The following is a 288,358-nucleotide window of genomic DNA, read 5'->3' on the forward strand; positions in this document are numbered from 1 at the left end:
AGAATGCTTCCACATGGAGCAGAGAAAAGAAATGAGACCACTTTTGCTATAATTCTCATGAGGAACTGCACATCCTTTCCATGGTGAAGGACTCTTTGGTTTAGTGGAAAGGAAACTGGTTGGGGGATGAGGTAGGTGAGAGGGATTCTAGTTCTCTCTTGAAGTGATGTCTTTGTTTAGTCATCTATCATTTCTGAAATGTAAATCTGAGTTATAAATTGGTTTCCTGATCTCTAAAACAAGAGAGGTGTTTAGATATTTACCCTGGTAACAACGTCTTGTTATTTAAGAGCCAAAGTGGGTTATAGAAACCAGCTATTCCTACATCAGTATTAAAATCCATTTGACAACATTTCTGGCAGATGTTCAAATTCTGTGGAACTCAGAGAAATTCCTGTCTCCAAGAAGCTCTTTCCATTGTCACATAGCTATTATTAAGTTCTCTATTATACTGACCAAAAGCATAATGGTAAAAGCAGGTAGAACTTAGAGATTTGAGTCCTTCCTCTTCACCCGAGTTACTTGTGAATCTATTGACAATTCCTCTGCATTATTCACCTTTCCATATCACCTGCCTTCTTCATAATTGTTTAAATACTATATATCATCACTAGACTCTCTCATCTGCCAGTGTTTATTCCTCTTTTTGTCCACTCCTCTAATAACCCTGCCCACCATTCCTGGGGAACATAAAGAATCTGAGCATTTGATATCCTCTGACAACTTTATCTTCCTCATGTATAGGTTCACTTTGTATCTCCACATTCATATCTTTTACTTTTGGTTCACCATCCTCATCTGCTCCCTTTGTTCATGATAATGTGAATTCAATCTTTGCTATAAAAATGGTTTAATATGCTATATCTGACAATTTTGCCCCTTCATGTTCACAGCCATGTATGGAAACTTCTCCTCCTTGTTCAGTCCCTATTCTCCTTTAATCTAAGAAGGAGAAGGGTTAAATGTCTCCATATATGCAGACATTTTTCTCCCAGGTCTTCTACAGACCTCAATGGGTGAAAAGGTAATGATCAAGATGAGAATTTCACGCCACTTCTGGCAGTACAATGGGACCCTCTTGTGTACATGACCACAAAACATGGAGAGGGCTAGATGAAGTATTTGCTCTGAAAGATCCTGGTTAAATCAATATATCCTTGTCATTTCTAGGGTTTTCTAGTTACTGATGATGGGTTAACTGCTAATTTTCCCACTGTTTGTCACAATTACTGATCTCAAGAAGTCAGAGTTTCCTATAGCCTTGACTAGAACCAAAACCTTCCTTACCTAAAGATCCTCATGACTTCTGCTCTACAAGCTGGTTTGGAAGTACTGATGACTCCAATAGGCTAAGAGGATTTTACTCCCCCCAGGAAAAACTCTTTCCATTCATGTTTTTCCAGGTAACTGGTCCTGCTTAAGTAGTAAGATCAACTAACTGATGAAATCTACTTTGAAGCCTGAGAACTTTCCTTTGAGATCATTTTCTTGAACACAGCCTGTGTCACTAACTGACCCTAGCTGGTTTGAAGAACAGTTATGACATTACACCCACGCAGTTGCTGAGCATACCTGACTGGCCTATTCAAGGGCCTCTATACCCCTTCCTCCAACACTGACCTTACACTGTTTATCTTGGATTTTGGTGGTGTTGCTTGACTCCTTCAAAGGACATATTTAAACTACTACTCTGATTTTAATACTCCTTTCTACTTTAGCATCTCAGTGACTGACTACATGTCTAAAACAATGTTTGTCTTCCCAGAGAACTCTGTTTCCAGTTAACTTTTAGAACAAAGAGATACGCACTGCAGACAAATACAAGGAAAGAACATGCTGGCTGTCTACTGGGTTTATGTGCATTATCCAATGATGCAGGATACTGGAGGAACACTATGTGTTGCTTAGGTGGCAAAGTTGTTAATTCTGTGGCGTTAAATTTCTAGGTGTTATTTCTATTCCTGACATCTCTTATCTTCTATGAGTCAGTGATTTGCCTGACTCAAGAAAGCACCTTCCCAGTGAACTACAATGTGATAGAGGTAACTTTAGAAGTAATTGATAACATTACACTGTGATGAGCATGGGTCAAGGGAAAAGATGTGCAGTACATCTCTCATCTCCAGAAACTTACCAGAGAGTACTTATCCCCACTGTAAGGTGAACCTGGAAACACTCAGAAATTTCTCCAGACTTCATCATCTTCTGCCCACTCCATCCATAAAACAATTAGCATCTTTTAGGCCCCATCACTCTGAGTTCACTTTTCTTACTTGCCGTGCTGGAATTTTCTTATTTGACTCTGGTCCCTGTAACTTGTTGCAGTGTAGTAAATTCAGTAAGGGAGAGGGCTGTTTCTAGTAATTAAAGCTTCTCTTGCCTACCCTTCCCTAGTTCAGCCTTCATGCTTTATACAGATGAGTAGCAGGGCTGTCTGCCCAACAAAGCCCGCAGAATTCTAATCATCTCTGATCTCTCCACTCTGTCCCATCATCCATCCAAGTGAGTTCTTTCTAAAATTTGTTATTGGACTTAATTAATTGTAGTTCTCTACCTTGTGTTATTTGCCCCACTGAGAGGTGAATTTGTCAGAAAATAAAACTAAGAATTTATCAAATGCAGTTTTTAATAAAAAATTTACCCTGATAATTACCATTAGTAGTAGTAATAATAATGATAAGTTTGGGGGGAAAAAGCACTGTGAAATGGCTACTATAAGAATCACAAAGAAGGATTTGGAGCTTATGGTCAGTCTTCTGCCTATCAGGGGATTTTTGTAGGCACCAAGTAACTATGCTTTGGCTTAGGGTTTGGAGAGTGTCATCATGTCTAAATGGTTCTTCATCGTGTTGGCTGACTTTTTGCTTCAGGACAAAAGCACACCTTCTGATTAGGGATGTCAGGACAACCTGATTATACTTTCCTACTGTCAGCAGGGAGCCACCCACCAGAATTTATGTATTTCTAGTATCAGTAACAGGATCATGTGAGGCTTTTAGCACATATGAAAACTTCTCGTGTTCAGTGGATCATGGAAAGCTGCACTCTTTCAGAGAACTATCTTCTAGGAAGAGATGAGTCTTTTGCAGAATTCCAGGGGTCCTGTACTTCTCTTCTTTTACCACTCTGCCCTCTTCTCCTGCTCATTAATCTCTTGATGATTTATTTTCTTTAATCATTCTTGCTTCTGTTTCTTTTCCTGTCTTTCTGTGTTAGTCCTTCCATCTATTATAAACCCATTACCGGCTCTAAAATACAATAGTAAGGAGAAACACAGCTGGAGATTATCCTTCTTTCCCACTTCCATCTTGCTTTTTTGGCTTGCGTAACTGATGAGACCTGGAGCTGAGAACAAAAAGCACATAAATTCTAAAGGTTGCTGGAATAATTTCCTCAGGGTTTCTATCTCCTGATTCTCAAGAACGATTCAAATAGAACCCAAACATTGAGAATTGAGGTCTGACTTGGAGTTCAAGAAACATCTTTTGCCAGCTGAGAGATTTTTAGCTTTATTTCCTTCATCTTTATTAGGGAAAAAAAGAAAACCTAGTTCACAGGCCTGCTGTGGTAATTTAATGAGATAACCTATGCAAAGTGCTTGGCACACTGCTTGGCACATAAAAAGTACTCAATAAACTTTAGCTATTGCTAAAATTATTTGTAATACCCCCTTTTTCAAAAGTTTATGGCAAATATTCTATCAGATTTTGTTTATGGAAATTATATGCTTTTGCCAGCCTAATTTTTATCTCCCCTTTATTTCTTATCTATCATTTGATAACATACTAGTAAATGTCAATTCACACTAATTGGGATTAGTGTGATAAGCTACCCTTTTCATCAGTATTAGAAGTCTTTGAACATGGTGTGAAAAAATTTCTGCCTTTTCTAGCTTGAAGGTCTGTGATGCCCTAATGATAATGCTACAGGAGAAACATTAGATATGGAGCTCAACTTTTTAAAACTGTCCTGACTAAAACTATATAAAGTAAATTGTTTTTTTCAATAGTCTGCTTGGTTGCATTTCTTCAAAGTGGATATTTTACATGGGAAAAAGTGATGCAAGAAAAATATAAACAAATATTCTGTACAAACTAGACTCTTAGTCTTCCTTTACTTCTTGAATTGGACAGATGTTTAAAAAAATTGAGTGAGTGAGAAGTGGTAAAGAGTGACAAAATTAAATCTTAATCGATGTCTGAAACTTAACGGAGGTGAAATAAGACCTACCTACTGTATTAGGGTTTTTCCGAGAAACAGAACATGTATGTGTATATATATAATATTATAACATATTATTAAAACAATATTATATATAGGAGCTACATAATATATCATACATAATACATATAATTATATAGTATAAGTATAATATATAAATATTTTATATACAATGTACTATATATTTATTTATTTATTTATTTTTATAACTTTTTTCTTTTTAATTTTATTTATGGCTGTGTTGGGTCTTCGTTTCTGTGCGAGGGCTTTCTCCAGCTGTGGCAAGCGGGGGCCACTCTTCATCGCGGTGCGCGGGCCTCTCACTATCGCGGGCCTCTCACTATCGCGGTCTCTCTTGTTGCGGAGCACAGGCTCCAGACGCGCAGGCTCAGTAATTGTGGCTCATGGGCCCAGTTGCTCCGCGGCATGTGGGATCTTCCCAGACCAGGGCTCAAACCCGTGTCCCCTGCATTGGCAGGCAGATTCTCAACCACTGTGCCACCAGGGAAGCCCTGTACTATATATTTAAATATAAAATATATAATATATAAATGTAAAAAATATTATACACACATGTAAAGCTAGAGACCCAGAAAAGCCAGTGAAGTCCTAAGGCCTAAGAACCAAAGGAGCCAAAAGTGAAAATCTCAGTTGAGAGCAGAAAAAGATGAGAAAAACTGTTTTAGCTCAAGCAGGGAGGCATTTTAAAAAAAGGGAGGAATTCCTTCTTCCTTCACCTTTTGTTCTATTTAGACTCTCAACAGATTGAATGTTGCCCACCCACTCTGAGGAGGACAATCTGCTCTACTGAGTCCACCAATTCAAATGCTAATTTCATCCAGAACCCTAACAGATACACCCATAAATAATGTTCAATCTGGGCTCCTTGTGGCCAGTTAAACTGACACATAAAATTAACCTTCACATTTGTTTTATCCTGTAAAATTTAAAGTAATTTTGAAAATCAAGCTACCAAAATAAAACTGTAGATTTTATGATTAAAGCAGTGCCAGAGAGATATATCATTAAGAAATTATGTGTTATTTCTTTGTTGTTGTTAGCCAAATGAACGTCAACTCAAGTTGATTTAAGATTATATATGTGTATGTATTCTCTCAGATAGATACAGATACACACACACACACACACCAACACACACACATACACACCATGGGAAACATTGCTTATATTTTTACAACTTATTTTTAAGTAGCTAAAACTATTCTAGATGAGAATAAACATTTTTTAATAAAAAATAAAGTTATAATAGTCTTTTCAAAGTCAATTCAAGGTCTCCTTCAAAGTCTGGGAAAGCATGCTAACATGAAATGAGTTGTTCAATGATATTTTAGCAAGATTTTTTTTCAGAACTCATTGAAAATAATTCAAAAGCTTAGTGGTCTAATTTCAACATTTATGTAATTAACTCGATGTATTTATTGAATACCCACTATATTTCCCACTTTCTATTTAGATCCTGGATGATAGTTTAATCAAAGAACATGCTATTTACCTCATTGATTTCACACTCTGTGACAGACATATTCATAAGAACATAGAAATTCACACATAAATATAAATAACATTTCCATGATGTATTAATAAAAATGCATATTCTATGTCTAAGATATTCATTCATTATTTGGGCAGCTTTTATGTTCCAAGGACTGTTTTATCAACCAGGTTTATAGCAGTGAATGAAACAAACATCTCTGCCTTCATGGAGTTTACATTTTCCGTAGAAAAGGCAACAGTAAACAAAATGTATAGTATGTCAGCTGCAGGGAAAAATAAAAACAGAAGAGGGGTTAGGGTGTACTATTAGGAGTCAGGGCTAGCCTCACTGAGGAAGTGGCTCTGAGCCATGACCCAGAATGAGAGGGAGTGAGCTATGAGGAGCCCATGTAAGAGTATTCCAGGCAAGGAGATCAAAAGGTGGGAATTTCCTGAAGAAGGAGAATTGCTGCCATGTTTAACTGCAACGAAACCAGAAAGGTTGGAGTAGAGTGAGTGAAGGGAAGGGTAACTAGAAAATAAATCAGAGTAGTAAAGAGACCCATTAGACTGTCCTTGGCTTTATTCTGAGGGAGAATGGTCGCCACTGGAAAATTTTGAAAAGAATACATTGTACGACTTACAGTTTAGTAGGATTACTCTAGTTTCTGTGTTAAGAATAGATTGTAGCAAAGGCAAAAGAAGAGGTAGAGAAAGAAATAAGAAGAAATGCATAAATACAAAGTAGAAATGATGCTAGCTTACGTCAAGATAAACTAGTGAAGTAATGAGTTAGATTCTGGATACATTTTGAAATTAACAGTACTCACAAACTGATAACATGTGGAGTATGAAAGTAAGAGTCAAAGGTGACATAAAGTTTTGGTCTAAGTAATTGAAAAGATGGAATTGCTATTACCTGGAGATGGAGAAGCTCATTTTTGACAAGTTAATAGGGCATGAAAATGATGAATGGCATTTGAATATACTAAGTCTGGAGTTCAGGAGCCAAGCTAGAACAATAATTTGGGAGCTGTCAAAGATTGTTTTCTGGAGCCTGTCAATGTCCAGAGCTAGGAAAATGGAGGGAAAATCAGCAAAGGACAATGAAAAGAAGCAGCCATGTATAGATGAACTACATTATAGGGTGCTGCCAAGCAAAAGCAAGGGGAGAAAGTATTTCAAGAAGGAAGTAAGCAAATGTTTCAAATGCTTTTTAATACTATGATTGCAAATGCACCATTGGATCGAACACGAAGAAATTGGATCTAATGCAAACAAACATTTAGTTAGTTCATGGTTTTTATGTTTTGGCTGATCCTGGCTAGACTCAGCTGATCTTAGGCTGGATTTGCTAATTCACTTGCATCAGCTGCCAGGTCAGTTTGGGACTAGCTGTTCTTAGAAATTCACAACTGGGAAACTGTCTCTGCTCCATGTGGTCTCATGTCCTCTGCTAGGCAGGTGCAGACTTGTTCATATGGTGGTCAGAGAGGGCACCAAGAGAGGAAGCAGAAGTATGAAAGAAATTTTGAGGACTACACTAGAACAATGTCACTTTCATTACATTTTATTGCCAAATCATGAGGCCAGCTCAGATAAAAGATGAAGAAATTTTGGAGATTAATCCTTTGTCAGTTGCTTCATTTGCAATTATTTTCTCCCATTCTGAGGGTTGTCTTTTTGTGTTGTTTATGGTTTTCTTTGCTGTGCAAAAGCTTTTAAGTTTCATTAGGTCCCATTTGTTTATTTTTGTTTTTATTCCCATTTCTCTAGGAGGTAGGTCAAAAAGGATCTTGCTGTGATTTATGTCATAGAGTGTTCTGCCTATGTTTTCCTCTAAGAGTTTGATGGTCTGGCCTTACATTTAGGTCTTTAATCCATTTTGAGTTTATTTTTGTGTATGGTGTTAGGGAGTGTTCTAATTTCATTCTTTTACATGTAGCTGTCCAGTTTTCCCAGCACCACTTATTGAAGAAGCTGTCTTTTCTCCACTGTATATTCTTGCCTCCTTTATCAAAGATAAGGTGACCATATGTGCATGGGTTTATCTCTGCGCTTTCTCTCCTGTTCCATTGATCTATATTTCTGTTTTTCTGCCAGTACCATACTGTCTTGATTACTGTAGCTTTGTAGTATAGTATGAAGTCAGGGAGTCTGATTCCTCCAACTCCGTTTTTCTTTCTCAAGATTGCTTTGGCTATTCGGGGTCTTTTGTGTTTCCATATAAATTGTGAAATTTTTTGTTCTAGTTCTGGGAAAAATGCCATTGGTAGTTTAATAGGGATTGCATTGAATCTGTAGATTGCTTTGGGTAGTATAGTCATTTTCACAATGTTGATTCTTCCAATCCAAGAACATGGTATATCTCTCCATCTATTTGTACCATCTTTAATTTCTTTCATCAGTGTCTTACAATTTTCTGCATACAGGTCTTTTGTCTCCTTAGATAGGTTTATTCCTAGATATTTTATTCTTTTTGTTGCAATGGTAAATGGGACTGTTTCCTTAATTTCACTTTCAGATTTTTCATCATTAGTGTATAGGAATCCAAAAATGGGCAGAAGACCTAAATATACATTTCTCCAAGGAAGATATACAGATTGCCAACAAACATATGAAAGGATGCTCAACATCATTAATCATTAGAGAAATGCAAATCAAAACTACAATGAGATATCATCTCACACCGGTCAGAATGGCCATCATCAAAAAATCTACAAACAATAAATGCTGGAGAGGGTGTGGAGAAAAGGGAACCCTCTTACACTGTTGGTGGGAATGTAAATTTATACAGCCACTATGGAGAACAGTATGGAGCTTACTTAAAAAACTAAAAATAGAACTACCATACGACCCAGCAATCCCACTACTGGGCATATACCCTGAGAAAACCATCATTTAAAAAGAGTCATGTACCAAAATGTTCACTGAAGCTCTATTTACAATAGCCAGGACATGGAAGCAACCTAAGTGTCCATCAACAGATGAATGGATAAAGAAGATGTGGCACATATATACAATGCAATATTACTCAGCCATAAAAAGAAATGAAATTGAGTTATTTGTAGTGAGGTGGATGGACCTAGAGTCTGTCATACAGAGTGAAGTAAGTCAGAAAGAGAAAAACAAATACCGTATGCTAACACATATATATGGAATCTAAAAAACAAACAAAAAAATGGTCATGAAGAACCTAGGGGCAAGACGGGAATAAAGAGGCCGACCTACTAGAGAATGGACTGAGGATACGGGGAGGGGGAAGGGTAAGCTGGGACAAAGTGAGAGAGTGGCATGGACATATATACACTACCAAATGTAAAATAGATAGCTAGTGGGAAGCAGCCGCATAGCACAGGGAGATCAGCTCGGTGCTTTGTGACCACCTAGAGGGGTGGGATAGGGAGCGTGGAAGGGAGGGAGACACAAGAGGGAAGAGATATGGGGATATATGTATATGTATAACTGATTCAGTTTGTTATAAAGCAGAAACTAATACACCATGGTAAAGCAATTATACTCCAATAAAGATGTTAAAAAAAAAAAAGATGAAAAAATAGTCTCCATCTCTTAATGGTACTCACATTGCAAAAGACATGAACATGAGGAGGAGAAAAGGATTGTGACAATATTTACAATTTGCCACAGTGACTTTTACAGAGCACACTAAAAATGAAGAATGCAAATATATTTTATAATTTTTTAAAGGTATCACTTATTAATATTGAACTCCTAGTTTTGTGATTAGTCAAAACTGAAATTTTATGCTGGAAAGAAATACGTGAAAAAAACTTTTAAGTAATTACCTATTTGCTGAGATAAATTGACTTTATGTCACATAATCTCATAGTCCTCACACTGGGGATAATGTGTCCCCAGGAGCATGTGGTGGCATGCCTGGAGGTTCATAAAATCCCAAGATAAGTTAGATACATCTTCCTAAAGGGTAAAATTTACATTCAAAATAATGGGAAAATAATTAATGTTTTAAGAAAAGTGTTTAAATGTTGCATAAATTATTATAAAGTTTCCATGATTTTAAAGATAAAGTGAAGCTTCAGTGATATTTCATGTTTGTGGCATCTCAGATTCTAATCTTATGAGTTCAATCCTTTTTGACCATTAGGGGTGCTTTGCTGAAAAATTTAAGAGAAATTATCATAACTTATGTGCCCTGAGGGTTTATAACAGTATCCTGTTTTTGCAGGAAACTTATGGGAGGAAATAGTTTGAGTGTACATATTTAAATAATTCGATCTGCCAAGTCACTTTAATTTTTTATTTGTGCAATGTTATGTATTTTTAAAATAATACAAATATATCTTAATGATATTCTAGAAATAGAAGTAAGGTAAAATTTAGAGAACCAGGTTTGTTCTTCTGACTTGCTTATTAATTAACTCTGAACAAATTACTGAAGAGTAGACTTAAGTAACTTCATCTATTCACTGTGAGAGCTTATGCTGGAACAATCTGCATAATATAACCTCATCAAGAATAAAATGAAATATTATGTGGAGGATACAAAGAAAGTGTGACTTATAATCATATTTTTATTGAATAGATTCATCTGCATTATGGCTTCTGGTCAATATGTATACTATATATTCTGTGGATAAAATATTACTTAGACATTTGTGTCTTAGATACTGTCACTTATTCTGGATTATATAGGACTTTTAAAAATAAAATTTATATGAAATATTACAAAGACAACATTTCAGACCAGTTTAAGACCTAGAACCTTTGAGTTGAAATTAGTTTTCAGCACCTCGGACAGCGTCACAGTGTTTCTGCTGTAGCAGCGAATGAAAGGCTTTGGAATATCAAAGACTAGTAGGGAGAACTTTAGTTCATACATATGTCTTCAAATTTAAATGGTATTGTGAAAATGTTGAAGAAGGACAATCTATATGTTTATTTCAAAATTTAACAATTAACCAGGACTTCACAATTAACCATAGAAAAAATAAACAAATACATATTGAGCACATAATATGCTCAGTATAACTGAAAACGCATTCTTACAATAATTTAATTTTTCTCTTATCCTTCTAATAAGATATAACCACGCACTATAGGATACTACAATTATCAAATTTCATATAGCATGTAATTTGATATTTGTATATTTTGAAATATCTTAAAAAGCTTGAGTCAACTAAAGATCTTCTAGTTTGTCTTTTATTAATTTCATTGTCCTGCGTTAACTTTAATCATTTAACACCCCCAAATAACATTAATAACAACAACATAATGCCGAATTTCTCTAGTAGCAAAAACTTATACATCTCCACAAAGTGGTGTTCAAGAAGTATAAATTTGACATCCAGAATTATTTTGTAGGAGATATATATTATTTTTGCAGATGGCAAATAAAGTTAAATAAATTTTTAGATAAGCAGTAAATTTTTAATAATGCTATGACAAGGTTGCATTTAATTTAAATACAATGTAAGTAAATTGAAGTAAACCCCAAAGTAGGACTACAAATTTTAAAAAAATCATACGCTAATCCTTCTGAAATGTTTACTTTACAATTAATTAAAGTAGTTGATTTCAAATACAGTGGAATTATGGGCTATAACCACATCAAACTTACTAGATGTGGCATTGCCAAGGGATCATTAATGAAAATGATTCCACTTCTGGCCAGGAGATGGAGCTGTCATGTAAGATGCTGCCTTATATTTATTTATTTATTTTTTAAATTTAGCATGCTGCTTTCTAACAGACAGTGGGTACCACTGAGTATGTGTCAGAACAGAAAGCTAAGGCAGAAACAGAGAGGATGCTGCGGTCGTCCTTTCTTGTTTTTTCTCCTTCAGTGAGGATGGAACACGTGAGATTTTACTTTCTGCTCTAGTGGGAATTCTGAATAACTGCGTTGGAGAATATTATATTTAACACATATGTGGATTCTGATCTATGATTTACAATTCCCTTTATTTCAGGTAAGCCAACATGATTCTATCTTTGACCTTTCAATGACTTGTTATTTATGTTAATGCTAACATTTAAAATGTGTGCTTTGTGAGCTTGGATTTGGATCTAAGAGATTCAAAAGCTGTAATTCTGGCTGTTCTGCATCTTTAAATCTTCCTCGACTGAAATGAGCTCTGACTCTGACATGCTGTATTTTAATATTTCTTTGGCTTTCTGGCCTTTAGTGTCTATCTGTGGCTATATTTGTATACCTTTTGAAGGTAAAGCTTTCAAAGTGAAGGATAGATCTTCCTTTCACAAGGCAAATACTGCTCCTTAATGGGGTGAACAAATTGTAGAAATGTAATGAAGCAGATTAACATGGCAGTGGCTTTGCCAAAGCCCAGGGCTGAGCCTTCTGATAGCAGCCTCCGAGGCACGCCAACATCCTGAGCCCAAAGGCCTTCTGAACAATTCCTGCCAGTAATGATGGTACAGATTATTTATGCTTTTTTCCTTTTAGGAAAAATATGTAAGTCATTTCTCCCACATGAGTGGAAGATTTATGTAATGTGCTTAGTAGACTTGGAATGATGGTACAGACCCTGCCCCCTCCCTCCAGTACGGATGTGAGGAGTAAACTTAAAACAAATTAATTGCTGAGAAAATGAATTTTTCTTAGATTGTGGTGGATTTGTGATGATAGGACTGTGGCCATTTAAAATAGTTGATGTTGTATAAGATGCTCACATTTAAAATTATTTTTCATCATGTGACATTAGCTGTGCTAAAGAGTGGAATGACTCAGGAGCTGGAAATTGCATGCAACAGCCTTGCTTTTCCGCAGCTTCTCATGCTTCCCCCTAAATTCTCTTTTTATTATTATAAAATTTACAGAAGAAAGCAATATAGAAATCCTGTATTTAAAAGTCCCAACTGTCATTTAGATGAATTTATAATGAAATTTAAAAATTATTTTGGTAAGATTCTTTTTAAATATCTCATTCCTTCCTCTTTCGAAAGAGCAATGTGTCTGTATGGATGTGTGTGGTGCCGGTGGTGGAGCTGGCAGGTGGAGGGTGCAGAAGGATGTTTCTCTTACTCATCATTTTTTCTGTAAACTGGTAGTTGTGCTGTGTCAGAGGTTGTGAAAGCTATGGAGAATGATTTTACAGAATGGTTCAAACCACCGAGAAAAAAAAATTCATTCTTTGACATTTGGGATCTATAAAGAGATTTAAGTTCCGTACGATTCTATATACATGAAAAAATTTTAGGAACACAGATTATTAACATTTATCTATCTCATTATTTAACTAAAAACACTTCTGGCTGAGAGATTAAGTGAAATTCCCAGAGCCACATAACTAGAATCAGAGGCAAGACTAGAACGCTGATTGACCGACAGTGTTCAATCTTTCATAGCAGTAACACAATTTACCTCTAGTGTGAACATATCCAAATGGCATATACCAGGTGTGCTGCTATTGACTCTGTGTATATGTGTGTGTGTGTGTGTCTGGGCAAATTTTGTGCTCAATGGTATATTATATACAGTGTTCAATTTTCTCAGGGCTCTTGACAAGGCATCCAAGAAAACTAAAACAACTATGGAGAGTCTCTGTTTCTTAGTATTCTTCTTTCCCCATTCGATGAGGTATGTTATTCTACTCTATGCCCATGAATGATATGGATGGTCACATACTAGCTCCCAACTCTGTTCCTCCTACCTAATAGAACAGACTATAAATATGGTCGGCTGACCCCTACAAGAACATCCTCTCATGCCCTCGCCTTCCTTTGTTTTTAACCTCCTGTGCACAGGCTGCACCCTACTTCTTCAGTATCTTGAGGGGAAAAAAGAGATTAAAATGTGTCACTTTTACATACAACATTTACAGAGTACCACAGACCTACCAAGAACTGTCCATGGTACGGATTGAGATATAAACCAAGGTACATAGTTTATCTCATGGAGTTTAACATGGAAATGTGCATGTACAGATAGTACTATAGCTCAAAATATTATAAACATCAGAATGAAGAATGAAGAAGGGTGGGAAAGTGAATGGGACAGGTATATGAGCACCTATCTGGTGCCAGGCACTGTGTACATCCTGAGATTCAGAATAAGCCAACAGTCACAATTTCTGTCCATGAGGAACTTAGAGCCCAGAGAAAATGATGTTAAGGGGATATGATAGTTAAATTATATCTTCAAGAGTGAGTTGGGTATAATTAAATAAAAATATAAAGTTGTTCTTTCCAGGCACAAAGGTGAGGCAGGCAAATACAAAGAAATAGTGAACTATTAGACATTATATAGGGAAATTATAAAGAATGGTAAATAGTCCAATCTGTTGAAGCATGAGGGTGTTGTATTTTTTTCCCCTGGGGCAGCAAAAGTAAGAATAATGAATCTGGCTTTTGATGTTATGCTTTTACTTACTAACACATACTCTCACATACAGATGTTCTGGAAGAAGGTGAAAATTTTACATCCAAGTATCAGATTAGAAGGTAAAGATGGATATATGGATGTATGAAGCTGTGGAAAGAATTAGGTCACACATAAATGAACATCAATAGGGAATAAAAGTGGAGTGAAGATGACTGGGATATAGCTTTAAGAGTAGGTGGAGTAAAACAAGTTTAGAGAGGATATTAATTGATTGTAAAAAATAATGGGATAAATTAGAGTAATAACAGTGTCATAGGAGACAAAGCAGTTAAACTGACTACCAATAGCAAACCCATAAAGTGATTAATAAGAGAATAGGGTAGGAGCTGATGGACTTTGTTATTATTAGGTCATGGATGGATTTTAAAAGAAGAGATTTAGTAGATTCGCATAGACATGGGCTTGGACTGAGGACTAAATGGGAAACAAGAAAGCTGAAGAGTGATTTTAGATTTTAAGACATTTATCAGTGAAAGGAAATAAAGATAACATTTTTTAATCTTGAGGGGTAAGGTTCGATTTTAGTTAGGGTTAGAGAAACCTCAGCCCCTTCACAGAGTAAGGATATAAAGTCAGTAGAGAAAAAGTGAAGAAAGAAGAAACAAAAAAATAAATAAAATTCCTACAGGAGACAAGACAGGGAAGGTTCAGGAATGTTTTTTTCTTTAAGACTGGAAGAAGGGGTAGGAGACGCTATAAAGGAAAGCTAATATAGCTCACTTTAGGTGCCCTGTTCTTGGAAATTAAATCCTTGTCTGTAAGATAAAATATCTCTTCTATTTAAATCAGTTAGTTCCTCAGAAAAGGCTATTTGTGGCATATGGACTTTCTGGAAGAAATAAGTAATCCTCAGTATCAAAACACTTTCCATCAGAGAATATTTTAGTCACATTAATTCTTGATTTGGCAACTAATAACATTGTTTCACAGTGAGCTTATTGTACCTGCTTCAGTTATCTGTTTCTTAGTCGGAATGACCTGTTTAAAAACAGGTTCTATTTTGAACATGCATAAGATTAGACCAACACATATCTATTATACGTATCTAGTTAGTTTGATTAGTAAGGGCTGGTTTGCCAGCATCTGCATTAAATATTCAAGCTCTTGCCTTTTCCTTCCTCCATTTCATAAGCACTTTCACAAGGGTGTGTGTTAAGAGAAAAGAAAGTCAATTTAATTATGTTTCCTTCCCTTAGGGCGAACTAACCTCCTTTATAAAGAAGTTCTTTCTTTCTCCCTTTCTATTGACAGTTCCAGAATCCTCTCACATCTTTCCTAGAGCCCATCTCTTCTAGGCATTCCATTGCAATCACGTGCCATGGGACAGGAATGTGAAGCCTTGAAGAAGGCACAGACATGATGAAGAATCCCATCCTTCACACTGAAGCCTCTGAAAGAGCTGCTTTCTCGGGTCAGATTAATCCAGTTCAGTTTAGAATTGCTTGGGTAGAATATTACTTCCTTGTTTTAAGACCTGACTCTATTGAATTATACGGTGAGCCTGACAGGCCATAGTGAGAACAGAAGCAGACATTTAGGTGGCAGTACAGACACAGATGACTTCCCTTCCCTCAGGGCTGACCTTGGGCAACACTGTAAAGCAGATTTCACCCCTGCCCCTCCGTGTTCTTTTCTTCCCTCCTGTCTTCTTCTTTCAGGGGTCACCTTTAGATATGTTGCTAACTACCCCATTCAGCTTCTAAGCTTTATAAATGAGAGTATCATAGTCTAGCCTCAAATTTGCAATTATTAAAATATTAAGACAGAATTAAATTTTATTTGTTCTTATTTTATTCTTTTGTTATTAAAAAAAATTGGGGTTATTATTGCCAGCTGTGGAACTCTTAACCCTTATCCATTTCAGAACTTGATGTTTATTTGTCTCCATATTTTCTTGACCAGCAGCATGGGCAGTTTGGGGGGCACAGATGGGATAATTGATGATTTGAAATGGGAACACTAATTCAAGTTCAATTCCATTAACACCCATTGTCATGGACAATGCTTGGCAGTAGAGGTTCTGAGGAAAGTGCTAACTATGCAGCAGCAAACCTAGTGTTACCAAACTCAGGTTGGGCTGCTTGTCGCTGAAGAATCCAATACTGAGAGACAAGTATTGGGTAAAATGAAAGGTAACTATTGTGGAAACCATCAATCCTGGGGAGAAGGTGGACTCTTGTCTCAAAAACCAATTCCCCAAATCCCCAGGTTTTGCTCAGAGATTATATAGGGAAAAGAGGAAAGGGTTACCTCCTGGGAAGGGGGTAATCTCTTATTTTTAGAGATGATTATCTTGATCATGTGGTTCCAAGTGGCCATCATGTCTTGCTTGTGATCTGAGCCACAGATTTCTGGTCAGCTAGTCCTTCTGGTTCCAACCGGTCTGGGGTCTGTGGGGTTGTGGTCAGCAAACAGTCAACTTCTTCCACCTGGTGGGGTTTTCAGTATCTGCAAAACAGCTCAAAGGACATGGCTCAGAATATTATCTCTAGCTCTTGAGGAAAAACTAAAGGTCCTTCCTTGACTTTGTTTAATGGCTAAACTGATATTATTTTGTCTTGCTTGACAGTTTTCCTTTCTTTCTGCATTTTCTTACTTCTCTGATTAAATTTATTCTTTGGCTGAAGTTTTTCTACAGGCAAGAGGCAGGTGTAAGACATCATAAGCGGGGGTGGTGGTCTGTCCCGGGAAGGCCCCATAGGGTCCTGCACAGTTACACTAGGTCATCACTTCTCAACTCAGTGTACTTTCAAGGGATTGAATTCTATCTTTGGTCTGTTGTTAATTCCTTTGAAAAATACTTATTTTATAATGTTGTAATTTTATAATAAGTCATAGGAAACACAAGGCAGGTCTTAGAATAATATTTTTCAGATTTCTGTTCTAAGCAAACATGCTAAAAGGTACACATCAAGATCTTCTAAAATTTCTATTGAAAAAAACTTTTCTAACAAAGTTCACAAATACTTTTAATATCAACTTCATATCACTTTCAGATGCTTCCAATAGAAAAAAAAAAAAAGAAAAACCCACTACTTTTCCTATTTGTATCACCTTTTGCTCTATAAATTATTAATGCAATTTGCTCAGTGTGCTTTAAATACTGATGATGGTTACAAACAAGTTTATTTCAAAGGGAAACCAATTTGGAAAATAATTCAAGTGATTTTAATATAAATTTTGTATTTTAAAATACTGTGGATTTGGATTTTGCCGGTACCTACTTCACATGTCTTATGTCTAGAATACAAGTTTAACATGATTTTCTCTAATGTTTAAATATAACAAAGTAAGATTTATGAAAAAAATTATTTGCTATGTTGGAAAAAGTTCTTGCTTTAGGATTCAAAAAAGAAGAAAGGTCATCATTCCAATGAAGGCAACTGAGCTTTTAATCATCAAAATGTAATTTCATATTATACTGATTTTAAGAGCATTAGAATTTTATATACATTTCAATGATAATGATGAATACCATTAGCTATATAGTAGTGCCTACCGAAATATTATTTCTATGTAGGAAAAGATGGCCTGCATCAAGAACATGAAGTGAAATCATATTAAAACTCAAAAGTAAAAGCTGTTCGCTTATCTCCCTATAATATTTACACATTAGTGTGTTCTCTGCCTTATTGCATTTGGGTTTAGAGAAATTCGAGTGGGTGGAAGCAGAGGTGGAGGTGACTTTGCAAATCAAAAGTATAAATTTTTCCTGGTGATATTACATTAAACTATAAACTAGGAATGTATCACAAATGATTAACAATTCCATAACAATGGATATTTAGGGTTATTACCACTTTTTTTTTTTTTTTACTATTATAAAGAATGCTGCCCTGAACATCTGGATATATTTGTCTTTATCTACACATGAGTTTGTGTAGGTAGGTCAAACATCCTGTTTGACATTTCCGCCCCTTTGATCATATTGGGTTGGCCAAAAAGTTCATTTGGTTAGTGAATACATTGTTCAGTAAAGTTCTTGGTGAAAACAAAAAATGTGTCTTTTATTTTTTCTTAAAACCGCATGAATTTTTTGGCCAACCCAATAGTCCAAATAGCAGTCCACATTTCCACCACAAACATTGTAATAGCTGTAATCTACTTTCTTTTACAGAAGGTAGACCCACTATAAAATTTTGAAGAAAAGTAGATGGAAAAGTTCTAGCACTACAAGATGTTTCAGGCTCATCTTGTATATTCCCTGCCCTAGTCTTATAATCAGCCATATCTGTAAGGAGCACTGGTGCTTTTTATTGGAGGGTGGTATTGGAAACCAAGATCTGGGCACTGGGTGGATTCAACCTTTTTTACACAATTAGACTAAACCGAAAATTGGAAAAACACCAAATGTTTTATAATAGAATTGTGGAAGTGGCTTCAAATTTGCTGGGAAGTTTGGTAATTCTTTTCATCTCTCTTTGATAAAGGCAATTTCCTATAATTTATATGTCTCCAGTGAATCACCTGCTCTTTTCCAGGCAAAGATCTAGAGACTTGAGATACAATGGAGAACTACACAATACTTCTGTCATCAAATTCCAGTTGATAAAGAAAATAAATTATTTTAAAAAGTAAATGAACAAAGTAATTTCTGAGTAATAAATGCAATGAACAACAGTAAATAGAACAATATGAAAAAAGGACATGGTTGCAAGAGGGGAGGACAATTAGCTTTGGCTGGTTAAGGAAGGCATCACTGAGGAGGTGGCATTTAAGTTGAAATAAATTTTCAGCCAGGAGAAGATCCAGGGCTGTGTGTTTCAAAGAGAAGGAATTGTGAGTGCAAATACCCTAAGGAAAGAGAGGCCAAACCTTATAGGAATTTGTAAATTATTTTAAAGGTTTAATTATTATTTGAAGTGCAACTAGAAGCCATCAGTAGGATTTAAGTAGAAACTGACATAATCTGATTTGTGTTTTTAAATGATCATTCTGGCTCTTTGTGGAGAATGGATTATAGGGAAACAGGAATGAAATTAGAGAAATCCTTAATGAGATAGTTTTCTCTCCAGGTGAGAGGCAATGCTGGTTTAGACTAGCTGGTAGCAGTGGTGATGGAGATGTATGAGCAGAGTTCACGGAATCTTGTGAATATACATAGTAAACCTGACTCTGGGTGGTGGAGCTAGAGATGAAAGAGCCAGGGTTAAATTTTTCTGTGGGATTTCAGTGAGAGTGGAAGAAGACTTCAGGGAAAATCCCCATTTCATGAGCAGTCCCAAGTCGACAAAAGACTCAAGGACTCAAACTTTTAGTTTCTTAAAACTATCGATGCAGCACTAATTGCACAGTTTCTGTTTTTGAGTGTGGTTTCAGTGAAACTTCTACTGGACCACAGTGTCCATTTCTTCCTCCCATTAAATTTAAACTAATTTGACTTTTCCTTTACCAGAAAGCGAATATATGCTTATTACAGTCCATTTAGAAAACACACATGAAAAAACTAAAGGACATATAATTTATTCCTACATTTTATACCATAAATATTTTTATTAGTTACTTGGTTAGTTCTTTTATAAACATGTGCTCATGCTGTACTCCCTTTTTAAAAAACTGCTTTTTGTTTTCTTTGTTCTTGTATGCAGTCATTTTTATGCCTGCATATTATTCTATCATAGGACAACACCAAATTTTTAGCAAAAATCCTGTTGTTGAGCACTTGGATTTTTTCAATATTCCATTGTGACAAATATTTCAACAAGCAGTATGTAAGCTAAAATTTTATATACATTTTTATTGTGTTCTTATGATAAATTTCTAGATCTTGAATTGCTTGATTAAATGATATGCACATTTTCAAGGTTCTATATGTGTAATTGCCACATAGAAAATTTGTGTGATTTACATTTTCCATAAGCGTTGCATACAAATGCCAATTTCTCTGTAAGCATGCTAATACTGGGTTGAAGCATTAATTTTTTTTCAAATTTGGTAGTTGAAAATATAATCCCTTTGCTAAATTGAGAGTGAAGTTAAAAATTTTGCCTGATTTTTTAAAAAATGAGACTTTGTGTCTTTCTTTTATGAATTGTTTTCTCATATCTGTCACCCAGTTTGTCTTTCTTTTCTTTTTTCTTTTTTTTGGCCATACCGCATGGCTTGTGGGATTTTAGTTACCCAGCCAGGGATTGAACCCGGGCCCTTGGCAGTGAGAGTGTGAAGTCCTAACCACTGGACTGCCAGGGAATTCCTGTCCAGTTTGTCTTATTGTGATGATATTTACTGATTTATATGACGATTTTTAATGTGTTTTAACTACACCATTTAAAAACAAATTCTCTGTCATAGCAATTGTTTTCCAATTCATAGTGCCTTTTATTTATTTATTTTTATTGGGGTATAGTTGCTTTACAATGTTGTGTTAGTTTCTGCTGTACAACGAAGTGAATCAGCTGTATACATCTATCTCCCTTCCCTTGGACCTCCCTCCCACCGCCACCCCCCCCCCATCCCACCCTTCTAGGTCATCACAGAGCACCAAGCAGAGGTCCCTGCGCTATACAGCAGGTTCCCACTAGCTATCTGTTTTACACATGGTAGTGTATATATGTCAGTCCCAATCTTCCAGTTCATTCTCCTTTCCCCCTGTGTCCACATGTCCATTCTCTACGTCTGCATCTCTATTTGTGCCCTGCCAATAGCTTCATCTGTACCATTTTTTCTAGATTCCACATATATGCGTTAATATACAATATTTGTTTTTCTCTTTCTGGCTTACTTCACTCTGTATGACAGACTCTAGGTCCATCCACATCTCTATAAATGACCCCATTTCATTCCTTTTTATGGCTGAGTAATATTCCATTGTATTTATGTACCACATCTTTATCCATTCGTCGATGGACATTTAGGTTGCTTCCATGCCCTGGCTATTGTAAATAGTGCTGCAATGAACATTGTGGTACATGTATCATTTTGAATTATGGTTTTTCTCAGGGTATATGCCCAGTAGTGGGATTGCTGGGTCACAAGGTAGTTCTATTTTTAGTTTTTTAAAGGGCATCCATACTGTTCTGCATAGTGGCTGTATCAATTTACAGTCCCACCAACAGTGCAAGAGGGTTCCCTTTTCTCCACACCCTCTCCAGCCCTTATTGTTTGTAGATTTTTTGATGGCCATTCTGACCGGTGTGAGGTGATACCTCATTGTAGTTTTGATTTGCATTTCTCTAATAATTAGTGATGTTGAGCATCTTTTCCTGTACCTCTTGGCCATCTGTATGTCTTCTTTGGACAAATGTCTATTTAGGTCTTCTTCCCATTTTTTAATTGGGTCCTTGTTTGTTTGTTTTTGATATTGAGCTGCATGAGCTCCTTGTATATTTTGGAGATTAATCCTTTGTCAGTTGCTTCATTTGCAAATATTTTCTCCCATTCTGAGGGTTGTCTTTTTGTCTTGTTTATGGTTTTCTCTGCTGTGCAGAAGCTTTTAAGTTTAATTAGGTCCCATTTGTTTATGGTTGGTTTTATTTTCATTACGCTATGAGGTGGATCAAAAAAGAGCTTACTGTGATTTATGTCAAAGAGTGTTCTTCCTATGTTTTCCTCTAAGAGTTTTATAGTGTCTAGTCTTACATTTAGGTCTTTAATCCATTTGGAGCTTATTTTTGTGTATGGTGTTAGGGAGTGTTCTAATTTCATTTTTTCACATGTAGCTGTCCAGTTTTCCCAGCACCACTTACTGAAGAGCCTGTCTTTTCTCCATTGTATATTCTTGCCTCCTTTGTCATAGATTAGGTGACCATAGATGCATGGGTTTATCTCTGGGCTTTCTATCCTGTACCATTGATCTATATTTCTGTTTTTGTGCCAGTACCATACTGTCTTGACTACTGCAGCTGTGTAGTATAGTCTGAAGTCAGGGAGCCTGATTCCTCCAGCTCCATTTTCCTTTCTCAAGATTGCATTGGCTATTTGGGGTCTTTTGTGTTTCCATACAAATTGTGAAATTTTTTGTTGTAGTTCTGGGAAAAATGCCATTGGTAGTTTGACAGGGATTGCATTGAATCTGTAGGTTGCTTTGGGTAGTATAGTCATTTTCACAATGTTGATTCTTCCGAGCAATGAACATGGTGTATCTCTCCATCTGTTTGTATAATCTTTGATTTCTTTCATCAGTGTCTTATAGTTTTTTGCATACAGGTCTTTTGTCTCCTTAGGTAGGTTTATTCCTAGGTATTTTATTCTTTTTGTTGCAGTGGTAAATGGGATTGTTTCCTTAATTTCTCTTTCTGATCTTCATTGTTAGTGTGTAGGAATGCAAGAGATTCCTGTGCATTAATTTTGTATCCTGCAACTTTACCAAATTCATTGGTTAGCTCTAGTAGTTTTCTGGTAGCATCTTTAGGATTCTCTATGTACAGTATCATGTCATCTGCAAACAGTGACAGTTTTACTTCTTTTCCAATTTGGATTCCTTTATTTCTTTTTCTTCTCTGATTGCTATGGCTAGGACTTCCAAAACCATGTTGAATAATAGTAGTGAAGGTGGGCATCCTTGTTTTATTCCTGATCTTAGAGGAAATGCTTTCAGTTTTTCACCATTGAGAATGTTTGCTGTGAGTTTGTTGTATATGGCCTTTATTATGTTGAGGTAAGTTCCCTCTATGCCTACTTTCTGGAGAGTTTTTATGATAAATGGCTGTTGAATTTTGTCAAAAGCTTTTTCTGCGTCTTTTGAGATGATCATATGGTTTTTCTTCTTTAATTTGTTAATATGGTATATTACATTGATTGATTTGTGTATATTGAAGAATCCTTGCATCCCTGAGATAAAGGCCACTTGATCATGGTGTATGATCCTTTTAATGTGTTGTTGGATTCTGTTTGCTAGTAGTTTGTTGAGGATTTTTGCATCTGATGCGTCTGTAATTTTCTTTTTTTTTGTGATTTCTTTGTCTGGTTTTGGTATCAGGGTGATGGTGGCCTCGTAGAATGAGCCTTGGAAGTGTTCCTTCCTCTGCAAATTTTTGGAAGAGTTTGAGAAGGATAGGTGTTAGTTCTTCTCTAAATGTTTGATAGAATTCACCTGTGAAGCCATCTGGTCCTGGGCTTTTGTTTGTTGGAAGATTTTTCATCACAGTTTCAATTGCATTACTTGATAGATCTCGTTATATTTTCTATTTCTTCCTGGTTCAGTCTTGGAAGGTTGTACCTTTTTAAGAATTTGTCCATTTCTTCCAGGTTGTCCTTTTTATTGGCATATAGCTGCTTGTAGTAGTCTCTTATGATCCTTTGTATTTCTGCAGTGCCAGTTGTAATTTCTCCTTTTCATTTGTAATTTCATTGATTTGAATCCTTTCCCTTTTTTTCTTGATGAGTCTGGCTAAAGGTTTATCAATTTTGTTTATCTTCTCAAAGAACCAGCTTTTAGTTTCATTGATTTTTGCTATTGTAATTTTCATTTCTATTTCATTTATTTCTCCTCTGATTTTTATGATTTATTTCCTTCTAAATTTGGATTTGGTTTGTTCTTCTTTCTCTAGTTGCTTAATGTGTAAGTTTAGGTTATTTATTTGAGAATTTTCTTGTTTCTTGAGGTACTATTGAATTGCTATAAAATTCCCTCTCTGCACTGATTTTGCTGCATCCCATAGGTTTTGGGTCATCGTGTTTTAGTTGTCATTTATTTCTATGTATGTTTTGATTTCCTCTTTGATTTTTTCAGTAATATTTTGGTTATTTAGTAGCATATTGTTTAGCCTCCATGTGTGTGTGTTTTTACAGCTTTCTTCCTGTAATTGATTTCTAATCTCATAGCGTTGTGGCTGGAAAAGATGCTTGATACGATTTCAGTTTTCCTAAATTTATCGAGTCTTGATTTGTGACCCCATGTGTGATCTATAATAGAGAATATTCCATATGTACTTGAGAAGAAAGTGTGTTCTGCTGCTTTCAGGTGGAATGTCCTATAAATTAAGTCTATCTATCTGGTGTATTGTGTCATTTAAAGCTGTGTTTCCTTATTTATTTTCTGTCTGGATGATCTGTCCACTGGTGTAAGTGGGGTGTTAAAGCCTCCCACTATTATTGTGTTACTATCAATTTCCCCTTTTATGGCTGTTAGCATTCACCTTATGTATTGAGGTGCTCCTATGTTGGGTGCATAAATATTTATAATTGTTATATCTTCTTCTAGGATTGATCCCTTGATCATTATGTAGTGTCCCTCCTTGTCTCTTGCAACAGTCTTTATTTTAAAGTCTGGTTTATCTGATATGAGTATCGCTACTCCAGCTTTCTTTTGATTTCCATTTGCATGGAATATCTTTTTCCATCCCCTCACTTTCAGTATCTATGTGTCTCTAGGTCTGAAGTGGGTCTCTTGTAGACAGCATATATATGAGTCTTCTTTTTGTATCCTTTCAACCAGTCTGTGCCTTTTGGTTGGAGCATTTAATCCATTTACATTTAAGGTAATTATCGATATGTATGTTACTATTACCATTTTCTTTATTGTTTTGGGTTTGTTATTGTAGGTCTTTTCCTTCTCTTGTGTTTCCTGCTGAGAGAAGTTCGTTTATCGTTTGTTGTAAAGCTGGTTTGGTGGTGCTGAATTCTCTTAGCTTTTGCTTGTCTGTAAAGCTTTTGATTTCTCTATTGAATCTGAATGAAATCCTTGCTAGGTAGAGTAATCTTGGTTATAGGTTTTCCCCTTTCATTACGTTAAATATATCCTACCACTCGCTTCTGGCCTGTGGAGTTTCTGCTGAAAAATCAGCTGATAACCTTATGGGGATTCCCTTGTATGTTATTTTTTGCTTTTCCCTTGATGCTTTTAATATTTTTTCTTTGAATTTATTTTTTGTTAGTTTGATTAATATGTGTCTTTGCATGTTTCTCCTTGGGTTTATCCTGTATGGGACTCTGCACTTCCTGGACTTGGGTGGCTATTTCCTTTTCCATGTTAGGGAAGTTTTCGTCTATAATCTCTTCAAATATTTTCTCAGACCCTTTCTTTTTCTCTTTTTCTTCTGGGACCCCTATAATTTGAATGTTGGTTTGTTTAGTGTTGTCCCAGAGGTCTCTGAGACTGTCCTCATTTCTCTTCATTCTTTTTTTTTATTCCGCTCTGTGGCAGTTATTTCCCCATTCTGTCTTCCAGCTCACTTATTCGTTCTTCTGCCTCAGTTATTCTGCTATTGATTCCTTTTAGTGTATTTTTCATTTCAGTTATTGTGTTGTTCATCACTGTTTGTGTGTTCTTTAGTTCTTCTAGATCCTTGTTAAACATTTCTTGTATTTTGTCTGTCCATGCCTCCATTCTCTTTCTGAGATTTTGGATCATCTTTACTGTCATTACTCTGCATTCTTTTTCAGGTAGGTTGCCTATTTCCTCTTCATATATTTAGTCTTGTAGGTTTTTATCTTGCTCCTTTGCCTGTAACATATTTTTTTGTCATCTAATTTTTTTGGTGGGTGGGGCTGTGTTCCTGTCTTGCTGGTTGTTTGGCCTGAGGCATCCAGCACTGGAGTTTGCAGGCAGTTGGGTGAAGCCAGGTCATGGTGCTGAGATGAGGACCTGGTCTCACGGGGATTCCTCCCTTCCCCTGAGGTGTCCGAGGTCCCCCACCAGCACCTAGTAGGTGCCCTAGTTGTGAGGAGACGTGAACTCCATGTCCTCCTACTCTGCCATCTTGACTCTGCCCCTCTGTAGTGTCTTTTAATATTTTATATATGCAGAAGTTATACATATACTTTATTTATATATGTTATATATATACTTACTTATATTACACATTATTTATATATGTGTAAAATTTTGATGCTCTCCCATAGTTGAGTAACAGAAAGACTACTCATCTGAAGGTTATATAAATATTCAGCATTTTAAGTGTTTTTTTTTTTTTTTAAGTTTCAGCTTATCTAGTGTCTTATGACAATAAATAGTGTGAGCTAGGGATCCAACTTTTTGTTCTTTCGTAATCTTTATATTTTTCTTTCAGTTTTATTGAGATATAATTGACTTACAGCACAGTATAAGTTTAAGGTGTACAGCATAATGATTTGACTTACATCATTCAGTGATTACCACAGTAAGTTTAAAGAACCTCTATCATCTGATATAGATACAAAATTTAAAAATAGAAATAAAGTTTTTTCCTTGGGATTAAAAGTCTTAGAATTTACCTTCTTAACAACTTTAATCGATAAGGTACATCTGTGTTAATTATATTTATCAGGTTGTACATCACACCTCTTTATCTTATAACTGGAAGTTCGTACCTTTTGACTACTTTATCCAATTTCCCTTCCCTCCACCCCCTACCTCTGGTAACCACAAATCTGATCTCTTTTTCTCTGAGTTTTTTTATTTGTTGTTTTGGTTGGTTTTGAAGTATAATTGACCTAGAACACTATTTTCGTTCCTGGTACACAGCATAGTGATTTGTTATTTGTGTATATTTCAGAATGATCACCATGATAAGTCTAGTTACCATCTGTCACCATACAAAGATATTACATAATTATTGACTATATTCCCCATGCTGTACGTTTCATACCTGTGACTCATTTATTTTGTAACTGAAAGTTTATACCTCTTAATCTCCCTTGCCTATTTCTCTCTTCCCCCCAGCCCCTCTGGCAACCACCTGCTTGTTTTCTGTATCTATGACTCTGTTTCTGTTTAATTATGTTTGTTCAGTTGTTTTGTTTTTAAGATTTCACATATAAATGAAATCATACAGTATTTGTCTTTCTCTGTCTGACTTATTTCACTAAACATAAACCCCTCTAGGTCCATCCATGTTGTTGCAAATGGCAAGATTTCATTCTTTATATGGCTTAGTAATATATATATGTGTGTGTGTGTGTATATATATATATATGGCACATATTCTTTATCCATTCATCTATTGAGTGAAACCTAGGTTGCTTCCATATTTTAGCTATTGTGAATAATGCTGTAGTGAACATAGGGGTGCACATATCTTTTCAAGTTAGTGTTTTTGTTTTCTTTGGATAGATTCCCAGAAATAAAATTGCTGGATCATATGGTAGTTTTATTTTTAGTTATTTGAGGAACCTCCGTACTGTTTGCTATAGTGGCTATACCAATTTAGATTCTCACCAATGATGCACAAGTGTTCCCTTTTCTTCACATCCTCACCAACACTTGTTATTTGTTGTCTTTTTGATAATAGCCCATCTGATAGGTATGAGATGACATCTTGTTTTGGCTTTGATTTGTATTTTCCTGTTGATTAGTGATGTTGAGCATCTTTTCATGTGCCTGTTGGCCATCTGTATGTCTTCTTTAGAAAAATGTCTATTCAGGTCCTCTGTCCACTTTTTAATTGGGTAGTTTGGATTTTTTTGATATTTAGTTGTAGGAGTTCTTTGTATATTTTGATATTAACCTCCTACTGAATGTGTCATTTGCAAATATCTTCTTTCATTCAGCAAGTAGCCTTTTCATTTTGTTGATAGTTTTCTTCACTGTGCAACAGCTTTTTAGTCTTATGTTATGTCTCATTTGTTTATTTTTGCTTTTGTTTCCCTTGCCAGAGGAGACGTACCCCCCCAAATATTGCTAAGACTGATGTCAAAGAACATACTGACTATGTTTTCTTGTAAAAGTTTTATGGTTTCAAGTCCTCCATTTAAGTCTTTAATCCATTTTGAGTTTGTTTTCATATATGGTGTGTGAAAGTAGTTCAGTTTTATTCCTTTGCAGGTAGCTGTCCAGTTTTCACAACAACAGTTTTTGAAGAGATTGTCTTTTCCCCCATTGTATATTCTTGTCTTCTTTATCATAGACTAATTGCTCATATAAGTGTAGGTTCATTCCTGGACTCTGTATTCTGTTCCATTGATCTATGTGTCTGTTTTTCTGCCAGTACCATACTGTTTTGATGATCGTAGCTTTGTAGTATAGTTTGAAAACAGGGCACATGATAATTCCAGCTTTGTTCTTCTTTCTCAGGAATGTTTTGACTATTTGGGGTCTTTTGTGTTTCCTACAAATTTTAGAGTATTTTTTCTAGTTCTGTTAAAAATAACATTGGTATTTTGAAAAGGATTTCATTGAATCAATAGATCACCTTTGGGTAGTATGGTCATTTTAACAATATTAATTTTTTCAATCCATGAGCATGGTATATCTTTCCAACTGTTTGTGCTGTCTTCAGTTTCTTTCATCAGTATTGAATAGTTTTCTGAGTACAGGTCTTTTACCTCCTTAGTTTTATTTCTAGGTGTTTTATTCTTTTTGATGTGATCGTAAATGGGATTGTTTTCTTAATTTCTTTTTCTGATACTTTGTTGTTAGTGTATAGAAACACAACAGACTTCTGTGTATTAATTTTTTTAAATTAATTTATTTATTTTTGGCTGTGTTGAGTCTTCGTTTCTGTACGAGGGCTTTCTCTAGTTGCGGCAAGCGGGGGCCACTCCACATCGCGGTGCACGGCCCTCTCCTGTTGTGGAGCACAGGCTCCAGATGCGCAGGCTCAGTAGTTGTGGCCCACGGGCCCAGCCGCTCTGCAGCATGTTGGATCCTCCCAGACCAGGGCTCGAACCCGCATCCCCTGCACTGGCAGGCGGACTCCCAACCACTGTGCCACCAGGGAAGCCCCTGTGTATTAGTTTTGTATCCTGCAGCTTTACTAAATTTATTAATGAGTTCCAGTAGTTTTTTGGTGACATCTTTAGGATTTTCTATGTATAGTATTATGTCATCTGCAAGCAGTGATAGTTTTACCTTTTCCTTTCCAATTTGGAGTCCATTTATTTTTTCTCTGTCCAATTGCTGTGGCTAGTGGTGAAAGTGGGCATCCTTGTCTTTTTCCTGATCTCAGAGGGAAATGCTTTCAACTTTTCATCCTTGAGTATGATGTTAGTTGTGGACTAGTCATATATGGTCCTTATTACGTTGAGATATTTTCCCTCTATACCTACTTTGTTGAAAGATTTTATCACAGATGTTGAATTTTGTGAAAAGCTTTTTCTGCATCTATTGAGATGGTCATATTATCTTTAGTCTCATTTGTTAATTTGGTGTATGACAATGATTGATTTGTGGATATTGGACTATCTCTGCATCCCTGGGATAAATCCCACTTGATATGGTGTATGGGGATCCTACTTTTTAAATTAATGATTAGTCAGTAGTTCCATGACAATCTTTTCCAGTAAGATAACTTTTATCTTTATTTTAAAAAGCCATTGTTATTATATGTTAGTTTTAATATCTAGTCTTGAGCCTTGTCATGGGCATTTGACTCCATATCAATGACTAATTTATTTAATTTTACTTAAACATGAAACTTTACAATATATTTTAATATATAATGAGAATGGGTCCCCTGTTATACTTTTTTTTCTCAAAATAGTCTTTGTAAGAAATCATCTTTTATATTATTATATTAATAAAGTTTATAAAGTTTACTAGTACCCAGTGTTAGCAAGAGTGCAGAGAAATGAGCACTTTTTGGAAGAAAACTTGACAGTATTTACCAATATTTAAAAGATGCTGATCTTTTGATCCAACATTTCTACTTCTAAGAATTGGTTTTATAGATGTTCTCACACATGGTATTCATTACAGCAATGTTTGTAAAAAGCAAAACCTGGGGATGACCTAAATATCCATTAAGAGGAACACATTTAATCAGTTGTAGTGCAACTATATAATTATTCCATAGATATTAAAAATAATTTTAGACTTTCATATACTGATATGGAAAAATGGTCAAGACTGTAAAGTGAATGATCAATATTGTGCAGTGAAAAAAGCAGGTTTCATAACAATATGTATGGCATTATCTCATCTGTGGAAAAAAAAGAAAGGAAAAGAAAAGGGTTGTAATTTCATATATATAGGTATATATTAACATATATTTAGAACTATTTTGGATGACTATACAAGGTATTTTTTACAGTGGTTATTTTGAGGGAAGACTTGTATGGGAAAATTGGTATGTAGGATATTTATTTTTACTTTATTTTCCTTTATTCAGTTTGCATTTTTAATAGTAATCATGCATTTCTTTTGTGGGTTAAAAATACAAATAAAATATTCTTCACTGTTTGCATCTGACAAGGAGATAATATTTCACCTTTGATGTATAAATGTTACAGTTTATACAAAAGTATTTTTCATTGTGCCTCCGTACTGACTGGATATAGATTAATAGTCTTTATCCTAAGTGAGGTTCTTCAGAGGTTTTTATTTTGTGTATGCTTTACTCTTTTTCTCTCTTTTTAGCATCATAAATCTATTCAAAACTAAAAGCCAAAACAGGATAAAATATTGATTCAAAATATTTCTACATGTGGATATACATCTTCTTAGGAGTTTGCACAAGTATATAATCCTTTGAAAATAGGAAATTAGCTCCATCCTCACTGGCACTATCTCCAGCGTGACCTCTGCCTAAAATCTTGGTAATTTCAGTTTGCCTACAGATAGCCTTTCAACACATTATCTAGATGCAAACCTAATTACCAACTTAGGTCTCTAAGCTTCTTAAATTCCTTTCCTCCAATGGTTGTGTTCTTTACCCTTCTTCAGGGCCTCACCACTGTGGTTTTATTTTAGATCTCTTCTTTGCCAGTATCTATGACCTGCCTATAATCTCTACTGCATGCATCCTGTACCATTTACCTTTCCGGCTTGTTTCATCTTTAACCCCAGCTTGAACAATCCTTTAACCCAACCGGGACCCCAACTCATTGATCTTATCACACTTTCACTGTTCACTTATTTAATGTCCTCTTTCCTTTTATTAAATCGATTAAATTCCATGGTCATTCATAATAATCACTCCTTACGTACACACGTAACAAACTCCCCCTCCCTCTTTTTATAATTGTCTGGTAAAATCCCCATCCTATTTATATCCAACTCTCCCCTTACTCCATGCTGCACCCATGTAGCTGGATACAAGCACCCACTTCAAGGGGGCCCTTGATGCTGCCTAGCAATCATACCACAATTCCCTGGACCACTCACTGTCCCAGTTTCCCGGACTTGGATTTCATACCCTCTCTTCTCTCCTCAAACCACCAATACTTCCTACTTCATCTTCACTCTCAGTTGACAACGTCTTTTTTCCTACATTACTAAGAAATTTGAAACAATCAGAAGATATTTTTTCCTTCAAGACTTTCATCACTAAATGCACCTCCCTACCAAGTTCTGCACCCACATGCTCTGACTTCCCACCTGTTCCCTTAAATCAGCTATTCCTGCTTCTACCTAAGATAATCCCTGCATCTGTGCACTAGATCCTATTCCTTCTTACACTATGCAAGGGCATCACTTCAGCAATTTTTTTCTCTCTCCCCTACACCAGTAATTTTAGCTCCTTACTATATCATCATGCAAGCATTTCATTATTGCTCCTATACTAAAAATTTTTTTCTTCATCAACTACTTCTCTATTTCTGTCCTCCCCTTTGCAAAAATACTTATCAAAAGTGTTTCTGAATTCTGTGTCCATTTTTCTTCTTCCATTCCCTTCTAAATCCACTTTAGTCAAGTTTTCACTCTCACCATTTTACCAAAACAATTCTTGATAGGAATCCAATAACCATCACCTTGTCCAATAGTCCATTCTCAGTCTTTGTCTTAGTTGGTCACATCGCAGTATTAGACACAGTGCATAACTGCATTCCCCTTGATACACTTCTTTCCCTTGGATTCCAGGACAGCATATGATCTTGGTTCTTCCCGTCTCATTGTTCACTCCTCCACATCACTTTGCTTTTTACTCTGCCTTTCCAAAGTTCATTATTTGCAAGTATCCCTGATTCAGTCACTGATTCTCTCTTTTTCTCTATCTTCATCACTTTGTTGTGATTCATTGAGTCCCACAGCTTTAAACGCTATGTAAATAATCATAACTTCCAAATGTTTACCTCCAGTTTTCTGCTGAACTAAAAACTTATGTGTCCCACTGCATATTTGACATATAGATTTGGATATTTCGTGGATATCTCAAAGTTAACATGCCCTAAACTACGTTTCTGAACTTCCCTCTCCTTGACCAACCTGCTCTACCGCCAGCCTTCCCTATCTTGCTTCTTAGGGAGGTAACGCCAGTCTTACTTATCCTCAGGTTAAAAACTTTAGGGTTACCTTTGAGTATTCTCTTTCTCGCATATCCCATATCCAGTCCCTAAGGAATTCCTGTTGATTTCATCTTCAGAATATATCCAGAGACTGACTACATCCTGGCATCTCCACTGCTACTACCCTGGTCCAAGCCATCACCATATCTCTCCTGGATTTCTGTCTTACTTTCTTCAAACTGGACTTTTTTTTTTTTTTTAAGATTTTTATTTTTTATTTAATTTAATTTATTTTTTTTTACATCTTTATTGGAGTATAATTGCTTTACAATGTTGTTTTAGTTTCTGCTGTATAGCAAAGTGAGTCAGCTCTATGTATACATATATCCCCATATCCCCTCCCTCTTGCATCTCCCTCCCACCTTCCCTATCCCACCCCTCTAGGTGGTCACAAAGCACCGAGCTGATCTCCCTGTGCTATGCGACTGCTTCCCACTAGCTATCTATTTTACATTTGGTAGTGTATATATGTCCATGCCACTCTCTCACTTCGTCCCAGCTTACCCTTCCCCCTCCCCGTGTCCTCAAGTCCATTCTCTACGTGTGCGTCTTTATTCCTGTCCTGCCCTTAGGTTCTTCAGAACCATTTTTTTTTTCAAACTGGACTTTATTCTTCTACTCCTTCTCCTTCTATTCTCAACACAGCAGACAGGAGTAAGCTTATGCCACATCTCTGCTCAAAATCCTCTAAGGAATGCCAATTGCTCTCAGAGTAAAAACTACCTTATAATTTCCGATTGAATCTGGTCTCCATTCCATTATTTTTCTGAGCTCATCTCTAATTTCTCTTCCCCTTATTCACGTTTACTCTTTCTTGAATATTGCAGGAACACTCACATCTTTATGGAAGTTTATCTTGCTGGAAGGCTTTTGCCTCAGATATTTGCATGACTAACTCCCTCACCTGCTTCACATCTGTGCTCAAATGGCATCTCTAAATGATGCCTATTCTGACTATACAATTTAGTATCTCTTCTCCCTTCCCCTACTCCATTCTTCTGATCCTCCATACTCTGCTGCACTTTCTTTTTTTTTTCACTTTTTGCTTTACTCTTTTTCCTTTCATTTCCTTTCCTTGCTTCCTTTCCCTTCTTAAAACTTACAACTTCTAGCACACTGTATAATTTCTATCTCCTTTGTCAATAATGTAAGCTCCAAATGGGCAAAGATTATTATCTGTTTGGTGCACTAATTTATCACAAGTGCTCAGAATGGTTGCTGACATATAGAAGTAACAAAAATAGTAACTGTTGAGTAAATGAATGAACCTTAGAAACTTAAATTGTATTCCTTTAAGCATGCTAAAAGGGTAGTGTGTTTCCTCTTTTACTTTTATTGAGCTGATTCACACAAATGCCCAGAACAATCTGCCTGATTTTTCATTCAGTATTTTTGTCAATAAGAGTGAAATGTATATTAATGTTATAAAATGAGGCCTTCCAGGAGAGTAAACATACCATAAATACTGGCTGATGGACTTCTCCTGATTTATGTAACATTTAATATGTTTCTCATGGGGCTTTATTCTCTGCTTATTTGCCATTGTTCTAGATTGTGAGCTTCTCAAAGTCAGGAACTTAATCTTCATTTCCATCTCTCAAGCACCTAGTCCAGTGCCTGGCACATAAGACATTTTTAAAACATACTAGATTAATCATAGACCGAAAATACTCAAAATTTAATAATGATCCAGTGTATGCTATGTGTCCTGAACTTTCTTCACGTGGATTCCTTTAATTCTTGCAACAATCCTGAAGAGGAAAGTTTAAGTTTCATTTTTACAGATGAGATAAAACTGTTGTTTGGCCCAGGACTCCATTCTTTCTCAACTATTGCAGTACCCTCACTGTGTAATCTTTAGTGACCATATCATAGAAAGTTAAATATATTCCCTTGTTTAGAGATGACTAGAAGTAATGGTTGCAATGTCAAATATATTGGGAATGTTTTGTTTCTGTTTTCAGTGGAAACAAATCTTTAGCTTTGGATAACATATAGTTAATTTTATTTTGCTCTTTTAATAAGTTAGGAAAATTGACTTTATATTTTGTCCTTTTAATTCCGTAACTGTTAAAAATTATTTACTATCTTAATTTATATAAACCACCAGGATTTTTTCCCATCTTATTGTGATATAATTGATATATAACATTGTGTAACTTTAAGTTATACAACATGTCGATTTGATACACACATATATTGCAAAATATTACTAATGTAGTGTTAGCTAACACCTCCATCATGCCACATAATTACCATTACCATTTTGTGGTGAGAACATTTAAGATGTACTCCCTTAACAATTTTTGACTATATAATACATTATTATTAACTGTAATTACAATGCGGTACATTAGATCCCCAGAACTTGTTCATCTTCTAAATGCAAGTTTATACTCTTTGACCAACATCTCTCCATTTTCTTCACCCTCCAGGCCCTGGTAACCACCATTCTACTCTCTGTTTCTAAGAATTTGGCTTTTTTAGATTCCACATATAAGTGATATCATACAGTATTTGTCTTTCTCTGTCTGACTTACTTCACTTAACAGAATCCCCTAAGCCATTCATGTTGTCACAGATGGCTGGGTTTCCTTCTTTCTCATGGCTGAATAATATTCAATTATATATATGATATATGCAATATCTCCTTTATCCATTCATTCACTAATGGACACTTAGGTTGTTTCTGTGTCTTGGCTATTGTGAACAATGCTGCAATAAACAAGCGAATGCACATATCTCTACAATATTCTGTTTTCATGTCCTTGGATATATACCCAGAAGTGGGATTGCTAGATTATATGATAGTTCTATTTTTAGTTGTTTGAGGAACCTCCATACTGTTTTCTATTGTGGCTGCACCAATTTACATTCCCATGGATGGTGCATGAGGGTTCCTTTTCTCCACATCCTCACCTATACTTATCTCTTGTCTTTTTGATGATAGCTATTCTAACAGGTGTGAGTGTTATCCCATTGTGGTTTTGATTTACATTTCCCTGATGATCAGTGATGTCAAGCACCTTTTCATGTACGTGTTGGCCATTTGGATGTCTTCCTTGGAAAAATTCCTATTCATGTCCTTTGACATTTTAAAATCAGATTGTTTGATTTTTCGCTATTGAATTGTATGTGTTCTTTATATTATTTTGGATATTAACCCTTTATCCAATATATGGTTTGCAAATACTTTCTCTCATTCTGAAGGTTGCTGTTTCATTTTGTTGATTGTTTCTCATGCTATGCAGAAGCTTTTTAGTTTGATGTAGTCCCACTTATTAATGTTTGCTTTTGTTGCTTGTGCTTTTAGTGTCATACTGCCTAAAAATTGTTGCCAAGATGAATGTCAGAAAGATTTTTCCTATTTTTTCTAGGAATTTTACAGTTTCAGATCTTTTTAAAATTTTATTTATTTATTTTTGGCTGCATTGGGTCTGTGGTGCTGCGCACGGGCTTTCTCTAGTTGCAGCAAGCAGGGGCTCCTCTTCATTGCGGTGTGCAGGCTTCTCATTACGGTGGCTTCTCTTGTTGCAGAGCATGGGCTCTAGGCACACTGGCTTCAGTAGTTGTGGCTCGCAGGCTCTAGAGAGCAGGCTCAGTAGTTGTGGCTCACGGGCTTAGTTGCTCTGCGGCATGTGGGATCTCCCGGACCAGGGCTTGAACCTGTGTCCCCTGCATTGGAAGGCAGATTCTTAACCACTGCGCCACCAGGGAAGCCCACAGTTTCAGATCTTATGTTTAACTCTTCAGTCCATTTCAAGTTAATTTTTGTGTGTGGTGTAAGATAGGGGTTCAATATCTTCTTCTGCATGTGATCATCCAGTTTTCCCAGCACCATTTATTGAAGAGACTATCCTTTTCTCATTGAGCGTTCTTGGCTTCTTTGTCAAATATTAGTTGGCCTTATATGTGAGAGTTTATTTCTGGGCTCTCAATTCTGTTACAGTGGTCTAGTGTGTATTTTTATGCCAGTGTCATACTGTTTTGACCATTGTAGCTTTGTAGTATAGTTTGAAATCAGGAGATGTAATTTTTCCAGCTTTATTCTTCTTTCTCAGTGTTGTTTTAGCTATTCTGGGTCTTTGGCATATGGTGCTTCCACAGAGGTACTTTTGTTTGTGGATATATGCCAAATTATTGCTGTTGTGGGAGAAGGGAAATACAAGGGACATCTTATGCTGACGTGATGCTGATGGGACTTCATTAAACCAGTAGGATTTAATTGAAATTACCCAGTTTAAGCTCTCCTAAAGTGTCTTCATGCATGTATTCTAAATCTCAGCTTAGGTATTTGTTTTTGTAAAATGCCTAGTATATGTCTTTATTACTTTATTTGTAGAAAATTCTAACATAAATATGCCAACTTGCTATTAGAAAATGTATGTTTTTCCACTTAATCATACTGAAAAATATTTCTACTGAATATATTTCTGTCCTCAATAAATTCCGGGTTTCCAGTGAAAAAAAAATTTATAATATTCCATGCCTCAGAAGATATATGTGAACTTTTGTCTTAATTAGATCTAACTCAAATGTCACTTCCTTTATAATGCTCTCTCTGATGTTTTCACATACAGTGTCACATTTTCTTCTGTACTTCCATTGCATTCTGCAGCTATCTTTACACTTGTCATAATGTGGACTAGCCAGACATATGTGCACCTGGGTCATCTCTCATGTAAAATTGTTTACTGTTTAAGGACAGACATGTGTATTATTGATCTTCCTCACATCATGAGGGGTGCCTGCTATCAGCATGACTTGTTACTGATGATGGAAACCTTGATCACTTGGCTAAAGTTCAGCCAATAAATTTAATCTCTGGTTCCATGTAGTTCATCATTTTTCCATGAGCTTCTGCTTTCTCAGATTCCTGACCTTGGTTAAGTCTTCAGAAAAATTCTAGTCATTATTAAAGACCAGAAAGAGTTATAAATGAAACAAAATATGATTTAATAAATCAATATAATACATTTTATACAACTCGAAACATTCTAAGAAGATTTGAGTTGATTTAGGCTATATTTCAGTAAATACCATCTTAGTTTTTGTGACAGTGTTTTTAGCAAATCAAGTGTTCTTTGCAACAAGTAACAGAAAAAGACTAACAAAAATGTTAGCAAGGGGAAAAAAGGGAATGTATTGGCTAGGTATAGGGTTGTTCACAGACATAGCATAAGAAAGGACACATACTGGGATGTTCCAATATATAGATGGTAAGAATCAGTGGAACATTAGTAATTCTGGAAGGGGGTAGCAGAAAACAAAATAGAACAAGCTATAACAATAATAAGAATAAAAGAAAAAAGCCAATGGGATGTGTATTTTTACATTTAGATTTTCAAAGAAAGCATGACATTTTGTCTCAGGAATTTTATGCAAAGTGCTGCATGTGTTGAAATATTTGGTGTCTTCCACCCCAGTGATTCTCTTACCTTGCATTGCATAAATTAATCCATGACCTCATAGCTTAGCAAATGAAAATTGATCTAGATTGAATAGAGAGATTAACTTCTCTAATGCATTTTTTGAGTTATAATATAAATTAATATGTTATTTTTACACTTAGTGGTTCCTGGAGAAAAGGGGGCAGATTAAAAGGAGAGAGAGAGAGACAACTTGAAAAGTCCATGGCTTCTAGCATGTGATTTTCAGTTCGTAAGCTAAGAACTTTCATAGCCTTTTATGGTACATTGTATAATGACTCCAAAGATATCCATGTCCTAATCTCAGGATTCTATAAATGTTACCTTATATGGCAAAAGGGATTGCAGATGTGATTAAATTAAGGATCCTGAGATGGGAAGATTATCCTGAATTTTCTGGATGGGCCCTAAATATAATCACAAGAGTTCTTATAAGACAGAGGCAAAGGGAGATATGCGTACAGAAGAAGTAGGAGATGTGGGAATAATGCAAGGTAGAGTTCATAGAACCAGGAATGTAGGTGGCCTCCAGGATCTAGAAAAACCTCTGGAGAAAGTGTGGCCCTCCCAACACCTTGGTGTCAGCCAGGTAAAACTCATATCTGACTTCTGACCTTTAGAACAGTAAAGGTGTAAATTTATGTTGTTTCAAGCCACCAAGTTTGTGGTAATTTGTTACAGCAGCCATAGAAAACTAATACACTTTGTTATTAAGTATGAAATGACTAGGGCATTCAGTAAATTAGAATCCTTAATGCCAATAACCTGTATTTTTTTTCTATGTGAGTCAATTTTTGATGATTTAAAGGAGGGGAATACATCAAATATTACCAGTGAGCATCTGCTATTTATTCTTTAAGGGCTAATTTGAGAAGCATGTTGTCAGCTTTATAGACAAAGGAAGACTAATTTTCAACTTTATCAATGGCTATCAGGTGAACTGAAGGCATAGGTTGGGTTATTCATATTCGACTTTCTTATTGTCAAGAAGTAAATTTGGGGCATTTGTGGTTTGCAGTGGCAAATAGACATGGTAATGATAAGTCATAGTCACACTTCTAAACAAAAAAGATGGCTTGAAAAATGATGATGGGATAGTTGCTGTGTTGGATACATATCATTTTTTCCTCTACTCTTCTAAACCATGCTTTGAGACCTGGGAGGTTCTTTGTTGGCACTGTTTCAAGAGGCACACTTGGCCTGTGGCTTCTGGCGGGGATGGCCAAAGATGGGCACCAGCAGGGATTGGAGAGTTGGAAGAAAATGAAGTTAGGGTGTTTATTTCTCACATATCTCCCTGTCAGATTGCCATGGTAGAATATGAAGGCCATAGCTCTTGCCAAGAGGCCCCTACTCCCTCTTGATTGCAGGAATCACTTCCTTCCCTTGCTTCCTCCTGCCACTAGCCCTGGGGTGGTGACCATTGCTTTTGTTGGTTTTCCTTAACCCTAACATGCCTTTGTGAATAGTCATTTTTTGTTTTAATCTCTTCAATTAAATTCTCTTATGCCATCTATTATTCTGTCAAGAACACAGGCATACCTCAGAGATATTGTGACTTCGGTTCCAGACCACCACAATAAAGTGAACATTGCCGTAAGGAAGTCACATGAATTTTTTGGTTTCCCAGTGCACTTAAAAGTTATGCTTACACTACATTGCATTCTACTAAGTGTACAATAGCATTATGTCTAAAAAATGTACATAACTTAATTAAAAGCTACTTTATTGCTAAAGAATGCTAACCATCATCTGAGCCTTCAGTGAGTCAAAATGTTTTTGCTGGTTTAGGTCTTGCCTCAGTATTAATGGCTGCTGACTGATCAGGGTGGTTGTTGCTGAAGGCTGGGGTGCCTGTGGCAATTTTTAAAAATAGAGACAAGTTTGCCACATTGATTGACTCTTCCTTTCACAGCTGACTTCTCTGTAGTAGGCAATGCTGTGTGATAGCTTTTTACTCACAGTAGAACTTCTTTCAAAATGGGAGTCAGTCCTTTCAAACCTTGTTGCTGCTTTTTCAATTAAGTTTATGTGATACTCTAAATCCTTTGTTGTCATTGCAACAGTCTTCATAACATCTTTACCAGGAGTAAATTCCATCTCAAGCAACCACTTTCTTTGCCCATCCGTAAGAAGCAACTCCTCATCCACCAAAGTTTTATCATGAGACTGAAGCAATGCAGTCACATCTTCAAGCTCCACTTTTATTTCTAGTTCTCTGGCTATTTTCACCACATCAGCAGTTACTTTCTCCACTGAAGTGTTGAATCCCTCCAAGTCATCATGTGGCGTGAAATCAACTTCTTCCAAACTCTTGGTTATGTTGATATTTTGGCCTCTTACCATGAATCAGGAATGTTCTTAATGGCATCTAGAATAGTGAATCCTTTCCAGGTTTTCAATTTACTTTGCTCAGATCCATCAAAGGAATCACTATCTATGGAAGCTGTAACCTTACAAAATGTATTTCTTAAATAATACGACTTGAAGGTCTAAATTACTCCTTGAGCCATAGGCTGCACAATGGATTTTGTGTTAGCAGGCATGAAAACAACATTAATCTCATTGTATATCTCCATCAGAGCTCCTGGGTCACCAGATACATTGTCAAAGAGCAGTAATATTTTGAAAATAATCTTTTTTGCTGAGCAGTAATTCTCAAAAGTGGACTTAAAATATTCAGTAAACCATGTTGTAAGCAGATACGCTGTCATCCAGGCTTTGTTGTTCCATTTCTGGAGCACAGACAGTAAATTTAGCATAATTTTTAAGGGCCCTAGAACTTTTTAAATGGTGAATGAGCATTGGCTTAAAGTCACCAGCTGCATTAGCCCGTAACAAGAGAGTCAGCCTGTCCTTTGAAGCTTTGAAGCCAGGCATTGACTTCTCTTCTCTAACTATGAAAGTCTTAGATGTCCTCTTCTTCCAATAGAAGGCTGTTTCGTCCACTTTGAAAATCTGTTGTTTAGTGTAGCCACCTTCATTAATAATCTTAGCTAGAATCTTCGGGATAACTTTCTGCTTCACCTTGTAATTTGATGTTGTGATTATAGCTTCTTTCCTTAAACCTCATGAACCAACCTTTGCTAGCTTCAGACTTTTCTTCGGCAGCTTTCTCACCTCTCTCAGCCTTCATAGAATTGAAGAGAGTTAGGACCTTGCTCTGGATTAGGCTTTGGTTTAAGGGACTATTGTGACTGGTTTGATCTAATCAGACCACTAAAACTTTCATCGTATCAGAAATAAGGCTGTTTCACTTTCTTGTCATTTGTATATTCACTGAAAAAAAACCTTTTAATTTCCTTCAAGAACTTTTCTTCTGCATTAGCAACTTGGCTGGTTGGCACAAGAGGCCTAGCTTTTGGCCTGTCCTGGCTATCAACATGCCTTCCTCACTAAGCTTACTTATTTTTAGCTTTTGTTTAAAGTGAGAAACGTGATTCTTCCTTTCACTTGAACACTTAGAAGCAATTGTAGAGTTATTAACTGGCTTCATTTCAATATTGTTGTGTCTCAGGAAATAAGGAGGCCTGAGGAGAGGGAGAGAGACAGGGAACCGTCGATTGGTGGAGCAGTCAGAATACACACAACATTTATCGATTTAATTCATCATCCTATATGGGCGTTGTTCTTGGTGCCCCTAAAAAATTACAATAATAACATCAAAGATCTCTCATCACAGATCACCTTAACAATTATAATAATAAGGAAACAATTTGAAATATTGCAAGAATTAGCAAAATGCGACACAGTGGCACAAAGTGCTGTTGGAAAAATGGTGTCAATAGAATTGTTCAACACAGGGTTGCCACAAACATTCAATTTTTGTAAAAACTGCAATATCTGTGAAGCTCAACACAGCAAAGCATAATAAAATGAGGTATGCTGTATTTACTATAATATAGGCACTAGTGAAACAATTCACATAAATCAGATTATTTTATTCTCACAATGATCCTGTGAGTTAGGCACTATTATGACCACATTTAAAATATGAGGATTCTGAAACACATAGAGTTTAAATAACTTGATGGTCACATAGATAAGAAATGTGTAAACCAAAATTGAATCTAGGAAATTTGACTCTATAGTTGAACTTAGATGTGGTAGTAAATTAATATGCTTTAAAAGATAATCTCATATATTTGGTATCTATATAAATCCCATAAACAAGACTAAGTACAGAAAAAAATAGAATAAGTAGAAACAAGACAGGAGAATTTAGTTCATAGGTAATAAAACTAAACACATAAGACGCAGAGATATGGATTTAGAAATAGTCTGAACGTGCTCTGCATATCTGAATGCTTCAAGATGTTATTCAGTATCTTAATTTTTTTGAAGAATGGAACTGAGAAGGACAGCCTTTTTTACAGTACACAAAGAAAACCTTTTATTAATATAAGTGTATCATACAAATTAATTGAAATAATGTATTTGCTGTCTGATTATTTTTTCAGAGATCAAAAACAGATGAATTAAAGGTGAAAAAAACTACTTAAGTCCCTAAATATTTGTAAATGTAAAATCAGTAAATGCATTTAACTTATTATCTCCCCAAATTCACACTCCCTGTCTATATATACATATACATTTATTTATTTTATTTTATTTTTAATTTTTTTGGCCATGGCATGTGGCTTGCGGGATCTTAGTTCCCCAACCGGGGATTGAACCTGTGCCCCCTGCAGTGGAAGCGCAGAGTCGTAACCACTAGACTGCCAAGGAATTCCCACTGTCTTTTTTAATTGACATTTTAATTTTTAAAAAAGCATCATGACTTTAAAACAAAAAGATGGAAACTTTATTTACTGGGAAATTCTTGCTGATCTTCGCATAAGGGTGTGTCAGAATTTATCGTTATTCCATCTACAGAAACTGGAAGAGAAGATGACAACTATTTTTTTTAAACCTTTCAGTGTCTCCTATCTACCTTTCCTAACACTTATATTCAAAATTTTCTTCCCACTGATATCTAGTAGTAAAAACCTTTCTCCCATGAAGTTTCTGAAATTCTTCACGACGTGACATAGGCTCTGACAGTGCTGTCTGATCCACATAATACTTATCTGAGTGATTTGTGGTAATATCACTGATAGTCCACTTATAACCTATATCAAGGGTCAGCAAACTATGGCCTTTTATAGCCTCTTTTGTTTAAAACAGTTGGGAAATAAAGAAGAATATTTTGTGATATGTAAAAATGATATGAAATTTGAAGTTTAGTGTCCATTAATAAAATTTTATTGGAATGTCCATGCTTATTTCTTTATATATTTTCCATGGCTGTTTTTCATGCTACAAAGACAGAGTTGCATAGTTGCAACAGAGACCACATGACCCACAAAGCCTGAAGCATTTACTAAATGGCCCTTATAGGATCTGAGTTGCAGACCTCTTGGCCTATATACTCACATTGCCGTCCAATTGCAAAGTGTAGGTGTTTGATAGTATTTAAACTTCTGGATGAATGATCTTACACAGTGAAATGTGTTTGTATACCTGTATTACAGATATAACCTACTAATTTTACCATTTTTACAGTTGCTTCTTTTAGCCTAAGTATATAATTTTGTCTGTAAATAATTATGATAATTATATCTACTCTTTTCCAATACTTCTAATCAATGGTTGCTCTATTTAATTCTAAATATTGTTTTCTTCTAATTACTATTGGCAGATTATCCTGGCAAAAATTAATAGTGAAAATTTCTAGCTTTTTCCTTACTTTGAAATAAATATTTATAATATAACATCACTAAAATATATTGACATCAGTATCCATAGTGATGTAATTGTATTGATGCAATTTTGATTTGAGACAGATAGACATTATCATGTAAGGATGTTTATTTCTCTGACAAAAAGAATTTATAATAATTTATAAGTAAATATGAGACATTTAATGCCATTTTAGCATCTGGATATAGTTCATATTCTTTATTGATCCATTGACATAATATATTTCATGAATATATTTTCTTATATTATTTTTTAATTGCTATTTTTGATGTTGTTTTTTGGTGTGTTATTAAGTAGCTGATGAATTTTATTTAAGATTTTTATATCTGTATTCATTAGTGGTGTTGGTTGTAGATTGCATTTTTGGTAAAGTTTTACTATCAAGCTTATATTTGTTTCTTAAATCTTTTGAGTAATTTACTGTTTTTCTATGCTTTGAGTCAATTTAAAAATGTGGAAATAAAGTGTTTCTAGATAATGTCAATATTTATTTTCTAGAGGTTATCAATAACTCTTCTGTAAAACAACACCTTAATTGTTATTTTAAAGTAGTTTTACATAGTTTTTCAATTAATTCCTTTACAATTTGCCTGGTCAAGTTTTCTACTTATACTATTTTGACAATTTCATTTTCATACATGATAAACATTTCATAGAGGATTTTAACTATTTATAAATTTTAAAATAAGTTTTATAAGTTTAATGTACTGTAGTCAAGGAATGTGGGTTAGGTCCACAAATTCTACCTTCTAGAGTTCGTTAAGGTCAGATATTTCGGCTTGTATAGTTGCTTGTTTGTTTTTTGTTGCTGTGCAACTGATCAGTTTAGGAAATTATAAAAAACTTTTCTCTGTACAGTACAAGGTTTGGTACCTAGTTATTAAAATAACAGTAATAATTATTTTATTCAAATCTTCAATGCCTTTATCTTGCTTTTATACTTGATCTCTCAAAAACTGAGAAATGAATTGATGTCTTCTACAATTGTGTTGAATTATGTTGAATTTCTAACAGTTCTGCATAATAACGTACTACTATTAACTTTACAAATTTATGACTAGTATAACTTTATTGGAAGATTTACCTTTATAAATATAAAAGTACCTTATTTATCCATTTAAGTTATTTTTGCCTTGAAATATATTTTGTCTCAAATAACATTGTAAAACCTACATTTTTGTTTGTATTTGCCTGATATATTTTTGCCTATTTTTTAGTTTTAATTTTGGCAATTTCTTCTATGCTTCTTTTAAATAAACAGCATCTGTCCAACTTTTGCTTTGTGATCTAATTTGGTACTTTTTGTTATTTAATATGAATAAACCAATTCACAATTTATTATCATAAGTTTTAGGTATATTTGGTCTTTCTTCTGATAACTTGTTTTGTGGTTTCTACTCTTCTTCTTTATTATTTTTCCTGATTTGTCTATTGGACTGTATCAGCTATCATTTTTACTTTTTTCTTTTTTTCTCCCTCTTGTTTTTTTTCTAGTTGTTTGGAATGCATACATGGCCTTGTTTTCATTCCATTATTTTAAAAGAAATTGCCAGCATCATGAATGAAACAGTATCTATTAGTTACTTCCCTGTATGATAAAAATATTAATTTTTCCTTCCCTGTACAACTATTTCCTAGTGTTTTTTTAAAGGTAATCTGGTATTTTATACAAATTTACAGAAATGTTCTTAATAAATGTATTGTTTTATATCCATGTTGACATGGATATACATATAGTGATTTACATATAGCCCTATGGTTTAACTCTATGTCCTAACTGAGAGTTCTTTTATACACAATTTTGCCATTTTTTTTTCGCATCATCTTCTGTAGAGCTGAAGTATATCTTAAAATCATCTTTTCATACATTGATGATATATTTCTTACCTCTCGATGTGTGAGACTGTTTCTCATATAGGCATGACATTTTCAGTTGGTATACAAATATTTTCCTCTATAATATCTTGTTCTTTTATTCTCTGACATCTAATGTGGGGAAGATAAGATACAGCCAGAATTTTGCTAGTGTTTTTCCTCTTCTTGCAAATTAACCATTTTTTCCTACCAGAAATTTGAAAGATTTGTATCTGTATCTTTTAACCTTCTCTAGCCCAGCAGAATATGTCTAAATTTGGGTTTATTTTCATTAATGTATGTGTTATTTGCTGGTCCCTTTTGATGTACAGACTCTTTTTGATATAAAATTTTCATTCTTTCTTGAGATTAGAAATTGTTGCAACTACCATGTTTGCTTTGGTTTCTCCTTCTGAATTGCTAGCTTTAATTATATCATCTTCTGGGCTTTTGTCTTATACATTTTTAATATTTTTAATAATCATTTCTATCTCGTTTTCTCCTTGCTCTTAAATCTGTGGAAAGTTTTTGAGTTTGTCTTTTATTTAGTGGATTTAATTTTCAGCATTTTCAAATCTCTTGTTTATTGTTCATATTGTACTTATAAATTTAGCTATTTTTGGAAGTATCCTTGCAGTCTCCAATTGGACTCTCTTGTTGTTGGCTTTACTTTCATATTTAAATTGTCCTCTTAATTATGGCTAATATTCCATTGTATATATGTACCACATCTTCTTTATCCATTCATCTATTATTGGCCATTTAGGTTGTTTCCATGTCCTGGCTATTGTAAATAGTGCCACAATGAACATTGGGGTACATGTGTCCTTTTGAATTATGGTTTTCTCAGGGTATATGCCCAGTAGTGGGATTGCTGGGTCATATGGTAGTTCTATTTTTAGTTTTTTAAGGAAGCTCCATACTGTTCTCCATAGTGGCTGTTTCAATTTACATTCCCACCAACAGCGCAAGAGGGTTCCCTTTTCTCCACACCCTCTCCAGCATTTATTGTTTGTAGATTTTTTTGGTGATGGCCATTCTGACTGGTGTGAGGTGATACCTCATTGTAGTTTTTGATTTGCATTTCTCTAATGATTAGTGATGTTGAGCATCCTTTCATGTGTTTGTTGGCAATCTGTATATCTTCTTTGGAGAAATGTCTATTCCTATCTTCTGCCCATTTTTAGATTGGGTTGTTTGTTTTTTTGATATTGAGCTGCATGAGCTGCTTGTATATTTTGGAGATTAATCCTTTGTCAGTTGCTTCATTTGCAAATATTTTCTCCCATTCTGAGGGTTGTCTTTTCGTCTTGTTTACAGTTTCCTTTGCTGTGCAAAAGCTTTTAAGTTTCATTAGGTCCCATTTGTTTATTTTTGTTTTTATTTCCATTTCTCTAGGAGGTGGGTTAAAAAGGATCTTGCTGTGATTTATGTCACAGAGTGTTTTTCCTATGTTTTCCTCTAAGAGTTTTATAGTGTCCAGTCTTACATTTAGGTCTTTAATCCATTTTGAGTTTATTTTTGTGTATGGTGTTAAGAAGTGTTCTAATTTAATTCTTTGACATGTAGCTGTCCAGTTTTCCCAGCACCACTTATTGAAGAGGCTGTCTTTTCTCCATTGTACATTCTTGCCTCCTTTATCAAAGATAAGGTAACCATATGTGTGTGGGTTTATCTCTGGGCTTTCTATTCTGTTCCATTGATCTATATTTCTATTTTTGTGCCTGTACCATACTGTCTTGATTACTGTAGCTTTGTAGTATAGTCTGAAGTCAGGGAACCTGATTCCTCCAGCTCCGTTTTTCTTTCTCAAGATTGCATTGGCTAGTCAGGGTCTTCTGTGTTTCCATACAAATTGTGAAATTTTTTGTTCTACTTCTGGGAAAAATGCCATTGGTAGTTTGATAGGGATTGCGTTGAATCTGTAGATTGCTTTAGGTAGTAGAGTCATTTTCACAATGTGCATTCTTCCAAGAACATGGTATATCTCTCCGTCTATTTGTATCATCTTTAATTTCTTTCATCAGTGTCTTATAGTTTTCTGCATACAGTTCTTTTTTCTTCTTAGGTAGGTTTATTCCTAAGTATTTTATTCTTTTTGTTGCAATGGTAAATGGGAGTGTTTCCTTAATTTCACTTTCAGATTTTTCATCATTAGTGTGTAGGAATGCAAGAGATTTCTGTGCATTAATTTTGTATCCTGCTACTTTACCAAATTCATTGATTAGCTCTAGTAGTTTTCTGGTAGCATCTTTCGGATTCTCTGTGTACAGTATCATGTCATCTGCAAACAGTGACAGTTTTACTTCTTTTCCAATTTGGATTCCTTTTATTTCTTTGTCTTCTCTGATTGTCATGGCTAAGACTTCCAAAACTATGTTGAATAAGAGTGGCAAGAATGGGCATCCTTGTCTTGTTCCTGATCTTAGTGGAATATTACTCAGCCATAAAAAGGAACGAACTTGGGTCATTTATAGAGATGTGGATGGACCTAGAGTCTGTCATACAGAGTGAAGTAAGCCAGAAAGAGAAAAACAAATATCGTATATTAACGCATATATGTGGAATCTTGAAAAATGATACAGATGAACCTATTTGTAGGGCAGGAATAGAGATGTAGACGTAGAGAACGGACATGTGGACACAGCAGGGGAAGGAGAACGTGGGGCGAATTGGGAGATTAGGTTTGACATAAATACACTACAATGTGTAAAATAGATAGCTAGTGGGAACCTACTGTATAGCACAGGGAGCTCAGCTCGATCCTCTGTGATGACCTAGATGGGTGGGTTGGGGGTGGGGTGGGAGGGATGTCCAAGAGGGAGGGGATATAAGTTTACATATAGCTGATTTACTTCATCATACAGCAGAAACTAACACAACATTGTAAAGCAATTTTACTCCAAAAAAAAAAAAAATTGTCCTCTTAATCTTAGAGTATATTTCGACATTAGCATATCCTCTTTTGTAGTAATTTTGTTTCATAAGGAGGTATCTGCACCGATTATTACAAACATACACCTTACTTTAAACAATCATATGTCTGGTGATTTTTCTCTGTTCATTCATCCTTACAGAGAAAATTCTATGCTGTATAATATTGGAATTTGTGATGGTTCTATCAAGTATTGTTTGTTTCCTCTAATTATCTAGAGATCCTTTAGGCCGAAGAGAAAGCTGTAAATTCCCAGTTGTTATAACTTTGCCATTTGAACGGTCCAGTGGCCCAAGGAAAACAAGAGCTAATCACAGCAGGGACTGTGTAGGCTTGGCAGCCAGGATCGAATCTTGGGAAATAAAGCATTATTTCCTGAATTCAGTTGTCTTCATGGGGAGCAGAATTCCTGTTATTTGTCTGGCATGGCTGCCTGCATCTGTTGTAAACTGTGCAGAGACTTTGCCATCTAGTGAACATCCCAGAAATATTGGTGAAATCTGTAGTGTCCTATGATTGCTACAAAACCTACTCTTCCTCCAACCTTTGCCACAGGCTCCAGCAGTGATGATGCTGTTCTATGGGCACATTTTTCATTTATTTCTGAGTGAAAACTGATCTATCTTATGCCCGCAGTTCTGCATATGTTTGGCTTTCCTTCAGTCTGCTGCTGGTGGTCTATATCTAGAAAGACACTTATGGCATGTGCAGATCTGTCTTCCTAGTTTCCAGAAATGATACACATTTTCCCTCCTCAACTCGTCTCAGAGTATGCAACGCTCTTTTCACTTGCATCTGACATTTGAGAGGGTGGTGCACTGAAAGGAGAGGAATTCTGTGTCTGTGATTGAGAGACTGTTTCACCCAAAGTAAATGCCTTCTAAGCCTAAGATTAGTCATGAATAAAGGAAAGAGATATAATAGAAGTATTCACTGACTCTAATAAATATGTATAGCTTTATTTACTTAACAGAAAACAATTCCCATTTTTATCATTCAGTTCAAATAACTTTTGTTCCTTTTCTTTTTAAAAATCTCATAGCTTGTTTCTCTTCTTTAGAGATAACAAATCATTACCAGTGAAAAGAGGACTGGACTGGGAATCAGAAAAACAGAGCTCTGGCCCAGATCTGATACTAACTACCTATACTCTTAAATTCTATAAGCTTCAATTTTACCACCATTAAAGTGGGGAAAAAAATGGACTACATTCTCTCTGAAGTGCTCCATAGTTCTTCTAGCTCATATTAATAGAACCATTGATGATGACATGTTTAAAAAACTATAAAGTTATAGGTGGACAAGGTTATTTCCTTGTTTAGAAGACAAGAGGTTCCTCTCACTCCACGTCTGGAATACTAGTAAAACAGAAGTTATGCAGTAGGTAAACAGAGTGCTGTAAATGATTTATACTTGGCTTTCCCCTACTAACTTTCTCGGTCCTATTGATTTTGTATCATTTGCAAAAATAAAGTATGCTGAATTACCTGAAGTAGGGGTACATCTATGAGGTGAGAGTGATTCGGGGGATACCTCATATGGACCTTTTTTTTTTGCTGCAAATTATCCTTAATAGAGAATATTGCTATGGTTCCTTCTTCACGTGCTTGAGCATCCCATCACTTTATCACTCTGCATTACTGCGTATGATGTTGAATGTGTTTTAGCTGTTTGAAAAAGAGAAAAGGTATGATCTTTCCATCTTACTAAAGTGTTGATTTGTAATAAATAGTAATTTACTATCACTAATACTGTTTCTTTGGGTATTGCTTAATCTGTACAATGAAAAGTGGCTTTTGAGTACTATAGTTATCTCTCAAATGGAATGGCTTCTATTTTTTTAAACTGATAATGAAAAATATTGCAAGCGAAAAAAAAAGTTGCAGTTCAAAGTCTTAAAGCCAACTAGTGTTTTATCCAGATGGCTATCCTGTTTGGAAATGGTAAAAATGTACAGACTACGGTTCACAAAATACTGAGGTCTGGATGTTTTGCTTTTCTGTGTGTGTGTCTTTTATATTCGTCTCTAATAATGAATGATTGGTACTCTTCTGGCATGCTCTTCCACCTTATCCCTTAGTGATGAAGCTGCATTTTGTTGAATTTTTAAGTATTGGTGGCTTTTTTTTGTTTCATTATTGGCCTCTTTGGTGAAGCTTTTAACTCAACTTTCCTTTAAATGAAAATTCCATTATTCACTTTTTATATTGATTGACTGTTTAAAATATCAGAATATTCTTTCTTAATACTAGTTTCATGTTCAGCCAGGCTAACAAAATTCAAATAAAGGAAAAGGTTATTTTTTTACTTTTTTGTTACATTTCTTTTTACTATAATAATTTTCTTAATATTTTATATTAGTAAAAGATAAATCTAATTTTTCAACTCCTTTTTCTGGAAGACTATTATTTTTTTCCTTATTATAGAAAAAACAGTCTATGATAGTCTAATGAACTGTGGAAATATTCACTTACTCTTAAAAAACGTATGTATCTTATATTAATCATTCAAACTTCACTCCGTTTTTTTCTCTTATGAAATAATCAGAAATATTCATTCTTCACAGTTCAATATCCAGCTGACTTGGATTTCTTCCTGCAAAAGATTCCTCACTAGTATCCTTGATTTTAATCTTCCTCTTTCTCCAGTATCTCAAAGCTGAATAATTTTTCTTTAATAAAACTTTCATTCTTTTTCCTCTATAAATTTGGGATGGCTTCACGTGCAATTAGACTTTAAAGACGAATATTAGTGAGGGCTGGGAAAACCAGAGAAGTTGTCTACCTCCTGTGCATCAAGTCCCCTGGACAAGAACCCTGGAGTCATTTTCAGCTTCTGCAGCTCTCCTCCACCAATGTGAAAACTTCAAGCTTTACTGAAGCAACCTCAGAAATGCTCAGATCATCTCCTCCTGATCCCATTGCTTCTGCCTCATTTTGACATTCATTGTCTTTCATCTGGGCTCTTACAATAGGCTTTTGTCTTACCTTGCGCCCTAAAAGGCTTCACACTCCAGACCTCTTCCACACTATCAGAATAATATCTAAGAAATAAACCTGGTTGGGTTGCTTTTCTGAATAATGTTCCCCAAGGATTCCTGTGCCCTTAGTATAAAGTCCAGATTGCTTAACTTGCACGTGAACTCCACCCCATGGACTTTATACTCCAGTCCATATACATCCAGTTCTACTGGATATAAAGCCTGGGGAGATGGCAGTGGTCACAGTCTGACCTGGTATAGTAGACCTAAAGTAAAATTTTGAAATCTTAACACTGTAGCAGGAAATAGAGCCATGGCTAACATTTTACAGTTTACATAGATGATTTTAGTCAGCGTGCATGGTTAAGAACTTGGACTCAGACATTAGGTTGCCCCAGTCCAAATTCTGGCTTTTCTAGTTACTCATCTGTTCTTGGGCAAGAAATAAACCTCTTTGGACTTCCTTGTGTGAAATAATTGTTCCTACCCCATAGGTTATTGTGAAGATTGAATTAAATAATACAGTGTACATGTAAAACATTTAGAACAGTACTTGTCCTTAGTAAGATTTCAACAAGTATTAGCTTTTTTTGACTAATTTTTTTAAATGTTAGTTATTATGATGTTCCATTGTGTTACATTTCTGGAGAAGTCAGATAGTAAAGTTTTCCTAATTTTAAGCTTAAATTCATCTCACACAAGGACATCATATCCTCTTTTATTCAAATGGGGAAAAATGCTAATATAATAATGATACTATATATGTATGAATTATTACTTAAATTTATGTTTTTTTAAAAGTCTCCTCCATTTCTGTATTTTTATTATTATATCTTATTTCTTTTGTGAACAACCAAAAAATCTGCTTCTTATCAGTGATAATTTAAATGACCTTATTATTCTTTCCTGTATTTTCCAATCCAAATCTTTTCTTCTTTTTTTAAAATCAATATCTGCACAAGACTTTACTCAAAAGATTGAGGTGATCAGATGAATTTGATCTTCTCTGTTGTCAATCTTAAGTTAGCTGTATTTTCATCCATTTACTTGGACTTTTCCCCATACTTAATGTTATTCTTCTTGATTTCAAAGCTTAATGATTTATTCTTTGTTCTTGACCCTGTCCTATCCTCATATTCCAAGAGAAAGTCCCCTTAAGCAAGTACCCTCTCCATATCTTTAATTTCCTATTCTTCATTAACTCCTTTTGTTCTGCCTTCGAGCAAGCATAGCTCTCTCTTACATTGAAAAATGATGTGCTCTTTGGTTCTATTTTGTCCCTGTTTTTCTTCCCTTGAAAGTGAATTTCTTAAACAAGTTTTGTGTACCAATTTCCTTTATTTCTTTATAACCTACTTGTTGCTTATCTACTCTCACTACTGTACTAAAATTGTAATCTTACATGTGTATTAGTTTAGTATTTTCATATTAATATTTTATAATATTTAAGATATTTTATAATATACATTTTTCTTCTTAATATTTCATTTTCCTTCTTAAAAACTTCAGCAAATTGCACTGACCTTTGGCATTGTATTTGACACCTTCCCCGCTTTTGCCTCTAATATCCTTCCCTGATTAGATCTGCAATTTGATGTAGGCAAGAACTTCCACTTCAGTTCAATTGATCTTTTCATTTGCTATTGCCCTGACCTGTCTTGTTTTCTCTTGTAGGTCAGAGCCAAGCCCTGCTTAGGACTGAGCCTTTGATTATGATTTCCCTTCCCATAGGAATGTCCTCTTCTTCTGGTACAGCTTTTAAAGCTTAGCCTAAGTTCCACCTCACCTAAGAAGCTTTTGTTTATCACTTCAGCCCTCAATGCCTTTAACCTTTTATAAGCAGCGAAGGATATAAAATGAAATCTTTTGGGGGGAGAGTCAAAATATGTAAGTTGCACTCTTGCATCTGTTGTGTATTTGCTGTGGCCAGTGATATAACTGACTAAAAACTTTAGCTTCTTCATCTATTAGATGAAGTTATTCATACCTCCCTGATCTACCTCCTAGGGTTGTTGTAAGTGATAAATATAACATATATACAAACATTTTGTTAAATTAAAAAAAATCTGTCACAAACAAATCAACTTGTTAGCTGTATTGTTTTTGTACATTTTTCTCTTATGCTGTTACTGGACTCAGTACTGTCATTTAAATTTCCATGTATTTATTTGGGCTAAATTAGTTTTCAAATTCTTTGGGTGGGGCTGGGAGGGCAAGGAAGATTGACAGTGATATGATCAAAGACCAAAAAGAGCCAACTCCCAATTATCTTAGAGCTAATTATCTTAGATGCATAATTGGCTTGTACTTCCCTTTAAAGTGTGAATCCATGTCAGAGGAGCTTATATTCTTATCTCGACCACATGGAGAGAGTAAATTGAAGATACCTGATAGAAACACTCTATCAACTGAAAGAGGGTCAGCAAGAGAGTGAACAAAGATGGTTAGCTTGCCTCAGCTCACCCAGGTCTGGCTTGGTGTAGTCACACAGACTTACTGGAAAACAGGAGGTAGAAGAAAGGCAGTAGAGCTTGGGCTCATCCCATTTTCTTTAGTTGAAGTATAATTTGCATAAAATATGAATTAGCTTGAGTCTTGACAAATGTATTCCTTGTGTAACCACCATCTTGATCAAGATGTAGAACATCTCTATGCCCAGAACATCCCCAGTGCCCTTTCCCAGTCAATTCCTTCTGCCTCTAGAGACAAACACTGTTCTGATTTCTATCACCATATCTTAGTTTTGCCTGCTCAAAAACTTTACATAAATGAAACTGTAAAGTATGTGGTGTTTTTTTCTTGGCTTCTTTCACGCAACACAATGTTTTTTTTTAGATTCAGACATTTTGTTGCATATATAAGTAGTTCATAACATTTTGTCAAGTAGTACTCCATTGGATAAATACATCTTTATTTATTTTTCATTAACCTATTGATGGACATTTGAGTTGTTTCTGAGTTTTAGCTATTATGAAAAAGGTGCTATGAACATTCCTGTATAGGTTTTTTTTGCTTCTCTTGAGATTCTCAGCAGACTGGATAAAAAACAAGATCCAATGATATGCTGTTTTTAAGAGACACATTTTAAGTATAAAAATACAGACGGGTTGAAAGTAAAAGAATGGCAAAAGATATAGCATGTAAACACTAAGCAAAAGAAAGCTGAAATGTCTATATTAATATCAAATAAAGTAGACTTCAAGACAAAGAATATTAATACAGATAAAAATGGTCATTTCATTGAGATAAAAGGTCAGATTTGTAACGAGACATAGCATTCTTAAATGTGTATGACAAAATCATAACATTCTAAAACAGAAGAAAAACTTGACAGAACTAAAGTGAGAAATAGACAAATGCACAATTATTTTTAGAGATTTTAACAGTCTTCTTTCAGTAGTTGATAAAACAAGTAGAAAAAAACCTGTAAGGACATAGGAGACAAATAGTATTATCCATTATCAAACATGAGGCTCAAATTGACAGTTATAGAATATTACACTCAACTACAGAATATACATTCTTTTCAAGTGCACATGGAACTTTCACCAAAGATCATATGCTGGGCCATAAAATAAGTCTCAATCTATTTGATTATTTGGCTACAATGGAATTAAGTTAGAAACCAATAACAATAAGGCATCTAGAAAAAGTCCTTTTTTTTGAAAAATTAAGCAACTCACTTTTAAGTCAATCCATGAATCAAAGAAATCATAAGGAAAATTAGAAAGTGTTCTATACTGAATGACAGATTATAACATGTTAAAAGTCTGTGTGTTTATGTCTTTTAACTATAATGTTGTCTCAGGACCTGATTAATCAAATTTACATTTTCTTCAGAAGAATTGGGGAAGAGAATGGGCAGAAAAGCAGACTAAAGGCTTAGAATTATAGGGATCAACCCACCATCAGCCAGTGTTTTTATTTTACTACAGTTGTTATTGAGTCACTGTACCTTGGTTGAACTAATAGGTAATATCCTTTCAATGTCAATAAAAAGAATGCTAAATAAATGTTTTGGCAATTTCACCCTGATAAATCCCGTACTGGGATGTGTATGGTGCTTCCATTTCCATCCAATGAAACACTAGCAGAAATAGTCTGGATAACGTTAATATTAACAGATTATAACTAAAGAGTAAGTTAGATGGTGATTAAAGAGTTGAATAGACAACCAAGGAAAATTGAGAAATCTCTGTTCTGAGATCTGAGACAAAGCCATCTGTCTCTGATTTTAGTTCAATCCTTAATGAATATAAGTAGTCTGACTAAATGATCTCTTGGGAGGCCCCCTTCCAAACACAAAACCTATGATTTTAATTAGCATTGGTTGTGGTGCCAATACAAGGAAAAGAATTTGCTCAGTGCCATAAAGAAAGTAGGGGTTTAATTCTAAATATAAATCATATCTTCTAATTTGCAAATTCTTTTATTTGGAAGAACATTTTCTCTATAGAACTCAAACCATTCTCTCTCTCTCTCTCTCTCTCTCTGTATCTTTTATGAGAAACCAAAAGAAAATTCAGTTTGCAATTTGTGATCATGATTCGAACTTTTTAAAAAATGTGTGTCATTTCTTGCCCTTTGATAATTTCCAAGTGATGAGGCTGCTTTTACAGACTGGTCCTTGCTTTTAATGATTTCAGTAGATTTTGGTTGGGAGTGAGAAAAATAAATGGGAAATGTCATTCATGAGTATGAGCCTGGAAATGAATATGTAGAAGGCAAATGATCACTTTATTGGGGAGAGGCGGTATGTTTTCCTGAGGCTTTTGCCCTTTTCCCCTTTTAAGCTTGCTATTTTTCCTGTTTTAGTTTGCAGATGAAACTGGTACAGCAATATGGTGGGAGGGAACTCATGTGACCTGACATATGTGGGCTTCTGCATCTATGTGCATGGATAGAGAGCTGTTCAAAATCTAACCATCTTATGAGTTCTAACCATACTTTTATAATTCACATACATGGAGTTATGTAGGGAAACTTTTAAACATAGAATGTAAGTGGTCATTTCTTTTTGTTTAAAATACCCTTTCTCCATTCATTTCTACAGGCAAATTTAATGTTTTAATAATATGAAGAAAAATAATAAAATGAATAAACAATGTTATAGGGCTCTACAGTTCAAAAAATGGTTTACTTTAAATAATCTGATTTCATCCCAACAACAACATTATGGATTTGATCAGGAAAGGAATTATCCTTGTTCTAAAGAGAGGGGGAAAAGAAAGAAGAAATAGAAATAAAGAAAGAGAGAGAGAGAGAAGGGAGGGAGGGAGAGAGGCAGGAAGGAGCCCTTAAGGCTTGAGGGAAGAGTGGCTAATTCTCTATTTTTTCTCTCTAAAATGTATTAGGAGTGATTAGAAGCCAGGGAATATGCTAGTGAAGATAGCTGCCACCATGTTGAATAGACAAATGCATTAGCAGCACACTTTTCATACACAAAAACAAACAAAAAGTTTTGTAAGCAATACCTGTTTCACAGCTGTGATTTTAATTGGTGCTATATCTTTTAATTGGTCTATTTTAAAACTGCATCACGGTCCCAAAAGAATATCCCTTTTCTAATCTTTTAAAATTTCAACAAATATTTCTAGGCATCAAGGATAGGCAACATTTTGCTTTGCCTGCTTCTCTGATGTTGAGCTGCTTCTAGCTGCTAAATTTGGCTCCTGTATACTCCGTATCTATCCATAAGGCGGTTCTTGGGTCCACTCTGCAGATGGCCATCCAGTTTAGAATTTTCTGAGCCACCGGGCATGGCTATCCTGCTTTTAACGTCCCCCTTTTGTGCTCAGGCTGAGGACATTGAGTGGCAGTGAGCTTTCCTTCATTTCTGGTATGATTGTTGCTTCTCAGGTTCTGGCTTGGGCTCTGATCTTGACATTTATGTCACAGGTGTCCCCGGTGAAACTGCTGGGAAAGCAGATGGCGGGCCTAACTGAGGCTGGCAGCATCTGCTGCTGTACTCACTGTCCCTGCTACCTGCTCCACTTTCTCCTTCCTGTTGATACGTGTTGCTTTGCATGGTCATTTCATTCTTTCAATGTTATTTACCTTTCTTTAGACCTTTCCAAACCTGAATACCTTTCTGCAAGTCTTTCGATGCGTTTGCTTTGCTTGCAACCCTGTCATCCAGGAAGGCTCATGACGTGGCTGGCTTCTGTGAGTCCTTCAGGGATTTTGCTTGAATGTTACTTCCTCAGCAAGACTTTCCTTGACCACTCTATTTCAAATTACAACACACCCTTCTTCTCCCTCACTCTCTACCCTGTCTTTTTTTTCTCTCTCTCTCTTTCCTACATTATCTTTTTCCATAGCAATTACCACCACCTGCTATATTCTGTAATTAATTTTCTTGTACATAATCTGTAGTTCTAGGATACATAAAATATAAGCTTCATGAGGGCAGAGATTTGTCTGTAAGCATCTGGAAGAATGCTGGTTTTTAGTGAGCGCTTAAAAATTTTTTTGTTAAATGATAAACTGGATTGTAAATTGCAAAAGATCAGACTTCTAGCTTTATATTTAGTCTTATTTATTCTGCTTCATACGGTGTTATTTGTAAGAACTTGAAGGGGTCCTAGAGTCTGTCATACAGAGTGAAGTAAGTCAGAAAGAGAAAAACAAATACCGTATGCTAACTCATACATATGGAATCTAAAAAAAAAAAAAAAGTTCTGAAGAACCTAGGGGCAGGACAGGAATAAAGACGCAGACGTAGAGAATGGACTTGAGGACACTGGGAGGGGGAAGGGTAAGCTGGGACAAAGTGAGGGAGTGGCATGGACGTATATACACTACCAAATGTAAAAGAGTTAGCTAGTGGGAAGCAGCCGCATAGCACAGGGAGATCAGCTTGGTGCTTTGTGACCACCTAGAGGGGTGGGATAGGGAGGGTGGGAGGGAGACGCAAGAGGCAGGGGATATGGGGATATATGTATACATATAGCTGATTCACTTTGTTATACAGCAGAAACTAATACAACATTGTAAAGCAATTATCCTCCAATAAAGATGTTAAAAAAAAAAGAACTTGAAGGGTATAGGAAAAAAATGGAATAAGTAGCATCTTCTGTGTGTGCTGGGTAATTTACTTATCTTCTTCAATCCTCACTCTAATCCAAGTACTTTGTACAAAAAAACCACAGCTAGAAAGTAGCAGAGTAAGGATGCAAACTAGTTCTGTCTGGCTCCAAAGTTACTGCCTTTTCTTCAGAAGCCTGGTGTACACCAAATAATAGTAAGTCAGTTAGAGCTCCTCAAAATGAGTGATGTTGCATAAATCAAGTGTAACTAGAAGATGAGTGCCAAAAAAGTTTGGTGGGAAAAGAAAGAACCTTAAATTAGCTCCCTAGAAAATAAGCAACAACCCCAAAAGAAGGAAATCCCAAACTATTTAGAGCCATAACCCTCTTGGCTTAAGTGCCTGGACCTCCAAGGTAACTAATTTTTAAAAGGAAGACATGTATCTGGACACATATTTTCACATATTTGCTGAAAATATATTTTTTACAATGTGAACTCAACAAAGACAAATAGATTCATTCTTTATCCTAAAAAGAGGCAAGAAAAACTTCTACCATTGCTTTTCAGTGTTTTCTTATTGCATTCCAAGAAGCAGTAATTGATTGTAATTTTAAAACAAGCCAGATTTTATGTTAAGATCCTTTTTTACTGTGGCTTCTTTCTGACCTCTTTTGGTCTAGTTATACAAATGCAAATTAAGTCTCATCTTTAATTCAGTTCCACATATTTATGGAGAAACCACATGATGCAATAAGCACTGGAGAAGAAGGTGTGCTTAGCAGGTCCAGACAAGCTCCCTGCCCTCATGCTGCTCATTACCAAGCAGCGGCAACCACTAATTGGGGAGACAAAATATTTTATCACAATCTTCTGGATGTTGAGTTATCTCTAATCCAGAATTTATGTAAAAGACCGTAATAATTAATTTAATTTTGTCTTCATTTTTCTTACTTTAGTAAAAGATAATTTGATGCTCTGCTTTTTAGGCAATCATACAATCTGGAGGTTGGAAATATTTTTGGAATTATATATTCCAATTATTTGCCCAGACAAGCATCCTTTCTACAGTATCAGCTTGAATATCTCTGGTAACTGAGAATTACTTCTTATTAAAGAGTAGCTGTTTTGCTTTATGCAGGTCTAAGAATTTGAACATTATTATTTATATCGAAACAGTTTTTTTCCTATGACATTCACATGCATCTTAGATCTGTTCTCTTGAGTCACAAGAGCCTGTTGTACATCCAGGCCACCTTCAACATCACAGCTTGTTCAATACTGTCTCTTTGAGATCTTTTGTTATTCAGTTCTTTTATTGGGTATCTACTTTGTGCAAGGTATTGCTTTATGAACTTCAAGAGTTACAAAGAGGAGGACATCATACACTTACCTCAAGGCATACACTTACCTCATCATACACTTACATCATACACTTACCTCATAAATACAACAAATAGTATATAAAAAACAAGTGTTATTTAGCTCAAAAAAGTGAAGGACATAACAGGATGGAAGGATGTGGAAGTATTTATGGAAAATGCAATATTTGAGATTTAAAACTGCTATTGGTCTCATCAGGTTGAATTGGTAATATAGTGAATGTCAGGTCGTGAAAACAGCATAAACAATTGCTTGGAAGTGAAGATACAGAGATCACAGTGCAAGTTTAGGAAAACTTGAACAAATTATTTTGTCTTTACAACAGGTAGGGGTAGGGGTTGACAGGATGTCAGACTTGAAAGAAAATTTGGAGCGTCCTTTAAATGTCAGGCAGGGGAATTTGTACTTTGTGTGGATGGTAATGGAGAATCCTTGACGATACTTGGATGAGGATGACAAATGTAAGGCTCTAGTTTCATTAAAACTGACCTAGAAGTAGTAATTTAGGGACAAATTAAAGCAAAGGAAAATGTATGTAGAGGTATGCCTTAAGAGGTAAATACTGCACTATTTTTCTACCATAAATATAGCGGAAATTCAGAAAATGAAGAAGAAATTTCTTAACGTTTTCCACAACAATGGCTTGTGAAGAATTGATAAGATTGTGAAAAGCAAATACATGAATGTTGAACTTTCTGGGCTGGTGAAATAAGCTAGAGAAACAGAAACAAACATATCTGTGTATATGTGCACATGTGTGTGGTGTGTGCATGTGTGATGGAGAGGAGAGGCAGTGACGATAGTAATCTGACTTTAGGTTAAGGGCACGTATTAGGAAAGGTGAGGTCAGCTCAAACTATAGAGGTGCCATAAATGTATGCAGTCAAGTATAAAGTTCTATATAACTGAAACAACGACCACAAAATCAGAAACCTAGAATTAGTTGGTGTCATGACACATAAATTATCCCAAAAAGGAAAGAAAGTGTACTCAGTAAAAAGACCAAGAAAGCTCCTGAATAAATATAGGGTTACGACTGTTAATTCATCAATGATTTACTGAACGGTTTATCTCAGGTGAGTACTATGCTGGACACTTGAAACCACAAACAAAAATGGGATAAGATAAGGAAGATGGGGTAATGGAGAGAGAAGCTTCACAGAAATAACTTTAATAAAAAGTTCAAATGACAAACAACAGCACTAAGGTATCTCTGAAAAAAGGAAAAGAAGCCAGCATTTACTAAGCATCTACTATGTTCCAGTCATAGTGCTTAGTTTGTTCTTATAAATTTATTTCATAAAACTCAAAATGAGCCTTCATGTACACTGATTAGAACACTGAGGTTCAGAGAGTTTAAAGCTTATTCCAGCGGAAGTCAAGCAAACCCCACAATAGCAAGATTATGAAGGGGAAACTGAGTTACCCTAGTGGGTCACCAGTTTGCTTAATAGCAGTGGGCTTAGTGTACCCTACAAACATCTTAGCTATAGATGGGGATCCAGTGACTTAAAAAATCAGACTTATTTCACATTATCCTTTTCAACTTGTGTATCAGTGGTACATTTCTCACTCCTGAGGCAAAATGGGACAATGAAGTATTTTTGAATTTGAAATCAGACACATGTGAGTTTAAATGCTGGCTCTGTGTGACCATGTCAGGTTACACAGCCTATGTAAGCCTGGATCACCATCACATTAGAAAAGTGACCACAATACTACTTCCTTCACAAAATATTAGAAGAATTAAATGTGGCAACTAATAGCAAGAACCAGGTAGAGTGCCAGAATTTAGGTCATGCTAACATGATGTGAAGAAACAAATCCATGGTCTCTTACGCGCTCATTCTCATTTCTAGTTCTCTGTCTCTCTGAGGCACACACATGCGCACGCACACACACACACACACAGGCATGAACAAATTTTGTATCTAGGACACTTTAGAATGTAGCTATCTTTTGAGTATTATTTTTCATTCCAAAGACCTGCTCCTGGCTCTGCCTGATTGTTCTCTCCTGGGGAAGATGCCCAGACATTCAGATTTACTATCACACTTATGAGGTTAGAGGCCACTTTTTTCTCCCCTATAAAAAAGGATGAGGGCTGAGGGGGACAGTTTTAGGTAGCAATCCTCAGTGAAACAGAAGGAAGGAAGAAAACTGAGCTGGAAATATTCAAGCCTTTGGAGAACATGGAAATGTCTCACTCTCATGGGGAGGACCACACCTTAGGAAATTTCCTTCTTTAGTTGACTCTTAAGATCCAGAAGTAGAATTCAACGATTCTAGTATGATCGATCCATCAAAAACAAACTAGTATGTAATCAGATTAGAGGTGAACTTCCAGTTGATAAGTCATTTTGACAGGGTTGAAGTATTTCACGGATGTGAACATGCATTTAATATATCTGAAGATAAAGAAAGGATGTAGAAACAAGTTGCCACCCTACCTGCAATAAAATGAAAATGCTTGTATAAAAATGGAGGCATATTTCATATAAAATTTATTTTTTCCCAGGAAATTTGATGAAAGTGATTATTGTTACCTTGAATGATATTTCCCAGGGATCACGATAGCATTGGAGTACATCTCTGTTAAAGAAAAACAAAATGTGTTTAAAAACATAACAGTCATTTAAAGGAATATCTATACTTTTATAAAGAATATTGCTCAACAAATATCATATGATTATAAAATATTGAAAATAAGGTTTCTAAAAAGTGTTGTAACTAAAACTAGCATTTAAAGAAAAATGACATTTTATCTGAACAGTACGTACTGAGCATATGTCTTTTATTTTCTGTTATGCTCTTTTTCTAATCTGTAGTGAGAAAACATGTAAGTCTGGTAGTTCAGAACTTTCTCACTCTTACGGAAATTGTTAGTTATGGAAATGAGCTAGTGGATCAAGGTTAAAGAAAAAAGGATATGCAAAAACACAGTAAGTGACAATCAAAAAGTTCATGAGAAAATAGAGTCAAACCTATAGATTAAGGAAACTAGAAAATACAGAAAATAAATCTCCAGGTAATACTTAGCAAATCTTTCCTTAGCTTATGTTTCCAGTATTACTTTAATGTGCTGAAGAAAATTAAAAATTACAATTGTAAAATAGGATTAAAAGATCACTTTCAGAAAAAGATATTCCTTAGTCTTTCTCAGCTTTCTTAACTCTTAGGTACAAAATCCTCTAAGTTTTTTGAGCACTTATCCACAATCATCAATTATAATATAAACTATTTTATAGTTATTTCCTTATCCATAAAATGTAATAAGCCAACAATTTTCTTAGTATAAATTTAATTTTAGAGTACTTATTAATATAAATGTGACTCTTTGTGGAAAGGAATTGAGTCATATTCTATTTATTATTTCTTTGTTTTGTTATTGCTCTTTCATATCACTGTAATACAACTTTTTGTAGATATCAGCATGTGTAATTATATCGTTAATTTTTCTTTTATATTTTAATTTAGAAAATTAATGTTCCTCTTTTATAAGTGAGACAAATTTTTAAAAAAGAAGACATCGAAAGGGAAACAGAAATGTCATTGGAATTTAGAAATCCAATTCTTAATATTCTTTCCAACCACTTAAAATAATATTGCTTGCCTTTCCCATTATTTATGGGTCTTCCAAATATAGTGTCTGGCCTTAAAAGTTGTAATACAAAATCTTCTGTCTGAAAAGTAGTACAGCTGAATGAAATTTAAAAACCATGTAACGTAAAAAAAAAAAACAAAAAAAAAACCATGTAACGTATGTCATTTAGCATTCTCATAAAATGTCAGCATGATGTTAACAAGGGTCAGGGCAAATGCAAGAAAAACTAATATGCGTGACTTCTGAAAACATCATCCTGGGAAATCAGAAACAAGAGACTATGATTCTTATCTATATTTTACAAAAGACATTTTGAGACGTAAAAAATAGTCAGGTGTTGTTCATTGTATGTCTTGGATGTTTTGGTAAAATATTTTGTGTTCACCATTTTAAATATCCTAAGACACATTCACTGGCTAGGATCAATGGGAGAGAAAGGGGTGACCCTACAAATAATGTAAATGCACATATCTTGGTGTGTTCCTGATACTGAGTGATTCCTGAAAAAGACTTAAGAAGCATTGTATGATGGTTAGAACATGGATTCTGTAGCCAGAGAGCATGGGTTCAAATCCTGACTATACTTCCAGCTGTCAGAACTTATGCATCTTTCAAATTATTTAACTTCTTGGTACCCCAGTTTCCTTATGTTTTAAGTAAGGATGATCACAATATCTACTTCATCAGGTTGTTTTAAGAATTAAATGGTTTTATAGTTCTTAAAATGGTGCCTGGCAAAAAATAAGCACTGTGTATGTTAATCTCGCCCCCTCCCCACAAAATGTTTGGCAAAACACTTTGTAAATTTTTACTCCTTAGTTTATTTTTTGAATTAGAATCTTTTGTATAACAAGTTAGCCTATTGTTGAGCACATCTGTAAAGTAAGACCAGAATATGTAGATACAGGCATACCTTGTTTTTTTTTAATTGCACTTTGATTTATTGTGCTTTTTACAAATTGAAAGTTTGCAGCCACCCTGTGTTGAGCAAGTCTATTATCACCATTTTTCCAACAACCTTTAGTCACTTCCTGTCTCTGTGTCACACTTTGGTAATTATCAAAATATTTCAAACATTTTAATTATTATTATATTTGTTATGGTGATCTATGATCAGTGGTCTTTGATGTTACTATTGCAAAAAGATTATGACTCACTGAAGGCTCAGATGCTTCGAATTTTTAGCATTTTTTGGCAATAAAGTAACTTTAAGGTCTGTACATTTTTTAGACATAATACTATTGCACACTTACACTGAAGTATAGTGTAAACACAACTTTTATATGCACTGGGAAACCAAAGAATTCCTGTAACTTACTTTATTGCAGTGGTCTGGAACCAAACCTGAAATATCTTTGAATTATGCTTGTGTTCATTTGATAAATGAAGTTAAAGCTCATCATAGAGATTTGTAAAGTACTTTATTACAGTAGGACATCTTACTTTGAGGAAGTAATCTTCTAAATATCGTGCCTGGTTTCTAAGTCTTTAAGATGGTATACATGGAAGACAATGAAAATTTTCCTAATGAAAATGATAACACTAAAAAATATGCTATATATGTATATATATATATATATATATATATATATATATGTATATATATATATATATACTCTCTGCACTCTCCATATTTATACATATAAAGAGAGAGAGAGAGAGGAAGAGAGTTACTCTCTTGAGTATTGAGCACTGCAAATATGACCACTGTGTGACTAGACTGCATGCTGGCTTGCTTGCTTGTTTTGATTGACCAGCATCAATCCCCTTTTATTCCAGTAATAGCACCCAAGCTCTGCATTTGAGGAATGTTTCTGTGCCACCACCACAACCCTGACTGTTCATAGGTTTCAAGTAGGATTTCCTCCCTAGTCCAGGATGAGACATTGGCTTAGGAGAAGCCAATCAAAGCACAAAGCATGGCATCACCCTGGACAGCCTGATTACTTCAGAATGAGCATGTGACCCAACTGAAGCCAGTGAGATGTGGTGAGAGTTTTTCTGGGTCTTTGTTCCGATTGGATTTAAATCTGGGAGATTGGGAGGCCAGAGATGCTATAGCATCTTACTACAATGAGGAACGAAAAGCTATCACCATAGAATTCAGAGCCAAAGGATGCAGTATGACTAGGTGCTGGTAACATCAATTGGGCATGCCTATAGCTAGCCCTAAACAATAAACCTTGACAATGAATTCCCATGTTGCTTTCCTTTCTTTCTTTTTTTTTTCTCCCTTCCTCCCTTCCTCCTTTTCTTTTTCTTTCTTTCTTTCTTTCTCTTTCTTTCTTTCTTTCTTTCTTTCTTTCTTTCTTTCTTTCTTTCTCTTTCTTTCTTTCTCTCTCTTTCTTTCTCTCTCTTTCCTTCTTTCTTTGTTTCTTTCCTTTCTTTCTTTCTTTCTTTCTTTCTTTCTTTTCTTTCTTCCTCTTTCTTTCTTCCTTTTTCTTTCTTTCTCTTCCCTAAGCCACTTTGGGTCGTTCTTTTGCTTCTATAACCAAAACAGACATGCTAGAATGAATCAAAAAATTCTTTTTGGCTATATCTTATTCTTGCTTGTTTCAATCAAATACCTTTTCTAATGAAAATGGTGAAGCTAGAAAATATGTAAAAAATATATTGACTTAATAATTATGACTGTTTCTGATTATAATTGATGCCACTTACTGATTTTTATTTAATCTTTATTTTAGGATTTAGTTACATGAGCAGGTGTTTTTGTTTTGTTTATGGCTGAATAAAGCTTACAGATTTTGAGTTTGAATCCTGCCTGTGTGATCTTAGGTAACTTTTCCTAACCTCAGTGTACTTCCTTTCTTCAGTTTTCGAATAAGGATCATGGAAGCCTTTATCTGATGGGGTTACGGGGAGGATGAAATGATACAGTGCATGCAGACTCAGCCCAGTCAGTGACTGGCACATAGTTAGCCTGCAAATCTTAACTATGTTATTAATCTAAGTATTGGCGTTTAGTATCTCACTGGCTTTCATTTTATTTCTGGTTGCTTTTCAGCCACTTAAATTAGAGGTAAAATAATACTGGTGTCCCATTAGTTTAGTTTTATTTCTAGGGAAAGTTAACTTAGATAGCGCAAAGGCCACCTCTTTGTTGAACTATCAAGTCCCTTTATTGGAGTTCAGATACTCTGGGGCTGAGGCTAATGTTAAAGCTCATGTATGTAAGGCTTTCATTAATATAATTGCTGTTTTATGAGTTTTTATTTTTAACCCTTCTTTATTTACTTTCTTTTTACTTTGAATTATTTGTGTCGATTCAATTTGGCTTAGCAAATAAAAAGCATGAATGGAAGCATTATCAATTAACAAAATTAGTAATTCAAACCAGCTAAGTCTTAATGTTCTGTTCTAAGAAAAGCTTGTAGAAGATTAGAGCTCCATTACTGAGAGCTTTGGGCTGCTTCAAACATGCTTCTGTGTGTACACTGAGGGTTTTCTCTTCACAGTTCCCCCGCCCTCTAGTGGTAGTTATAATAATGCCATTTTGTAGTCCCCGCACAGGAAATGCCTGTTCTTACTTCAGTTACCAGAATCCTTTCACAGGAAGTTAGGTGTGGTCTTTGAAGGAGAATTAAAAAAAAAATGAAAAAAAGAAAAAAAGCATGATGGAATTTTAGCTGCAGTCTTCTTGGTGCCAGCTTATCAATCCTAAACTCTGGGTGTAAAAGATTCTGCAGGGGTAATGTTTTAATATTCTTATTATGCTTATTCTCTGTGATGCTTCTTTACCTTTACAGTAGAATCCTTGGGGGAATCTGCAGAGGACCACTTTCATTTTGAAGCTGCTGTCTGCATGTTTTAGCATGTCTCTTCTATTAGAGCATCCAGGCATGGCAGGTTCCTCCCTGAAGTGTGCAGGGACCTTCTTCATGCCTATGCCTGTCACTAGGCATAAGGGTCTCTGGGGATGGGAGAGGAAAATGAGGGATGTATTGGAGGCACTGTGATACTGAGAGGGCAGTCTTCTAGCTGCTGGCTGAAAGGTCCTGGTCTACTTCAAAAAAAAAAATGTGGAAATGGTACAGTAACTTATGTTATTTTAGATTTCCCTGTTTGATCTAGCATATCTGCAGAAATGATCTGGATGTGAATGAATTTTACTTTTAGAAAATGCAACTCATATAATTAAATGGCAATTCTCATTCCTGTAGGGTAAGGGTTAAAATGGATTGATATTTTAAAAAGAAGGAAAAATAGATAAGTGATTGTATATGGATGGCATTCAGGAGTCAAGATTTTGGTTGTATTATTTCAAAAAGCATAGAAACTCTTGCCACTGATTCAGAGATAACGTTTGAAATGATTGGTGTGCTCTCTTGAGCTATATATGTTAGTCCAGTAAAATATGATTAGAATATAGTAAAACTCCATTTATGTTATCACAAAGACAAGCATAATAGGAGTTCATGTAAAAGATAAACTATCTTAAACTTATTATTTTTTTCAAGTCCAAATCTGCTACGTGGATTCTTAAGAAATGGGCACTGTTTGAGAAAATGAGCTATCTCTACAGTATTTCCTAAGGTACTGCAAATTTGTTAATTTAAGAGGCAATTACACTAGCTAGCAGCAGGTTGCTAAACCAGGGGGTCCAAGCTCCAGACCTCTTGACGTGGGTGACTTCCTGCCTGGTTTGGCAGGAGCTGGGTCCCTTCCTGTGCAGCTTCCGAGCAGTTCCAAATGCAATCCGGCATTCCCTGCTCCTTCCCGCTCCCTTGCTTTCAAGCAGTATCTACCTATGTTTCCACAGCCTGGCATTTCAGGATTTCCAGAGCTCTTTACCAGGTGCGTTGATTTTGAATAAGCTCTTTGAGGTGGAAAAGTAGGCCAAAGGGAACATGGAAAAAAATGGAGAGATACATGCAAGATCTTCGCACAGCCCAGGTTCTACAATTTTTGATCATTATTCATCTCTTGTTATGGATCTCGGATATTTTTTTCAGAAGGGATGCTGAAAAAGATGGCTGCCAAAATATTCACACAAGTGAAACAGCAAGCACAAACCAGTATTCTCCATTTCTGAGCTCTGAGTTGGATATTTTCACTTAAAACATTTTGGGAGTGGGAGATTAGATTACCTCATAGACACCTACTGAATGTGAAAGATAGATCTCCATGCAAGCAGATGAATGCATGCAGGAGAATCCCCCGAATGCCAAGTGCAGCTTCCTTAGTAAAATATTACAGATAGCTTGGTTTATATATTTTATCTCAGTATCATGTAATTGGCCACAGTCACATTTTATCCTAATGACAGTTGCTTTTCTCTCTCTCTCTCTCTCTCTCTCTCTCTCTCTCTCTCTCTCTCGTTTCCATAGCACTTTCTTATGCAAGGAGCTAAACAGTGATTAAAGGAGCAGGATGAAAAGATGGCACAATCAGTGCTGGTACCGCCAGGACCTGACAGCTTCCGCTTCTTTACCAGGGAATCCCTTGCTGCTATTGAACAACGCATTGCAGAAGAGAAAGCTAAGAGACCCAAACAAGAACGCAAGGATGAAGATGATGAAAATGGCCCAAAGCCAAATAGTGACTTGGAAGCAGGAAAATCCCTTCCATTTATTTATGGAGACATTCCTCCAGAGATGGTGTCAGAGCCCCTGGAGGACCTGGACCCCTACTACATCAATAAGAAAGTGAGTTCTTAGTCAAGTTGCCTTTATTTCCCCTACTTCCTAATTGCTTCCAGGCTAGTGCCAGGGATGTCAGGTGAAGAATGTCGCGCCTCCTCCCCTCTGTCTGAAGTATCATTAGGGTACTAGGTGGGCTTGACCTTGTAATGGCCCCATTACCCTAGAAGCCTTTTGGAAGCACTCATTTGAACCCATGTCCAGGACAGGCAGAGAACTGAAGGGGCATCCTGCAGTGGGGAAATGAGGAAGGGCAAAAGTCTGTTCACCTTACAGTGTGGTGAAACAGAAAGTTAAGACAAGGAGTATATTTTTTTATGCATTAAAAATAATATTTCCAGGAGTAGTATCCAAATTCCTCTTTACAATATCTAGCTCTACATAAGGTACTTTGATTTTCAGCAGGTTTATTCCTTCACACCATAAACTTTGCCCATTCCATGGCTCCCCCCAGAAGAAATAAAAGCAGGTGGCTTTTAAATGACCAAAAAAGAGTGTGATCAAACAACACCTCTGGAATACCCTGAAGTTCCTCTGAGAAAATTTTTATCTAACTGAAAAAGTAATCAAAGCCTCATTTTTGAGCTCTTTGTGAATTATAATTACAGTTTTAAAATACTGATATTAAAACTTGATAAGGATGCTAAGTATTCCTATGGCAGTGACTACAGATTTTCGTTATGTTCTTTAAATCCTCATATCACTTACCAAATTTAGGAGAGTTTATAGGGCTCAGAAAGAGAAAGTTCATAGCATCATGTCATATGTTGGTAATTAGTATATTATTATATTATTTTATAAGACAATATTTCTAAAAAATTGTCTCACTTTTTTCTTAAAATGGTCTTAATTTTAATACTAAGATTCTAAATTCTGTTTTATGTGTTTGTTTTCTTTTTCAGACGTTTATAGTATTGAATAAAGGGAAAGCAATCTCTCGATTCAGTGCCACCCCTGCCCTGTACATTTTAACTCCCTTCAACCCTATTAGAAAATTAGCTATTAAGATTTTGGTACATTCATATCCTTTTTTCAAATAGTCATTTAATATGATTTTGCTCTTTGACTTACTGAGTTGGGAATTTTTCAGAAATATGCATGGTTGGCAATGTTATGTGCTCTTTCTTTTTTTTTCCCTCTTACTCAACAGTTAGCATTACTGCAAAATGGGATCATAGGTAAGTGAAACACTTTGCCCCATCTTCCAAGTATTTCTTCTTTCCCTGACTTACTACTTCTTTCTTTCTTCTTTCCTCCTCTGCTCCCTTCTGAATTGCCTACTACATCCAAGACTTCTTCATTAATTTTGACAGTATTACCAGGCTCTCCTTTTATAAGTCTTCAAATTTTACAAGGTTATTTATATAATGGGTAAATTCTGTGAGCTAATTTTCTTCACCGCTTTACATTTGGAAAATATATGCATAATCTGAATTATACAATTTTATATCTTTTTGATCTGAATTTTACTACTTTCTGCTTTTCATTTTAGCATTTGAAAGCTTTGAGTTAGTAAATGTCTATAATTGTGATGGAATACACATTAGCCTTTCAAATGTCACTTTTTTGGGTCACTTGTTCCTATGTTTTATTCAAGTCTCAGGTCCTGCTACAATGATCTCTTTCCCAAGGCTTAATTTCTGTTTATCCATATACATCCTCATTTCATGCTTCATTCTCCTCATGAAGTATCTACTTCCTAGAGATGGGATTGATGACACCTTGGCGGGAGATGGTGATTTGATTTACTCCTGAAGGTTAAATAGAGTAGTTGTGAATGAGAAGTTTTATTCCAGGCCAGGGACAGTGAGCTGGCTGACAGCCAGCCCTGGAAAATCCAGGGAAGCAAAGGTTTGCAAGACTGGCTGTGCTAGGCAGAGGCATGTACAGGAAGCGCACAGAAGCCTTGGGATGAGGAACTGATATATATCAGGAACCAGAGGTAAGGAAGGGGAAACTGAAAGTTAAGCAAAGTCTCAGGTAGGACAACTTTAAATTTTGTTTCCTAATTAGAAAGAGTCATTGCCTGCAATTTACAACATGGTCAGCCCAGGGCTTGGCTTTAAGGCTTACAAAGTAAAAACTTACTTCCTCTAGCAGGCCCAGAAAATACTTGAATTAGATACGGTAGGGAATTAGAAAAGATAAGGAATTCAAGAGATGGGATAAGCTTGGTACAGGGAAGTCATCTAATTTCTGGGTGGAGGGGCTGTAAAGCATGTCCCCGGACTTGCCTGGCATTGTGGCAAATGATGTCTTTAGAAGTGTGGCATTCTGGAATTCAGTTTCCTTTTAACCTCTAGGTCATTCCTTTTCCACCACCCCACCCCCAGTTTTGCGTAGACATCAACATATTTTAATTTTATACTTTAATTTCATGTTTTAACATTTAATAATTTCTTCTGAGTTTTTTTTAAGCAATAATGATTCCTTACCTCTGTTTTTCAAGTAAGAGAACCCAGTTGTACAGGGAGAAAAAATGCTTTGAGTTAGCTTTAGGAATGAATAATAAAATTGAGATTTAGATTTGAGTCTCTTGAACTATAAATTATGGTCCATTATTATGTTTGAGTATTTATAATCTGGGCACTGAATAAATCTTTCCATAAACTATTTATTATATTTAAAAATAATTGTACATCCCTATGTAATCACAATTTATACATGAAATTATGTGGAAAATTCAGACTTAGCCCAATGCTCTGTTCATAGTAAATACTGAGAGAGTACATATTGAATAAATAAGTGACAAATGAGTCAAGAGGTTAAATAATTAGATGCAAAACAAGTGAAAAAATGGAAGGTTTGAAGAGGTCAGAAAAATCTATTTTTCTTGAAACTGAATGATGAAATAAAATTAAGAAAGCCCAATGTTAAAGGAAAAGGCAGGATTTTTTGTTGTTTTTGTTGTTGTTTTAAAACTTTTGTGGGGAGATAGTATATTTTTTTGAAAATCTATAATCTCCACTCCAAAAAATTCTGTATTAGGAGACCCAGGAACCCTAACTTAACGCCCTCTGGGAAAAGAGACTTCCAGTGGTAGAGGATGAGAGCAGTTTTAGAAGTTCTGATCAGAGACTCTGGGCATTGAGGACCGAGTTTATGGTGGGGGCTATTCAGGAATCAAGATACAATTTGAATTTGAAGGTTTGCACTTGCTTCCCAGAAAAAAAGAAAACCTCCAAGGGGCAAAGTTGTTAGGAGGCATGCAATGGTGCAAGTTGAAATGTGAAGGCAGCCAGGTAAATCTAAGATTTGCCAAACTGAATGGTTGACTCTCCCAGAACCTTACAAATGGCATATAGTTACAAATTTCTTCCAACGTAGAAAAAGTAGATTCTTAAAAATCTCTGATTGCCTGAATTAAAATATTATATTTCAGATATCTCACCTTGGAGTAGAGACATGAGAAAAGGCAGGTAGACTGATAGACACATTCTTCAGTCTTGTGGTGATAAGGCACATTTGCCTGGAGATCCTAGTAAACTTTGATGTAAATAATACTGTACAGTTTGCAGGTGATTTTCCCAGTGATTTTGTCTTATTCCTCACAACGCAAATCCTAAACTCATATCCTGGTTTTCTGACTTCAAGTGTCTTTTGCTATAAGATAAAAATGCTTGGGGTTGGTAATGGTGGGTTTTGGGCACAGTTAAGGGGTTGTTGTGTATTTATTATCATTAGTTTATAATCCAGAAAATGGCCATTCACAATCAAGAAATTTGTATTTTAAACCTAGATTGGTATCTCTATTTCCAACAAAAATCCTGACTTATTTCTTAAAGAGTTGTTATCTTCATTAGGAGCTGTTGCATATCAAATTAGCTTTTGTTTCTTGATTTTGGCAGAAAAATCTTATGCTTACTATATTTTTGTCAGGGTATATTTTGAAAACTGAAAATACTGTTGATGTGCCCATTACCTTGTTTCAATAGTTAAATAAAATATGGTTATATTTTCTAGATAGTAAACAAGTAAAAAATAATCCATATTCCTAAAATTCCCTATCAGAATTTTCAATGTGTTGCATGTCAGTTTTTATTATTTTACTTTAATATGCACACTCTCCTTTACTTTGCATTTGTTACTCATTCATTTGTTCATTTGCAAATATTTATTAAGTACCTACTGTGTGGCAGGTGTTCTTCTAGACACTGGGATGCAACATAGAACCAAACCTAGTCCCTGCTCGCATGTGGTTACATTCATGTGTATGTGTGTGTTTGAGAGGAGAGAGGTAATAAAAATAAATCAGCTAGTGTCAGCTAGTGATAAGCGCTATTAAGAAAAATAAAGCAGTGTAAAAAGAGAAGAGTGGCAAGGTCCTGTTTTAAATCATATGATCAGGGAAGTCCTCTCTGAAAAAATAGCATTTGAGTAGAGAACCAGAGGAAGTGAGGGAGTGAGACATGGAAATCTGAGGGGAAAAGGGAATAGCAAATATGAAGGCAAAGGATAAAAGTGGAAGTGTACCTGGTGTGCTCTAGAATCAGCCACGAGCCCAGAGTGCCTGGAGGAGAGCGGGAAAGGCAGAGAGTAGGAGAGGATGAGGTCAGTGAGAGTGAAGGTCGGGGCTGAAGTTGTAGGCCGTGGTGAAGACACCAAATTTATGCCGCATGAGATGGGGAGAGATGACTGGAGGGTTTTCAGCAGAAGAGTGTCATCACCTGACTCAAATTTGAGAAAGATCACTCTGGCTGCTGCGTGGAGAATAGACTGCCTGGGGCGAAAGAATGGAAGCAAGAAGATAGATTGGGGGCTTACTGCCATTATGAAGGCAGGGGACGCCGGTGTCTTGGCCTTTGGTGGAAACAATGAGGGTAGCAAATGTCATCAAATTCAGATGTGTTTTTCAGAAGAGCTGACGGGATATGCTGAACAATTGGACGTGGGGTGTGAGGGAATGAGCAGAGCTAAGGAAGACTCCAAGTGTTTAGTCTGGTCAAGAAAGAAAAATGTAGTTACTTGAGCTTGGGACAACATTAGGTGGAGGGATATGCTGGGTAAAATCAGAAGCGTGGATTTGAACATATTTTTTTTTGAGGGGTCTATTAGACATTCAGTGGAGGAGTTGAGAAGTTAAATGGAAATACAAGTCTGGAGTTCAGAAAAGGGTTGGGCTGGAGGTATAACTGAGAGATGTCAGTGTATGGATGGTATTTAAAGTGATGGCAAAGACCTGAAACACTCCAAATCACACAATAATGCAGAACTACCTATCATTCATAAGGGATAGGAAAATAAACAGCTTTTGGGTTCAGAAAACCTGGATTCAAACCCCACCTCTGAGTTTTACTTATTGGCTCCATGACCTTGGGCCAAGTTACTCCAACTGGTTTGAATCTCAGTTTCTCCATCTATAAAATTGCAATCGTTATTTATACATCAGTAATAATAACTACATAAGTACCTGACACCATGACTAGCACTTGGTAGGAACGTGATAACCGGTAGCTAGGACAGCTATTGTTGGTAGTAGTAGCTACAATTCTAGGAGCAGCTGCTGCAAGATTAGCAAAGGAACACTCTTATATTGTTTAAGGAATTCCACAAAGAATTCTGTACAAATCTCTACTGTCTTGAGGCTTGATTTTGCAAACAAAATGTTTATACAGCACCAGAGTTAGGAGCTGTTAGTCGACCAAAAAACATAATGTGGTCAGTTCCAGCCTTCTCATTTTGCAGATGAGTTCATTGAAGCCCACACATATTTAGTCTTTTTCTAAGACTACATTTTATATAAGTGGCAGAGCTAAAACTTCAGGTTAGGCCTTTTGCAATTTCCATCTAACAGAAGAAAACTGATTTCTGAACCCTCAGGTATAAATAATGTACTGGGGGCATTGCCAGTATCTCTGTCTCTGTGTATTTCAAAGGTTATTTTCAGTGGCTCCAACTTACTATTTCATTAAATAGGAAGCAAGCATTTTAGCTCATCCCAAAATTATATGGTATCTATGTAGAAATTTAAAAATCACGGTTTTCATCTATGTAGAAATCAAAACCCAAAAATTATATAGGTCTAAGGGAAAGGAGGGTGAACAGCTTATGATTTCTATTTTTCCTGCTTTCAATGCTCAAAAGTTATCACATAGTTAGGAATTTGTTAATAACAAAATTAAACAACTCAAGAGTTAACATTATGTGTGTGTCACATATATATGTGACATTTAGTCAATATTTCTGCTATCTCACAAATATGCATCAATATGTAGAAAGAGGCCTGTCTTACTTTGCTTTGAATTCTCCATTTTTATGTTAGAAAACCTCTTACATAAAACTATCTTCTACCTCTAGTTCATATATATTTTAAGTTGAAAATTCCTCTGCAACTTCTCTGGATACTATGTATTATTACAAAGCCCCTGGACAGAACAAACGATGTCTTCTCCTTAAGAATAACAAAGAAAAGCCCTACATTTTTATGTTTAATAAACAAATAATTAATAGTAATAAAAATGATTGTATCCTCTAAGAAAAGTATTAGTACTCTTATCTGCATTTACACAAGAAAACTGAGGCTTAAAGAATTAACTTGCTGAAGCCCATGTGTTTGGTAAAGGATGCATCTGATCCCACAGTTCATCACTTTAAAACTCATGCTGCTTCATCCTACCTACATGGATATAGGGGTAGACATCTAGTTTCCATGTCAAAAGTTACATAAACCATTTTCAGTATAAACTTGAAGTCTTTCCTCATAATACACACATAGGAAATATTTTAGACTTGCCAACTGACAAGTTAGTATCAATCAAAATGTTAACACATTTTTATTAATACCTGGTATAGAGAAATTAATAGATTTAAAAATCCTTTTTTTCCTGATACTATGTGAGGTTAATCTACCTCTATTTTATTTTATATACAAAGTCTCTTAAGGAAATACTATTCTAGGATTCATTGTTCTTTCGAAAAATGTACTTTAGTTGATGTCATGGAATATATATTTAGAAAATAAATATATGCATTTTGTTACTAGTTCTAACTCCTTGAAATCTGCCTTGACATGGAGTTTCTATACTTTTTCAATGTATGGTATCACCAATACCATGTCTATATTTTTTTTCATATTTGTATATTTGTTATCATTATCTGAAACCCTACTATTTCAGTCACTCACCAAACTCCAAGAATCTTAAAGATATGTGACTGATAAAATAAATTTATAGTGATTTTAAAAAGTAATGGATTTTGAAACTCTCTATTTAGAGATTTTCTATTAAACTAAAAGCATAAAAACCTGACTCTAGTTATCTCTTATTTGGTTTAAAAGCAAAATAGTTTTATTTGCTTTCCTTTCTGAGCATCTGTCAGGATCTTTAACTTAAGCATATTTTTTATTATTAAAATGATAGTCATACAATGTGAAAAACACGAGTTTGAATGTAATGATTTATTAATTTTGACTTACTGGGTAATATTCACTCTTTCTATTATTTATTAATATTTGAATATATATTTTACATTATTATATATACTTAATTTTTATCATTATAAGGAGTAAATATTTTTAAGGGTCATAAAACCATGGCTCAGTCTGTTGTGTGACATAAATCTCATGAGGCTATTAATTTCCACTTTATATTTATCCAGTGTTCTCTCTTTCAAAAAAAGTGTAGAAACTTGTGAACTTGATATATGTGAAAACAAATTTCATGCTGTATTTCTGATCCATATTAATAAATATATCATTAAAAAGGGAAAATTTACTTCACTTAGTAATAAACAATCTTCCGAACTGACATCATTCAATAGCCAACGGACACTGCAAAATGGCAAGGGTATGGTGGTGAACAATATAGACATGGCCCTCATAAAGTTGACTGCCTAGTAGAAAAAAAAATCAGTGTTAAAATTAGTCATTGGAGGAATGGTATCAGGTGCTACAAGTATATATTACTGATAGACCTAATCAGGAAATATGCTATTGTGCACAGCATTTTACTGAAAATAACTTTTAATCTGAGTGCTGGAGAAAAAGTTGGAATTGGCTAGGTGAAGTAGAGAGCATGTCCAGGGAAAAGAGGTGATATTTGCTAAGATCCTGACTTGAACAAGAGCTTATTTAATTCCATGACCTAGAACAATTGCAATAATATTGGACTGGGGAGAGTGGAATGAAGAGTAAAGAAGCTGAAATTGGAGAAGTAGAGAGGAGTTAGACCTCCTATTGTAAGATATTTGATCGCCGTCCTAAGGTAGTGGAAAGCTATTGAAATTACATTTACAAAGGTCATTTGGTACAGTATGCAGAAAGGATTGAAAGGAGTCAAACATGGATTCAGAAAGACCAGTTTAGATGAAATTGCGGTAATCTAGGTTAGATTTGATGGACACCTGGGCTGTGTAGTGATATGAGGATTGGGGAAAAAGTTCACTGAATCCAGGCATAGCAGGTAGAATTGACAATATATGGTGTTAAGTTGAATGTGGAGGTTTAGGGAAGAGAAAAATGCAAGATCGCTCCTAGGTTCCTGGCTGGATCGTGAGCCATTTTCTGTGAAACAGAGATGTCAAAGGGGCAGTATTTGAGAGGAGCAGAGGGATAGGGTGAAAAGATTTTTAGTTTAGTTTTAGAACTGAAAAAATTTGAAGTGTCAATGAGATGAGTAAACATAAGTGCAGATGTAATATGTACAATTGGGTACCATGGACAGTTGAGTTCAGAAGAGAGGGCTAGTCTGGAGAGAAATATTTGAGATCAGTGGGCATGTAAATGTACTTGGAGCTATGTATGTTGATGAGCTTTACTAGGATAAATATAGCAGGAGAGGGAAAAATGGCTTGGATATCTGATGTCCTTTTCAAAAAGGGAAATATAACATTTCAAAGGATACAAAAAAATTGTCCATGAGACATGAAAAATCAAGGGATTGGGACTTCATGAAAGCAAAATAAGAGAACATAATGAAAGGGGGAAGAATCATGCTTGTCAAATGCTGCTGAGAGAGCAAGTCAAATAAGAACTCAAAATTATCCTTTTGTTTTCAGGGCAGAACATGAAGATGTTTGTCATATTTAGAAAGAAAACTGGTAGGCTAGGGATGTGATAGATAAATGAGGGAAAGTAAAGATAAACATCTCTTCCAAGAAGTTTGGCTGTGAAATGGAAAAGAGAAGTAGCTAGTAGTAAGTAGTTAGAGGATTGTGGGTTATAGGAAAGTATTTTCTTTTTTTCCTCCAAGATAAGAGAGACTTCAGCAAGTTAGTGCTGATAGGAAGAGGTGGATAGAGTGGGAAGTGTTAAAGATAAGAGAAGGAAGAGATTAGAGATTTCTGAAGTGTTCTGGAAAGGTGGAAGGTGTCCAGAGTATGAGTAGAGGGATTGAAAACTCCCCCCATTGAAACAAGAAGGAGGAAAGGATCTTAATACAGAGAGGTTTGTCAATTTGGGGGTGGGAAGTAAAGATATGGCATTCTGATCCTATCTCTTCTCTCAGTGAAGTAGGAAATAAGGTCATGGGTTTGAAATGGGGAGGGAAGGAAGAAGATTGGAGAACAGAGAAGAATGGAGAATATTTGGAATTGTCTTTGCAGAGTAGGAGGTGCAGTGAAGTGGAGAAATATTTAGACTGTGTTGAGTGTGGGTGAGGCTGGGAACCATGTATTTTGAAAGGCGCCAACCGACCAAGGGGAGTCATTTTCTCCAGTAGAGCCTAGCAGCCTAACAGACACAGAGGATCCTCTAGTTTTATATACTAATAGCAAGTCATCTTTAATTTTGTCTTACTTTTTGTTTCTTTTTAGTAATAAAGGAAAAATATTTCTTCTTTGAAATGGTGTTTTTCTGTGTTCTCTAGGTTGTAGTGCCCTCATGTGGCTGGTCCACATCATTCACTTATGACTGTTTTCATGTGGATGCATTTTAACAAGCTGAGAATTAAGCATGTGCCTTGCATCACTGCCAGTCAAAATGAAAAATCAATGATTGCTTTAACTAAAGTCAGTTGCGGGTGCAAAGAAGCTTCCTTTATAGATTAACACATAATGCATAACACAGCATATAGATAACACAACACTATTCTATTTTACTACACTTAAAATCGTGCTGATATTTTGCTATGTGTAAGTAATGTGAAGATTTATAATAAAAATAAAGAGTGAGAAGTGATATTAATAGCATTTATTCACTGGAATTTTTATAAAGTTTCTAAATCTATATTGATAAAGCTCTTGTTTTGCATAAGTACAGCTGAATCCTTCTTGTGCTTTTTATTAACTATGAAAGAAAGTTATTTCAAGTATTACTACTGAATGTTTTCTTAAGGAGCTTTTGTTGCTGTTTTTCAGTATAAAGGAGAGTGAACTGCATTGGCTATGTCTACACAGGCAAAGTGGGGTAGAGTGAAACAAACCACATTTTTGTTATAAGTAGTGTTCTCTATGATTTAGGAAATTAAGAAAGTAATTTATTGAGTATCTACCATGTACAAGGCACATTAAGTTGTAGGAGGTTTAATATATTTTAACTAATTTGATCCTGACAGCAATCCTGTGAAATGGTTATTCTTTCTCCCTTTTATAGCAAAGTGAACCAAGGCTTAGGGAAATTATTAAGTAATTTGGCCACAGTTACAAACCCAAGAAATGTCAGTACTAACACCAGCCATCTTCTCTTACTATTCAGAATTTAATGAGCAATCACTGTATATTATATACTCCACTTACGAAGAATTTTATTGAAGATATTCCACTCAGGTGACCCTTAGGATGGAGTTATAATGCATTCAGTTACAGTCGGCCCTCCCCATCCACGGGTTTCATATCCATGGGTTCTACATTTGCAGATTTAACCAACAGTAGGTGGTGTACAGTGTTCAGGATCCATGGTTCCTTGAATCTGAGGATGCAGAAACCACGGATACAGAGGGCCCACTATGGGACTTGAGCATCTGTGGAATCTGGTATCTGCTGCAGGTCCTGGAACCAATCCCCCATGCATACTGTGGGACGACTGTAATTACTGGAATTCTCTTGTTGAATTTTTGTCAGAGTCTTCATACATGCTGAGCTTGCACTTCAGTCATTGAGTCTGTCATTAAAGAAAGAAAAAAACTTAAATTGGTAAATTATTTACCAATGAGCTAATTTCTTTTCATTTAATCTTTTTCATTGCTAAAATCACATAAGTAGCCTCCAAATAATTGATGGCTTGGCCTGACATGACTTGGTTATGGAGTTGTTAAAATTACAGAAATGGAAAAAGCAAACTCAATAATAAAATAATAAGGGCATAAAAGTTCTAAACTTCATGGTGGTGAAAGACATAATGGTGTATGAAAGTGAAATTTTCCACTGAATTTTGTCTTCCTTGACGGTATTCTACTTTATTCAATGTGCTCATTATGTGCACTATTCTTACCAACTGTGTATTTATGACCATGAGTAATCCTCCAGACTGGACAAAGAATGTGGAGTAAGTAGAAGATTTAAAAAAAAATCTTGCAATATTGTTGTCCCTTTATGTGCATTTAACATCTTGAGACCTCATCAGTTTCTTTAGCAAGTCTTAGTAGCTACTACAAACCAGTTAGACAGTGATTCAAGTTCGTTTCAACCACTGATTTTCTGTAGGACAAAGCTTGCACTGGCTCATTAAGTTGCTCCAATTACTGCACTGATTTGACTGCCAATATTTGTAGCTCTTTATCTTCCTTATGAGTCTCACACTCTTTCAAAGGTCATCAGTGATTACTAATATCTGATGATAAAAATTATACCCAGTTTGTATGTTCTTTTCCTCATGGCTATCACCTTTCTATGTTTTATTAGTATATATTTCATGGCTGTTAATGATGCACATTTTATTAAACAAAAAATCTTCATTTATTTTTGTTAATAACTATTTCCTTAAATTAGACCAAAACTAGTGTATTTCGGGTAATATCTTCATATAGAACCATATTATTTGGGCCTTCAAATGAATTAATGTAGCAAGTACAATACTCATTTATAGTCAATGAGAATGTCTTTCAGAATGTAATGTTTCTTCCTTAAGTACTACCTAAGGTCTACATTATAGGGAGACCAATATAGAACTATATGGAAGCCTCTAATTTGTATTTGTGGTTTTTCTCCTTTAAGACATGTACATGTAAATTACCTACTAGATCTTTAATGTGGGCTTGGCTATTTTCTCTCAGGTACACCTTTACAGGAATTTACACTTTTGAATCACTTATAAAAATACTTGCAAGGGGCTTTTGTTTAGAAGATTTCACATTTCTACGGGATCCATGGAATTGGTTGGATTTCACAGTCATTACTTTTGCGTAAGTATCTTAATACATTTTCTATCCGGGAAGAGTAAATCATTAGTGGGAGCCTACACTGTATTTCTCCTTGGTGGTTTCCCTTAACAGATCAAGCATTTTTCTTGGTTATTATGTGAATTTAGGATATTTTTCTTCCAATCAGATTGTGCACTTTGGAGAAATTAGGGACTATCATAGTAAATTACATGGCTTTGATTTCAATTAGTGCTGTAAAGCAATAAAATAAGTTACCCAAGTAACAGAGATTACGATTGATGACAATGCCATTTTTCTCTTAATTGGGAAATCTGATGACAACACTCACTGAAGTTGAAAGATCTTGATGAAAGACCAACTTAGACTTAGATTTCCCTAAATTCTGAATAACTCTGATTTAATTCTACAGGTATGTAACAGAATTTGTAAACCTAGGCAATGTTTCAGCTCTTCGAACTTTCAGAGTCTTGAGAGCTTTGAAAACTATTTCTGTAATTCCAGGTAAGAAGAAACTGGTATAAGGTGGTAGGCCCCTTATATCTCCAACTGTTTCTTGTGTTCTGTTATTGTGTTTGTGTGTGAACTCCCTATTACAGATATGTGACAGAGTTTGTGGACCTGGGCAATGTCTCAGCGTTGAGAACATTCAGAGTTCTCCGAGCACTGAAAACAATTTCAGTCATTCCAGGTGAGAGCTAGGTTAAACACCGAGGCTGACTTTAGCAGCATTGGTGCTACAATCACAGCTTTTGTGCGTAAGCCTTGTTGCTTCTCACCTATTGCAAATAAATTTGTAAAAAAGCAAGAATCAGTACATCATATTTTGGGTGGATTTGATTCTTTGCTTTTACTAGTTGCTTTCTTTAAAATGATCTGTTCTAAATCAGCCTTTGAGTTTAACAAGTTTTTGCATGAGGCATTTGCAGTAACAGGCTACGTGGTTTGCGTCCTGTAACATCAAGCTTTCTGCATAGAAGCTAAACTGTAAGGCATTCAAACTGCTGCAGATTTGACCAGTTAGGTCTAAAATTGGTAATTTTCTTAACTTCAGATAAATGAAAGAGCAAGGGATAGCATGAGTGCTGCATGGGGCTCATTTTTCAGATGTCTTCCTTTTTTAACCCATACTCAAGCTTGCAGAATTCACAAGTATATAACCTTGTAATTCAGTGGCTTCAAGATTTCTTACTACTTTATTCATATAGATTTTTATAAAATCAATAAGAGGTTAGGGAGTAAGACATCTGCAAATAAAGGCAAAAATTTTATACAAGGTTGATGTTTAAGCATGAATATCAAAACCATTTCTTCTGCTCTAAGGAGTATTTGGAAATACACTTTTGGTTTATTTCCATTCACGGTTTTCTAATGAACATACAAATTCTGCTTTCATTCATTTTCACCAGCTAGCAGGCTTTTCATGAAAATGTTATTCAGTCACAAACATTAAACTAATATTGTTGGCATTCTGCATGACATCTTTATTTTCCAGGACAAGCTCATGATGTTTTTGTCTGTGAAGTAGCTGTCGAATAGTATATTTAAATTCCTCCCTTTGATTTTATGTGTAGGCCTGAAGACCATCGTGGGCGCCCTAATCCAGTCGGTGAAGAAGCTCTCAGATGTAATGATCCTGACTGTGTTCTGTCTGAGCGTGTTTGCACTAATAGGATTACAGCTGTTTATGGGCAACCTGCGAAACAAATGTTTGCAATGGCCCCCAGATAATTCTTCCTTTGAAATAAACATCACTTCCTTCTTTAATAACTCATTGGATGGGAATGGTACCACTTTCAATAGGACAGTGAGCATGTTTAACTGGGATGAATATATTGAAGATAAAAGTAAGATATACTCTTTTAACCATTAAGCTGTTTAGTCCTTTAAATATTAAAAATATATATATAGTGAAAATTGTCTCAATTTTGATGTGAACCAAATTACTTAGACCAATTTAAGATAGTATATATGATACAGAAATCAAATGGTATCTTACTCCTTTTTCCTTATCTTTCAATCAACGTGATAAAAGTTACCATTTGAAGATGTGTTCTTTTCCTAAACCAGTCTTGACAGCAATACAATATAATGCTTTATAAACAATAATATTTATTTGTTAGGGATTGATCAGGAGTTTTCAGTCATCTTAATAAATAAATCAGTAGTTTGGACTATTCAATGTATTTTGCTGAAATGGATTATTAAGAAGACTGAGGAAAAATAATCTGCCCCTATTTGGTTTGACTCAATATATGTATTGAGTGCATATGATGTATCTGGAAATGGAGAAACTAAGATGAAATCTGAATTTGTGTACTCATCAGAAAGTTAAGCAACCTCAGTCCAGCAAGTTACTTATTGATGAGAAAGTGTAAACTCAAAACCTACCTTTATAATATTCTTATTCCAGTTTATCTCTTTGGTATCAATCATTGTGTTAGAGTTGTTTATCAATACAGTTTGATTTTATTTTAGAGATGGACATCAGAGTATACTTATGATATGCTTTAGTATAATTTCTTATCATTGAAGCCAGCCCCTCTGTCATTGGAATGTCCAAGTCCCTCCCTCTCCTTATGCAATTAGCTAGCCAATTTCCATTGATCTCTTGATTATCCATACTCCATTGGGATACTTAGTCCGAGGTATCCTTCATGGTTTTTAGAACCATGTGAAATTTTATCACTTCTCACATTATATTAATGTTTTAAGAATTAGTATTCTCATGAAGATTTTTACTGAAGAGATTAAGGTTCTTTGGACAAGTGAATAAATAAAACAAATGATTTCATTATTTATGAAATTTCCCATTTATTAATGTTATAATAACAGTACAGTGACAATCTTTGCACATAAATCTTTTCTCTATTTCTGATTGTTTCCTTCAGATAGATTTCTATTAGTAGAATTTTGGGGGGTTAAAGGGTATGATGAGATTAAGGCTAGGGAGACATAGTGTCATATTGCTCTCCAAAGAGGTCAGACCACTATATACCTCCTACAGCAGTGGCCATCTTACTGAATTCTCATTAATATTGATTATTACCATATTTTAACATCTTCTGATGGAAGGAAAAGTGTATCCTCTTTTTAATTATTAATGTGGTAGAATCTATAATTGTTTATTAGTATCATTAGCAAGTTATATATTTAATGTAATGTGAATTATCTGTTGACATTTTTACCTGTTATTCTATCAGGTGATAGTATATTTTGGGAATTCATAAGATCTCTATAATTTATCAAGTATGTTAACATTTTGTCTTTTTTTGGCGAATATATTCTCCAGCTTGTTTTTTCTTCTTATTGTTTGTTTTTGGTCCCTAAGTGATTTTGATTTTTAGGCCATCAAGTCATCAAATTTGTTTTCTTTTTTTCTATATTTAAGATTATAAAATGCTTCTGGATTCAGAAATAATAAAAATTTTCACCTAGATATTCTGCATATAAAACAGCCACCTGTATATTCTGCATATAAAACAGCCACCTGTATATTCTGCATATAAAACAGCCACCTGTATATTCTAGATTGAAAAGAAAACCTACATATTTTTATATTATATTAATGGACTTGTCTTTAAATCTTTAATCTCTAAACATCTAGAATGATTTTTTGATATATGTTATGAGGTAAGGATCTAAAATTTTTTGTGAAATTATGACCCAGATTGACCTACATAATATATTAGGGTATTCCTTGAATATAGGCTTTTAAGTATTCCTGAAAACTATAGTAAAATTTTTTTGTGAGGGTTATGTGTGTGTTTTTTTAATGTATATGTGTCTGTGTGTTTTTGTATGTGAATATGTAAATATGTATGTTTATATATGTGTATGTTTCCTGAGATCATCTTTGCAACTTATTAAATTTATATATAAGGTATTCCTTAAGAATAAAAAATAGGTATACTTAGAAAATACATATCTCCAAAGAAGGAAGTTTATCTTGAAAAACAGTATTCAAGCCAAAACTCAAAGCAAACCACTTACTTACAGTATCATGGAAAGAGCAAACAGCTCAGTCCACTTTTCACAAGAAATTAAGTTAAAATTGGTAGGGAAAACAAAGGTCTGAATCTAGTTTGGGTCCAGGCAAAGCGTAGTTGTAAAATAAAATGTTATTTCATGGCAGCATTTAGAAGCATTAAGGCTTTCCTATCTCTCACTTTTTGTGCCAAACAGCCTTAATTTGACAGCTATTTTTTGAATTATCCCAAGCAATTTGAGTTTATGTTTGCAGTAAATGCTGATAGAGAATGCTATAATAGTTATTCCTTACCAAAAAATTTCTTTTTAAATCAATTTTCTAAACATTTGTTTAATCAAAAATGTTTTTTGATATTTGTTTAATATTCAATTATTATTAAAATATTTTCATTTAGCCCTATACATATTTATTATTTTATCAATTTCATTATGGTTTAAAAAAAGGTAAGCTTTGTTACCTAGGCACAATGGCTGAAGTGTTTTAAGGGTTTTTTTTTTAATGATTCTTTCTATTCTTCGCTCTTTTAAATAGGTCACTTCTATTTTTTGGAAGGGCAAAATGATGCTCTGCTTTGTGGCAACAGCTCAGATGCAGGGTAAGTGATGTTTTGTGTTGAGTCTCAGTCCACACTGCTCCGTCGGCCTTAATAACCTGCTACCTTCCACCCATCCAGCCCCCGCTTGCTCCTCATTCAAAGCCCTCCATAAATTCCACTTCACGCTGACTCTCAAAATAGCTGGGATAAGTGTGGATTCTCACCTCCTTCACACACTCACTCATACGCAGCAATTATTTTTCCATACTAGGTCACAGCTAATCTTGCAAATTAGTTCAACGGAAAATATAGGGAAAAGCAGTACATATACATAAGAAGCTTAAGTTAATAGAATTCATAAGCATGTTCTTTTATAAGTGTGATATTCTATATAAGCTAATGTGGTCTCCATGGCATAAAATGTAAGATATCTGAAGATAATGTCAATATCTGAGGTGTGGTGAGTACATGTTTAGCATATTTTAGCAAAGCGGTTAACAGCATAGACTGGAGAGTTTACATGAATTCAAACCCAGACTTCACCATATAACGTCACCTCTCCTTGCCTTGATTTCCCCATGTGATAAATAGGAATAATTATAGGGTGGCTGTGAGAATTAAATGGATTAATGAATGTTTAGCTATTACAGCATTCAATAAGTACTTTTAATTATTATGACTGGCATCATGTGAATGCTTGTTATTAAGAAGTATTGTACCTGGAGCTAAAGCAAGGAGGAAAATTCAGAGAAATAGTTACCTTTCTCTAGTTGACAAGATTTTAGAATCATAGACAGAAATCTAATGTTCTTTCTGTGGAAGATGATATTGTGGACATTAGTAGCTAATACCTGTAGCAAAATTCCCAATGGTATCAGCATCAGGCTTTGCATTTGGCTCATGTGATAAAGATTGTGCTGCCTTTATCTCCAGATCTTAGTGATAAGTAAAACAGACTGATTTTAACTCTTTGTCTGTACTATACTAAATGTTTTACATATGATATCATATTCAATGATTGTAAGTTTGGGAGGCAGGTTCTGTTATTAGCCCTTTCTTACATATGAGGTTCTCCAAGACTAGCAAGTGTGGGAAACTTGCCCAAGGTCTCGCAGCCCAGAAGTGTCAGGCACAGTATTGAGGCCAGGTCAGCTTGATCATTAAGGTCATACTATGAAACCTTCACTCTGCAGACTCATTCATTCCTCTCAATGTGCCCCCACCATCTTTTCTTTAGCCCTCATGCCTACCTCCACATTCAACACACTTCTGCCTCTAGATGTCTTCAGTGAAAATCAAATTTTTCCCTGTAGACTTATTTTTCTGTTCATGTTCACAAATCCCAGAAGATAGTAATCATGATATGATTGCTTTTATGTGGAGACATGATAAATATAATAATGACAATCATGAATCACAGAGGAATCCACAAATAGACTTAGCAGATTCTGTTGTTACGTAAATCAGTCCGCTTAAGTGCTGGGTTGAGCACTGGCTAAAGTGAGAGAAATCTGCTTTCCCTGGTGTCTCATAAAATGGATATTGGCGTCTATAAAAACAGGAAAGCCAGCCATCCAACTTATAGTTACTGACTTCCTCTCTTTCCTTTAACCTAATAACAGCCAGTGTCCAGAAGGATACATCTGTGTGAAGGCTGGTAGAAACCCCAACTATGGCTACACAAGCTTCGACACCTTTAGCTGGGCTTTCTTGTCCTTATTCCGTCTTATGACTCAAGACTTCTGGGAAAACCTTTATCAACTGGTGAGAACAGATAAAATGATTCTTCTGGGAAGCATGAAATACTGAGATCAAGAGAATTGCTATAGTATACTTTATTACTTAGAGTGTGAGCTCATAACATCCTGTATAAAATTTAATAAAATATCTCTTCCATTTTTGCAGACATTACGTGCTGCTGGGAAAACATACATGATATTTTTTGTGCTAGTCATTTTCTTGGGCTCATTCTACCTTATAAATTTAATCCTGGCTGTGGTGGCCATGGCCTATGAGGAACAGAATCAGGCAACACTGGAAGAGGCTGAACAGAAAGAAGCTGAATTTCAGCAGATGCTTGAACAATTAAAAAAGCAACAAGAAGAAGCTCAGGTATAGTAGCAAGCATCGAGCCTTTTTGTGTTTGTTTATCTCAGCTCTCTGACCACACTGTCGAGATCAGAGTCATTTAACGCACAAAATCAGCAGTGGTAATTGATATTCGAAACAAGTCATATGTATTTGGTAAGTGTTAGGAGCCTGTTTGGTTATTAGGAGATTATTATTTTATTTTGATGATTACTTACTGTCAATAGTAATGGCATCCAAACATGACGAATTATAATGACTTTGTTGACATTTTTTTCTCCCTTGTGACCCTTTATTCACTCAAGCTCACAAAGTAGTTATACCTACATGCCTTCAGTCGAAGTATTTTCTTAATCTTCTGAGGAAGCAGAATTCAGTTATAATTGCTTCTTCGTTAGCGTTGCTAGAGGTGGGAAAGGTCAGAAAACCAGGGTCAAACTGAGAAGATTATTTCATAGAGTCTGGAAGAAAGACAAAGACCTATTTAATATTTATTTTCTATTTCAAGTGTTTAAATGCAAGTTTGTGGATCGCATAAGGAAAACACTGGTACATAAACATACTAAATCATTACATTCTTTGCCTACTACTCTGTAAATCCTGTAATTTGGCCTGATGAGGCTTCAAAATAAGGCAAGAATTTCTCTAGTTATATTTGTTTGACTTAATGTCATTAATCCAATTGCCTATATTCGTCTTTTCTTGATGTAGAGTACAGTTCCCTTTTAACACGGAATATCCTAAATATCAATATGTAATAAAGATCAGATAAATAAAATATACTGGGCTAGCAGCAACAATACTGAGCACTTTATCTTTCCAATAACTGAACTGTTGAAATTTACAATATCAATATGTAATAAAGATCAGATAAATAAAATATACTGGCGTAGCAGCAACAACATTGAGCACTTTTTCTTTCTAATAACTGTACTGTTGAAATTTACAAATTCATTCAGATGCCATGATCTGGGATTTTCTTATGTACAATCTATAATCTGCTTTTGTTGTGCATTTCTTAGTGAAATAATCATTTTAAGTCAAAGAGAAAAAAAGGTTTATTGAAACAAAATACTTGACTGGATTAAATTTAATAATTTAGACTGGCACTAAAAGTCATTGTCAAGTGGAAGTGTGGTGGATCAGGTTAAAATAGGAAACCTTTAGTTCTTAAATTCTTTCCTTCTTATGATATTGTTTAAATCACAGAAAAAAATCATTATGATATTTGAGTATCTTATTCATCTTATTAGATAATTAGAAAGTGTAGTGTGAGGCTACAGGTTGAAGATCTTCATTGAAGTCACATGTATCATCTTCCCCTTTTCTGTTCATTTTAATTCTTTAATCGGTCTAACGACAATGCATTGTTTTCCAGATACATACTAGAATGGAGAATCATTTTTCAAAATCACATATTCATGATACCAAAGATAAAGTAAGCAGTAACATAGAGTTTTTCAAAGTGTATATGCAACTACCATCTCCCTTGAACCCTTCTAGGCAGCAGCTGCAGCAGCATCTGCTGAATCAAGAGACTTCAGTGGTGCTGGTGGGATAGGGGTTTTCTCAGAAAGTTCTTCAGTAGCATCAAAGTTGAGCTCCAAGAGTGAAAAAGAGCTGAAAAACAGACGGAAGAAAAAGAAACAGAAAGAACAGTCTGGAGAAGAAGAGAAGGAAGATGGGGTCCGCAAATCGGAATCTGAAGACAGCATAAGAAGAAAAGGTTTCCGTTTTTCCTTAGAAGGAAGCAGGCTGACATATGAAAAGAGGTTTTCCTCTCCACACCAGGTAAAAATATTAGATTATGTAAATTGCGTTGTCATAACAAACACAATTTTTTTAAGATATGCCAGAATTTGGTTAGATAAAACTGCCTTCTTCCTGGATGGCACAATGCGTTCAGAATGGTGACGATCATTGAGTGTTTTGGTTATCACCTCAAGGAATTTGTGAGTTTTACAACTTTTTGGAATTCAGGAGAACATTTTTAGAGCATAGATCCCACTGGGCTTGGGAAGGCTTGTGATTCTGAGACTCCTCAGGGCAATTTTCTACATGAGGAATCATCAGCAGATTGTTACTGTCCCTTCTTAGCTGTGGTGCCTGGACCCAGTGAATTGTAGGTTTTCTGAGTGACAGGTTCCTAGAAGTGAAGAGTGGATTCTCTCAGACCATCTGTGCAGTTGTTCCCATGCACATGCGAACTTCTTATGAGGAGTGTATTCTTCGTGTCCTTGTTTCAAGGGAAACCGAAGCAAAATTTTTCTAAAAATGTAATCAAACATTTTAGGTAGACGTGCACTGAAGAAGATTTATGACGCTAAATAAACAGTTGTGCTTAATTGCTCTTGATTATCTGTGTCTCATGTTTAAGGAGACTTGCATGAAAAGAATACCTTGACTCACATAGTGCAGAAAATGATATCTAGATGCTTCTGGCTTATGTACCAACACAAGCTGCTGAAACTTTGAAATTTAGGATCCTTAATTGTCTTTGAAATTACCAAGAGAATTACCAGAAATACAGTTTTTCAGTAGTGAAAGCTTAATATCCATACAGTTAACAGTCACAATTTGAACAACACCGATAACAGTGATAATAGCTAACACCTATGTGGTGCATTGCTACTTGAAGCCACTCACTACAGCCCTAGGGTGGTACTATAATCTTCATCCCCAATCTGCAGATGTGAAGACAGGGGAAGGCTGGTATTCTTCGCTGAGTGCCTGTTTTGTGCTTGGCATTCTTCTTATTCTACCATAATTAATGTTAACAGCCCTGCATAGCACTACTTTCACTATTTTTTAGGCTCAGTGAAGTTAAATAATTGCCCAATGTCATCTGGTTATTAAAGGTTGAAGCGGCATTCAGATTTGGCCTGACACTGATACCCTTGAACTTTCCACTGTATCAGGCTGACTAGAAAGAATATCTTAAAAAAAAAAATCTTTTTTTTTCCCTGGCGGTCCAGTGGTTAAGACTTCACCTTCCAATGCAGCGGGGTGCAGGTCCGATCCCTGGTCAGGGAACTAAGACACTGCATGCCATGTGGCATGGCCAAAAATTTTTTTAAAAACAATAATAATAATAAAAGAAATAAAAATATTTAAAAAAATCTTAAACTGTTGAGGAAATTTACTATTTGATTTCATTTAAAAGATACGTATATTTAGGATTATACATGCTCTTTGTACATTTTTTAGTATACACAGTTTCACATAGCCTTATGTTTAATACATATAAATTTTTATGTCAGCCTGATTCACTCCAAGTCCAGGTAACATTATAAGATAGGATAAATTAAAGGCTTAGTGAAGTTGAATTCAAATTTGAAGTAGAATTTGTTTTTAAATAAATTTCAACATTTACTCACCCCTATTCATGTTGTTGTCACAATCATTATGATTACATTAGTGGAGATACTAATCTTAATAAATGTGAATTTTTAAAACATCTAATCCCCTTTTTAGAGCATTGTTTATTTTGAAGGAAAGGAAAAGGAAAAGGAGGGAGGGAGGAAAGAAGGAAAGTAAGTTACCTGAGGAAAAACTACCTAAATCTGAACTGCAAACCAACAGATACCACAGAGTTATTCCAATTTGCTTCATTTCAAGTCCGATAGAACTAATTCTAGGCAAAATAGTAAAGTCTGAAAATGTTAGGCTCTATCCCATCTGTTTCTGTAAATTTTGTCCAAAGACATAACATTTTCCCCATACTGTCTTCTTAAAACCTCTCCTTCCTAGTTGGGCATTATAGGTGATCACTCACACAACATGTAATATCTGGCTCAAATTGATATTTGTTTCTGAAATGGTATGTGTATAAAAATAGAACTAAAGATTTTTATCTGATAAAGAAGTAGACAAACAAGTAACTAAGAAGATGGAGAGGGCAATGGAGAGGCACAGAGAGAGAGAGAGAGACATAAAGGAAGAGAAAGAAGGGGAGGGATGCTGAAATCATATTAATCCCACTTTGCAAGACGCTGTAAGTAGTACTCAAAAATAGTGAACCAGGTTCTTAACCTGTGTACAGTGATGGAGGGTCCATAGCTTTTGTTAGATTTTTCAAGGGCCTAAGGCCCAAAAGTATTAAAAACTATTGTTTTGTAGTGACATGATAGGCAACTGTGTTGGTAACCATTTCTACTTTCATATTGAAAAAAATATAATGTATACTTTTACCATAGGATTATAATTTTCGCAGTAGAGTAGGTGGATTGTATGAAATATGTTTTAGACTTCAATATGACTTGTTAGTGTGGGAGAAGGGAAAGAAGAAAGTCAAGAGTGCAATCTCTAATGACGTCTCAAGACAACCTGAATATTTTATTTTGAAGCCTTTATAAGATACTGTTGACTTTCTGAAGTTATTATTTCCCTCCATATTTGTGATAAACCAGGAGTTTTTAGAGATCCATTTGGTATGGCAGATTTTTTCTTACTGTCCATCCTCTATTTGTGGCATAGCATTTGATTGCTATGGATTTATGTAATCAATGTAAACAGTGGAAGTTGATGCTAACAGATGGGAAACAGTCATTTTTCATATAGCTGCCATAAGTAAACTGTGCTCTTCTGTGGCATAATTCACCTTTGAACTTTGGGAAACACTGTGTGCAATTTAATAACTTATTTCTCTCCAGCCCTTCTATTGGCTCTAATTGAGGGGAGTACTTGTAGTTAAAATAAAAACTCTTACTAAGAGTGGTACGTATACATAATTTCTACTTTATTTCTTATTGCCAAGCATTTCTTATCTGGCTTCTTTTTGAGGTAATGATAACCAGTAGGTCAGAAATTCTGTAACTGTTATGTCCTTATAGCTAATTCAAAGTCCCTTGTGAAAGGAGAGAAAGGAGACATGAAAGAAATTGGATAGTGTAGGAGAAGTTTAAAAAATACTCATATTGGGGACTTCCCTGGTGGTCCAGTGGTTAAGACTCCACACTCCCAATGCACAGGGCCCGGGTTTGATCCCTGGTCAGGGATACTGTGTGCTGCAACTAAGACCTGGCACAGCCAAATAAATAAATAAATATTAAAATAATAATAATAATAATACTCATATGGAAACAATAAAAGAAAAGAATAATGAAGTTGATAACAGGATGAAAAAACATGGGTATAGGAAAAGAAGAAATAAGTTCTGCTGTGGGAGCAGATCAGTACTCTTAGATGTGTTTCTGTAAATAATGAATAAGATCATATAACATAAGATAGTGTTTAAAGATTATAGACATTTTATAGATGTTTATAGATGTTATTGAGAAGATCATTCTTTAGCTGAAAATAAAGTTAAATGTATACTTATTAGTCAGGGAATGTAAAAAATATATGGGTACAAAATAATAATTTTAGTTAGCTTTAAATCCTTTGGAGATAAAAAGATGAAACTAGTAATGGTTAAATGATAAAGTTGGTATTCTATTAATAATCATAGAAATCCAGCTTAAGCCAGCTTAAGCAAAAAAGAGGATTAAATTATATAAATGATATCAATGAGTAGCTTTAGGCACAGCTAGATCCAAAGGCTCAAAACATGTTATCAGGGCCAAGTATTACTCCACATCTCCAGGTTCCACCAATATGCTGATAAGATGCCCACCATGGCTCCAAACTTACATTCAATATTTTTTAGCAACCTCAATCGAAAATGCACCTCTTTCCCAACAATTGTACAAGAGATTGGTGACTGTCAATGGACCATGCAGGGTCTCCTACCCATTTTCAAACCAGTCTCTATGGCCAGAGGCATGGAATACACTCATTGGCTAGACCTGGGCCATGGTCTTGCCTGGGAAGCAGTTCTTGGAGATAATCAGGGTACTGTCAACAGAAAAAGGATAAATGGGTATTGGACAAACAGAAACAAGTGCTCACTAGAGTGAGGTTGTAAAAATAGACTAGTAATAAACAGGAAATGATTCGTTGTGCTCAATGGTACTATGTTTGAGAATCAAAGTAAACTGAATGATGGCAATGACATTGTAGCCATCTAGAAAATTGTCAAATGGTTGTGACCAGATACTTAGTGAAGACCAGGTTTTTGTAAATATGGTGCTCTTTAGATTTCTTGAGACAGAAGAGTGAAAATCAGGGAATGAATCATACAGTTCTTCCAGCTTGATTTGTTTAAATTATTCATGAGGACCGTTATGAAATATGCAAAGGGAAGGAGAGAAGTTGCTCCTTGTTCTATAATTAAACAGACCTACTAGCAAGATTGGTTTTTTTTTCCTCGGTGGTGAGATGTGCATCCCGGTGTGGGCACTAGTGAACTCTTACTGGTGTAGTTTTGGCTTCAAAGGATCAAAACGTAGTTGTGTACTTAATTGCTTTCCACTGGATTGTTAAATAAGAATAGTTTCTAGAGAAGGGTCTGGCAAAGATTTCAGTTCTAGGTGCCAGAAATGAGACAAAACAGTCTTCAGGGGGGGTACTTCTGACTATCTGAAGTCATGGGTAAAGTAGAAGAAAATGGTAGAAAATGAGAGCTCAGAAGATGAAAATGAAGGAAGGGAGGAAAAGGGAGAGCAAAACAAAAGACCTGAACCTAGTAGAAAGTGCCAGAACCCCACCAGCAGTTGCCACAGGAGCCCTTGATTCCACCTGTCCAATGCCTTACCTTTGGTGAGTCAACAACTATGAAATGAAGAGTCCAGGCTCATATTGTTCAGGACACCAGCACTTAATTCTGTTCATCTGTTTTTTGTTTGTTTGTTTGTTTGTTTCCTTTCTTGTTATTGATAGTCTTTATTGAGCATCCGTGGCTCCCTTTTCTCTCCAAGACGCAACAGTAGGGCGAGCCTTTTCAGCTTCAGAGGTCGAGCCAAGGATATTGGCTCTGAGAATGACTTTGCCGATGACGAGCACAGCACCTTTGAAGACAACGACAGCAGAAGAGACTCTCTGTTTGTGCCGCACAGACACGGGGAGCGGCGCCCCAGCAACGTAAGCCAGGCCAGCCGCGCCTCCAGGGTGCTCCCCGTTCTGCCCATGAACGGGAAGATGCACAGTGCTGTGGATTGCAACGGCGTGGTCTCCCTGGTCGGGGGCCCTTCTGCCCTCACATCTCCTGCTGGACAGCTCCTGCCAGAGGTGAGGCCGGTGAAACCTGCAGCTGTTGGGGAGGGAGCTGTGGCTGGTTGCAGGCAGGAATGGGTTTCGATTTCCACACGTGTGTATTTTACTGAGTCTAACGTCCAAAGGCCAGGGGTCAGTTCAATCAAGTTATGAACTTATTTTGCCAAATTGTTCAATTCAGACTTTTCTCAAATGAATTAAAAACGTAGGTTGGGTCTCATAGACTATAATTAGAAGTATTCCTTCATCATTATTACTACAGAATGAAACTTGCCAAAAAGTATAGCAACAATTTATCATGCATTATGATTAGTTAATATAAGCAAAGTAAATGCAAGAAATGATATAAATACTTATCTGAAGGATCTTGTTATCTCTGTTCCTTTAAAAGAAGAACTTAATACTTCCACTTGAAGTAGATAGTATTACTAAGTACATCTAAATCTTGCAATGCAACATTCTTCCTCTTGGCAGGTCAGAGTGCTGTAACATTTTTAGCACCCAGTCAAATGACCATTGTACATCTGTGTGGTAAAGAAGCCACTCGAAGTACCTGGTAAAGTCATGTGTTGTAATTGTTAGGGCAGATTTCAATTTTTATATTACCATCATGAATTTTTTAATAAACATAGTGGCCCTAAATCATGCATATGAAAAAGGGTTTCAACTAAATACCAGATACTTACAGGGATATGTTAATGACATTTCCTTTGTAAAACATAGGTGCTTTTTAAGTTCGGTATTAAATAAGATTTCATTTGCCAATATAAAAATATTCTAGCAATGTCATTGGTTATACTTTATAGCTTACAGAATCATATTAAAATCTTCTCTGTATGATTCTTTTTTTTACACAATTCTACTCATTATAGTTGGACGAGCTCTTTAAGCTACATTAAAATCATATGGAGTCAGCTTGCAGTCACCTAATAGAGGAGATTCTTACCTTGGATTATAGACATAGCCACTGATCTTCTTCACTTTTTTCACATAGCCTCTCCCCACCACTTTCTCCCAGAGAAATGTCCAGGTATCCTGGAGTCAGATCAAATCATGAAAAAAGTAGAACTCTGTTGTGAAAGAAACTGGAAGAATGCAAAGGGAATGTCAACTTCTCTTAAAAAATAATCATGGCTAACTATGTACCAGACACTGTCCAGAACACTTTACATGCATTAATTCATTTAGTCCTCACAACAGCCCTTTATCATAGTTACTAATATTATCCTCATTTTATAAGGAGGAAACAGGCCTGTGCATGGTGGAGCTAGGGTTTGACTCCAGGTATGCTGACTACTGAACCTACATTCTATCCGTATTGCAATATTACCTCCCATTAATTTTCTTAAATGGAAAAGAAGACATGGCCAAGGAAACAAAAACTTTCATTTTAACCCAGTGTATCTCAAAATATATTTCATCCTCAGACTACTTACATCAGAATTCCCTGGGATACTTTTCAAAGTGGAAATTCCTCATTTCCCCCTCCCTCCACCCCTGGGAACCGCCATTCTACTCTCTGCTTCTCTGAGTTTGATGACCACAGGGTCCAAAATTTCATTTATGCAAGATAAATAAATTCTGGATATGTTACTATATAGTATAGGACCTAGAGCTAACAATACTGAATTGTAAATTTAAAATTTGCTAAGAAGGTAGATCTTATGTTAAGTGTTCTTACCCCAAATAGCAACAACAACAATAATAAAAGGAGTGGAAGGAAACTTTAGAAGGTGATGGAAATGTTTATGACCTGACGGTGGTGATGCTTCATGGGTGTATACTTATCCCCAAACTCATCAAGTTGCGTACCTGAAATATATACATCTTTTTACATGTCGATAATACCTCAATAAAGTGGTTTAAAGAAAGAAATGGAGATTTCTGGGCCCAGACTTACTCAGACCAAAAGGCCGAGGAGAGCAAGATCAGGGATTTCTTCTTCCTTGACAAGTATCTCACATGGTTCTTACACATAATAAAGTGTGAGTATCACTGATCTTGATAAAGGTTAATTGAACAAACAAAAATAAATCCACAACTTCTTTGCATAAATATAAAGAAAATGTCAGTCTGTCAGAAGATATTTAGCATTTATCAATAATTACCACAAAACTCCTGTCATATCAGAGAGAGTGGGATAAATCTCTGAAGGCAAATTGGGGCAGTTTGAAAGAAAGCCTAGTGTGATCTCTATTTCCTGCTGCCTTGTGTCCGTCCTTCAGTGCTGCAGTCAGGTGTGAGGCAGGGCACTGCAACATGAGCTGCAACATATGGTGCCACATGAGCTGAAGGTGCAGGCCAAAGAAGGGGCTTTGCAAGGCTGCAGAGAGGAAAAGAGAACAGAAAATAAAGAGCTGCAGACAAATGCCACCCTCCAAAGCATACAATATCCTGCACTTTACACATAAATTCAACTGAAGCAATTTAACTTAAGAAAGAATTTCCTTGGTAATATCATTAGAGATTTTGGAATCTAGCACTAAAAATTAGACAGATATAGGATTACACATATAATTTTAAATAGAGCAGAAGCGACTAGATGACCTTTAAGCGACCCTATTTTTTCTTTTTCTTTCTTTCTTTCTTTCTTTCTTTCTTTCTTTCTTTCTTTCTTTCTTTCTTTCTTTCTTTCTTTCTCTCTTTCAACGTCTTTATTGGAGTATAATTGCTTTACAATGGTGTGTTAGTTTCTGCTTTATAACAAAGTGAATCAGTTATACATATACGTATGTCCCCATATCTCTTCCCTCTTGCATCTGCCTCCCTCCCACCCTCCCTATCCCACCCCTCTAGGTGGTCACAAAGCACCGAGCTGATCTCCCTGTGCTCTGCGGCTGCTTCCCGCTAGCTATCTATTTTATGTTTGGTAGTGTATATATGTCCATGCCACTCTCTCGCTTTGTCGCAGCTTACCCTTCCCCCTCCCCATATCCTTAAGTCCATTCTCTAGTAGGTCTGTGTCTTTATTCCCGTCTTGCCCCTAGGTTCTTCATGACCATTATTTTTTTGGATTCCATATATATGTGTTAGCATACGGTATTTGTTTTTCTCTTTCTGACTTACTTCACTCTGTATGACAGACTCTAGGTCCATCCACCTCACTACAAATAACTCAATTTTGTTTCTTTTTATGGCTGAGTAATATTCCATTGTATATATGGGCCACATCTTCTTTATCCATTCATCTGTCAGAGGACACTTAGGTTGCTTCCATGTCCTGGCTATTGTAAATAGAGCTGCAATGAACATTGTGGTACATAACTCTTTTTTTTTTGCTTATTTATTTATTTATGGCTGTGTTGGGTCTTCGTTTCTGTGCGAGGGCTTTCTCTAGTTGTGGCAAGCGGGGGCCACTCTTCATTGCGGTGCACGGGCCTCTCACTATCATGGCCTCTCTTATTGCGGAGCCCAGGCTCCAGACGCGCAGGCTCAGTAGTTGTGGCTCACGGGCTTAGTTGCTCCGCGGCATGTGGGATCTTCCCAGACCAGGGCTCAAACCCGTGTCCCCTGCATTGGCAGGCAGATTCTCAACCACTGCGCCACCAGGGAAGCCCCACATGACTCTTTTTGAATTATGGTTTTTTCAGGGTATATGCCCAGTAGTAGGATTGCTGGGTTGTATGGTAGTTCTATTTTTAGTTGTTTAAGGAACCTCCATATGGTTCTCCATAGTGGCTCTGTCAATTTACATTCCCACCAACAGTACAAGAGGGTTCCCCTTTCTCCACACCCTCTCCAGCATTTATTGTTTGTAGAGTTTTTGATGATGGCCACTCTGACCGGTGTGAGATGATATCTCATTGTAGTTTTGCTTTGCATTTCTCTAATGATTAGTGATATTGAGCATTCTTTCATGTGTTTGTTGGCAATCTGTATATCTTCTTTGGAGAAATGTCTATTTAGGTCTTCTGCCCATGTTTGGATTGGGTTGTTTGTTTTTTTTGATATTGAGCTGCATGAGCTGCTTGTAAATTTTGGAGATTAATCCTTTGTCAGTTGCTTCGTTTGCAAATACTTTCTCCCATTCTGATGGTTGTCTTTTCGTCTTGTTTATGGTTTCCTTTGCTGTGCAAAAGCTTTTAAGTTTCATTAAGTCCCATTTGTTTATTTTTGTTCTTATTTCCATTTCTCTAGGAGGTGGGTCAAAAAGGATCTTGCTGTGATTTACGTCATAGAGTGTTCTGCCTATGTTTTCCTCTAAGAGTTTGATAGTGTCTGGCCTTACATTCAGGTCTTTAATCCATTTGGAGTTTATTTTTGTGCATGGTGTCAGGGAGTGTTCTAATTTCATACTTTTACATGTACCTGTCCAATTTTCCCAGCACCACTTATTGAAGAGGCTGTCTTTTCTCCACTGTATATGCTTGCCTCCTTTATCAAAGATAAGGTGACCATATGTGCGTGGGTTTATCTCTGAGCTTTCTATCCTGTTCCATTGATCTATATTTCTGTTTTTGTGCCAGTGCCATACTGTCTTGATTACTGTAGCTTTGTAGTATAGTCTGATTCCTATAAGTCAGGGAACCTGATTCCTCCAGCTCCGTTTTTCTTTCTCAAGTTTGCTTTGGTTATTCGGGGTCTTTTGTGTTTCCATACAAATTGTGCAATTTTTTGTTCTAGTTCTGTGAAAAATGCCAGTGGTAGTTTGATAGGGATTGCATTGAATCTGTAGATTGCTTTGGGTAGTAGAGTCATTTTCACAATGTTGAGTCTTCCAGTCCAAGAACATGGTATATCTCTCCATCTATTTGTATCATCTTTAATTGCTTTCATCAGTGTCTTATAATTTTCTGCATACAGGTCTTTTGTCTCCTAAGGTAGGTTTATTCCTAGATATTTTATTCTTTTTGTTGCAATGGTAAATGGGAGTGTTTTCTTAATTTTGCTTTCAGATTTTTCATCATTAGTATACAGGAATGAGAGATTTCTGTGCATTAATTTTGTATGCTGCTACTTTACCAAATTCATAAGTGACCCTATTTTTTCCTTCCAACTTTGTCTTTCTCTGACAAGGCAAAATATTTTAAATTCTGAGAGACAACTTTTTAATTTAAAGAGCTTTAGTTTCAGAGAGGGGTTATTTCTTTTCTCATTAATTTTACTTTTCTTTCACAGTAAAATTAATTTTAGAGTGACCTAAATGAATGTTTATTCCCATTAATGACAATCCTATCAATTGAGTAGAAAGTCTGCTTTTGAATATGTATGCATTAGAGGCATGGAGTTTAATAAAATAATGTTAATTATTCATAGCACAATAAAGTAGATGAACAGGACTCATATTACTATTTTAGAAATACGGAAAATCCTCAGAGAACTAAAAGTGACTTCTTATTTATTATTAGCACTCAGACCCACATTAGGAATGCTTGAGTTTTGCCCTTTTTTCCTGTGACCATTAACTTCATTGTTTGAGCTCCTGACATAGGAATAAATTTCTGCCCATATTGAAATTCTGGTGAGTTTATTTTGGAATAGAAACATATCAAGTCATTACAACATTGCTAAAAATCAAAGACCCCCCCCCAATTTGATGTTTTGCCTTAAATTAGAGTTTCAATGCCAAGGATGGGTTGTGTTGTAAGTGTAAGACAAAGTTATAGATAGTTCTAAAAATTACTTTTATTATTAAGGATGTTGGGAAATGTTACCTGTCTATAATGAACGGAAGCATTTTAAAGTGGAATTCTCATTTTAGGAGAACATATTAGGGAAGCCTTTAAAGTTCTTTTCATGCATTAAACCACATGAATATATATAAATAAAGATCTAATAGCTCAACCTGTGAGTAAATCAAAGAGTGATATGCTTCAGTTTGAAGTCCTAGATAGGACTGGCTGAAATGCTAAAAGGTGATCTATCCTGTAATAGGCATGATCCCTCCAGCCCAAAGCTCCAAGTTGGAGGAATTAGAAAAGTCCATCTTGATCACAAACCCAGACATCCCTGAAAGCTGAGAATATGATGGGATTTTAAACACTTCCCAAGAATGATGATTCCAGCAATGTCTTAATGAGCTGTTTACATCTGAGAAAGCATGGTGAATACTTAGTTAAGTAACACCTATTACAGGAACACTTTGGATTTTGCTACCCTTAAAAATAATAGTTATTTCATATGAATTTTCTTTTTAGGGCACGACTACTGAAACGGAAATAAGAAAGAGACGGTCCAGTTCTTATCATGTTTCCATGGATCTGTTGGAAGATCCTACAGCAAAGCAAAGAGCAATGAGTATGGCTAGTATTTTGACCAACACCATGGAAGGTATGTCAAAAGTCTTACAGCACAATTACTTGGCAGTGCTCTGGTAATGATGAAAAAAACTCTCATAAATTCCCAGAAAATTCTTCCTGACTTGACACCAAATCATCATTATGTCTTTTACTAAATAAAAGTAAAATCCATGTCCAACACATGGATTCTGTTGTCTCATACGGAGTTTTACATTTAGCCTCCAGGAATCTACTGCAAATTCGAGGTATACTTGGGATACCACTTTGGTAGATTAAGTTCTAAGTTGTTGAAGCTTGTTATGTGCATGACATAAAAAGGAATGTAATGATAAATGTTTATTTTTATGGTGATGCTAACCCATTTAAATTGTATTAACTGCTTGAGACTCAAGCTCTAAACTCTTTTGATTTAACCAGTTGTATAAATGAAAAAATGAAAATTAGAGTTTGATATTAACCTCTTTGAAGCAAAGTTTTCAAAATTTTGTAAAACTACTTTTGCCCCTCTCTGATCAGATATTACAATATCTTAGCTTTCTCTTTAGTTGCAGATTATACGTGAGTAGTGAATATATTGTTTAGAGGCCTGGATCTTATAATTCCAAAATAAAGACTTTGAGGACAGCTTGATTTGCGATCAATCATTGGCTCTGTGTGTTAGCTTGGGACTCTACACTTGTTTCTTCATCAGTAAAGTGTGGATAATGACGTTTAGATTAAGGTTGTTGTAAAGATTAAATAAGGCCTCATATATAAAGCACCTATGTATGTAGAAGCACCTGGCATGTAGAAGACAGTCAATAAATATTATTATTGGTTGTTTTATTGTTGTTTTGTTAATTCACATGTTTGTGCCTTTCCATACTGTAAGTGAATTCAGACATCAACTATCAACTTCAGCTGCTTGGAAAATACTTTCATGTAAAATATATTCTGTCCTCCTCCCATGCTGTCCTTTCCCCTTTTCTCCTTTTCTCTTTTATAACCCCTCCCTTTTCTTCCCCTCCGAAGTGTGTGTGTGTGTGTGTGTGTGTGTGTGTGTGTAGATGTGTCACAGGAAAAAGAAAGATGGAGAATGAAGGAGAGAGCGCGAACATGTGCTCATGCCTTTCTTCCTGTTAGTTATAGTTTCTCTTGATACTGGATAGATTCTTGCAATAATTATTTTCCAGTCTGAATGCAAAGATCCCGTGATACTAATATCAGTACCAAAAGCCTAAAAGTCACAGCCAGGAAAATCTCACAATGTAGATGGTCTTACATATCACAGCCATGTCAGTTACTGCAGGACCCAATTTTCATAATGTCCTAATGCAATATCAGAAATCTTTTCACTGATTTCTATGGAATATTAAACTCAGTACGTTCTTCCCCAACCTCGCCTGCGTTAGCTTGCACTCCCTCTTCCCCCCCAGCTGCCAGTAGCTTGCTCCTCCCTGTCCCTCCAGGTAAATCTTTTGAAGATTCTCTGGTCTTCTGCTCCTTGCCATAGCAAAACCACTGAGAGGAAGCTGCCAGTGGTTCTGCTACCGATGTCAGCAGCATGTCTGCTCCCTAAAGCAAGAAGTAGAGAAGGAGACAGGGTAAGTCTAAATTAACAGTCCTACTTTGAACTTCTGATAGCATTAAGTTTGGGCTAACTTAAGAAATTACTTAAAAAACATCAACCCACCACCACAAGATTGGACTTGTCCACTAATTAAGATATGGAGTTAAAAATGAGTGCACCCACATCGCCCTCCATGTAAATGTGTCTCATGGACTTGCTTAGAATGAAAAGGATGTCCTAGAGATAAGTGTAACTTAGGAAGCAGGAGACTGAGTGTTTGGTTTTAATATCTGCAGAGCTTTTAACTTTATATTTATGTAAGGAAAAATGGCTGAGTTTTCATTCTGTTTTTCATTGGTTGTATAGAATGCAAAGCCTACTTTTCTTTATTCGATTATATCTAAACATTTTGAATCTGGCATTAATCAAGGCTTGTTTTTAGCAGTACATAGTGTATACATGCAACTAGAGCTGTCTTTAATATAGTCCTTTTTTTTCCCTAATAACAGTGGAAAGGTGTCTTAGGTTGACATAATCTGTTTATTTGGAGATCCTTCCTTCTAAGTCTAATCATGGTTTAGTTCACCTTTCCTTTTTGGAACCAGGCTTGTTGATCCAGGCTGGCAACTTTTGTTTTCCTTCTTTTGAACTACAGCTAAGTCTTCATTGTCCAAGCAATGAATGAATGGCCTCCTACTTAATGACACTGTAGGAGATAAGGAAAAATGAATTGTTTGCTTTTCAAATTTTTTAAATGCAAAAACCATATGGAAATGTTTCCAGGTCAAATCCTTGGGAAGGTGGTGGGAGGGTGAGGTACAAGCACTGAGGAATTGGGGGGAGCCAGCAAAAGATCTAAACTGGGCTGTAAATGATTTTCAGTGTGGATAACCCACCCAGGAATAATGGAGACGTGGCTGTAGTTCTCCCTGAGTGCTTTGTTTTGTTTCAAAGTGTGATATTCTTTTTTTATTTATTTTTATTTTTTAGCATGAATAATTGAATGATTTTATTTTAGAATTTAACAACTCTGCTCCACTTTTTCCTGGTGTCAAGACGAGCAACACTGGCTGCATTTTGCCTTTTGAACTTTTCTCTGATTTACTTTTTTCCACACAGTTTCTATTTGCTTCTCTTTATCTGCTAAATTACAAGTAACATTTTAAAAAATACTTATTCTGACTGTACATAGGCAAAGAGCTTTTTCAATTCTCTTTTGTTATTTACTGTAAGTAGTAAAGCCTTTTTACCTTCAGTATAAATATGAGTTTATTCGGGAGTCTTAAAAGCTTCTACAAAACAGTGCATAATAACTATATTTATATTTTTCTTCTGATTTACAATTCAGCTATTGTTTACTGTTTAAAAAGTTACATTTAAGAGAAAAGGAAATAAACTGGGTACTTGAAGAATTTCAGTATATAAAGAGACAATTGAAGAATCTACCTCTCATGGAATTCTGTTAAAAATAATAAGGAAATTAATTTACTTTAGGGAAGTAGTAAACTTTATAGTATTTGTAGTGAATGTTTATCAGCAAAGCAAAAATCACTACCTATGGTCAAGTTTGTCCATTACATAAACTCTCTTGAAAAGTTTAATTCTTAGTAAACTGTACCAGGTTTGGAGGGATATTCCAGTTGCCACAGTAGTAATACTAAAGTGACCAACCAGAGTCATGCTATGGATGAACAAAGAATCTTTTCCTCTATTTTAGTGCTAATCAGTGATGGTCTCACATTTGGCAGAGCAGGTAACAGAGTGTGCAGCAATGATATTGGCAGAAAACAACAACTTCTGAATTCTTTTCTCACTCAAGAGTTGATTAAGAGAGAAATATACCAAAGGAAAAGAGCAGATAATTTCCCACTTCCTAATTATCCCAAATTCTTTGCCAATATTTACTAAGTTTCAGTATTTTGAGTATCACCTTATAGATCTGTGCATTTCTGTCTTTTCTCTCCTATTATTTAGTTGAAATTCTTTTTGAAATCATTGTATTTTTTTTTAAATAAATGTATTTTTATATGAAATCTTATATCATAGGTTTGGTGTGATAGTTATACATTTTAATATATTAAAATAAATGCATACCATTAAAATTTATGAATTCTACGTATGTTCTACCTAAGCTCCTCTTGTATTTTACGAGTAGTACATAAGTCCCATTTTGTGAAACAGTGCAGTTCTCAGTTTCCTAGGTTTGATATTTCCTCTTCTTTTGTGCCATCTAGTTAAATATACGCTGAGTTTAATATACAGGCCTATATCTAATTAGGCTTAACTAGAAACTTTTTAACTAAGACTGGTGACACTGACAAAACTATCTCATTAAAATACACAAAGAACATATCTAATCCAAGAAACTGAGATTCAGCATGACTGATAAAGGTTTTAAAGACATCTCCTGAGAGGTGTACTTTGATAATATATGTCTTGCTCTATCTGGAACATAGATGAGCTTTAAGTATACTTAACACAAGTCCTACGCATTAATTTCTGATAGCCTTAAAGATAATTATCAGACTGTTTAATATTGTAGATAGAATCTTGGAAACCGTGTTTAACCAAGATAAATTTGGAAATTTACTAGCCTTTCTGTGCCCACACTTTTTATGACAGCTAATCCATTGTAAGTGCTTTCCTGCTCAACCATCAGATTAACCTATAATGCCTTTTAACAACTTTAGATTTTTTAAAAATCACTTTCAGTTTAAACCAAAGGCTGCTTAATAGGAAGGAAGCAGTTTTCATAAGTATTCTAACCTTTTTCTTCCAGAACTTGAAGAATCCAGACAGAAATGCCCACCCTGCTGGTATAAATTTGCTAACATGTGTTTGATTTGGGACTGCTGTAAACCATGGTTAAAGGTGAAACATGTCGTCAACTTGGTTGTGATGGACCCTTTTGTTGACCTGGCCATCACCATCTGCATTGTCTTAAATACCCTCTTCATGGCCATGGAGCACTATCCCATGACGGAGCAGTTTAGCAGTGTGCTGTCAGTCGGGAACCTGGTAAGGCTCACTGAGAGTTACTCTACCCATTGAAAGAGTTCATGATTGCCTTAATGAATTTCACGTATCACTCTCAAATTAAATATGAATTAATTGGCCGTATATACCTGGACAGCAAAAGTTCAGCATCACTTTTTTATAACAAAAATATATTGCTACAGTTTAGCAGTGGAAAAGATTCAAAGATTTTATGTATAGTTTGATTTAGAATTAAATATAAATTGCCCATTCATTACAAAGATTATTATGAATTATGGAGGATATTGATTTATGGTAAAATCCTGATGTGTTTCTCAGGTATTTAGAATAGATTCTTTCAGACATGTCTACATTTGCCAAACAAATTATAAAATATGCCAAGTCAGATAATTTTGAAATATCATCTGTTCATAACTGAAGATGGATTTTTAAGAGAGGAAACATCATAGAGGTTATTATTTCTGTTTGAATTTGTCCTATAAATTTAAGAATTTATAAATGATTAATTTTTGCATACATTTTTACTTAAAATTTTGTATTAACATTCATGGATACATGGTAGAATGATAGAAATGAAAGTAAAGTGGTCTTTTACAGAGAAACAAAATGAATAAATTCAGGCAACAAAAATATATTAATATCAATATGAGGCTTATTAAGTTCTCATGAACCTCCCAACTTGATAAATGAACACATAAACAGGTTCTATATGATAGTAAATGATATATTCTGAAGTATAATACACAATATTTTTAGGCTCTGAAGTAACCACTATTTTTTTATTATAATCCAGATAGGTCTTAACTGATAAAGTTAACATATATATGCTGACCACTTATTTTGTACCAGGCATTGTATTAAATAGTTTATGTAAAATCCCTCTCTCTAGGTTCCCACAAAGTCAGTCCTTAGGTAGATACTATGAATGTCTGCATTTTACAGTGGGAGAAACTATACCAATGAGAAATTCACAAAGCAATGGAAGCTCTGAATACTATATCAGAGACTGTAAAAGATATTTCGGAGACTATTTTAAGCTGTGGCCAAAAATCACAAAATTTTAGGAAAGAACAATAACATTACCTAGTCCAAATTTTTTCACATATATAGGAATCAATTCAACATTATCTATAAAAAGTGGGCAAGGGATCAAAGAAGCTTTATGGAGGTGGATATTAGGAAACAACTCAAATGGGCTTAAGCAAAAATAAAGATAATTCATTACTTCAAGTAACTAAAGTCCATTTGGGCATAGATCCACGTTTTAATCTGGCTAGATTCAGGTTCTCAGTCAATGTCATTGGGAGTTAGCTTCTTGCCAACTTTTTCCCAGTATGTTTTTTCATCTCTGGCTGGGTATTCTATTGATGTCAATGGTCTACCAACTTTTATCCTGACACAGCTCTTTAAGCAGAAGGATTGTGCCTCCTAACTAGTGGTTCTAACAAAAGCCCAAGAATTGAATATCATTGGCCTGGTTGGAGTTACATGACCATTTCTAAATCAGTCAGTTAATATGATTTTAGGGTTAGAATGCCCTATTTGGCCAAACCAGAACCATGTCTTATCACTGGAGACAGAGTAAATGAATACAATTATGAAGAAGAAAATTAGGTCTACCATTATCAGAAGAAGAGAGAGTGGATGCTGGAAAGACATAAACAACAAATGGACAGTTCAAAATAGGACTTGTCTTATGTGTTAAGGAAGATAATGAAATAGTAGAAAATATATAGACAGGATTCACATTCTTCTCAAGTACATATGGAATATTCCCCAGCATAAGCGATAGGTAGGTCATAAAACAAGCCTCATTAAACTTAAAAAGATTGAAATCAAAGTACTTTTTCTCACAGAAATGGAATGAAATTAGAAATCAGTAAACAGGAATTTGGAAAATTTATAAATATATGGAAATTAAAAGCATACTTGTAAATAACTGATAGGTTAAAAAAGAAATCACAAGAAAAATTAGAAAATACTTTGAGATGAATGAAAACGAAAACACACCAAACTGAAATAGTGCCTAGAGGGAAATTTATGCTGTAAATGCCTATAGTAAAAAAATAATACCTCAAATCCATAATCTATATTTTCATCTTAAGAAACTAGAAAAAAGAAGAGCAAACTAAATCTTAAGCTAGCAGAAGAAAGGAAATAATAAAGAATAGAGTGGAAATGAATGAAATAGAGAATAGGAAAACATCAGAAAAAAATCAACAAACCCAAAAGTTGATTTTTTGAAAAGAGCAATAGAAATGACAAATTTTTAGCTATACTTACCAAGAAAAAAGAGAGAAGATTCAAATTACTAAAAGCAGGAATGAAGAGGGGACATCACTATTGATCTTACAGAAATAGAAAGGAGTATACAGAGTACTTTAAATAATTGTATGCCAACAAATTAGATAACCTAGAGGAAATGGACAAATTCCTAGAAAGTAACAAACCACTGAAACTGACTCAAGAAGAAATAGAAAATACAAAAAAACTTATAACAAGTAAAAATTGAATTAGTAATCAAAAAATGTTCCCACAAAGGAAAGCCTAGGCCCAGATAATCTGTTTGGTGAATTCTACCAAATATTTAAAGAATTAACACCAATCCTTCACAAATTATTCCAAAAAAAAAAAGAATAGAAGGAAATACTTCCCAAGAGTTTGGAATTTAAAGCTGACCAAGATGGAGAAATTGAACAAAGACTTTGGGCTTTCCTTTAAAACCCCAAAGGGGTTACACTTAAGGAGTAAAGGCTATGTCAGAGAACCAGAAGATTCAGCTAGGACAAAGAGCAAACCAAAATAGCTGTGCCCTACTTAAGTATTAAACCAAGCTACCGTAAGTTCAAAGTGGCCAACCTATAATTTAACTTCCTGCTAGGACAAAAATCAGTACTTTTTAGAGGAAAATAATTGAATCAAAACTCTCTACAACACATTATTCACATCACATAAAAAATTACATGATATGTGAAGAAATAGGAAACTGTAACTTTAGTTGAGAGAAAAAAATACTCAATAGAAATAGATCCAGAGATGGCTGAATTACTAAAATTAGCATTAAAGGACTTTAGAGGACCTATTATAAATACATTTAACAAATTGAAGGAAAAAAATGGTCATCAAGAATAAACAGATGGAGAATATGAGCAGAAAAAATGGAAACTATATAAAAGAATTATCTAGACATTTTAGAACTGAAAAGTACAAATTCTAAAATGAAAAATTCACTGGATGAGTTTAAAAGAAAATTGCAGATGTCAGAAGAAAGTGTCAAACTTGAAGCAAACCAATAGAAATTATCCAATTTGAACAGCAGAGAAAAACTTACAGGAAAAATGAACTAAGTCACACTAATCTGCAGAATAACATCAAGTGGTCTAATATTTACATAAGGGAGACTCAGAAGGACAAAAGAGAGAATGGAACAAAACAAATATTTGGAGAAATAATGGCCAAAATGTTCTCAAATTTGATGAAAGATATTAACTTAGACACCTTAATATTAAATTGTAAAATTTCAGTGAACATCAACAAGGATAAATATAAAATTAACTACATTGGGCACATCTTAGCCAAGCTGTGAAAACAAAAGAAACTTTTAGAAGCAACCAGAAGAAAAATACATATTATATACAAGGGATTAACATCTCATCAGAAACAGTTCAGGCCATAAGAAAGTGGCCTGATGAAAAAAAGAAAAAAAGAAGTTAAAACATTATTCTATGGTGAAACTATCTATCAAAAACTGGTGTGAAATAAAGAATTTTAATATAAACAAAACCTTAAAAAAGTTGTTACACCGGAATTATGCTGCAAGAAATACTAAAGGAAGTTCTTCAGGCTGAACGGGAAGAATGTATTAGATGGAAATTTGAGAATGATGGTCACTAGAAATGAATAAATGTGGGTAAATAGAAAATACTGGATTTTTACCCTTATCTTAATTTCTTGAAAAGACAGCTGATTATTTAAAGCAAGTGTTTATAGCATATGTAAGTATAAAATATATGAAAATATTAGCACATGTGATTGGGGCGGCCAAGATTTCTTGGAAAAGAGACAAAAAGTGCTATACATTATTTAAATATTTATAGAATATTCAAACAATAGAATTCTACTCAACAATAAAAGGAGGAAAAACTGGTAATACATGCATGGGTGAATTTCAACTTGAAGTATTCAAGAGATATTTGGAAAAGTTAGCAAGACTCTCATGTTTCTGAGCTGGCCACCGAGGTAGAGAGTCATTCCATTTACTGAGTTAGCAAATATCAGAAGAGAAGCAAGGTTGTGCAGAGAAAGTGATGAAATGAATTTTGGACCTGTTGAATTTGAGGTACCTGTGAGACAGTTATCCAGTGGAGGTGTTGAATAAGGATGTAGTTCTGGAATTCAGGAGATATGCTTGAATGGGAGAATAGATCTCAAAATGTAAATTTATTGTAAAAGGAAAATTAGATTAAGAAGGTTGAGGACAGAAAGACCTCTGAAGAAATCCAGTGTTGAATGATTTGTTGGAGGAAGAAAAGCAACTGAGAAGTTTCCAGGGAGATGTGGATCACTGAAGCCAGGACAGAAACTATTTTAAGGAACAAGGAACAGACAACGTTGTGAAAAACTCCTAAAGAGGCAAGCAAGATAACTACTAAAAGTTCAATTGAATTGATCAATGGCAGTTTCGGTTATGTTGGTGAAATTGGTTAAAGCAGTTTGTGCTGACTGGCAGGTCAGGGGGTTAGTTAAAGAAATGGAACTAGTGAGTACAGACAAGTACACAAACTCTTAAAGAAGTTGGGCTATGAAGAGAGGACAGATGGTGGTAGCTAATGGGGGAAGTAGAATGCAAGGAGAGTTTCTTTTATGATGCTGGTGGCAGTTTTAAGGTGGAGAGGGACTGAGTATCTGTTGATACTTGTAAAATCCCAATAGGAAGCAGTCAGTAGCAGGAAGAGGTTGAAACTACAGGTTAATTGAGAAAGTGAATTCTTCAAGAAGTCCAAAGAAGATACATAATTGCAGCTGCAGAAATTAGAGCAAGGCAGGGACATGTCTTTAATTTTTAACAGGAAAAAAAAAAGCAAAGTATGGTGTGAATGTAAGTAGTTTGGTAGATATAAGGAAACTGAATGAGTTCAGGTTGACTGACTTCCATTACCTCTGAGATGCAGAAGTACTGAGAGTGGAGAATAAAGAAAAATGGTTGAAGACACGTGGAAAATTTAAAATAGTTGTAGAGAAAGAAAATGGAGAATAGAGAATGCTGCTTCTCTTTGGCCAGGAAAATAAATTTTTTTTTAAAAGCATCCTTAACATCTATAGGGCTAGTGGTGACCTTGTTTATTACAGCCAATATAAAGCCTTTTTAGCACCAGCCTTGCCTGCAGCGCCAAGGGAGGGAACCAAACTATTAGGTAATTATTTGGTGAGTTTTTGGAGGGCTAGGGAGATCAGAGGCAGAGCCAGGTAGTTGACCACAAAGAGTTAGCTGAACCTTTCACTTAAGAATATAGAAATAAGAATATTAATTTTATTGTCTTAATTCTTGTATTCTTTATCACTTGATGAACCTTAGATATAGTAAACAATTAAATATTGATTTGAATACAAACCATTTGAGGATACTAATTTCCTGGACCCAAGCCAATTTTTAAAACTCAGAATTGAATTGTGATTTGTTGGGACTAAATTAAATTGCTCAATAGTTATTTATGTTTTCAAGAGTCTTCACTTGTGTAATAAACATTTCTCACTTAGGTCTTCACTGGGATCTTCACAGCAGAAATGTTTCTAAAGATAATTGCCATGGATCCATATTATTACTTTCAAGAAGGCTGGAATATTTTTGATGGTTTAATTGTGAGCCTTAGTTTAATGGAACTTGGTTTGGCAAACGTGGAAGGATTGTCAGTTCTCCGATCATTTCGACTGGTAAATTAACTGAGAGTAACCATAATGTTTTTATAAATAATTTAATTAGTAGTCACTCTTTTCTAGGAAAAAATTACAAGATTTCCCATAGCTTTAATATTATTTGAATATACTTCTAACAAAGCAGATGGTAATTTCTTCTTCCTCATAGTTTTAATGCATAGATTAAGTTTATTCAAATGAACAGCCAATAGTTCTGTCCTTAGTAATTGAATGGCAAGGCTAATGGGGAGAGAGAAAATGGAGGTCATAGATAAACGCATATCAAATTAAACAACACAATATGTACCTCTCAGCTATATGGGGTTTACTTACCCATGGTAAGGCTTGGTTGGGGCTTTGGATGGGCTCATCTTTCTACCAGAGGCTAAGGGATTATGGAGTTGCCCACTTTGCCCCCATAGAAGCCAAGACCCGGGACTGGGTAGAGTGTACAGGGAAAGAAGACAGAGCTCCTCTACATCTGCTCCTTCAGCCAGGTCAGGAAGTCACCAAATCCACTCTCTGAGAAGAGTTGCCTGTGTTATACTTTAATTTTAAAGAAAGGGTCTTTCATTTGATCTTTATATTTCAAAGTTTATGGATCTTTTACAGATGAGACAAAATATCACTTGACACATTTCCATTTGAAGTTTGGTATGTTTTATTGTGCTGTGTATTTGAGTTGGCTCTAACTTTTTGTGATTTATTTTGAAACAACAGAGGTTGTATATAGTTAGTAAAGACAGGTTCTTATAGGCAACTTATCTTAACAGTGATTAGTTTCAAGACTTTGTTGTGAAGTCTGTTTAGAAACTCCCTTACCACTTTCAAATTTGTGTTAAGATCCTTAGAGCTGTGATTTCCTTTCCTAGTCTTCATGGATAGCTGTAGATCTAATTTGAAGCCAGTAGGATGCAAAAAAAAACAAAACAAAAATTAGCAATGATTATATAACAAGTACATGTGGGCAACTGCTTTTAAGAAGCTTAGTAAATCTTTGTGATAATGTGATGCACTTTGGGGAGATAGAAGGCATAATATCATCAGTGTCTTGCTTAGTATATCAGGCCCTTTTGCATTAATTATTCTCTGGAAATAAATTAAAATTTTTGGTTCTTATATCTGCTCCTTTGGGTCACTTAGTTGCCATTAAATAATGCACTACTCTTGACCTGACATTTACTGAAGCATTGGAAATAAAATGCTGCTGCTATTTAATGGTAAATGGTACTCTAGAGGCTTCTAATACAATCAGTGTGTCAGGCACAGTAGTGGAGAGCCATTTCTTCACTATAATGAGTTGATTAATTAAATCACTGAAGACATAAAGGTTGACAAAATACAGCTCTTTACTCAAGTCCAAGTATTTCTTCCTTGAATATAATAAATCTCCTTTAAAATACAGCCTAATATTACAGCAAACTAAAGATATAGCAGTCCAGAGATTTAAAGAAATTAGTTGGTTTTTCTCTTGTATCTTATATAAGTGTTAATGTTGTTTGCACTTGTGCATTTCAGCATTATATTTCAAGTACACTGAAAAACATATCCACTTTGGGCTTTTAAATAATGAGAGCCTCTACTTCTCTGAAAGAGTCTTTTCTAATTAATCACCACTAATCTTAGATATCTCAGTTCCTTACAGAAAAACAAAAAGAATAGTATAAATGCTTATGTAAGATTCAGGAATATTTAGTGAATCTTATTCTTTGAATGCTGATGAAAAACTGTATAATTATTTTATTTACAATATAAACTATTTCAAAATGAAAAATATCCCATGGTAACAAACTAATACATTTGCTAGATAAGACTTTGGCACATGAATAATCCATCACCTAAAATTGAGACACTGTAGATTTTTCCTATAAACAAATATGCAGATTCTTCAGAATGCAGAGCAGTAATGGCCTTCTTTTGTTTCCAGCTCAGAGTTTTCAAATTGGCAAAATCTTGGCCGACTCTGAACATGCTGATAAAGATCATTGGCAATTCTGTGGGAGCTCTGGGTAACCTCACCTTGGTGTTGGCCATCATCGTCTTCATTTTTGCCGTGGTCGGCATGCAGCTCTTTGGTAAGAGCTACAAAGAATGTGTCTGCAAGATTTCCAATGATTGTGAACTCCCGCGCTGGCACATGCATGACTTCTTCCACTCCTTCCTGATTGTGTTCCGAGTGCTGTGTGGAGAGTGGATAGAGACCATGTGGGACTGCATGGAGGTCGCCGGTCAAACCATGTGCCTTACTGTCTTCATGATGGTCATGGTCATTGGAAACCTGGTGGTATGTGGTAAAACATTTTTCTCATTTTCAGTAAAAGACAATGTAACCATGAAAAAGTATGTTCAACTGAGGAATGTTTTGAATGTTTTTTTTAAAAATCAATTCTCAATTTTCATGATGGCAGGAGTCAGGTATAGCTCAGACTATTGAAATCCACATGAACTCTTTTTAAATATTTCCTTATTCATTATTTTTATTTTTATTTTTTCCAGTTTTATTGAACTATAATTGACATGCAACATAAACTCTTAAAATGTCTTTTGAACCAAAGCTGTTCTTCATCTCTGTACCTCTTATTGTTCAGGGAGAGGGCCATTTTTGGCTTTTATGTTTCAGTTCTCGTACTAAAGCATGGAAGTGCCATGAAGAACAGTCATTCATTTTATTTATAAGTACTAATAATAGTATCACTTGAAAATGTTTCAAATTTGGGTTCTCTACAAGTTGGAGTTAAAAAAAAAAAATAGTGTTAATCTCAGTCCGTTAAAAGCACATAAGGTAATTGTTGCCTAGAAACTACAGTATGAACAAGTAACACTGACTCAAGAATCACTTGTTTATCATATCTGTGTAAAATGAACCATGTCCAACACATCTCTGCTGAGTCCTGGAGGCATGGGAAAGATGATAGGGAGATATATATGGCATTGTGATATGACATTTACCTAAACAGGAGTAAAAATATGAGCTAGTAAGTGAAAAAACGTGAAAGTGAAGTGTTATATGTCAAGTTCACAAGATGGAAACTTTGCTTTACAGTGGCAAGGATGATCAAGCAAGGCTTTGTCAAGGAGTTCAGACCTGAAATATCTTTACTGAGATGTAAGATTTAGCTTGGTAAGAAGAAAGGTAGACTGTCCCAAGCCAGGGAGCAGTGGACCCAGTGGTTGGGGAAGAAAGGACAGTAGATTCTCTAAGAGGGATCAGGCTCTTATACTTTAAATATAAAGTTATTATACTAAGGTGCTTGATTAGGCCCCAGTCCAGTGGAATAGTCGTAACCAATATTTTAAAGTATGCAATTTATAGACTTCATTTCCTTTCACATCGAAGTAACTTCCAGTTCCCCAGAGGAAAAGAAAAGGGAGGGGGGGAAAAAAAGCAAAAGACTATCATTTATTTCTATTTATCCCAAGATTTCAACCTCCTCAGTATTAGCTTAGATAATTCTGACCTCTTCTTAAAATAACAACAAACATGAACAGTGTACAATCCAGAAATATGAACAGAGGCCTAAAACAATAAACATTTATTAATTATTTCATAGTTTCTGTGGGTCTGAAATTTGGGGGCACCTTATCTGGGTGCTTCTGGCTCTGGGTCTGTCATAAGGTTGCTGTCAAGATGTTGGCAGGGAACTCAGTTATCTTGACTAAGACTGGAGGATCAACTTCTAAGAAGGCTCACTCTCATGGCTATTGGCAGGAGGTCCCAATTCCTCTTTGTTGACTGTTGGTAGAAGGCTTCAGTTTTTCTCCACATGTATCTCACCATAGGATTGTTGATTATTTCATGACATGGCAACTGGCTTCTCCCAGAGTAGGTGACACAAAACAAAGGGCAAGGAGAAAGCCCTCTTTATGTTCTAATCTTGAAGTCACATACTGTCACTTCTGCCATATTGTATTCATTAGAAGCTAGTCACTAAAAAGAACTCACACTTAAGAAAAAGGGATTAGGCTTTCACTTTTGAAGGGAAGAGTATCAAATAATTTATATACATAAATATATATATATATATATATATATATTTTTTTTTTTTTTTTTTTTTTTTTTTTTTTTTTTTTGGCCATGCTGCGTGGCACGCAGGATCTTAGTTCCCCAACCAGGGATCAAACCCGTGCCCCCTGCAATGGAAGTGTGGAGTCCTAACCACTGGACTGCCAGGGAATTCCCCTGTAGATTTACTTTAAAGCCACCACAATTCCGAATACAACTTGCTTGCTTTCAGAAAAGTGCAATATTTCATAGAACAGAAAGAAATGGTCATAGGGTTAATAGAAAAGAAACAAAGAAAAGGTCATAGGTTTGATTTTAGATTTGACTTGATTTCATTTATATATTTGGCATACACTGGAAGAAAAGAATAAAAGGCAGAGAACAGAACCCTTTATGACAACAATGAGTGAGCAGATCAGACACAAGCAACAGGGAATTCATAGTGGGAGTAGTAGAAAGTAAGTTTGGGGCCAAACTGTGTAGAGTTTAATTTATGAAAAGGCTGACTTTGCATAACAAAATTGGAGTTTTCCTGTAGGCAATTCAGAGCTACAGATGGCTTTTTATCAGGAAAGTGACAATGAGCAAGGGGGTTTTGGTAGAATTCATGTAGCCAGAAAACACAGAGTGAATTTAAAGAGAAGGAAACTCAACATATCACATGTCATCTATTAGTTTACTGAAATAAGACACATCTCTCTAACTGTACGGAGGATTCAAGTTGAAAAGAGAATTTCAGGAAGTATCCATACCTATGGATGACATTTAATATTAATTTGGATGGCTGTATATGCATAAAAAGATATAGCCTATAAAATAATAATTTCCATCTATTGGCATAAATTTAAATTCTGTACATTAAAAAAATTTTTTTTTATTTTTGGGTGCATTGGGTCTTTGTTGCTGTGCGCGGGCTTTCTCTAGTTGCGGCGAGCCGGGGCTACTCTTCCTTGCGGTGCGCGGGCTTCTCATTGCGGTGGCTTCTCTTGTTGCGGAGCATAGGCTCTAGGCACGCGGGCTTCAGTAATTGTGGCACGTGGGCTCAGTAGTTGTGGCTTGCAAGCTCTAGAGCGCAGGCTTAGTAGTTGTGGCGCACGGGCTTAGTTGCTCTGCGGCATGTGGGATCTTACCAGACCAGGGCTCAAACCCATGTTCCCTGCATTGGCAGGTGGATTCTCAACCACTGTGCCACCAGGGAAGCCCTAAATTCTGTACATTTTTTAAAAAATTAAAGAATCTCCTTTTTTTTTTTGTTTTACTATAAGTTAAAAAATATTCCTCCTTTTGTGATATCTTGGATATTTTTTCTGGAGTAACTAAGGTAGTAATAGTATCTGTCATGTTTACCACTATTAAGGAAATGTGTTCATATCACATTTGCTTAAATAAGACTGACTGAAACTGATGCAGTGCCTCCTACAATCCTTCCTTCTCATCCTCACCAGAAAGGGTCATGTCCCCCAAAGACAAGCTGACATAACCTCCTGTTAACACATGTAAACTTCTGTATGGTTCTCCACCACGAGAAGTGTGAGTAACCACTGCCTAGTCCACAGACAAGACAGAGGTTTGGCCACAGACTGCTTTTCCCCAGGCTATTATTCTTGGTTTGCTAACACTATGGCCAGAAATCCTTTTATAGGTTCAAGGCAAGTGCTGCAGAAGGAAAATACGATTTTTTGAAGATTACCACTTCTAGAAGTAGCCACCGCAGTCTCGTCTATGTCTAAGAGAAGGTGGAGCATTAGCACACAGGAGGGATGTGAAAGTTTTGGGTTCTTCTCACCAATTAAGAATCAGGATGGGGGCTTCCCTGGTGGCGCAGTGGTTGAGAATCTGCCTGCCGATGCGGGGGACACGGGTTCGAGCCCTGGTCTGGGACTAAGCCCGTGAGCCACAACTACCGAGCCTGCGCGTCTGGAGCCTGTGCTCCGCAACGGGAGAGGCCGCGACAGTGAGAGGCCCACGCACCGCGATGAAGAGTGGCCCCCGCTTGCCGCAACTAGAGAAAGCTCTCGCACAGAAACGAAGACCCAACACAGACATAAATAAATAAATTAATTAAAAAAAAAAAAAAAAAAAAAGAAGAATCAGGATGGAGGGACTTCCCTGGCGGTCCAGTGGTTAGGACTCCACATTTCCACTGCAGGGAGCACGATCCCTGGTCGGGAACTAAGATCCTGCGTGCCCACGTTGCAGCCAAAAAAAATAATAATAATAATAATCAGGATGGAGACAGTATTGATATGTGCAATACATTCCAATCCTGAACCCCAAATGGAAATTATTATTCCAAGAGACTGGGGGACGTGTGAGTCATTTTCACTCAATGAGCTATCAGGTCTGCCCATGACCACGTGTGAGACAGGTTTCCAGGTTTCAGTCCCTGAGTAAGCTAGTTGAACTGTATTCCCTTAAATTGCCTTTGATCACAACCAACACCTTGGCCAGTTGTTATGCAGATCAATCCCCTGTGGTAACAAAGGAGCCCTAGAAAAAGAGTTCAGCTTGGCTCACACAAACATTTCCAAGAAAAAAAGATAAATTGAAAGATAGTATAACAGAGGGTAGGTGGTATCATAGTATTAATAACAGTGATGGTAACAGCTAAACTTTCTCAAGGGTTTACCATGTGCCAGTAGCTTTGTGAGAGCCACATGGATTTTCTAATTGAATCCTTACAACAATCTTGTAAGCTTAGCACTGGGAAAATTGACAGAAACTGGATTCTTACCCAACATTATAATTCTAATGAGAAAGGGGAGCAGGCCATATAGATATAACAGTAAATGACACAAATAGATACCTGTTCCAATGCTTTGAAGAGGAACTATAAGTTGGATCTCACTCTGGGAAGGTTGATTGATATTTGCCAAGAAAAAGTTCCTAATAGAAAAGTTCATTAATAAACCTCAGGAAATCAAATCTAGAAAAAAATTATGGTACCAAAATTCAGTTTTATAATGGATAAAACCCAAATGTAACATTTAATTTTTTTCTCTTGCATCTGTTTTTTCATCCAAAAAGTAAATTCAAGGCAAATCACAATAAAATATAACTTTATTGGTAAATTTCTGATGTGAAGGAACAGGTCTTAGTATGAATACTAGCAGACATGGTATAGCAATTGAAAGATGTCAATATAGACTCACAGAATTATGTGCAGTTCTTGTTGGGTCTTATAGGTTTTTACCTTCCTTACCACAATTGGTTAGACTAACTCGTACTGGTTAGACAAAGGAACTCTGAGCCTCATTAGCTTATTGGAAAGATAGGAATATAGCAAGAATGCAGCATCCTTTTCATTGGAGTTTTACTTAAAATTTTTCCTAGGATTCCTCTTCTGTACTATTTACTTTTAGTCTTTGGATCCCTTCAGGGCCATATCCTTCTTTTTTGTTCTGTATGCTTGAATAGTCAGGGACTCATGAACATTATCAATCAAATTCTGAAAAAAGTTATATTACTTGGTCTTGTGCCCATGGGAGTACTCTGTCCCTTAGTAAATTACCTCTTTTTGAGTGTGCATGGTGGGGGTATGGTCACTAATCTTTTCACTCACTCATATCAGTGGGTCCTATTTTTGGAGACCCAAGTTATAGACTAATTAGTGGTCTCTAACCATTTCTTTATGGTATTTCCAACCACTGTATAAGTCTAGTGGCCATTATTTTCTGAACCAAAAACTGGGAACTTTGATCTAGCAGTAGGTATATATATTTTTTTAAATCGACAAGTTATCTAAAGTGCAAAAGTTGGTACAAACACATAAAAATAAAATCGTATTTAAATATATTGGAATCATCTTTGGCTTCAGGAATAAAACTATAATAAATTATCAGTGTCCTGGAAAACCCAAGTTACATGGGGAAAATACTTAACATCCCAATAAAAGGTTTTTTTCTTTTTCACTGTACAGTTATCTAGATAGCTAAAATTTTAAATTTGGAATTGAACTTAATGTAGAAGTTTTATGCAACAGTGGTTTCAGTAATTTTGCAATGACTAAAAAGGAATTAGTGTTAATAGTATTATTTTATATTGGCCAGGTATTTATTTCATTCACCTTTTTTTTTTCCCCAGGATAGTTTACCATAAACTAGAAAGAATACCTATCAGCAAAAAGTGAGGTGTAAGAACAGTTTTGGAAAATTTGTAGTTCGGAGCAATAGAAACAACGGAATGTTTTGATCACCAATTTTCCTATTGTGTTTTAGGTTCTGAACCTCTTCCTGGCCTTACTCTTGAGTTCATTCAGTTCTGACAATCTTGCCGCCACTGATGATGATAATGAAATGAATAATCTCCAGATTGCTGTGGGAAGGATGCAGAAAGGAATTGATTATGTTAAAAGAAAAATACGTGAATTTATTCAGAAAGCCTTTGTTAGAAAGCAGAAAGCTTTAGATGAAATTAAACCTCTTGAAGATCTAAATAACAAAAAAGACAGCTGTATTTCCAACCATACCACCATAGAAATAGGCAAAGACCTCAATTATCTCAAAGATGGAAATGGAACTACCAGTGGCATAGGCAGCAGTGTAGAAAAATACGTTGTGGATGAAAGTGATTACATGTCCTTTATAAACAACCCCAGCCTCACTGTGACTGTACCAATTGCTGTCGGAGAATCTGACTTTGAAAATTTAAATACTGAAGAATTCAGCAGCGAGTCAGATATGGAGGAAAGCAAAGAGGTAGGAATTTCTACGTCAGAAGTTATTTTGGTGTTATGTATGCTTTAAACTATCAGACTTTTAAAAATTATATTTTCTTTCTGTAAGAAAATAGGAAATACCTGTTGACACAATTTCTATGGCAAAATTGGTGATAGATAAATTGACAGTACCTTAATATATAACTAGACAAATGACATGTTGACTCATTTTTTCAAATATTCACCATTTTGAATTATTGATAATATGAATATTCAGATTAATATGAATTTTTGAGGATTTTAAATAATTTTTGATTTGTGAACAGTGCCTCAATTTATACACTTTCTTCCTTATAATTCTCCCACAATGGTGGTTTTTTTGTATGTACTAGAACAATACTTGGTGAGAGGGCAGTTCCAATTCTCATTTTGCTACATTCTTGGCTCTTATGGAATAATTTACAAACTGTGACCTTATTTAGTTTTCACAGGCATATTTATTAATGGAAGTATGATTGGGATATTGGCTTGATATTTACATATAGTTTCATGTTTCCTGAAGTAAATAATTTTTTTAAAGGAAGTGAAGGTAGTGATGAAGAATCAGGTTGAAAATGTTTTTAACCTTACTGAACCCAGTACATGCTCTCTAAACAAACAAAAAGCCTTGATACATTATAGACTGTAAAATTCTAAATTTACCAACTACAGTTAAGAGTCTTGGTAGTTTAAAGAATTCTTTGATTTACTAGAAGAGTATAAATACCAGGATATGTTCTTGGTTTGTTTATAGGTTAATAAGCACAGAGTTGGGAATAAAGAGAAGAAGGAATTAAAACCTTAATGTTTAACTACACAAAAATGAAGACAGAATTCCCAACGATTAAAGCTTGCATAAACAAATAAAAATAACAACGAAAGACAAAGATTCATTCTTTTTTGTCATTTGAAGTGATTGGCAGGGAACAAAAAGACCTCTATTATTATTCTCATTCTAAGAAAGATGATTTGGGGGAGTTTGAGATGCTGAAGGGTACAATTTAAGTAGTGCAACAAAGTCACAAAAATTAGGGATCAGTTAATAAAATTATGAGCAAAAATATATTTCTAAGAAAGGAACCTTAGATATTTTAATCAGTATTACTATATTTATTCTATAAGATGACTGAAGAAGACGCTATTTCCGTTTTTCTTGTTTGTAAGATAGGTAGTATTGCTAATTCAGTGATTACATAGAAGTAGATGTTAAACGTGAAATTCAGAGAAAGTTTAAATATAGGTACTAAAATTAGCATATAGGTAACAAGGCCATAGCTACTAGTTTCACAAAATAACAGATGAGATTAAAGGGGAAAATTTTAAACCTTATAGCCTGGGACAAATAATTGCTGTAATTAGTTGAACTCAATTGTTCACTAATAAGATCATTATTTTAAAACTGACTAATATCTTAAGATCTAGTTAATAAAATGTTGGATAAGCGTATTTGATTGCGCTATGCTGAAAGGGTGGGGACTAACTTCTGGCATTGTATATTACTAGAAACTAAAGTCAGCATTTGGAAGATAGAATTCGGTCATTAAATTTTAATATATATTCCCCTCTCATTATTTTGACATTATACCTAACAGCAAATATCTCCCTTACAGTACAGAAGTCAATTTTTATTTTTATCTAGTAAAAAATATATTAACTAAGAATGAATTATGGAGAATAAAATGTTGAAGCCATCAGTCAATTTAAACTTCTGGCTGAGTATCTTTTGAGGTATGGTTAACTCATCATCCAGTCTTCTTAATTTTCAGAAATTTTAAAGCCTCAGACTTCTCCAAAGGAGCATGTATTTTGCCTCATCTCAAACCATTGTGTTTGACATTAGAGAATTATCTAGTTAAGGTGGGGCTTATAGAAGGAAAAATCCAAACTCTCTTCCCAGTTTCTCTTGTTACCATTAAGCTTTTTCATCTGTTTTCTGTTTGAGTTAGGTACTCCAAAGTAATATATGTGAAGTCAATACTTTGGAATTGGAGGCAGAGAACTGATCTGCCAGTTGAAAATAGACAGAATTATTGTATTGCTTTAGCTGTAGAGTCCTTTCAATACTTTCCCATCATAGTGATTGTTACTTGTGTGCTAAAATTTATTATTTGGTGAAATTTTTAATTATGGCTTTATATCAAACTTCCTAAATATAAGCTCATAAACAAATAAAGGACTAGAGCAATAGTCTAGGAAGGGACTATGTGCACTTTTTAACTTTTTGGTATTTTACCTTGTAACTCTACACTAGAAAACAAAAGAGAACTGACATAATTATTCAAGAATCGCAAATATTCCCACCTCAGATATCTTTTCAGTGTTCTGCCTTCAAGTTTTGTCTGGTCATTTCCTTAACTGGTAGGTTTGGATTGTGCTGTTAAATATCACATGTGGAGTATTAATAAATGGAATAAGGCTAATTGACATTCTTTTCTAAATGATTTGAAAAATTAAAGGAAAAAAATGGAGCACCTTTTAATTTTTGGAATGCCTAATGAATTCCTTTTTATAGGGCAGACTAACCAAGTGGACCCAGAGGTTGTTTAGGTGTTTGAACTAAATCCTCTTCTATTTCATCTTTGCCAAATTTGTGTGATCCTTTGACAGCTTTCTGTAGATTCTCTAGAGTATATTATTTTAAATTCATATCTTAATTATATGTTTTAACTCGTTATTTTGACTATATATAATGTAATTCCTTTCATACTTTGTGATTTTGAATGATTGATTTTTCTTATAGAGTTTTAATAATGTTGAAGCCGCAATGATTATTTTTCAAAGTGAAATTTACTAGTGCAATATGGTGACCTTCACTGCTTACCGTTCTTACTTCTCACAGGGGTAAAATCAAGCTGGAGCCATCAAGAATGCAGCTCTGGTGTTTTTTAACCAGCCAGAGGCTCGTGCCACCACTTTTCCCCAGGTTACCTAAGCAAGTTGTACATATATAAATATAATTAGTTTCTAAATGAATTTTGACTGGCCTGCATGTTACTCAGCTACATTCCTTGCCCGTCCATTGGCAGTAAAATAAAAACATGCACAGCCGCTTTTATGCTGAGTCATAAAGCATGGTCAGGCAAGTCTGGCAACCCTAACTTTTTTTAAAAAATGAGTTAGCTGCTAATTTTCTTACATAGATTTTTATAGAAATTACATTCAGTGAAAAGTAAAAGCGCATGCCTTTATGGATTATTTAATTACCATTTAACATTACAGAGTTTTGAACGTGCTAAGGGTCTAAAAGGAGAAATATAAGATACTCTTTGAAAAACTCTTGCAGAAAGCTTTCTCTCCCCTGCCCTTTTCTTAAATAAATAAAGCCCCAATGAGTGTACTTTGTTGGTATTTTTTTGTTCAGTGTCATATTAAATTTTTCTGAAGGGTAATCTGCAAATTAAAGCAATCCCTTATTCATGTGCAAACTTCCTAAAGGATGTTTTAATGTGATTAGAATGTAAATGAATTGGAATGTTATGTTTTGGCTGCTACCAGCATGGGTACAATTTTTATCTGCTTCATTTCAGAGAAAATGTCTATTTAGCACTTTACCAAAAGTACTTTGTATTTAGAATACAATTCCCTTGGAGAATCTGTTGATATTTACCCCTAAAACTCTTGAGAATGAAAGAAAAGGAAATACATTTTCTACACCAAAAGAAAGGAAGGAAGGAAAGAAGGAAAGCAGTGTTATAGGTGGTATATTCATTCTGAAAAGAGATCTGGAATCCACTTTCTTCATCGTGTTGCTCCTCTGTACTTGGTGTTTTTGTCTCTCCTTTATTTCATCCAGACCTGCTGGGAAACTTTCTCTTGAAGAATATTATTTAAATATATCATGCACTGCAAATTCATATAGGAAGAGAATCAGTGTGAGCTTTTGCTCCTTTCGTGTTTATTAAATGAAGGGACCTCCTAGTCATGCAACTAAGGCAGTGAATGTAACACCTTTCTATGGGCTCCATTTGGAGGACCTTTCATTTCCTGATGTTGAAATCACAGTTTTGTGCTAAAATATGTTAACCAAATTGCTCGACCCAATTTAATTATTTTCAAGAAATGTTAATTAAATGCTTTGTCACTTAGATGCAGTTTCCTCTCCTTCTACCATTAAAATTGTAAAACAACCCTAACATAAGCATATTTGCCTCTTTGGAAGGAGCGATAATCATGCCATTTTGGGAACATTCTTTTGTATCTTGGAACAAAATATTTAGTCACTGGCACTCTACATTCATGAAAGATAATGCCTTATATATTGGAGGAATGAAACCAATGTCATTGGTCATATAAAGTGAGACCCAAGGTAAAAAATGCTCACAACTAAACACAGATACATACTAAAAACATATACACAGGGACTAGAGAGAATTATTTTTTCCTATTATATATTACTTCTTCAGAAAAGTGTGAGATTTGACTCCTTAGGATAATGGCTTGTTTTTCCCAGTTTCTTAGAAAGAGGTAAGTTAGTTTTCTTATTCTCTGAGTATCATTTTCCAAGTTCCTGTGTAGAGAGGTATATGAGGGAAAGTGACAATCAGGAATATCATCTACCAGTATTTAAGAGATTTAGCTGGAGTAAGTGTGGTGGAACACAAACTAAGTAGAACTGATGCAAATGACTTCATTTATTCTCACCCTCACATTATTACACTTTCCAATTTCCTTGAATATGTCTCTGGCCAGAAAACATTGTCTGCTCCCTAAAAGAGTAGTATACTGAATTCTAACACAAGGGGTAGGAAGGGAGAGAAGGATGTGTAGAGGTGGTTTGGGTAAGCAGTGATAGAGTGGTTTCAATAGAAACCCATCTATAATTTTATACTGGAGAATGTGTAGTCTTCAAGGGAAAGTTTTCCAGTGGGATAGTGATTAAAGGATAAAAAAAGCTCTAAATATCCTTAATGTAAGAACAAAATTGGCCAAACATGTGTCTTTGGGGCACTGGTAATATGCTGAGGGGTAGGTCAGCACGACATAAGGGTTACATTTGCCATCCCAAGAAATATTTAAGACCCTGCTATTTATGGATTATAGAATTTTATAATGTATCTATTATAAAGACAAAAATGATTATCTGATAATGTAGTACGATGATAATGATAGTTTTGATTTTGCCTTCTTCCTTATTAAGAAGAGCAGTTCCTTTCTAGTATTAATGTATCACTTTGGCCTTAGGCCTATCCCAATGTAAGCATAACCATCTCTTTCATTGTTTCAATGTTAAGATTTTTCATGTAAAATGACCTAGAGTTCTTTAAGTACAGATTAGGATCCATATGGAACAAAATATTGCCATTTGTGGTGACCAAAATAGTTAGATATGGAATATTTGATTTAATCTATATTTGAATTATCTCTTTTTAAAAAAAATTCCAATTTCTTTTATTGACTAAGTTTAGAATATACATTTTCCCCAAAATATATACAATATTTACTAATTACATTTTCTCAAAAATATACCTTAACTTCATAATGAGAAAAAAAAAGTGTGCCTTTGAAAAACTTAACAAGAAGTGATGTTTTCCCTCCCTTTTTCTGTTGTGATTAATTATTTTCAAAAATGCTTTTACTTTCTGAAAGAAGGACTATGAGTTTGGCATGTAAATGTTTAACAATAGTTTGGAAAGTAAAAGTTAGAAGTATAATGTTTAAAAATGCGAAGTGAAATACTGTGTGTCTTGAAATTTATTTATTACATCATTAAGCAAAATATGATTCTGCCCTGTTTAACTCCCATGATTATAATTCCCCAGCACTTAGAGGAATCCAGCAGATTTTCAATAGTAAGAGCCCTGTAACATGAAGTTTTCACTAAAAAAAAAGTTCAGCTAATATTTTCATCTGAAAATAAATGATTGTCAATGCCAGGCATAGCAAATAACAGTTTGTTATTCCTGTTTGATCTCTTGACTATCCTGACATTGAGGGAACATCCATATTTTCTTAAAGGCTGAGTAAGGAAGGGCTGTTCTAACAACATCATTCAGTCCACTTGTCTTCCAGCAAATAAGCACAAATAATAAAAAAGGAACCTCAACATCTAAATTTTACCAAAGGGAAGAATGGAACTTGAAAATAAAAAAACCGGTTCTATTTCTAAGTAGTTAATATATTGGTCTCTTACTCATGTGGCATTTTACAGTGAATGGTGCCTAGATTGGAGAATTTACAAATAATCTTTATTTGAAAATTCTTCTTTTAAGTATATGAGTACTAATAATTCCATAAAATGATGTGTATTTGATAATTCTAATTGGTGAATTTGCACTGTAGTTAGAATTAATCATAATTATGACCTTATCTGAAGCTGAAGAGTTTTATATTCTTAATTTGATTCCTTTGGTTTTTATTGGCTCTTTATACATTTTAACTGTTTTCGTCAACATATTTTATGATATTATGATATTTGCATCTTATGTGATTTTAAGAAAGTCATTGAATTGATGTTATCAAGAAAGATTTTATAAATCAGAATTTCTTGCCTATATCTCAGGCTTATTGTTTAAAGTAAACTTTTGTTTATAAAATATCCCAACATATATTTAGCTTCACTCTACATTAATACATATAAAGATATGAATATAAGAAAGTAATACTAAGTTCATGGTCATGAAACATGGGAATCAACAGTATCCCAACACTATCTTGAACCTACGATGTTTAATTACATATCACATCTACTAAATGTTTTAAATTGATAAAGATTGGCTTAACTTATGGATCATTAAAGAAATTCTCTAGAGAATCCTAGCAAAGTGGGGTACAGAAGACCTAGAGTCCAGCTACTGACTCAGTATGACTTTTGACAAGATGATTAAAGCCACATTTCCTTCTCTAACTAGACACTGGATTGGCTGGTGTTGAGGATTAATGTGTACCCTAGATTTTTTATTTGTAAACCAAATAAAGTTATTCAAGTAATAAATGTGACAGGTAGATCCTGTGCTGTTCCACATCAGGGAGAAGATGGAGAAGGATGAGATATTGCCTTTCCTTAGAGAGGTTCCATTCTTTGCTGGGATTGTAGGTCCATGTGCATAGAGTAGAAACAGGAAAAACATTGTCAAAATGAGTCAGTCTTAGTTTTCCTGACTCCAGAGTTAAAGTACAGTTTATTTCATAGTTTCACCATAGGTCTGGTTAATTGGAAGCCTGATGTTGAGACAGCACTTCAAATTCTAAGGGTTGTTGGTCATTACCTACACAATTTAGAATCTTGAAGGATTTGTGTTTCTCTGTACTTACATGAGAATATTATATGTATTCCCTTGAATGTAAAAGTAAGTATTAGATAGGAGGTGTTAGAAGTAGTTAGTGGTAAAATAAAATAGTGCATGCATTGGTCATTCATTCATTTACCCAATGAACATCTATTAAACACAAACATTGTGATGGGTCCTAGGGATGCAGAGATGGCAAAAGCATGACCTTTGCTTCGAAAGATTGTCTGGTGAGATACATCTTCTAGAAAAGCAGAATACTTTTATGTTGTACTTTTGAAAAAGTAATGATTTGACCTTTAAATATATAAATGTTTGGCTTCAATTAAAAAGATATCTATTAATTCTATGTCAGTACTAAGGCATTGCACTAAATGAAAGGCATTGTAGTTGATGTTACAGAGATCCTCTAGAAACTTTTGAACCAAGATTCCCTGGAACATGTTGTCTGGTGACTTCTCCCAATCACTGTCAAGGACTAGCCTTCATTCTGTTATGAAGAAGTTCATTCATTCATTCATTTTTTAAAAAAAATTTGTTGAGTACCTGACGTGTAATATAGCCAGCACTGATGCAGGCTCTGATGCAGTCATTTGCCAATGTGAAGCGCCCTGAATATGGATTCTCATTTACCCCCAGGTCATCCCCCAATCTGTAATTGCAGTGTTATCCTTTTTCCTAAAAGGAATGTTTTCCATTTGTTATTGTGGGCTGTTTGTAGTTAGATTATATATGACCAAGCTTCACTTATTCTGATTACCTATGTCATGTTTCAATATCCAGTAAATGATAAGATCAGTATTTTCAGGTCCCTAATATGTAACAGCTTTATGTGAATCAGATGGATGGGATTGATAGGATAATTTAGCCATTTCTTAGTCAATTACATGTTTATAAACACAGCTACATTTATCAAAGAAAGAGTCTAATCAAAAGATGAAGGACAGGAAATTAGAAAAAATCATATAATATTTCATTTTAAAACAAAATATATTCAAATTTTAACAGTAAAAATATTATAATTAAGTATCTGTCTAGTATTGTGATATACTTGGTGAGTAGAAAAAGAAATCAACAAACTTCAGGCACCTTATAATATATAATCCTTGATTTAAGTAGTTTGGTTAGATTTAAAAATAATCCTGAACAAGTTCTAATTGAGGAGACATATAATATTTATGCTTCTATCATTGGTATTGTTAAATTACACACACAAAAACATTTTCAATCTTACCTATAGCTTATATAAATATTTTTACTTTATCAGCACCACTATGCCAAGGAAATATTTTATATAAAGAAAATTATTTTCAGGAAATAAAGGAACCAGCTTCCTCCGGAAATCCATAGAATCCTTAGCCCAAATATAATGTTTCCAGTACTGACTACACCATCTATTTTAGAGTGGGTTCAACATATTTCAATGTGCATTTTATCATATGCTTACCTCATCCCCTTTATAAAGTAGCTCCTATCAGCTCAGCCATTTCCTAATGTTATGCACTAATGGTAATAACATTGTAACAGGTCCAAGAATGCTGTGGCCCAAACTACTCTGATTCCATGTGGCACTCATACCTGGCCCTGTGTCATTCCTGCAGCATTTTAAGACCAGGTTAAAGACTGGATCCCTTCATTTATATTGATCCCATGAACGACCTGACCTGGCTAAAGTTTGTTGTATTTCAAGATTTAAAACAACTTCTATTATATTTTTCTTTTGGTGGTATTTGATTTAACCTAAAGGAAAACAAAACAACAACCAAAGATTCATTTCTGCCTTTATTAACTGGAGAGGTAAGAGTGCCAGAGTAACAAGTAGTTTCCAAATGCACAATGAAACACAGGAGTGCATTGGCCAAAGAGAATGCAAAATATCAGCTCTTGCTATAAAGCTAACAATGTGCTGCTCTTTTCAGAATTAGAAAACTATAGAATATATTTAATAACAAGTGGTATATGTTTTCATGTCAATGAAAAGTGGGTAAATTTAGACTGTTGCTGTTTATGTGCATTTGATCAACTCTTTTCTGCATTTGACATGAAAATACACTCATACAGCTTTTGTTGGTTGGGTCACAATTTTAGAATAAAACAAACTTTACCATTTGCAAACTAATTTACAAAAGCAAGGTCACAGACCACAATACTACTCTGGCAGCTTACGTAAGCTCTCTGCATGATTTTATTTCAGAATCTCTCTCTATACAGGAGCTTAATCAAAAATTATTTAAGTTGTTAGCACGATAGTTTTAAAGGAAAAAATTCTGTGGTGCTGTATCTAATCTTGTGACCCCCCACCTCTACTAAAGCGGACTGGCATTATGTTTAAGATATTCTTAAATTACAGATCAAGGAAATGAATACAGAAGACTTAAGGGCACGCCTTTGAAATTTTTATATTGTAGATTAAAGAAAATATTTTAAAAGCTTTTCTGTGGAATTGATTTTCAGAAGCTAAATGCAACTAGTTCATCTGAAGGCAGCACTGTTGACATAGGAGCTCCCGCTGAGGGAGAACAACCTGAGGTTGAACCTGAAGAATCTCTGGAACCTGAAGCCTGTTTTACGGAAGGTGAGGAAACAATGTGTGTACACTCATTAGACTTCTCTGATCTAGCCATCTATTCTCTCCCTCCCGGGCTCGCTCTAATCGTCCATATCTATCCAACAACTGTTCCTTTACTTGTCTGTTCATTGCTTTTTCTATATCAAAACAAAGATGATTTTTGAAAAGGTAAGATTTATGTAATAAGATATTCTATTTTTGTGAATCCTGTTCAACTTTAAGAAATGCTGTTAACCATCTGGGTTTTTTGGTGGCCGTCTAGAATCTTTTATAGGAGAGAAAGCCAAATCATACATGTCTCTCTTTAGCTTTTAAAAAAAAAGAAAAACATTTTAAATCAAAGAAGTAATTTATTGTTTACTGTTTTGTTAGGTCATAATGGGTATGAATTGATTAATGTACATTTCAAACTGTCCATGAATAACAATTACCTGTATCTGTCAAGGTCAAATATTTTTTATTAGCTCTGAATGATACTAGATTGTAGATAATGAAATGCCAAAATATACTGAGTTATATAATACAGGGATCCATGCCATTAGAGTAATACTAAGGATTTTGTGAAGAAAACTAAAATTATGTTATTTGAGGTATGCATCAGTTATCTCTTGAACAATAATGTTGTGTATCAAACCACCCAAAACTTCTTATCATATAACAAAAAAACGTATATTTTTGCTCACAAGCCCATGGCTGGCTAGGTGGTTTTGCTGATCTTGGTTAGGATTAGTCATACGGCTGAGGTCTTAGATGAGACTGCTGCCTGACTCAGCTCCATCCACACACTGGCCCAGGCTTGTTATCATAGCGAAAGCAAAGGAGCAGGAGAGGAAGCCTAAATGCCAAGCACTTAATCCTCCACTTACATCAGGTTTGCTTCTGTGCTGTTCACCAAAGCAGAGTCGCCAATCCAGATTCAGTGTGGGAATGCGCTACATACAAAGAGGCGTAAAAAATTAGTGCAATATTACAGAGTATGAAATTCCTTATATTTCTTATATAAATCACTATTGTAGGTACGAACTTTTTCTCTAAAGTCCTAGGAATCACTTCATTCTTAACTCATTTTTTTAGTTAACAGCTATTTAACAATTCATACTATGTCTTAGACCCAAATTCAATAGTAATTGCTTAAACAAAAGTTTATTTTAGTAATAATGACTGTAGTAATGTTATTTAATTACAACTAATTCTAAAAGTGTTTCATTCATTTTCATTTCATTTAAGAACGTTAAAGCTGTTTTAATTTAGACTTAAGCTAACTTTAAAAATATGTGATTATACAAATGTTAGAAATCAAAATTGATATCAATAGATTCAAGGCTTTTGCAGATGATTATGTTACATACACCTATTGCTTTTGGACTTAAATGCATTGGAGAAAACAAATATTTATATATTAATTGTCAATTTTTAAATTATTTCAGAGGAAGAGCTATTTGTTCAGCATAAGTTATGAGGGAAGCCACTTTTCTTCACTATTTCCTCCAAAATTCTGCACACGTTTCAGTGACGTTGATTATGAAAAAAAATTATGACTTTACAAAACATTTAAGTGGTATATCACAAAAATAATTTCTGTAGTATTAGTTATTACTCCTTCCCAGACAATTAGCTTATTTTCAGGGTCACAATATATGCATAATAATATTTATGGTAATATCAACATTTGTCTTTTGTGAAGTTAAAAAAAAGCATTTAAGTATGAAATGTCACCAACATAACATTATAGAAAACAGAAATAATACATAGACACCCACCAACCAACTTTAACAATTTGAATATTTTTGTCATGTTTGCTTCAGACTCTTTATTTTAGAATAAAACAGATACAGATTTGGCCCCTTTTGTACCCTTTCAGTATCCCATTCCCTTGCTTTCCTCTCAGAAGTGAATCAGTATCCCAAATTTGGCATTTATCCTTCACACTAATGTTGGTCTTTTTATGTTAAACAGTGTTTTTTCATCCCATATCCTCTTTAGGGGAAAAAAAACCCCTTAAATCCAGTTCCATTTAATTCATTACAACAAATATTTTCAGGGCATGTAATTCTTCTTAATCCTTTGGGAGTCAAGAAATGTGAAAAAGATCTTGCCTCAAAGAAACAAGAAATACAATGCTATTTCTTTCTTTCTTGAGAAACAAATAACATTTAAGAGGACTTCATTAAATATTCATGAAACAAAGGATATGATCTGGCTGACATTATAAAGTAGTATCTGTTAAATATTTATGCATTAAAATATTAAGCTCCTTCAAAATGAGGTTTCCATTTTTCTATTCACTGAACAAGAGCTCTCTGTCATGGTTAAAACTCTATGTCATGACTCCTGTCTCACACCCCAGCGCCCCCATATACTGTGTGCTGCCAGGTCCTGTCAACTCAGCAGTATCTTTTGATTCCTGACCACTATCACTAGCATTACCCTTGCTTTCACTTTTCTTTAATGTTAAGTTGATTGAATCTCATAGACTCTGGACTCCTTTTCCATCTTCTCTCTTCTAGTCATCCAATGCCTTGTGCAGGTAAAGATCATTCTAAATCAGTATTCTTATCAGGTAAATCTCCATAACTCCCAAATAAATCCTTCAATGTTTTCCCCATTAGATAGCACATAAAATCTAAGTTCTCTAACTGAATCATTCGGGTCCTTTTGAGATTGGCTTTAGAGTGTCTTTTCTAGTCTTGACTCCCAATTCTAAGCTTCATACAATTTCTAGACTTTTCCATCACCAAGGTTTATTAATATCACTTTTTCTGCATTCCTTTACCGCTCCATATACTAGACCTGATTCTTACACATCCTTCAAAGTCTAGCCCCAAATCCACTTTTTCTGTAAAGCTCAGTATTAGAAAAAATTTTTTTAACATCTTTATTGGAGTATAACTGTTTTACAATGGTGTGTTAACTTCTGCTCTATAACAAAGTGAATCAGCTATACGTATACATATATCCCCATATCTCCTCCCTCTTGCATCTCCCTCCCACCCTCCCTATCCCACCCCTCTAGGTGGTCACAAAACACTGAGCTGATCTCCCTGCGCTATGCATCTGCTCCCCACTAGCTGTCTGTTTTACATTTGGTAGTGTATATATGTGCATGCCACTCTCTTACTTCATCCCAGCTTACCCTTTCCCCTCCCCGTGTCCTCAAGTCCGTTCTCTACATATGCGTCTTTTTTCCTGTCCTGCCTCTAAGTTCTTCAGTACCTTTTTTTTTTTTTTTAGATTCTATATATATGTGTTACAGTACAGTATTTGTTTTTCTCTTTCTGAGTTACTTCACTGTGTATGACAGATTCTAGGTCCATCCACCTCACTACAAATAACTCCATTTCATTTCTTTTTATGGCTGAGTAATATTCCATTGTATATATGTGCCACATCTTCTTTACCCATTCATCTGTCGATGGACACTTAGGTTGCTTCCATATCCTGGCTATTGTAAATAGAGCTGCAATGAACATTGTGCTACATGACTCTTTTTGAATTATGGTTTTCTCAGGGTATATGCCCAGTAGTGGGATTGCTGGGTCGTATGGTAGTTCTATTTTTAGTTCTTTAAGGACCCTCCATACTGTTCTCCATAGTGGCTGTATCAATTTACATTCCTACCAACAGTGCAGGAGGGTTCCCTTTTCTCCATACCCTCTCCAGAATTTATTGTTTGTAGATTTTTTGATGATGGTCATTCTGACCAGTGTGAGGTGATACCTTATTGAAGTTTTGATTTGCATTTCTCTAATGATTAGTGATGTTGAGCATCCTTTCATATGTCTGTTGACAATCTGTAAATCTTCTTTGGAGAAATGTCTATTTAGGTCTTCTGCCCATTTTTGGATTGGATTATTTGTTTTTTTGATATTGAGCTGCATGAGGTGCTTGTAAATTTTGGAGATTAATCCTTTGTCAGTTGCTTCATTTGCAAATATTTTCTCCCATTCTGAGGGTTGTATTTTCATCTTGTTTATGGTTTCCTTTGCTGTGCAAAAGCTTTTAAGTTTCATTAAGTCCCAGTTGTTTATTTTTGTTTTTATTTCCATTTCTCTAGGAGGTAGGTCAAAAAGGATCTTGCTGTGATTTATGTCATAGAGTGTTCTGCCTATGTTTTCCTCTAAGAGTTTTACAGTGTCTGGCCTTACATTTAGGCCTTTAATCTATTTTGAGTTTATTTTTGCACATGGTGTTAGGGAGTGTTCTAATTTCATTCTTTGACATGTAGCTGTCCACTTTTCCCAGCACCACTTATTGAAGAGGCTGTCTTTTCTCCATTGTATATTCTTGCCTCCTTTATCAAAGGTAAGGTGGCCATATGTGCATGGGTTAATTTCTGGGCTTTCTATCCTGTTCCATTGATCTATATTTCTGTTTTTGTGCCAGTACCATACTGTCTTGATTATTGTAGCTTTGTAGTATAGTTTGAAGTCGGGGAGCCTGATTTCTCCAGCTCTGTTTTTCTTTCATAAGATTGCTTTTGCTATTTGGGGTCTTTTGTTTTTCCATACAAATTGTGAAACTATTTGTTCTAGTTCTGTGAAAAATGCCAGTGGTAGTTTGATAGGGATTGCGTTGAATCTGTAGATTGCTTTGGGTAGTATAGTCATTTTCACAATGTTGATTCTTCCAATCCAAGAACATGGTATATCTCTCCATCTGTTTGTATCATCTTTAATTTCTTTCATCAGTGTCTTATAGTTTCCTGCATACAGGTCTTTTGTCTCCTTAGGTAGGTTTATTCCTAGGTATTTTATTCTTTTTGTTGCATGGTAAATGGGAGTGTTTCCATAATTTCTCTTTCAGATTTTTCGTCATTAGTGTATAGGAATGCAAGAGATTTCTGTGCATTAATTTTGTATCCTGCTACTTTACCAAATTCATTGATTAGCTCTAGTAGTTTTCTGGTAGCATGTTTAGGATTCTCTATGTATAGGATCATGTCATCTGCAAACAGTGACAGTTTTACTTCTTCTTTTCCGCTTTGGATTCCTTTTATTTCTTTTTCATCTCTAATTGCTGTTTGAAAACTTCCAAAACTATGTTGAATAACAGTGGTGAGAGTGGGCAACCTTGTCTTGCTCCTGATCTTAGTGGAAATGCTTTCAGTTTTTCACCATTGAGAACGATGTTGGCTGTGGGTTTGTCATATATGGCCTTTATTATGTTGAGGAAAGTTCCCTCTATGCCTACTTTCTGCAGGGCTTTTATCATAAATGGGTGTTGAATTTTGTCAAAAGCTTTCTCTGCATCTATTGAGATGATCATATGGTTTTTCTCCTTCAATTCGTTAATATGGTTTATCACATTGATTGATTTGTGTATTTTGAAGAATCCTTGCATTCCTGGGATAAACTCCACTTGATCATGGTGTATGATCCTTTTAATGTGCTGTTGGAGTCTGTTTGCTAGTATTTTGTTGAGGATTTTTGCATCTATATTCACCAGTGATATTGGCCTGTAGTTTTCTTTTTCTGTGACATCTTTGTCTGGTTTCGGTATCAGGGTGATGGTGGCCTTGTAGAATGTGTTTGGGAGTGTTCCTCCCTCTGCTATATTTTGGAAGAGTTTGAGAAGGATAGGTGTTAGCTCTTCTCTTAATGTTTGATAGAATTCGCCTGTGAATCCATCTGGTCCTGGGTTTTTGTTTGCTGGAAGTTTTTAAATCACAGTTTCAATTTCAGTGCTTGTGATTGGTCTGTTTATATTTTCTGCTTCTTCCTGGTTCAGTCTCGGAATGTTGTGCTTTTCTAAGAATTTGTCCATTTCTTCCAGGTTGTCCATTTTATTGGCATATAGTTGCTTGTAGTAATCTCTCATGATCCTTTGTATTTCTGCAGTGTCAGTTGTTACTTCTTCTTTTTCATTTCTAATTCTATTGAGTCTTCTCCCTTTTATTCTTGATGATTCTGGCTAATGGTTTATCGATTTTGTTTATCTTCTCAAAGAACCATCCTTGAGTTTTATTGATCTTTGCTATCGTTTCCTTCATTTCTTTTTCATTTATTTCTGATCTGATCTTTATGATTTCTTTCCTTCGCTAACTTTGGGGTTTTTTTTTTCTTCTTTCTCTAATTGCTTTAGGTGTAAGGTTAGGTTGTTTATTTGAGAGTTTTCTTGTTTCTTGAGGTAAGATCGTATTGCTATAAACTTTCCTCTTAGAACTTCTTTTGCTGCATCCCATAGGTTTTGGGTCATCGTGTTTTCATTGTGATTTGTTTCTAGGTATATTTTAATTTCCTCCTTGATTTCTTCAGTGATCTCTTGGTTATTTAGTAGCATATTGTTTAGCCTCCATGTGCTTGTATTTTTTACAGATTTTTTCCGGTGACTGATATCTAGTCTCAAAGTGTTGTGGTCGGAAAAGGTACTTGATAAGATTTCAGTTTTCTTAAATTTACCAAGGCTTGATTTGTGACCCAAGATATGATCTATCCTGGAGAATGTTCCATGAGCACTTGAGAAGAAAGTGTATTCTGTTGATTTTTGATGGAATGTCCTACAAATATCAATTAAGTCCATCTTGTTTAATATATCATTTAAAGCTTGTGTTTCCGTATTTATTTTCATTTTTCATGATCTGTCCATTGGTGAAAGAGGGGTGTTAAAGTCCCTTACTATTATTGTGTTACTGTCGATCTCCCCTTTTATGGCTGTTAGCATTTGCCTTATGTATTGAGGTTGTCCTATGTTGGGTGCATAAATATTTACAATTTTTGTATCTTCTTCTTGGATTGATCCCTTGATCATTATGTAGTGTCCTTTTTTGTCTCTTGTAATTGTCTTTATTTTAAAGTCTATTTTGTCTTATATGAGAATTGCTACTCCAGCTTTCTTTTGATTTCCATTGGCATGGAATATCTTTTTCCATCCTTTCACTTTCAGTCTGTTTGTGTCCGTAGGTCTGAAGTGGGTCTCTTGTAGACAGCCTATATATGAGTCTTGTTTTTGTATCCATTCAGCCAGTCTTTGTCTTTTGGTTGGAGCATTTAATCCATTTACATTTAAGGTAGTTATCGATATGTATGTTCCTATTACCATTTTCTTAATTGTTTTGGGTTTGTTATTGTAGGTCTGTTCCTTCTCTTGTGTTTCCTGCCTAGAGAAGTTTCTTTAGCATTTGTTGTAAAGCTGGTTTGGTGGTGCTGAATTCTGTTAGCTTTTGCTTGTCTCTAACGGTTTTAATTTCTCTGTCGAATCTGAATGATATCCTTGCTGGGTAGAGTAATCTTGGTTGTAGGTTTTTCCCTTTCTTCACTTTCAATATTTCCTGCCACTCCCTTCTGGCTTGCAGAGTTTCTGCTGAAAGATCAGATGTTAACCTTATGGGGATTCCCTTGTAAAAAATATGGAATGCTTCATGAATTTGCCTGTCATCCTTGTGCAGGGCCCATGCTAATCTTCTCTGTATCATTCCAGTGTTTTATATGTGCTGCCAAAGTGAGCGCAGTATTAGAAATTAATCTGCTGGTAAACTCTCACAGTACCTCTTTTGCTTTCTACAACTGTAATATCTGTGGGCAAATCTCCCCTACTCAAAATACACACTCTTTTTAGAGCAAGGCTGTGTTTTACACATTCTAGTTTTATAATTTGTCCAATATAATTCCTTGAATAAACAGTTATTCAATAAATATTTGTTGACAAGCCTTTGATATAGTAGACTGCAAAGGTGTCTATTACATTATTGCTGATAATAGCTAGAGTTAAAGAAACATAAATATTCAATAATAGGTGGTGTGATGAATTGGGAGACTGGGATTGACATATATACACTAATATGTACAAAATGGATAACTAATAACAACCTGCTGTATAAAAAAATAAATTAAATAAAATACAAAAAAGATATTCAATAATAGTGGAATCTTTATATAAATTTTGGTTATGTCTGGTAATCTTATTTAGAGAAGCATGTGAAACCTTTCAAAATTCTATTTACTTGTAACAAAAAGGGAAATGTTTATATTATACCATTAAGTTAACTAATTAGAAATCAAATATATATAAAGTCTGTATATGAGTGGAATCATACTCATAGGGTAAGGATAGGATGGAAATATCAACTTTTGGTGATTTTACTTCTTTCTGTTGTTCTATAATATGTTTTTATAATGCAATATAATTCATTATAATAGTCCCATAAACACTAAAAAATAGTTGTTGAATGAACGAGTAAAAAAAGTATAGATGATTTCTATTTCTACAAGTGAAAGCCATATTAAAAAATAAAGTTATTTACAATATATCAGGTAATAATGTAGATGAATCTCACACCAACACAAATATACATAATCAAAGAGTAATTTTTTTCTTCATTTACTTTGACATATTTTAGACTGTGTGCGGAAGTTTAAGTGTTGTCAGATAAGCATAGAAGAAGGCAAAGGGAAACTCTGGTGGAACTTGAGAAAAACTTGCTATAAGATAGTGGAGCATAACTGGTTCGAAACCTTCATTGTCTTCATGATTCTACTCAGCAGTGGGGCACTGGTAGGTGAAATATGATTTGCTCTTTTACTTTTACCTGAAATCCTTCACCTTTCCCCTTAATGAACCTCCTCTTACATGTTTTTACAAAAAGGTGTTTGTGAATATGAGAGACGTTGTATGATATTTTTAGCACACTACTTAAATAGCAATTTTCATTCTTCTGGAATAGGCCTCAGATTGAATCAAATTTAGATCAGTATGATTTTTTGTGAATATTTAAGGAAGGATCTTTCTTTTACTCATCAGAACTAGTTCCTGTTAAGAATGAGTATGTAGACATGATATGGGATTATCAGCTAAATATCAAACTGTTTAACATAAGCTCCATTGCTGCATAAAACCCACCTGTCTTGTTCATGCTGATTCACTAGTGCCAATCACACTGAATGGCAAATAGTAAACTAACTTAATTACCAATGAGTAGCAAAGTGAAAGCATTACAAACTTATTTTATATCTGATTTCATTCCACAGAATGGTCAATTTGGTCAAAATATTGATTAACATAATGAAAGCAGTGTGTCCCGTTTTCCATTTGGTAATGTAAATGTGGTTACATTTCTTTTATTTGTTTATTTTTCTATTAGTTGCTAGTGTTTGGTGAGTTGATTTCAGTAGGAGGATCATGGCATTATATCTGGAGGCCTCAAAGCCCACCTCTGATTTGATTAAGGATCCTGCAGCCTGTCATGTACTTGGAGCAAAGAGGGTCAGCTCTGTGTTTTAATGCCAAGTAGAGAGGGAACTGTGACATCTTGTCGGTGACTAGTGCCCTTGCTGTAGCAGCTCACGGTTATCAATTATACCCAGTCAGAGCTCACCAAAGTGCACCAACATGCACAAAGGCTGGCTTCTGAGGGGCTTCTAGCTTCAGCTATAGATAGAGCTGAAAAGCATTTAGGCCCTTGTATTGAGCCCCACTTACAAGCCCAGATCCCCCTTTTCTCAAAAAAAAAAAAAAAATCTCCTTTCTCCTTGATCCAAACCACCAGGTTACCCTGATAGTTTTTCTTATAAGAGGACTGAATTAGATAAATGCTCTTTTCGTTCCAGAAGGCCTAGGGACTCCTGCAAATGAATTCCTCCTCCCTTTCCAAAGAGCTCTGCAAAATAGTGGCAAAGGGAGGTTCTAGATATACACCACACACATGCCCAGATTGAGCAAGAAAGATAGAAGAGAAAGCTAGAGATCATAATCCATTCCCCTTTCCCAGGCTAAGGGGGCTCCTTGCCTTACATTTGCGTTACTGAAGGGCTACAGTCCACAACTCTGCACTGAACAAAGCAGATCTGCTTGCAGATGATTTTCTGCCTCCTGCTATAGAGAGAAGCAGCTGGCAGTCTCAAAAATTTTAAGCTCTTTTGGGGTGCCCTGATACCAAAATTTAAAAATTATTTGAATTAATTGGTTGATAAATGCTCAGTCAACAGTCATTTGCATATAGATAACTATAAAGCAAAGTATAAAGCAGCTCTGGGAAGCACAAAGTGTTCCACCCTTAAGCACCTGAGAAGAGGCTTGCAGCATGTTTTTCTCTAATAAAATACCAATTAGAGACAGTTTATGAAAATGAAATTCAGTGAAGCTTTTTCACTTACAGGCCTTTGAAGATATATATATTGAACAGCGAAAAACCATTAAGACCATGTTAGAATATGCTGACAAAGTTTTCACTTATATATTCATCCTGGAAATGCTTCTCAAGTGGGTTGCATACGGCTTTCAAATGTATTTTACCAATGCCTGGTGCTGGCTAGATTTCCTGATTGTCGATGTGAGTATTCTGCACATTCTTGTTTCATTCTATTGGCATGTGAATGATATGTGCTAGCAATGGTGCCTGGCACATAAAAGGCACTCAGTAAGTACTGCATGGCCCCAAATATAAATGATGGTTCCCATCTTCCCAATAAGAAAATGCCCCAAAACAATTTTTTTGCTGGTTTAAATGTATATACTTTCAGAGATGAAACAGTCAAATGGAACTTATTGTACGTATTGATTTAGTTTAAATTAATATTTAAGATTCCAAGTTATACAAAATAATATATTAACATAGAAGTTTTGCTTTTATCACTCTCACATTTCATACAATAACTGTATCTAAATTCTTCAAGGGCATCTTTGATGTTACTATATTCATCATCACCAGAGCCTGTTGCAAAGTGTTTGTCCCACAGGTGGATTACTAATTACAAAAAAATTTGAAAGTCCAAATAGCAAGAGACACTTCTTGATTTGTATGATGGTAGAAACAGATTGGCTATGGACCAATTATTTAAAAGTTTTGTGAAACCACGATGGTGTTGAAAATAAAGATGCAGTATCAGAATATGAAGCTTTAAAAATATGAATATGAGGTTATTCCCTGATTTTTGAGGGAAAATTTTGAGGAAGATCTCACCTTTTTTAATGCATATAATATCTTAACTAAAAAAAAATTTTAAATCACTTTCATTTAGTTTTGGAGATTTACTTCTTAAACCCCTTTTAAATTAATAGTCCATTTTGAAAGACTAGAAAGGAACTTAAAGGCCTTTTGTCTAGAAAAGACTAGGCGAGCCAGTGAGAATAGGGGACAGGAAACCTGGGGGGAGGGGACGGGGTGGTGCTCAGAGCTAACGGAGGAGGAGGACTCTGGAATTTTCAGGAAAGCACAATGTGTTAAGTAGTGTACTTTAAAGATAATATTCTGTTGATTATAATAATTCCTTGGCAATTAAAGATGTATTTTGAAATATAAAATTTACATATGATGCTAGCAGAGAAAAAAGTGACCCTTTCATGGAGAAAATTATTTTTTACAACTTCAGGTGAAAAATATATCAACTTTTAATTTAGTAAGAGTTTTCTAATCACCAAACAGAGGAAAAAATTTGTGAGAGACAAAGAGAATTCTTTGAATTTAAGAGACAAAAATATCTTTTTTCCCTTGAATCTGCCTAAAGCAAATCTATTCTTAAATAACATATAGAGCTACATGCAGAATTATATCAAAAGTTTACTGGCAATGAAATAAGACAATAACTAATACTTAAAACCACGTATGTGTGGACATTACAAACAAAGGAAAAATATACCAAGACAATACCAGTTATTTTATTTGTATAATGAGATTATGGATGATACTTTTCTTTATTTTCTGTATGTGGTTATGATTTTTAATCAAAATATCTGGCATTTAATATATCTATGTGATAATAAAGGCATTAAGTCAACACTACCTAAATATAAAGAAATTCTTAAGAGAAATCCTATTTGAAGTCTATAAGCTGCTACTCATATTACCCAGCATATCCTGATATTTACCTTCTTAGATTTAAGAAAACTATTATGATAATGTATTAAACTAATCGATACTTTGCTTTATGTCAAATATATTTATTGAGCATCGATTTTGTTATGATAGAGACAAATATGAATGCCATTTTTCTGGGCCTATGGGAGCTTACAGACAACTAGTGAGGACAGATAGTATACAATGAGAAGATGACATCTATATTAAAAGTGCCGTCTGCTTCACTGAGGAAGGAGCAAAGGCTTCATGAGGGCAGTGCAGTGTGAGCTGGCTTTTGAGGGATGACATGTCAGCAGGTACAGATGAGGGGAAGGACACCAAAGCCTTAAAGACACTGATGCATGCCAAGCAGGGCTTGTTCACAAAACAAGTGAGGGAAAGCATTCTGTAACTGGATGATAAGGTAAGAAAGGTAAGTTGGAGAAGAGGTTGAAGGACCTGAGATGCCATACAAAGAGATTTAGATTTATGATTTAGTAATGAAGCCGCTAAAGAATTGTCTATGGAAAGTGACAAGAAAAGCTCACTCTTTCAGGGAGAGAAATTTGGTGGAGGTGTCAGTGATGGAATAGAAGGAGATCACTATTTACAGGCCAAAGACCAATAAAGATCAAAAAGAGAAGAGGGTCTACAGGTATCTCCTTTTCATATTCAGCTACACAAGACATATAAAATTGAATATTTTACTACTTCTTTAGCCAATAAATACTGCCCCGGTTCAGAATTTTTTTTCTTATGTCTAACTTTTATCTTTCCTCCTTTAATTTATGCCTAGCTCTTTTTCATTTTGCCTTTAGAGAAGATAAAGTACTATAGGTCCTCTTGTTTTATATGTAGAAGATCTTCACAACAAATGATAATTCAGTAACTATTTTTCAGTTATATGTGAAGAGGAGACTTACAAAGCCTAAAAGTTTAGATTTTAGGAAAAATATAAAAACCACTTCAGAAATTTTTATAGATTAATTTTTTCTAAATTTAAAGGTTTTTCTATCTCAGATGACATGTGCAGAATTAGTTCGAATAAGTCAAGTTTTGTTGTAAAAATTTTCTCTGTGCTTCACTTATTTTTCTTAAAAAATGTATTTTTTAAATATACGCTAACACCATATTCTTAAAACCTATATTACACATCTGTTTTCATTTTTCTACTTTTGAAATTCAGGTGCACTTTAGGAGAAAATATCTTTTTTTAGTTTATATAGCTTTAATGATTTTTCTATGTATTTTCAAAGGAAATCAGACATTTCTGTGCCACCTATGACAGTGTTCTTTTCCTTTTTAGCTGAGATTTTAGAACTTCTATCAGCTGCATTAGACATCTGTGTAAATGACTAAAGAAAACATTGTTCTGACAATTTCTAATTAGTTATACTAAAATCTCAACTTCTATTTTACTTAATTATTTTAATTTTCCCTAATTAATGATCTTATGCCCTCACACTGACATTTACAGGAAGACTAAGCCACTCTTTAGAAACCTAGATCTTTCTGAATGTGTTTATATTCAGAGTCAATAGTGGTTTGCGTAGTTTACTTGCATACTTGTACTAAGTTTTAATTTCTCTTTCAGGTCTGCTCAGTAATATGAGGAATGATAAAGTTTTACAGATCTATAGATGAAAATTTCATTTTGGTGTCATTCTTTTTCTTGCTTTACATTTAATTTTTAAAAATTTTCTTGTCAAGAATCTTGAAAAAAAACACATATAGCTTCTTCTTTTTCATAAGTTTATAGCAGTGGTTTTCAGAGTGTGGGCTCACAGGCCAGTATCATTAGCCTCACCTGGGAACTCGAAGAAATGCAAATTCTCAGGCCCCACCTCAAACCTTGGCCAGTGATTTGTGTTTACAGCAAGCTCTCCAGGTGATTCTGATACTCACTAAAGTTTGAGAACTACTGGTTTATTACATAGAGCAAGGTTGAATTGTGTAAACATTTTTGTTTGTAAATGAGAAAACTGTGTTGCTTTTTCTGTATAGGTCTCATTGGTTAGCTTAACTGCAAATGCTTTGGGTTACTCAGAACTTGGTGCCATCAAATCCCTCAGAACACTAAGAGCTCTGAGGCCATTGAGAGCCTTATCCCGGTTTGAAGGAATGAGGGTAAGACCAAATGCTTTAGAATTTGTTGGAATTAGAATTGAGAACAAACTGCTGCTTTGAACCTTAGACATGACAAATCCATGCTGAATTTGTGTCTTCTACATTCAGACTCACATAACCAATCAATCAGTAATATTTGTCAGACATCCATAAACTTGACATTGTTGGAGGCACTCACAGAACATAATGCCTGAATGGTTGCTTCTAATTAGAAACAATTAGATTGCTTCTAACTAGATTTTTTCACTCTGTGGGAAATTTCTAGCATGTTGTGTAGGCTTCTGATGTGAGTCAAGATTAGTTATGTTCCTTCCATTTATAAACGTGCACGAAATCCCACTCACTGTAATTTGAAACCACCACATCGTTCCCCATCATTTTTCTTGCCTGCTCCTTATGATGTATTTTGAGCCTTTTAAAGTTCAAATCTGGCCTTTTAGCTTTCAAACGAAGGCTGAGATGGCTAAAAAGTAGGTCAGCTGTGGAAATCTAACACTCATTTAGAAAGGTGGTACAAAAGAACTCAGAGGAATTTGTGCTGCCATTTGTCATCCCCTGGGGCACAAAACCTGAGACCACATACCCTCAGCACTGAGGAAATGGTGATGCCCTGTCTCGGTACATTTAGCTATTCAAAAATGAACTTTTAGATGCTTTTTTTGTGATATTTTAAAATAGCTACTTAGGACTTTCTCTGAATGTTGCAAAAACAACCAGAAACAGATGATGTGTGTAGGTGTGTGTTCTCCTATGTTTGTATGCACATGATTGCATAGAAAGGAATGGCTAGCTCTTAAATTCTTTTCACTTTACCAATTTAAAGTCTACTGTTTTTGTAGTAGCTGTTTTAATTTTTAAAAAGAGAATCAAATTTTCAGTACTAGAATGATTTTCATATTTTCTATATCAAGTTTGCATATATAATGACCTAAATTCCTAGTCCTTCCATAGATCTGACTCTCTTTTCACTTCTTTTTCCATCTCATTTCTGTGCCAGGTTGTTGTCAATGCTCTTTTAGGAGCCATTCCATCCATAATGAATGTACTTCTGGTTTGTCTGATCTTTTGGTTAATATTCAGTATCATGGGAGTGAACCTCTTTGCTGGCAAGTTTTATCACTGTATTAACTACACCACTGGAGAAATGTTTGATGTCAGCGTGGTCAACAACTACAGTGAGTGTAAGGCCCTCATAGAGAGCAACCAAACTGCCCGGTGGAAGAACGTGAAAGTCAATTTTGATAATGTGGGACTTGGGTATCTTTCTCTACTTCAAGTAGTAAGTAACCACCTTATTATTCACTGTGATGTATTATGAAAAGGAGCCCAAAATTCTTCTTTCTCAGTGTTTGCAAATACATACTTCCTTAAGCCCATCTGCCTAGATTCTTCCTCAGTCATGGCCGAACTGTCTTTTCTGCGCCATGTTGAAAACTGGACAGCTCTACAAAGTTTGTAGTCTCTCAGACTAAGCCTTAGGTTCCCAGCACAGGTCTTTGTTACTGAGATTTCTGTGTAGGTTCCTACTGTTTTCCCCCATCCCTAATCTGAGCAAAGTAGAGGCAGTGGCCCGAGGGTGGGGTTGGAAAGGTGGTGGGGAGAGGGGTGGTAGATTTCTGTCCTCCTTCTCAGGTACCAGACAGTCTCTAAACCCTCGCCAGTCTCCACCCACCCAACCTTCACCAACACCGTAACCAAATGTACCCTCACACGAACTCCTACCTTGATTCCCCTCTTCCTCCCTGCTGCTTGAATGCTTTCAGATAGGGAGATTGCTCTCTTGCAAATGAAAACCTTCCTATCAAGTCTATTATGTCTGCTATAATTTCATAAAAATCCATTCAACTTCTCAACTGACCACTCTAAGTCATGTCCACATGCTCCCTGAGATGATCCACCTACACAATACCCAGCACTAGATAAATATTGCAGGGTCCTGTGGCACTAAGGAACTGAAAAAAAATGTATAAGACTTGTCTTCAGGATTACTATGCCCACATATACACAAACACACAAAACCAAAATATTTTAAAAAGTAAATTGCAATTAAATATAATGTTTGCTTCAGGTTATAATGCTGCTTCTTATAGAATAACTGCCTCAAAATAGTATATTTAGCAATACTGAGGAGAGTTTCAAGAACACACCATCATGATTGATGGTTGGTGATAATACCACTTAGAAAGGGATAAGCAGAAAAGAAAGCATTAAGATCAAACAACACAGCATATTTTTTCGTTTGTCTGAAGGTAGTACTATATTCGTGAAATTATTTCATGTTATATTCTTTAGATACAGCAGAGTCAAAAGTTATTGATAGTTGCTTTTATGATAGCATATTGTTATAATCCATCATGATTTCATTATAGATGTTAAGGTTTCATAAAAAGATGTTATAGAAGAATACAAAGGAAGAGTTTTCAATGCATATGTTATAAAACTTTGCCCGAAGAGTTTAAATATTAATTCAAAGCTATTTTATATACCTGTTTTGAATGAATCTTTTATATACCTGTTTTGAATCAATCAATCTGATATTTAATCTCTTTTCTAGAATTATAATTTGTGAGGGAAAAAATTAAATGATGTGACTTTTTTTACAGGCCACATTTAAGGGATGGATGGATATCATGTATGCAGCTGTTGATTCACGAAATGTAAGTCTGTTTAGAGAGAAAATTGTTTAACTTGATCCAGTGAATATTTCTGCAGTGTTGTTATTTAATGATATTGTCAATAAAATGAAATCATAGGTTAATTCATAGATTACATCTATATTAGAAAAATAAAATATTCAACCTTACATTACACTTTCCAAACTTTGATTTAAATGTATTTCTCTACTCACTGTGAATCTTTTAACATATCTTTCCTAGTATCTAGCATGGTACCTGGCACTTAAAAATTTGTTGACTCTATTTGTAAAATGAGACATCTTATTTTTGGTTCTGATAGTTCTGGCCATGAATTAAAAGCCCTCACAGGCACTTTCTTCATCTGTCACAGATTTCTTCCAGCTTTTGATCTTTCCTCTGATAGGAAGGATCTGACTAATGGTGAAAAAAGCAAACAGAAGACAAACATATAAAAAAAACCTAATGGTGTTTCTCTCTGGGAAGTGAGATTTTTGTGGTAGAAAAAGGGGCTTTCATAATCTACCTTATACACATCAGCACTTTTGAAATTTTTTGTATAATCTCCATTAATTTCTCACTAACAATAAGGGAGGAAATCACATTTTGAAAAAGAGATTGGCTTCTGATATATTGCCAGAGTATAGTAATTAAGCTCAAAATATTATATCCCTGACACCAAAAACCAGGTGGTAACTTAGAAAGAATTCCTGATTTTTTTTCACCTTATTTTAAAAAAAAAAAAAGAATGAGAGAGCTTAACACCCTGCATTGTATCTTTTACTATCAGGAATCCCAGTTATGGGTTTTTTTGAATAATAATTTATTATTTATTACCACTCACTGTGCTGGCTTTCTTACATTATCTCATTTTCGGCAGTGGTTTCCTACCTATTTGATTAACTCATTTAAAATTCTCTCCACCTTTCTTATCAATAACCTACATGACACACAACTTGCTTTCAGTTTCTTCCTTAATAACCTAGCATACACTATCTGCTATGTAACCCCTCAGCATTCAAGCACTTTACAAAAGATGCAGTCCAATTGGCCACTATAATTCTGACAAGTTATTCACTCTTACTCTCATTAGTTAATAGAGAAATGCAAATTTAAACCAAAATTAGATATTACCTACAAACCTTCCTGATTGGCAATAATAAAAAGTTTGACAATACCAAGTGCTGCTAAGAATAAACAGCAGCAAGAACTCTAGTGTGCTGGTTGGGGGGAAATGGATAAATATTCCTTTAAAAAAGTTGAGCATTACCAACATTATTCATTAAAGTTCAAGATATTCTTTAACCCCACAATTCCATTTTTAGCAATATATTCTATAGAAACTTGTGTACATATATAAAAGAATCTCTGTATAAGAATGAGCATAACTTTTTTTGCATTAGTGAAAAACTGGAAACAACTCAAAATTAGTAGAAATAGGCAAATAATTGAATATTAAACAGTATTGAAAATGATATATGAATCCAGTATACATAATAATGCAGATGAATCTTAAAATGTAACTGTTATAACAAATGTGTCTACTAGATAAAACGTAGACACAACTAACCTTGTTGTTCAAGAATGCATACTTAGGTTCTAACTCTAAAGAAAAAGCAAGGAAATAATTACCGTAAAAGTCAGGATAATGATTACCTCTAGCAGAGATGGTAGAATTTATGTTTGGGAAGGATACACCAAGGGTTTCTGACATCTTGGGTTGTAAAGTTCACTTTAAAAGAGTTTATTACATCTAACACTTATGTACTGTGCACCTTTGTGTTTGTATTGTATTTAATTTTAAGACATTTTAAAATATTTTATATCACTGTCCACTACACACATGCATAAATAAAATAGAAGTCTTATCAAAGAATAGGCAGTTTTATAATATTTCCAATATTTTCTATTTTACCCTATTTCATTAGAAAAAAAAAATTTCATGTTGGCCATTACCCTCTAAATTGATTTCATGACACAATGGGTCATTACCTGCCTTCATTGTCACCTGTGACTAGTTAACTGAGTTGGTTAGAACAATGTCCTGTGAGACCTGAACTACAGATTACAGCCAAAGCTTAAACCAACCATCATACATTTTTCATCAGAACTGTGCTGGATGAGAGAGGGTATCATTGTTACAAAAACAATGCCTAAGGCCTGCTGAATAGGATGAATCAATAGACTCATTTTCAGAATGGAAAGATCCTACTGATGTACCTATGTCCACACGTACAGTAATAATTCTAGTCTATCAACAGAAATATGTAATAGAAATCAAACCTTTACTCTTAGCTCTTACTATTGGCCAGGTGCTGTTCTAACACCTCTCATATACAGTAGTAACATTTAACCTTCCCAACTACCATATGAGGAGTAGGTTCTATATTTTTCCATTTTACAGATGAAGAAGCTGAGTCAGAGAGGGTAAAATTTGAAAGTTTTTAACATAGAATAGTGTGACTACAACACCTCTTCTGTAGGAAGAGGAAATCCTCACTTTGCATGCCCCGTTGGGGTCTTGAAACTGCATTGAAAGTGCATTCATAATCGAGGCATTTACTGGGTGAAATTAATTTTAATTATTCAGACTTTTCTATGAGTTGTTTCATTTTCTCAACTCAGTGAACCGTATTAGAGACTCTTCAATAGGTGTGTTAGATTTGATGTTTCATAAAATCTGTTTAATTTTTTTTAATTTCCAGTGATAGAGACATGCTTTGAGAATCGAAAATTCACTGATGTCTTTTTTATGAAACATGGATTAGGTCTAATAGTTATCATTTTTCATATTTTGTAGGTAGAATTACAACCCAAGTATGAAGACAATCTGTACATGTACCTTTATTTTGTCATCTTTATTATTTTTGGTTCATTCTTTACTCTGAATCTTTTCATTGGTGTCATCATAGATAACTTCAACCAACAGAAAAAGAAGATAAGTATACTAAAACTTCACCCTTGCTCTAAAATGTGAACTAAACATATCACACTGTTTCCTTTTGGCTCCAAATGCAGTCAACAAAAAGAAAGAATATAAAATTCAGAAATTGTTTTGAGAGACTTAATCATCTATGAGTTTTTAAGTGATTGATAATTCAGATAGCACGTACTGATATTTCCAGTATAGAAATCTGACTAATATGGCATAATTTATGCATTGGATATATGCATCTCTAAAATACATATATTAATTAGTAGCATTAGAATAGAATGTGGAGCCATTTTTCACACAATTACTAAGATGAATTTTGTAGCTAGCAAAGAACGTGATTTTTACAAGTTTTTCTTTCATTTCTTTACTTTGGAGGTCAAGACATTTTTATGACAGAAGAACAGAAGAAATACTACAATGCAATGAAAAAACTGGGTTCAAAGAAACCACAAAAACCCATACCTCGACCTGCTGTAAGAACAACATACTTTCATCATTAATAAAATCTATGCTATCACTTTTACAGCCCAAATTGCTAGACACTAATTTTGTGCATTTGCAAAACAAAGTTTTGCCTTAACAATGTGACTAACTAGCCTAAATAGCCTAAGTATTTGTAATTTATATATACATACTATGTAGAAATTATGTAATATATTTTATATACAGACATAAAATACATATTAATAATAATGTTCAGACTTATATGCCAATATTATTCCATAGGATTGATGTCATTGAGGAGCTTCTAATAACGCAGAGAAGAAAACATATTCATATATACATAGTGTGGGAATATTGAATGTTCTCAGAGTGCAGTGGGGACCAATTGGGATAATTGGTACCTCTTGGATATGCCCCATATTCTGTCCAATTCTGCAGATTGAATGAATCATTAATGCAAAAGTCACAGGTCTGTTTGTTTTTTCCTGGTTTTTAAGAAAAATCTATTTCCTCCTAGCATCTTGCCCCTAAATCAGATGACATCATTCTTTAAGACTTTTTATGGCTATTCCAATTGTATATTTGCCAATGGCTACTGGTTCTGTTTGGTTGCTGCAAGGAATTGTTGTCAGGAGAGTTCCTGAGTTTTTCTATGTTTCAGAAGTCCTCCCCCAAGGTATACATGGTACAAGGCAATCCAGTGTTCCCCAGGAATCATGACTCTATGACTCCATTAGTGGCGATGTAAAACTGACCAAGCTAAAACTGGCCATGCCCATGTTTTGTTTGTAAGTTAGCCAAAAGCTCAAAGAAAGTGGATAGTTATATTGGACAAAACATTAGGAATGGACAATTTGAGCCTACTCTTTGAGAAATAATACAACTTGAATGGATGGGGAGTAAAGCAGAGTAATGCCCTATATAAGAAAATATATACTCCAAAGCCATGGAAATAAATATTGCAGTGGAGAATAGTGATATATTTGAAATAGTGAGTAGTAAACACAAGGTTTTCTGGGTTAAATGAGTCAAGGTTACCACTATGAGTCTGAAGAAATCGATCTTAATTAAGCCAAATGAAAATATAATATAGTTAAGTGAACAGCATAGTAATGTGAAGAAAAAGAATTTTAGAGACTGGCATGAGAAGATGTTAGAGACAAAATAATGCTGGGCCTCAGACAAGAAGATGAATCCTTATATACAAGAAGATGAGTCCACAATATGGGGTCATGCCAGTAGGACTGGAACATAGGAAATAAAGAAGCCAACAAGAAGACTCAGTGGGATGAGACAGCTATAAAATATAGGAAAAGAGGAAGGACATGTAGATAATGAAGAATGTAAAACAGTTAATGTTTTGTAAAATTACTGATTGCACTAACAAAGTCTTATAAAGGCATTTGGAAAAATTAGGTCTTATGAATATGAGACAAAGATTTTAGAGTTGTCATTGTCAGACATAATTCAGTTGAGCTCTGAAGCTTAGATTCATTTTTGAAAGATAATTAGAATATATCAAAAAAAAAAAAAAAAGACCCAAAAAGTGCTGAGCATGAAGCCTTGGGCACTTCACCATTATAGGAAGAGGTAAATCAGTGAAGGAGTGAGATTTATCAGTAGGCAACATATATATGTAGATAAACGATTGAGAAAGAAATTTTTAAATGGCTGTTTAATTACATCAAATGACGTAGATTTACCTGGCAGGGACAGGGATGCACAGGAAACGACCAGTGCACTTAACTAGACTATTATTGGCAACAATTTGGCAAATTAAGAAATGATTTGGTAAAATCCATCCATTCAGTCTTTCATTAACAATGTACTATGCTAAACATTCAGATTTAAATATCGAACAATAAAGAGTCTATTTGGTAATCAAATAGTCACCCCAACAAATATAGAAATATCCAAGAAGGAAAGATCCATTTGGCTATGAGAGCTGATATGAAAGAGGGGACTGATGAATCAGGGAAGTTGGGGAAGGCTTCACTGAAGCATGAGCTGAGGCATGGAGAAGAATGAGGAAGCGTCAGTAGGCAATGTGGGAAGAGAAGAGGAATGTATATGTGAAGGCCCTGAGGTAGGAAGGCCAGTGAGCTGGAGTGCAGAGGGTGGGGGTTCATTTGGGACATGGGGAGAATGAAGAGGTTAGGATGGTCCACACTTTTCTGGGCTTCATAGGCCATGTTCAAGAGTAGTCTTTGTCCTTAGAGCAATGGGAAGCCATTGAAGGGGACCTGGGCCGTTTGGGTTTTGTGAATATCACTCAACCAGCGCTGACAGAGGCAGTATGTGCATTGCAGACTCGTTTTGGAACTATTTCAGAGATGATAGGTAGAGTGGTGTAGAGATGAATAAAATGGATGGATTTGTAAGCTATCACAGGAGTGAAATTAAAAGGTTTATTAATTGAATATGAGAGGTGAAGAAGGAAGCAACAAAGATGACTTATGAGTTTCTGCCTTACACAACTGGATGAATAGTGGTGTCATGCAGAATATGAAGTAGGGACATGAATGGAGAAAAAATTGGGGATGCTAGTTTACAGAATTTTACAATCAAAAAGGGAGTCTGAAAGAGAATGAATGTTTAGAAGAAGTAGTAAAATAAAGTTTCTAAAGATTGAGAGATTAGGTTCATAGCAAAGCGGGAGTTCTGGAGAAGAAGAGATTGAAGAGAAAGGGAATAAATATAGAATAAAGTTGTGCAGGATGTGGCTCAAGAACAGTGTAGTCTAGGTTAGAGAGCAAAAGGGACTGAGTCCTCCAATGAATTTGGAGTAATATATAAAAAGTAGGTGTGGGAGACAAGATAATATGAAATGAAAAAGGAAGTAGAAGAGTTTCTTTACACCAGTTGACTTTGGTGTTCTCAAAAAAGAAGAATAGAGGGCAAGAGAATGGGAAATTTCTGAGAAGTTTGAAATTATCCTGGGACCAAGTGAGGGACAAAGGTTTGCTAATCATTGTCAAGGGCCAAGGTAAAGTGAGAGAACATAAATCTTTGGTGAACAAGGCCTCCAAGGTTATATAGCTTCCTCCAGCATATTCTGGGATTTAAATTGGAGACAGTGATCTATAACTGGGAATTGGAGTTGTACGTTGAGGTAATCCACTGGAAACTAAATGGACAGGGAATCTAAGGAGCTTTTATTGATCATGCTGATATGAAATAAACACCAAGTTTCTGATTTTATGCAATTTTTATGCAATTTGAATCTACTACACTGTAGATTCTACAGTGTAGTTTCTATAGCATTCTGTAGGTGCTATATCTGTGGAAGAGAAAAAGGTTTTTAATTAAATAAGAAACAATTGATGTCATAAATGTCATCACTTTTATGACAAATGTAAGCACAAAGTTTTCTGAGATCACAGAGTGCTTAAACTTAAAACTGAGTTAGAATTCACCAGACTGAGAAGGGCTGTCTGATAATACCCCTTGACAGAGGTGTTAGGACAGAGGAGACAGATAAACAAGATAAAATGATACGGTACAAGAGTGGTAGGAAATATCAGAAGGGTAGAAATAAGGGGACCATAACTAGCCTTGGAAAAGTAAACTTCAGTACACAAGAGCTAAGAACGAAGTGTTTAGAACTGGAATTAGATGCATTTATTAGGTTGAAGAAGGCCCTAGAAGGACAGACCCAGCTGAAACAATGTAAGTCCAACCCAGCAGGCTAAATATGTATTCAGAGAAAATAGCAAAATATAACAAACAGGTGGTGTTTGATGTCCCAGAATTTCAATAGGGAGTAATGGATGCTTCTACTAGGGAGAGGACAAAACACTAACATAGAGAATCCAGACCAATAAATGTGTCGATCTGGGAAAGCAGACTATGAGCGTAGAGGTAGCAGAACGTCTGTAGTTCTAGTTGAGAAGGTAGAGGACAACCTAGCAGAGGTAAGCCAAGGCCCAAGCTCCAGAGTGCCTCAATACCAAGCAGATAGGGGCAAAAAGGAAGAAAATAGGGTCCAGTCGGCTTAATTGGTTTACAAGATGAGGACTTAATTTCATAAACAAGACGTAAGGCCAGTTAGTGCTTGGAATAAGGTCCAAATTGAATAGGGCAGAGTTTGAACATTTGAATTGTGAACTGTAATTTTTTAAAGAGAATTTTATTCTTATAGAAGAGTTACCTCACAAAATCCTCACCCTACTTTCCTTTATTTTAACCTCTTACATAACCATAGATTGGTTAGCAAAACTAAGAAATTAATCTTGGTGTAATACCATAAAATAAAATGTAGAATTTAACTGGATTTCACCAACTATTCCACTAATGTCCTTTTTCTTTATTTCTTTATTTATTTATTTTTGGCTGTGTGGGGTCTTCGTTTCTGTGCGAGGGCTCTCTGTAGTTGCGGCAAGCGGAGGCCACTCTTCATCGCGGTGTGCGGGCCTCTCACTATCGCGGCCTCTCTTGTTGCGGAGCACAGGCTCCAGACGCGCAGGCTCAGTAGTTGTGACTCATGGACCTAGTTGCTCCGCGGCATGTGGGATCTTCCCAGACCAGGGCTCGAACCCGTGTTCCCTGCATTGGCAGGCAGATTCTCAACCGCTGCGCCACCAGGGAGGCCTCATAATGTCCTTTTTCTTGAACTATAATTCTAAAAATATCTTCTCAACTGAACCTTGAGGTAGAATTAAGGTAGAATTTAAGACGCTTTGGCTTTGCTGGGGGTTGGGGGGTATATAAAGGGAGAAACTAGGGGGGAAAAGGACAGAAAAAGCAAGAGAAGTATTTATTTATTAGTTCTTCAAAGTTAATTTTGATGCTCACCCCCAACACAGGCAATAACAAAGATTCATTATAGTGGCAAATATTTACTAACTGTCCATTGTACACATGGTGATGTTCTGGGCACTGAGAACCTAGCAGGCGGTTCTTAACATAAAATCAGTTTATAAAATCTGGTATCATGAACAGTGTAAATAAAACAAATACATTTGGAAAGAGTTGGATATTCCAATATACAAATTTTCTTCCAAGTGTAAAACAAACATAGAGTGTTTTTTAATAAAAGCTACATTTTCATATTGCTATATTAAAATCAGATAAGTTGAACTTGATTTTTTTTGTTTTCAGTTTCTAAGTGAACTTTACATACTCTTTGTTTCAGAACAAATTTCAAGGGATGGTCTTTGATTTTGTAACCAAACAAGTCTTTGATATCAGCATCATGATCCTCATCTGCCTCAACATGGTCACCATGATGGTGGAAACTGATGACCAGAGTCAAGAAATGACAAACATTCTGTACTGGATTAATCTGGTGTTTATTGTTCTGTTCACTGGAGAATGTGTGCTGAAATTAATCTCTCTTCGTTATTACTATTTCACCATCGGATGGAATATTTTTGATTTTGTGGTGGTCATTCTCTCCATTGTAGGTAAGAAGAGCTGCTTTTACTCAGTTAAGGAATTTAGTAGTGAAAATTTGTGTTTTAAAGCTTTAAAGTTTTTTTCACTAATCTTACTCATTCACCCCGAAGTTTCAAATAAAAGTCTAATTATTAGTCCATTCTCAGCTTGTCATTTCTCTAATTGCATGCTGTGTATGAAATGATGTGTAAAAAAAAGAATTTATATTCTGCAGGTTTCATTTATCATCTTGTCTCATTTCAGAAGAAAATAACTGCAACTTTGGCCTAATACTCCTGTACTCAGTCATACTCCTGTAGTATAGACAAGTATTGCTTTGAATAAACAATTCACACACACGTACACATATAAATCATTACAAGTAGTCAAATAGTCCATAAATAATTGTCCTTGATAATTGGAATATCATGTTGTGTGTTTATATATATTCACACTCATACAAGCTTCATGTTATCTTTGGGTTCAGATAGTTTTCTATGGTGTGTAATATTCTTTTTCACAAGTACACATTTTGTTCAAAAATTCAAAGCAAATTCATTTCATCAATACATATTAAGTGTTTGTGTGTAGGACATTAAATCAGGTGCTAGAGGTAAGGTTCTGCTTGTTTGAGGAAAGAGAACATATACATAGAGAGAAAAATAGTATTCCACTATTTATACACTTTCGCTGGTTAAATAGAAAGACAAGGTAGCATTCCATTTGATCCTGACGACTGTGATATGCAGGATAATACAGTGATTAAGGGGTGAGACTCCTGGGTCATACAGACCTGACCGAGCGCTTCCCTATTTTCACTACTTACCAGCTCTGACCTATGGCAAGTTACCTCACCTTTCCAATCCTTAGCTTTCCAAGGAATATTTTTGTGAAGTGGTGTTGTGAAGATTAAATGAGATTATGAAAGTAAATGCACTTAGCACTGTGCCTAGCACAAAGAAAAGACTTAGTAAATGTTAAGCCTAACAACGACAACAAAAGTAGCTATTATCACCATTTAGCAATGCATAAAATCATTGCCAGGATTCAGTCCCAAGTATGTCTGTCTTGAAAGCCTGGATTGTCTCCAGTACGTTGTTCTGCCACCTCCCAAATAAAATGGATCAAAACCATCTCAGAAGAATAAGAACTCTCATATTCCTGATCCAAAAATCATATGCTTTATCCATTAAATCTTATACAAACACTAGAACTAGTATTTAAGAAACATAAATTTCTTAAATTTCTGTGCTTGGCTGCCATATACATTGTGTCCTTTATAGATGCTTTTCTTGAACCAGGAAAAATGACCATTAATACTTTCAGTTAGTATAAAGGTGTTAATGTTATAACACTAAACATACCAGTTTCATTTTGCTAAACAAATATTGCAGATTGTGTGTATGTAAATGTGTGTGTGTGTGTGTGTGTGTGTACCCCTAATTCTCATGTCCACATTTTGTAAAACTAGTTAGTGCTTATCTTAGAAATGTAAATTTTCATCTGCTGCCATTAAGTATAACCTTATTTTTGTTTTATCTTGGCTTTCCATAGGTATGTTTCTGGCTGAGCTGATAGAGAAATATTTTGTGTCCCCTACCCTGTTCCGAGTGATCCGTCTTGCCAGGATTGGCCGAATCCTGCGTCTGATCAAAGGGGCCAAGGGGATCCGCACGCTGCTCTTTGCTTTGATGATGTCCCTTCCTGCGTTGTTTAACATCGGCCTCCTGCTCTTCCTGGTCATGTTCATCTACGCCATCTTTGGAATGTCCAACTTCGCCTATGTTAAGAGGGAGGTTGGAATTGATGACATGTTCAACTTCGAGACCTTTGGCAACAGCATGATCTGCCTGTTCCAGATTACCACCTCTGCTGGCTGGGATGGATTGCTAGCACCTATTCTGAATAGTGGACCTCCAGACTGTGACCCTGAAAAAGATCACCCTGGCAGCTCAGTTAAGGGAGATTGTGGGAACCCATCTGTGGGGATCTTCTTTTTTGTCAGTTACATCATCATATCATTCCTGGTCGTGGTGAACATGTATATCGCTGTCATTCTGGAGAACTTCAGTGTTGCTACTGAAGAAAGCGCAGAGCCCCTGAGTGAGGATGACTTTGAGATGTTCTATGAGGTCTGGGAGAAGTTTGATCCCGATGCCACCCAATTCATAGAGTTCTCCAAACTCTCTGATTTTGCAGCTGCCCTGGATCCTCCTCTTCTCATAGCAAAACCAAACAAAGTCCAGCTCATTGCTATGGATCTGCCCATGGTCAGTGGGGACAGGATCCACTGCCTCGACATTTTATTTGCCTTTACAAAGCGTGTTTTGGGTGAGAGTGGAGAGATGGATGCCCTTCGAATACAGATGGAAGAGAGATTCATGGCATCGAACCCCTCCAAAGTCTCCTATGAGCCCATTACAACCACTTTGAAACGCAAACAAGAGGAGGTGTCTGCTATTGTTATCCAGAGGGCTTATAGACGCTACCTCTTGAAGCAAAAAGTTAAGAAAGTTTCATGTATATATAAGAAAGACAAAGGTAAAGAAGGTGATGGAACACCCATCAAAGAAGATATCCTCATTGATAAACTAAATGAGAATTCAACTCCAGAGAAAACCGATGTGACACCTTCTACCACGTCTCCACCTTCCTATGACAGTGTGACCAAACCGGAAAAAGAAAAATTTGAAAAAGACAAATCAGAAAAGGAAGACAAAGGGAAAGATATCAGGGAAAGTAAAAAGTAAAAAGAAACAAAGAATATTCCATTTTGTGATCAATTGTTTACAGCCCGTGATGGTGATGTGTTTGTGTCAACAGGACTCCCACAGGAGGTCAATGCCAAACTGACTGTTTTTACAACTGTATACTTAAGGTCAGTGCCTATAACAAGACAGGGGCCTCTGGTCAGCAAACTGAGACTCAACAAACCAGAGAAACAACATCGACAGGAGGTTTCTGTGTTCACAACCAGCTGACACTGCTGAAGAGCAGAGAGTAATGGCTACTCAGACTCTAGGAACCAATTTAAAGGGGGGAGGGAAGTTACATTTTTATGTAAATTCAGCACGTGACACTTGATAACAGTAATTGTCACCACTGTTTATGTTCTAACTGCCACACCTGCCACATTTTTATGAAATGTATGCTGTGAATTTATCACTTTCTTTTTAATCCACAGGTTGTTTACTATTATATGTGACTATTTTTGTAAATGGGTTTATGTTTGGGGAGAGGGAGTAAAGGTAAGAAATTCTATGTTTCTCTACTGCATAACTGGATATATTTTAAATGAAGGCATGCTGCACTTCTCATTCTCACATGAAAAGAAATCACATCACAAAAGGAAAGAGTTTACTTCTTGTGTCAGGATGTTTTTAGATTTTTGAGGTGCTTAAATAGCTATTCATGTTTTTAAGGTGTCTCATCCAGAAAAATTTTACTGTGCCTGTAAATGTTTCACAGAATTCACAAGCATTAAAAAGTTGTTTTATTTTTTCATAATCCATTACATGTACCTGTATATATGTATATATGTATATGTGCGTGTATATACATATATATGTATACACACACCACACACACACACACACACACACACACACACACACACACCATTACATAGTCATTCAGAGTCCTGACAGCATGACTATAACATTTTTGATAAGTGTCCTTTGGCATAAAATAAAAATATCCTATCAGTCCTTTCTAAAACCTGAATTGACCAAAAAGCATCCCCCCCCCATCACTTTATAAAGTTGATTCTGCTTTTTCCTGCAGTATTGTTTAGCCATCTTCTGCTCTTGGTAAGGTTGACATAGTACATGTCAATTTAAAAAATAAAAGTCTGCTTTGTAAATAGTAATTTTACCCAGTGGTGCATGTTTGAGCAAACAAAAATGATGACTTAAGCACAGTATTTATTGCATCAAATACGTACCACAGTAAGTATAGTTTGCAAGCTTTCAACAGGTAATATGATGTAATTGGTTCCATTATAGTTTGAAGCTGTCACTGCTGCATGTTTATCTTGCCTCTGCTGCTGCATCTTATTCCTTCCACTGTCCAGAAGTCTAATATGGGAAGCCATATATGTCAGTGGTAAAGTGAAGCAAATTGCTCTATCAAGACCTCATTCTTCATGTCATTAAGCAATAGGTTGCAGCAAACAATAAAGAGCTTCTTGGTTTTTATCCTTCCAATCTTAATTGAATACTCTACGGTAAAAAGCCCGATGTACAAACATGTTGCAAGCTGCTTAATTCTGTTGAAAATATATGGTTAGAGTTTTCTAAGAAAATATAAATACTGTACAAAGTTCATTTTATTTTATTTTTCAGCTTTTTGTACATAAAATGAGAAATTAAAAGTATCTTCAGGTTGATGTCACAGTCACTACTGTTAGTTTCTGTTCCTAGCACTTTTAAATTAAAGCACTTCACAAAATAAGAAACAAAGACTAACATGCAATGTAGGTTCCTGCTTTTTTTTTATTAGTACAGTAAACTTTGCACACATTTCAATGTGAAACAAATCTCAGACTGAGTCCAGCATTTATTTGCTTTCAAATAGTGATGCCTTATCATCAAAAGAGGCTTAAGTAACGATCAGTTGATATTCTTGGCATCGCTTGAATCAGATGTTTCCACCTAGTCCTTTTATTCAGTAAATCATCAGTCTTTTCCAGTGTTTGTTCACACAGGTAGATCTTATTCTTACTGACCCATATGGCATTAGAACTTTATCAGATATGATATGAGGTCCAAGCTTTTCTTTTCAACAAAAATTATATAAGTGAAATTATATTACCAGTTACAGCAAAACATTTTGTGTTTCTTTCACAAGCAACATTAAATGTAGATTCTTTACACTAAAGCTATTGACTTGTAGTATGTTGGTGAAATGCATGCAGGAAAATGCTATGACCATAAAGAACGGTAAACCACATTACAGTCAAGCCAAAAGAATAAAGTTTTTGCTTTTGTTTTTGTATTTAATTGTTCTGTCTTTGTTTCTATCTTTGAAATGCCATTTAAAGGTAAATTTCTATCATGTAAAATGATCTGTCAGAAAAAATGTAAAAATACACATTGAATATAATAATTCATCTTTAAATTTTTTCATTTAATGGAAATTAATTAAGAAGAATGTACTGGATATCTAGTTTTAATATTGGCCCAAAACCTAGATATGGTATTGGATAGAGCAGTGGAAAATTACAAAAATTAATAAAAAATTGACTAGCATTTTAAGTTGTGCATCCTTTCTCCTTCCCGTCTACCTACTGCTTTGTTTTGTTTTGTTATTCTCTTTTCCATTTTGGTTCCTTCCCTATGTATTCTTGATGTACTTTCTATATACTTTTCCATCACTTCCTTGGGCTCTCAGTATTTTTGATTAAGGATATTCTCATTTTTTCTTTTCTGTTCACCAAATCTCTTGTTTATTATAGTCTGTAGACAACAGATCTGTACACTTAGGCCCCTAATAATCTGCTGCACTAGAAAAAGTTCATATAATATCTTCATATTCATTTCTATAATTTTGGAAGCAAAAATTCCAAGTGAGCTTAGATCTCACTCTTTATAATATATAAACAAAATTCCCCAAATGACACAGATTTGGTTTTTCCATTTAATTATGAGAAGTTTGAAATGTTTTTCAGTTCTGATTACCTATTAGAAATACCTGAGAAGCTTTAATAAATGCCAATGTTTGAACCAAAAGCAGACCAATTGAATTCATATCTCTAGGGATGAAACTTAAGCATCCAATTTTTTTTTTTTAACATATTTATTGGAGTATAATTGCTTTACAATGGTGTGTTAGTTTCTGCTTTATAACAAAGTGAATCAGTTATACATATACATAAGTTCCCATATCTCTTCCCTCTTGCATCTACCTCCCTCCTACCCTCCCTATCCCACCCCTCTAGGTGGTCACAAAGCCCAGAGCTGATCTCCCTGTGCTATGCGGTTGCTTCCCACTAGCTATCTGTTTTACGTTTGGTAGTGTATATATGTCCATGCCACTCTCTCACTTTGTCACATCTTACCCTTCCCCCTCCCCATATCCTCAAGTCCATTCTCTAGTAGGTCTGTGTCTTTATTCCCGTCTTGCCACTAGGTTCTTCATGACCATTTTTTTTCCCCTTAGATTCCATATATATGTGTTAGCATACGGGATTTGTTCTTCTCTTTCTGACTTACTTCACTCTGTATGACAGACTCTAACTCCATCCACTTCACTACAAATAACTCCATTTCATTTCTTTTTATGGCTGAGTAATATTCCATTGTATATATGTGCCACATCTTCTTTATCCATTCATCTGATGATGGACATTTAGGTTGCTTCCATGTCCTGGCTATTGTAAATAGAGCTGCAATGAACATTTTGGTACATGACTCTTTTTGAATTATGGTTTTCTCAGGGTATATGCCCAGTAGTGGGATTTCTGGGTCGTATGGTAGTTCTACTTTTAGTTCTTTAAGGACCCTCCATACTGTTCTCCATAGTGGCTGTATCAATTTACATTCCCACCAACAGTGCAAGAGGGTTCCCTTTTCTCCACACCCTCTCCAGCATTATTGTTTCTAGATTTTTTGATGATGGCCATTCTGACCGGTGTGAGATGATATCTCATTGTAGTTTTGATTTGCATTTCTCTAATGATTAATGATGTTGAGCATTCTTTCATGTGTTTGTTAGCAATCTGTATATCTTCTTTGGAGAAATGTTTATTTAGGTCTTCTGCCCATTTTTGGATTGGGTTGTTTGTTTTTTTGTTATTGAGCTGCTTGAGCTGCTTGTAAATTTTGGAGATTAATCCTTTGTCAGTTTCTTCATTTGCAAATATTTTCTCCCATTCTGTGGGTTGTCTTTTGGTCTTGTTTATGGTTTCCTTTGCTGTGCAAAAGCTTTTAAGTTTCATTAAGTCCCATTTGTTTATTTTTGTTTTTATTTCCATTTCTCTAGGAGCTGGGTCAAAAAGGATCTTGCTGTGATTTATGTCATAGAGTCTTCTGCCTATGTTTTCCTCTAAGAGTTTGATAGTGTCTGGCCTTACATTTAGGTCTTTAATCCATTTTGAGTTTATTTTTGTGTATGGTGTTAGGGAGTGTTCTAATTTCATACTGTTACATGTACCTGTCCAGTTTTCCTGGCACCACTTATTGAGGAGACTGTCTTTTCTCCACTATATATGCTTGCCTCCTTTATCAAAGATAAGGTGACCATATGTGCGTGGGTTTATCTCTGAGCTTTCTATCCTGTTCCATTGATCTATATTTCTGTTTTTGTGCCAGTACCATACTGTCTTGATTACTGTAGCTTTGTAGTATAGTCTGAAGTCAGGGAGCCTGATTCCTCCAGCTCCGTTTTTCTTTCTCAAGATTGCTTTGGCTATTCGGGGTCTTTTGTGTTTCCATACAAATTGTGAAATTTTTTGTTCTAGTTCTGTGAAAAATGCCAGTGGTAGTTTGATAGGGATTGCATTGAATCTGTAGATTGCTTTGGGTAGTAGAGTCATTTTCACAATGTTGATTCTTCCAATCCAAGAACATGGTATATCTCTCCATCGATTTGTATCATCTTTAATTTCTTTCATCAGTGTCTTATAATTTTCTGCATACAGATCTTTTGTCTCCTTAGGTAGGTTTATTCTTAGGTATTTTATTCTTTTTGTTGCAATGGTAAATGGGAGTGTTTTCTTAATTTCACTTTCAGATTTTTCATCATTAGTGTATAGGAATGCAAGAGATTTCTGTGCATTAATTTTGTATCCTGCTACTTTACCAAATTCATTGATTAGCTCTAGTAGTTTTCAGGTAGCATGTTTAGGATTCTCTATGTATAGTATCATGTCATCTGCAAACAGTGACAGCTTTACTTCTTTTCTGATTTGGATTCCTTTTATTTCTTTTTCTTCTCTGATTGCTGTGGCTAAAACTTCCAAAACTATGTTGAATAATAGTGGTGAGAGTGGGCAACCTTGTCTTGTTCCTGATCTTAGAGGAAATGGTTTCAGTTTTTCACCATTGAGGACAACACTGGCTGTGGGTTTGTCATATATGACCTTTATTATGTTGAGGAAAGTTCCCTCTATGCTTACTTTCTGCAGGGCTTTTATCATAAATGGGTGTTGAATTTTGTCGAGAGCTTTCTCTGCATCTATTGAGATGATCATATGGTTTTTATCCTTCAACTTGTTAATATGGTGTATCACGTTGATTGATTTGCATATATTGAAGAATCCTTGCATTTCTGGAATAACCCCACTTGATCATGGTGTATGATCCTTTTAATGTGCTGTTGGATTCTGTTTGCTAGTATTTTGTTGAGGATTTTTGCATGTATGTTCATCAGTGATATTGGCCTGTAGTTTTCTTTCTTTGTGACATCTTTGTCTGGTTTTGGTATCGGGGTGATGGTGGCCTCGTAGAATGAGTTGGGGAGTGTTCCTAACTCTGCAATATTTTGGAAGAGTTTGAGAAGGATAGGTGTTAGCTCTTCTCTAAATGTTTGATAGAATTCGCCTGTGAAGCCATCTGGTCCTGGGCTTTTGTTTGTTGGAAGATTTTTAATCACAGTTTCAATTTCATTGCTTGTGATTGGTCTGTTCATATTTTCTGTTTCTTCCTGGTTCAGTCTTGGCTGGTTGTGCATTTCTAAGAATTTGTCCATTTCTTCCAGGTTGCCCACTTTATTGGCATAGAGTTGCTTGTAGTAATCTCTCATGGTCGTTTGTATTTCTGCAGTGTCAGTTGTTACTTCTCCTTTTTCATTTCTAATTCTATTGATTTGAGTCTTCTCCCTTTTTTTCTTGATGAGTCTGGCTAATGGTTTATCAATTTTGTTTATCTTCTCAAAGAACCACCTTTTAGTTTTATTGATCTTTGCTATTGTTTCCTTCATTTCTTTTTCATTTATTTCTGATCTGATCTTTATGATTTCTTTCCTTTTGCTTACTTTGGGGTCTTTTTGTTCTTCTTTCTCTAATTGCTTTAGGTGCAAGGTTAGGTTGTTTATTCGAGATGTTTCCTGTTTCTTGAGGTAAGCTTGTATTGCTATAAACTTCCCTCTTAGAACTGATTTTGCTGCATCCCATAGGTTTTGGGTCATTGTGTCTCCATTGTCATTTGTTTCTAGGTATTTTTTGATTTCCCCTTTGATTTCTTCAGTGACCACTTCGTTATTAAGTAGTGTATTGTGTAGCCTCCATGTGTTTGTATTTTTTACAGATCTTTTCCTGTAATTGATATCTAGTCTCATAGCATTGTGGTTGGAAAAGATACTTGATATGATTTCAATTTTCTTAAATTTACCAAGGCTTGATTTGTGACCCAAGATATGATCTATCCTGGAGAATGTTCCATGAGCACTTGAGAAAAATGTGTATTCTGTTGTTTTTGGGTGGAATGTCCTATAAATATCAATTAAGTCCATCTTGTTTAATGTATCATTTAAAGCTTGTGTTTCCTTATTTATTTTCATTTTGGATGATCTGTCCATTGGTGAAAGTGGGGTGTTAAAGTCCCCTACTATGATTGTGTTACTGTCGATTTCCCCTTTTATGGCTGTTAGGATTTGCCTTATGCATTGAGGTGCTCCTATGTTGGGTGCATAAATATTTACAATTGTTATACCTTCCTCTTGGTTCGATCCCTTGATCATTATATAGTGTCCTTCTTTGTCTCTTCTAATAGTCTTTATTTTAAAGTCTATTTTGTCTTATATGAGAATTGCTACTCCAGCTTTCTTTTGATTTCCATTTGCATGGAATATCTTTTTCCATCCCCTCACTTTCAGTCCGTATGTGTCTCTAGGTCTGAAGTGGGTCTCTTGTAGACAGCCTATATATGGGTCTTGTTTTTGTATCCATTCAGCCAGTCTGTGTCTTTTGGTTGGAGCATTTAATCCATTTACATTTAAGGTAATTATTGATATGTATGTTCCTATTCCCATTTTCTTAAATGTTTTGGGTTTGTTATTGTAGGTGTTTTCCTTCTCTTGTGTTTCTTGCCTAGAGAAGTTCCTTTAGCATTTGTTGTAAAGTTGATTTGGTGGTGCTGAACTCTCTCAGCTTTTGCTTGTCTATAAAGGTTTTAATTTCTCCATCAAATCTGAATGAGATCCTTGCTGGGTAGAATAATCGTGGTTGTAGGTTTTTCTCCTTCATCACTTTAAGTATATCCTGCCACTCCCTTCTGGCTTGCAGAGTTTCTGCTGAAAGATCAGCTGTTAACCTTATGGGGATTCCCTTGTGTGTAATTTGTTGTTTTTCCCTTGCTGCTTTTAATATTTTTCCTTTGTATTTAATTTTTGATAGTTTGATTAATATGTGTCTTGGCGTGTTTCTCCTTGGATTTATCCTGTATGTCCTCTGTGCTTCCAGGACTTGATTAACTATTTCTTTTCCCATATTAGGGAAGTTTTCAACTATAATCTCTTCAAATATTTTCTCAGTCCCTTTCTTTTTCTCTTCTTCTTCTGGGACCCCTATAATTCGAATGTTGGTGTGTTTAATGTTGTTCCAGAGGTCTCTGAGACTGTCCTCAGTTCTTTTCATTCTTTTTTCTTTATTCTGCTCTGCAGTAGTTATTTCCACTATTTTATCTTCCAGGTCACTTATCCGTTCTTCTGCCTCAGTTATTCTGCTATTGATCCCTTCTAGAGTATTTTTAATTTCATTTATTGTGTTTTTCATCATTGCTTGCTTCCTCTTTAGTTCTTCTAGGTCCTTGTTAAATGTTTCTTGCATTTTGTCTATTCTACTTCCACGATTTTGGATCATCTTTACTATCATTATTCTGAATTCTTTTTCAGGCGGACTGCCTATTTCCTCTTCATTGGTTAGGTCTAGTGTGTTTTTACCTTGCTCCTTCATCTGCTGTGTGTTTTTCTGTCTTCCCATTTTGCTTATCTTACCTTGTTTGGGGTCTCCTTTTCGCAGGCTGCAGGTTCGTAGTTCCTGTTGTTTTTGGTATCTGTCCCCAGTGGCTAAGGTTGGTCCAGTGGGTTGTGTAGGCTTCCTGGTGGAGGGGACTAGTGCCTGTGTTCTGGTGGATGAGGCTGGATCTTGTCTTTCTGGTGGGTAGGTCCATGTCTGGTGGTGTGTTTTGGGGTGTCTGTGGCCTTATTATGATTTTAGGCAGCCTCTCTGCTAATGGATGGGGCTGTATTCCTGTCTTGCTAGTTGTTTGGCATAGCACTATAGCTTGCTGGTCGTTGAGTGAAGCTGGGTCTTGGTGTTGAGATGGAGATCTCTGGGAGATTTTCGCCATTTGGTATTACGTGGAGCTGGGAGGTCTCTTGTGGACCAGTGTCCTGAAGTTGGCTCTCCCACCTCAGAGGCACAGCCCTGATGCCTGGCTGGTGCACCAAGAGCCTTTCATCCACACGGCTCAGAATAAAAGGGAGAAAAAATAGAAAGAAAAAAAAGAAAGAGGATAAAATAAAAGAAAGTAAGATAAAATAAAATAAAGTTATTAAAATAAAAAATAATTATTAAGAAAAAAAGAAAAAAAAATTTTAAGTAAGAAAAAAAACAAAAAATGGACGGACCGAACCCTAGGACAAATGGTGAAAGCAAAGCTATACAGACAAAATCTCACACAGAAGCATACACATACACACTCACAAAAAGAGGAAAAGGGGAAAAAATAATATATCTTGCTCCCAAAGTCCACCTCCTCAATTTGGGATGATTCATTGTCTATTCAGGTATTCCACAGATGCAGGTACATCAAATAGTTTGTGGAGCTTTAATCCGCTGCTTCTGAGGCTGCTGGGAGAAATTTCCCTTTCTCTTCTTTGTTCGCACAGCTCTCGGGTTTCAGCTTTGGATTTGGACCCGCCTCTGCGTGTAGGTCGCCTGAGGGCGTCTGTTTTTCGCTCACACAAGACAGGGTTAAAGGAGCAGCTGCTTCGCAGGCTCTGGCTCACTCAGGCCGCGGGGAGGGAGGGATACGGATCCGGAGCGAGCCTGCAGGCGGCAGAGGCTGGCGTGACGTTGCGCCTGCGTGACGTTGCCCCAGCGTGAGGCGCGCCGTGCGTTCTCCCGGGGAAGTTGTCACTGGATCACGGGAGCCTGGCAGTGGCGGGCTGCACAGGCTCCCGGGAGGGGCGGTGTGGAGAGTGACCTGCGCTCGCACACAGGCTTCTTGGTGGCGGCAGCAGCAGCCTTAGCGTCTCATGCCTGTCTCTGGGGTCCGCACTGATAGCCGCGGCTCGCGCCTGTCTGGAGCTCGTTTAGGCGGCGCTCTGAATCCTCTCTCCTCGCGCACCAGGAAACAAAGAGGCAAGAAAAAGTCTCTTGCCTCTTCGGCAGCTCCAGACCTTTTCCCGGACTCCCTCCCGGCTAGCTGTGGTGCGCTAACCCCTTCAGGCTGTGTTCACGCTGCCAACCCCACTCCTCTCCCTGCGATCCGACCGAAGCTGAGCCTCCGCTCCCAGCCCCGCCCGCCCCGGCGGGTGAGCAGACAAGCCTCTTGGGCTGGTGAGTGCTGCTCGGCGCCGAGCCTCTGTGTGGGAATCTCTCCGCTTTGCCCTCTGCACCCCTGTGGCTGTGCTCTCCTCCGTGGCTCCGAAGCTTCCCCCCTCCGCCACCTGCAGTCTCCGCCTGCGAAGGGGCTTCCTAGTGTGTGGAAACCTTTCCTCCTTCACAGCTCCCTCCCACTGGTGCAGGCCCCATCCCTATTCTTTTGTCTCTGTTGTTTCTTTTTTCTTTTGCCCTACCCAAGTACGGGGGGAGTTTCTTGCCTTTTGGGAGGTCTGACGTCTTCTGCCAGCGTTCAGTGGGTGTTCAGTAGGAGCAGTTCCACGTGTAGATGTATTTCTGATGTATCTGTGGGGAGGAAGGTGATCTCCGTGTCTTACTCTTCCGCCATCTTCTCCTCTCTCCAAGCATCTAATTTTTTTAAGGCTCCCCATTGATGCTGATTTATACTTAGGGTCAAGGACCAGTGAGTTAGGGTATCCTTGCTCAATATGAAAAAATGTTCTACAGAAAATGCACCTGTTCCCTTCAGGGCTTCATTGTATAAGTCATCATATACAAGTTCCCAATATGATGGCTTTGGGGGTGTTTATCTTGTAGTGAGAGAGGTGTTTATCTTTTTTAAAAATTTTATTGAAGTATAGTTGATTTACAATGTTGTGTTTAATTTTTGCCATACAGCAAAGTGACTCAGTTATACATATATATTCTTTTTCATATTCTTTTTCATCATGGTTTATCACAGGATATTGAATATTGTTCCCTGTGCTATACAGTAAGAGAGAGGTGTTTATCTTTTTTTTTAAAGCTTTTTAAAAAAAAATATTTATTTATTTATTTATTTGGTTGTGCCGGGTCTTAGATGTAGCAGGCGGGCTCCTTGGTTGCGGCTCCAGGGCTCCTTAGTTGCAGCTCATGGGTTCCTTAGTTGTGGCATGCAAACTCTTAGTTGTGGCATGCATGTGGGATCTAGTTCCCTGACCAGGGATCAAACCCAGGCCCCCTGCATTGGGAGTGTGGAGTCTTACCCACTGCACCACCAAGGAAGTCCCAAGAGGTGTTTATCTTGAAGTGTGACATTGACCCATTTGTATCAGGGGTTCTTTTCTAGGACTGTAGTTGGTGGAAAGGGAATTCTATCAGAATAGTTTAGAGATTTTCAAATTATACATACACACACATACAAAATGGCACCCCAACTATCCCTAGTGCATACGGGGTGGGGGTTTAGGAAACAGTATGGATTCATAGAAACAGTCCTCCAGATGCCCTGTTGGGTAAGAACCATTAAATCTGGACAATGGGAGGCAGCTTATATAAAACGTTCATTCGATTAGTCATTGTCAAGTCACATCTAAACAGGAAAGACTTCCATTCTTATCTTGGGCACCCCTCATCATCACTTGTTTTCCTAAGTTCTGGTATAATACAGATCAATGTACAAAGAGAAGGGAGGAGTGAAAAAAAGAAGGGAGAGGATGAAAAGGGAGAGGAGAAGGAAGAAGTGGGAAGAAAAATGGGAAAGTCGACGAAAGGAAGGGAGTATAAGAAATAGGAAGGGATGCTTCATAAATAATCCTCTGAAAAAAAGTCTTTTGTTGTTAATATGTACAGCAATAGTGGGGGAAGAGGGAAGGAAGAGGCGTGGGTGAAAGAAATTTTGCTTAGTTGTCAATATGTCAGATCCACAATATAAATGTGCTTCTCTCTTTTTTTAAAAGAAAAAAACACCTATGAAAAAGTTGAAGAGGACATTATGCAAGTAAATGTTATGATTGCATGAATCGTGAGTTTTATTTATTTATTTATTTATTTATTTATGGCTGCGTTGGGTCTTCATTGCTGCACGTGGGCTTTCTCTAGTTGCGGTGAGTGGGGGCTACTCTTCGTTGCGGTGCACGGGCTTCTCATTGTGGTGGCTTCTCTTGTTGTGGAGCATGGGCTCTAGGCACACGGGTTTCAGTAGTTGTGGCGCATGGGATTAATGCTCCACGGCACGCTGGATCTTCCCGGACCAGGGCTCGAGCCCGTGTCCCCTGCATTGGCAGGCGGATTCTTAACCACTGCACCACCAGGGAAGTCCCTCATGAGTTTTTTTCTTTCATGTGAACTAAATAAATATTTGAGTGTCTACTACATATCAGCTTTATGATAGGAGCTGAGAGATCAAACATGAACTTAACTGTCCAAAGGAGGGTTGTAGCCAAAGGCGAAGAAACTTGAAAGTTATGCTAAAGAGTCTGGAATTTATTCTGTTGGCAACGAGGAGTGATTGATTGCTCTAAGCAGTAGAATGAGCAGTGAAATCAAATACATCTGTACCTATTTAAGCTGTTAGTAATAAGGGTACCTTGCCTGTTTTTTGCTAATATTTTACAGAGATCTCATTTTCCCATCTCTTTTTTTTTTAAAGGTGTCTGTGTTTTTATCTTTTTAGTACATATTTTTAAAAGAATATACCTAGTTTTTATTTTATAAAACCCAATTTGACATTTTCTATTAATAGCCTTTCTTAATCTACTCACATTTATTTTAGGTACAGATGTATTTTATTTTATTTTTATCACTATTTTATGCTTTCTATTTTTCAAGGTTTTTTCTTTGTTTCTTCCTTCTTTTCTTTGTCCTCTTTTGCATTAATTTTGTTATCATCATTTCCCCCCCATCTCTACTGTTGTGAAGATGCACATTATCTCCCTTCCTTCCTTCCTTCCTTCCTTCTTCCTTATTTCTTTTTATAAGTGATTACTTTTAAATTTTAACATGTATACTTAATTAGTGAAATATAATCAATAGTTGTACCCTTATCTGGAGCAATGAAGTTCCAAGACTGATTTCATATCATTGCTCACTTCTTGTGTTATTTTTGTCTACTATTTTAATTCTACCTTGTCTGGCACCCAATGAATTAAACAGTACTATTATTGTGGATTTATGTAGGCAGTGCTTATTTAGACTTATTTAGATGTTAATTCATTTCTTTCTTTAAATTTGCTTCTTTTGCTTACTTCATTTTGTGTTCTATTTCCTTCTTGTAATAGATGAGGAATTCTGTTAGCAAAGTTTGTAGATAGCAAACTCACTCAGTTTTTCTTTCCCTGAAAATGACTAGTCAGCCACATTTTAAATACATTAGCTTATATTATAATTATTTTTGATGTTTTTAAATTTTTTGCATCATTATAAAATTACTTTTATTAATCTGACTTAGAATTTATGCTAATGTAATTTGAAGATATTTATTAGTATCTTTAATTAAGACAATTTCAGGAAAACTCTTAGCTTTTAGCATTAGAAATATTTTCTCATCCCATACTTTTCTATTCTCTCCATCTGGAACTTTTGAGGATTACATGTTGAAATTTCTAAATCTTTCTCCCATGTCTCTTAATGTCTCTCTCTTATTTTTAGTGCTTTTTCTGGATAATTTGTCAGATTTTTTGTATCAGGATAATGCTGTCGTCATAAAACAAGTTAGGAAGTGTTCATTCATTCCTGAAAGAATTTCTGTAAGAGTGGAATTATTTCTCACTTAAATATTGATAGAAATCACTAGTAAAGCCATCTGTAACTTGAGTCTTCCTTGTGCAAAATTTTAAATTAAAGATATTAGTTTCTTTAGCAGATATGGGGCTACTGAGATTTTTTTCCTTTTTTTTTTTTTCCTTTTGATAAGTTGCGTTTTTCTAAGAATTTCCTCATCTAAGTTATTGCATTTATTGCATAAATTATTCAAATCACTCCCTTTTTATGCTTCTAATGTCTGTGGCCTCTCTAGTCATATCCCTTTTTTCATTTCTGGTATTGAAAATTTGTATTTATCTCTTTTTCTTGATTAGCTTATCTAGGGATTTCCTCAATTTTATTAATGTATTCAAAAATACTAACTTTTGGCTTACTGATTTTCTCTACAGTTTTATAGTTTTCTGTTCCATTTATTTCTGCTCTTTTCAATTCCTCTACCATCATTTTCATTTTCTTTCCTTACTGGACTGACTAGACATTCATTATAACATTTAAGAGGTATGATGATAATGGTTAGCTTGTTTACTTTTGATCTGAGTATGGGGAAGATTTTAATAATTCACTATTAAGTATGCTGTTTGGTGTAGGTTTTTAAAATAGATATCCTTTATCATCTTAAAGAGGATCCCTTCAGTTCCTAATTTTCTAAGAATTTTTAAAACCATTTATAATACTGAATTTTATTAAATTTTTATTGCATTATATTTAGGTATTTATAGTATTTTTCTCCTTTATTTTTATATTGCAGTAAACAACATTCATTGATTTTAGAATGTTAGATCTAATTATTTTCCTGGAATTGAATTCAATTTGGTCACTTGCATTATCAATTTCATATATTGCTGTGTTTCATTTTTTTCATATTTTGTTTCATATTCTTACATCTATTTTTGTGGAAGAGTTTGGCTTATAATTTTTCTTTCTTTTAATGTGCTGGTTAGATTTTGATTGTAAAGTTATGCTAACCTCTTAAAACAAGATAAAAAGGTTTTCACTTTTTTGTTCTCTGGTAGAGATTAAGATTGGTATTAATTTTCCCTTAACTGTTTGGATAATTTACTAGTGAAGTCTTCTGGGCCTGAGTTGGTTTTGTGTACAAGTTTTTAGTTTTTTTCTTTAATAGAGAACCATTCAGATTTGCTGTTTCTTGTTTCAGTTTCTGTAGCAAATTTTTCAAGGAATTTGCCCATTTCAAATGAAATTTCAAATTTATTCACATAAAGTTGTTTATAACTTTGTTATCTTTTACAAATCTGTAGAATCTGTATTAATGACCCTTTTTTGATTCCTGATATTGGTATTTTGTGACTTTTTTCTTTTTGTTATTCAATCTTTCAAAGAACCAACTTTTGGCTTTTGACATCTTTTCTACTGTATATCCTTTTCTATTTCATTGGGGTTTTTTTTTTTTTTGCATTTATATTTATAACTTACTTTCTTCTATTTCTATGATTTTTATTTTCCATTATTTTCTAAATTATTGAAATTGATTTGTAGCCTTTATTTTTTTTTGGTAAATGCATTTAGGCTATATATTTCTCTCTAAGCATGACTTTAATAACATCTACAAATTTTGTTATATTTTATTTTGTTACCATTCAGTTAAAAATATTTTCTAAGTTGTATTGTGATTTTGTCTTATCTTATTGGAAGTTCAGAAGAGTACTGCTAAATTTCCACATACTTCAGGAATATCTAGATATATTTGTTTTGACTTCCAATTTAATTTCTGTTTATTCAGATAATATACCCTGAATAATTTTAACCATTTAACATTTGAGAGGAATTGCTTTTTAGCTCAGCATCTATCAAATGTAACATAAGTTTCATGTGTAGTTGAAAATGAAATGCATTATTCATGTATTAGATGCAGTGTTTTATATGTTTAAAAGATCAAGTTTATTGGCCTTCTCATTCAGAATACATCTTTACTGATTTCTTCTGTCTGTTTTTTCAATCATTTACCAAAAGGTAATGTAAAAAAAGGATATGTAAAGATCTGCCAGTGTATTTATGAATTTGTTTGTTTCACTGTTAAGTCCTGTTAACTTCTGCTATATATTTTTTTATTTTTATTTGGTTATTTGATATTTATTAGCACCTAAAATTTATAATTGCTACATTTTTGTACTAGATAGACCCTTTTATCATTATGAAATAGGCTCCTTAACTTCTAGTAATAATAGTCATAATAATTGCTAGTAATAATCTCTAGTAATTGCCCTAAATTCACTTTGTCTGATATTACTGTATCTACAGTGGCTTTCACTTAGATGGTGGTTGCATGGTATATCTTTTTTCATTGTTTTACCTTTAATGTTTCTGTAACTTCATATTTAGTATTGAATATGGATGTTTTATTTTGCATCCAGTCTGACAATCCTTATCTAACAATCTTTCACACACACACACACACACACACACACACACAATACATTTGGATTTAAATTGATGACTTCTTTTGGATTCATTATTGGTATTTTTTTTATTTTATACATTTTGTTACTATATTGTTTTTAGCTACCCCAACAACTGCCACATGCTTCTGTGACTTATTAAATTCTAAAATAAATTAGGGGGGGGACCTTCAAGATGGCAGAGGAGTAAGACGTGGAGATCACCTTCCTCCCCACAAGAACATCAAAAATACATCTACATGTGGAACAACTCCTACAGAACACCTACTGAACGCTGGCAGAAGACCTCAGACCTCCCAAAAGGCAAGAAACTCCCCCACGTACCTGGGTAGGGCAAAAGAAAAAATAGAGACAAAAGAATAGGGACTGGACCTGCACCTCTGGGAAGGAGCTGTGGAGGAGGAAAAGTTTCCACACACTAGGAAACCCCTTCGCAGGCAGAGACATGGGCTGGGTGGGGGTTGGAATCTTTGGAGCCGTGGAGGAGAGCACAGCAACAGGGGTGCAGAGGGCAAAGCGGAGAGATTTCCACACTGAGGATCGGTGCCAACCAGTACTCACCAGCCCGAGAGGCTTGTCTGCTCACCCGCCGGGGTGGGCGGGGGCTGGGAGCTGAGGCTCGGGCTTTGGAGGTCAGACCCCAGGGAGAGGACTGGGGTTGGCTGCGTGAACACAGCCTGAGGGGTCTAGTGCGCCACAGCTAGCTGGGAGGGAGTCCAGGAAAAAGTCTGGACCTGCTGAAGAGGCAAGAGACCATTGTTTCCTGGTGCGCGAGGAGAGGGGATTCAGATCACCATCTAAATGAGCTCCAGAGACAGGCACGAGCCGCGGCTATCAGCATGGACACCAGAGACAGGCATGAGACGCTAGCGCTGCTGCTGCAGCCAAGAAGCCTGTGTGCAAGCACAGGTCTCTATCCATACACCCACCCCGGAAGCCTGTGCAACATGCCACTGCCAGGGTCCCGTGATCCAGGGACAACTTCCCCGGGAGAACACACAGCATGCCTCAGGCTGTTGCAATGTCACACCAGCCTCTGCTGCCACAGGATTGCCTCGCATTCCAATTATAACTACCATACCCCTCCTTTCCCCTGGCCTGAGTGAGCCAGAGCCCCCTAATCAGCCGCTGCTTTAACCCCACCCTGTCTGGGCAGGAACAGAAGCCTGAGGGCAACCTACACACAGAGGTGGGGCCAAATCCAAAGGTGAACCCCAGGAGCTGTGCGAACAAAGAAGAGAAAGGGAAATTTCTCCCAGCAGCCTCAGGAGTGGTGGATTGTATCCCCACAATCAACTTAATGTACCCTGAATCTGTGGAATACCTGAATAGACAATGAATCAACCCAAAATTGAGGCGGTGGACTTTGGGAGCAACGGTAGACTTGGGGTTTGCTGTCTGCAATTGACTAGTTTCTGATTTTTATGTTTATCTTAGTATAGCTTTTAGCGCTTGTTATCATTGGTAGATTTGTTTATTGGTTTGGTTGCTCTCTTTCTTTATTATTATTACTTTTTAAATTGTTATTTTAATAATTTTTTTATTCTTTTATTTTAAATAATTTTATTTAATTAATTAATTAATTTATTTGTTTATTTTTCTTTCTTTTTTTTCTCCTTTTTCTTCTGAGCTGTGTGGCTGACAGGGTCTTGGTGCTCCAGCTTAGTGTCAGGCCTGAGACTCTGAGGTGGGAGAGCCGGGTTCAGGACACTGGACCACCAGAGACCTCCCAGCCCCACGTAATATCAACTGGTGAGAGATCTCCCAGAGATATCTGTCTCAATGCTATGACTCAGCTCCACTCAATGGCCAGCAAGCTCCAGTGCTGGATGCCTCAGGCCAAACAACTAGCAAGACAGCAGCACAACCCCACCTATTAACAGAGAGGCTGCCTAAAATCAAATAAGTTCACAGACACCCCAAAACACACCGCTGGATGTGACCCTGCCCACCAGAAAGACAAGATCCAGCCACACCCACCAGAACACAGGCACCAGTCCCCTCCACCAAGGGGGGCACTAGTCCCCTCCACCTCCCCTACACAACCCACCGATCCAACCTTACCCACTCTGGGAAGACACCAAAAACAATGGGAACTACAAACCTGCAGCCTTCAAAAAGGAGACCCCAAACGCAGTCAGTTAAGCAAAATGAGAAGACAGAAATACGCAATAGATGAAGGAGCAAGGTAAAATCCCACCAGACCAAACAAATGAAGAGGAAATAGACAGTCTACCTGAAAAAGAATTCAGAGTAATGATAGTAAAGATGATCCTAAATCTTGGAAATAGAACGGAGAAAATAAAAGAAACGTTTAACAAGGACCTAGAAGAACTAAAGAGCGAACAAACTATGATGAACAACACAATAAATGAAATTAAAAATTCTCTAGAAGGAATCAATAGCAGAATAACTGAGGCAGAAGAACAGATAAGTGACCTGGAAGATAAAATAGTGGAAATAACTACCACAGAGCAGAATAAAGAAAAAAGAATGAAAAGAATTGAGGACAGTCTCAGAGACATCTGGGACAACATTAAATGCACCAACATTCGAATTTTAGGGGTGCCAGAAGAAGAAGAGAAAAAGAAAGGGCCTGAGAAAATGTGTGAAGAGATTATAGTTGAAAACTTCCCTAACATGGGAAAGGAAATAGTCAAGTCCAGGAAGTGCAGAGAGTTCCATACAGGATAAATCCAAGGAAAAACATGCCAAGACACATATTAATCAAACTATCAAAAATTAAATACAAAGGAAAAATATTAAAAGCAGCAAGGGAAAAGCAACAAATAAGATACAAGGGAATCCCCATAAGGTTAACAGCAAATCTTTCAGCAGAAACTCTGCAAGCCACAAGGGAGTGGCAGGACATATTTAATGTGATGAAAGGGAAAAACCTACAACCAAGATTACCCAGCAAGGATCTCATTCAGATTTGACAGAGAAATTTAAACTTTTACAGACAAGCAAAATTTAAGAGAATTCAGCACCGCAAAACCAACTTTAAAACAAATGCTAAAGGAACTTCTCCAGGCAGGAAACACAAGAGAAGGAAATGACCTACAAAAAATCCCCCAAAACAGTTAAGAAAATGGTAATAGGAACATACATATCGATAATTACCTTAAATGTAAATGGATTAAATGCTCCAACCAAAAGACATAAACTGGCTGAAAAGATACAAAAACGAGACCCGTATATATGCTATCTACAAGAGACCCACTTCAGACCTACGGACACAAACAGACTGAAAGTGAAAGGATGGAAAAAGATATTCCATGCAAATGTCAATCAAAAGAAAGCTGGAGTAGCAATTCTCATATCAGACTAAATAGACTTTAAAATAAAGAAAAGAGACAAAAAAGGACACTACATAATGATCAAGGGATCAATCCAAGAAGAAGCTATAACAATGGAAAATATTTATGCACCCAACATAAGAGAACCTCAATACATAAGGCAAATGCTAACAGCCATAAGAGGGGAAATCGACAGTAACACAGTAATAGTAGGGGACTTTAACACCTCAATTTCACCAATGGACAGATCATCCAAAATGAAAATAAATAAGGAAACACAAGCTTTAAATGATACATTAAACGAGATGGACTTAATTGACATTTATAGGACATTCCATCCAAAAAACAACAGAATACACTTTCTTCTCAAGTGCTCGTGGAACATTCTCCAGGATATATCATATCTTGGGTCACAAATCAAGCCTTGGTAAATTTAAGGAAATTGAAATCGTATCAAGTATCTTTTCCGACCACAACACTATGAGACTAGATATCAATTACAGGAAAAGATCTGAAAAAACTACAAACACATGGAGGCTAAACAATACACTACTTAATAACGAAGTGAACACTGAAGAAATCAAAGGGGAAATCAAAAAATACCTAGAAACAAATGACAGTGAAAACAAGACAACCCAAAGCCTATGGAATGCAGCAAAAGCAGTTCTAAGAGAGAAGTTTATAGCAATACAATCCTACCTCAGTAAACAAGAAAAATCTCAACCTAACCTTACGCCCTAAGCAATTAGAGAAAGAAGAACAAAAAAAACGCCCAAAGTTAGCAGAAGGAAAGAAATCATAAAGAAAAGATCAGAAATGAATGAATAAAAAATGAAGGAAACAATAGCAAAGATCAATAAAACTAAAAGCTGGTTCTTTGAGAAGATAAAACAAATTGATAAACCACTAGCCAGACTCATGAAGAAAAAAAGAGAAAACTCAAATACAATAGAATTAGAAATGAAAAAGGAGAAGTAACAACTGACACTGCAGAAATACAAAGGACCATGAGCAATTACTACAAGCAACTATATGCCAATAAAATGGACAACCTGGAAGAAATGGACAAATCTTAGAAAAACACAACCTTCTGAGACTGAACCAGGAAGAAATTGAAAATATACACAGACCAATCACAAGCACTGAAATTGAGATTAAAAATCTTCCAGCAAACAAAAGCCCAGGACCTGATGGCTTCACAGGTGAACTCTATCAACCATTTAGAGAAGAGCTAACACCAATCCTTCTCAAACTCTTCCAAAATACAGCAGAGGGAGGAACACTCCCAAACTCATTGTACAAGGTCCCCATCATGCTGATACCAAAACCAGACAAAGATGTCACCAAAAAAAAAAAACTACAGACCAATATCTCTGATGAACATAGATGCAAAAATCCTCAACAAAATACTAGTAAACAGACTCCAACAGCACATTAAAAGGATCATACACCATGGTCAAGTGGGGTTTATCCCAGGAATGCAAGGATTCTTCAATATATGCAAATCAATCAATGTGATAAACCGTATTAACAAACTGAAAGATAAAAACCACATGATAATCTCAACAGATGCCAAAAATCTTTCGACAAAATTCAACACCCATTTATGATAAAACTCTCCAGAACATAGGCATAGAGGGAAGCTACATCGACATAATAATGACCATATATGACAAACCCACAACCAACATCATTCTCAGTGGTGAAAAACTGAAACCATTTCCTCTAAAATCAGGAACAAGACAAGGATGCCCACTCTCACCATTATTATTCAACATAACTTTGGAAGTTTTAGTGACAGCAGTCAGAGAAGAAAAAGAAATAAAAGGAATCCAAATCAGAAAAGAAGTAAAGCTGTCACTGTTTGCAGATGATATGATACAATACATAGAGAATCCTAAAGATGCTACCCGAAAACTACTAGAGCTAATCAATGAATTTGGTAAAGTAGCAGGATACAAAATTAATGCACAGAAATCTCTTGCATTCCTATACACTAATGATGAAAAATCTGAAAGAGAAATTAAAGAAACACTCCCATTTATCATTGCAACAAAAAGAATAGAATACCTAGGAATAAACCTACCTAAGGAGACAAAAGACTTTATGCAGAAAACTATAAGACACTGATGATAGAAATTAAAGCTGGTACGAACAGATGGAGAGATATACCATGTTCTTGGACTGGAAGAATCAACATTGTGAAAATGACTCTACTACCCAAAGCAATCTACAGATTCAATGCAATCCCTATCAAACTACCAATGGCATTTTTCCCAGACTGGAAAGAAAAATTTCACAATTTGTATGGAAACACAAAAGATCCCAAATAGCGAAAGCAATCTTGAGAACGAAAAACAGAGCTGGAGGAATCAGGCTCCCTGACTTCAGACTATACTACAAAGCTACAGTAATCAAGGCAGTATGGCACAGGCACAAAAACAGAAATATAGATCAATGGAACAGGATAGAAATCCCAGAGATAAACCCACACACATATGGTCACCTTATCTTTGATAAAGGAGGCAAGCATATACAATGGAGAAAAGACAGCCTCTTCAATAAGTGGTGCTGGGAAAACTGGACAGCTACATGTAAAAGAATGAAATTAGAACACTTCTTAACACCATACACAAAAAATAAGCTCAAAATGGATTAAAGGCCTAAATGTAAGGCCAGACACTATTAAACTCTTAGAGGAAAACTTAGGAAGAACACTCTTTGACATAAATCACAGCAAGACCCACCTCCTACAGAAAGGGAAATAAAAACAAAAATAAACAAATGGGACCTAATGAAACTTAAAAGCTTTTGCACAGCAAAGGAAACCATAAACAAGATGAAAATACAACCCTCAGAATGGGAGAAATGTTTGCAAATGAAGCAACTGACAAAGGATTAATCTCCAAAATATACAAGCAGCTCATGCAGCTCAATATCAAAAAAACAAACAACCCAATCCAAAAATGGGCAGAAGATGTAAATAGACATTTCTCCATAGAAGATACACAGATTGCCAACAAACACATGAAAGGATGCTCAACATCACTAATCATTAGAGAAATGCAAATCAAAACCACAATGAGGTATCACCTCACAGCAGTCAGAATGGCCATCATCAAAAAATCTCCAAACTATAAATGCTGAAGAGGGTGTGGAGAAAAGGGACCCTCTTGCACTGTTGGTGGGAATGTAAATTGATACAGCCACTATGGAGAACAGTATGGAGGTTCCTTAAAAAACTAAAAGTAGAACTACCATACAACCCAGCAATCCTGCTACTGGGCATATACCCTGAGAAAACCATAGTTCAAAAAGAGTCATGTACCACAGTGTTCATTGCAGCTCTATTTACAATAGCCAGGACATGGAAGCAACCTAAGTGTCCATTGACAGATGAAAGGATAAAGAAGATGTGACACATATATACAATGGAATATCACTCAGCCATAAAAAGAAACAAAACTGAGTTATTTGCAGTGAGGTGGATGGACCTGGAGTCTGTCATACAGAGTGAAGTAAGTCAGAAAGAGAAGAACAAATCCCGTATGCTAACACATATATATGGAATCAAAAAAAAAGAAAAAAATGGTTCTGAAGAACCTAGGGGCAGGACAGGAATAAAGACACAGATGTAGAGAATGGACTTGAGGACACGGGGAGGGGGAAGCTTAAGCTGGGACGAAGTGAGAGAGTGGCATGGACGTATATACACTACCAAATGTAAAACAGATAGCTAGTGGGAAGCAGCCGCATAGCACAGGGAGATCAGCTCGGTGCTTTGTGACCACCTAGAGGGGTGGGATAGGGAGGGTCGGGGGGAGTCACAAGAGGGAGGGGATATGGGGATATATGTGTACATACAGCTGATTCACTTTGTTATACAGCAGCAAATAACACAACATTTTAAAGCAATTATACTCCAATAAAGGTGTTAAAAAAATAAAATAGAATAAATTAGTACTTTTACCAGCTTCTATACTTTGCTAGGACATGAGAATACTTTTTTTCTACTTCACCCCTGTCATCTGTTGTACTATTATTGTCTTATATTTTCATTTTACCTATATTTAAACTCTGGAAGGCATTATTGTTACAGCCAATACTCACTTAGATTTCCCAAAATATTAATGCTTTTTATTCCTTCTTGAATTTCCTTACTTATGAATCATTTGTCTTCTGCCTCAAAAAAACCTCCCTTTAGTATTTTCTTTACTGTGGATCCACTCTAATTGAGTCTCTGAAGTTTAATTTGCCGAAAAGTGTTTCTTTTTTATTTTCAATTTTGAAGGATATTTTCACTAGATATAGATTTGTAAGGTAATTTTTTTTTCTATTTTAGTATTTTGAGGGTGACATTATTTTCTCTAAAATGATAATTTACCCCCAAAACACCTAAAACCATGTCTCTCATACAAATTTTTAAAAAGTCCAAGATTTCATTTAACTCCTTAATTAATGAGAAAATCCATAAGAACCCAAACAGCAGGATCAAGTGAGGACTGACTTACAGAGATCTATGATCTCTGTCTGACAACACTGATTTGCTTTGCTATGAACAGGAATCATTTGCTGGCTGCAGATGGATTTCACATGAACAGAGACACTGCAGTTTCTTGATTCAAATTCCCTCTTTTCCACATAGTGCCTCCAGATGTCTCTGATCCACTCTGTTTTTGACTCTTTCATACTTTGCTTTCTACTTCTCCCATGCCAGAGCTCCAAATAAATTCTGGATCCTCTTACCTGTTAGGAGCAGACCATGTGACATTGTAACCACTCTCTTGATTCTTCCTGTACCTACAGGACAGCACCACATTGCTCCCACGATTTGCAAAACGGGGTCATCTCTAAACATCTTTCAAATTTCTTAGGCTATGTCCTGAAAAGTGCAGAATATGCCCTCTGCTTGAGAGTCACTTAAATCTATCTTCGAATGGTAATGGTCTACCACCACCACCTCCAATATTAGTTTCAACTATGAGGTGGGAGAGAGAATCAGGTCACTCATATCTAATCCCCTTCACTTAATTTTTTCTCTTCTTTTGCTCCACTGACCAGTAACAGGAAATGTTTTCCCTTTCCTGTGAGACAAGAACTTCCCTTATATAATAAACTATTCTTCCTATTCTAGAGCCTATACTTTATTCAATTCTCTGAACTTTGAATCTTAATATGCAGAAACTCAACATTACTATAAGTTTATAAATATCAAATTTGGAGGGGAGCAATGTTTTTTCCCCTCCAAATTGATGTAATTGATATCTGAATTCCTGTTATTTGAAACAAGAAAATATCATGTTTTTCAGATAGAAAGGATTGAAGAAAAGGAGAAAAACTTATTTAGAAGTCAAAATGCAACAGGAGATAACTCAAACATCTTGGTATACATAAATAATCATATATATTTTAATTGATAAATCTTATAGCATATCGTTGAACTCAATATTCATGGGGTAAGAGGGATTATCACCACATGCTCAATTCTAGAAAGGCTTTCTGTAAAAGATTGGCATTATTAGAGGGAAATATAAGTAGCTATAACTATTGCCATTATTTTCCCCACTAACAAGCATTCTCTTGCAAAACATGCCAATATTTTAGGAAACCATATTCTGATGTGTCTTGGTTGGCCCCTTTTTTTTTTTCTTTTTGTGGTTCCTCAAAAAGTTAAACATGGACTTACCATATGGCCCAACAATTCCACTCCAAGGTATTTAACCATGAGAAATGGAAATATATATTCACACAGAAACTTGTACACAAATGTTTATAACAGGATTACTCATAACAGAAAAACGTGGAAACAACCCAAATTTCATCATTGAATGAACAGGTAAACAAATTGTGGTATATACATACAATGAAATATTATTCTACAGTAAAAAGGAATGAAGTACTGATACAAACCTCGAAAACTAAATGCTAAATGCTAAATGAAAGAAACAAGACACAAAAGTTCACATATTGTATGTTTCCCTTTATGTGATATATTCAGAATAAGCAAATCCATAGAGACAGAAAGCATAATAGAGCTTCCAAGGGGATGGGAGGGCAGAATAGGGAGTGATTACTCAATGGTTATGAGTTATTTATGGAGCGATGAAAAAGTTTTGAAACTAGCGAGAGCTGGTGGTTGCACAACATTGTGAGTACACGAAATACCACCGAATCATACACTTTAAAATGGTTATAGTATGTGAATTTCACCTCAAAGAAAATTTGTTTTTAAAAAAAGTTTACATTATTGCAACTGTATCCACTAGAGGATGCTGCTTCCATTGAGAAGCATGACTAGTTGTTTTTGGTGGAGTAGAAGGGGTTAGCCTTGCAAAAACATTTTCTGCTTATTTTCCATCTATTTTAGGTGTTAAAAAAAAAAAGTAGCAAATTTTTTCTAGGAAACATTCCTGGAAAAACTGAATTTGCATTTGAATATACCTCTTCAAGAAAAAAAGGTTGTGAAACATGTGTATTAAGAAAATATTTCTTTCCTTGAGTATAGAAGACCTCTTGGTTCAAAAATTAAACCAACATGAATAAATTGTGACACTAAAGAAAAGGTTAATGGAAAGCATTTCAGAGACTCATATAAAACTTAATGAACAAAGTGTCCAAGCATTCATATAAATACAAAGTTTCAAATACTTTTTCATTATTACTGTAAGTACTTGAGAGAGTCTTGAAAGTGTTTATCCATATTTTCATGAGCACAGTAACATTTAGTTATCCAACTCAGCTCATGTCTTAACTTCTTTCTCTGATTCATGAAATACTTCATCATGTATTAAAATTAATAAAGCTACATTTGTGGAAGTCATATCAGGAATAAAATAATTAGACAATAATCTCCCTGAGCTACTGTGGCTAGGGCTTTTAACAAAGTAACACAGGAAATGTCATGTATCCACATGTGTGGAATATTTATTTTCAGCTCCAAAACCACTCAATAAGTTACTCTTCCTACAAAACGGAAGTCTTCCTGCCACCATACACAACAACTTCCAACTGCAGCAGGGAAAAATTAGCCCAAGAAAACAGAGTCCACAAAGTAAATCTGATCCAAAGGGCTCTGGTTAGTACCATACAATTATAGTATTGTACAGCCATTTTTGGGTTAATTTATAAAGTGGGCAGTCAGCCTTTTCCAAGGCATACTAACAGGAAGCAAAGACTTCCTCGGGAATCAGCTGATAAACACTATAAAGACCATGCTCTGAGCAAAATCAGAATGATACTAAGTCCTCTATGAAACAAGAAGCAGGCATATCAGTATAGACAGTTTGGGACAAGACTCAATATGGGCCTGGCAAAAAAAAAAAATTCCCAAAATCCAGAAACATAAGCTTAATCATAGGCCTTTAGCAACATCTGGAAATATACCAGAATCTACTCTATAATCAATATATAAATCATATATAGATTTTCCTAAGGTGTTTCAATTCAGTCATTCTAAAAACCAACAAATGGAATATCTATTTGTCATCTCCACCAAACAACTTTCAGATATTTTATGATAGCATATTGGTTTTCAATTGCTGAGTAATAAATAACCACAACATGGTGGTTCAGACATGTTTATTATCTCCCAGTTGCTATGGATCAGGAGTTTGGGGACCGCTTACCTGGATCCTCTGCTTAGGACATCACAAGGCTGTAGTCAAGGTGTTGGCCAGGGCTGAGGTCTCACCTGATGCCTGAGGTCCTCTTTAAAGCTCATGTGGTCATTGGTAGAATTCAGTTTCTTTTAGTAGTAGAACCCATGGTGGCTTGTTTCTTCAAGGTCAGCAGAAGAGAGTCTTTTCTGCTTCAAGTCTCTGAGTTCACTCTAATGACAGACACACGTCATTTTACATTTGTCCAAACCCACAGAACGTAAAACACCAAGGGTGAACTATAATGTAAACTATGGACTTGGGTGATGATGATGTGTCAATGTAGGTGAATCAATTGTAACAAATGTACCACTCTGGTGGAGGACATTGATAATGAGGGAGGCTGTGCATGTGTAGGGGCAGGAGATATATGGGAAATCCCTGTCCCTTCCTCTCAATTTTTCTGTGAACCTAAAAGTGCTCTAAAATAATTAAGTCCTTTAAATAAATTTAAATCAGTTGGATACCTTCATTACATCTCCAAAATGTAAAATATTTTATGAGACACATATTAATAGTATACCCTGTGATGAAACTCACCTGCTTTAGAGTTTAAAATTGGGTTGATAATGTATTGCTGATTCTTGCTTTTCATTGTTAAAAAATATAAGCAAATAGGCTACAGAGAATGGTTAAAAACTAACAATTGTATGCATTTCTGTTTGAAGTTATCACTGTGTTTAGTACTTAGTCATTGGGATAACAATTACTGATATCACCGAAGCACATGCCTCGACCACCTGCCGTGTTTCTGTGGCCACGTGAGTCTCTCTGCCTCAGTTCCTGTTTTGCCCTCATGGGTAGCAGCACTCCCAATGGTTATTGCTCAGTCTCACTCTACTACTCTTCTTCTGGTCCCACTTTAGCTCAACACAGAGGAGTAATTCAAGTCTCCTGTTGTCACTCATTTCTTACACCAAACTCAGTAGTGAAAAGTGGCAGGGTACACATTCATACATGTAAATTGGCAGTGAGCCTGAACTTCAGAGTCTGAGATCGTGTCACCCCTGGGTAATCATCTGGGTTCACAGGCCATGTTCACTCAGCAGCTTAGAGGCAGAGTAGACCCAGTCCTGGGGAGAAGCTTGGCTTCCTGCTATGAACAAGTGAGAGGAGCTCTTCCAGTTAACTAATGGGAAACATGGAAATAATTTGTTCCCTAGACAATCTGGGTCTGACATTATGTCCTCTGGGTAGCCTTCCTAATGTCTCAGGATTAGAAGTCTGGCAATCTGTCTCTCAGAGTCCGTGCTCTTGGCTGAAGAGTGGCAGCAATAGAGTCAGAGAAACCAGAGCCTTACAGCTTGAGAGATATCTTACCACCAGGTAGGTAATACTATACTAAGCAGAGAGACAGTGATGTTCACTATACCCAACAGAGAAGCAGGAAACTCTAACTATGAAGTAGCACAGAATAGAGCAGCAACAGTTGGGGACTGCCACGCGGAACAGTGGCAGTGCCAGCAGAAGTAAATATGAGCACGTATATGTATTTATACAAAACACAAATATGTAAGCACATATGAAAATTAGGACCTCCTAGAAATATTTGTGAGGCTGGAGACCACGTAGAACAGAAAGAACAAAAACTAGAAATATTTGGGTAGCTAGGGTGACCAACCATCTAGTTTACTTGAGAATTTCCTGGTTTTAGCACTGAAAGTCCCATGTCCTGGGAAATCCCTCAGTCCCAGGAGAAGGGTTGGTCACCCTAGTTATAACTCTTACTGTGTTCCAATTTGTCCTATATTCTGATTACACCTGGGGAAATTTGGATCATACATTTTAAAATTATATATACATTTTATTATTTCCTTAAAAATTCTAGTAGTGAAATTGCTGGGCCAAAGATTGTAGTTAACTTTGTCATTTTTTTTTTTTAATTTTTTAAAATTTATTTTTGGCTGCGTTAGGTCTTTGTTGCTGCCCGCGGGCTTTCTCTAGTTGCAGCGAGAGACTCTTCGTTGTGGTGCGCGGGCCTCTCATTGCAGTGGCTTCTCTTGTTGCAGAGCACGGGCTCTAGGTGCGTGGGCTTCAGTAGTTGTGGCTCGCGGGCTCTAGAGCACAGGCTCAGTAGTTGTGGCGCACAGGCTTAGTTGCTCCGCAGCATGTGGGATCTTCCCGGACCAGGGCTCGAACCCATGTCCCTTGCACTGGCAGGTGGATTCCCAACCACCGCGCCACCAGGGAAGCCCAACTTCGTCATTTTTGACACACATTTTCAAGTTGCCCTTGAAAGAAAAAGAATAAACCTCCTACCAAATATTAAGGCATTTTCAAAGCTATAGAAACTTAAATAGCTTGTACTGGCACAGGAATAGATATATCAATGCAATTATATTCATTCAAATCCAGAAATAGATTTAAATATGTATAGGATTTAAGATATGATAGATGATATTTCATATCAGTTGGGAAAATATGGATTATTTAATGCATGTAGTTGGGCAGCTGTATAGTCATCTGAAAGAGAAGTGAATCCCAATCTCCCTCCTTATAACAAAATAAATTCTAAATTTACCAAAATTTAAATATTAAGATAAAAACATAAAAATATAGAAAAACATGTCATTTTTTTTTATTATCCTTGAGTAGAAAATGACTTTCCAAGTATACAAAAATCCTCAAAGTCCAAAGCAAATGACTGATTCTCTTGAACATGTATAAATATATTTTAAAAGACATGCGTATTCAGGATAACATTCAATAAATAAATCGACAGGAAAAATAATAAAGTGGAACAATATTTTCAACACAAATGACAAAGAATTAATTTTTTAAAAAAAGAATTCACAGAAAACAAAATTCAAATAACCAATAAATATCTGATGTTTGGCATCACTAGTGCTTAAAAATGCAAATTAAAACAGCACATTTTTAACACATTATATTGGGAAAGATGGAAAGATTTGATAATATTCTGTCTAACATGGGTGTGGGAAAGCAGGCATTTTTTTTACAAGGTTCTTGTAAATTGAAATAACATTTTGGGATGGCAATTTCACAATATTTATGACATTTTAAATTAACGTATCTCCTTTACCCAGCAAATCCATTGGTAGGTGTTTATCCTTTAAATATATTTACTCAAATTCACAATGATACAAGAAGAAGAATGTTTGCTTTTGCATTAGTTATAAGAGCAAAGAACTGAAAATAACTTAATGCTTGTCAGTAGAGTTCTGGTTAAATAATGTGACAACTACTTAATATAATACAACGCAGCTGTTGATAGAATGAGGCAGATTTATATTAACAGAAATGGATAAAAAAAAAAAGAAATGGATAGTTGCTGTAAGAAAATAAAGTTAAAGAATAACATGTTTAGAATGAGTTTATTTGTATAAAAACGTATATACAAAAAGGAATATTCTGGAAGGATAAACATGAAACCGTTACCCATTACTTCTGGCAAGTATCAATAGAAATAAGAGCTAGAGGTTGGGCTGGAAACTTTTATTTTATATTACACTCATCTGGATGATTTTGTTTTGGCCACAAGCATGGGTTTTTAATAATAGAATATTACTAATAGGATTTTTAAAGGACGTACCAACCTGTTCTTTCACTTGTTTGCCTACTTTCATGGTATCTTCCCAGTAAGAATGGGCATTTCCTGAATGACTTCATTCAGGTTGATCACAGTTGAATGTCAGGGAGATGAGGAAGCATATCAGCCTTTTGCAGTGTGTGATGTTCATTCTGTTTGCCCCACTTACATGAATTTTTTCTAAATTAAGTGAATACAAAGGTTCTGAGTATATCCCCTAGCCTTAGTTCTGGAACATGCCTCTTAAACTCATAAAAAACAAAAAAGATTCCTCCTACCCCCACCATCTCTCCCTTTTTACTAATCACTAATCAAATCATTAACAAATGGCCCTGGATCAGTGGGTGGTGCTGTCTGTTGGTCAGAAACAGAAACTCAGACTACCTCACATTGTATAAGTTTAATAAAAGGATACGTGTGGAAATCAGGAAGGCAAGAACCCCACAGAAACTCAGGAAGAGTTGAATGGTTGAGATGCAGTGAAATTGAACGAAGTGAGGTAGAATTATCCACACAGCATTAGGGTTCATTTATTTGGTCACCTCATTAACCGAGCACATCCTTCTTGGGCAATGATGCAGACTTATCTCTGCTCCTACCAGCTCCCACCCAGCTCGTGCATCTCATTTGTAGCTTCTTCTTCTTCTTCATGTCTTCACTTCACTCATGGTTCTCATGGCCCTGCCTCAATATGGTCTCCTGGGTATCTTCTCGGCTTCTGTTCCCACATGGTCTTCTCCTGCAGATTCTCTCTCTGTTTCCTGGCTTAAATTCCAGAGAAGGAATCTAGCTCCCCTCATGACTTACCTGTGCTTAGAGATTTCTATTCCAGGCCACTTTGGATGGTTGCCTTTGAGATAGGAACCTGTCTTGTGCACATAAAGGATTGGAGAATATAGAACTGACTTACCATATGTTGGGGCCAATGTGTAAAAGTGAGAGAATTATTCTGGATTCTTTGCCTAAATAGCTTTAAAAGATCTCTGCAAGGAACTGTGGAATTTACATAACAACAAGAAAATGATACCTCTGCTATTACTATTTAGACCTCTCCTTCAGCCATATAATCAGGTAAAAGCAATGAATCTTACCTGATAAAAAAATCATATCTAACAAAAAGTTGTCCAAAAAACATTAGACGTTGTCAAGTCTAGAAAAAGATTATGTAATTTATCCTTCTGATTTTCTGGTTTATATATATTTTATAATATACACAATATACTAATACACTATTAGATTAGTAATTACTAAGTAGCCATATGTAATTAGGGATATGTTTAAAGATTAACTGATAGTGTTTATATTCAAAAAAGTTGTAAGCTACCCACTTGACTGTCAGCTTTATGAAGTCAGGGCTCCTTTCATTTATCCACATTTCTCACTTAGCACCTAGCATTTAACCATGTTGAGAAGCTCTTGTAAGCCAGACCAGATACTAGTTTGTTTATTGTATACCACAGTCCTGAGGATCCATGTTTTTTTTTAGAAAGGGGTAAATCAGTATCGTAGTCAGTGACTTCAGCAGAAGTAGTACTTGTGGATATAATGTGACAGAATCAGTGTGCCCATCCTGTACAAGGCACTGTGCCTGCCCAAGCAGTGTGCAAGGGCAGGAATCCCACCCCATGACTGAGAGCTGAGAGCTGGAATGGAATGAAGGGCTCTTGTCCAAGAAACATTCAAGCACCGCAGCAAAGGGATGCAAGGCTAAAGAGCTGAGAGGTAGCGCCTTGTCCTGGCATGGCCACACTGATCACAGGGATGTATAATTAGGCCTCTGGCTGTGTCACCATCCTGGGAGGTAACATATAGGCAAGTTAACAGGTCAGCAGGGACATTAAGTTGAGGCACAGAAAAAGGTTTCAGGGAGGAGCCAGGAATCTGGAATCCTAGAGAAAAAATTGAGTCAGGAAAAAAAATGGGTAGCTGTCTAACAGAGACCAGAGCAGATAGAGAATCCAGGGATGAAGCTAAATAGGTACTCAGCTAAATAACTGCATCAGGATGGTGGCCCTTGTTAGTTTTGTTAAACCGCTAGTTTCTCAGTGACTTTTTCTTGGACCAACTGGAAACAGTTTATAAGTATGAGGTAGATTTTTAGAAACATGGTCAAGGGCCATTCTCCCTGTTAGAATCTTTTTAGATGCTATAGTCTCACCAGACAGAAGTAATTCAGGTATGGAACATATATGGAAATATATCTGGTAATAGGAAGAGATTTTCTATTATTAAAAAGATAAAATTCTTAGGCCACTTTCAAAGATGCTTCATAAAATGTGTCCCAAACTTCTGTCCATAGCTTAGCATTCATTTTTATGTTTCAAATACCTTGGAGTCAAGCCACACAGACCGGAAGTCTTTACTCATGCAAGACATTCATGTTCAAGTCTCTATATTTCAATGCCTATGTGTCGGTCCCTGTTGTATAGTGAAGAATTTAACTGATCTTTGTCTTCAGTTTCTGAGAAGTAGCCTCTAAATCCTTGGAATTTCCCAAGTGATAAGGGTATTTTTGTTATTCACGGTGGTGGTCCCTGACACTTTATACTTGTGACCTACTAGTTACCTACTCATAGGGGGGCCCTAGAGAGTTTATGCTGAGATGACTCAGGACCAACCATGTAATTAGAGGGTTGGGGCTTTGAGCCATGTGACAAAAACCCAATATCCAGGGAGAGGAGGGTGGGTATAGATTTAGTTCGATCATGTGACCAGTGACTCACTCATTCATGCCTATGTAATGGCAACCCAGTACAAATTCTAGACACTGAAGCTTGGGTGAGTTCCCCTGGTTGGCAATACTCTGTTGACTTAAAAAAAAAGCAAACAACACTTCTAAATACCATTTATTAAACATCTATTCTGTTCCAGGCACTATACCAGATTACCGCAGTGACAAAAGCTGCCAGTACCCTCTGCAGAGCGGAGGTGAAGACTTTGGGGTCCTCTGCTGTGAACGTTGCAGAGTTCGCAGCTGTCACCGGAGCTGTTGAGCTCCTCGGGGACAAAGGCTGCCGGTGTCCTCTGTACAGCAGGTCACTGAGGATCTCCATGGCACCCGCCACGTGGTTGGTGTCGATACTGATTCTGAGAGCCCCTGACCGTCTTCTTTGTTTCCCGCTTTCTCCAGATGTTTCAGCCAAGCCAATCTCCTCAGCAATCCTTTCTGTGCCGTTATTCTCTCTTTTTCTTCCCTCCACTGAGTTGCTGTAGGATCTTAATTGAACTCTTGAGCCCTCCCAGGGCTATTTTTGTTCATGAATAGCAATCTGTTTTTACGGGAGGATGAAAACTAAGGATTTCCTACTCTGTCTGCTTGCTAAAGTCCTAGATCTGTCTCTAATCACACAGAGTATTTAAAAGACATGTACTTAAGGGTCAAGATTTAATAAAATTAATTTTTACTGCTTCATTAACATTCTTAAGTGAAACTGGCTTTTTCTCTTTCTTTTTCCCATGTGTTTGCGGCAGGAAGAATAAAATTACCAGACATGGAGGACAGTAGGGTGCCACTGATGGTATTTGTGCTAAAGCGCCAGCAGTTTTACCATTATTGCTTCTGCATCATCTATGCAAATGTCAACAAAGTGGGAAAGAAAGCGGATAATGTCTTAGTGTTATTATGAAAAGCATTTTGATCTCATGGACCCACTGAGAGAGTACTGGGGGCCCCAGAGGGTCCATGGAACACACTTTGAAAACTGCTGATGAAATAGCACTCCCTGTTGCTTAGTGATGTTTCCACTAAAATATAAGCTTCTTGGAGTCAGGTTCACTCCTGTCTTGTTTGTCATTTTAGTTTCAAAGCCTAGAAAACTGCTCAGCATAAAATATTGCAAAGTAAATATGTATCTAACAAACAATGAATTTAATGTTAATCATATTTGAAGCTTGCACTCCACTGTTTTGCTTTCAGTGTTCCCCTAATAAATGTCTATCAGTTATTTTGGCTGATAAGACAAAACAAAACAAAACAAACAAACAAAAAAGCAGACTCTATAAAGCTGGTCTCTTAAGAGGCTTACCCAGCATGTGATGATATCCTAAAAATTACATAGTCAAAAGAGATCGTCTTTAATTCCATAGTGGAACTGGTCTCGTGCCTGAACGCAGGAGAAGTGGCTTCTGATGCATGCTCTAGTAACTTCCCATCCTTGAGCCCTGCATGGAAGGTCAGCTTTTCCATGGCAACCTCTGTAACAAATGGTGCAAAACACATTCTTTCCTTTTTTTTCTTTCCTTGACAATAGCTTCCCTTAAAAAGGCAGTGGGGAGGGTAATTATAAAACATTTAATGTCCACTTGCCTTTTCAAGCACTTAAAAAAAAAAAAAAAGTACTTGCTTCTTATTTCAATTATTAGTTGCTGTGAATAATAGAGTATTTTTCACGACAGCTCTGACTGTATTTGTTCCGTAAGGAACTTGTCTGATGGAGAGCATAACATCCCCATCAAAAGCCATGCTGCAAGGGCAAGTAAGTGCCTCCCCTCATTTGCACCTGCTGTTTTCTCTGCAGAGAACGTCCTCCCCCGCTAAAACCTTACCTGTCATTCAAGCCTTAACTCCAGTCTCACCTCTTCTCTATGGCCTTGTGGTCTTCCCCACATGCAAGTTATGTTTCCATCTGTTTCCCCCGTCATTTATACATATCCTACTGCAGCACTGATCACGATGAATTTTAGATCTTTACCAGCAGGAATGATGTAATCTTCAACTTTGGGTCCCCAGGACCTAGTACAGTGCCTGAAACAAAATAGATATTTAACAAATGGTTTTTGGGATTGTTGTTGTTGCTGTTTTTTAAGTCAATACTATTATCCCATTGAGAGAATCTAAGCAAAGTTGTTTTATCTTCTGATTATCATACAGATACATCATGATACATGCTCCACTATGACATCATCACCTCAGAGAAACCAGATTTCATAAATGCTATATAAATCCTGGCAACATGTGGTCCAGTCCTGCCTTGAGTACATGCAAAAAAATAATAAAGCAGCAAGAAAAACAATAAGAAGCAGTTTAATTCTTCCGTGTTTTCCAGAAACTTCAAGGAAAGTGTGCTTTCATAAAGATAACAGCCCAACTCCTTGATACTGTGGCAAAGAGTGGTCCATGGACCACCAGCATTAGCTTCACTGGGAGCTTATTAGAAATGCCAAATCTCAGTTCCCAGTCCCAAAATATCCAGTTTAACAAAATCCCCAGGAGATTTGTATGCTTGTTAATGATTGAAAAGGACTGATCTAACTTCTTAAAAATCACCTTCATCCATTTCTCTCATTTTCATTGTTTTCAAAGCAGCTGCTCCCATCTCTCTCATCTATGAGTGCTCTGTGATTCTAAATTTCTGCCAATGGGTAATAGAGATATTTCTAGAAAGTACAACAAATCCCACCTCATCCCCATCCTTCTACAGAGGAAGGAAGGACTGTGAAGATAAGAAGAAAAGGACCCTGGGAAGGATGAGGAAGAATCAAATCTGAAGAGGGAAGGTGCTTGTAGGTGTGAGTGGTTTACTCTGGAACATCTATGGTTTGTTGTATAGTCAGTGAAAAATAGAACAGATTTTATTTTCATCTTTTTAAAAAGTGTACACTTTTTTAAAAAAAATTAATTAATTTATTTTTGGCTGTGTTGTGTCTTCGTTTCTGTGCGAGGGCTTTCTCTAGTTGTGGCAAGCGGGGGCCACTCTTCATCGCAGTGCGCGGGCCTCTCACTATCGCGGCCTCTCTTGTTGCGGAGCACAAGCTCCAGACGCGCAGGCTCAGTAGTTGTGGCTCACGGGCCTAGTTGCTCCGCGGCATGTGGGATCTTCCCAGACCAGGGCTTGAACCCGTGTCCCCTGCATTGGCAGGCAGATTCTCAACAACTGCGCCACCAGGGAAGCCCCACTTTAAAAAAAAAATAAATTTATTTATTTATTTATTATATTTAGCTGTGTTGGGTCTTCGTTTCTGTGCGAGGGCTTTCTCTAGTTGCGGCAAGCGGGGGCCACTCTTCATCGCGGTGCGCGGGCCTCTCACTGTCGCGGCCTCTCTTATTGCGGAGCACAGGCTCCAGACGCGCAGGCTCAGTAGTTGTGGCTCACGAGCTTAGTTGCTCCACGGCATGTGGGATCTTCCCAGACCAGGGCTCGAACCTGTGTCCCCTGCGTTGGCAGGCAGATTCTCAACCACTGCGCCACCAGGGAAGCCCAAAAAGTGTACACTCTTGAAGAAAACTACTTTCCTATTAGAATCCAGATTACTCTGCTCAGATTCAGCTTTTTGGAAACAGTATTAATTAAAAACAAAACTACTAAATCAGCATTGGTGATGGTCATGTGAGTTCAGAAAAACATTGTAAAGTCTCTGATCTTTAAAGAGTAGAAGGATAAACCACTGATTTACTCTAATTATTTTATTTCGGCTCACCTGTCTGTGATCTGTGATTTAGCAATTCAGAAGTGTCTCCTTAAGAAAAAAAAAATGTGTTTTCCCCTAAGCTTATTAAACTGTTGACTTGTGGTTCTAACTCATTACACTTAGCAAAAATATGAACTTCAATAAGAATCTGATACAGACGATCTAAGGAGCCTTAGATGTTGACTTTTCACAATGCAAGCTGTCTTTTTTTTTCATATATTCATAGCTTGTTGCTTTATATTAAAGGGATCCAGAATAAACCACTGTGGCATAAAAAATTATTTTGAGCTGAAGACCTTTGTGTTGCTGAAATCCCTTATCTGCCTAAAAGCAGAGCCTCCCCAAAAGAACCCAGCTGTCACAAATCACCTCCCGGGAGCAATGCTAATTTCTTCTTGGAGACCGGAAGTCAGTACTGCACCCAAGCAGACATTGTTACCAAACCATCCTATCTCCCATCTATTCTCCTAAAGCCCATTTATCTTTTAAAAAGTCATTTGTTTTTCCATAAGTGGCCTTTTTAATCCCCTTCTAAGGAGTCATTTGTTCTCCCAAAAGTGCCACTCTGCTCCTCCCCACCCCCTCTTAAGATGGTATATAAGCCCCAAATTCGCCTCCTTAAGTCACATTTCTTTGTGAACTCCCGTTGTGTACACATGTAATTAAATCTGGTTCCTTTCTTCTTGCTAATCTGTCACTTGTCAGTTTAATTGGAGGTCCCCAACACTTAACATAAGAGGGTAAAGTGTTTTGGTTTGCCGACAGTGTTCAATCTTATCAAATTTGAGGCAATCTAAATTGGTGTTAAAATGGCAGGCATACCCAGACCAGAATTAGTATGATTTAACCATTATATAACTATTTACTCATAAAAATTTTGGCAAATGTGAGGTGAATTCACTCTGCATAATCAATAGAACCACAGGAAGCGTGGCTTAGCATCAGGGACACCAATAGTGCATCTACGTGACTCTGATTCTTTAACCATTCGGGGCTCACAAATTGGTGTCTTCTTCAGCCGCACGGTATTAAAAGAAACGGCGAATTTTGACTACCTTTACGAGAGGCATATACTCTGGTTTTATATCATTCCCGCTCCTCTGTAGTATTCGACATGTTTACGTCTTACATATTTTTAATAACTTCATAGCCCCTGAAGGCAGTTGAGCAAGTGTCTCCTGATTTTAACTAGATTGCTCAAGATAACTGCAAATATCCGCTAAATTCTGAATAATATCAACCTAAACAGAGAGCTAGGCCTAAATCCATATCGTTAAATTGCATTTCAGCAGATTTTTGTTACGGCAACATTATACAAAAACAACAATTCCCATTAACAATAAAATAGTACTCGTATTGATTTCCTATATTAATAGTTCTAAAACTTTTGGGGGTAACACACACTAATTAAGAATGTGATAAAGGCCATATACTTTCTCTCCAGCAAAATGTACTTGCTTTCCCTGTCCCCCACATACTTCACAAGCAATTTTAAGTTGTTTATGGGTTTCCTAAAGCCCATTTGTAGAGTGCTTTTCCATTAAGTACTTAATATGGTGAAAACTAAGCAACTCGCGGTTAAAAACTGAGCTTCTGAACAAGCTACTACATTAAGTGCGTGTTAGTGTAATGGTGACGTTATCTCAGATCTCATATTGAATGTTTTAGGTTACAAACTCTTGGAGAAAAGACTATATCTATTATATTTCTTTCCCAATGCAAAGCATAATTCCACACCTGGTATTACTACTAATAATACTGCCTTCTTAATCTTTAATATTTGACAAGTATATTTGAAAGTTGCAGATAGGTTGGAAAGTTGATGTATAAGGGATCTGGAAAGCTTTATTATTTGCTGTTCATGGAAGAACAATGCAAAGATTATTATTACAATACATTTTTATAAAAGATGTGACTTTATATTAATTTAGTTATCACTATTTTGAATGCATGGGCTTATCATTGGCAGTTATGCTACATTATGCTAAATCTATAGATATTTTATTTTATCATGCATGTTTCTACATGATTGCAGAGACCATCTCTCACAGGATACTATACCATCCATTTAGTATTTTTTTAATTTTATTTTTTTTATTGAAGTATAGTTAACTTACAATGTTGTGCCCATCTCTGCTGTACAGCAAAGTGACTCAGTTATACACATATAGACATTCTTTTATTTAATATTCTTTTCCATTATGGTTTATCATGGGATATTGAATGTAGATCCCTGTGCTATACAGTAGGATCTTGTTGCTTATCCATCCTCTATATAATAGTTTACATCTGCTAATCCCAAACTGCCAATCCTTCCCTCCACTACCCTCCTCCCCTTTTAGTATTTTTGATAGTTGATTAACAAAAGAAAAGAAATGGCTGCAGCAGAAACTTGGATACATGTTACCAAACAACCATAAAACTGCTATCACATACAAAATCTGTCCTGCTCTTACTTCAAGAGCTGTGTTGATATTAAATGATTTATACTTGACATGTGTGATTTATAAAACCCCCATTAGGAAGAAGCAGTTATTGCTGTATATCGAGATTTTGTTTCATTTCTTCTAACAATAAAAATTAGGCTGAGGCTACTTTGTTCTTTAAAAAGAATAAATTTAGAATATATAAAGAATCTTTGGATTCCAAGAAAAAATTAACATAAGAATTTTAATATGCTGGATTATTTTTACTCATTGTTAATCTCACTTAATAAGTGCATTCAATTGAATCCTGACTCCACAACTTAACAAATGCAAAATTTTTGAAAGTTGACCATGCATTATATTGTGAAGATTTTTAAAAATTAAATTGAACACGTTGGCTGGTGTACAGTAATTTTATTCAATATTAGTTCTATTCCCCCTTCCCTATTGATGTGATGGAGTAATGGCTTCATGCAAAATTTTCAGAGCATCAAAGTCTGATAGTCTTTTAGAACAATAGCTGTTCAGTCTTTGTAAATGTATAAAATCAACACTGTTCTCTAGAAGTTTTCCTTCCAAATACTTAAATAAGCATGGAATTATTTCCTTTGTGGAGAAAGTATGACAAAGATTTGATAACATCTATCTTGGATTATTTTGGTTCACTTTTCTCTGAGGAATTAGTTGATTTTCAAACTTAAAAAAAATAAACAAGGGACAATTTGTTTAAACACCACCAAATCTTGGCTTCTCCTCACTTGTATCTCTTTCTATACATCCCTATCCACCAACAATTGTGATACTTAAAGGGGCTTCAATGAACTCCTAAGACTTTGCAGAGTACAGTTTGAAAATGATTACAATTTCTCTATACCTACACGTCTCTGCCAATAGAACAAAAAAATTAAAATAAAATTTCTTTTCCACCATGTTTATGTTTATAAGAGTTTTATTTTCATACTTCCTATCTCAAATTTAACTGAAATTAACCCATTTAAAAAATATTCGATTAATATTGGCTTTTTAGTCATTAAGGTTTATATGGATCAGTTACTGCATTCAATTGATTATTTGTGTGTCAGATTGAGTAGTGTTGAAAGTAATGCTAAAACTCCACTAAAGAAATCTGGGAGAGGGCTTCCCTGGTGGCACAGTGGTTAAGAATCCATCTGCCAATGCAGGAGACACGGGTTTGAGCCCTGGTCCGGGAAGATCCCACATGCTGCAGAGCAACTAAGCCCGTGAGCCACAACTACTGAGCCTGCACTCTAGAGCCTGTGAGACACAACTACTGAGCCCACATGCCATAACTACTGAAGCCCACGTGCTTACAGCCCATGCTCCATAACAAGAGAAGCCACCGCAGTGAGAAGGCCACGCACCGCAACGAAGAGTAGCCCCTGCTCACTGCAACGAGAGAAAGTCTGCATGCAGCAACGGAGACCAAATGCAGCCAAAAATAAATAAATTAATTTAAAAAACAAAGAAAGGGCTTCCCTGGTGGTGCAGTGGTTGAGAGTCCGCCTGCCAATGCAGGGGACATGGGTTCGAGCCCTGGTCTGGGAGGATCCCACATGCCGCGGAGCAACTGGGCCCGTGAGCCACAACTACTGAGCCTGCGCATCTGGAGCCTGTGCTCCGCAACAAGAGAGGCCATGATAGTGAGAGGCCCGCGCACCGCGATGAAGAGTGGCCCCTGCTCGCCACAACTGGAGAAAGCCCTCGCACAGAAACAGACCCAACGCAGCCAAAAATAAATAAATAAATTTAAAAAAAAAAAAACAAAAGTTTAAGAAAAAAAAACAAAAACAAAAACAAAAAAACAAAGAAATCCAGGAGGGTAATTAAAAGGTGAAAATTATCTAACAAATATTTATCAAGTATCTACCAAGTATAAGGTAACACAATAGGCTCCATGTAACATAGGGTATCTGCACTCACAGAATTTATATAATATAGTTGAAACTTAAATAAATAGCTTATATTATAATACAAAGAGTGTAAATGCCTTGAGTTATTAAATAGAATAAGAGTTCAGAAGACAGAAGAATGATTAAGGCTGCCAGAATGGTTGACCATTTAAGCAACATAGACCCTGAGGAATGATCAAAGCATAGATAAAGAAAATGTTAAGGAAAAGAATGTAATAGAACAAACGAACAGAAATGTCTAAAACACAGATATGAGGAAGCAAGAAGCATATATGGAAAATGGTGAGTATCTAGAATGGTCCTATAGGACAGCAGTTGTCAAATTGTGTTCCAGGAAACCCTACAGTCATGTAGAGGTAAATTAAGTGCCATGATAAAGGGGAGGAATGCTAAGTAATTGGATCTTCAGAGAGCCCTTCAACACCCGAAACACTAGACCACCTCTATTTTTGTTTCTATATATATTGAGGTTCCATATATAATTCATTTTGAAAAAACTTTTCCTCTGCTGAAACAAAAAATAGTCAGTGTTTTAGGATTGTTGTTGAAAACTAAATTCAGCCAGCTTCAGGAAGATAAAGATGATTTATTATAAAGAAACTGGGCATTTCTCAGAAACCAAGAACAAAACTGTGGGCAAGAATTCAGCCTATTACTACAAGGGTAAGAATTAATAAAGCCTCAGAAAGGAACTTAAACCAGGAAATAGAAAAATATCAGGAGTTCAGAAAGCATGCTTTCTCTGTTTCTCAATTTTATTTCTCTCAGTGAACAGACTTCATTATTCTTTCTTCTGCAGAGAAGTTTTATTTGCTTCTTTGTCAACACGGTTGGCAGAAGCAGCCAGATCAAAGCTACCAAGTGCTTCCATGGTACGGGGACTGGCTGACTGGAGCTGTGATAGGTTAAAAGTCATGAAGATTAAAAAGAAGAAAAAAAAAAAGATAAACAGAGAATCTGTGACCTGTGGGACAATATCACTTGGCCAAATTTATGTGTAATTGATGTCCCACAAGGAGGGTGGTAGGAACAGAAAAAATATTTGAGGATATAACGGTTGAAGTTTTCCAAGTTTAATAAAACTTATAAAACAATAGTGCAAAGATGCTTAACAACCCCAAACAGAATAAAAGAAAACCACATAAGGCATATTATAATCAAATTTTTGAAAACCAAGTCATAAAAAGAAAATCTTGGAAATAGCCAGAGAATAAAGAAAAACTGAATACAAAAGTCAAAAGAAAAGAATGATGGCAGATTCTGGTCAGAAACACAATAAAGCAATATTTTAAATACTTAAAAAGGGAAAAAAAATCCTTTCATCCTAGAATTCTATATTCAGCCAAACTATTTTTCAAAAATAAAGGTGAATTAAAAATCTTTTTAGAAAAACAAAAGCTTAGCGAATTCATCACCAGTATACCTTCACCACCAGAAATATTGAAAGGAGTTCATCAAGTACAAGGAAAATTATGTCAGAGGGAAATTTGAATCTTCACCATAAAATGAACATCAGAAATGTTAAATATTTAGGTAAATATAAAAAATATATTTTCTCATTTTTAAGTTCTTTAAAAGATAATCAATGCAAAAATAACACACTGAAGGGTTTAAGCATATGTAAAAAATTCTACAAAAATAGAGAGAAATGGAAATAAACTAATTTTACATTTTTATACTAAACAAAATGGTATATTACTTATAGAATATACATTAAAGAGGTATACTTTTCCCCTTGCAACCTCTTAAATATAAAATAATAAGGTATTGCTAATAAACCAATATGGAGATAAAACAAAATTATAAAAATATTCTTCTATAAAAATATAAAGAAAGAAGAAAATGAGGAATAAAGGAAAAGATACTTTAGACAAAACAAAGCAAAACAAAACAAAAAACAATGAAAGACTGACAATATCAAGTGTTGGTGAGAATAATAAGGCAACTCTCATACACTAGTGTTGTACATATGAGTGTGCAAAATACCTTGGAGTCACTTTGGAAAGCAATTTAAGAATTTCTTTCGAGGTTAAATACACACTTACCATAAAATCCAGCAATTCCATTACTAGATATTTTTACCTGTGTGTGTACATTTATTGAAACTTTATTCTTTTTTATTTTTTTGGCTGCGTTGGGTCATCGTTCCTGCTCACGGGCTTTCTTTAGTTGCGGTGAGCTGGGGCTACTCTTCATTGCGGTGCGTGGGCTTCTCATTGCGTGGCTTCTCTTGTTGCGGAGCACGGGCTCTGGGCGCATGGGCCCAGTAGTTGTGGCTCACGGGCTCTAGAGCACAGGCTCAGTAGTTGTGGCGCAGGGGTTTAGTTGCTCCGTGGCACGTGGGATCTTCCTGGCCCAAGGATTGAACCCATGTCCCCTGCATTAGCAGGCAGATTTTTAACCACTGTGCCACCAGAGAAGTCCTGAAGCTTTATTCTTAATAGCCCCAGCAGAAAACAACTCAAATTTCCACCAACTGGTGAATAAGCAAATTGTGGTATATCATTAGAATGGAATACCACTCAGCAATAAGAGAATGAACTAATGCATGCAACAACATGGATGAATCTCATAATCATTTATGCTAAGTGAAGCAGGCCAGAGACAGAAAGACTATCTACTGCATGATCCCCTTCATATAAAATTCTATAAAGGGCAAAACTATAATGACAGAAAGCAGAGCAATAATCCCCCCCGCTGGAGGTGGAAGGGAAGGGTGTGACTACAAGGAGGTACCATGGAACTCCCTGACCCCCAGAGGTTCACTGTCCTCTAAACTTTGGCCCATTACTCTCGGCGGCCAGGAACAAAAGTCTTCCTCATCCCATTCAAAAATTATCAGCTTTATGATTTAATTTTCATTAAAGCCTCTCTGCCAAGAAGTATAAGGTTGGTTTTTTGATTAAAAAAGCTCGGTGCTTTGTGACCATCTAGAGGGATGGGATAGGGAGGATGGGAGGGAGACACAAGAGGGAAGAGATATGGAGATATATGTATATGTATAGCTGATTCACTTTGTTACAAAGCAGAAACTAACACATCATTGTAAAGCAATTATACTCCAATAAAGATGTTAAAAAAAAAAAACTAGTCGAAACTGTTAAAGACCAAGGTTATTCTAAACTAGGTTTTTGATTATAAGCCACAAACAATCCCTTGAACACAGTGCATAGCTGAAAGAATAATACTGAATATAAGCCAAAGAATGTGTGAATAAAGTATTCCAAAAAACTTAGTGACTAAAGACTGTATCCATGCCTGCTGTGGAAGACAGAATTCTAAGACGGTCTCCATTATTAGCGTCTCCTTGGTGTACGCATCCTACACAATCCCCTCCCCCTGAGTGTGGACAGGACTGGTCATGGCAGAGCGCTCCAGCAATTACGTTATCCATCAGTTCACTTTGAGTTAATAAAAACCGGAGTTATCGTTCCTGGATCTGATCTAACCAAGGTGAGCCCTTTAAAAAGAGGTGGTATCTAAGAGAGCCATTCTGCTGACCTTGAAGAATGAGCCACTATAAGTTCTATCAACACAAGGGAATGAATTCTATCAACAACCATATAAGCTTGGAAGAGGAGATTACCGGGCCTCAGACGAGACTCCAGCTCTCGCTGACACCTTGATTGAGCAGAAAATACAGTAATGTGGTGCTGGGACTTTGGACACATAGACACTGAGATAATAAATGGAGGCTGTTTTAAGTTACTAAATCTGTGGTAATCTGTTACACAGCAATAGAAAATGAATACGCCTATCTAGAGTTGGTGCTGGAGTTTCATTCTGGTCATTATGACATCAACTCTCTCAAAGCATTTCTTTGTTGCCAGTGCTATTTGTCCCTCTGAAGTGGTGAGAACTTCCCACTACCCACGGTGTGCACCTTCAACCAGTGTAGAGGAAACAAAGACCCAGTTGGGTGATATTCTTTCCCTTCAAGTAAAAAGATACATGGTGTACACTTTTATGTCTTTCCATCCACCTAGATTGTGCATTCCATCTGGGGGGAGCATGTGTTGTGAAATTTTTGTAACCATTTAAAAAGTATTTATAATGTATTTTGCTCTAAGTCTATTCAGTGTATAAAAGACAAAAGCAAATGACATTTTTTTCCCTTGATGGCTCTTTCACCAGTTTCCCAAGGATGGTTAATATAATTTAGTTAAAATATTCATTTTATTTCTAGGACTTTCAAGATCCTGATTAATATCCATTCAACTATAATGCCAAAACCTTTTTTTGACACTAAACACTATTTACTCACAAAAAGAATAATAAATATCAGTTACTTTTAGCCCAATAATTGCTTAATAATTACCAAAGTTTTTAACGTCTATAACAGGTAGCATTAAGACAATGCTTACAATACCCAGATAACTAATACCACTTCATTATCATCAGATGGTACATATTTCTAATTCATAGATGAGAAAAGGAAGAATTTCTAACTTACTGACTAGAGGTCAAAGGAAAAGTATTCTCTCTAATCCAGTTTCCAAAAGTCAGATCTGCAAACTTTTTAATCTGCATACTCAAGTCAGTAAGATATTTTCAAACAAGTATCCTCAGTTTATGGATGTTTATTTATTTATGTTATAAATAAATATATTTCTTTATTCCTTACATTACAAAGGATGCAACAGAATTTTTTAAACATGAACTGAGAAAGCCATAAACATTATTTTAATAACTATTTTAATATGAAGGGGAACAAAATGCTTTTTTTTAAAAAATATATATATTATGTTATAGGGGACAAAACTAATATTTCATATGCCTCATTATTTATAAAAATATTTTGGCCTAACGCTTTATAATATAGAAATGTGCAGATATGAGTTTAAGTTCAGTTTACTTAGATACTTGGGTTTAGTAGCCCATCTTAGCTGACAAAAAAAAGGATGCAGATCCAGATAAAAAAACATGTCTTTTTTTTTTTTTTTACTTTTCTTCTCAAATCATCCCACTCATTTCTCTATGTTGTCCATTAAAGATTTTCGTTGAAATTCAAGCAAGCTTTAATCTTCCCTGAAGTCCAGCAGTTTTTCTTGTAAACTAATCAAGTGTTAATTATATCTTTAAATAATGGTTCAAAACCCACTGAACCTCTTTTGAAAATTTTTAATCAGGGTAGAAAATTTGTTTTCCACGTTTTTAAGTGTGCAGATTTTTAGCAACAAAATTATGTAATGATGGAAACATCCATTTTCAAAATCCTCTTTCCATAGCCTGCATTTATTTCAGAAAAGAGTTCTTTTTATTGATCAACTTCTTGGATCTTAGTAGATTATTCCTCTTAATTAGGTTGAGAAACAGCTTGCATTAAGAGTAGGAAATGTGTCAGCTGTGTCATTTTCAGGTGGCTTACTTGTGGTTGCATTACTTGCAATGTCCTCAATAAATCACAATTCTTTTTAAGCCACTAGTCCATTTTCTGAAGGCTTAGGCCAGTGAAAATCAGGGGGGAAAATCCATACATCCACCTAAATGAGTCCCAGTGAAATGCTTTGTGTTGTAATAATGTTTGAATGAGAATGTTTCTGTCAACCCCTCTTCCATTCTAAAGACCCACTTTCCCTACCACAGTAGGTGACCCATGACTGCCCCTGCTGATGGGCTCACTGTGAGGGCCAGAGTATGAGTAAAGCCTAATGCCTTTCTTAGCTTTCAAATTAAAAAAAAATTAAAAAAAGTAAATAAAATAAAATATTTTTAGTTTTTTCTTTCCCCATCTTCAATAGACGTCTTGAACAATTCACTTTGAGGACTGATGTTGGTCATCAACTTCACCAAGTCCTGGTGATGCTTGATAAAATTTCAGTTCCTGAGTCCCATCCAGACCTACTGGGGCAATGATCAGAGTTTTAAAACAAGCTTTACAGGTCACCACTTTACACAACAAAGTGACAACTTGTCTTGAATCAGTGATTCCCAAGCAAAGTAGAAAAACAGGCTGATATCAGAATTAACTTGGGATACTTGTTAAAAATATCCAGACACTGGATTCCATCCAAGAGCAACTAAAACCAAATCTCTAAGAGTAGGACCCGGACTTTTGTATTTTTAAAGTGATCTCTCATGCAGGACCCAGTACAGAAACCACTGCAGTCTATATCACTGAAGTGAGCTTTGTAATAAGAACTGACATTTTTCTTAATCCTCTCAAGATTCAATTTGCTAACAAGCTTTTAGAGTTCTTTGAGCTTCTTAGTTTAGATCTGTGGTTCTCAAAGTGAGGATCCCAGACCAGCAGCAACAGCATGACCTGGAAACTTTAGAAATACGAATTCTCAGACCCCATCCCAACCCACTGAATCAGAAACTTTGGGGTGGGGCTGAGCACTCTGTGCTGCAAGGACCCCTGAATGTAATTCTGATGCACACTTAAGTAGGAGACTACTGGTTGAGGTCAAATCATGAAAATTACCTGTCCCATTGTTTGGTGGGGAGGGATTTTATAATAATTTCCTATTTAAAAACTGAATTAATTTCTTAAAAGTTGTATTATTGACAATGAATAAAACCTCATGCATTCTCTCTATGTTTCCCTTAAGTTATGTGCTACAAAGATTGGCAAGAATAGCACCATTTTAAATATTGTGTTGGAGGAGTCTGAGATCAGAATTGAGGAAATGTTTTAAGGTTAAGTTCTCACAAATACTTCCTCCCAAAGACCTTGTGCTAGTCTGTGATTTCCCAGCAGATGTTTTCCATTATACTGTTACTGGGTCATGACAGACTCTGCAAGGTTTGCAGTTGCCATGACAACCACGGTTTTTGGTCTGCAGAGAATAGTATACAGCTCAGAGGTGTATGTTTTTTCCTTAGTAATGAAAATGTTGATCCATCAAATGAATTGATTTAGTTGACAACTGTACATTTGATAAATCAGCAGTAAATCTGTGCAATCACATTTATTATACATACTTTATTCAGTGGACTGTATGCTGTTTCCACTAAATTTTCTAGACAAATAAAGAGCCTGCGGTAAACATATCAGTCTTTAAAACTATAAAAAGCTGGGAGAAATGTTTTCTTATTCTTATAAACCATATTTTTCATGTAGGAGAAAATGACTCTAAGGAAAAAAAGCCACAAATTTTGGTGATTCATAGTTACTGTTTTATACTCATTTTGAAACTATTTTCCCCTTGGTCATTCTACGAAATGAAAGCAAGTATTAATTTGCAAAGCAATGATAATTTAATAACATTGTAGACTTGAAAGCAATATATGTAGCATCTAATTGTTGGTAATTTCATTAGGGAACTTGTTATCTAGGGTATCATTAGGTTTTACATACACAAAAATGCTATGGCAAAACATTTTCAGACTTAAGGTCCTTTAAAAAATGAACCAATTATTTTTAAATTAAATCAGGAGACAGATTTTGTTTTTTTTTTTCTACCAATATATGTCTGGACATGACAATTTTTCTCTTGATTATTATTCATAACATACTGAAAACCTGTTCTGGTTGGTTTATGACCTATATGAGAATGAAAATCTTTCAAACAGAGGTATTTTAAATTATGGTAATTACTTTCAGTTCTAGGTCTCATGAAGTCAGGGTCAAAGTATAATGTTCATTCAGTAAACTGTGAAATATAACTGCATTTCTTCTACTACAAAAGTAATTAGGGATGGGCTCTATTTTCTACTTGTTTTTGCAATACTTTAAAAGTTTTTGCCTTGAAATATTTTTGATTAAATATAATCATGTATATGCATTACATTGATAGGTAATTATTCCATTTTAATTGATTCTTTATTTTTTGATTTGGTTATAACTCAATGAAAATTTGAAAATATTTTCTTTTTTCTTTGTCCTGGAAAATAAAAAAGTCTTTATATTCTTTCATTGGCAACTTTCTCTGAAATATAGACCTTGAAATAATTATATTTGGTATTTTTCTTCTACCAGTTGTATCTTATTGCAATGCATCAGTGGTGTGTGTATTTTTATTCTTTCCTCCTTGTAGATTATGTGCTTCCTAAAGTTCAGTATTATTTCTTTGGTTTATCTTTGTATCCCTTGTAGTACCTACCACAAACATAGGTGCACAATAAATCCTTGTTATAATCAATTGAAATAAAATATTTTATCCTCCTGTAGATTTCAGTTGAACGAATGTCAATCTGGTATTGCTTTCTAGATTTCTGAAATTTCCAGATTCTAAAATTAATATTATTTTCATAATCTGAAAGGAAACTATGCTTAAAAATAACAACAAAAGTGAAATTCAGTAGCTACCTTTCTGCCTTGATGTTCCTCTCAGTTCTACATCACCTGGTAAACACAACAGGGGTGTTTGTATGTTTTTCTCACCCTCCAGCCCCTCTGAAATTATGGATAAAATTTTTGAAGTGATGAAGTCTGTTTATTCTAGAGAAATTATACATCCACACCCAATCAGGAAGTGGAAGAAAAGACTCCCCTTTCTCCTCATCCTGTTCAATTCCTTTCCACCCACCTCTCATCCTCTCCTCTATGGGTTGGTCTTTTAGGAAAAGAAGAATCATAGGATTTCAGAGCTGAAAGGGACCTAAGAGACTATTAGGTTACAATCTCCAGTGCCCCCTGGAGCTGGGGAATGGGTGCAGTGGGCTTGCCAAGGACTGTGTTGTCTTGGAAAACACAAGCCCCGTCCAAAGGAGGTAGTGAATATTCAGCTCCAGGCGGTTATTGCCAAGAGAGAATGTAGGCCAGCTCTGCCAATTCCTTCAAGAAAATTCAAAAATGGATTTTTATATAAACATCCCAATTTTAATTTTATTTTTTTAAACTTAAAAAAAAATTGAAATATTGTTGACCTACAATATTGTATTAGTTTCAGGGGTACAACATAGTGATTCGATATTTTTGTAGATTACATACCATACAAGGTTTTTATAAAATATTGGCTATATTCCTTGTGCTGTACATTATATCCCTGTTGCTCATTTATTTTATAATTGGCAGTTTGTACCTCTTAATCCCCTTCACCTATTTTGTCCCTTCCCCCACCGCTTTCCCCTATGATAACCACTAGTTTGTTCTCTGTATCTGTGTCTGTTTCTGTTTTGTTATATCTGTTCCTTGTTTTGTTTTTCAGATTCCACATATATGTGAAAACATACAGTATTTGTCTTTCTCTGTCTGACTTATTTCACTAAGCATAATACCCTCCAGGTCCATCCATGTTGTCACAAATGGCAAGATTTCATTCTTTTTTATGGCAAAGTAATATTCTATTTTATATATGTACATATACACCACATCTTCTTTATCCATTTATTTATTGATGGACGCTTAGGTTGCTTCCATAGTTTGGCTATTATAAATAATGCTGCTATGAACATAGAAGTACGTATATATCTTTTCAAATTACTGTTTTCACTTTTTGGATAAATATCCAGGAGTGGAATTGCTAGATTGTATGGTTAGTTCTATTTTTAGGTTTTTGAGGAAACTTCATACTGTTTTCCATAGTGGCTATACCAATATACATTGGTCCCCTTTTTTCCATAACCTCACCAAGACTTGTTATTTCTTGTCCTTTTGACAATAACCATTCTGACAGGTGGAAGGTAATATTTCACTGTGGTTTTGATTTGCATTTCCCTGATGATTAGTGATGTTGAGCATCTTTTCATGTGCCTGTTGGCCATCTGTATGTCTTCTTTGGAAAAATACCTATTCAGGTCCTCTGCCACTTATTAATTGGGTGGTTTCTTTGATATTGGGTTGTATGAGTTCTTTATATGTTTTGGATATTAACCCCGTATCAGACATATCATTTGTAAATATCTTCTTCCATTCTGTAGAAGTGGAGGAAATTCCCTTTTGATTTTATTGATGGTTTCCTTTACTGTGAAAAAGCTTTGAAGTTTAATTAGGTCCCATTTGTTTATTTTTGCTTTTCTTGCCTTCGCTGATGAGACAGATCCAAATAAATATTGCTAAGACTGATGTCAAAGACTATACTGCCTATTTTTTTTATTGGAATTTTATGGTTTCAGGTCTTACATTTAAGTCTTTAGTCCATTTTGAGTTTGTATATGGTGTGAGAAAATTTTCTAGTTTTTTTTTTTTTACATGTAGCTGTCCAGTAACATCCTCTCTTTTAAATGCTGGCAACTGATGCACACAAAAAAAGTACTTTTTGTCCAATAAAACATATCCTCAGGCCAAAATTAGTCCATGAGCTACGAGGTCGCAAAATGTGGTTAGACCAAACTCGTTTCATAGCTGAGGAAACTAAAGTTCAGACTAATATGAAAACTTGCCTTAAGACCATCCTGGATCTTAGACAGAAACTTCAGCTCATCAACCATAAGTGTTGGTGCCTTGATAGAGATATTTTCTAAACAAGTCAGGAAGGAAGTTTGCAAGCATGTACTCTGTGGGGATGGAGTGTCCGGAAACTGTTGTGTATCTTTGATCATGGAAGCAAGAAGGCATTTGTTTTGTGGATTAGAAAGTGGCAACAAGGCTTTGTTTGAGTAGGTGATATGGCCCAACATCTGAGAGGCAAGGTAGAGTAATAATGCTTAATTTGTGTTCACTGCATTTTTTAAATAATTCCAAGTTCTTTTGTGCAGAATAACAGAGCAGTCTCTGAATTTCAGTTAAAGTTTCGCTAATGCAAGGAAATTGATATATTTTATATTACTTCTATTAGATTATTATTTTGATGAATGCTTTAGGATTTAGGATTTGTAATTTAGAGAAAGAGAAAATTATCTACCAAAATTGCAAGAATAATCTCTCTCCCTGCATTTATATTATTACATTGCATTTTGTTTTCTGCATTTAAAGTGTTTTTTCCCTAAAGTCTCAAGAAAATTCCAATAGACCATTGGTAAAATCAACCAGACCTTCCTTATAAAAAGTAAGGTTTCTATATCCTTAGATAAAATTTTGTCCACCGAAGAGATTTTATATTAAAATGGCCCATCATGCATTGCTCCTTGTCTCACAAACTACCCAAGATTGGAAACAGGGTCAACCAGACCAGAAATGGTTAAAATCTGAAGATGAGAGTATGGCTGCAAAGATTAAGAAAGGCCTAAATCACAAAATACATCACAAAGCACACTTCAAATGTTTAATAAAAAGTCTCTACAACAGTGTTCCTCAGCCCAGATCATCCAGGAAACTTAAAAAAAAAAAAACAAAAAAAACCAGTGCCCAACAAAGAGTTATGATTGAATTGATCTGGGAGGTGAGCATACAGATATCTTATCCCAGTGCAGCTCCACTGAGATAAGTACCATCTCCAGTGGTACTGATACAGGGTGGAGATAGCAAGGGGTCCAGAAGTAGGTAAATTCTCCTCTAAGTGCTCATATCAGTCCTTGTCATGCATCCCAGGATGTCCAGCATCAGTAACTAAAGAGGAGGGACAAATCCATCTCAGTCCCATAGTGATGTGCTGACTACAAGAGGGAACCGAGAGCCTTAGTTAATTGCATCTTAAGTGCCAAAGCTGATTGAGTTCATGATTCCCTATCAGTGTCTATTTCCCTGGCCCACATGGCAGTTTCCAGATAAAGTGGCTTGTGTCAATAAGACTAAAGTCCTTTTAGTTCTCTGGGGACTCAAAGCAGTAGAGGAGATTAGGACATTGACAGAACGAAGCACCACTTGCTGGACATGCTCAGGGACAAGGTTGTAGTAGAGTCCACCTAACAGAAAATGTAAGAGCATTCCAGAGAGCACCAGAATTCTGCATAGAAGGCTGAACTCTGGCTGGCAGGGAGGAGAATAGTCATTTGAAACCTGTCTTAAAGTTACATTTGCAAAACAAATCACTTGTTTTACCTAGAACATATGTTTATTTGCAATACAAGAAGTTATAGAGTCATGAAAGCCTGATGGAGATTATGTATTTAACCAAATATCCCAGCCAGCCATCTATCTGTGATGTCTGTGATGGTTTAGTTTAAGAGCTGGCTGGTTGTCAAAGCAATTCTTAAACACAAGGGAAGGGGCAAAGAGGGAGGCTGAATGCTCTAGTATGGCCACTGGCACAGGCCTTAAAGTGATGGGTTTGGGAAAAACATCAATCCTCTGAATCACACTCAGTGGTGAGAAGTTCATTCCTGACTAGACTTGACCTCAGAGGGTTACAGCTCTTAGTGTTAGTTTATTTAAGTTCATCAACACAATCATCTCCCAAGGTGCTGGGTCAGTGTTGTTTCCGGCACATGCCATCTTATGGACTCAGAATCCTCACCTTCTACTTCTTCCTAAATGTCCACTCTGACAGTTAATATTTGGACCTTCAGAACATCGAAATTCTTATTATCCTTACCTACAGGATAACTAGGACAAATTGCCACAAACTTGCTTCTTTTAAAAGATTCCTTAGTAATTTTCTGTGCCAATATTTAGAGTTGCCACTTATCACTTTAAGGAAGAGAGAAAATGTGGATATATACATTTATTTCCGTTTAAGCTCTGAGTAATTCCCTAATTTACATTTAATCCTCTGAGAGCCTACAGATAGAGATTTACACAGTACAGATAACCAACTTTTATAAATTTTAATATTTTAAGTTTTAATACTTAACGTCAAAAGGATATATCTAGTGAACACAAAACTTTAAATTGGTATTTCCGAAACTGTGTTCTGCAGACCTAGGGTTCTATGGTTTGTTAGCAGTTGCCCATACACTCATGTACCAATGTAAACACACACAGACACACACACACACACACACACACACACAGAGAATTTACTAGATTGGGAAATGCTGTCTTAAGTAAATGCAAACTGGCTTAATTGCTCCAAAAATTCAAAAGCTTATGCCAATTAACTTTAGGAGGATATATTTTAACATGTTTTCAAAATTATTCAACCAATCAATCCACCTTGGAGGGTCATGTGATGAGATTAGTGTTTTTTAAAAAGAACTTCAGAAGAATGTGTTCTACATGATGTACTGAAAAGCCATGGATTTTGAAATCCCAGACAGTATTCAAATTCCAACTTTGTCACTTGTCCATCAGTGTGACTGCGGACAAGCTACTCAATTGATTTCTTGAGTAGGAATTGGATAAATAATATCTGCCTCATAAGATTGATCTGAGATTAAAAGATATGAATTCTGTAAATATCTTGGAATTATGGAAATACAGAAGTCCTCAATATATCAAGAAATCTGAATTCACTCCCTCCTCTCACTTCAGTCTCTTCTGATGGCCCTTCATGCACACGCATATGTATTTATATGATTCTAACCAAATTTCACATATAGATCTTGTTCTTACTTCACTTAATTATTTGCTATAAAGATGGGCCTGTATTAAGGTAGTCCATACAACTTAACAGGCCAGCTAGCATTCTATGGTATTAAACACTAGTTTCCTTGGACTATCGCTTATTGTTGGACATTTGAGTTATTTTCAAAGTTTCCTTTTCATAAACAGCTTTGCATGAACAACTTGGAAAAAATTACTTGTTTGCTTTTAGATAATTTTCTGGGAGTATATTCCCCAAAGTGCAATTACTAAGTCAAAGGAAAGAAAGCATTGTACAGCTTTTGTCACAAATGGCTCTGCAGAAATCTGAACCAATTTACAATGTCACTTAAAATATATGTGTACCTTTTCCACCCTAACCTGTCACCAATGGATCTTCACTGCTTTTGCTAGTTTAATGGGTACATACTGGTACCTTCAGTTTGCTTTAAGGCAATTTTATTTAATTTCCAGATTTTGGAGTATGATGGTTTACTGTCTATTTTTATGCAAGTGTGCAAGCTGTTTGTTCTACTCTTTTGATATTTATTGACTAGAATCTGAATCTGAATCTCCAGTGTTATAGGATTTTTAGCCAACCTTATGTTTTAGGGCAAATATTGATAACATATGATAACGCTTCTTTAGGATGACAAGCGAGCTTTGTCATGTGACTCCAACCCTTTGCTCTTTTACCACTTCCCAGCCCCATTCTACCCTCTGAATTTTGTACTTTAGTGGATCTCAGTTTTTTTTAGTACAAGAATGATGCCACACAATATCTAGTGCTCAAATCTCAGCTTACGGTTGGCCAAGGTTGTTTAAGTTTCTCTAAAACCCAGAAGAGTCATGATCTCAAACTTATATCAATAATTTATCCCATGGAAAGCCTTTAAATCGGATCCTGATAACTTTTAAATTAAGGTGTAAAGGGACTAGACAATTATGTAAGAGCATTACAGAGGACCATTTCATATAATGCCAAGCTCTGCCTGCAATATTTTTCTCACTTGACCACTATCTACCCTGTTCTTTAGGACGAATCCTGACTTTAGACAACAGTTTCCATCTCACTAATCTATAGCTTAGCATTCAGTCACAGGTCGTGCTAGTCCAGTCTTGAACTTCAGTACTGATCACTAATTTATCTGTCTTGACCCAAGGATTAAGGTACTTGGTTTTGCCTCTGTGGGCACTCCACAGGGACAGTTGTCTGTTCTCCAAAACTCAAGCTTGTTGGTGGTGGGAGAGTTGGTCTGTGACCTGCTGATTGACTGTAGACACTGACTTCCTGCCTGTCCTAAGCCTTAGCAAATATGGAGTCATCTTATTAAGTACTAACAGATGAGAAGCTACATGAATCATGATCCAAAGTCTGAAGCTCTACCATTGTTTTCCACAGAAAAGAGTGTGTGTTATTTACATGGCAAACTGAACAGCTCTCTCTTGCCAAGGTCCACAAAATGAGGAGTCTCTTATATGCATATGCATGACTCAGATCTTTCCTTCTCTATATTGAGGAAAATGCATGCTTTGTAAAAGAACAGTTATTGAGGACTGTGTACTGAAAGAAAAGAGGCAGGAGAGGGAGCCATAGAGGAGATAACCTGGCAATTGTCTGCAGAAACATTTCACTAGATGTCACCCCACTCTTGAGTCAGGATTAAGGTTTTTTTTTTCTAGCAGAGCACAGTAGCAGGAAAGGCGCCTTCAGTTTCCTGGCAAAAAAATCTTATTTCTCCTCCAACCTAATGGAGTATCTGTGTGTTGAAATGATTCCAAGTCATACAAGGAACTTCTGGCTTTAACCAAATGATTTTTAATATCTGTGAAGTTTTGACATTTGAGTGATGATGTACTATGCTAACTTATTATGTAATTGTATATAGTGTATATTTACTCTATAGAAATTGTAAAATGCAAATAAGCAAAAGAAAAAGGGAAAAAAACCTACATGACATGATCTTGCCTTCAAAAATAAAATTACAAACATTTTGATACATCCTTCTAAAATTCTTCTTATACACACACATATACAGGCACTAAAGAGTTGACTCATAAAGTACATATTATGAATTCTTTTCATGTCAATAAATACATTTGTTACTGTGAATATATAATCACTTAAATGGCATAATAGTATTCTATTATTTATTAAGTTCCATATAGTCGAACACTGATACTATAGGCTTGAGATCCTAATATGTTGAAAAAAGAGGTGAGCCTTAATGTATTTTTCCCATGTTTTATATTAATGGGTATGACATTACCAAATCTTACTGAAACCATTTTAATATTTTCCTTTGAAATAATTGTTCAAACTTCAAAAAAAAAATCTTAGAGTAAGCCATCTTTATCCAAGTACTTGATATGAATATCTATATTTACCACTAAGTTTTCAATTCTAAGGAAGAAAAATGGTGACTTACTCGATGTGAGTATTCACTCCTATGAAGCCTGAAATGGCACAGGTTTCTTATCTGACTGTGTGTGGAGCTGGGGGGGATCAGCGGACACATATTGTGTACAAAATATTGTGTGTATGTCATTTACTGGCAAGAGACTTTATAGATTTCAAGGTTTTCAAAGATGTTAGTGATGTATTCTTGAGACCAGATGTTTCTGTGTTCTTATTCCTTACTGGGTTGGTTCATGCCATTTATTTAATTTCTCTGATCTCATTTTTCCACCTGTAAATTGGAGGTCATGATATCTACCTTGATGTGTCATTGGAATTAAATGAGATCATGCTTTTAAAGTTCCTGGTCCATAAAAGCACCAGGAGTTTATTTTCTGTTTTATAAATGAAACTTCCTCTTTTTCAGAAATATAATCCATGATTCTTCATGTCAGTTGAATGAATGAGTAAATAATACATGCTTAACTCTGTAAAACGATTAAACATATTTTATTGAACTGAACAATTATGAGGAAACCATGCTTCCTGCTAGTATTTCCATATGACTTTTATCAATATACTTTTTTTTTAAACATCTTTATTGAAGTATAATTGCTTTACAATGTTGTGTTAGTTTCTGCTGCACAACAAAGTGTATCAGCTATATGCATACATACATCCCCATATCCCCCACCCTCTTGCGTCTCCTTCCCTCCCACCCTCCCTATTCCACCCCTCTAGGTGGTCACAAAGCACCAAGCTGATCTTCCTGTGCTATGCGGCTGCTTCCCACTAGCTATCTATTTTACATTTGGTAGTGTATATATATCCATGCCACTCTCTCACTTTGTCCCAGCTTACCCTTCCCACTCCCCATGTCCTCAAGTCCATTCTCTACGTCTGTGTCTTTATTCCTGTCCTGTCCCTAGGTTCATCAGAACCATTTTTTTTTTTTTTTTTTTTAGATTCCATGTATATGTGCTAGCATACGGTATTTGTTTTTCTCTTTCTGACTTACTTCACCCTGTATGACAGTCTCTAGGTCCATCCACCTCACTACAAATAACTCAGTTTTGTTTCTTTTCATGGCTAAGTGTCCATCGACAGATGAATGGATAAAGAAGATGTGGTACATATATACAATGGAATATCAATATGCTTTTGATCTGTTTATTCTAAGCACTGTACATTCTTATAATTTTTGTCTTCCTCTGATTTTATTCCCTCTCTCTTTTAATTCTTTCCTACCTGGCAAACTAATGAAGTCATTAGGCCCAAAATGAAATAAATTCTGTTGGGTTATGAATATATGATTTCAGTTTCTGTTGATATCCACCATGTGCTTATGGAATACGTTGTTTGGTTTTTGAAAGAAAATAATGACGTGATGCTCCGACAGCTCACTCTCTATACACTTTCCATAACAGTCAAGTAGTAATAGGAAAGTGGTTGCTTTTCTTTGACAGAGCTGTTTAGATAGCCTGGTCAAGCCTTATAGCTTTGTCTGCATCTACCCAGCAAGTGGAGGAATAAAGCAAGAAAACTTCTATCCCTTCTCACTAGGATACACGCTCCCCACTCCCTCACACTATTTAAGTTTCCTCAAAAAGATACTGTGTTCAAGGAATGCTGTATCGATCCTTGTATTACCTTTATCAGAAATGGTTTCTTTCTCAGGCATACTACTAAATAGAAAACACCACTGATCTTAACTTAGCACAGAAACAAATATGTGTGCTTGGTATATCTGTGTACATGTACATGATTTTGTATAAGTACAAAATTCAGTTTTTTGTTTCTCAGTCTCCCGCCCTATAAAAACAATAAGGAAAAAACCCAGCTAGGTGGGAATTGGTTAATCTTTATTTGCAAGCCTTGCACTTCTAATGCCAGACATTTTCTTTCTTTCTTTTTCTTTCTTTTTTCCGTAAGTGGGCTTGTCTGAATGATTCCAGAAGAAGTTAGTAGGTGGCGACTTTCAACTATGCTTTCTGTGCTAAATGTGTCTGCTTTTACCTTGGGTACTGTGCAAATTGTGCTCATGCTGTTGTATTCTTTAGGGCTGTACTTGCTCAAGCTGTGTTACTGTTCACTACTGCTGTAACATCAAGACCTAAACATTTTAAAAGAGAGGTCAAAATAAACACATTCTGTTCCTTTACTCAGTGGGTCTTCATGGACTGCTTAATATGCACCAGATACTGCTTGTGTGATTAAGTGTACACTTCTGTTATTAAGTTCTTCCTATTAGGTGTGTTTATTCTCATTTCTGGAAAAAGAAAATCTGTTTTCAGAATACAGTATTATATTCAATGTACACCTTATATTCAGTTTGCTGCCCATTGTAACTGATTCATGTGGTTTACTAGTTTTTGCCTTTCTGTGAACTTTGAAAAGAATGTAAGCATTTAGACTGTTTCATCAGTTCAAAGTTTAGGAGGATTTGTTTTAAGTTATTGAAGTAGTCGACACAATAACCCCTTTTACCGACTTACCCTCATTGAACAAATCTCCCATTTCCTATAAATCGAGATAAACTGATAGAAATAAAACTATACATTTGGTCTTGGACCCGAATGTAAGTCGATATGAAGTAGTGTGATTTATTCAATTATATTTTGGAACACCTTTTTACACATCTGGCACAGTGCTAAACAATGAAGACCTGATGATGAATAAAAGTTTCTGCCTTTAATAGGATTTTTTTTTCTTTTGGCTGCACGGCATGTGGGATCTTATTTCCTCACCAGGGATTCAACCCGTGCCCCCTGCAGTGGAAGTGCAGAGTCTTAACCACTAGACTGCCAGAGAATTCCCTAGTTTCTGCCTTTAAGAAGCTTCCAGGGCTAAGCTATATGCTAACCTGTTTCCTTCCATCTGGTGGAAAAATGATAGAAACTTCCATGGGTTTTCCCTTTCATATATACCCAAGGGTCAGATTTCAAACTCAGAACTGAGTTATCAAGAGTTCCTTAAATTGAGTATCCATAAACTAAAATCGGCACACTACTAACATGTACTGAAGTCTCTATATCGATTTTTATTACATATCCTTTCAGCAAATATTTATTTTAAAAATATCTAGCATTTATTTACTAATGTTACATGCACTGTACTAAATATACGTATGTATAAATAAATACAAATATTGTATCTTTAAATATACACAAAAAAACCCTACAAAGAAGGTATTATTATTAAACCCATTATACAAAAGAAGAAACTAAAGCTTAGGGAGGTTTACATCATAGAGCCAGGACTGGAATCAGGGTCCGGATCTGGAGCCCATGCTTTAGTTACATTGTACTAGATGTTGGGGATTGAATGATGAGCAAATCAAACACCTCCCCTGACCTCATGGAGCTTACAGTCTAATTAGGGAGACAGATACTAACTAAATCATCATACAAATATATAAACACAAATAGTAATAGGCACTCGGAAGTGCAAATACAGGACATTAGAACAAAACTACCATGGGGAACAAGATATAATCTGACAGGGTGAGAGAAAACATCTCTGAATAAGTTAGATTTGAGCTTCTTTCTGAAGTATTAGCAAGCTTTAAATCGGTGCGTGTAATGGAAAAGCCGTTAGAGGTTAAGTAAAGTATTCATAGACAGAGGACAAGACTGTGAGGCAGAGGAAATGAAAGGAAATCCAAAATGGCTGAGACACCTCTAGCCAGGAGGAACTGGCATGAAATCTAATGAAATCTGTGAAGTATTAGAAGCCAGATTGTGCTGGACCATAGGCAATGTTAGGAATGTTTGTCCTTTTCCTGGGCGCTTTGAGAATCCGCTCGGTAATTTTAAGCTTCTAAAAGTTCTATTTACCTCAAAACACTTGGCAGTTTTGCAATCCTACTGCACATAAGCACAAAGACATATTTGAAACTTCTTCAGTTTTTGTGAAGATTTTGTTATAAGTATGTCGAGTTGTCTGAGATTTTTATTTGAAGTTATTTATTACTTTTAAATTTTAATTACTTTTAGCTTATCTTCATTACATATTTAGTTGGTTGTAAAATTTTTGGCTAACCTCATTCATCTGGAATGTCCAGTGTTTGCATTAGTAATATTTTTGGCCTATAATTTAAAAAATATTACCTGAAGGTTAATATATGTTATAGTATAAACTTTTGTCTTAGTGCATTCAGACTAGTATAACCGAATACTACAGACTGGGTGGCTTATAGACAGCAACAAAAAATTATTTCCCACAGTTCTGGAGGCTGGGAAGTCCAAGATCAAGGCACAAGCAGATTCAGTGTCTGCTGAGAGCCTGCTTCCTGGTGCAAGGAACAGGAGAGCTCTCTGAGTTCTCTTTTATTAGGGAAATAATCCTATTCATAAGGGCTCCACCCTCATGACCTAATCACCTTTCAAAGGCCCCATCTACTGAATTAAATGGTTAAAATTTCAACATATGAATTTGGGGGAGACACAAACTTTCAGTCCATAACAAACACGATGAGGCCTATCCATGGAAAATGTGTACGTTATTCCACTTCCCAGATTTTCTTAAAAGGAGGCACTTTATTGTTGTGTGTGTGTTTTTTTTTTTTCTACGTTGGAATCTGGGCATAAGTAGGATACTTGTTTTAACAAAAGTCCTTTTTTTTTTTCCCAGTGAGTCAAATTCAAAAAATATTTGACAGCCATATATGCCCACCTTGCATGAATCAGGCATGAAACAAACCATTACCACACAAAAGAGCATTTCTATAATGGAGATGAGGACAGAGGGAAAACAGACTGCCCAAGTCTCCCTGAAAGAAATGGGAAAAGCTGTAAACCAGGCAATATTTGGTCTGAGCCTCTACAGCTAAGTGGAATTTTGCCATGTTTTTCAATGGAAGAGAGCAGAGGAAATAAAATGTATGGATGCATGGAAATGAGAGAATATTCCATAATTACAAAGTACTGATAAACTTGAAATTCCAGAAAACAAACAAAAGCCACAGCAAGTGATCAGCCAGGACAGGTATGCAGCTTGTGAGACACATGGAGGTGGAAGTGTCCAGTTTGCCAACTTTTGAAAAGAAATCTGTTTTTCACAGAGGTAGATTTTATGACCTATAAAAACTGAGGACCCAAGACCAGCAGAGGATGCAGAGTCTGCCTTAAATCATGAGGCTGTTTCTTGGGAGTGGTGAGTTATTTGACTTTCAAGTGAGAAAGTACATAAAAATATTGTGATGGATATTGTTGAAAGGGAATACACATTGCTGAGACTCCTCGAACTTTCTATTTTTATGGAAATTAGTAGTCGGGAAAAACACACCAAAAGGAGATGATCAATATGTATGTACAGAGATTTGGCTCTTGACAAACACCCATATGATAATGTCAGGTCTACTCAGCACATTAATGAAATTTGGCAAGAGTTATGAATTGTCTTAGCAACGTCCCCAGGAAATGAAGTTTGGCTGATGCAATGCCATCTTAGGAAAGGCCAGCTCTGCATATCATTAACATTTGTGTTGGTGGGTTCCCAAAAATGTATGTAGTTTGACCCCAAATGAGTGCTACAATAAAAGCCCCTGCTTGCTACAGGAGTGGGAAACCATGTGAGGGAAGCAAAAAATCAGACATTTCTTCAAGCACAAATGGCTGGTGTCAAAACTGGTTGCAATCGTGCTATGTTTGGCAGCTGCACCTGCGTGGTAACTAGGGAGCTATCTGGGTATGAATGTTTGTTTCACACATCAGAATTTAAAGTAGAGGATGGAATACACTGGGCAACATCTCATGAAAATGGAGTTTTTTCCTCCTTCCATAATTTGAGCTCGAAGCCTTAAAACAGGAGGAAACCATGACATAATAGTGTTTTCATCTGTAGAAAAATACATATTTTTCGATGCTAGTAATGGCGTTTAAAAGGGGAACATGCTTATTTGGTCACAGGCCACTCCGACATTATAACTCTCTTGGAATTTCCTTTTTAAGCAACCTTTCCTAGAGGCCCAGTATTGGCCTGAGACCAATTTACTCTTTGCCAAAAAAGTTATTTCTCAGGCCCAATTATCTAGGAAGCTCATAAAATGTATGCCTTGGCAGACTGAAGAAAAAAGATTTTTTTAATCAGGTTTTCCAGAGGAACTCTCAGAATTTCCAATCCAAGATCCTGTTTTGGTTGGAAGAAGGTGCACAGATAGAAACATTAATAAAGAAAAATGAGGAGTGTTGTCTAACTATGGACAGATTTATTATATCAGGACCCTCCTAGTGGAAGTGAAGGGAATGGGAAAAGGAAGGAATCTAGAACTAAGGATCTCATAAAATGCCCATATTTAACATGCACAGTCATTTGGTAACCTACCTTAAGGAAAGGCCTAGAAGTTAGAGGCAGGGTAAAGACCCCTTTTTATAGTTGTTTGAACCAGATGAGTATGGCAAAAGCAAAGAGGACCAAGAGGTTAGTCTGGGATCCATGTCAGGTGGAGGGTCAGGAGACTGATAATGGCCTAGGACTTTGCTTATTTATACCCTGTTGCCATGATTTTAAGGTGTGTTTTTATCTTCACAACTAGCCAACAGTTACCTTTATTCCTGTTTTCTCTACGATTTCTCTGGTATATCTAGTTCTTTTATCTGAGAGACCTTTGAACATTTTAACTTCTGTTATTCCTCTTGAAGCGAATGTATATGTACCTTAATCCAGAAGAATTTTTCCTGAAATTCACAAAACAAAGGTAGGATGCTGAGACATTTTAAAGCTAATTATATATGCCTCTGAATGTTATTTGCTTCAAATATTTAGGTGACAAAAATATCATAAAATATTATTCATTTTTATCCTTTTATAAACTTACGTTTGTTCTTAATCCTTTGCTTCAAATAAGTTCACAACTGCAGACTGATCTTTATCAGAAAATAATAATAACAATAACAAAAATAATAGTAATCACGTTGTTGCAGGAGAAAGGGGTGTGATCTCGGGTGAGTTCCTGGGAGGAGCTGCCAAGTGAGGGTCCCTGGCTTTGCGCAGGAAAGAATTAAAGAGCGAGCCGTAGTAAAGCGAAAGCGAGTTTATTTAGATAGATACACATTCCATAGGCAGAATGCAGTCTGTTTCGGAAGGCAAGAGTGGGAAATATGGGGTGGTTAGTTTTTATGGGCTGGCTATTTTCATATGCTAATGAGTGGGAGGAATATTCTAACTAGTTTGGAGAAGGGGCGGGGATTTCCAGGAATTGGGCCACCACCCAGTTTTTGGCCTTTTTTTTTTTTTTTTTTTAACAAATACTTGCTAAAATGATTCCATCTTTTTTTTTTTTTAAATTTATTTTTATTTATTTATTTTTGGCTGCATTGGGTCTTTTTTGCTGTGTGTGGGCTTTCTCTAGTTGCGGCGAGCAGGGGCCACTCTTCATTGTGGTGCTCTGGCTTCTCATTGCGGTGGCTTCTCTTGTTGCAGAGCTCAGGCTCCAGGCGTGTGGGCTTCAGCAGTTGTGGCACACGGGCTCAGTAGTTGTGGCTCACAGGCTCTAGAGCGCAGGCTCAGTAGCTGTGGTGCACGGGCCCAGTCGCTCCACAGCATGTGGGATCCTCCCGGACCAGGGCTCGAACCCGTGACCCCTGCATTGGCAGGCAGATTCTCAACCACTGCGCCACCAGGGAAGCCCTTGGCCTTTTTTGGTCAGCCTTGGAACTGTCATGGTGCTTGTGGGTGTGTCATTTAGCATATGCTAATTTATTGCAATGAGTGCATAATGAGGGTCAGGGTCTAGGGAAGTCAGATCTTCCGCCATCTTGAGGCTAGTAGGTTCTAACCCGTTTTTCTCATGTCCTGTTTTTCTCAACGGCTGTGTCATTCTCTTAACGATTGTGCCCTGCCGCCTTCCCTCCTGTCTCAACGTTACAGCCTCCTCTTTGGTAAGATCAGAACTTAAAATCTTGATGTCATTTTTGTTCCTGCAAATGGAGACAGGGAGAAAAACTGGGAGAGTGAAAACACTTCAGAATTCTGTGTGTGTGTGAGTGGTAAGGAAATGCAGTGATTTCACCTGGACTGGTTTAAAATGAATAAAAAAGTTTAAACTGGATGAAAAAAATGGCCCTGGCATTCCATTCCCCCCATGGATTGCCCTAAGGAGTCAGTTTAGGGTCTGCTGAGTGTCAGAGCTGCTCTGTGAACCAGCTGCTGGATTCTATTACTTTAGGAAAGAGGAAAACCAAATGTTATTCTTCGAAATTTAAGGAAACATAGAACTACCTTTGAACTAATCAAGAACACTTTAAAAAACCCTATTAGGATTTTTAAGACCATTTTGAGAAACAGAAAATTCACCTGAAAATGTTTTACTGGCCAAGTCTCTCGAGGCACCTGCTACCATTTCAAATATTTGAATTCCATGGGAAACTTTGGCCAAACCTCACATTATCATATAACCATGGCAAGATTTTTCTTGTTCTTTTTGCTTTTTTGCAAATAAAACTCTTCTGTTTGCAATGTGCAGCTGTAGGTACTACATCTTTTCTTCCTGTATGAGTAGGACAAAACAAATGAACATATATCATTTATGAAACGTTATTAATTATTTTGCTACTTGTTTTCTTTTGCTTCCCAGAAATTCATATTTAAATAATATATTTTTAAGAAACCTTTAGAGGTATTGTGTTGGCCCTCATTTTTGTCTTTTAAATATATAAATAACCCTGAATTGGTACAATTTCTTCCTGTGATCATGCCAGATTTGTAATAAATATCTATGTACTGATAAGGAAAGAGTGCCTACCCAAACACTATCTGGGAGAAATGCCTCCCTGGGGGTTACAGCTGAGATCAACTTGGAGGGAATAAAATGACAAAGCATCTTTCATTTCCATCATTCCCTCTGAGATGACTACAGAAGAATAGGATGTATAGTCCTGTAGTACCCTTCACTAAGATTTACAGCAATTGTTCCTCTCTTTCAGATTGCTGTTACTTTCCTCAGTGTTACATGCTGTCATTAAATTCTCCACCCTCACTATTACAGCTTCTATTACCACCCACATGGCACTACGGCTTTATCCATGGGTGGCAGATGTTATCACCATATGTCATCCGATCAATTTTCCATTCAAGGGTAATGTAATGTTTGGGGGAAAGCCAACTCACACTTTAGTAAAGGCTTTCTCTGTAGTCTTCACCAGGCGTAAATGCAAGCATCCTTTCAACTTCTTGGCTCTGATACCTAACCAAAAAATCAGCAGGGATCTTAGAGATGCATTGCATATTTCCATGTTAGTTGGGCTCTCTCTCACTATCACCGGCCAAATTGTTTCCTATTAAGGAGTTTGGCACTATTTTGCTTTCCTCTACTTTTATTCTTCTCAGAACATTCAGAACAGAGAATCATTAGCTAGATGAATCCCAAAGGAGATAGTGGTTTCAGGTCTGGTTCACGAGGTTGTTACTTGTTTATTTCTAGGATCTTTATTTCACCTCTTTGTTCCAGAAGCTGGCATTGCTTATAGAGTTTGAAATGCTTATTCTATAAAATTCTAAAGGATAGCCAATACTAAGACAAGATCAATTTATCATTATTTATCATGATTTGTACATGCTCTCTCTCTTTCATTCCTTTTTGTTTTCTTCTTTCTTCTCAACATTTTCTCCCAACTCCATTCCTCTCTTGCTGTCGGTTTATACTTTTCCACATTTATTGAACACTTATTATTTGCCAATCACTGTGCTGTGCTCTGCATATTTAAATATTAAATAAAATACACTGCCTCCAAGGTTTTCAAATCTTAAAAATAAACCTTAAATTATTTTGAAACCAATCCAGTCTAAATCATGAATTTCCCATGCATGTTGGGTAATTAAAATGTGGAATGTTTGGGAGGAAAGGAAGTGGAAACAATTACTTGTTTTTATTGATCATGAAATGATCTCCCTCTCAAGTGCTCAAGGTGCCTTACAATTTGGTGACGAAGTTCTCTTTACATTATCCACAACCAATATTTTAAAGGCTTGGATCATGTCCTTTTTCCATTTTTGTCTTACATGTTTCAAGTTACCAAATCTCATGGTCAAACTCATTTGAAACCTATTAATTCCAATGATCACTTGACTTGCCTTTCTCCAGATATTTTCTGTTTATTTTACATCTTTCTTGATATGTGATAACCAGTAATTACTGTGGCATTTCAAGTGTAGAAAAACTGCAATTTTATATAAAATAAATGCACACTTCTTTTAAAAATTTCTCATTTATTATGCTTCTAGAAGACAGGTAGTTTTGTGGGCATTTTTGGCAACAAGAACTAATTTCTTTAGGAACCAAAATGATATCAATCTCCTCCTGAGTTGCAGCTGATGTTCAAACATCATCATATTTTAAATTTAAATTACTTGTTCTTAAATTATAACTTTATATCTACCCCTAATGAAAATCACCTATTACTACCTTATTGTTCATTAATGCTGACCTGTAAAGTTTTCATAGTTTTGTTTATTATGGAACTCTCCAGGAAATGTGGATGGAATCAGAACACAAGTTATTTTACTGTTCCTTAAGAACATTTTATTAATTTCACTTAATTGTTGTAAAACTAACAACCCTATTGGCAGTTGTTTTCAGCATGAATTCCTGAGGAAACAATGTTATCAATTTTATTTTTATCCAGAGCATCTTATCATTAAGCAAATTATTTATTTTTGATACATCATTTTTCACAGTCCTCTTCTATATTTTGTGATAGTTTTGGAAATAGTTTTTAAAATTATCACTTACCCTCGTAAAAATTTAGACTCTTAAAGCTCTTTAACAAAGAGATCACAAGGCACATTTTTTTCTCACAAAAATATGTTGTCACCTTTGTTCCCATAGTTATTCCAGTTATTGCGATAATCCATGATCATCCTCTTTGTCATGCATTCTGCTGGGACACATCTCAAGGGTGCATCTCAAGGGCAGGAAGTACATCTGCTGTTTAATTTGGGTCTCTACACATTGCCTAATTCAACACTCCAGTTCTACGGTGTAGACCATACATGTATATATAAAAGATATAATTTGCCTCAATTAACGTAGGAGCTCCATAAAGTCAGAGACTTGGTCTTCTTTACTGTATTTTAATACCAAGGACAGTATTTTTCATGAAAAAAATAGTCAATAAATATTTGTGAATTCATACTTTTAGAATTACATTGTTAATATTCCACAAGCAGCTAATGAAGTTAGTTGCATCGGTCCCTAAGTTTTTTTATTAAATACTTCTGAGCATCTCTTACTGTCCAATGATTATCATGGTGTTCTCAGATGGGTAGAGACCACACTGATGGTCTCCTGGCACCAGGGTAATTTATAGCAACATGTAAAATACTTTGGCCAGTTGCACCAAATTTTACCCTTGAGTTCTTACAAGCATTTGGGTGATTGCCAACAAGTCTTGCTGATCTGTTTTTTCCTGTGGATCAGTTAGCTCTACGGTAGTCTTAGTACTCTTTATGACCTTTTGACTTGATGCTTCTAAATCTCAATTTCAAAAGGCAATTTAGGAATCCTTTAATGACTTCCTTAGTGAAGGTTGGAATGAAAAAAATGATTTTTTATATTTTTAATCCCTTGATATGTTTATGAGACCAGAGATATGAAATATTTCCACTGATCCTTCAGCTTACATTAATATATTTGAAGGTCTTTTATCTTTAACCATCTGGCTCCTTGCACGGGGCTTCTTGTTTCTGAACTACATAATTGTGGATGCATCTGGACTACCACTCCTCAAAATCTTCCCAATTCCTTTCTGATGCAGATGGACCCCAGCTCCCACATTAAGAAATGCTAACCTAGGAATTCCTCCAGCTATTCCTAGCAGTAGGACCACAGAAGCTTTGAAAGCATCCTCCGCAGGAGAGGACTTGAAGTGGGAATCAGGGATAATTTAACCTTCTCTTTATCTCCAGCAGAGCTACCCCAAATAACCGAGCACACAAAGTAAAATCAGTACACTTCTATCTAAAGTCAATTTTAATTGACAGCCACTCCCTTCCTAACAAGATTGACACCCCTAAAAACTTTCCATAGTTATTTCTGGACTACCAGTGATTTGCCCTCATTCCAGTTGTTCTTGGAGTTGAAGCATACTTTCTTGTCACTTCTCTTTTTTTTCTCCCTTTGGTCTTATTTCCATGAGGACACATTACTGATTTAAGAAATTGAATAGCAAAGCCTATAAATATCTCTACGATGGAGAAAACATTCATTGTTTAATTTATACCCCCCCACGGAAACTTTTTCACCTAGTGAAAGCTCAATTAATAGCACGTTTTATCATAAAGAGCCATGATCTGTATTATATTTTGTAAGAATTCAATCTGTATATGGTTTAAATTCCTCATCAGTCCTAGACCAACTTCCTTTAAGCTGTGGACAAATTTGCTTTGTTGCCTTAAAGAAGTCTAAGGATATTTTCCTCAGTTGTCTTTTTTATGCCTCTTAGTTCAGAAGTGAAATGATTTTGCCCAAGGTTATTAGAATAATATTGGAATTCAATTAGTCACTTTGAGACATGGCAACCGAATGGCTGATTCCTTTTTAATCTTTAACAAGTTCCATTATTCACATAGAGAAATTGATGCCAGTATTTAAGAAATATGAAGAAATGCAAGCCACATAACTTTGAAATATTTAAATATTCTAATACTCCGGATGAAATATCTTTTTCATACTGACTAGGCTCTGAAACTGGTTTTAAATGAAAACAGTGCCCAACAGAGGTTGAAATGCAAATAGTATTATGCATCAATATAAAGGGTCTTGATTCATTTTAATTTTATCTCTTTGCAAACTGAATGTGCATAATGTTATCTTGATGTTCAGTCTCAACCTCTTCTATCTACATATCAAAATGTACAATAAGAAGATCATTTTTTTCACTGAAAATAAATCAGTGGGAACTGAAAAATAGGCGATGTACCTAAGCTTTACGTTATTTTTCTTTGATTTCAGGTGGGTAAGGCATTGATCAACCCTATTTTCCTACAGCCAAAGCAAGACATTTTTACTTCAGCCGAGTTCACCTGCAGATATTTTCCATAGTTTGGAGCTATTCTTTGAAATATCTTTCATCTCTTTATTCCTTTCCTCTCCATGTTCCTTTTTTCCTCTCCCTGCCTCTCTCCAGCTGCAAGGATTTGTCTCCTAAAAGAGTGGGGGTGGGAGGGAACGAGGGATGAAAGCAGACAGGGAGCATGAGCCAGAGAATGCCAGGATCTGGCTTTTGTTATTGGTTGGCTGCTGCCTGATGGGTAGACTAGGGAGGAGAGAACTCTTCAGTCTGTTCTGACGGAGCCGAAGTACAGAAACCATATTTACAGGTAAGAGCAAAAGAGAAGGAAAAAAATTCCTTTTCTTCGAAAGAGAATGCTTCTCAATTCCTACTGAGACAATTTTATGACGTAGAAATTATTCTATAAGACATTTCCTTGAAAGTGTGTCCCTCTCATTACTTGAGGAAGCTTTGCAATGAGCTGTTCTCTCTCCCTGCAAAATCCTTAGCTGATAAAAACACCAGAGGCATGTCTTATCCTGGACAACTTTCTAGCAAGTGTTACAGAAGCAAAATTAATGGATAAGATGAGTCATCATGTGTCTTTTATTGTTTGTTTTTATTCAAGTGTATGTTATTGGAAATCAAAGGAAGGTTGAGGAAAGCTTGGTAAAATTCACAGGTCCTGAGAAAATGGAGCTTTCTCTGAATATACAGTATAAAATTTCACATGGTGTTTAATAGTTACAACACAAGAAACTGTTTAGGAAAATAATTTTTGCAGGTTGTAGACACTTTTAGCACTAATTTAGCATGAATGATTTATATGCATTTTCTTTTAACTCACTCCTCTTGATAAACCTCAAGCTATTGAGTAGTTATATCATTTTGTTTAATAAATTGTAAGCTCATATGATAATTAAACAACTGTTTTTATTTATCAACATGTATGGAGCCGTTTCCATTTTCAAAGCTTAGAAACCTGTTTGTGAAGGATTAAACACTGCTGTAAAAAATAGCATCTTATTAGGCAAGTTTCATTGGTAGTTTCCTTTATCAATCAAATATATCTAGATAAGAATTCCATCACAGTATTTATATTGTTGGTAATATCCCTAGGACAATATTTTTTAACAGCTCAAAAGTTAAGGTTTTACTTTACCAGTTGCTTCTCTCTCTTAATATTGTCTTTTATTTATAAGAGGGTAAATAATAAGGGTAAATGTATAGACTCAATGACACACTTACAGTAAAGACATGAAAAATAATTTTACTCCAAATCCATTTAATCTTACAGTGATTTTAATTCATAAATATAGGTCAATTAAGGATGGGGAAACTCATTAAAATGGAGCTCATTTTAAAAAAGGTTACTACTGACTTGAACACATTGACCATCAATTAATACTTGTTGATTATAATAATAAAATAAAAGTCATTCAATGATGTAAATGACTTGTTCATACATTTTCATATATTTTAAAAATACTCCTTTTGAATGATTCACAAACTAATAGGAACGAACATGTACAATTTCTAAGGATTTTTTTGGTCTTGTGTTTGCTTTTTGTTTTTGTTTGAGAAATGAGATGGATTTTGTCTTTGAAGAACAGACAAAAACATAACAGTTCTTGCAAAATTGAAAAAAGAGGGGGAAAAAAACTACTGAATATTGGGTAAAGATTATCTAAATGAATGGAGAACTAGCTTTAATTTCCTAAATGTGCTGAACATAGTTATGTTTACACACTTGTGTCATATTGACCCAAGCAAATACTCTTGCATGATTTATTTTGAACAATTTCTGGATTTCAAAAATCTTATGATATTAAAATATTGCCATGTTTATAATTATTCATGGATTCTTCTGATCTTGGTTTTCAAAACAAAATGATGGTAGAAATTAATCCATTCCTTAGACTGGAATTTAAGGTGATATGTAAGACCAGATATTCTTCTCCTGAAATGTGTTAAAGAAAATAAGTTAAGGCAGTTATATTTTTTGAAAATTATAAATTCCAAGTAAATCTACCTCCAAGAATGAAGGGGAATTGATGAAAATTAGATAGCAGAGTTCCACATGGTTTTAAATTATTCTGTTTCCTTGGAAACCAGCTGCTGCAGATGCATTTTGCTTTCTTTGGCTAAAAATATCATCCTTTCAATAATTGGCAAGGGAAAGGTTCTGAATAAAACCAGAGTATATTGTTGCTGCTTTTTATAATTTCCTTAATGGCTCACATATTTTGGATGAAAAGTAGATAAACCCTTTCTCAATCAGCATTTCCTATCATCCATGGGCAGACGTCTGCATGAGATAACTATGGTAGCTTTTACTGCAGAGACTACATGAAAAAGAGTGTGTGTGTGTGTGTGTGAGTGTGTGCACACGTGCACGCGCTGGGGTGGAAGCAAGAGAAAAAAAAGTATGAAAGAAAACAGTTAAGAGGTTCCTGTCCAAGTGAAGGATGAAACAAGGCAAATGAGAACCATGTAAGGCCGCTCTGTGAGAGATGCCAAAGCAAGACCATTTGTTTTTCCTTTAGTGCAAACATTAAGATTCAAACGTAGGTTTTTAATGGAGACAACTACATCCAACTTTGTCTCCTGTGCACAATACTTTCTTCCTTTTTTCTCTTTATGTTTGTAGTGGTTAGTAGGATACTGAGCAAGACAATAAATTAAGAAACATTTTTTTAATGTATTAGTCATTTTAGTCATAAAAAGAAAAGCTTGAGGTATAGGTTCAGTCTATGGATAGTGAAGAGGATTAAATACCTATTTTGACAGATTAAGAATGTTTTTACTTAATGTCCAGACTATCTTTTATTAATGTAGTCATTTCCTTACCTTTGTAATCTATCTAACATATAAAAAATTATATATTTCAACAACCTAAAACTGTTTTTTATTAGTATTAAGGTAATATATTTGAAATTTAATAGAAATTATTATAAATACACATATGTACTTTTTGTTTTATTTGAAACCCTTTGCTTTTGTTTGGAAATAAAAATTCATTTTCTGTGGCTTTTCTTTATAACAAATAAAAATCACTACTATCATCGTATTTTACTCTAGGCAATTTTTTAAATTAAAACATTTTCATTATAATTTTTTTTCTCTCGGCTATTTGGTGAGAGGGAAAATCAGCATAAAGCTGTTACATCTTTCCTATTTTATTATAATTCAGATGAGAGCCCTAACTCTATCTTCTCTTTACCATTTGTTTAAATGCTTTTGACATATAATATCTTATTTTCATAATATTAACCTTAGTGTATTAGATTTATTGTTAGCAATGGAGCAAATAAAGTACTACAAGCTTAAACCATGTTTTAATATATTTAATATCTAGGCAATACATTATTTAAAGTTAAATTAATTTGATATGTCAGTATGTTATTTGTCAAAAAGAGTTAGGATAATGGGAAGTATTTAGCTTTTATCAATTAACACGAGCAAAGCACTTCAATGGCAGCACTTTCATTGTAAGCACAGATGACATTAAAGGGCTCGCTAACAGCAAATCAGATAGACTAGTAAATGGATTATGCAACCTGTATAAATAACTCATTTCAGGCATAATCAAAATTACCAAGTATGTTTCAAGTAATTACCAAGTATGTTCCTTAAAATGATGCAGTGCATGGACTTACCCTAACTACAGATAATTTTTAAGTACAGTTTGTTAGTAGTGGTTCTTTACTGTTTCATGCTTCTTTACTTGCTAAAAGCAGCTTGCCAGATTCGTAGGGGAGTTTACATAGGTCTCTTAAGTCTCACAAAATGTATTCAGGAAAATGAAATATTAATAGTTTCCTCTATAATATAGGTAGACAACTTTATAGCTATAATGAAAATATGCTGGTTTGGCAAATAACCCCACATTGCTGGAAACGGAAGGGTGGGATTTAAAAGAAATGGAAATTCCAGGTTAAGAGAGCTCGGGTCAGGTTTCACAATGTTCAAACTGTGCTATGTACTTAAGGTAATTCAAGTAAATGAAAAATCATGTTAACATTTGTACTATGGTAGGCCATAACGCAAATATATTCTTGATCAGAATTTATTTTTGACTTAGTATATACCGAATACCTGATAGTATAGTATAGGGCTTATATAGCTGTAGAAAGGGAGTTGGGCCAAAGCAGCATTATTACTCTTTAATTACCATTTTGTAAATCAAGGAGCAGGGAATGGATTTGCTTATCAAGCTAACGATCACATTTGGATGTTTCACATATCTCAGTGAACTCAGTTGGGCAAATCATTTGATTTCTTAGTCAACTGTTTAGATCTCAGTTGGTGACAGACTAAGTAGTTTGACCTGAAAATTGTTGAATGTGCATACTTTGAGAATACAGACTCAATATAACTTTTCAAGCATTTAATTCATAAAATTATGATGACCTTGATAAATGTCAATGCTAATTCTAAGGATCACACTTTAACAAGAAAACTACTTGATGGGACATCAACTTTGCCATCCATTCATTTTAGTCTCATGGCCAAAAGATAGTAGCCATGTGATTTATTTCCAAAGAGTCTTTGTACTTTAGTGAGATCAAGAGCTTAACACATCATCTTCCAATACAACAACAAAAGGTGGTGCACACAACACATTTCTATATTTCTCCTGACTCACATGCACATTTGTAACAATATTAAATCACCAGGTAAAAGTAGTTCTTATGTAAATTTTTATATCTTTAAACGATATTGACTATGAAGTCCTTTAGCAAACACTCATTTAATTTTCTTATTCCCTTTCAATATTTTAGTCTTCCATTATTCTAGAAGTGTGGAACTGGCCTATAGAGATAATCCCTTCCTTGACTGCTTATTTTACCTATGAACAAAGTAAGGCACAGAGAAGGATTCCCACAATAATTTTTTTAGTGGGAAACTGAGCATTATGTAAAATAAGAATAGCCAAACACTATGAGTTTGTATTAAATATAGGATATAATGCATTAAATACTGGATGGATGAAAAGCAGAGTTTAGGAGGACTTTGGAAGAAGGTGGAAAAACATGGTGTGGCCAGGCGGTCCCCAATGCGTAACAACACAGGAATTTTAGAGTTGCACAGATCTCTTCACTTTGGTCCTGCTTTTGGTTTCCTGTCAGCCTGATCACTTTGTCTTACCGTCATAATCTCCTTGACTTTCTGTGAGTTTGCTGTCAGGGTCAAAAATGCGTTTTAGTTTTGTTTTCTACTAAGTGTTGTTGGAGTTAGCTGCTGTCATATTGTGGATATATCACAACATACTTAATAAATGAAACAAGTCATTTCCTAAACAGGACTCCTGAATGTATTTACAAAGATTTTCATTTCCTTTTCTATCTCAGGTTAGGCTAACCAGGGAAAATCAACATTTGTCATCAGTCATTACCCAGGTAATACTGGTTTTGATGCTGTCAGCATATTAAGGCAGAAAGATTCTGGGAAAAGTTTTCAAAAGTTATTTTAAAAATTCTTGCTTCGCTGTCTCAAAATTCCTTTTTTGTAGTTCATAAAACTCAAACCTTAGGTCGTTTGACTACTGTGATGTCTAAATCAGTAAGGGGCCCCAAGTGGACTCTCCCAACCTGCCCACTGAAGTCCCCTGGGACTGAGGGTCAAATGGGAAACTCTGCACTTAGGGACTCCATTGTAAGCTTCTATATTCAGAGATCTTCACACACTATGGGCAGGGCCATAGCTAGCAGCCTCAGGGCCACCTCAGTCCTATCCTGTGCTCCCTGCCTTTACTTCTTAGTGTGGTCCTTTCAGTCACTTCTCTGACCTCTCTATAACCTTTTATCAACTCAATTATAATTCTGTGGCAGGGGGTTTCCTTTGTCTTGTATCATCAACATCTACCATAATGCCTGATACATTTTATATATCAAAATTGTATCAAAATTGTTTTTCTGACTGCATAAATAAGTGAATAATCTTGTCAGATAGTCATCTTACCCTTTTCTTGCACCTTCCCCAGTGACAGACACTCATTACATGCTAAAGATAGTCCCTTTCTTTCATGTGCTTCTTTGTTAACACTCTTCAGTGTGATAATGTTCGTGTCACATAAATGTCATTAAGCCATGCAAAATTTTGTATTGCAGACTTTTTATTATGCAAACTCCTTTTGACCTCTCTGACTTTAACAGGGGATCTCATCTGTATGGAGTCCCCGTTTCATGACTCCCTGCACTGTGCTGTTCCATTATACTACTCTGCTGTTTCTGATCACACACACACACACAGGCACACACACACAGATCATCATCATATAGTAAATCAATGGACTAATTGTAAATTAATGTAATTAATTTTTATATTAACATGTAATATAAATGTTAAATAATGTTTGTGTAAGAAAATATAGTAATAAGTATTTTACCAATCTCTGATACATATATTCTTTCTCACTAAATCCCCACTTTCTTGAGTCAAAGTTATTCAGCAACATTTGATTAAAGTTTAAATTGTTCAGCAATATTTTTCTTCTGCTCCGGGTCCACTTTCTGCCATTTATCTTGTGCTGTGGTGAACAATTTTAAGTCATCATGTTTGGCAGATGACAATGCTGAATCAGCTACAAAGAATCTAAGGGTGTGTACTAAGAGTTAATGTACCCATTTTACTGGGGTTTAATATGTCTGAAGGTAAAGGCAAGCAGATAATACGGGACAGGTGGAAGTCCCAGTCTGCCACAGCAAGGTAGAACTTACTGAAAAAAAAAGGAATGTCACACCATGATGTAATGTCTGGGGAGTCTATAGGGAAAGAACAACTGCTAATAGCTAATATATCTTTAAATATGCTCATGTGTGTGGGGATTGTACTGTGGGTGTACATATATACCCCTTAAATGAAGGATTCAGTCAGCCAGTCAGCACCTCTGCTTCTAGAAATGCATACTCTAGTACAAATTGGGTATTGTAACTTTGGCTAACCTATTAGTTCTTTAGATAGTTCAGCATAGTGATTGATGGAATGCATAATAAACTTTGCAGCTATGCAGTCTACAGTTCAACTCGCAGGCATGCTATCTTACTGCCTGTGTAAATGTGAACAAGTTACTTAAGCTATCTGAGCCTCAGTTTCCCTTTCTGTGAAATTCAGTTATTATCTACCTGGGTGATATTGTAAAGACTGATAGATCCATGTAGAACATTTTTCACTACAGAATTTAAGACATAGTCAGGAATTGTGTGCAATTTCAGTTGTTATTGTTAGTCATCCTTTTCTGTTAATAAACCAAGAATGGAAGGAACAAACTAATCCCCAGGGTTTTTAATGGCTTCCTAAATACTATTCCTCATTAGGGGATTAAAAAATTCCTTTTTTTCCCCCATATTAACTGCAGTTAACTCATTGGATATCAGCTGGCTAAATTAGTACTGTATGAGATAGTAAAATTGCAAAAACAATTTAAGCAGTAAGATACCATCAGGAGTCAAGGAAGAGTGTGATGATTAAAATATGATTTCAAGTGCCAAAATACCCAGGTTCGGGTGCTGCCTGTAAGACCAATTAGCTTTATGACCTTGGCTCATCATCTAACCTCTCTGAGCTTCAGTTTTTAATCTGAAAATGACATTAATAATAATGCCTACCTCCTATGCATACAACAAAGATTAAATGAGTTGATATATGTCGGATTGCTTTTCTATTGCCTTGCAACAAATTACCACAAATTTAGCAATTGAAACAATGCCCACTTATTATCATATAGTACTGTAGGTCAGAAGTCCTGCAGAGTGTGGCTAAATTCTTAGCCACAAGGCTGAAATCAGGGTCAGCACAGCTGAATTCTTGTGTGGTCACTGTGGGGGGAAATCTATCTCAAAGCGCATACTTGTTGGCAGAATTCAGTTCCTTGTGCTTCTAGGACGAGGGTCCCTGTTTCCTCCTTGCTGCAGCTGGAACCACTCTCAGCTCCTAGAGGCTGCACACAGTCCTTGTCATGTGACCCCTTCCATCTTCAAAGTCAACCACAGAGAATCTCTCTTGTGTGGAATCCTTCTCACCCTTAATTTCTGTCCTCTAGATTTAAAGTTTTATGTGATTAATTCAGGCCCACCTGGACAATCTACCAGGTCACTGATTTGGGACCTCCATTATATATGCAAATTCCCTTTGCCATATAATGTGAACATAACGGAGTGATATTTCACCATATTCACAATCCTGGGGTTATACAAAGAGAGCACACCAGGAGGTGGGCAATCTTGTATACCACCTTAGAATCCAACATACTACATACGTAAAATGCCAGAACAGTGCCTGGCATATAGTAAGCATGATGTGTGTTAGCTCTTATTCTTACTGAATATATGAAAAATTTATAAAATTTTAAAAAAACAGCAATGTTGCAGTAATGACAAGGGTATAGTGAAATGACATCCTACTGCACCATTAAAGACATAAATTGGTAGAACCTTTCTGCCAGGTAATTTGGCAATGTGTACTGAAAGCCTGGTAATTCCACTTCTAGGAATTCATCCTAGAGATATAATCAGAGATGTACACAAAGATATATGAAAGAAAATGTTAATTATATGGAGATTTATAATAAATATTTCCAAAGAAGCCAAGCATCTCCCTTAGAATTGTAGTTAAATATTATTGCATAGCTATTCAATGAAATGCTGTGTAGCCTTAAACACAAAAATGAAAATCAAATAAAAACAAGTGGTTTAGAAAATTATTTAATGAGAAGAGAACATGCTCATGTTATAAGTGGAGAAATTATAGGTTACAAAATTGCATATATAGTGTTAATCAATTAGTACTCCTTTCTGGAGTGTGAAGTGGCCTTTCAGCAAGACAGGTTCACTTGACAAGGGAGGGAACATACCCTGATGCTGTCTGTCTGGTCATGCCCATCCATCCAAAGAACAAGGGTATCCTCAAAAGAAGACTTTGTAGCATCTCCCCTAGTTTTCTGTCCTGTTGCCATTTATTCCATGCCTTAAAGAGAAATGGCATGCTCTGGTCGCTCACTTCTAATTTATAGCCCCCCTCTATACTGAACTGACTAAATTACACTCTCAGTCAAGACTTTAGTGTATTGTTTTTGTTTTGTTTTAGCTATAATGCCAAGCATCTGGAATTCATAATACATACCAGTGGAGGACATAGAAATACCTACAGTGCACATTCTAACACTATAAAACAGCTACTACTAGCCCCATTTAACAGGTGAGAAAACTTTGGCTCAGAGAAATTAAGTAACTCACTAAAGAACTATTTAAGGAAATGGTGAAACCAGGTTTTCAAGCAACTGGCTTCACCCTTTTCACCATACCAGTGACTCCTGGTAGTTCCTGGGACTCTATTACATTTAAAAAAATTTCCCCAGAAAATTTTAATGATTAGCCTAGTCTAAGTCCTACTGTAGGACACATCACCACTTTCCCTATACCTGAAGGCAAATTGGTGGTAACAGTGCAGATTGCTTTTTTCTCCTAAGCTTTTTCCAGCTCCAGGCTCTCAGGTTCTAAATTTTACATTAACGGATGTGTTTTTAATTGGGGGATCCAGATATCACCACAAGTTCAGATTAAAACAGTTCATCCCATTTCCCTCTCAACCCAAAGGGAGATGTACCAAATTTCATAATCTTTAAAACCAGCATTTCTCCATAGATACTACAACCCAGGCTAATTTCTTCTACCTCTTGATCTTCTGTGACTTAACTCTTGATAAATATCACTGCCCAGATCTCTCAAGTCACCAAATTGTCCATTTCTCCTTTGGGGATTTTCTTCTATTCTTTACAAACTCTTTCTCCCATGTCCTACTTTCCCTTCATATCCCCAGGGCCATTCAATCCCCAGGGCCATTTCACTTTTATTCACCTTTATTCTGCATCCGTCTCTAGATCCAACAATCTGTCTTCATTCTTGTTCTAGTCTTTGTCAATTAACCTTAGTAATCAACCCAAGCCCATGGTTGTATCCCAGCTCTATAGAAGTGTCCTTATAGTGGGGGAATAAGGGGAACTTAAAAATATATATATGGTTGTGAAGGTTTACTATTTAGTATATTTAGGCTCTCTGGTGTCATATAATCATAAAATCAATCATTGGATACTTTATTCTGTAAAACTTGCCTAATAACAACAAATACTTAAGTTCTTGGGGGAGATCCATATAAACTCTGAACTAGTATTTTTAGAAAAATAATTTCCATTTGTAGAAAGGGCAATGTACCCAACATTCATGGTAGTTCTGACCTCAAAATGACAAATTATATTTTTACGTTTAGATTCTTTTAGTGACCTGTCTCAATTCAGTTATTTCTCATTACATCATAAATTGAACATAAAAATTATTAATTTATTTTCTTCTCCTACTCCTAAATGCTAGTAATCTTTTGTCTTTTGAGTATCTTAGTTTGTATAAAAACATTCAACTGTTGTTTTGAATATTTTAATTCAAAATATGACTCTGCTATTTGACTGATAAACAAAATTATGACTATTTTCATATTAGGAGCAGTATTAAGAAAATTGTATTATTTTATATACTTTTTGAAAGGAATTATTGGATATAGGATTAGTAAGAATACTATTAGATAGATAAAGAGAACCTAAGTCGACTCCATTTTTTTTTGGAACTAGGACACATAGGACCTCGTTAAGGGACCCTGAATTAGAATTCTAACACTTTTGACTTTTAACAAATATCATAATCTTTTAGGTGCTAGAAAACATAAATCAAGTCATCCATACTTCTGTCTGCTTGCTAACAGTTTCATCCAGCCATGTACTCTCAAAAGAGCATTCTGTGTTATAAGGTGACAATACTGTTTAGGATTGCTCTCCCTGGACTATGTGGCTGGGACAAACTCAATCAAGGACATTCACAGTGACTCTGTTCTCCCTTCCCACCTATTGCTGCAGACATTTGAATGGGGGTAGCATCTTAATCTCTCTCACAATTTAACTTTTGCATGATCTCACTGTCTGTTGCCATGGAAATAATTGTAACATTGCAATTTTAGTACTACAGCCAGAGCACACTACAGTAGAATCAAACTGGCAGACACAAAGTAGGATGAATCTGTTTTTCCTCCCTCTCTCTCTCTCTCCAAATATTTCTTATGCTTTTGGACATTTTTTCCCACCCTTTCTTTGTGTTTACTCAGCTAATTACACAGTTCATTCTCTCTTTAATGGCTCTGTGCAAGTTTCTTCAAGGTCACCAGAACTAAAAGTATAAATGTGAGCAAATCCACACAAATTATTTACATCGATTTCATACCAGTTAAGGAAAAACTTCCAAATAGCTTCCTATAATGATTAAACAGGGTACATCAACATTTTAAAAAATCCATCAACAGCTCTCAGTTTTTAGGAGGTTTTCTGCAATTCTTTTAAAATCTCCGTAAGTCGCTTGAAGATAAGAGAGACTCTTCAACCGATTGCTTTCAAACAAGGTCAACTCCAAGCCAGAATCCTATAACCCTTGCAGTAGCAAGTAGTAGTTATGGATTTTACTTTAAAAAAAGTCTTAAATGAGTAACTTTAGGGAGGGTGGTGGATAAAATAGATATTAACTCTTTGCCTCCATTTTCCCATCAATAAGTAAATCTTTGATAATGGTCACCATCCATATAATGCCTCTTCTCTACCAAATTAAAAGAAGTATTCCTTTAGAGTAATAAAGGAAACCTTCTTTTTCATTGTTAATTTTATTTGCCAAAGCAGTACCACAAAATGGTAGGATATATCAGAATTGGTCCTATTTAAAACCTAACAGGAAAGGTGGCTCCCACCATCATCAAATATTTGGTAAATCTAGAGACCAGAGATGGTTGTAGGTAAAATTAAGTAACCACATTACCTTGGGAAGCACTTTGACCTTCCTTCCCCTTCTAACTTCGTTCTAAATTCTTTCCCCGCCAAAGAAACCTCTTCAACCCTCCGACTGGTCAGGTTCTGATTTTAACTGTTCATCTGAGCTGCTAAGTCCTCCTTAATTCTAGGACTTTTCCATTCCCCATCAAATCTACCTTTCCTTTACCGTAGGCCCTCTTTTTTTGTGTGTTTTTTAATGAAATAATAGGCAAATGCGTGGTCTTTGTTTTTTTTTTTTTTTTTTTTGGCCACGCAGCGCGGCATGTGGTATCTTAGTTCCTCGACCAGGGATTGAACGCGCGCGCCCTGCAGTGGAAGCACGGAGTCTTAACCACTGGACCACCAGGGAAGTCCAGAATGAGTGGTCCTTTTAAAGTACAAGTGAGATCTTACCATTCCACTACTTAAGCCCTTCATCTCATGTAGAGTAATATCCAAAGTCCTTATAGGCTCTACACAATCTAGCTCCCAATACCTGTCTAACCTCATTGCCTACTATGCCCAACCCAGGACCTCAGCACTCACCACTCCTTTGGCCTGGCCTGCTCTTCCCCCAGATGTCAAAATCGCTGGCTCCCTTACCTTCCTCACTGTAACATTAGCTCACCAAGTAATTAAAAATGCAATGTTCTCTATCAGCCAATCTCTTAGTCACTATACCACTTGACTATTTATCTTTCTTCATAGTATTTAACTCTACAGGACATATTATATATTTAATTTGCTTATCTGTTTATTATTTGTTTACCCCTTCCCCCATCAACACCCAGAAAGTGAGCATCGTTTGAGGAAGGAATTTATTTTCTGTGTTATTACTTTATTGCTCTCTAGCGATAGTCACTATAATAGTCACTGGTTCATGCTAGAAGCTCAAGAGATGTTTATTGAATAAATAATAAGTGGCCCCTTAACAAAGTACAGAAAATGAATCTCTTTTCTATAGAATGGCACAAATATCTGAACGAAGACACAGATTCCCTTACTCAACAGTCTGAACTGGGATATATTAAAAGAACAAGACAACTGTTTTTTAGTGTTGAGGCTTTCAGGATACAATACGGTAGAGGAGGTTCTTTCAGAAGTAAAACGATATGCCAGTTAAGGATACTAGGAAACAGAAAGTACAGAACAGAGGAAGTCAGTCAGCAGAAGGACCTGGAGCACATATGCCCCACAGAAGCATAGCTACCAAAACTGAGAGACTCCATGAGGTCACTGAGAGGCACAATGAAAGTGGCCAGACTTCTTAAGAAAGTCACGCCAATCAGACAGGTTCCTTATTACAGATAGGACTGCCATGCTGAGTTTTGATGGCTTAAGATACTGCCTCTCTTTGGTAACATGTATTGTGCAAGCGTCTTTTGTAAAATACGTTTGTTCCCCCAACTTATGTATCTCTAGTAAAGGCATTTCAGGTATTGTGTTGGGCTAGTGGGGGAGAGGATGTTTTGATTCCTTTGTCTGTTGACCCTTCCAAGTCACAGATCTGAACCATTCTTTGTTTACTTTATAGAGCCAATCCAAGAGGGGTTTTAAATTACAATGTAATCAAAAAACCACTCCTTTATAAGCAAAATTAATAAGGGAAAGGAGGATGGGGCATGTGAAAGCTAACAGTGTAAAGGATTGCTTCTGAATGTGAATACGGCATTGGCCAGATTTTAGAGTGTGTTAAATTGGGAAAACATGGTGCTGAAATGACCTGGACTGAGTAGTAGCTTCCCGCTTTGGCCTGGGTGTACATCTCCAGTTTGCCATAGTTCACACTGCTCACTACCCACTGTCTCTTTGGTTGTGAGACCATTTATTATTGTTCCTATGCTATCATTTTCCTTCGGGTAGAAAAGTATTTCTTGATACCTTTGTTACAAGTAACAGTAGACAAATGAGAAGACTGAGATGACTTCATGATTTTATTATATCTGACCCTCTTTATTCATTGAGGTTAACTGCCATTGTAAGAATTTGTGTTTGCAACTGCTGATTACCTTAAGAGTTACTTTATGGCTATGAAGAAATTATTACTCTCAGAGGTCTAATGACTCATCTAAATTGACATTAACAAATTTTAAAAAATCCATCAGGCTACCTCTGACTGGCTTTCACTGACCATGTTGATACAAGAGTGAAGAGACTTAAATTAATATTTTATCCAGCAAAAGATTTAGGACTGTGATTTACCCTCTATTAAATCTAGTCCGCCAACCTCTGTGGTGTAGGACTCAAGAATTCCCTGTAGCTCTGCTGAACTGACTGGAAACATTATAAGGCATCTAAATTCTGTAGGTATGGCCATTCCTAGCAACCAATTTGATTTTTGACGGACAAAGAGCCCCAGGAAAGTAGATGCCTTTGTACCTGAGAAAAAAGAAACCCCAAGCAACATAGACATGCCCTAATCAGTATGCTCCGGGTATGACAGCACGCAAGTGAGTGATCTATTTTGTTCTGAACCCCGGCTCTGTCAGTGACAGTACATGATATTTACCAGAACAAATCAAATAAATGTATTTGACTCCTGTATTTGACTCAAAACACTGAGCCATATTTCCTTATGCAGCCCTCTGAATTCACATCCTTAATTTTGACTTTTTCTCATAAAATACTGTTGTCAGAATAAGAATGCAAATAGCAATGAATCAGTGTAGAACTGTTTTCAGTGCTTTCAAACATTGTGTAAAGAATGATTTCTGCATGGATATGATACTCTGGTGGACGTGGTTCAAAGAATTACAACCCCCCAAAACAATTTGGAGACCTTGACTATGCAATCAGTGGTCAGATGTTTCAATGCTCTGTTGTTCCCGTCCCTGCTACAGGTACATGTGACAGCGCTGCAGCGATGAGTGGAATTTTAAAGGGGAAGTTGGAAGAAATTGACGGCTCCTCACCTTGCTCCTCTGTGCAGGAATCTGATGATGAAGTTTTCAGCTGTGACAGTGCTGCCGGTGTTGATAGTGTCTATCTGTCCACTTCTAATCATTTCACTGGTGAGTATCTGAGGCTGTATTTCAGGTTGTACTCTAAATTGTGTTGTACAGTCGATTCTTGGAGTTTTTATCTTTATCTGCTGGCTTATATCTGCCCCTAAGCTGTTTATCATAACAGACTTAATTTGCAAAACATGATACCGTTTTGGTTAATTAAGTCTCAGTAGTTTACTCCTGTTTCTTTCTACAGAGTGAGTATGAGAGGCAGAAATGAGTCCAAACAAAGTTAAGCAAATAGCAATTGAAAATAATTTCCTATGTGTCTTCAGTTTTCTGAAATAGATTCATCTTTTCGAAATTAAATCATCTGAGCTCTTTTGAACGTCTAATACTAGTCAGTGAGTTGTGGAATACTTGCAGTGCTGAGTACAAAACATTCACTTCCCAGGTGAGAAAACGGTGTTTGTTTTTAAAAGAATGCTGCTCTGAAATAGAAGCCTTGAAAACCCGAAAATTCGGTAGTTGTTTGGATATTGGTAAACCTCAGAACCAAGGCCAGGTTCATGCACTACAGTAAGTGCAGCTTTCTACACATATATACTTCTCCTAAGCAGTTCATGTGAACAACATCATTTAACTTAAGGTGATATGTTCAAACTGAAAATTGTAGCCATTTAAAGTTGCATTCCTTGTAACAGATGCTCCTATGAAGATTTTGAAATAGGCAAATCCTTTCCAACATTTCCATGTCCACTCAACACCAGTCATTAGGAGACTGGTGATTTTCAAATTATGTTTTAGAAGAGTTAACATCCTTCAAAGCAAAACTAAACAAGGTCAATAAAAACCCCTAGGGCATTTGTGCTTGGGGATTTTTTAGCTCACCAAAACAGCCTTTTAAAATTCACACTGAAATTTATACAATGTGGCTCTGTGATCCCTCTAATTCCATTTTTAACCTTCCTCTCCATTTTTAACCTTTGTCTCCCCGACCACCAAGAATTCAAAAGTTTGTTTGGTATTCGTGAATTCTCCCTCATCACTGTTAGAAGGATTTAGAATAAAAATAGGTGTAACTTTATAAGAATGTTTAGCCTCTGTATTATTTATCTCTTGACTAAAGTAGAACTTATTTTTAATGAACTTGTAGAAAATATAAAAAAGTAAGGAGAAGATAAAGGAACCCTTGGGAGAAGGGAGAAAACAATAGCTGTTTTGAGAACAAGATTCTCTAGTTACATAGGAAAGTTACTGTCAATCAGTGGATTTGGGGGATAAGTTTTGTTTGAAACTTATCTATAGCCTTTTGCCTCTTCCTCTAAGTGACTGTAGCCTTGTGGTAGGCACACACCTTGCTGTCACCCATGGTGCCTAGAAGAGCACTGAACATTGAATGATGCTTAGACTTCTTTATTGAGTGGACAGATTAATTTTCAGACAATTTTTACACTTTTTTGATAAATAAAAATTGTATATATTTAATGTGCACAACATGATGTTTTGACTTATGTATGCATTGTGAAATTATTACCACATTCAAGCTAATTAACATTTCCATCACCTCACAGTTAGCTTTTTTTCTTTTTCGGCGGTGGTGGTGGTGAGAACATAAGATCTACTCTTTTGGCAAATTTCAAGAATGAAATACATTATTTTTATAATTTCAGACGATTTTATTTTAAACTGGAGAGAATGAGTCTACTGGATGCCCTTATCCTTAGAAAAGCAACAGTGCACATTTAAATTCAAGAGACTCAGGAACACTATTCAATTCCTTTTCTGTGTATCTTGAGAGTGCTCCTTCTCCAAGCCCTAGAGCGCGGCAGGAGCTCCTAGTATTTCTCAACTGTTACCCCTTTAGCCACTCCCGAACAACACCATCAATCTAGACCCTGTTTCTCTGAGATCTTCCTACTCTAGTGCAGTGCAGCATTTTCCACACACCTGTGATTTTTTTTTAAACCTTCAGCATGCTTAAACCTCCTCCCTCTTGTCTATGCTTCTCCTAAAGTTACAAATTGACTCTCTCCTGGAAAAATCAATTGCAGGCCTTCTCTATGCAAGGTGCCTATTGATTTCTATAGCTTGTGAGCTCACAAAGTACCTATGATGTTCATTTAAACACCATCAGGTCTTACAATTGCAGATCAAAATACTTTCCAGATGAAAGTAATGTTCTAGTAGTGTACAGGGATTTGAAAAATGATAGGTCAGGCACTTGTTATGAGCACCTGAACAGTTCCCTGGAGGGGAAAAGTTTGAGTGGAGAGTGGTTTTATTTTGATAAAATAAACTATTTGATAGCTATTTTGCTATCTGGTCATAACTTTCCTGCTTCATCACTATGGCACGAGTCTATGGAGGAGGAGATGTCTGTTGTGTACAGAGGAGACAGCAGGCTAGTGAAAGCAGCCGCGAAGTTTGATTAGCTCTCTCAGCTACTTTTCGTTGCAAGTATTCAAGGGTTTTGAGGGAAATATTTACCGATACTCCTCTGTAAGGAAACAGTGGTATGCATCATTGAGCACCTTGTAACTGAATGTGTGAGGATAACAACGATTTGGGATAAACGGTGGGGAAGAGGGGTAAAAAAAAATAGATGGAAATGTGACAGTAACAGGGGGATTTCCTGTTACTGTGGGTTGTTCTCAGCCTGATCTCCAGTACAAAACCTTATTATTTTATAAAATTGGGCAAATTGAGGAAGAAAATGCATTTGAATTTTTTTAGAGGATCCAATGATCTTATATATGAGTAAGAAAAAAAACAGTAGAGTCAACCCTCATTTTGAATTCAAAGAATGTTAGAACTAGTAGAGCCTTTGAGAACATCTAGACTGACCCTTGTTTTACAGATGTGGAGACCACAGCCCAGGGAGAGTTACTTGACAAGAATCCAAATGTGAGCTAGTGGCAGAGAACTTTATTGTGGATCCCTAGAGGACTGACCTTTCTACTAGACTGTGCTGCTCTCTGATGGGTCTGATATATCACTGACTACTACGTAGAGGGACCCAAATCATCAAGTGAAAGATGTGGCTGTATCTTTTGTGCCAGCTCCTCTTAGAAACAGAATGAGCCCATCTTTCGGCATCTCATCTCTGTTGCCTTTTTCTTCAGTTGGTTTCTATTGAAAGTGTGCATATCTCCTGGCTGTAATACAATGCCAGTGATGAGTTTATGAATAAATTCAATGAGCATAAAGAAGTAGTGGACAGAGAATTCGATTTGAGTGTGAATGAATCATTTCTCTTCCTCCTGCTGTAAGTGACAGGGCTGACTGTTGAGATTTTGCTTGTGTGTCCCTGACATTGATGAAGATATCTTACAGCAAAAATGTTGTTTTACACTTACATGAATGAAATTGGTTTGTCTTGGTGACATAATGCTACTTGTGATAATGTGAAAATGTTACGATGAAAAGTAGTTGAGATGCAGTCTGCGGTGTGCATCTTCACTGGCAGCTAACAAATAGAAGGTTATTTCATTTACTTTAGAAGTAAAACCTTTGTATATTCCACTTCTGCCAGAAGGGTGAATGGTCATCCTAGATTCCCTGAAAAAAAAAAAAAAAAATGATACCCTTCCATCCCTTGAACTCCAGGACCCTACATTACTTTTACTTGTTCAATAATTCAAGACTTCAGAAACCCACTTAACTTGCATTTCAATGAGACTCAGTCACAGCTTCTGACTGAATGCAGTAATTATATTCCATTTTACTGGCTAGGTAAAGAATTGGCTTTTATGTTTGCTTGTTTGTTTTAAGCCCTGAAAAACTTAAATTTGGCTTTAAATGTAAAAGCACAATTAGACCGAGTTTCAAATAAAATTTTATATATTGATATCATAGTGAATCTAGAAAAACAACACATTGCTTGTGGTTTTAACTCTCAGTTAGGTACTATAAAAAACTAATTATAAAGATAGTTCTGGTGGTGTTAATGGTACTATTTTTTACATTATTCAAGGGATAAGGCCCTATTAGCATGAGATCCAAAATACTTTATAGAAAATCTTCCATTTTTCCACAGCTCTTATATACTCAGGATGTCTATAGATGGAACTGATCTTGTAGCTGAATTTCATAAAGAGTACAAGAAGTAGAGCTGCTATTAAATATTAAAGACACCACCTTTACATTAGTGATCAGAATATTTTCACCTGACAATGTAATTTGTTCACAAATATTTCTTAGAGTATTTGCATTTTATAAACTTCTTGATAAGAATCATATCTTTATTTTGGGGTCATCTAGAAGTGGTCGTGGGCAATAAGGAGATGATTACCCAATTGCAAAATAGTGTGACTTGAAAAATGGATCCAAATGAATTTGGGTGATTAAAATTCTACTCAGCATTTTCAAAGTCCCATAATCTTTTGGCTTTGGTTTGAATACCAGAGGCTGACTGGCATTATACTTGTTGTTTATGATGGTGATGATAAAATCATAGTGCCTGAAGCAACTGTCCTTGTGTTTCTCAAAAGATTTTAAAATTCATCATGCAAATCAGGCAATCTGATGCTTTCTGACAGCTCGAGGGAAGTATACTTGTGTGCATGTGAATGCAAAAAAGAATTAAACCTGGTTCCGCTAAAAAAAAAAGCCAGTTGGTGCTATTTCTGAATTGGCTGCAATATTTAACCATTTCAGCAGAGTACTTCAGCATTTCAACAGAGTACTTGTTTGTACTCTGAAAATGTTCCTTCTTTTTTTGTCTGAAGAATTTGGGAATAAACCGGGAATGTTTTAGGGCCACAGAATTATTGTACCATATGTTTTATATGTTCGGCTACAGTGATCAGGCATGAACTAGAATAGTTAAGTGTCTGAAATTTACTGAATTCCATTGAGAATTAGATTAATGTTAAAAGTACTTTTTTAAATGTAATGAAGAAAGAGCAGTCATAATAAATATAACAAAACATAAATATTTGATTTTCAACCAAAGGTCAGCATATAAAAACTAGAAAGGCATTTTCTTTGAATGGTGTTTAATTTTCAGGTAGGAAAGTGTATATGTATATGTATAGCTGATTCACTTTGTTATAAATCAGAAACTAACACATCATTGTAAAGCAATTATACTCCAATAAAGATGTTTTAAAAAAAAAGAGAGAAAAAAATAATAAAATTGAAATGGACACTCAATTTTTTGCATTTGGCTTTACCTCATCTCACAAATATTATAACAATGGAGCAGTAATGAAGATTGATTTATGTAATTTACAATTCTAGAAATTTGAATGAAATGTTATGAAACTCGCTTTATATAATGAACTATTAAATCACTTTAAGATCCTTAATGGATATCTGCAGTGGTCTTAGCATGGCAAAAAATAAAAACCTCAAACCAAATTCTAATAAAACGATTTCCAAAGTACTGTGAAAGCTGGTGAAGATTGCTGCACCAAGTGCTAAAAGCACTAGATATTTCTGGCTGAAATACAATAGTGGGTCCCATTAATTGTGATATTGTGGAGACTGAAATGCACTCAGTGCTATATATTTTTATGCCATGATTGAATGATAATGTTAGTGGATATAAAAATGTATATATTTTAGTTTTAAATCATATTAATAAAATTACTTTTAAATATTCACAATTAAGAATACTTAATATATTTCATTTTAAAATTTGCTCTGATGCCCACGATTTATACATTTCAAAAAATGTATATATTTTGAATCTTAACAATGCCAGCATTTGGGGTATTTAGTTCCATCTTTGAGGAAACTTGTTTGGAAGAAATAAGGACTATTAATTGTAAACATAGTTAATTTTTCTAACTTTTTAGCCTGTTCTATTTCATAATTTCTCCAAAGATGTTGTCCCTTATCTTCTTGCTATGTCAGCTCTGACTTTCTGTTGTTTGCTGTTTCTATGACAACCATCATGTTGGCTTGAAGACAGTAGTACATATTTCAGATACATATACAATTCTAGACATACACACACGCACACTTTTAGAATTTTTTATTTACCAAAAAAATTGATGATTAGGCTGACAATTATAGTGGTCATTAATCAGTACTAAAATTAAATGCTATGCTAACGTCATGGCTCCATATGATATATATCATATATTTGACCTCGATATTTTTTTAAAAAATATGCATAAAGCTAGATGAGCTGCAAAAGAAAACTGAGGGAGTAAACTTAACTAAAATTTATGGACACTAATAAAGAAGCATATATATTTTAAAAGTCCCCTCAATATGAGATAAATATTTTGATGAAAAAAAGAATGAATGGAATTCAGGATAAACAACCTAAATAAGCATTGTTATTTTCAATAAAACAGCTCTTAACTTTTAGGATTCGCTAGCTTTGCAGCTAGAATATGGAAATGGTTGAAATTTATGATTACAGATATTTAAGTTTCCTTGCTGGCAAGGGCTGTGTCTTATATTCTCCCCCACATTACTTAATGTTAATAATCATATAGCAAGCTTTTATTAACATTTTATCATTTGCCAGGCATGTGCTAGATGTTTTAAACAAATTATTTTATTTGATTCTTATAACGCTAGGTCCTAAATAAATTTATTTTTGATTGGTATGTTCATGTACTTTTTTCTAAAAAGTACATGTCTTAATTGATCAAATGATTTCTGTCACTTAAACATGACATGAGTGAAGTGAAATAGGCTAACTAATTGTATAGAAATTCATTAAGATTGTTGGATACAATTAGGGTCTCCTTCAACAGGTACAGACCCATAGGAAAAATGTTTTTATATCACATGTTCATGGTTTCCAGTGTATGCATATAATATTGTCAGTTTAAATGAAATCACTCTCCAAACTTCCTACATAGTTTTAAATTTATTAATAAGTCAGAATTCAATATTCTAAGATTAGAACATTGAAATATTTGGAATCAATGTATTTAACTTTATTTATTACTTTAAAAAGCTAAATATTTAAAAAATTTTAGCTTTAATTTTTGCAGTATTTTTTCTTATGGTGAAAAATTATAAAGAAACTATATGCTATGCAATTGTTTAAATAATCTATGGAAAACCCATATAATAGATTCCCATGTGGCCATTAAAAAGAGCTAAACAAATGTATCTATTGACATAAAAACATATTCACATTAATAAATAATTCACATTAATTGCAAAATTATATTGCAGTTTCATTCCATTTGTAAAACCTTACACATGAGGTATGAATGTAATAAGATCCAGAAACAAAATGAGAAACACATATTTTCTATAGAAAACCTTAAGTTTTCTCTGAATAGTGGCATTATGGGTAATTTTAATTATCTATGTATTTCTCAATATTTCACAAAATCTATATATTTTCTCAATTTATATTAATATATTTTAGCTTAACAGGATTTATTGTGTCCATTTATTACAATAGCTTTCTAGAATATTTCACTAATATAATTACTGCTGTTATAATATGTTTATAAATTTTCCCTAAAGTTGGAAATCATAGTTCAAGGGTACATTTTAATTGCCCTCCAGAAAATTTTACCAGTTTATGTGCTCACTTCTAGTAATTGAAGTAACTGAGTGCCTTTTCCTCTAACATCTTGCCAACCTTAGTAGGCATTCTCTCACTCTCTCGGTGCATACTTATATACGTACATACGTACATATACACCTGGCCAATTTGATAGGCAAAAACTGATAATTCTCTCTTTTTTTTTTTTAAACATCTTATTGGTGTATAAACTGCTTTACAATGGTGTGTTAGTTTCTGCTTTATAACAAAGTGAATCAGCTATACATATACATATGTCCCCATATCTCCTCCCTCTTGTATCTCCCTCCCATCCTCCCTATCCCACCCCTCTAGGTGGTCACAAAGCACTGAGCAAAAGTGATATTCTCTTAATGCTTTAATTTGAATTTCTCTGAATAGTAGGAAGCTAATTATTTATATATTTATTTATTTGCCCTTTTTTGTGTGTATAAATTGTCTATTTTGGTTCTTTTTTTATTATGATTTTCTTTTTCATTGTTTTATATTGAGGATTTTTGATTAACATATATGCAATAGTATCATTCCTATTTTGTCATTGGTCTTTTAACTCTGTTTATGTTTGCCATAGAAATATGTCTTTGTGGTCAAATATATCATGGATTTGACTTTTAGGAGATGTCTGGGGAGACCTCAGCTCCAAAGATTAATTGCACACAAATAACCTCCTCTAGAACTTTCATAAATTTCCATTAAAAATTTAGATCATTAGACCAATTGAAAATTATGTTGGCGTACTCTGTGAAATAGATAAATTTCCAGTTTTCCTAAAGTCATATACTGAATAATATAATATTTTCTATCAATTTGAAGTTCTGTTCTTATCTTGAACCAAATTCTTATTCAGTGTTTGTAGTAGGATCAGTGTCTGTAGTTTTCTTTCTATTTCATCACCTAGATGGTTATACCTAAACCAACAACAACTGTTTATATTATGACTCTTGTAGTAAGTTTTATCTCACATAGGAGTTTCCCAATATTCCCTAACCCACTGCTATGAGAGAGAACCACAATACCCTACCATACTCTTTAAAGACTCTACTAGTTATTCTCACATAATTATTATTTGAATTTTATAAGAATATTGGTCAAGCTACCAAAAAAAACCACTGCTATGCCATTGATTTACGTTAAATTTATAGGTTAATTTGGGCCATAAGCAAATTGACACCTTATAATTTCCATTCCAGGAATGTCAGATATCTTTCCATATTTAACTGTCATTTTACCAACCAGTAGAGTTTTTATGCTTTTCTTCTTGTGGTGAATTTTTCTTGAGTCCCCTAAGTTTTTAAAATATTTCATACCTGTTATGAATGAAACTTTTCTATATATGTTCTAACAGATTAATTTTTGGTACTAAGAAAGGCATAGGGTTTTTTTCTTTTAATGGAAATGTTTCCAGGTTTTCACCTTTAATTTGACTGTAGGATATCCTTTATCTTATATTAAGGAGGTATCCTTCCATTAAAGGTTTTTAATTAATAATGAACATAAAGTTACATCAAATTCTTCACTGGAATATATCAAGATAATCCTATTTTTCTTCAAACTTTTAATATGATGAAGTGAAAACTATTTTTTCTAATATAAAACTATTATTGCTTTTGACTCTGTTTTATCATAAAATATTCTTTAATTTCACACGAGAATATAATTTAGTCTGGAAATGTGGGTGTATTAAGAGGTCCTTAAAAATGTTCAAGGTTATTTTAAAATCCACTTAAAAATATGTTTCATTGAGAGAGAACAAAGTTGAAGGCATCACTCTTCCTTATTTCAAACTGTATTACAAAACTATAGTAATTAAAAGTATTTAATTTAAAATTAAAAGTATGGTACTGGCATAAAAACAGACCTTAGATCACTGGAACAGATTAAATACCCCTAAAATAAACTCAGGCATGTTTGACCAACTAATACTTTACAAGGGAGTCAAAAACACTCAATGAAGAAAGGAGAGTCTCTTCAATAAATGGTGTTGGAAAAACTGTACATTCATATAAAAATAATGAAACTGGACCCCTATCATACACCGTTCACAAAAATTAACTTGTAAAGGATTAAGGACTTAATTGTAAGGCTGAAAACTGCAAAACTCCTAAAGGAAAATATATGGGAAAATCTCCTTGACATTGTTCTTGGCAATGGGTTTCTGGAAATGATACTAAAAGCACAAGCAACGAAAGCAAAAATCAACAAGTAATACTACATCAAACTGAAAAGCTCTGCACAGCAAATAAAATAATCAACAAAATGAAAAAGCAATCTGTGGAATAGAGGAAGTATTTGCAAATAATATATCTCATAAGTAGTTAATATTCAAAATATATAAGGAATTCATGAAACTCAATAATAAATAAATTATCCATTAAAAAAATGGGCAAAGGACCTGAATAGAATTTTTCCAAAGTAGACATATGATGACCAACAAGTTCATGAAAAGGTGCTCAACTTCAGTAATCATCAGGGAAATGCAGATCAAAACAGCAATGAGAAATTACCTCACACTTGTTAGAATAGCTACTATCAAAAAGACAAGAGATAACAAATGTTGGCAAGAACGTGGAGAATAGGGAACCCCTGTGCAGCCACTACGGAAAACAATATGAGGTTCCTCAAAAAATTAAAACCATATTCCCACATCTGGGCAAATGCCCAGAGGAAATAAAATCACTATCTCAAAGAGAAATATGCACCCCTTATGTTCATTGCAGCATGATTTACAGTAACCAACCTGTGTCCATTGATGGATGAATGAATATAGAAGTTGTGGTGTATATATACAATGGATATTATTCAGCCATAAAAAGAAGAAAATCCTGCCATTTGTGACAACATGGATGGAATTTTGGGCATTAATGCTAAGTGAAATAAGTCAGACAGAGAAAAACAAATACTGTATGATCTCACTTATATGTGATATTAAAAAACAAACAAACTCATAGAAACAGAATAGACTGATGGTTTCCAGAGTCTGGAGGGTGGGGGAAACACGGAGACATTGATCAAAGGCTACAAAAATAAATAAACACAATAAAATGTTTCAAAATGCATTTCAAATCCACACAGACACACACACACACACATATGGTAATAAGAAAAAAATGGTGCAAAAAGCGCTATACTTTTTTCCACTTAACTAGGGAGTAGTAAAAAGATAAAGTATAGATATTGCTTAGTGTGGAAGAAGGAAAAGCTAGAAACACTAGTGTTTAGTACAAATAAATAGATATAGTGGTTTGCTGAGTCTTCTTTACCTATTTTGCAAATGGGTTAAAGGATAAATCATTCACTTTATTAAAAAAAATCTTTCTTCAACATTGAGGTACGATAAAAGGGAACAAAATTGCTCTGTTCAGCATCCCACATATTGTAGCTGCAGATTAACTTTAAACACATTTTTGTTTCTTTGTGGCCAATTTTTGTTTTGATAGCCTCCATCTGGCATTGATCTGCATTCATTTTGTAGCCTGATTACCAGGCATGAATCAAAGAAATCAACTGGTTCCTCTATCTTAAAAGGCTGGGAGAAATTACCTTTTTAGATTTCTTTCTTTTTTTATTTTTTAGTATTTAAATTCTCTATGTAAGATAAAAGAGAGAGAGAATTCATTCAGTATGATGGTAAAACAGGACCTCTCAACACAACCACATTGACTTAATTTTCCTTACTGGTAATAAATAACTATACCCGTTCTTTAATTGCATTTCTTTTACTGGTAATACTTGGCATTTGTCCTAGCACTTCTGTAAAATAGTCAGTTAATGGTCACGGTTATGGTAGTCAAGACTTTTTACTCAAGTGAAGAAGCCCTACACAATCTAGCTTAAACAAAAAAGAGCTATCTTAGTTCAAGTAACTGAGAAAGGCAAAAAGGGATCTGGAGGTCAAATACCAACCTCAGTGCTTCCTCCGACCCCCATGACATGGCTCTGTTCTCACTATGGGAGGGCCTCGTTTTCTCCCACTGCATATGGGGTTATGGGTTTCCCTTAAGATCTATGGAAGATATGTGCCTACACATAGACATACACATCTTCCTAGCACTATTTTCTTTTTTTTTTTTTTTGGATTTTAATGTTTTAATTGTTTTTTAAACATCTTTATTGGAGTATAATTGCTTTAGTTAGTTAGTTATAACTAGTTTAGTTAGTTAGTTAGTTTCTGCTGTATAACAAAGTGAATCAGCTATATGTATACATATATCCCCATATCCCCTCCCTCTTGCGTCTCCCTCCCACCCTCCATATTCCACCCCTCTAGGTGGTCACACAGCACCAAGCTGATCTTCCTGTGCTATGCTGCTGCTTCCCACTAGCTAACTCTTTTACATTTGGTAGTGTATATATGTCAATGCCACTCTCTCACTTCATCTCAGTTTACCCTTCCCCCTCCCTGTGTCCTCAAGTCCATTCTCTACATCTGCGTCTTTATTCCTGTTCTGCCCCTAGGTTCTTCAGAACCTTTTTTTTTTTTTTTTTTAGATTCCATATATATGTGTTAGCATACGGTATTTATTTTTCTCTTTCTGACTTACTTCACTCTGTATGACAGTCTCTAGGTGCATCCACCTCACTACAAATAACTCAATTTCGTTTCTTTTTATGGCTGAGTAATATTCCATTGTATATATGGGCCACATCTTCTTTATCCATTCATCTGTCGGAGGACACTTAGGTTGCTTCCATGTCCTGGCTATTGTAAATAGAGCTGCAATGAACATTGAGGTACATGACTCTTTGAATTACGGTTTTCTCAGGGTATATGCCCAGTAGTGGGATTGCTGGGTCGTATGGTAGTTCTATTTTTAGTTTTTTAAGGAACCTCCATACGGTTCTCCATAGTGGCTGTATCAATTTACATTCCCACCAACAGTGCGAGAGGGTTCCTTTTTCTCCACACCCTCTCCAGCATTTATTGTTTGTAGGTTTTTTGATGATGGCCATTCTGACTGGTGTGAGGTGATACCTCATTGTAGTTTTGATTTGCATTTCTCTAATGATTAGTGATGTTGAGCATCCTTTCATGTGTTTGATGACAATCTGTATATCTTCTTTGGAGAAATGTCTATTTAGGTCTTCTGCCCATTTTTGGATTGGTTTGTTTGTTTTTTTGCTATTGAGCTTCATGAGCTGCTTGTAAATTTTGAATATTAATCCTTTGTCAGTTGCTTTGTTTGCAAATATTTTCTCCCATTCTGAGGGTTGTCTTTTCGTCTGGTTTATAGTTTCCTTTGCTGTGCAAAAGCTTTTAAGTTTCATTAGGTTCCATTTGTTTATTTTTGTTTTTATTCCCTTTCTCTAGGAGGTGGGTCAAAAAGGATCTTGCTGTGATTTATGTCATTGAGTGTTCTTCCTATGTTTTCCTCTAAGAGTTTTATAGTGTCTGGCCTTACAATTAGGCCTTTAATCAATTTTGAGTTTATTTTTGTGTATGGTGTTAGGGAGTGTTCTAATTTCATTCTTTGACATGTAGCTGTCCAGTTTTCCCAGCGCCACTTATTGAAGAGGCTGTCTTTTCTCCATTGTACATTCTTGCCTGCTTTATCAAAGATAAGGTGACGATATGTGTGTGGGTTTACCTCTGGGCTTTCTATTCTGTTCCATTGATCTATATTTCTGTTTTTGTGCCAGTACCATACTGTCTTGATTACTGTAACTTTGTAGTATAGTCTGAAGTCAGGAAGCCTGATTCCTCCATCTCCATTTTTCTTTCTCAAGATTGTATTGGCTATTCGGGGTCTTTTGTTTTTCCCTACAAATTGTGACATTTTTTGTTCTAGTTCGGGGAAAAATGCCATTGGTGGTTTGATAGGAATTGCACTGAATCTGTAGATTGCTTTGGGTAGTATTAGTAATTTTCACAATGTTGATTCTTCCAATCCAAGAGCATGGTATATCTCTCCATCTGTTTGTATCATCTTTATTTTCTTTCATCAGTGTCTTATAGTTTTCTGCAAACAGGTCTTTTGTCTCCTTAGGTAGGTTTATTCCTAGGTATTTGATTCTTTTTGTTGCAATGATAAATGGGAGTGTTTCCTTAATTTCTCTTTCAGATTTTTCATCATTAGTATATAGGAATGCAAGAGATTTCTGTGCATTAGTTTTGTATCCTGATACTTTACCAAATTCATTGATTAGCTCTAGTAGTTTTCTGGTAGCATCTTTAGGATTCTCTTTGTATAGTATCATGTCATCTGCAAGCAGTGACAGTTTTACTTCTTCTTTTCCTATTTGGATTCCTTTTATTTCTTTTTCTTCTCTGATTGCTGTGGCTAAAGCTTCCAAAACTATGTTGAATAATAGTGGTGAGAGTGGGCATCCTTGTCTTGTTCCTGATTTTAGAGGATATTATTTCAGCTTTTCACCATTGAGAACAATGCTGGCTGTGGGTTTGTCATATATGGCCTTTATTATGTTGAGTTAAGTTCCCCCTATTCGTACTTTCTGGAGAGTTTTTATAATAAATGTGTGTTGAATTTTGTCAGAAGCTTTTTCTGCATCTATTGAGATCATCACATGGTTTTTATCCTTCAGTTTGTTAATATGGTATATCACATTGCTTGATTTGCGTATATTGAAGAATCCTTGCATTCCTGGGATAACCCCACTTGAACATGGTGTAGGATCCTTTTAATGTGCTGTTGGAGTCTGTTTGCTAGTATTTTGTTGAGGATTTTTGCATCTATGTTCATCAGTGATATTGGCCTGTAGTTTTCTTTTTTTGTGACATCTTTTTCTGGTTTTGTTATCAGGGTGATGGTGGCCTCGTAGAATGAGTTTGGGAGTATTTCCTCCCTCTGCTGTATTTTGTAAGAGTTTGAGAAGGATAGGTGTTAGCTCTTCTCTAAATGCTTGATAAAATTCGCCTGTGAAGCCATCTGGTCCTGGGCTTTTGTTTGCTGGAAGATTTTTAATCACAGTTTCAATTTCAGTGCTTGTGATTGGTCTGTTTATATTTTCTATTTCTCCTGGTTCAGTCTTGGAAGGTTGTGCTTTTCTAAGAATTTGTCCATTTTTCCACGTTGTCCATTTTATTGGCATATAGTTTCTTGTAGTAATAGCTCATGATCCTTTGTATTTCTGCAGTGTCAGTTGTTATTTCTCCTTTTCCATTTCTGGTTCAGTTGATTTGAGTCTTCTCCCTTTTTTTCTTGATGAGCCTGGCTAGTGGTTTATCAATTTTTTTTATCTTCTCAAGGAACCTTTTTTAGTTTTATTGATCTTTGCTATTGTTTCCTTAATTTATTTTTCATTTTTTTCTGACCTTCTGATCTTTATGATTTCTTTCCTTCTGCTAACTTTGGGGTTTTTTTGTTCTTGTTTCTCTAATTGCCTTAGGTGTAAGGTTAGGTTGTTTATTTTAGATTGTTCTTGTTTCTCGAGGTAGGAAGGTATTGCTATAAACTTCCCTCTTAGAACTGCTTTTGCTGCATCCCATAGGTTTTGGGCCATCGTGTTTTCATTGTCATTTGTTTCTAGGTATTTTTTGATTTCCTCTTTGATTTCTTCAGTGATCTCTTGGTTATTTAGTAGCATATTGTTTAGCCTCCATGTGTTTGTATTTTTTACAGTTTTTTTCCTGTAATTGATATCTAGTCTCATAGTGTTCTGGTTGGAAAAGATACTTGATATGATTTCAGATTTCTTAGATTTACCAAGGCTTGATTTGTGACCCAAGATATGATCTATCCTGGAGAATGTTCCATGAGCACTTGAGAAGAAAGTGTATTCTATTGTTTTTGGATGGAATGTCCTATAAATATCAGTTAAGTCCATCTTGTTTAATGTGTCATTTAAAGCTTGTGTTAACATATTTATTTTCATTTTGGATGATCAGTCCATTGGTGAAAGTGGGGTGTTAAAGTCCCCTACTATGATTGTGTTACTGTCGATTTCCCCTTTTATGGCTGTTAGCATTTGCCTTATGTATTGAGGTGCTCCTGTTTTGGGTGCATAAATATTTACAGTTGTTATATCTTCTTCTTGGATTGATCCCTTGATCATTATGTAGTGTCCTTCTTTGTCTCTTTTCTTTATTTTAAAGTCTATTTAGTCTGATATGAGAATTGCTACTCCAGCTTTCTTTTGATTTCCATTTGCATGGAATATCTTTTTCCATCCCTTCACTTTCAGTCTGTATGTGTCTCTAGGTCTGAAGTGGATCTCTTGTAGATAGCATATATACAGATCTTGTTTTTGTATGCATTCAGCGTTTTGGCTGTGTCTTTTGGTTGGAGAATTTAATCCATTTACGATTAAGGTAATTATCGATATGTATATTCCTATTACCATTTCTTAATTGTTTTGGGTTTGTTTTTGTAGGTCTTTTCCTTCTCTTGTGTTTCCTGCCTAGAGAAGTTCCTTTAGCATTTGTTGTAAAGCTGGTTTTGTGGGACTGAATTCTGTTAACTTTTGCTTGTCTGTAAAAGTTTTAATTTCTCCATCGAATCTGAATGAGATCCTTGCTGGGCAGAGTAATCTTCGTTGTAGGTTTTTCCCTTTCATCACTTTAAATATGTCCTGCCACTCCCTTCCGGTATGCAGAGTTTCTGCTGAAAGATCAGCTGTTAACCTTATGGGGACTCCCCTGTATGTTATTTGTTGCTCTTCCCTTGCTGCTTTTAATATTTTTTTCTTTGTATTTAATTTTTGATAGTTTGATTAATATGTGTCTTGTTGTGTTTCTCCTTGGATTTATCCTGTATGGGACTCTCGGCCCTTCCTAGACTTGATTGACTATTTCTTTTCCCATGTTAGGGAAATTTTCAACTATAATCTCTTTAAACATTTTCTCAGACCCTTTTGTTTTATCTTCTTCTTCTGGGACCCCTATTGAATGTTGGTGCGTTTAATGTTGTCCCCGAGGTCTCTGAGACTGTGCTCAATTCATTTCATTCTTTTTTCTTTATTCTGCTCTGCAGTCGTTATTTCCACTATTTTATCTTCCAGGTCACTTATCTGTTCTTCTGCCTCAGTTATTCTGCTATTTATTCCTTCTAGAGAATTTTAAATTTCATTTGTTGTGTTGTTCATCATTGTTTGTTCGCTCTTTAGTTCTTCTAGGTCCTTGTTAAACGTTTCTTGTATTCTCTCCATTCTATTGCCAAGATTTTGGATCATCTTCTCTATCATTACTCTGAATTCTTTTTCAGGTAGACTGCCTATTTCCTCTTCATTTATTTGGTCTGGTGGGATTTTACCTTGCTCCTTCATCTGCTGCGTATTTCTCTGTCTTCTCGTTTTGCTTAACTGACTGCGTTTGGTGTCTCCTTTTTGAAGGCTGCAGGTTTGTAGTTCCCATTGTTTTTGGTGTCTGTCCCCAGTGGGTAAGGTTGGATCAGTGAGTTGTGTAGGCTTCCTGGTGGAGGGGACTGGTGCCTGTGTTCTGGTGGGTGTGGCTGGATCTTGTCTTTCTGGTGGGCAGGGCCACGTCCGGCGGTGTGTTTTGGGGTGTCTGTGAACTTATTTGATTTTAGGCAGCCTCTCTGTTAATGGGTGGGGTTATGCTGCTGTCTTGCTAGTTGTTTGGCCTGGGGCATCCAGCACTGGAGCTTGCTGGCCATTGAGTGGAGCTGGGTCTTAGCGTTGAGACAGATATCTCTGGGAGAGCTCTCACCAGTTGATATTACATGGGGCTGGGAGGTCTCTGGTGGTCCAATGTCCTGAACTCGGCTCTCCCACCTCAGAGTCTCAGGCCTGACACTAAGCTGGAGCACCAAGACCCTGTCAGCCACACGGCTCAGAAGAAAAGGGAGAAAAAAAAATTAAAAATAAAATAATAGGACTTCCCTGGTGGTGCAATGGTTGAGAATCTGCCTGCTAATGCAGGGGACACGGGTTCGAGCCCTGGTCTGGGAAGATCCCACATGACGCTGAGCAACTAGGCCCGTGAGCCACAACTACTGAGCCTGCGCGTCTGGAGCCTGTGCTCCGCAACAAGAGAGGGCACGATAGTGAGAGGCCCGCGCACCATGATGAAGAGTGGACCCCGCTTGGCGCAACTAGAGAAAGCCCTCACACAGAAACAAAGACTCAACACAGCCAAAAATAAATAAATAAATTAATTAATTAATTAATTTTAAAAAGGAAAACTTAAAAATAATAATAATAAATAAAATAATTAAATTTAAAAAAATTTTAATTATTAAAATTAAAAAATTAAAAAGTAATAAAAAAAAGAAAAAAAAAGAGAGCAACAAAACCAATAAACAAATCCACCAATGATAATAAGTACTAAAAACTATACTAAGATAAACATAAAAATCAGATACAAGTTAGTCACAGACAGGAAACTCCAAGTCTACAGTTGCTCCTGAAGTCCACTGCCTCAATTTTGGGTTGATTCGTTGTCTATTCAGTTATTCCACAGATGCAGGGTACATGAAGTTGACTGTGGAGATTTAATCCGCTGCTCCTGAGGCTGCTGGGAGAGATTTCCCTTTCTCTTCTTTCTTCGAACAGCTCCTGGGGTTCAGCTTTGGGTTCTTTTTTTTAAATTATTAATTAATTAATTTATTTATTTTTGGCTGTGTTGGGTCTTCGTTTCTGTGAGGGGGCTTTCTCTAGTTGTGGCAAGTGGGGGCCACTCTTCATCACAGTGTGCGGGCCTCTCACTATCGCGGCCTCTCTTGTTGTGGAGCACACGCTCCAGACACGCAGGCTTAGTAGTTGTGGCTCACGGGCCTAGTTGCTCCACGGCATGTGGGATCTTCCCAGACCAGGGCTCGAACCCATGTCCCCTGCATCGGCAGGCAGATTCTCAACCACTGTGCCACCAGGGAAGCCTCAGTTTTGGTTTTGTCCCCACCTCTGCATGTAGGTTGCCCCCAGGCTTCTGTTCCTGCCCAGACAGGACGGGGTTAAAGCAGTGGCTGATTAAGGGGCTCTGGCTCACTCAGGCTGGGGGGAGGGAGGGGTACGGTAGTTATAATTGGAATGTGGGGCGAGCCTGCGGCAGCAGAGGCCAGTGTGACATTGCAACAGCCTGAGGCACGCCGTGTGTTCTCCTGGGGAAGTTGTCCCTGGATCACTGGACCCTGGCAGTGGCTGGCTGCACAGGATCCTGGGGTCAAGGGTGTGGATAGTGACCTGTTCTTGCACATGGATTCTTGGTGGCTGCAGCAGCAGTGTTAGAGGTTCATGCCCATCTCTGGGGTCCAAGCTGATAGCCATGGCTCACACCCTTCTCTGGAGCTCATTTAGGCGGTGCTCTACCTTCTGTGGGCAGACAGGGAAGGAATCCCCTCTCCTCGCGCACCACAAAACAATGGTCTCTTGCCTCTTAGGCAGGTCCAGAGTTTTTCCCGGACTCCCTCCCAGCTAGCTGTGGCGCACTAGCCCTCTTCAGGCTGTGTTTACACAGCCAACCCCCGTTCTCTCCCTGGGATCTGACCTCTGAAGCCCGAGCCTCAGCTCCCAGGCCCCACCCACACCTGCAGGTGAGCAGACAAGCCTCTCAGGCTGGTGAGTGCTGGTTGGCACTGATCCTCTGTGCAGAGATCTCTCTGCTTTGCCCTCTGCACCCCTGTTGCTGCACTCTCCTCCATGGCTCCTCCGCGTCCACACTCCGTCTCCGCCAGTGAAGGGGCTTCCTAGTGCATGGAAACCTTTCCTCCTTCACAGCTCCCTCCCAGAGGTGCAGGTCCAGTCTCTATTCTTTTGTCTCTGTTTTTTCTTTTTTCTTTTGCCCTACCCAGGTATGTGGGGATTTTCTTGCCTTTCAGGAAGTCTGAGGTCTTCTGCCAGCGTTCACTAGGTGTTCTGTAACAGTTGTTCCACATGTAGATGTATTTTTGATGTATTTGTGGGGAGGAAGGTGATCTCCAAGTCTTACTACTCTCCGTCATCTTGAAGGTCCCCCCTCTAGCACTATATTCTTGAAGACAAGGAGCAGTCTCTTCCAACCCTGGCTCCAACAGCTCAGATGGTGAAATAGCTCATGTCTTTATGAGGATTGTCTTAGTGTGTCAACTATGTGCCCATTTGTGTTCAGTCTCTGCCCTTCCTCTGAAAATTGCATTTCCTGACTGCCTTGCCTACTGACTTCCCTACAAAATGCAAAATCAGAGTTCATATGCCCATTCAATAGATGAAGAAACTGATATTAAGTAATTTGCCCAAAGTCACAGAAGAAAGATGAAAACATCAAAAGATGTCAACCTCTTGGTTTTTTGGTACTCCAGAGCCTAAACACTTTTTATTACATTGTCATGCCACTAATATTTCTCTCGAACTGCATTGAATCTTCATTTCTCTACTCATATCTGTAAAATATCTTCACTCAGGGTTCAGTCATTATTCACTTTATGGTAAAATCACTTTATTATTAAGTCATCTATCATGAAGTCTATCAATAGATAGACTTCTGTAACAAAATTTCCTCATATGATATCTAGACTTTTTTCTTTTCTTCATCCACACATACTTGACATTAGCCAATGTGCTCCTTGGTGTTACAAGCAGACCAATTTGGGGTCAGATTAAGTACATAATTATATATACCCCATTTCTGTCTGCCACTACATGCAATATTCCTGAAATGTGGAGAAAGTATATAAACGCATTAAGTAGTAATTAGGTGCTGGGCACTTTCTACAGGGAAATTTTGGTCAGGCTCCTTACATCTTACAGTGGCAGAGAAGAACATATTCTTATGTAACAAATATGTGTTTTTTTCTCATTTCTTTTAAGAGAATGGAAGTTGTCAGGGCAGCGCCAGCAACCCTTCAAGACTTTATTTGGGCATTCCCACCCTGCAGAATAGTAACTGTGTGGTTTCCATGCAGGAAAATCAAAACAATTAAAATAGATACTGTAGACTGCTTCATTAACTGAAAGTCGAGGGAACAAGTGCTGTAAAGATCTTCCTCTTTTATTTCTGACAGGGGATATTGCTTTTTCTTTTTTTAAGTTTAATTTCTATTTTCTGCAGCTGAACATGAAAGTACACTGACTAACACAGTCTGCAATTTAGCTATGTTCCTAGGACCATCTGTAAGAATTTATACATTTCTTGGGAATCTGATCAATTCTAGCAACAATTCTCTATTTTCCTTGTGAAATTAAGGAGCCCTGCAATCAATTTTATATTTAAAAGTTGGTTTCTGCTTGAAAAAAAATGTGGACCCAATGTCCAAAAACTATTCTGTGCTTCAAAATTGGTTTCCTTGAATAATTCCCTTTTATGCAGACACACATGCATTTTTATGTGATGTCGTAAATATCATATCACAGAATTTAATGTAAGGAAGATTAGTTCCTTCTCTCCTATTTATTTATTCAGTCATTTATTTATATCATTATAGACTCACAGATATTCATTTTATTCTTTGGGTTATAATCTAATACTGTCATTAATTTTTATTGCTTAAATTATTCCAACTTTGACCATAGAGAGTTCTTTCAGGTCAGTCCTTCTGTCCTTCTCACATGACATAGACTTCTCATGTGCCTATCCTTTTTTCTTTCCCTTTCTTACTTTTCATCACTGTAAGATGATTCAGATTCATCTTGTATTTACCCTGCCCCAATCCTAGAATTAGCCATTTCTCAAAGAGTTAGGTTTTTAACATGAGTCATTGGGTAAATTGTGGTGTCATTTACTAAAATGGGTAAGACTGGAGTAAGAGGAGGAAGCCTGGGATATGTTATCTTTCTCTTTCTTTCTCTCTTTCTCTCCCTTCTTTCTTTCTTCTTTCTTTCTTCTTTCTTTTCTTTCTTTCTTTGTACCTTCCTTCCATTCTTTCTTTCTTTCTCTTTCTTTCTTTCTTTCTTTCCTTTCTTTCTTCCTTTCTTTCTTTCTTTCTTTCTTTCTTCTTCTTTCTTTCTTCCTTATTTTTTAATTATTTTTTGACATGTTAAAATTTGAAAAGCCTATTAGCCATTTAAGTGGAGCTGTAGATTAGAGTAGGCAGTGTGTATAAAAATCTAAAATTCCAAGAAGAGGTTCAGGCTACATATCTAAATTTAAGAATCACAAATAAATGGTGGTATTTAAAGACATAGGACCAGATCTGCTTTCTTAGGAAAGAGTCAGATAGAAAACTCTCAGACCTCAATCCATGAGAGGATCTAGAGGTTAGGAAGAATGGAAGAAATCAGGCAGGAAGGTTGAGAAAGGGAAGCAAATGAGGTAGGAGAAAACCCTACTCTGTGCATGGTATCTTGCAAGCCAGGTAATATAGCTCACCAGCTCAAGACTGAACTGAAAATAGCTCAAGACTGAACTGAAAATCTGAGTCAAACTCTCTTGAGATATTGAAGATAAGGACTGAAAATTTACCATTGGATTTGGTAATATTCAAATTCACTGATGATCTTGATAAATGCTATTTCAGTGGAACTGTGAAAATGAAGTCTAATTTTGGGGAGTTCAATATAGAATTACATCTGAGAAATGGAGAATACCTTCTTTTGGGAAGTTGCTACAAAATGGAGTGGAGAAATAAGTGATAGTGAGATGGGAAACTGATAGAAAGGGAATTTATTTTTAAGTTTGGAGATATTACAACATATTTGCAGACAAAGGGAATAATAGAGTGAAATAGGAGGGAAATGATGATGCAGAAGAAAGAGGGGATCGTTAAAGTAGCAAAGATGTAGAATTGGTGAGAGGAAATTATAATCCAAAGCTTAAGAGAAGGAGATGACCTTAGGTGGGAGAAAGAACAGTTTCTCCATCATAACAGGATTGAAGGCTGACTATATGGGTACAAGTATCAAGAGTACATGGAATATAGTACGAAGAAGGAAAGAAGTTCCAGGCCCTGGAGTTCTTTCAATTTTCTTAGAAGCAATATCATAAACTGAGATGGAAAAGATGGGAAGAAATGTTGGACAGTTGAAAAGAAGTAAAGGTGCCTTTTCATGGTATCACAGAGTTGAGTTATGAATTAATAAGGGAAATGTGATATTAGATTGTCAGGCACGACTACTGGGGACCCACTTGCAATAGCCTACATTTTCTCTAGTCATTATCGTCCATTCAGCTACTAGAGGCAGGTTCATAGTAGAAGAGAGCTGAGTTTAACTAGCTGATTTTTTTTTTTTTTTGTCACATTGATTTGAAGAAGAGAGAAAAAGTCCTTCATGGTGAGTGTATATGCGAGGAAGAGACTACAATGATGAATAACGGACCCTAAATTCAGTAAGTGGGGAAATGTGAACATGAGTGGGAAAACAGAAAAATGTGTAGAGGTCAAGAAAATTTTGTTGATGAAGTGTACGGTTTATTGGAGACTTTTCGTCACAAAGATTCTTTAAAGCTTCCCCATACCCTACTGATACATTGCTCTTGCAATGGTAGAATCTGAAACATCTTTTCAATCTCTTTTATGATAATCTGTCTAGTCAGGTTTGCACCTTTTCTTGGGTCAGTCTTGCTAATTTACAATTTTCTGGGAAATTATCTACTCCTTTAGGTTTTTCAAATTTTTACCTAAATTTTCACCCAAATTTTCTTATAGTTCTTGCAAATTCCTAGTAATTATAGTTATGTCTTTTCCCATGTCTTTAAATAGAGATCTATCTCAACTATTTCAGAGAATTGTTTGCACACTTTGGAGCACAGCTGATTGAGTGGAAGAATCCCATGGTGACCACCTGATATATAAATAGCCTAACTAGGACTGATTTAATTTCTTTTGATAACTCTTGTCCCCACTTTTACTGAAATAGAATGACTAAGTGCTATCATCATTTTAGAAACTTTTTTGGTCATGTGATACTCTTCATTATAGTTCAACACATATTAGGAAAAAATGGAAATTAATTATTTTGTTGTTTGTTAAAGAGTGGATTAAGGGCTGCATATATTTTGATAACCGCACTTTATCAGGTGTATGAAGGTACAAAATTGAAGTGGTATTGTTACTTAAGAAATCATTCTAAATAGAATCAATGTGATTGTCAGTGGCGTTTTATTCTCTTAAAAAAAATAGGGCCAAATTGTGCATGGCAGATTGGTCTTTCCTGCTAGATTCCTTTGCCCTAGGCCCTTTGCTTCTGTCAGGAAGTTGTCCTTCAGAGTGAAAGATGCTTTTGCTGGTTGCAGGCATATTAATTATGCAATACTGTATTTTGAGATGCAATTGCAAATATAACTAAACTATTGCCCTGAACTTACAAGTCGTATTATCGCCTTAGAAAACCTGAACAGCTAATTCACATTTCTTCATTTGTGTGCATAGACTATTTTCTTTTGACATACTGAAACTGTGAGATGAAGCAGGCTTCCAGACTTGCAGAAGTGATCAGCTTGGGGGTCTCAAACTCCGTGATCCTTGGAGGAACAAGTTTATTCTCAAATCCCCACATTTGCAAGAAAGTTATTTTTTTAGAGATGGCAACAGTTACGAATGTTTTAAACAAGTTATATTTCGTTATATCTAACCACTGAATTCATCCACTGTAAACAACACAAGCTGATCTTATAACTCAGTCAAGGCCACCACTGAGATGTGAACTTCAATGACCTCAGTCAAGTCTAGCATGGCTATTGATTAAAACATGCCAGCAAGAGCTTTGTGCCTCATTGACCTGCTAAAGGTGCCCTTTAGAGAAAATGTTGACAAACACAGGAGAGAGCCTTGACCCTCACTTGCCACTCTGAATGGCTGCTGGGATTTGTAAGTTGATTTGCAGTAATGTACATGGGCAACCGGCAAGCCACAGGGCCTGGAACTAGGAGAGGTGGTGTTCACCTTTCCCTCCAGCCCTGTGACATTGCAGAAGTTTCTAAAAGTGAAAACTGGTTCTCAGGGTATTTCTCAATTGAACCCCAGGTATCAGTAAAGACCAGATACAAACCATAAGTATTAGGTGCACGTTTTAAAATGATAATATAGGTTTATGTCAATTTTGTTTTTCACAGAACTCATAATCAGAAACTGAGGCTCTTTAGATGAGCACAACAAAAGATTTGTGAGGACAAATGATGTTGCATTTACATTAGTATACATATCCCAAGTCTTCCATAAATGTCACCCTCCTTGAATATTTTTCATAGTACCTGAGATAGTTATATGTGTCCACAAATCAGTCCCAGATGTCACTTGTCACTGCTAAGGCCACCCATGGGACTGCAATCCCACTCAAATAGTGGTGTTGTGAGTACTGCAAGTATTCTAGTTTGTTCTAAAGCCAAGTAACCGTGAGTATCCGTGTAGATACACGTAAAGTTTAAATGGAGAAAGAAGCTCCTGGAGACACAATTGTCCTGAGACAATTTTTTTCTTAAGGAGTTTTGATGTTTTAAGCTTGTTGAATGACATCAGCATAAGTTGTTCGCTCAGTCTATTTCTTCATTCAATAACCCATTTATAGTATTTCTACATTAGCTATTGTTATTGGCTACGATCAGTAATAGTTCATTTCTGGCTATTGTGGAAACACAATAAATGAACCACACTTCACAAGTTTCTCTACATCATGTTTAAGGAAAATTTTACACTTGTATATGGACATAATGATTTATCTTAACGTATTAGAATGGAAAGATTATTAATCTTTAGGAAAAGTAATTATATATATTTTAGTCTGGGGAAATAAAAGCATGTAATTACTGCCAGGATTTTATCATCTCTTTAAAGTATTGCACTAATCATAATAAATATTCATTGTGATTTTCATCAACTATCTAGCTACAGTATTTTGGTTGATTTTCCTGTTTATTTTTGTGTCTTGACGATACGAATCTCCTGGAGACTAGAAAGTTATTTAAATCTAGTGTAATGCTGATTGATAAGATAAAATGCCTTTAATTTCTTATCCATAGTAACAGTTGTTGATTGAATAACAGGTAAATAAATGAATGAACATGTATGAATGATTAGAAATTTACTACATTTTTCTAAGATGGATATTCTTTCTGCACTAATTTATATACAGTACGATCATTCAGTTCTAAATTTAATGCCTTATTTATATTCCAAGATTCCTATTGATTTTCCTCTGTGTCACATTATATTTACACCCTGTCGTCAGCTTTACTCTTTGAAAATATAACCTTATGTAACATATTGAAACATATTTTCTTTTTTAAGGAAAAAATAAGGAGATATCAACAGACTGAAAAGATGTTTTCAGAGGCATAGATTCTTCAGGAAGATACTGGCGTTCATAAGATCTCAAGGTTAGCATACATTATTATTTTCATGCTTTTACAGATCTGAGATATAACTGTGTCACTGCTCCGTGTTGTTATTGCTAATGTGTAATTGGATAATAAGGAAAAATGCTCTTATATAAAATACATATTTTTTAAAAGATCTTTTCAAAATTTTTAGAAATTCGTTTATACCGGAAATGTATTATTTCATTCAATTTGGGATGGTTACAAGAAAATATTGTTTTTGTAGAGAATCCATTGGTTATTAAAATTTTCTTCACTTTTTTAAAGGTTAACACTGTTAGCATAAAAATAAATGTTAGGCATTCCTATAAAATTTTATTTTTGATTTCTTAAGGAATGTACACCTATTTAGCAAATTTTTTATTTCTTTTGTATCTTTGGTTACAACATACACACATATATACATATAGTTTAAAAGGATAGCTGATCAGCAATTCTTCTAAAATTCTTAGAATCCCACTCCCCAACTTTCCCAAGTACAGTCAAAGAAATTTTACTCTTGTCAGAAAATGTGACCTCAATAAGATGACAGTTGATATGAATGAGCAAAAGGATATTTGAGGAACTTTTCTAAGTTGTTAGAATCATATGTCTAGAAAAGAAAAGCAAAATAAGCCTACTCTCATTAAACAGCTTTTTATAATAATAAACAAATGTAAAATATTCATTTGGAAGTTTGAGTTACAACGTAGGTGAAAATGGCTCATTCTAATGGGATAGCTTGAGAAAGTGAATGATTTCTGACTTCTTTATATTGTGGGACCCAATATGAAATATTCATGATTTTAAATGAAATGTATTAATGATTCTTATTTATTTATTTTTATTTGTTTTGTGTGTTTATTAATTTATCTTTATTGACATAACATTGGTTTATAACATTATGTAAGATGCATGTGTACAACGTTATATTTCTGCTTCTGTATACAACACAGCATGCTCACCATAAAAAATTTAGTTTCTGTCTGTTACCACAGAGTTGACCTTCCTTACCCATTCCCCACCCCTCCACCGCCTCCCAGCCCCTTCCTCTCTGGTAACCACTACTCTGTTCTCTGTAATGACCTTTTTATTTTTATTGCCTTGGTGAGGCTTGTCTTCAATATCTACTTGTTTTCCTCACTCATCCAAGGATATATTCATTCAAAATTTATTTAGGACTTACCATATGCAAGACAATGGCTGAGTGCTGCTTTGGTTGTTTCAAAATGAATAAGATATGGTTCTTGTTCTCGAGAATTGCCGAACCAATATGTTACTCGGAAATTAATTTTATTATTAACGCAAACAACACATAATTAAAAAGACAGGCTAGATTTAAAAGGGCATGTAATGAATTCTAAAGCACAATGGGAATTAGTTGGGGATTATTCATATTTTCACATTATGGCTTTTATTAGCCTACAATACTGAGAGTTAATACCAATGGGAATGATGCTCCGTTACAACCCACACTCAAGTGACCTTTTATTAAAGTAGCTCTTCAAGTACACCACAAGTAAGTAATATGAGATTCTAAGAAAGAAAAGTCTCTTTTTTTTGCCACAACTGCAAATTTAATGTTGTAGAAAATAGTTATGCAAACACATGAAAAGAACAAAGGTGAGCATTGCCTGCTTGGTTTTTCTTATTCCTGTACAGGCAACTTTATTAAGCTCACCAGAGAATCAAATCATTTCCCCAATGACCTAGAAAGGCAAGTAGATTTGCAATGCTTGTAATGTAGGTTTGAATGCTATAAACCCCTAAGGAATCCATATGCAAATAGCTGGATAAGTAAAGAGATTTGCAATGGAGTGGGAGTCCAAACTCTGTTGGAAATAGAATCCCATAGCACTCTGCTTCTCACAAAAAGCTTTTAGAAAGGTCATGTCTTAAGAAGTTAAAGGAAGTCAAGCAATTAAAAATAGTAAACATCGTTTTGAAAAGTCGGTGAAGACACCCCTTTCTTAATTATTCCATTAGAGTGGTTAAATTAATTTATATAAGAACTACAATCATTCAACAAATATTTATCAATTGCCTGCTATGTGCATGGGGGCAACAGCAGTGAATAAAATACACCAATATCCTTGCCTTAGTGGAATTACATTCTAAAGGGTGGAAATATATAATCAATAAAAAACAAAGTTAATTATATGTTACATTAGATGGTGATGGTGCTATGGAGAAAAAGAAAACAGGTAAAGAACATAGAATGTAAGGAGGGGTAGAATTTTTAAAGAGCCTAATAACCTAGTACTACATAATTTGTACAAAGGAGATAGATGTCACTTTTCCCCACATCGTGCCAACTAAAAGCAAGTATAGTGAAGTATAGCATCTGACGGTAAGTTTTCTAAATCATCATTTGCTAAGGTAAATATTTTAAAGTACGTAAAATAACTAGTATCTCAGTTTTGCTGGAAAGAAAAGACTTTTTAAAATGATAATACATTTACTACATGTACATGAAATACTGTCAAAGTGTTTGCAATAAAGAAATATACAACTGAACGTGGATTCATCCATTCACTTACTAAAGGATAAAGACTATAACTATCCATCTGTGTATGGGGGAAAATCAATCCATTTTTTAGAATTGAGTAAATATTATAGACCTAATAGTTAAAGATCTCTTATGACAATACATATAGATGATTCATGGTGCTAGAAGACTCTATATAATTTTTCTTTTTTTTAAAGAGTAACACTTTTTAAAAAAATTTTTATTTATTTATTTATTTATTTATTTATTTATTTATTTTTAGCTGTGTTGGGTCTTCGTTTCTGTGCGAGGGCTTTCTCTAGTTGCGGCGAGTGGGGCCACTCTTAATCGCGGTGCACGGGCCTCTCACTGTTGTGGCCTCTCTTGTTGCGGAGCACAAGCTCCAGATGTGCAGGCTCAGTAGTTGTGACTCACGGGCCTAGTTGCTCCATGGCATGTGGGATCTTCCCAGACCAGGGCTCGAACAGTGTCCCCTGCATGGCAGGCGGATTCTCAACCACTGCGCCACCAGGGAAGCCCAATTTTTTTACTGTTCTATCATCAGTCTTATTATCATTTTAGGAGAGTACTGAGTACTGGGATTGAAGACAGAAGGAAATTATTTAAACACCACCTCATTCACATAGTACACTAATTTTTTAAAAGACGTATGTGTTTCATTGTACATTTGATTTATTAGAAGAAGTGTGGAGATTTGGAAATTAAAATAAATCAATCTATTTGTGATCTTCAACAGATGAGTCATCAGGTTTCTTTTGATGGTAATCTGGTTAATTTTCCTGTGAAACATTAAGTGCTGAGCACAAGATTCTGGAGTTGTTTACAGGCCAGATAACCCTGCCCATTTTTTGGAGTCTGCACTATAGATGAACCCATCACATAAATTGACATTATCTTAAAAGCCATTCAGTCTTGACTTTACTGGATAAAATTGAAAAGTTTAGCCAACTTGGGGTGCAGAAAAGTAGTTAAATCAGTTTTTTCGTTGTTAATAAGTCAATGTGAAAGGAATATCCAGCCATCCAAAAGAACAAAATTTAGATTAAGAGGTTTCAAAACCTATTAAGTATTATAATTCGTTTAATCTTCCAAAACACAGGTATTATAAATAGTATTATCATCTAAAGGAAATAAATGTCCAGTACTGAAGTAGTAAAAGAAGTACAAAGTAAAGGTCACGATTGTTTAGAAGACCTATCTTAATTAAACCAAGGCAGTGGGTATATATAACATGCTGTATTGTAGACAGAAAAGATGGTCAGCTCTGTGAAGCTGACCAAATAGAGGCAACCAGCACAACAGTATTGTTTGTTTTGGGAAAACCAAAAGAAAAGAAAAAATAAGAGTTGCGGAGGACTAGTGGAAGATTATGGGAAAAACAAAGACTTCTTATGTAATGTCACTGTGTCAGAGATAGATTCCTCCCAAACCAACATTAATTTGCTAGATTCATCTAGAGACTTTGAAAGAAAGAACTAGAAACTCTCATTTAAGGGTAACTAAAACATGACTTTTCAAAAGCAAGTAGAAAATAGCAAATACTTTCCCTTAAATTCGCTCACTTTCATCTTCTGTATATGTGCTTTACAAAAGTTAAACCCAGGAATATTTTGCAGATTTGTACCACAAATCCAGTTCCCCATGGACTCTTCCAGATAATGACTCTTGCATCCTCTCACAAACCACCACACACAAATATACATCTTTGAATCTCACATCACCTGGCATGCCCATGTTTTGGGTTGTTCCTCCCTCTCCACCTTTCTTCAGTGGTTCTCCAAATGACTTCCTACCATTCTCCTTTTCCATCATTCTTATAAATGATCTGTCTAATCCAGGTTTCTCAACCTCAGCACTACTGACACTTTGATGGCATAATTTTTTGTTGAGGGGCTGTCCTGTGCACTGTAGGATGTTTAGCGGCCTCCCGGGCAGTAGTCGCCAGTAGTACTCCACCCTGCAAGTTGTGAAAACCTAAAATGTCTCCAGACATTGCCCAATGTCCCTTTGGGACAAAATTATCTCCAGATGAGAACCACTGATCAAATCCTAACCGTCACAACCTCAATAAGCATCCACTCCGTATCAACAACCTCCCAACCACCTACAGCATCTTGTTCTCCATCAAAACTCAACTGAGACACTTTAAATTCCAGCCCCCTTTGTTAAAGTGAAAACTCACTTCTGACCATCTGTATATGTTTTTAGTTCCCTTTTATTTGCTTACACCTGGCCTTGTATCTAAAATGTGTCTAACGGAAAAATGAGTGAGTATAGAATAAGTGAGAAAATTAGGGAAAAGGAAAAATAAGGTAAAAACATAAGATTGTCAGGAGTTGCAAATGAATAAACCCTTTTCCTCTCACTTTTTTTTTTCTTGAATTCATGGATTATTTCCATGTTCCCCAATCTTACTTGGAATTTTGGCTTGGACACCGGCAGCTCACCCCTCCACATTTCTTAGCCTGTCCTTTTTACACTGTACATGCAAACCTGAATCCATAGGGGAAATCTCTTTTCTTACATACAGGCACATGAGTGCTACAGGAGCAAATTATACCACTCTGCAGATAGATGGTTTTCTAATCTGAGTCAGCCCCTAAGTAGCATTCACTAATCCTTTCACTCTGACTGTGGTCAACCACCATTTCAAAACCATATCACCCCACCCAAGCCATGCAATCTCTCCCCTTCACTCTCAGTGCACCTGCTGTTTTGACAAGAAAATTAAGGTCATTGTGCGGAAACTACTTGTGCATCCTTGCAATTCCCTCCAGCACCAAACAGCAACATCTATCACCATTCTTTCTTTCCTCCAATCTTAAGGGGTCAGGAGTCCTTCCTGCTATTCAAGGCAAAGCGTGGATTTGATTTTATTCCCTATCACTGGTGCTGAGGCTTTTGCCATTAATTTCCCTTATGTCCTTTATCTTCAACTTTTTCTTCTTTGCTGGCCCTTTTCCTTCAACCTGTACACGCTCTTCAAACTTCTATCCAAAAAAGTAAATCAACAAATAAAAGCAAACTGACCTCTCCCTTCACTAGATTTCACTTGCTGCTACCATCCAATTTCTCTACTCCCCAGCTCATTCAAACTCTCCATAGCTGCGGTTATCTCCAACTTCCAAGGTTCAGTCACTCCTCAGCACAGTACGATCCGATTTCTAACCCCACTTAACAGAGCATGCTCTCTCTAAAGGCTCAGATGACCTGCAGCCCTTATCTTGACTGGTTCTCTCAGGGGTATTTGACACTGTTAACTTCATTTTTCTTCTTTCACTCCCTGGGCTGCTGTGACAAGCCTCCCTCTTGGTTTGCCTCATACCTTGGAGACCCTTTTATAAAGTCCCCTTTCACAGGCTCTTCTTTCTCTGTTCTTTCACAAAGTCAGGAATCACAACTCAAATACCAATAGGCAACCATAGGTGATATAAATGAGTGAAGTCAGCTCACTGAAAACAAGAAACACTGCGAGGGCCAAACAACTTGCCCATGAAAGGTCCTGATATTTCACTCTTGCTCACATGATAGTGTTCCCTAGAGACCCACCCTTAGCTTACTGCTCATCCACCCTCCTGGCTCTCCCTGATCAAGCAAAGCCACTCTTAAGACTTTATGAATGACATAGGCGGCAGTGACTCCAACCCTGTTCTTTGATTAAACTACAGAATTGCACATTACACATACACGTCTACAGGATATCAATGCCTAGTAAGGACAGACACAAAACCAAATCATCAGAGCAATGGAAATACAAAGTCCCAAAACAGACACTATATACATGTGATCATAACATGCAACAAAGAAATAATTATCAGTCAGTGGGGGGAGGCCTTCCAATGAAAGGCTGTTAACAACCCCAAGTACACATAATTAATTCGTGTCTGATAAAGAAGGCATTTTGAATGGGGAGAAGCAGGGAAGGACAATGGCTTACTTAGAAGAAGGTACTAGAACAATTCTTTAACTACGTGGGGAAAGATAAGGTGAGATCTATACATCATACTATATTGAAGTAAACTGCAGATAAAGATTTAAAATATTTTCAGAGATTTAAAATTACTTTAAATATTTTCAAATGTTTAAATTATTATTGAACATTCAGTAAATTCAATAGCTCACAGGTATTTATGTGCCTTGGGTTTAGGAAAGCACTTAAGCAATGCAAGAAAGCAAAAGAAAGGTGAAAAATCATTTATTTATATTTACAAACAATAAAATTTACTCTTCTTGGTGTACAGTTTCATGAGATTTGACAATTGCATAGGGTCATGTAACCTTCACCACAATCAAGATACAGAACAGTTTCATCACCCCCAAAATTCCCTTGAGGTGCCCCTTGTAGGCTCCTCCCCACCCTAATCCCTGGCAACTGATCTGTTTTAGGTCACTATAGTTTTGCCTTTTCCAGAATGTCATATCAATGGAAACATACAGAATGTAATCTTTTGCATCCGGCCTCTTTCCCTTAATTATAATACATTTGAGATAGATTTATGTTGTTGCATATTTCAATAGTTTTTTCCTTATTATTACTAAGTAGTATTCCATTGTATAGATGTATCACAGTTTGTTTATCCATTAAAGGACATTTGGGTTGTTTAGATTTGATGTTTTGAATAAGCCGCTATAAGGATCCAAGTAGAATTTTTTGTGGAGAGCTAAGTTTTCGTTTATCATGGGGAACAGCTCTGGTGGGATTGTGTGTCACATGTTAAGTTTATAACTTTCTAAGACACTACAAAAACGTATTCCAAAATGGCTTATATCATCTTGCATTTCCATCAGTAATGTATGAACATTCACACTGCTCCACACATTTACCAGTATTTGGTATTGCCAGTTTTTATTTAATTTATTTTATTCTAGCCATTCTAATTGTTGTGGTTTTTAATTTGTATGTCCTTAGTAAATAATAATATTGAGCATTTTTACTTGTGCTTATTCACCATCTATATACATATATACTTTTGTGAAGTGTTTGTTCAAATATTTTGTCCAATTTTTAAAAAGTCTTAATTATTTAGAGCAGTTTTAGGTTCACAGCAAAATTGAGAGGAAGGTACAGAGATTTTCCATATATTCCCCACCCCATACACATGCATAGCTTCCCCCATTATCAACATCCTTCACCAGAGTGGTAGCTTTGTTATAACTGATGAACCTACATTGACACATCGCCCAAAGTCCACGGTTTACATTAGGTTTCATTCTTGGTGTTGTGCATTGTATGGGTTTGGGTAAATGTATAACGACATCTATCCATCACTGTAGTATAATACAGAATATTTTCACTACCCTCCGAGTCCTTTGTGCTCCACCTATTTATCTTTCCTTCCCACCCTCAATCCCTGGCAACCACTGATCTTTTACTGTCTGCATCGCTTTTGCCTTTTCCAGAATGTCATATACTTGGAAGAGTATAGTACATAGCCTTCTCAGGTTGTCTTCTTTCACTTGATAATATGCATTTAAGTTTCCTCCCTGTCTTTTTGTGGCTGAAAAGCCACATTTATTTTTAGCACTAAAAAATATTCCATTGTCTGGATGTACCACACTTTTTTATCCATTCACCTACTAAAGGATATTTAAGTTTTGGTAATTATGAATAAAGCTCCTAGAAACATTCAGTTGCAGATTTTTTCATGGACGTAAGTTTCCAACCCCTTTGGGTAAATAACTGTTAAGTCATATGGTAAGAGTATGTTTAGCTTTGTAAGAAACCGCCAAACTGTCTTCCAAAGTGCCTGTACCATTCTGCATTCCCAGGAGCAATGAAGAGTTCCTATTGCTCCACATCCTTGCCAGCATTTGGTATTGTCAGTGTTTTGGATTTTGACCATTCTAATAGGTGTATAGTGGTATCTCATTTTTAAAATTTGCATTTTCCTGATGATACATGATGTGGAACATCTTTTCATATGCTATTTGCCATCTGTATATCTTTGGTGAGGTGTCCGTTCAGGTCTTTGCCCCATTTTTTAATCTTTTTTTTTCTTATTGTTGAGTTTTAAGAGTTCTTTGTATATATATATATATATATTTTTTTTTTTGCCTAATTTTTTTTTATTGAGTTGTTTTTTATTGTTTAGTTTTGAGAGTTCTTTATAAATATTCTGGATAAAATTCCTTTGGGAGATGTGGAATTTGCAAATATTTTCTCCTTTTGTGGCTCGTTTTTTGTGTTCTTGACTTTTTTCTTTCACAGAGTAAGAGTTTTTAACTTTGATGAAGTCATATTTATGAATTTTTTTCTTTTATGAATTAGGATTTTGGTGTTGTATCTAAGAGCTCTTTGCCTATCCCAAGGTCATAAAGATTTCACCTATTTTTCTTCTAAATATTTTATAATTTCATGTTTTACATTTAGGTATACGAACAATTTTGAGTAAATTTTTGTATAAGGTAAGAGACTGAGGTTCAATATTTTGCATACAGACATCCAACTGTTTCATCACTATTTTTCTTGAAGACTCTCTCTTCTTTAAATTGCCTCTGCACTTTTGTCAAAAATCAATCATATTTGTGTGGATCTATTTCTGGCCTCTCGATTTTGTCCCACTGATGTATGTATTTGTAATTTTTCCCATTATCACAGTCTTGATTCCTGTAGCTTTGTAGCAAGTCTTGAGATCAGATAGTGTGTGCCCTCTTCTTTTTTCAAAATTGCTCTGTCCTATGCATTTTAAAATCAGCTTGTCAATATCTAAAAAAAAAAATTCTTCTGGGGTTTTGATTGGAAATCATTGACATATATTTTTTAAATGCTCCAAATTAAACTTAAATTTAAAAATCTTGAAAAATATTCATTGTATATATAAGATACAGTCAATATTATTAAAATATGGAGAGTTGTTAGATATCATTAAGAAAATATAAACCTCATTAAGATAATTAGCAAGGCCTTGTGGGAACTTTTTACAAAAGATGTTCTGGTCAGCTCTAAATTTAAAAAATAATGTTAAAATAACAAGTAATCTAAAACATTTGATGTGTAATGGTCATATAAACATATAAAACTTTGGGAAATAATATAGCATACTGACAGAGAGCATCATTTTAAGGTCAGACTGAACTTTGAGTTCATTCTTTACTTATCTGTGAGGATTTAAGCAAACTTTCTAATGTTCAGATACTCTATCAATTAAGTAGAAGAAGATAAAGTCTGGTACATTGTAAACACAAAAGTGGATTATTATTGGTGAAGATGTGGAGAAATGAACTGTATCATACTGCAAAGGTGGACAAGTAAATTGGTTCAACTTTTCTCGAAGGCCATTTGCCATTATGTGTCAAATAATCGTACTCCTTACATATTCTTAGGAACTCCAAATATTTACAAACCTTAATGAAACAATCAATTATGAACACAAAACTATGTATACAAAGACGTTTATTAAGATAATATTTAGGGACATCCCTGGCGGTCCAGTGGTTAAGACTTCGCCTTCCAATGCAGGGGGTGCAGGTTCAATCCCTGGTTGGGGAGCTAAGATCCCACATGCCTTGTGGCCAAAAAACCAAAACAAGAATCAGAAGCAATATTGTAACAAATTCAATAAAGACTTTAAAAATGGTCCACATCAAAAAAATCTTTAAATATAATATTCAAAATAATGAAAATGGGAAACATCTGCATGTCTGAAAATAATGAAGTAATTAAATAAATTATTAAATATCCATGTAAAGTAATATCCTGAGATGGTTAAAATAAAGGTGTTCCACAGCATGTTTTATTATTATTGGTGACTTATCTGAAATATACCAATAAGTGAAAAAGTAGGCTATAAAACAGCTTTTACAGTATGATGTCATTTATGCTCTTAAATGATGTATATGCATGTAAGAAAGGATGATTATATAAATGCATATGTGTATGGGTGTATGCACATACACGCACGTACGTATAATAGAAGTGATTAGGTCTATGTGGTTGGGTGTAAATTTAATTAATTGCTTTTTTGGTGTTTTTCAGTAGTCTCCAAATTTCCTGAAAATACCTCTTATTATTACAAAAATAAGATAATTTAAAATATGGAATATGAAGGGATAGGAAATCATAAACTACATAAAAAAATAAATAGCCAACTACTTAAAACATTATTTATTTCATAGATGACAGTGAAGGGTGATTAGCCTTATTATTTAAGGAAATTCACAAATTAATATGAACATCAATAGGACTCCAATAGAAAAATGGCCTAAATTAATAGAACAGCATGCATAAAAATGAAATATAAGCAGCTGATAAACATATAAAAAACTTTGTCTTTAACAGTACTCAAAGAAATGGGAATAAAGTGTTATAATTTTATGTCTATCAAACCAGCACAGATTTTTTTATTGCATATCTGTTTCACGGACATATACTGTTGACGGAAATACATTAGTAGCAAACTATGTTAAACTTTCATATCCTTATGCTTTCTTATCTTAAACAATAAATTTCCAGACAAAAGCAAATATATCATAGCATTACATATAATTGTTTGAATCATTGAAAATAATAAGCGTGTTCTATAATAGGAGAATTGTTTTAAAATTTGTGGTACATCCAGAAGATATAATATAGACACATCCACTGAAATTTCATTTACAAGAAATTTTAATGACAAGAAAAATACTCATAATATGTTAGATGAGAAAAATAGACATGAAAAAGTGGAGAAAATATAAATTAAATATATAATAGGAGCATTAAAGTAAACCAAAGACAGAGAAATTAAATAAAATATTTTAAATTATTGTATAATAAAGTAAATTTTATAAATAGCATTTGGAAACAGATTTTTTTAAAAAAAGTAGAATGGCAAGTGATTTGTATTTTTAATTTCTAAATGTTCATAGTCTTTTTTCTATTGAGGTATACTTGATGTACAATACTACATAAGTTTCAGGAGTACAACATAGTCATTCACAATTTTTAAAGGTTATTTTCCAATTTTAGTCATTATAAAATATTGGCTATATTCCCTGTACAATATATCCTTGTAGCTTATTTATTTTATGCATAATATATCTATTAATCCCCTACCCCTATATTGCCCTTCCCTCCTTCCCTCTCCCCACTGGTAACCACTAGCTTGCTCTCTATATCTGTGAGTCTATTTCTTTTTTGTTATATTCACTAGTTTTTTAATTTTTTAGATTTTACATATAAGTGATATCTGTCTGATTTATTTCACCTAGCAAATACCCTCCAAGTCCATCCATGTTGTTGTGAATGGCAAAATTTCATTCTTTCTTATGGCTGAAGTAGTATTCCATTGTATATATATACCACACCTTCTTTATACATTCATTTGTTGATGGACACTAAATGTTCATAATTTTCATGTAAATCTTCATTTTTAAAAATTTGCTTATCTCCTATCTGTCTCAAACTTTTTCCTGCTACTGTGTTTACCATCTCATTTAAAAATAGCCAGTCATGTAAGTCAGGAAGCTTCTCACTCATCAGTCATTTCCAGAAAACCACGACCAAGTTTGACTAAGTCTTTTCTTCATGCTACTTCTCATCCCCTCCTGAGAGCTACGCTGTCACTACCACCGCTTTAATTCTGCTGCTCTTCATCTCTCAGCTGGATAAAGTGATAGCCTGTTGATGAGTTTCTCTGATTCCTCTTGTGTCCCTTCAAATCCATTCTCAATACAGCTCCCCGGAGGCTCAATCTAAAACAAATGTCTGACCATGACTTTCATTCACCCTCCTGCATTTCTTCAGCAATGTCCCATACATTGATAAGATTCAAGCCACTTGTCTCAAGTACCTGCTATTTGCATTCTTCTTCAGCATCTTCGCTCACCATGCTCAACCTTGATTCTACGTTTCATCATCCTGAACTCTTATACTCACCCCCTTGGCTCCATACCTTTGTGCCTTGACATAGACGCTTGTTCTGGTTGGAATGCTCTTCTGTTCATCCTCTCCTCTCTTTTTGTTGCTTCACTAATTCCTCTTTATACTGAAAGGATTAGACCTAGTGACTCCTCAAGTAGAAAAGTTTTTTTCAGAGCTTTTTCCATGTTCTAGCTCCTTATGTTTACTATCAGATTATTAACAGCTTTTTTTCAAATTATCTATTTACGTGTTATCCTCTCCTCAAGACCAGTGAGCTCCGAAGTATAACCTATGGGGTGAACAAGAAGATCTTTTGAGAAGCAAAGTAAAAATATTAGTGTCTCTGTTTCTGCTTGTTACTCATTTCTAATTTCTATGTTTAAGTATTCATATAATTGAGATAATATATTTGTACAATAATACATTGTATTATATATAAATGCATATACATACATATATAGGATTGCAGTGCATGCAGAAACTTTTTTTTGCTGGTGAGAGTGTATGGTTTACCATGCTTGAAGACCATTGCTCTGAAGTTTTGCAAGGGCAAGGAATATGCCTTTTTATCCATATTTTTATCCATATCCTTTTTATCCATATAGGGACTCTCTGTTGAACTTAACTGAAAGTAAGATTTTAACAAACTCTTATCCACATTTATGAAGTTGGTTGTGAAGTGATTAAAAATTTAGATTAAGGTGGAAAATCCTCTCTCTCTTGTTTACTAAACTTGATGTGTATGAGAGTTAGAGGGAATTTGAGAGAGAAAAATAGAAAGCAATAGGGAAAAAAATTCATATTAAAGTAACTTTCATTATTGCATATGGTTTTAAATCATGAGGAAATGAAGTTTTAACAGATGCATGCTTATAGTTTCCCAAAGGTACTTAAAATGCAACATTGTCTTAGACAAAAAGATTTATGAGAATTTATAAAAGGGAGCATAACTTTTCAAAGCTAATGAAATTTTGAGGACAGAGTGTGTTTGTGTATCCCAATTCTACAAGCTCAGAACTTGAAAGTCCTTTAAAAATTCCCTTTTCAAGGAGTTGCCCAGTTTACATATGCACTGGGATATCTACCAATCAGTATTAATACTAATTGATAGAAGGACCAGAAGTCTAAACCTGAGAGAAAAATTCCAGTCAAATGTTTGATTACCTTACAGTGAATGACTCTCCTAATTTTAATAAAATCATAGTTCTAGTTTTCTGTAATTCCAGACAAAGAATATAGGGAAAATGTAAAGGAAAGTCATCTTCCTGGTTTGTATAAGGACAAATGGTACACAAATGAATGAATAAAATATTTACAAGCTGTGTTTTGGTGTTGTTTTCAGGGAAAATTTGAAAGTATATATCTAAATATAACATCAGATGTTGGAAAGGAATTTTTCTCTTCTAATTAGTTTTTAAAAAATCTTTATGAACATGATGAATAAGGAGGACCTCTTGGATTTTTTTTTCTTACAAAATGTTATAGCTCTATGTTTTCCTGCCCCTGCTTCATTTTAAGTAGAGCTGATTCTAATTTAGTTGGTTTTTTAGGTTTTTAACATCAAGCCAAAAATAAACATCTAAAAATTTGTGTTACTCTTGGACAATTCTGTTCCACTCTAAGGCATACATTTCCTGAAACAGTGTTATTTTTATCTCACTCATGATTACCTTTAAGGATCAAAAGAAATGAATATATGGTATGTGGTATTTCTCACATGGCCCCATATATTAAGAAAAAATAAAAACTAACAGATGGAACCTATTTCAGAACACCTAAAAAAATCCCTTAGTTTTAAAGTTCTTTTGTTCTCCAAAATGATTTTTCAGAACAGGATAATATGGTATATCTTGAAGACAAACATTTAGGGAATTTTCTTCAACACAGGTTTGATTTCCAGTTGTCAACATCATATAACTAATTTCTTTTACAGCCAGCAGAGATGGTAGCTTCAGCCTTTCTGTTAAATATAAATGGGAAGTGTTGGAAAAATGGCTGCAATCTTATACTTAATTTTATCTCTAGGTATTCTACTTTCTAGATTTCTAAAGCAATAAATACAGCATAAGTAACAGTCAGAAACACAAAAGTGTAATTATAATAACATGAGTGTTTCCAAACTCTCCTTTTAATCAGCATCACCCTTATGTGAGACTGATTGGGAAGCTCATTCTGCTTTGAAATCTACTTTTTGATGCATCCCGTAACAATGCGAATCCCTTATTTAGCCACGTCTACTTGAAAATCAGTAAGGTTAAAGGGCATAACAAAGTGCTAACAGAGGCCAAGCTGCCTCATGCTCACATTATGTGCTCTATGTTGAAACTTCCAGAGGTTTATTGATGCAGTGGGACTAGAAAAATGAGAGCAGAACCAATTTTCTCCCTGGCCTTCACCCTTTCCCACAGACCACAAGATAACCACCGTTATCAAAAGGAAACTAAAATTTTCCTCTTCTGTTTTTTGTCAAACTAAAATAATGGGATTTCTTTTTTCTTCTCAAGGATGTTTCACTAGGTCAAATATAAATCTTAGCAGAATATTGCTTATGTTCAGAACAAGTAGTGTATTTCCTTTTCTTTCCCTCTATTACTGATATATGAATAATGAGTGTTAAAATGAACATATTTAAATGTGAAAGCTTTACACCAAGTTGACAAGAATTTTTAAATTGTATTTATGAATGGGCCAAATATGACTATGTTTTTTATTGTTTTCAACGTGTCTATTATGAAGATTTATGTTGATGAAGTCAATACCACATAAAATGAATCCTAGATCTAGGAGACAATTAATTCTTCTCATAACTGTAAAACTTGAAAAAAAATGTAAAGAAAGAAAATACAGTAAAAATAACGTGTGTGGTGAAATGATCTTATCACAAATTGTATTGGTTTCTTTAGTAAAGAACTATCTATGCTTTAAAAGTAAAGAATTAAACATATTCCGTTAAGACAAGGGCTGAAAACTGGCAGCCTGAAAACTGAAGATATATATTTTCTGGCTATCACAATTGGCTTTTTAGAAAATTAAATTTGCTGAATTTCCACTACTTTCCATTTTCTTATTCTGTGCTATTTCACGTATTTTGTTATCTCTCTGGCCCTGAAGTCATCTGGGTTTGTAACCCCAGCTTTAAAAAATTGTTTTTGCATGATTTTAAAAACATTAGCAAGTGTGCAGAACAGATTCTCTTATTTACTATCAGTAGACATGTAAATTCTTTACAATGTTTTTTGAGGTTATTAGGCAATATTTACTAAAACATTAATTCCTTTGAATCTTCTATCTCGCTGAATTTATTCTACAGAAACACTCATATAGGTGCGTAAAAGATGTTCACTGATAAATTGATGAAGAGTGAAAGATAGGAAACCTTCCAAATACCTGTCAATAATGTATTAGTTCAATAAATTATAGTAAATATATAATGGAATATTATATAGCTCTTTAATAAAAGAATGAGGTAGTTCTAATGCACGTGGATATGGAAATATATCAAGTAAATATTATTAAGTAAAAAAAGAGAGTGGCAAAATATTTTTGTGTTTGTGTGAATAATTATCTCATATTATTAAAATGATAATACATGACTATATTGCTAATGTATGCCAAACTGGTAATTGTAGCTATCTTTTATGAGGTGGGATCATGATGGGTTTCTTGTATTTTAAACCCATATTCCTGTAACATTTAAATAATTAGAGCAAGCATACATGACATATAATAAAAAGCTAAACTATAGACGTCCAAAACACTGACATTTTCTATAAAAAAATTATCAGTTAAGAAACAATTTTCCTATATTTATACCTTAGGCATAGCTTAAGAACAGTGGTATATAATATGGTCCAGATTGTAAACATTCATTTGATTATGTTTACAAGATTTTTGTTACTTTTTTTCTTATTTAAATGAATAGAATGCATTGTTAGAGATATGGATAAAATTGTTAAAATCTAACTCATTCTTAGGAAGAAGAAAAACAAATATTTAGTACATATTTCTCATAGACTTAAGAAAAGAAGCATATGTGGAGCTTCATGAAAACTTTTATGCTGTGGACCAGGTCTATTCTCAATGCATTAGATATTTCTTCTTTGACTCACATTTTAAAATTCTATAATAACCTGTTTTGGAAGGAAAGAAAAAGCGTATTCCTCCTGCTGTTGAGATGAAAAATTTGTCATCTCTGTCTTAATCATGAACTAGGCAGTGGGTTACAAAATAAACTTGGCAAAATTTAGATGCCCTGTCCTTGTAGACCATTTGGTCTACAAATGGACAGATGATATACGAGATGACCTTCTTGTCATCAAGGATAGGATCAAGAATGAGGCAAGCTTGCATGCAGAAGAAGGAATTTGCGTGCTAGCCTTGGAAAATTTTATGTCTGATCTGATCACAATGACAGGTTTATTGCCAAGATGAGAGGGAATTAAAACCTGGCTGGCCTAAGGGGAACTTGAGAATAAAGAGAGGATCACAGTCTGGAAAATGAGATCATGGCTTGGACTACTGTCATCATTATCAATAGCAAACATATACTGAGAACCCACTAGATGAAAGGCATTGAATTATGTGTGGTGAGGCTGTCATTATAAAACCCACAGGAGAAGCTGACAGAATGATATATATTTACACAGTTGATTTAATGGTATAGTTAGTCATTCTTGACATCACCAGAATTGGTAACATTCGAAAGTTTCTGTTTCCCATGAAACTATGACTCTTCTCCTTATAAAAATGCACACAAAAGTTTACATGTGAAATCAGAGGTTCATTCATTCACAGATCCCTGATTTTCTTTCAAAATGATTTTCTTAGGTTAACACTAAAGATGGAAAAGACAATCTGGTTTTGAACTCCAGGGTAATGTGCACATTTGTGAACCAATAATATGCTCTCAAAATTCATTTTAGTTAGATATGCTGACACAAACTTTCTGCGCATTTGTCAGTTTAAATATAAAGTGTTGAATATTCTGGTTGCTTGACAAACAGTAGTAGTTTTGTTGTTGTTATTGTTTTAAAGTTAGTCCAGGACGTGCAGACTCAAAGTTTTAAAATGTAGATTCATTTGACATCAAATTACTCTTGTTTATTTATTATTGATCATGATTAAACAGATTTCTTCAAAGTGAATCTGGGCATGCTTTTTACTTCTTCCCTAAGAATGAACTGACTAAGGTTTCCTCAACATCTCCATAAATTTCAGCTGAATACGATTTCACATGATTCCCCCCATCAATGAACATGTCAATATCCAATGACCACATGAAAACCATACTTTGTCATTTAAAGTATTGGTTTTGTCAGGCGTCGAATAGATGATAACTGTCTTTAAGGCTATATTATTCTGGGTGTTTACTGACCTCACCTTTACGAAATTACTCTTAGAATTTCTAGAGTGTGTGTTAAACGTGTTAAACCCTTCAATTCAACACACTAAACAGAAATGTGTATAAGATTGTGCTCTGCTTCTGCCACAGAGACACTGGCACAGACACAGATTCTGGTGGAATCTGCTCATTCTTCCAAAAGTGATATTTAGTCATGATCCACTATATCTAATTCTTTCCTGTGTGTCAGTCATAGGACACATTAAATGTTATATCACAGGAGAACAAGATTTTAAATTGTGTTTTCAATTAAATAGATGAATAAATAATATGCATTAATATTAATCAATATGTATTAATTAAGATCTGCAAAGAGACTATATGTTTCACTGGATATAGCCATTGTTTCCATATTGTATCAGATGTATGGTAGTCCCCAAAGGGAACTTGAGAAAAGGATCTATAAAACAAACAATCAAGCAGGAAATTCTGCCTTCCCTTTCCTCTCTCTATCTCAATGGGTTCTCCAAAAGAACTATCCACAGCAGTCCAGATTTCTACTTTTCACATCACTTTATTGTCTCTGTTGCCCCAGGACAGAAGATAAATCAATGTCTTCAAATGTCAGGAGAGAAGGATGGTGGATAACAAACTCGACTGTTACTGACACATTCAGTGCCATGCTGCTTTTTCGTGTTTATGGCAGAGGGACAAAACAAGGGGGAAAGAAGCTACTTACTGAGCGCCAGTGGGTTTACCAGCCGTGAACTCGTGAATACTGAGCTTTTGGGATTTGTTGACCACATGGTAAAGATACTCAGAGACTGAACAACAGGGGACCCAAAGGCCCTTTACATCAGAAACCTCACCTTAAATTTTCCAAATGACAATATCCCTGGATCCTAGACATATAATGAATGATATTTATCTGCTCTTTCACAAAAATGTTATATGAGGAGTAGCTGAAAGAGTTTTTGTCATCAATGAATATCTTTTATCAGTATTATAAGTGTACATGCGAGAAAAAATTTATCATTAACTTTAAACTCATTTGTTATGAGTTATTAGCAATTGTTCAGAATGTAACATCTCCTCTCAAAGAGCTTATAATTTTTTTTCACATTTCATTTATGGTAACTCAACGAAATATTATATTACTCACTCAGTACTTCCTTTTCTTTCTGTATCCTCTTAATGTTTCCTCACTTCTTTTGCTTGCTTTTCCTTTTCTCCATCCTCCCCTTTCTATTTTCTTCTCTTCTTATTGATCTTAGAGTTTCCTTCCCTCACCTTAATTAAATTTATGACCTAGAACTGCTGTTTGCCTTCCCTTTTTCTTTTTGATTTGTTCAGTTCAGGAAACATTTATTATCTACCATGTGCACAGACACTGAGAATCCTAAGTGAAGAAGAAATAGCTTCTGCCTTGAGGAAACTATGGACCTTTTTTCCCTTTGGCTCCTGAGGAGGGGTAAGAAAAACAAAACTAGAATGTTTGTGGATAAAGGGGAAGACAAATCCAGCCTTTATCTTTAGCATTATTAGCAAGAACCAGCTCTGCTTCAGCCGGATCCCTTAGCAGTTCAGTAGTGACTACAATTCCTTAAAGGGGCAAAATCCTTCATTCTACACTATAGGAATGTCTATAAATACAAATACCCCTGAGAGAAATCTAGTTAATTAAGCTCTTCCTATTTGAGATTCCCATGGTGCATTGTTTAATTTCTTTTATTATTATTATTATCATTATATACTATCCTGCCTCTAACTGTGCTATTTCCCCCAAAACAGTAGGAGAAAAGTGGGACAGGCCATTTTAAGGCCCTGGGATTCTAATTTCCAGCGATACCTTCATCCCTTTCCCTGGTATTCTTGCTTCTTTGAAGATTGTATTAGCTGCCTCTTCTTTCTCCTATCTCCATAAAGGAGTTAACTAATTCTGTGTTCTACACCACTTACCCACTGCCCCCACTTCCATTCCATCTCTTCCTCCGTAACTCTTGGGGAAGACGGGAGCGTGTCTAGTCTTCCACTATTTTCATATGATCTTAAAGAGCTATTTCATGGAATTGTTTTTGAAATGGATCATTGACATTTTCAATGACATCCTCCTTAGTATTTTGCCTTGACATTTCTCCCATTTTTTTCATAATCACCTCCAGGAATAGAAATAGTCTCTTGCTTCAGTTGAAGTGTCCCCCTCCCCTTCATTAAAGAGTAATGAAATGGCTTCTCTTTCACTGAATCTTGACATATTTTCTGGAATGTGACAATACATTTGTGAATGCTGTTTTAGGGACCCACACCTCATTTATGAAAGATCTAGCATCTGTTGCCATTGCTAGGTACCTGCCTTAGCCAATTCTCAAATAGCAAAAACAGTTATGTACAAATTTCTATCACTTCTTACTTCAAAATCACCCAAATATATTTAGAATTTTCCCCACATTTGGTGAAGAAATATTCTTAATGATGGATTTTAGGAAATATGAACTATCATGGGGTAGCAGGTTGGGAAAGTGAAGTGATATTTAAGCAACCAAGATAGGCTTAAATTTTCTTTGAGTTTTGTCCTTTATCTTTAAAATTCATGCAACTCTTTGCATGCAACTCCATGCTATATTTATGTATATTGTAATACAGTGGGATGTTTTGATTACTTACAGCATTTTCTTTAAGTTTTTTCATTAAAACTGATATATCAGTATGCATTGTTTTTACC

At 35.6% G+C, this 288,358-nt stretch overlaps 1 protein-coding gene, 1 non-coding gene and 1 pseudogene across 7 annotated transcripts; 1 reads left to right on the plus strand and 2 right to left on the minus strand.

Moving 5' to 3' along the window:
• Positions 1-11,432: 11,432 nt before the first annotated feature.
• Positions 11,433-160,820, plus strand: LOC118898148 (sodium channel protein type 2 subunit alpha). 6 transcript variants are annotated; one of them, XM_036858137.1, is made up of 28 exons: positions 11,479-11,669; positions 42,072-42,095; positions 68,466-68,783; positions 69,680-69,798; positions 80,107-80,196; positions 80,924-81,052; positions 81,628-81,719; positions 82,603-82,875; positions 85,551-85,614; positions 87,177-87,318; positions 87,460-87,666; positions 89,146-89,433; positions 94,402-94,749; positions 100,872-101,004; positions 105,302-105,540; positions 111,277-111,450; positions 113,360-113,716; positions 119,653-120,132; positions 129,812-129,932; positions 138,262-138,416; positions 140,017-140,190; positions 143,698-143,820; positions 144,818-145,099; positions 146,424-146,477; positions 149,254-149,391; positions 149,757-149,861; positions 154,967-155,237; positions 156,763-160,820. In XM_036858137.1, the coding sequence occupies exons 3-28, from the start codon at positions 68,517-68,519 to the stop codon at positions 157,956-157,958; spliced, it is 6,021 nt and encodes a 2,006-aa protein (XP_036714032.1). In that variant the 5' UTR covers positions 11,479-11,669; positions 42,072-42,095; positions 68,466-68,516; the 3' UTR covers positions 157,959-160,820. The 6 variants fall into 6 exon arrangements, with proteins under 6 accessions (XP_036714030.1, XP_036714032.1, XP_036714034.1 ...); XM_036858135.1 differs by lacking the exon at positions 42,072-42,095 and having other exon boundaries at positions 11,433-11,669; XM_036858139.1 differs by lacking the exons at positions 11,479-11,669; positions 42,072-42,095; positions 81,628-81,719 and adding exons at positions 66,731-66,826; positions 81,441-81,532.
• LOC118897943 lies at positions 39,362-41,107 on the minus strand (annotated as a pseudogene).
• LOC118898635 lies at positions 137,266-137,371 on the minus strand. Its single transcript, XR_005020778.1, has one exon. It is a non-coding gene; the product is annotated as a U6 spliceosomal RNA (small nuclear RNA).
• Positions 160,821-288,358: the final 127,538 nt, after the last annotated feature.

Source organism: Balaenoptera musculus, chromosome 7, assembly GCF_009873245.2.
Source record: "Balaenoptera musculus isolate JJ_BM4_2016_0621 chromosome 7, mBalMus1.pri.v3, whole genome shotgun sequence".
NCBI lineage: Eukaryota > Metazoa > Chordata > Mammalia > Artiodactyla > Balaenopteridae > Balaenoptera > Balaenoptera musculus.

Bases quoted from the DNA above. Each gene is read 5' to 3' on its own strand.
- LOC118898148 (XM_036858135.1), top strand. From the start codon at position 68,517: ATGGCACAATCAGTGCTGGTACCGCCAGGACCTGACAGCTTCCGCTTC. The intron at 105,541-111,276 runs GTAAGGCTCACT...TTTCTCACTTAG, and splicing joins TGCTGTCAGTCGGGAACCTG to GTCTTCACTGGGATCTTCAC. The intron at 129,933-138,261 runs GTGAGGAAACAA...GACATATTTTAG, and splicing joins TGAAGCCTGTTTTACGGAAG to ACTGTGTGCGGAAGTTTAAG.